The sequence below is a fragment of the Apostichopus japonicus genome, chromosome 6 (assembly GCF_037975245.1).
Source record: "Apostichopus japonicus isolate 1M-3 chromosome 6, ASM3797524v1, whole genome shotgun sequence".
Taxonomy (NCBI): domain Eukaryota; kingdom Metazoa; phylum Echinodermata; class Holothuroidea; order Aspidochirotida; family Stichopodidae; genus Apostichopus; species Apostichopus japonicus.
In genome coordinates, this window is record NC_092566.1 from 8,529,645 (window position 1) to 8,775,923 (window position 246,279).

A 246,279-nucleotide genomic window follows, 5' to 3' on the forward strand; every position below is an offset into this window, starting at 1 on the left:
AAGCTTATAGTGTAGATATATTCCATCCATCCCATCCCAGAGATCCATCCCATCTCAGGGATCCATCCCAGGGATCGATCCCAGCGATCCGAAGGCCCTTCGCTTCTGCACAAAATGGCGGCGAGAGCCTCGGGGGACAATTACGGCACATGTTTCCATATTCGAAGTCTTCAGTTTTTCATCATTAAGTTGCCAATTTATTATTGTGAAAATGAGGATATGTGTACTGTTACGGGAAAAGCATGGGTACAAAATTCATTTCCGGTTGTCTTTTCCAGAAAAGTATCTAAGTTTCGAAACATGTGACATTCCAAGACTGTGAGTTGTTTCCCAGATAGCGTATACTTGGAGATCTTCCGGAAACAATAATCACAAATGCATGTTGTATATCTGTTTGGCCCGTAACAATACGTTGCAACCATCCCCTTTTCCACCGGGTACCTTACCTACACCCACTGAGAACGGACTGTAAGAATCAATTACCCCCACCACCATCCCCACCCCACCCTCCTCCTCGAAAAGTATGTCTACACCGCCTTAAAATTGTTGCCGTTTACTTCATCTGGATTATGTTTACATTGTAATTTTCTTTTAAAAGCGCAAAAATCACATACGAAAAACAAAAGCGAAGCTAACATGGACACTAGATATTCCATGCCCTATCAATACCCCCTATTCACCCCCACACCCCCCCCCCCCCCTTCCAGAGCTACGTGTCTGGAATGGCCAGCTATTCTGTACCGGAGAGGTAACATCGACATGTCGAAAACCCATGTCTATATGAGTTTGTGAGATTACTTCATTCCAAGTTGTTTCAACGTTTCAACATATGTGTCGAGTCAAGATGGGATATTAATTATAGGTAATATATTATGTTGCAATTACATTTGTCATCAACCACAAGTATGCCTCATATAAGGTCATTTACCGACCATATCTTTTCATAATGAAGGGTTTTTAACTTTATAGCTATGACATTTATATAGTATGTTATTTATGTTTGATTTCATGCTCGGTTTCCAAAATATAATTAATAAAAATCTGGCGATTTGTTTTTATCACCATTTTACAGTAAATTACAAGGTATATAGCTCATACTTAACCGACTGGAGACTTGAAAATGAGTGGTTTACGTATCGGCGGTGTATCAGATGTTGCAAAATGAACATTTCTCATAAAGTTAAGAAGGATGCTTACAACAGCAGTTTGTGTCGATTGAGTTGTAACTTTGTCGCCCTTTTGCCCCAAAGCGTACAATGATGTGATATCCCGCAATCTAACTGAGCGGTCTTTCTCGTAACCTGTATTTGGTTTAGATTAAAGGGTGTGAAGACTCGCGCAAAAAGCAACGTCTAATGCCGGTAATCTGACCTAGTTTCGAATGAGGTGTAACAGAAGTGTTAGACACCACCATCGATCCCAGAAAATACACACACAGCTTGCTACCGTCGGTAATTAGACACTAGTGTACAGTCAGTACATATACAGCTGCGGTCAATACTCACAGCACAGTGTACAAACGATACAGCGATATCACGTTTCATTACTGTCTGCATTTTGTAGCGACAAGAGAAAAACTTTACTTGCAAGCATCGGAAAGTTAACTTTTTAAAGATGGCGGCACGCTGTTTGGGGCGAGTCTTCAATGCCTTTAACTAACGAGTTAGTAACCGTTTGGTCCAATCGTGGACCTGCTAGCTCATTGCGATATATTGTCAAGTGTTTCATGCTAAACTCAAAGATATCAAACGAAACTTTGAAAATTAGGACGCCCTCTAATATTTTTCATTTCACAAAGAGCAATAAATTATATAATTGACAGTGCCCTCGGGGTGGGGGTGGGTGGGTTATTTGGGTGGATAGGGGAGGAATATCATAATAGAAAAATGTAAGCTTTCGAAGAATATTTTCTGTTCGTTATGAACATCACAGACAACTTACTGTGAGGGCAGAATCGATGGTTTAGCTAGTCACAATAAGTTCCATCCATCAATCACATCTTGGGTTAGGGACGAGATGTCCAGATGTAGGTTTGAATTAACGATGTAGAATACTTTTCAGTTCCTTATAAGTATCTCATTGTCTGTCAACGAAATATCCCTTGAGGATCGTACAACTGCTTTCAGGTATTTAGTTATAGCGTCCTCTATTATAGCGTCCTCTAATAAACTGGCGTGTCGGTGTGGCACCACAATTAATTGCTCCATTGACTTACACACTAAATTCGTCATTTTTCAAGACCGATAGAGCATAGATAAAAGTTTTCAAGTGACATGTCCAACCCACCATATGATAGCTAATGGCTTGTGTTATTACAGCACATTCAACTTTTGCCACCATGACCGTTTAGATTTTGAGCTAGAAGAGCTCAAATGTTAGCATAGTGCCCCCAACCCATCTGCTAGCTCTCGATGCAGAATCTTCTTGTTTCACCCAAGATTTTCCAAAATGCCTTTAATCATCTTCAATCCTCCAGATTTTTAGATCACCAGTAGTTTATTTCATCCTCTTCAACATCCAAGCATGAAAGATCACAAAGAATATATATGTAAATAAATGTTTGTCCCTAGCTCCGTTAGACAAAAAGTTGCATAAATGTTTATCACATATACAAGTTCAGTATCTCATATTAAAGCCGTACAAAGAAGTTGATCAACTGATCAGCATCTTTGCTTAGAACCAAATATCTTCACCTGCGGGTAGGGCCAAAAAGTGGGGGCTGCGAGAGGGCAGAAGTACCATGAAAGAGACTAAGTATAGCGATTTTCATGCGGGCGTGGCATCGACACAGACGGTACTTTCTAATCTACTGAACATTAATTGGTATGACACCTGCCTCCCCTAAATTCACAAGCATGTGGTCTTTGACGGATTACAGTCACGGTAGAACTGGTTAAAGAAACGACAATACACAAAAAGAGTCATTCCGAATTACTAATTACCAAAATTCCCCGAAAAAAAAATGATTTCTAGTTTACTTCACTTATGAACCGGGAAATCCTGCCACAAGTTAAGGACGCCCGTTTCCCCGTTTATATGATTTGTTTGTTTTTTTGATACGGTGTCAAAGACTGTCAATCTTTATGGTTTACATGTTAATGCTTCCTTGATTTATGAAGTAATGATAGTGTTAAGTCATACTCACTTGGAGGTTGACCAAAACGAGTCTTTATTTGGGCCTAGTTGAGAGGATTATGAAAGCCACTTATGACTATACTTTAGCATTAGTCATATTTCTAATTGAAAAAAAAAGGAAACGTTTTCCTTGCTTATATATTATGCATTAATATGGATGTATTTACAACATCACATTACCCTAGATTTGTAATTTGAGAGAGGTTTTTAAAATGTTGTTAATTTGCATCGAAAATGAACAAAAACCACAAGGCTGTAGCCAACGAATAGTGTTAATTTGAGACAAAAAATGAATTTTGTTCCGGATTTCAAAATAATGCATTTAGACGTTCATCTCCGATTTTTGAACGGGTTAAGGGTGTAATATAAAATTATTCAAACTGAGAGATACAGTCAGAAATTAAGTTTATAATATTAATTATAATATCTTGTTCTAAGGAGAAACCTTCATTATGACAATCCATTAAATTGATCCAAACTGATTAAAACCACAAGGCTATATAGCCTTAGAAAAGTGTTAATTTGAGGCAACAATGAAGTTTCGCCCAATTGTTCCAGCCTACATGAACCTATACAGCAAAACGGCTACTGCTAAGTCTAAAGTGTGCTTAGTATAGTGTATTTATACTGTATATAGGCTAAAATCGGTACACTCTCTTTGCATACTGCAAACACAGTAATCGTTCTATCATTCAGTTTGGTATGAAACTGTCAGCACCATTATCAATGTGGAGGATCCCCAATCCTCGTCCCACCCCTCCATGTCCATTCCTGGGTCCCTACCCATGCCATCGGCTTCATCCCACATCGGAATATTGTAATGTTGTTGTAATATATGGAGGGTCATACATTTCGGAAGCGAATACACTGCAGTGTGCATAGAAAAACGCCCTCACTTCCTCCCAACTCCCAATTTCCCCAAAACAAAATCAGCCCTACACGAGTGTAGTATAATGCCCACACACGCCCTTGAAGTAAATGTTAAAGTTAATGGATCGTTAAGGCATGATGAGTGAGGTACAAAGGGGGTTCACCCCCCCCCCCCCCCCCCCAATCACGGGACCGGAGTCAACTCGGGGAACGGTGAAGTATCGGGTAAAGAATAATGCATTGCCAATCCTCATAACGGTTCGAAAGAGAAACTGAGGCTTCAAAAATCGGGAGAGTGGGGAGGAGGGGTTGTGACATAAGTTTCCCAGGTACTTCGACTTTTCTCTCGACACCCCTGTAGATCAGCAGGACAATAGTTCTCGACGCCAATGGTTTCGCGTTCTTCACTCGGCCAAGGAAAATTTCGTACGTTGTCTTTTTCCACAACAGAACTATGAAAAGTTGGCTGAGAAAATTATCTTTCTTTTTATAGAACATTACATTTATCCTTCTTCAACTTTACGATCTTACATTTTCCTAGAATCCGTCTGATTCATGCCGTGTATACGTAGACATAGCAATATAGAGGGCCCCAGTTAAAAATGACAATGTTGCATCTGGGTATATATAACAACATGAAAAGCTCGGTGTCACTTCCAATTCCAAGTTTGTCTAAGTTATGGTACAGACACGGTACAGGCTGCCACAAATCATTGAACGGAACTGCCGGACAACAATTCCACCTGGCAGACCCATACACTAATACACAGTAAGTCCGTGTAAATCACTGTTTGATACATTGAAGTCCATCCAGGGCAGAACACGTTAACTTTCCGACCTGCCTGTGCGTAAAGTAAGTATACAGGCTAGCACTTCTACGACTAACTGCAGTGTATAGAGCTTTGACAAGTATAAAAGAAGGAGGCATGTTTCGCTGTTTCTTTCTCAGTATTGTTAGTGCGGCGGAAAGGCAGGTGTACGTTGGTTGGTATTGGTAAATTTGTAAATCCCTGCACGGGCCTGTGCTATATTGTATATTTATATAAATAGCTTCATTCACTCTGTGTATCATTGCTAGTGCACTGCCTTGCAAAAGCATCATTGCAACGCAATTTTTCAGAAGAAGTAGAAGCAGAAGAAGAAGAAGAAGAATATTTTCGTATTATTTGGGACGCGGATATTTAATAAATCTTTAGCTATCAAGCAAACTTTGTGAAGTTGATTGAGTTAATTCGAAAAAAATGACTTGAAACCGAGTTTTTCTTTTACTTCAGCAGAAGAAATCTAGAACAAGTGACAACAGAATCCATCTCCCGAGAAGGACAAAACAATTTCAAGCACACAAACTCAAGAAAGGATTATTATTTTAACCGAGGATAATACATTACTCGTGGTTTTAAAACTTTCAATCAGGGACGAAACATCGTTGCAGGCCGGAGGTAAGTTGAAAGAAGGAGCTTGGTTTGAAAAAATGCATCTGATTAGCTTATAAGTTTTAACAGGGAGATGCCTTCACTATACCATAGTAATTAGTATAATTAAGGTCACTAGGTTGAGTCACTAAGCATGTCCATGGGTTAACTTAAATTGAAAGTCCCATCCCAAACGAATCATCCTACATGACTGTGTGTAATTACTATCTGGACTACAGGGGGGGGGGGGGGGGAGGTGTCGTATTTCGTTACAAAAAGAAAAAGGGTCGAATATGAAAGATCATCTCTGGAAAGAATATCAAATTTCTTATACTTGCCACGTGATTTTTGTGATATGTATAGAATCACGATATGAGGGAAAGGGGAAAAAATATTTCTTTGTCACCGTAAAGTTCAGAATAGTAGAATAAAGTCATTAATTTGACACTCACTTCTTTAAACAAAACGTAACTTCGATCGGATTGTTATCTCGTTCAACAATTGGTTTTGGTTAATTCACCGGAAATATAGACGACCCAAGTGCATTAAAAGAAGCCGTTTTAACGGAGCTGGTTGAACGGTTAGAATGCTATACCATGGAGCTATAAACCTGGGAGTTTATAGTTCCATGGTTATACATACATTACACGGCTGACGTATACACGTAGAAGTACGAGTATACGTACGTACGCAACTGAGTATACGAGGCCTAACAATCATAAGTTTCCGTTGGTATGAGTGAGAGTACCAGTCGACCCCGTGGCCTGACCCCACCCCCCCCCCCCGTACACCGACCCCGTGGCCTGACACCCTTCTAACGAATTGAAAAGTATAATTTTAATTCTCCAAATCATATATATATATATATATATACGGACGTAGTACGTACACCCGAGTTATTATATTTGGTGCACTAAACGTTAGCCTATATAAAACATACACTTTTGCTCAAGTGTAAACATCGTGGGATGAAATGTCTTGCGTATATGCTGGGGTTGCATTCTATGTACCAACGGATTCTTATCCACCAAACAAATAATGCCACTTGTTTTTGTTGGTATTTACGGATACTAGTTTCCCTTCCTACCGAGGAGTTCTCGGATTCGTTATACTGCACACGTCTGTTTAACTGGAAATATAATTGTCATGAATTGATCCCATGCACTCTTCATTTGCATATAACGGTGTTATGCCAACTTGTGTATCACGAGCCTTTTTTGCAAGGGAACTTCAGATACACATATGAGTATGACCTCGGTTTAAAAGCCTTTAATCATTGACTTAACTGTCCACAGTGGTATACTGCATTTGATACCCCATGTTCACTCCAAAGTGCTTTATAGCAGGCCTGCAAGTGGCATATATTACTTTATTAATGCAAGACGATAACACACTGAGAACATAATGTGAAAATACTAGCAGCGGTTTACCGCAAGAGGTTACGATACCTCGCTATGGAGTCAGCCCGCCATGTGCCTTTAGTTTACAGATTGAGGGTATGGTCTCCCTATAAAAAACATATCACTTTAGCCATATTACAGACCTCTACAAAATGTATAGAATTAAGGTTATCAGTTGGAAGTCTGACCTCAATATATGACCGTTACTAGCAAATTTTCGAGCACAGCTACTTGACACGGAAGTAATTGTTTCGCGCAAATCCGGTTCTACGGACTTCGGTTCGCTACTTCCATGTATGGATGTAATCGGTAAAATTCGCAAACATCCCAATGTAATTCGGGTTTACGAGTATCGTAGCTCGATAAAGGATACTTTAGAGATTCAAATACGATCATTTCCGGAAAGAAACGAAGATTTTACCAATACAACAGTGCATTTTCTTATCGACGACCAACGCAAAAACATAAAGGTAAGTCAAATCGAGTCGACGTCTATCGTTATGTGACTTTCGCGTCTTAGACAACTTTCAACCGTTAAAATAGCATTTTTGTAATATATAAGCTTGAATCTTACTCATATTTTTCAGAAAAGTTGTAACTCCCCCGAAAAGTGTGATTTTTTGGTCAACGAAAATGGTGCTCCTATGTGGTTTTGGTTGCCCCTAATACATGTATCCTAACGTACATAATACACATATACACGAAAGTACCGTATCCTATAACGTGCAGCCTAGCGCTATATGTCGACTATGATGTAGCAAATGCTAGATTGCAACGTCTCGTATTTTTCGTAATCTTTCTATTCGGCATAGATTCCCTTCATTTTTTTGCGTTAATATGGAAAAATCAGGGAGTTGATAAGTCACGGTACTACTTATGGCTACTAAATAGTTAAAATTTAAATATTCGAGGGCATAGCGGACAGTAATATTACTGTACTAGGCCCCTAGCCTATAGGCCTAGTACTTTTGTATTTACTAAAGTAATATACTACGACAAGTTTTTACTACAGGTAGGCCCTAGCCTAGTTTTAGTAATACTAGAATACCTGCATAGTTTAGTCCAATTTTAATAATGGACTAAGGCTTATAACCTTTAGTTCTTAGCCTACGCCTTCTTGTCCTTGTGGAATAATTCTAAGGGGCCTGTTCTTGAAAAGATTTGGACTGCATAAGATACAATTTAGTATTATTATTATTATACAAAAATTATTAGTAGTACTTGTAGACTGCCTTTGTACTATGTATAAGTTAAGATCATGGCTTATTATGAGTTTTATTAAAGCTGGACTGGGTGAAAATTTCCTCCATCCTGGGATCGGGATCCATTTCAATGTCACTTTGTTACAAGTGTTCAAGACCGGTATTAGATCCATGACTTAAGTCTAGGCCCAATTCCCTATGCTTAATATGTAGAGCAAGATACGTAACACAGAAATAAAACTAGCTTGCTTTATACTGCTTACACTTTATACTTATTGCTATTACAGTTAGACCTACTGCTGGTACTTGAGAACAATTGCACCTCATAGAGCCATGTAGTTTTACATAGCTACTTATAATTCCAGGTGACTTAAAACAATATCAGGGATCATTTTGTGACAACATGTTTTGCTGTTAACGAGAGTTTACGATCTTTTTATTGTTATGTTGTTTTCTATGATAGGTACAGTAGTAGAAGTACTTAGTTAGTCATTCACGTGCAGTCTTCCCTATGTGTGTGTGTGTCACACACAGATTTCTCTAAGGTGGTGCTTTCCCATGTATATATGACCAAAAAAAAGTTATTCCCAAAAAGAAGAAAAGTTTCATTCACTATTAGATTTGTTTTGTTATGTATAATGACTAACATTGCAAAATGCAGTTCCACTGGTATTAAGTATTAGCCCAGAGAGCTTCCAGAGTTTATTACATTCTCATGTTTATTATCCTCATATCTGAAGTCTTCATATAAGAGTTTATTTATAGAAATCTGTTAATAAATGTAGTCTCACATTCTATTTAATACTATATATCTTTTAAGTTCCTAGCTCTGTTATATGTACCCGTAGTAAGAAGGAATGCAGCCTGTGGATCAGTTAAGTGCCTGTTGTTACAACTCTGCTCCAAACTATTGTTTGTTTAATCAGGTTGTATTATTAGTGTGCTACCTTTAAGCAATTTTGTTTTCTATATATATGTAATTTACATTTTTCCTCAGTTTCTGTTATACTCTTATAGAAAGAACAAGTTGTGTGCAGCAGCAGGCTGTAATATACTCAGCAGTCTCATGCCTATTCTCTAGCTAACTCGAACAGGTTATTGGCCCAGACACATACACTGGAAGTTAACTGTGTACAATAGATTGTTGTTTGGAATTTATGTGCTGATTTTGGAACCATATCTTGGGAAATGTCGGTACTTAAATTGGTTAATTTAGTCGTGACAACTGACCAATATGGCTGGAACAACAGAAGATATGACGTGGAAAATTAACAAAATGGATGGAGTGAACTGGCTGACATGGAATTTCCAGATGAGACATTTGTTTCTTGCAAAAGGCCTGTGGGCTATGAGGATGGCTCATGAAAGTTGGGGGTTACTGTATGTGAGAAGTAGAAGAGTGCAAACCTGAAAAAGACACAACTGGCATTTTTCACCATTGTGCTTGCAATAGCATCTAGTCAGCTGGAATTAATTACAACAAGTGACAAACCAAGTGATGCTTAGGATGCCTTGCGTACTCTGTTCGAAATGGATTCTCTATCCAACAAAATTCAACTCAAGAAAAAGTACCTCAGAACTGAAATGGCAGAGGGCAAGTCAGTTGGAAATAATTTGAATTATATGAAAGGAAGTATAAACGTTGGGATGCTATTGGTGCTCCTATTTCTGAAGAAGACCAGGTTGTTAAAGTTATATGTCAAGTTTGGACTTATTTATTTACTTTCTACTCTTACCTTTTACTTTTATATATTTGTCTTTTAATGTTAATCTTATGCTATATGTCACAGGTATATCTCACCATTTCAAAGTTACAAAACTATCCATCCTGCCACCTGAACTGTTTTTGCTATGTCATGCCTTCACTATGCCACCTTGAAATACCCCTTCCAGTCATAATGCACTTGACATTGTGTGTGATTTTTTTTTCAGACAATATTATTGTATGAAGTCTTCACAGTATGAAGTGTGTTTCATTTCAAGAAGTGTTCAAAGTTTGTTAAGCTATTCCTTCCATTTGAACAAAGTATTTCACTTTGAAGTGATCGAAGTAATTTATTTTTCATGCCCATATTTTCACAGGACATTAAAACATGTTCTTTCATGGAGAGTGTCACACCAAATGTTTTTTGTTTTCTTTTTTCTGTTGCTTAAAGTGCCTTATTGTTACAGTTATAAAATCAATAAAAGACCAGGCAACTCTATTTCCACTGTTGACTAATGTTCTACTATGCATGTGCAAAAGAAAAAGAAAACAGCCCTACTCAAAATATTTGGTCAGAGTATCCATAGAACGTGATGTATCCAAACGCGTCCTGTGTACTGAAAGTCCGCTTTTAATTAAAGTCCCCATATGTGGCAAAACCACCTTATCCCTCCAAAATACCCTAACTCTTCCCAAAGCTGGTGAACACCACACCCATCCCAAAGCTGGGAAACTCCAAACCCTTCCCCAAATCCGCTAAGCACCACATTCCCTCCCCAAAACCCCTAAAAACACCACACCCCTCCCCTAAACAACACACCCCTACCCAAGCCACAGTACTTAACTTCAATATTGGCAAGTGGTTGTGTAGTGTGATACATGAACCAAACAAGGATTGGTATTGACTGGAAAACTGTTAACTGATATTTATTGATGAATATAAGCAACAGATGAGTACCCAGCTTTGCAGAATCTCACTGAGTAAGGGCTACTGTGGAATTATGGTAAGTGGGTAAGTATAAATCATTTGGTATTGTTGGAAGTTCCTTAGAAAGCAACTAGAAATAAGGTTTGGCCTAGGCCATGTTACCTTTGTATATTCGACATGTGGTATGACCCCTTCAGTTTTGACAACAGACTCAGAAAAATTTGTGTTACCTTAATAGTTACCACCATTAATTTAGCTAGAAAGGAAACACCATCTCCCTTGCCCCCTCCCCCATTTTGTCTCTCTTACCCCTCCCATACGCAACTCTCAGTAATTTCACATTTTACCTAATCATATATTAGAGTTTGGGACAAACTTTCTTCCAAACCTTAGCACAACTTATATTACTTAATTTCACGCCACAAAACCTAACATTCCTAATAGACCGTACACTAAAGGAATGGGTTCCACTACATTGAAAACGATTTGAGTGAAGTCTTGTCGGTAGTAGCCCATAGCATGAAAACGGCTTGGCGAAAGTCTATCTAATTTCAAAATGGCGGCGACAGCAACAAAATCGCCGAGTCGAGGTAATCGTTTTGTGACTGGCCGTCTTAGACAACCATTTCACCGAAACTTTACAGCATCATGTAGGAGAGTACAAGATCCACAAATGGGAGAACTTTTTTGCTGTAACTCTCTTTCGTTGGTTCGTTTTGACCTATTTTGTGTCAGTTAGGAATACATGTGCGAGGACGAAGTTGGATTGCAATCGTTGTTTCATAGGTTTTCGTTGATTTTTTCTCGGGTATCTTTGTCCTGCCATACATCGGAATTACTTTTAATCCATTCTGTGAGGTTCCGGTAAGTTGTAAACTATCAATGTCTGTAAATTCTGTGAGTGAAACGTAGGACCGACTTTACGTTAAATGCGGGCAAATTCAAATTTAATGATATGCGTGATCGTTGATCATTCTTCGAGGTCACGGGGTCAGACTTCCAACTGTTATGCTCGTTGTTCAAACTAAAACAGTATATTAGCATACACTGCGGTCTTCCCGGTTTACACAGCTCGATATTTCAGATAACTAGCAAACGTTGCTCCTTTATCCTTCTTATATATATATATATATATATATATATATATATAATATATATATATATATATAAAATATATATCTATATATATATATATATATTTATATATATATATATATATTTATATATATAGGCTATATTGGAATAGGCCTCTATGAATTGGCCTATAACGTGTATGGCAAGCCACATGGGACAAACACCGCATAATATATCCTCTTATTAATACGAATACATACGCGTATTAATTCATATACGCGTATATTCGAATTAACACGTGTATATATTCGAATTAATACGCGTATATATTCGAATTAATATGTGTATATATTCGAATTAATCCTCATATGTATTCGAATTAATACTTGTTTACATTCGAATTAATACGCGGATATATTTCAGCCTGATGATTTGATACTATATGTATACACGTATGTATTCGAATTAATACGCGTATATAATCAAATAAATACGCGGATATAATATGCGGTGTTCGTCCCTCATGGCTTGCCATAAACGTGGCTGTAAGTAACCACATCATCACTTAGAGTGAGAGGGTTTCAATTCTAACAAACTTCAATATAAAAAGTCGTAAATAACATGCCGTTTTGGCCGTTTTGGAGCCATGAGTCTATTTTGGTCATAATCATACCCAAGGTTAATGAACTTAATACGGTGCGTGTTAAAATCTGACATTTGTAGGAAACTAATTCTGCAAATCATGATGTCTACAAAATAAACAGTAAAAAAGATGACAAGATTTTCCTCAACTGCTTTGAAGAGCTTTGAATAGTGTATCTGAGGTATATCTGTCCATCCATCCATCTATCTATCTATCCGTTTATATCTGTCTGTATATTGTTTGTCTGTCTTTCCCTCTGTCTGTCTGTCAACATCAGTTCAAACTTCAAAGGCTGTTGCGCGCAACCCATTTTGTCGTGTAAGTTGTTGCCCACGTCAGCGGCTTCATTAATGTTTACACTTACATTGTTCGGATCTCATTTGGGGTCACGACAGGTCGCCACATGGAATCCTTCAAATGTTTCTCTCCCCCCCCCGTCCACCCCCTCCCCACCATATCCTGGCTGTTGAGTGTAGCGAGATAAGCGTAATGTTGCGTAATATTGTCGGTATATATTATAGTTATGACCGTGTGTTTTGTACGTTAACCATGGTAAATGTACAAACCAAAATCGATTGAACAACTAAGCCGAACACGTTAAACGTTTCGACATTATTTTCTCTTTTGCTTTCATTGTTTTTGAAATGGAAATTCGATCAGTTTCATACATTTAAGTAATAACCAAAACTGAGCACTATCCCTGTTTTATTTACGTCACTGAGAGAGACTAGACTCTACGGCACCATACAAATTGCAACAATGTAAATTAAAGTGCTTAATCACTATACACAAACGACATATTAATGTCTAATTGTTTGGCATTTAACTTGTAAATTTGCTAAAATTGTCAAAAAAATCCTAACAAATGATTTCCCCTGAAAGATATCCCTTTAAGAATACACTAATATTATAAAAAAAAATTAAATTAAAAAATAACGATCAAATCAGAAAATTCAATGTTTCAACATTGCAGAATATTTCTCTGGAGTGTCGCAAGAAGTTCCACCCCCCCCCCCAAAAAAGGGGGAATGATAACAACTTAGTGACCATTTTTGGAACATTTCTAGCATACTTGTAGTTTGTTCTGAGTCTTATTATGGCAGATGACGTAAGCTTTGAAATGGCAAGTAGATGTTATCGAATTGTTATCATCTAATGAACCATTGATGATGAATTTGACAAATCTTTTGAAATCGTTTATTAACCTCGCTTTGAATGGAGGCTCTTTAATGGAGTGACTCAATTTTTGGTTTATTTCAATCACATACGGAAAAAAAAGAGTAGAAAAGAAAGTGGATAAACTACTAAACTTTACACCAGATTTCACGATTTTGTTCTTTGCCCAGCTTACTATCTCGTGATATAACTGAAACACTTTGTTAGGTCATTACCATTAAAATTCGACTGACTCATTCTCCATTGGTATAGAGTATACGCCGTAAAGATATTTCTTAAGGCGGTTCGGAAGTCGCCGATTGTTAAGTCGATTTAAATGCTATAACATTCACCCTCTTTTGTAGGGCTCTAAGATCCTACTTCTTCGTGTCATCTCTGTTACTCACTTAAGAATCTTTTTATCCCTTCTCTCCACAATGAAAAGAGTCAAGAGAAGAGAGGGGGATAAAATAGGATTTGTGAAACCCTTAAAAAGTCTCCTTGAAGTATCTACGTCAATAGAATTGAGGAAATACTATAACAGAAGAAGTAAAAAAAAAAGAAAAAAACAGCGGATGTTAAGACCTCTTTTCATTTCTGACAGGGTACATATATGTAACGTATACAAAACTCATTCTTTTCTATTTACCCTCTTTTTCTTTAGTTCCTGTCGTGTTAAACAGTAAAAGGCAAAGAAAGATTATCAGCACTCGGAATAAATTGAGGGTTTTTTTTCTCGAGAAGATTAAACTAACCGGACCTGATTGGCTAAGAACGAAAGGTGTCTCATCCGAAAAAAATGCCGTACAATATGGGGGTTTTGCGCTTTGGATTGGCCGTCCTGCTTTTCACACAGGTAAGTGAAATTTGGCAAGCGGATCATGAAAATGGTTGGAGCCCTTTGGTGATTTAATAGTGTAGGCCTATAGCTAGGTTAAAGATCGCATGTAATATATATCATTGTAATGTTGTAGCCTCAACTAGTCCTGACGGTTAAGAGTTGATTTATTGACTATTCGAACGGTTATTATGCGGATATTTTGTGATCTCATTAAATCTTGTAAACTTAATTTTTTAGGAACTATATAGATTTCACAACCTTCAAGAAAAATTCTCAACATTACCGTATGGGTTTGAGAGTTTCAAAGTTGGTATTGGTAATAATTAAAATCCTTTTATCACATGTCGAGGGGTGGGGGGGAAGAGGGGGTTGTACTGTGACTTGAATGGTACCGTAACCTACACAAGGCGAATAATTTCGGTTTGCTTCAGATTTAGTCCATGTATACGACAATGAACCGTTTTCAATTGAAGTGACAAGCTTCCAGTGTATTCACTCGAGCCAATGGATGGTATACACTAATGGCCATCCACATAAAATGCATCGTCATTATGTATCTGTTCGGTCTTATAGCGTTCCAACTTCCATGCGCAGTGGCTGGTTTACAAATGGACTTAACAAGTCGACTACAGTGGACGAGTTTTAATTTTCGATCGATTTTTGCTTTATTTATATACTGACACGCATAACCAGAAATTTAATTTTGCTTAAATTACAACCGATGAGCATTCATTATCGATACCGTGCTATGGGTCATTCGTAAATGGACTATAGGCGCACGGAATACGCTTTTACCTACGAGTTCAAAGGCCATCGTATATAGCGGCCCCCCTACGGGTAAATAAGAGCCGTTTTTAACCCTGCATGTGTCTGTCTCTACTTGGAAACGATTTCTTAGCCAGACAGGTGTTAACAATATACATCCCTGGTTAATACAAAATGGCCATTAATCACTATATAGACTATCGGTAGGCTACCAATTGTCCGTGAAACTATAATATGGAGAAAGTATGACGTGTAGGTATTCGAATTGGTCATTCTTTGTATACATCACACTGGCCACCATACATGATGTGTGAACTTATAGCAGGAAAAGTAAGTTCGATTGCACTTTATATAATAACTAAGAGAGAATACCCATGGAATGTAGTGAGTTGAATTCATGGTTCATACGTATCGTATTAACGTATACCTTATGGACAGTAACTGCTGAGGTTCGGCGGGGATGGGCGAGGAGGGGAGGGGAGGGGGAGGGGAGGGATGGACGCATGGTACTGTATATTTAAGGTGCGCCGTGTGGGCTTGGGCGATAGGTGTCGGGGGGGGTCATAGTGCGTACGGGTTGCGATGGTTTTAAGAAAGAAACCAGTAACATAGAGATGTTCCTTCTCTTCTCCCCTACCTCTCCTCCTCCCCTACCTCTCCTCCTCCCATACCACTCCCCTTCCTCTACCGTCCCTCAACCCTATGTCGATATTATGTCCTTTCTGTCCCATTTTCCTGCCTCCCGCTCAGTAGACCAAGTAGTAATTGTATTTTCAATCGTATCAAAATATTTTAAGTCAGATATTAATGCTGATATATATGCATTTAAGTACTGTATATGCATCTCAGTACCATGCATAAGCAAGGGCAGTTATCATTTACTTTACTTCCACTAAATGTTTCTTCCTTTTTTTTTTCTTTTTTTTTTTGCAACAACTTTAACCCCTAGTGCATTAGCCGAGGTAATTGGGGTTCCCATGGCGGGTATTTTCACCGGTTTTGTGTGTGTTTTTTTTTGCATGATTATTGACAGATTTACAAAAGAAAGATTTCTTTAACAAAACATATCGTTTACCGTTACAAATGAATTGTATTTATGGTTTTCATCTCTCTGGCCAAAGGTCGAACCGCTGAGATGTTTGCAACTTGTCAATGCTTATAGCTTGAGGTTCTAACGACTTCCCGAGGGAATATACAAGCAACGTCTGTTGTTTTACTATATGACTGTCAAAGTTGAGATCTTTTCCCTTCTGATCTCCGAAGACATTTTTCAAGTCTTCAGAATATTTGCCGTATTTTATTCCCCAGAATGTAAATTAAACACCACTCGATGGTATTTTTTTTTTTGGTCTTTTTGTGTGGATAGTTTGTTCATTTCATAGAAAATTTGGCTCGAAATGTACATGATACATCTTTTACTTCACTTTTATCAATACAACTGGTATAGGAAGAGGAAATATCGTAGTGGTTAAACTGAAAGCTAGCGCAAGGTTCTGTAAGAACTTAAAGGGTTTGAAGACTCGTGCACAAAGATACGTCACATGCCGGTAATCTGACCTAGTTTCGAATGAGGTGTAACAGAAATGTCAGACACCACCATCAATCCCAGAAAATACACACACAGCTTGCTATCGTCGGTAATTATACAATAGTGTACAGTCAATACATACAGCTACGGCCAATACCCACAACACAGTGTACATAGCAGCGTGGACATCTCAGGTCTAGATAAAAGATAACAAGGTATCACGTTTCATTACTGTCTGCATTTTGTAGCGACTAGAATAAACCATCATTTGCAAGCAACGGAAAGTTAACTTTTTCAGAGCACGGCACGCGGTTTGGGGCGAGTCTTCAATGCCTTTAAGCCACAAGCCCCGCGGGTCCGCAAACTTTTAGGCCCTCAACCCTGCACGATCTTCCATGATGACTTAGCCACGACCCATAATAGCCCCTCCTCCCCCCTACTCAGAATCGATGCAGATAATGCACTCGTGGTCACTCGGACCACTATAAACTTTTTTTTTGAAATTCACTAAAATACCTTGACCTTTTTTTATTTACATTTGGGAACACACTGGAGATAAAGAACCGGCATTTTACCTATTTTCTCAGAAACGTTTTACCACCCAAAGACAGAACAAAAATAAACAGAAGATATATTATTTATTTGATTCCATCTTTCGAGAAACGACTGTTGAGTTATATACACGTCATTATTATCTTTTCTTGTGTAACAGGATGGCCCATCGCAGCATTTTATGTTGTTTTGCAAAAATCAGCAGTTTGCAAATATTTTGTGGGTTGGAATATATAACAGTATATTATTCGACTACATCACACCCAAAGATGCCAATTCCGATTGGGTAAATCTATGATAGCAGATTCATGCTTGTCTGTACCAACATTTGCATGGGATTATTAAATATGAAAGTATGATTCATATGATAACTCCAAAATGAAACTTTAAAAAAAAACTGTAGGAGGGTGCAGTTTCGTCTACATATTTCAATATCTCGATATGATCAAAGATAAAAAAGAGTGGAAAATCGTAAAAAAACAAAACTTTTATCTCACTAAAATCAACAGAACGGTTTTCCTGATGCATGTGCCAAGTTGCACAAGTGGATAAACCATTGCTGAATAACGGTCATACATGATGCAGGAGTTTAAGTGAAATGTAATGTCTTTTCCCTTCAAATTCCCAAAATTGGTTCTTTAAAGGATGTCTGGCGGACATAGCTGTTTCCCGTCATATTATGTTGAAAGTTGAAAAAGATGAAAATGCATTTTCCAAAGTAAGATTATATATTTTTTTTTTTTTGATTTCACGCGTTCTCAGACAAGTATGTAAGGTGGGCGGACGAAGTCACTGTACTTCGAATTAGGGATTGACCGTTGGTTACGTTATGAGTGTGATTTACTCAAAACGAAGTACAATTTTTCTCGCAGTGGAAAGTTTGGCATTTGAGACAGTTTTTAAGAGTTCGGTAACTCTTTTCTTATCAAAAGTAAAATCAACAAGAAACGAGGCTGCCATACATACACGTACATCCACCGTATTTACACAGGCATCCGCAGTCATTGTTAGTTCGATTTGGCGGATGTCAATTATGATACGTGAAAAATTACAATTTGTAATGGTAGAGAAATAATTCGATAGGCACGTCTGTGCATCGGTGGTTTGGACACCGTCCTGCCCCTCATCTACCCCTGCCCCTGTCCCACTCCCCTTTATTGACAAAGCCCAGTTCAAGCTGAAATTAATCTGTATGGTCATGAATCAATCTTCTTCGGTACTCATGGTTAGTTCATGAAGTAATCTTTGAATATATACATGCCTGCCTTTATACAAGATGATTATGCATAGATAAACAGTGTATCCGTTGTCAAAACAGACACGTGAGCAAAGGAGGTGTGTGTGGGTGTTTGGGTGGAGTGCCGGGGGAGGGGGATTCATAGTAAAATTCTGGTCGATTTTAGTTGGTCTTCCCACAGTTTTGCCAGCGTAGCCAATAGCCAGGCTCTATATATCAGTTAGGACTAATGTTATGTCAAAGAGGGACGTTCAACCGGTGGTCGGTTTAACTTTGTCAAATGTGTTCGAAAGAAGCCTATATAGCTGACCGTATATGCGCATGCAGGATACAATTCACTCGCGGATGAAACTTTCAGGGCCGATTGCTTATGTATTCCCTTTAAGAGATAATGTGTGGTTCCTCTCACACTCGATATGACAGCTTCTTAAGATTATGGTAATAAGATGCTCTGGGAATATGACAATGACAACGCTACCGGAAGCATGTCCAGTCGTTTCAGTTCTACGAAATATCGTATCATTAATATTATGAATGGACCCTTAATGCCTCCGTTGATCAAGTTTTTGACCCATGCAGAAGCAGGAACCCCGTCACGAGGATTGGCGAGGGCATGGTCTCCTCAATAATTTCCAGAGCAACTATTATCGCACGGGCGCGGTGACTCTAATTTATACACCAATTTATGTTCTGACTTCTGCCAACCCCCCCCCCCCTCCCTCCCCCAAAATCTCAGACTTGGTGTCGGACTGTTGGTGTCTCTTGGCAGTATCATTTTATCATATATATATATATATATATATATATACACTCACAAAACACGAAGGGATAAGTACTATATCTGTTGATTGGATTTTGAGAATAGTATGCCTACTTCGCTTGATTTCTATGCCAACTCCATGCTACACTGATATGTTGGAAGTATGGCCTGCGACTTGTCATGGACTATCCACGTGACCGGTACAACCTCTACTACAACCAGCCACGGTACGGGGACGGACATGTTTCAAAATGAGAGAGCAACATCCATTATAACCGCGTCAAAGTATGGGGTTTTCTTCCGATTCCGGAAATCATGGGTGGCTCGACTGTCAACACTGGCGGTCTTTTCTTTGAGGTTGAACGTCTACAAGCTGTTTTATCTAAGGTTCATACTCTCCTTCTATAGGATAACAACATGTTGTATACTTGTACTGGGTTACTGCAGGCTTTGGCAATCGTACTTATCCCACACTTGTAATGTTATTCACATATTCTCTACTGCAGGAAAGGTCATATCTTTGTTATGACAGGATAGATAAAGTATATAGTAAAGGCCATACTCCCACAAGTTATCGTCTGCCCTCTTATATCCCGCCCGCCCTCCTGTCTGTTGTGCCCTGTATAGAATCAGTATTAGTAGTAGTATTTTGTAGTGACGTTAATGCAATATCTGTCTTGTTTGAATTTTTCGAAGGTGAAGGGTCACCGGCAGGGTTTATTACCCTAATTCAATCGATGTATTATTTTCTTTGCCTAAGAACACCAGAAAGGATGTTTCTCGGGAAACCAAATGCATAGATCGTAACTCTGTGTATTTCGTGCATAGAGAGGGGAGAATAATATAAGTGGTTCATTTCTGCACGTTTTGCCTTAAACTTCACCGCGGAGGACCGATAGGTTAGCTACCTTATAACGGTGTAGGTTTCAGTTACTTACATTTAAAGCTATATAGTTTGCGATATAGGTTGTAACTTCACATCATTCTGACAGAGCCACACACAGAAAAGTTTGAACATATAAAGGATGCACCTTAGGCTAGTCTATAAGAGATCAATGTAACCATTTGGTATATAGGCTCGTGTGAATCGTGATTTATGAACAGTTGAATCCAGAACAGAGACAATATTTGTTTCACACATACTTAATATTAATGCGGTATCTGTTTTCATTTGCAAATCTTCGGAACTTATATTCATTATGCCATCATTACTTTAAGGATTAGATTAAACTTTTATATTAACCCTATACGCCTTTATCATTTTATCCGTCTAATGTTTAAGGTTGTTGGAAATGCTGCCTCTTGCGGCACAACGCCCGAGTCGAATGTGTTGCCCTGCAAAGTATTGAGGTCGTCACTCACCCCTCCCGGGTATGGCAAGCCATATGGGACAAACACTGCATAATATATCCGCGTATTAATTGGAATTTATACGCGTATTAATTGGAATATATACGCGTATATATTATGAGCCAATCATATGGCTTAAATATATCCGCGTATTAATTCGAATATATCCACGTATTAATTCGAATATATACACGTATTAATTCGAAAATATACACGTATTAAAATAAAATACATATGGAGATTAAATCCAATACATGCACGGATTAATTAGAATATACACGAAAAAACAATTACGCTCTTGCTGTGTACATATACCAACGATAAATATTTTGGCGGGCTCGCGAGATCGCTTCAAAAAGCGAAACTTTACACATGTACAATTAATACGCGTATATATTCGAATTAATACGCGGATATATTATGCTGTGTTTGTCCCACATGGCTTTCCATACCCGGGCACCTGCTACTGGTCGGCTCTGTATATGTTAATAATAGAGTGTGAGAAACTTATTGCAAGACCCAGATTTGACTCGACCACATCTCGTATATATCTAACAGGCCTATAAATATATTGTGTACGTTTATAGCAAATATCTCGTAAGCAAATAACCAACTGAACAAACCCAAAATGGCGTTTTATGACGTGCAACCGAACGCAACAGCCTATGTACGTTTAGCGTCGTATATGTTTGAATTTGGCAATGAGAACCGGTCACGTCCATGAAATTTCGTTACTTGAGATGATTCTGTGTTACGGTACTGTGCGTTCACGAATTAGAAACTGTTTGAGGGGGAGGTTCTTTGCCTTCTGCTTGAACAACTTTTAGAAATTTTGCGATGGCTTATTTACGATCCGTATAAACCCTTTCTCTGACCTCTAGAATATGACAATCTTGAACCTGTCAGATTATATCCCATGAGAGAGACGAAGTTAAAGAGGCAAGATTACCGTTGATGTATTAATACGAGCAGTTATCCGTTTGCGTAGTTGCTTATAACCTAGGTGTTGGTTCGCTCTTGGGATAATCTTTGGGAAAGGTGTGAGAAATCGGTTCATTTGGCCTAAGTTGTATAGACGTGTGCGTTTAATGTCATAACAGTGGCGCACGTGCTCATTGGTGGGGCTGATATCGTGGGAATAGGGAACTTGTTTGTCAAGGTGACATTTGGCACCACCCATTTTTTGGGGAAGCCATGGGCTGATATATATACATATAACCTAGACTTTATCATCCGTACTTTGTAAATAATGTAGATGTATTGATGTGTCTGAACGATCCCTCACTGTTGTCTGGTCGTGTACCCCCCCCCCCCACCCCCCACCCCACACTTCCCCACCCTTTTGCAACTTCCCCTCAGCCTTAGACCGAATAATAGTTACAATTTCAAGAAAAGTCACCCCAAGAACCGGGACACGAAAACCAAACTTGTTCCAATCTCAATCCTATAGTCCCCTTACATCGACAATCAGTGCAACAAATGGGATGACGGCGATAGGGAATGGTTACTACATATGATCTTGGTCAAATGTGGAGGAGCGATCTATGTGTGTCTGAAAAGAAGAAAGTGGTCCGAACCCTAACTTCTTTATAATAAAACCATGCTAGTGTTCGTTCGAACCTATATTATTGGCTGAACCTGATGCATTGATTCCATAATCGATGTAGATGCCACACAAATGGAATGGTGTATACGGTACGTGTATATATATTGTATAGGCAACACATTCCTGTACCTGCGTCTCTCCGTAAAGAAAATATGTCATGTGTGTTTTACTAAGACTTGTAATTTATATTGATGGTTATATTGATGATGAACACTCTATAAAGATTTATTAGGTAAATAAAGGTGTCATATGGGGCTCACTATATGTTGTATATAGCGTTGAGTATATATACATATATATATATATATATATACAGGGTTATAGCTAGGAGATTGTGAGTGCTGGTTAAATAAATTTGCGAAGCGTAGCGAGCGAAGCTCTCGCATCTCACGGCCGGGGGTCCAGGGGCCCGCTTAAGGGCCCCTGGTGGGGTCCAGGGCAACGCCCCGGTGGGGGTCGATGGTATTTTGGTAAATAACAGAAAAAGGTGACGTTATTATCATGTTTTACGGCAAGGGAAAGATAAATTTGTTACTTTTGTTGTATTTCACAAGCATTTTACTATTTTTTTGTGCCGGCCTGTGGACTGTTTATTCACTTCCAATGCCGGCCGGCAGGCGTGAGTGGCGGTTACCACCGGCCGCCGCCGGCCGGCGTGGCTATAACCCTGTATATATATATATATATATATATATATATATATATATATATATATATATATGCAATGGAGGTAAACGACAAAGGCAAATGAATATATATAAATGCAAATCGTAATGAGTTGGAAAATCAAGAACAGTGAAAAAACTTTCAGCCTCCACCGGGATTCGAACCACGGGCCTTCCGCTCTGTACGCGGACACCCTAGCCACTAGGCTATGGACGCTGATTGTATGTCCAGAGGTTCGAAACCGGTAAGGAAGGTCGTAATTCCACTGTAAGCGTTTGTCACCTGTATCGAACAATACTAGTTCTGTTTTTTGGTGACATATTTTGCCTTACTCTAGAGATCAAACATGATGCTAACCAACTCGAAATCATTTGTGATTCCTAAAGCCGGATCTCGAAAGAGATACATACATATATATATATATTACTATGTACCAATACATATTTTGGACATTAAGATATATCACATCATATCCCCGGGTAGAGAGCGGGACACGGCAACATGGTTGATGGAGCAATATGGTGATGATATCTCAAATGATCTTGATCGAATATCAATGTGGCAAAAGTATGGAACGCCAATATGGTCATTGAATATCCCTTTATGTGAATTATACACATAACCCGTTGTACATCCTGTTACTGAAACCAAACAGCCTGTTAAAGCTGTTAGGCAAAGCTCCTCCAGGGTAGTGTCGCTTATACAGTTTATACGGTAGTTACATTGTTTTTAGTCCCATTTCTCGTTCTATATGTCCTTAACTTTGTAACATAGTCATTTTTACATTTTTACTGCAAGAATAAAACAGCTGTCCCTGGTTTATTTACGACTGTTTTGAGTTAAACCTGATGTCATGCGATTTTTTTTCAGGAAAGTAAGGTATCCTTAAACCTAAAAGGGAAACGATAATTGCTTTCGATTATATGTCAGTTTTTGCCTTGGGATAATGGGCATCAGGGGATTTGACTTTACTTTCGGTATATCTTTAATTTCCTAATTTTATAAACGTTAAGTCAAATAATTAATCAATCTACCAATCAAACCAATTATCAATTATACCAGCTCGATTTATGAATTTCCATTTCCAATATTTATTTCTGAATCAGGAGGGTCACAATGTCATGGTGTTGCTTGCTTCAAAATTGTAGTTTGGTTAAAATCTGTCGAAAACTTGGTGGCGTCATAATATGCCATAAACAGTGGAACAGTGTACTTACAACATCGCACCGGGACCGATGAATTAAGACATGAATCTCAAAAGTTTCCCGCTGGACCGCTGGACCCGCTGGGTTTTCTTGTAATGAGTACGTACTTGTTCTCGTATTCGAGCATAGTTACGTGTAATCGTACTCGCATTCATGGATTTTAATCGTACTCGCATTCATGGATTGTACGCGTACTCGCATTCATGGATTGTACGCGTACTCGCCTTCAAGGAGTGTACGCGTACTCGCCTTCAAGGAGTGTACGCGTACTCGCCTTCATGGATTGTATACGTACTCGCATTCATGGATTGTACGCCTACTCGCCTTAATGGATTGTATACGTACTCGCCTTCAAGGAGTGTACGCGTACTCGCATTCATGGATTGTACTCGCACTCGCATCCATGGATTGTACGCGTACTCGCCTTCATGGATTGTATACGTACTCGCCTTCATGGATTGTACTCGCACTCGCATTCATGGATTGTACGCGTACTCGCCTTAATGGATTGTATACGTGCTCGCCTTCAAGGAGTGTACGCGTACTCGCATTCATGGATTGTACTCGCACTCGCATTCATGGATTGTACGCGTACTCGCCTTCATGGATTGTATACGCACTCGCCTTCATGGATTGTACTCGCACTCGCATTCATGGATTGTACGCGTACTCGCCTTCATGGATTGTATACGTACTCGCCTTCATGGATTGTACTCGCACTCGCATTCATGGATTGTACGCCTACTCGCCTTAATGGATTGTATACGTACTCGCCTTCAAGGAGTGTACGCGTACTCGCCTTCAAGGAGTGTACGCGTAATCGCCTTAATGGATTGTATACGTACTCGCCTTAATGGATTGTATACGTACTCGCATTCATGGATTGTACTCGTATACTCGCCTTCATGTATTGTACGCGTACTCGCCTTCATGGATTGTACCAGTACTCGCCTTAATGGATTGTATACGTACTCGCATTCATGGATTGTACGCGTACTCGCCTTAATGGATTGTACGCGTACTCGCCTTCATGGATTGTACTCCTACTCGCATTATGGATTGTACGCGTTCTCGCCTTCATGGATTGTACGCATACGCGCCTACTCATACACGTACTCGTACTCTGGCATTTTGAAAATATAGTGTATCAATATCAACGCAAGACAAAGTATTCGTACTCGTGCTAAGGGCCTTGTTCGAATCTAGCGAAGGGGGGGGGGGGGGTGGATGAGGGGGTAGAGCTCTGTGGTCACGGTGAACTACATTTTACCCTGGTATCCCAGTCACACCCCACCCTGGCTCTCGACGCCACGGGCCTTGTACTCGTACTGATAGTCCTACCACAGGGAATTACACTTGTATGCTCGTACTCATGACATGGTACCCGTAATACTGCAAAGATTACTGTTAACTTTCTGAGACAGACACATTCAGTTTGATTGATTGGAATATACCAGACATGTCCTTTTAGAAACAGCCAAATGGTTACTCAAATCGAGGAAGGGTAAAGATAGACCCAAATTTGAACAGATTTTGCTACAAAGAGCGAGGATTACCTGTGGCTATAGATTTATGGGGAAATCTTCATATTCATATAGGACTGACTTTACCACACTACGAGAATGATTTATATGACATGCGATTTGTGCTTAGACAGCCATGACCTTTGACCTTATGACGGAGAAGTCGTTTAAGCAAAATGTCAGACAACAATTGCCAGTTGGGTTGTTTAATTAAAGCAAAACTTATTTCATCTGATATTTTCACGACAGTTTGGCTGTTCTTTTTATTGTTTATGTTAGTACAATGTCACGCGTTGTTCAGTCAATATGACGAGGGACATGCGCCACTGAACTGATGACGTCAGAAATGTTATTGAATGGATATCTGACTTTCCGCAGGTTTCCTGTTACCGTTGGTAACCATCATGGAAGCACTATGCTTAATTCACTTCCACTCAGGACCGGGTTAGCTTAAAGCGGCTCAGTGTTGTCAGTCCGTGCTTGCACAGTATCATTTCCCGCCTAAACACCCAAAAAATCGTAGGCCCTATGTAGAAAACAAAAACAGTAACAACCCACGGCTAAAAAATCGCGTGTTCTAGGGATATAATCGCTGGTAATATAGTTAAAGTGTAGATAATATATACAATTCATAGTAGGATAAAAAACGACTATACAATCGCATGTATTATAGTTAACATTTATAATGTTGGCCTATACTATACATGAATTGATTTCTACACGAATATGTAATCGCATGACTGTTGTAGTAAAGTGTATCTAATTCTCGTAGCAAACAGGACTACACAGTCGCTTGTAACATTGTTAAAAGTGTATATAACGTAGGGCCTTTATGAATTCTACACGAAGACTACACAATCACTTGAAATACAGTAAACGGAAGTAACATCTATCACTGAGAGTATATACGCGTACTGAAGTCTTGACGATGTTAAATAGATAAGATCAATTTTAACAGCCTACGAGTTTGAGCAGGCGGGGGAAAAGGGAAAATTACTTAAAATCACTGAGCCTCGTATACCGATCAGAATATGTTAAAATTGACAAAATAGACATCCTTCATCTCAAGCATATTAACCATGTGGAACAGTTTACACCAACAATTTATATTACCATAATTATACTTTTGGACATACAGTACAATGCCGAACATTGAGAAGGAATAAAAAAAAATATTTATAGGTTTTCACAAAGTGGATTTCTTGTTTATCATATTGGGAAGATTGATTTGTATCCAACCAACAGCTATTTGGGAACAACCAAGTGATCTACCTTATGACATATAGAATTGTTTAAATTGCCCCATATCACGCATTGATCCGGGAAAAAACATCGAATTAGACCGCAGCTTGTGTTGACACAACTTTAGTATTCTAACGAATGAAACGAAATATTGGTCATCTAATTGTCACACTAAAGTTCCCCTTGGGGGGGGGGGGGGTGGAGGGGAGATATTCACATCTGTATAGAGTTCATTACAGCTCGACTAGCCGAGTTTCATGTCAGAATGTGTATACTGAAATCCCAGCAGTTTGAAATTTAATAGTGTTAGCTATATATGAAACATGTGAACTACTTATACTATATTTAACTGGGCCTGAAAGTCGAGATCATTGTCTTAGTAATATATAGGTTATGATTTGCCCTCAAGAATATTGACATTTCGCTTTGCAAATCAATAAATCAGTAGAGAGTACCTGAACTTATATTTATTGTTTGGAACCAGACTATATTTTGGCGCGTATCATCGACTGTATATCACTTCCACTATTACCGTTAATTTCTTCTACACACATTCATGCTTCCCTTCCCTGCTATCTTCTTGGCAAGGCTTCTCCGGCGAGGTGTTTTGATTGTTCAGCATTTAAAGAAACGAAAGAAACAAAAACAAAAGCATTTGACATATTTGCTTTGTTAATTCGCACAGTATAGGTTGTGTATGGAGGGAGTTACATGCTTTGACAGAAAAGGGGGCAGGAAATTCGATTACGTTACACGTGTTAATCAAGGAGCTCCAAGGGCGGCGGAACCGGGGGGGCACAGGGGGCACGTGCCCCCCCCACTTTTCCTCAGGTTAATAATGTGCCCTTTTTCTACATAAAAATTGAGGTGTCTCAAGTTGGCAAGAGGCCAGGGAACCAAAATGAACACTCGGGAAGGGCCGTTTCCGGCAATCTGAGGGGTTTGTAAAACCAAAAAGTTTCTTGTACGCTCCTCGCCAACTGATGGTGGCGCTACGCTCAGATAGTCGTGCATACAACTTCGCAAATCCTGGCTACGTCCCTGAATTTCTGTGGGTCAAACTCAAAGCTATTTCGAATGGAAAAAATTTGTTCAGATATTAGCAAGAAATAAACTCTAATTCGGAAGATTCCTACATTAGCAACTAGCATGATTTCACCTCATTTTGTCTCAAAAGAAAACTTGTTCCTTGTTTCCCAATTTGCACATTGGATATTGCAGTGCTAGTATGCATATTTTTCTTGAGGGGGGGGGGGGGCGTTGATGGAGTGATGTGTATACGCAAATAAGATAATACAATAAGAGTTATAAAGGGTAATTATAAGGCTGCATCATTCCAATCGGATTTCTTCAAAGTGCCCTTTGATGTCGGTGCCCCCCCCCCCAGATTAAAAGTGCTTCCGCCGCCCTTGAGTAGCTCTATATACTCCTTTGATGTGTACAGCAAGCGGAATGACTAGACACACATCTAACCAATCGCAAAGCTTGATTTACGAGTCACACATTTCTATACGGGACCAATCGCCGCTTACTCTGTTTGAAACGTTACTAGATTATTTCTGTACAATATATATATATAAACATACACACATCAGCCATGCCGTTCATGCGTTATGAAAGAAGTGCAGTTGCAATGAAATTTAAAATTCCACATTCTCAGTTATAATAAGAAAATAGACCTAACCAATTGGCGGCCATTGTTTATTATGTTTCCCTAACATATAAATAGTGTTGATGTATATATAGCTGTTATAGATATACGTATCTGCCATTTCACCACGATATGCTCCTTTAATTTCCATTTATTAATGGTCATGAACATGATAACATTACTGTGCCATTGCTGACTTGTCGGTTTGTCATTCGAGGTATACTACAGGAAGTTACATTTGTTTATCTCATATGTCTTTATATACGTATTTCCTGTCATGTCGACATGTAGGAGGTGCAAACAGAATTCACAGTAAAGATTGTCAACAAACTATACCAATAATAATAATAATAATAATAATAACAATAACATGTCACATTGAACGTGCATGTATAAAGAGTGCCATAGTTGTAGTTATATTTGTACCCTATACTTGACAGGCCTATTCAAAAGGAATCTGTCTACGGAAGGTATAGTCAGTGTTACAATATAAGCTATATATATATATATATATATATGTATATATATATATATATAAACCAGGGATGGGTTAGTATCACACGTCCACGATGAGCAAATAGACGTCTGTTTGGTTCACAGTGCTAAGCTGTGCTAAACTGATTTAAGGAGAACCACGACCCCTCCTTTTTAAGTACTTTATCCGACTCTGGCCCCATCCATTTAGATGCACCCCTGTTCCTTAATCTTTTGGGGTACATTTTTTTTTTGTTCCCTACCCCCACCTTCCAGAAATCCAGTTCGCGTATACTAGCTCGAGACGTTCGACGCTTAATTGTAACTTTGTTGCTATAAGCTAGAAGAGCGCCTGGTGAATGATTCTCCCAATATACCGAAAACCCTGGAGTCGGCTGTTATGACATGTGTCAATGCATTTTCCAATTTCCGTTTTAAACTTTCAAAGTTTCTACACCAGTCAATATAATATGTACTTCAACGCTGCATGATTTTGCAGTAAAGGACTGTTGGGGACTCGATGGTTTTGTATATACAGTAGTGGCGTCGCCAAGGGGACGGGGATGGGTGGGCATGTGCCTCTCAGACATGTCTGGTTCCCCCTCCCTCCCCCAAGGATACAACAATGAAAAACATAGGTTAGCTTCTACTGACTATATGTTACTTACACGTTTTTCTCCAAAATTCTGCTGATTTGAAGCTGATATAAGTGTATATCTATATATATATATATATATATATATATATATATATATATATATATATATATATATATATATATATATATATATATATACATATATAAATATATATATATATATATATATATATATATATATATATATATATACATATATATATATATATATATATATATATATATATATATTTATATATATGCAGACGTCTGTATCTTGGAATTCATAACTCTGCAGAGGCATATATGTGGTATGTTAGCTCAGTAGGCTACTACTATCTGGCAGTATCTGCTGTTTTAACCATTAACTATATCTAGGGACCAGTGTATTAGAAGGCTTTATAACTGTTTCCTGTTCTCCTTCTTTCCGTCGCAGATGAATATTTGATCAATAAATCGATTATTGTAATACAGATGGAATTCAAGTTAAAGTTGGTCTTTCCTTTGTCGGCTGTTAACAGGTTGCGTTATCAATCACATACAAAGTTTAAGCCGTGAATGTCCTTCAGTTAGCTCGATGTCATTTCCGATTATATCCACACGTTTGCTCATACGATCTTATTTCGTTCTTTCTGGATTTGGAGCAAACTTTAAAACAACACATTAAGAAACATACAATTTCCGAAGTTAGGCAGCAATAATAACCTGTCCTAGGAATACTGGCGTCCAAATACAGGTCGGTCCCCGGTGAAACGATATGTCACGGCAGTAGCCCCCTTACTCCCTTCCCGCTCGTCGGTCAACCCTAGGATTCTTCCAAGCTTTTAAGTTGAACGTGCACCCCAGGGGTTCGATGCCGGGGACGGGGTGGGGTGGGGGAGACACACACACACACATATATATATATATATATTAATATATATATTACCGTTTCCTACATAAATAGTTCATACAGACCTCGATGTATGGTAAAATTCGGCTTTGACCTTGACCTTGACCTTACCGTGACCGAAACCTGGGGTTTGGGGAACTCAATGACCGGATTGATAGCAAATACTCATGTAGCGATGCTAATTAGAACACCTGTATGGGGCCATTGGTAAGAAATCATAACATAGCAACGCGGCATGACCCGCTGCTTGGCAATAAAATCACGACAGTATGTTAACGTAGATCGGGCAATACGGCACCTATTCGCCAGTCACAGCTTCCCAGCAATATATGTATAGTTCGTCGTGTGCGCGGTTATCACTTAGGCGTGAAACAGTGTGACGTCATACATCAACGCATCTACAATATGTTCGTCATATATGTGTATGTATAGTTGGCCTGCATACCGAGTCTCTTTCAAATATGCCGGAGGAAAAATTGCTACAACAGTTGAAAGAACTACGGGGTGTGTCCGGGGTAGAGGTATTGGAGGATGGGGGAGGGGGTTATCTTTTTATGAACGAGTTATTAATATAATTTTACTGCTTATAGATATGTACATGATAAGTTGGCGTCTGGGCACCGGACCATCCTTTATATTACCTCAATGGACCATCCTTCATATTACCTCATGCACTGGACTATCATTCATACTACCTCACTTGACCATCCTTCAAATTACCTCAATGGACCATCCTTTATATTACCTCACTGGACCATCCTTCAAATTACCTTACTGGACCATCCTTCATATTACCTCACTGGATCATCCTTCAAATTACCTTACTGGACCATCCTTCAAATTACCTTACTGGACCATCCTTCAAATTACCTCACTGGACCATCCTTCATATTACCTCAGGCTGGACCATCATTCATACTACCTCACTGGACCATCCTTCAAATTACCTTACTGGACCATCTTTCATATTACCTCACTGGACCATCCTTTAAATTACCTCACTGGACCATCCTTCAAATTACCTTACTGGACCATCCTTCAAATTACCTTACTGGACCATCCTTCAAATTACCTCACTGGACCATCCTTCAAATTACCTTACTGGACCATCTTTCATATTACCTCACTGGACCATCCTTCATATTACCTCACTGGACCATCCTAGACCAAACTAGTGTACGATTGTTCAAAGCCGGTACACAGTTATCATGGATGAGGGAGGATTGTGGAGGTGGGTGAGGGAGTATAATTTGGTGAACGGGGGAAGGGGGGGGGGGAAGGAAAGGTGGAAATTGCATAGGTGTCCGTTAAGGCTGTGAAAATATACTAGAATTGAGATCTTTTACCGGTTTAGGCTATTGGGGATATGGTTCCAAAAAAGAGCCACTACTAACAACTATAACCTACAAAGTATAATGTACCCTGGATTCACTGGCGAAATTTCCTTCCTATGTGTATAAGAAGCAACTTAGTAGGGATATGTCTATAAAACGCAAACTTTCGAGCTGGTTTACTTATATTGCAGCCATGAAATGTAGGGTTCTTGGAACGCGGCATACTGATGATCCTTCCATTATTCTCTATATCCGATTTGCATATATATATATATATATGTAGCAGTAATAAAATAACTTAGCTTTTACGTATTACATATTACCGGTAATCACTGCAGTCTGCATCACCGGTATCATAACTATGCAGGTTTTCATATTATTTACTTCAATATCAAGAATTGCGTAAGTTGAGTGACAACGGAAGTTTCTTTTGCCAAAAAAAAAGCAATTATTACGGAGCATATCATTGTGTCATGATCTGTCACATATAACAGGCCTATAGAGTCGAGAAGAAGGTACCATATTTCAAATTAGTTATGATTACCTTTCCCAGTCGTTGATAAATACATATAAATACATACCATACTTATATGTATATATATCTATATGTTTATATAGATATATATGTATATATATATGTGTATATATATATATATATATAAATATATATATATATATATATATAATATCACATTCTGACGTTTGTCTATGGACAATCCAACAGGCAGCCATTTCAATTATTTTTCCGGATCTTACTAATGACAATGGAGTCATTGAGCGTTAAAAAATTTCGGAAACAATCCCGGAACCACTCCCGGAAGCGGTCTGGTTTTAAACAAGTCGGCCACTAAAAAGAGATTTGGCAACTGAATGGGTAAATGCCAAAACATCAACTTTGAATTGGTTTGCACTTTGTTTTCGATTAAAATCAGTTTTGACCAAATTGTTTCAGACGACAGGTGCAAGTTGTTCAGTTCATCCCTGCAGTGTAAAACGTTTTTTGAGTTGATGTTGGTATATTTGTCCAATGCTATATAATATTAAAATCACATAATAATGTTTGGTAATTCATTACCTTGATGAGTTAAGTTTCATTTCATAAACTAAAGTCAAAGACGAACATTTTTGAAATTTTCCAGGTTTGCAATTTGCCAATTTACACAAATTTGAATGATATGTATATACGCCTATACTAACTTCACTAAACAAAGTCTGTAGGTGAGAATCTAAATCAAGTTCAACAATTACTAGCTCATTAATACATCTATTGTTTTTGCTCATGCCGAAAAAGGTAGGATTTTGTCAGTGTGTTATGCACTAATCACGACTTAATCATAATGAGAGGCATCGAAAACAAGGTCGGGGTTCCGGGAGACAGTATATGTCACTGGGCTCCCAGTTTGCACGCTTCAGTCTTCTTTCAGTATGCTATAAAACGAGAACACACATAAATCATCATCCCATATTTTCCTGACCAACCCCCCTCCCATATCTTTCGGCGAACCTATTTGACAACGGGCCCGAGCTTTTTTTTTCTCCTGAGTCCTGCCCCTTCTTGTCAGACCTACATGGCGGTGTTTTGTAAAGTGCAATTCGACGGTTAACATAATTATGCTTTTTCATGCATTGAGGATTATTGTGCGAGAGACGAATCCACTATAACCATTGATATGTTATGTTTTGATGGACTCAACAAAAGCTGTAACGATGTTCAAACTGGTAGTCGTGCTGTGTGGCCTAACTCCGCTTATTGACAGTTACGTGTAAGCCCAAACAGATAAAAGAAAAATTGTGTCAAGGATGACTTTGATTTACCTCTAGAAATGATTCTCCTGACAGATAAAAATGTTACGAAGAATTATCCCTGACGTCACAGTGGCAAGTCTGACAATGTAAATAAATAGCCTACAACACATTTTTTGTTTGGATAGATGAATATTATTCGGAGGGGTGGGAGGGGGATAGATGAATATTATTCGGAGGGATGGGAGGAGGATAGATGAATATTATTCGGAGGGGTGGGAGGGTGAATTGGCCCATCTCTATTAATGATGACATTTCAAGGTATTACTGGTGACGTCACTGCGTTCATGTACAGACGCACTTTATGACAGTAAGTCCATGCCAAGTTCTTCTCAACTCTCGGTCACCGTCAAATTTCATACTCCTATCAACACATACATGTACATACATATGTACATTCACATTCACATATACATTCGCATTACATACGTTTTTGCTCAGAAATTTATTTAATACCACTTTTTTATTTATTATATCTCAAGCATTCCATTCTAGCTCAATACCCGAAAACGAGACCAGGTACTTCACTACAATGACGAGCGATCTATTATGTACTGACGGATTAAAACATGATCACATGATCTCAGCCAAAAGGCCGAGAAGTGACCTGAAAACCTTATCATGTGTAGTATCGATTCCATTTTCCAAGGCACTCATGATACTCACTTGACGTAACAGCGTCATAATCATTAACTAAGTTACAGTCTCGATGTAAGGGGACTGGGGTCGAGAGTGGAATCAAGTATATGTGTGGCTTTCGTGCCCAGGCTCTATCTCGGGTGACCTTTCTTTAAAACGTACCTCTCAACAGTGACGTGTACATATGTGTGGGGAGTGCACATTCTCAATTTCGTCCACTGATTTAGGTGTAGGCGTTATAGACAAACATATGATAACACATAATAGTCCACCTATATGATACAGTTCCAGTTGTTAAAAGGAAAGGCCTTGCGAATTGAGTTAGTTTGGCAAAGAACCGTTGATATTTCGTGATATGTATTTGCTTCTCGTGCTTTAGTATAGTTTACATAGAGACTTTCTTAAGAGGTACAAATTGATCGCCAAAATTTGTGGGTTAACAATTACCGAAAGTGACGGAATACTGTACGAGGGGCGTAGGCTGGTATTTCATATAATAAAACTCTCTCTCTTTATAGCTTAAGCAGAACGTATTCTTAAGTACCCGTCATCATCGTAACAATCCTGTCATGCATGCTTTCCACTATACCCAACATCATGCCTGTGTGCTCAGTATATGATGTCACCAATATCATCAGTACCCAGCTGCTCATATCGCCTTTATGGTACCAAGACGGACCTCTAAAAAAAAAACGAAGAAAAAAAAAATAATCCGCAAGGTATAATTTGTACCACACGTGAACATACTTCCCACCAATGTACACCTTTAACCTTTTGATCAATAATTATAATGTCCTCAAGATTTGACGGAATGAACCAAATTATGAGCATGCCACATCCGCTGGAGTAATTCAGTCAGCATTCATGTTTTCGCACATGGGTTGAACAGATACGATCAAAGCCCTGAGCAGGCTGTCTGATCAAAATATGCATATAGTAGACATCCCGTATATGGCGTATCCTCTGCAGCCTTTAAGTAGTTTGTGTGGGTATGTCGGTGTGTGTGTATGTCGGTGTGTGTATGAGAGAGACAGAGAGGGGGAGTTGAGGGAGGGGGGTCGTCGGCAAGCCTTGCACCAACCTAAAGTACTTCTCAAAATAAAGACAAAAGTTAATCTGCTATAGATATTTTCACTAACTGAAAGTTTAATGATTCCGTTTCATTTCGAGGTGGTTTTGTCGCCCAGACACAGTAAGGCTGTATTCGATTATCGTTCGACCAGACACTGCTTTCTGTATTCGCTTAATGGTCGCGTGCACAACAAGTTCATCAAATTTTGTTTCCCTGTCTCCTACCTGACAATCCCATGACCCACCCCATCCGTTACACAACCTCATGCGCCCCACCCTACATCCCACATAATACTAAACATACCGTACGACATGCGAATGAGTATACGAGATTGAATACATGCTAACTTTATACCAATTGATATTAAAACACATTAGGGGTTGTATAGGAATGCCTATAATATCTCAGGGGTGACGTGAGGACAACTATGAATTAAATCGAGCACGGAAAATGTTTGCTAATCAGAAGGGGGAAACAAGTGATTTAATAATATGTGGTTCTCAAGCTTTCGTCTACCTCGTTTAGCCGTGCGTGCTCTGGTAACTTTTCGATAAGCGTTTATTTACAATTCTTTACTCTTTTCATCATTTCCATTATCAGAAATGCATGAGCGTGGGCCGTAATAAAGTCACGTTCTTTTGGGGTATACTCGTTCGCTTCATTTGCTTGACTAATGTGAACCAATTATCAAGTAGGCACCTGCCAACAACGTAAAGTGACACTTAGCATTCACGGAATGTCTATGTTTCAAAACAGTTGGCAACCGTGTATTTCCCGTAACTGGGGCCAGGTTGTGGAACGACTTGCAGTCTTCGGTTGCTAATCAATCCACATTTCTCTATGCAAAAAAGCTCTGAAGACAGTTCTCTTTAAGGCCTTTAAGTAATCCTCTTTTTTTTTTGTCTTGTTGCTGTTTTTGCTGATTTGTATATTTTATTTTTTCATTGTAAAACGCCATAGAATATCGTTTTAGTTATGGCGCTATATAAATGCCTTATATTATTATAATGTCTGCTTTTGCATAGATGTTTTATTAAGTATTTGCAATGTGCAATTGGTATAACGTTTATATTAACGTGTATCGTATTGGTATACACCGTGTTTATAAATGACAAGCTGGCCCGGGGATGCTTAAAACTTGTTCTTCTTTAATCTAGGTCGAAAGTAACAATTCCTCTAGACTGTCCTAAATGATTGGTGTCCCTCCAATTCAAGAATCACTAGCTACAGACCTGACTACTGTGTAGCATAATGTTAGTGTACTTAAGATAGACACACCCATACATGTTTCACTGAAGAGGAATTAAGTTCTCACTGCGCTATGAAGTATTTTAATGCAGTATGAAAAAGTGATTAAGTGACAAATGATACATTAGCCTATACCCTTTTCTTTATTTCAAAGATATTCGACATTTTGACTAAGATCATTTGTAGTTTATGTTCCCTTTCCAAGGGAATCGTTATACACACCTGTCGTTGATCACACAGTCACAGTCATGATGCAAGGAGACGGGCATTGGTGGAGGGGGTGGGGTGGGGATTGAGAGCGGATCAGTCGTTTGGTTGTTTGGTTTTCGTGCCCAGATTCTTTCTTGGTCGACTTTTCTGTAAAAAAAAAAACATTGCATGCATGAGTGCATGGGGAATAGAATTTTCGCAGTGAAAATGGTTTTACTGTGAAATATAACGCATATCCACCTGAGTTTGATAACATATAGCATTCACGAGAGCAGTAAGCAGTATTTCACTGTATACACAACGATGTGGCATCTAACTGAAGCAGTAAAAGGTATACAATTTCTATCCAGTTAATAAATAGAGGCTAATATATATCTTGGCAGTGAATATATAATCATGCATAGGCGTATGAGGCGGGGGGGGGGGGGTGGGCTACAGTCCCCCCCTCCAACCAAATATTGTTTTGTGAAAATTCGGGCAATATACTGAGAAGTTTTCGGGCACCTACTGAAAGAAAAATAAATTGCAATGATGTATCTAAAGGAAATCAATAGTTTAAAAAAAATCTCCTTGGTGATTGAAATAAAGTTCTAAGAATCTAAGCTTGCCCGACTAATTCGCCATTACTAATGTAAAATAGAGATGTGACATAATTGGCCCTCCATGCTGTTTCTCCATCTACATAAGACATTTCGTTGTTTACATTAGCATCCCGCGGATGATGCGATGTTATAACCGATACATGCCTATATGATATGTATACATTAACATGTTGAACGCGCGAAAAATTTTGGTTATATATTTTTCGGGCAAGTCGTTATAGCCCCCCCCCCCACCCCAAATCAAATTGGGCTCCTACGCCTATGTGTATATTGTCCTTTAAGAGCATTGCAGTTCTCTGGATCGAATGAAGTGCAATCCGAAAAATTACTCATAATTGAATTTACACAATTACGTTTCACCGCAGTGGTATTTGTTTGGGCGTATTATACATGCAGGGCAATTTTTTTAATATTATGACGTTATTGGATGACATGTTATAAATCACCTGCCATATTTGCACTCTTGCACTATTTATGTAGTGGCTGAGCTGTATAGCTCTCTAATTGTGTGAACTTTCATTGGGTGCACCACTCACTGCAAGTTGCAGCTTTATTGATTCTTTTTTCAAATGACTTTTGCTTTTTCTTTTCAGGTCTGTGGTATAAGTCTCGAAGACAGAGGACGGCAATTTTCAAAGAAACATGGTAAATCAGTTTGTTCTTGTTTTTTTTCAAACGCATGGCGATGACTTCAATCGTATAAGCCAACTTACAAGCCAGTGTGAGTTATGTTTTATCGATCATTCTTGTTTGATCGTGAAAGATAGAAGATTTCTTGCAATCTGGCCTTATCGGCGTTTCCACTCCACCCGATAATATGCATGTTATAAACATTATACTGTGCTCATCACGTTTGAATTTTCAATCCACCGCTGAATGCAGTGGTATAAAGGGGAAATAAAGTACACTACCCGGGCAAACATATAGGATATGGCTGCAGTTTATCAATAAAACTTCGAATGTGGAGCAACTAAAAACCCAGAAGGATTGACCGTTGTAAATTCATTTTTGACTGACGGAGTTTATAAGGAACAAACTTACTTTCTGAGCCATGCATCCTAGTACAGGGAATTTGCATTCACTTTCCACGCCAGTGTGGTTTTCGGTGTCATTACTGTTGAAATCGTCACAGTTGAACCGACTTGAAGCAAACAAGTAGTGCTAACCGTGTCTTATTGCTTTCTGACAACATCTCCGGTTTGCCCTACTTTTCACTCGATTGTTTGACCTTGGCATAGAAAGGGTTATATATTAATAAATAATAAATTAGGGTTATAGTTAGATCTATACTCAAGATTATGCTAATAAATACCCTTACAATTTTTGTATGAGGTTGAAAGGGATATGGAGGGGGGGGGGGTGCGTGGGTGGTACACCAAGTAGAGCGATTGCGTAAAACAAACAAAAAACTGCACCGACTGAACGTTTTCCCGACTAAAGAAAAGAGGCGGAGTGCCATTACCACCTTAAATTAAAGATTTATCTTGTAAAAGATATAGTATGAGTCGAATTTTTCACTATCCTTTAGAGTTATATGCAATATCCTTAGAGGAAATGTTGCGAAATTACATACGATTTCAGTACTGCGTATACGTATACGCATGCGCGGAATATGCACGACATGCATGCACTACATATACATTCCAATGATTCTTCGTACAATCTAAAAATTGTTTAGCTTTGATAAATAGATTGCTTGTCGTTTGGAATTATATAGCTTGAGGCAGGAAACTATATTCCTTGTAAGGACGAACCCGCCAAAAGCCTACTCATTGATTACATATATACTCTGAATAGAATTGGTATCTCACGAAAGCGAATCGAGGCAGGGAGACTTGCTGGAAAGTTTCAGAATGTCAAAAAATCCTTCATGTAAATTATTTAATACAAACGATCAGGTCGGATTACCCCAGGCTAATGTTGACGTTTTTCATCTTGAGCGATAAATCTTTCTTTCTTTCGCTTCTCTTTTCTGATATTTTTATTGTTGTATTATTGAGAAAAATAATCCTTTTACGCTTGACCTACATTTCACCAAGCGATTTGCCAAAACTTTTGCCCTCTGTTGATATTCTTACTAAGCTTCTCCGATTTCATAATAATATTTATCCTGCCAGGGAGTCGATAGTCGTAGCAGTATCCTAGATGTGTTAGATTCAAAGGTAATACAGTATAAGATTGTATATGTTCGTACTGACTTACTGTCGATTGCACAGTTAGTATAACTCCTTCTACAACAACAAAAATTCAGTGTTAGCCAGCAGTAAATGAAAGAAGAAAAAAAAAACAAACAATAGCAACAAACAATAAATGTTGACGATAGCGATGCCGTCAGTAGTGCAGACACAAGAGATATTTATACTCAATTACGTTAATTGAACAGAAGTGAAGTAAAACTAGGAATAATTGCTTGGTTCCAAAATCTAAGAATAAAACGTTTTTTTTTTAAAGAGGAAGAATGGTTTCTGCCGGCTCTGTAATCAGCATTATCCATGGTCACGGCAATCCCGATGGACAGGAGGGGGGGGGGGGATCTGATTCAATTAGAAGCTCATATTCGAGTACAATTTTCTGTACTCGCTCTCATGGGTTGTACTCGTCGTATGCTAAGCCATAGTGAGAATCATGTAGCATTGTAGCCTACTTGTATAGTCGTACTCATGGCATTGTATACTTACTCGTATACGGGATCTTGTACTCCTACTCCTATACTTGGGATATTGTTCTCATCGCATTGCATGCCGCCTATCCCCATTCCCGTCAACTCGGAGGAGATAATATCTCGAATGAACCTCATTATAAATCATACGTGCACATAGGCTAAATACAGGCTCTGTAGATCAATACCATGTACCGCGGTGTCAAGAGTGCAGATCATTAAATATATCCCGGGCATATATTCTCTGAGACTCGGACCCTATATCGAGGAAGGCTTCCTCGATATAGGGTTAGCAGTTTTCGACCAGATTGGTTCTAGTTTCTACGACGTATAGTAGTAACAAGGGCGTCGAGAGCTGTAGGTCGGACACGGGAACAAATCGGGTTCCACCCCCCCCCCCCTCTCAATCCGTTTGCAGTCTTACTGTTTCCTGCGGCAAATTTTATGTTATAACAATACAATTTTCTATATCGCACACTTTCCCGGAGCCCTCCATATATATATATATATATATTTTTTTTTTTTGGGGGGGCTTCTTAGTTGGCCCAGGGCCCATGACTGATGTTTCCCTCATGACAGGACTCCTCCGATTTCCTTAAAATAAACCAAAGATAACACCAGCCGTGTATAAAGTTCGATATATACTGTTCCAACGTTAAATCCACTCCATAATAGTAGGTTTACCCAGTCCAGTGGCGTAGGAAGGTACTGTACTTTTGAGTGGGGGGCTGAAGACTGATGGCCGGCCTGGGGGAGGGGTCTAAGGGGAGGGGGTGTCCCCTCCCCTTTGGATTTTTTTTTGCATTTCCAGGTGGCCTCAGATGCAATTTGGTGCAATATAGCACACTTCAATTTTTTTTTGCATTTTCACCTGGCCTTAGATGCAATTTGGTGCTCCAAATGAGATTTTTTCTGATTTGGAAATGAAAAAGGGGTTTTCTGACTTGCTGAGCGGGGGGGGGGGCGGAATGATACTTCCGCCCCCCCCCCCCATATTTTTCACTGGGGTCTGGCGCCCCCCCCCCAGCCCCCGGTTCCTACGCCCTTGGGTTTACCACTCGCCACTGAACTCCTTCACGGCATCTTACGTAGGCCTACATGCGTATTGCTCGGTATCGTGTTACATACAATCAAATCCAGGGGCCGACTAGAGAAAATGAAAATATACACAACGCGCATGGCCAAAAAAATGCGTCTGTTTGAGCCTTCCCGATTTTTCATTCGATACAAAAATTCATTTCTCTAATAAAAAGTGTCTGTTTTTCTTCTTCACCAGAGGAATTATTGTCAAGACTATCGGATTATCGATATATCAGACCGTATCGATCAACGTCAGATGGAGAGTTCTTGTCTAACGACCTTACTACGGATTTAGAGGAAGAGCACATAGATTATACTAGAGTGAAAAGGGCACATAATCAACGGAGGAGAAAAAGGAGTATAGATGATGGAGATGAATATTTAGAGGATGAAGATGAATTGCACGGTTCTTTGTTTCATTTTGTTCTGGATGGAATGAACGGTGAACATTTAATGTTAAACGTTGAGAGAAACAGAGAATTATTTTCACCGACAGTTGTGGTCAACAGATTTCTACAAAATGGAACAATGATAATGGAAAGGCCGAATACGAGGTGCTATTACCTAGGTCACGTGAGCCACAAGCCAAATTCATCGGTCGCTATCAGTAACTGCGATGGATTGGTAAGTATACCGTTCGGTTGTCGAAGTACACGTTCGCGCGCTTCATGTAAATCGTAAACGACAATTTTCAGATTTATAAGCTCTAGGTTGTAGGCTTATATCATGCCGAAAAATATTCAGGTTCTTGTACACACACGGCTATACATCTCAGTGTGAACTTTGTAATAGTTTGAATATATTAGGCTATACGGTTTAATTATGCTCTCAGTTGTCGTCAAATTTGCCATTGGAGGGAATGCAGAGCTATAGTTTCCATAGGTTAAACTCATCCGTATTTCGTTAGGCTTCGCCCTAACAAACTTAAGCAGAGCCAATCATCTATAGACATCCGATCAAGTATATGTCCTTTAAAGACTTTGGAATCGTGCAAAATAGCTTTTCCTTTAAAAAAGTACCGCGACCCAGTTGAGCAATTAAACCGCCACGGTTCATTGTGATTTTTAAGAAATTAATTTGACATCTAACTTGAGCCGTAGTTCATTGTTTTGTTACCTTAGTTTTAGTGGAAGCAACGATCTGCGACATATTTTGTGGTGTTTGAAAAAATCCGTAGCACCAAGGCTACGCCCGTATATATATCTGCTTATTGGAAAAATCTGACGTTGTGCAAATGAAATGAAACATAATGGACCATGCAGTCATATAACAGGGTAAACCATCGTGTGCGTTAACTCTGGTTTCACATAACTCAATGAAATAAGAAGCATTATAACGGATTAGAAGAAAGTTTTTAGAACCAACTTTTCCAGTTTCACGGTACCTTAGGAAACAAAAAGGCCCACTCCATAATGGGATGGGGAGCTGAAATTAAAAGTTATCGTCTGCACCGCGCGCATATAGGCTAGATACTGGATGAGGTAACGAAAATCCGATAAATGACGTTTATCCTCATCATTCACGACTGAATTAAGCTTACTGCTCGTCGTCCTAATGTTGGAAATCAGTTTTCTTGTCAGACAATGATATGTACGCTAAAACTGACGACAAGATCAGGTGTACTTTGTGATAGATCAACGTGCATGCCTCTGACCAACAGCACATTATTCACAGAAATGTATAAATTTCAGTGACAGTATCCCAAACGATATTAAGCCTAACGTGAGACTAACAAGTAACAGTACACTAACACTGTATCCTTAGGTCTATACTATTACTATAGCCTTACGTTATACTTAAATCGTGAAGTCCTTACTTAAGTTAGGCCTGACTAGTCGACGCATGTTTATAAAATCGGGTTTTATTAATCTGACAGAGCCATTGATCTACAGCACAGGCAATTAAAAAGTAAAAACCTGTTAAAAATGCACATATCGGTGGAACTTTGTGACTCTTTAGGAATCTAGCTGCTGACTGTATAGCCGGATGGTCTAGGCCTAGGCTAGGCTAGATCATAAACACATTCGACAACCAAGGATATCCAAACCGTTAGTCATTGGCGAAGTGTCTAGGACTTTAAATTTAATGTACTGTTCAGGCACTAGTACTATAGCGCTGTTCTTACAATATAAGCCCATGCCTATTACTTTGGTTATGTTATTCCCTCAATAAATAGCAATTGCTTAGCATTATTTATCGGCCGTGGCTATTCTTACGACTAGTCGTAACAATTATTTATAAACTATTCTTACGACAAAGGCAAATTCAAGCGCAGTAAAGTAAATAAAGCAACTGCGCATGTAGTAGGGGTAACCCTAACCCTAAACATAACCCTAAACCTCAATCCTAACCCTTACTCTAACCCTAACCTGAAATTATTGTTACCCCTCGTCGTAAAAATAGTACTTCTGGTTGTGAAAATAGCAACTGCGCATGTGTAGTCGGAAATTATTCTTACGACTAGTCGTAAGAATAGCCACTTTGTTATTTATCACATTGGCCTAGCCCGTGAACCAGTATTGGCCTAGTGTTATCTTGAGTTGATAACACCTTGCTGTAAGTAAGAGAATGATCTAACCAATGCTTTTCTCTGGCCTTTGCAGAAAACTTAATTGATAACCCCTCAGGAAGCCGAATACAGTAACCAGTACTAGGCCTAGTTGGTTGTGTGCATATTGACTCCTAATTTAGTGCAGAATTGAGTCACTGAATAGTTGTAGAATTAATGTCATGATCTATCTTTGTACAGAGTGGATGGATCAGCACTGGAGATGAAGAATATATTATTGAGCCAGTGGACCCACACCAGCCCTCTTTTATCTCAAATTTTACACATGATGGGACACATATCATATATAGGACCACTGATCACCGCAGGTCTGATGAACCCAGCCTACCAATTCCACTAAATTGTGAGAATTTTCAGCAAATAATGCGCTTCCTGTTATTGCTTGTATTATGCTATTTGCACAGCTGTGTATACATGTTCTCATTCTTGAAATACATATGTAGGCATTTTTTGGAACAGTTAGTATAGATCTTTCTATGTAATTAAATCGATTCAATCTAAATTAAATAGTTTTTATTCCAAGTTTACTGTCTACATTTAATGTCACATTTGAAAATTTCTCCTTTACGAAATTTCTCACACTCTTATGAAGTAAATTTTATACTTTACTTAAAGATGAATTAAGTGAAAGATTTAAGAAACATTTAATCATGGACATCATCTGCAGATGTTAATCAAAAACAAACTTTATATGCAGATGAAGATTTATGCAACACTCAATTCAAATTTCCCAAATACCCATCTCAAATACCAACTAAATCTTTCTGATTAATTAGTATGTACAGTATATACATATAATATGGTGATAGCATCCATGCCCCATGTAGCGGTGGTGTCGTCCCAAACCAGCAGCCAATGATGTGCAAGTTGGAAGAGAGAGGGATGGAAATTGTGCTGAAAACATCACAGTGTAAACTAGCATAACGTGATTATATGAAATAGGTGGAAATTTGTGTTGGCCATACAGAGTGTTGATATAGTAGTAGGAGAAACCATTGTGGAAGATAGCAATGTATATAAAACCTATTTTCAAATTCCTTGTACTGGCAAGTCTCAGCTACGAAATAACATTGTTCGTAATAGCATTTTTTATTTGGTTTCATTTTTAGTAATAGATCGTAATAGCCTCATCAATGATACACTTCCAAGGACGGATGGGGAAGAAGAAGAAGGAGTGGGAGATGAAGAAGGACCACAAAGAGCTAAGAGGGCAGCTCCGAGACGTCATACAATCGATAGTCCTCACTTTGTTGAAACTATGATTGCTGCCGATTGGAGCATGCAACAATATCATGGCAGTGATCTGACCTTATATCTCACTACCATGATGAACATAGTGAGTAAACAGACTGATGTAATTTACAAAATTTACAAAAAGGGTACAAAATTAATTTTGATATGTCGTAGACAGTTAAAAGAACAGGTAGCAGTCCAGTTGTATTTCTGTACCAGTTTCGTCCCTTTAAACGTATGGGATTCATCGATATGAAATTGTCTGGACTGTTTGGTTTGATTACACAGAAAAATGGGTTACTTCCTCAGATACAACACAAAATTCAATAGGGAAACATAACAACTATTATTGCCTCAGATAACATGTTTGAAATGTATTAGTGACCAATTTTTTGAAGGATCAATATTGGTGTGGATTGTCATTTGACTGTGCTCTGTTGTGTCTATGCAGTCGAAACAACATGGCTTCGTTAAGTTTTAAAAATTTACAAACCAAACGATTAAAGTTAACATCCAGGCCTCCACTCAGAAGCTGACATTATCATTCATTTATCGTTTAAAAGAGCATTTCAGAGATATAGTTGATTTAAAAGCTGAATATAAATCTTAAAAATCGGATAAGGGATAAAGACATAACTAACATTCAACTTTGTTTTTTTGTTTTTGTTTATCAAACTGTTAAATTCAAGACCAAAATTTCTGCCTAAAGTCATACACTTGTCATTGAAGAGTTTTTTGCTGAGGCATATTTAAGACCACAATGTTTGCATGAGGTTGAAGAAGGAGCTCTCAACAACCCCCCCCCCCCCATATAAATCTGTGAATGTACACTACCATGTGTTAAAAGAGAGGGAAATGTAGTTGCTTACATGGACTACAGCACCAGATTGGAGATTTATCATATTTAGAACTACCAGTCTCGACCAACTAGCTTGTTAATTCTCTTGTGATTTTAAGTACAAAACACATCCGTTTTTATTGCTACAAAATGCTAAACAAGCAGTAACCAAATACCAACTAGATATAGGTATAGTACTTTGAATTGCTTCAATTTGGGCACTAATTGATTTTGTCTATTATTTATTATGAATTTATGTTTTCTCCTGAGAACTTATTACATGGACTGGGCATAAATATAGAACTGTTTTAAAGGTCATTGATGGTGTATATTTTAAAGTAATTAGTAGACAATTATCTCAATTAAATTAGTTTTGTTTCCATCACAGAATTAGTTTGTGTTAGTTTTATAATGTCTGAAACTTGGAAACCACTCAGCAAGTTTCATTTTCACATAAACGATATTTTCAGCTGTCGTTTTCATTCCCAAAGCGACATCAAATTGTTGAGAGAATTTTTTAATCAACTGTATCGATCAATTAGAAGTATCTTGTAGTGAAACAACTTTAATTATTTAGCTCCATTATGCAATCAATCTCGATGGTCTAAACTAGATATTTCTTCACTACTATTGTGTAGTAAAATAATCACACACAATAGATAATGACAACAACACTAAAAAAAATTCTTCTCAGGTTTTGTGTCTGGTTAAGGAATAGAAATTCTTTTTGCGGGAAATTTGTGAAATTTTCCCCTGACTTTAGGCCTATCCAGGTCAGTGTGAACTTCCTCTAAATTCCAATTGAGTTTTGGAGTATTTTCAGTAATATTTGGAGCATGATCAAAGAGCTTTGATTCGATGACTTTGAGAAAATACAGAATAACCTTTTCATTGTGGCATTATTCACTTGAACTAAATTAAATTTCATGCCATGTTGTCCTTTTCGGGATTGCTTGCTTCATATTAATTCTCAGTTTTACCTTATATTCTATCTTTGTAGGTAAACAAGGCCTACGCTCACGAATCACTGGGTGTGAACATTAAATTTGTCATCGCCAGAATTATTCTGCTTAACAAAGATCAGGTAAAAGTTTGCATTTGTTTTTAGAAAGAACCGTCTTGTGATTTTGAAGAAAAAAAAAATGCTCTGCAATCGATGAATAAGAATTGAAAGAAATTTCTCAGTGAGAAATTTCATGACCAAACTCAAACTAGTGGCTTAAGAAGGAAAGTTTAAATGTGAGGACGAGTTCTGCTAATGTGCACGGTGCACCCATAATATTAGTCATAAATGTGCATTGCTGTAGTTAATGTCAGCTTACATAGATGAGACCGGATGGCTGTAAGATATTGAGCCAACCCGATCCACAGATGTGTCATGAATGCATCGACGACTGGACAAGCAAGTGTCATTCACTTTTAAATGCAAAGTGGCTGTTGTTTGATATTTAAGTTGATAGAACAGTACCCATGGCTCAATTTTAATTTCGGGCAACGAAAAAGCTGCAAAGAATCAGACTATTAGAGACATATTTAGTGGGGTTTTTTTGTGTAGCAGTTTTGAGAGGTTGATGAATTTTGCTTAAAAGAAAATAATAATAATAGAATATGAAAATCATTTGGTACTGTGCTCAGTAAGTGTTATACACATTTGATGAATTTTGCTTCAAAAACAAATAAAGTACGAAAATCATATGGTACTGTGCAGGATAAGTGTTATACACATTTTGCATTGGTGGCAGTAACAACATCTGTCCAGATTTGTGTAGCACTTCGCTGTAAACTACTGGATAAATATTTCCCTGGTTTTAAAATAATGACAGTGCATGGGAACATGGATGTTGAATGCTTTGTACAAAGAATTTTTGTTTTCTGTTAATAACACAGACTTCAATTTAGATATGTTTAATTATAATATTGAATAATTTTCAATGCAAATTTAACGATAATTGATTAAGTTAATTAATTTATTAACGGTCATTTGTCCCATATTTCTTTTTGGAGTTGTCTCGTTTATTTACAGCTAACAGACATTACAAAAGTGTCAAGCTCCACCATTTGTAATTGTGTCATTTTGTAAATGTGTTTCTCATGTTTGGTTGTTGTAAGAGAGATCTTTGTTTTTTGCATAGTCCAAAAATTTGGTTATAGAGGGGAATGCCCCCAGCAGTCTCAGTAATGTCTGTAGGTGGGCTGGCTCTGTATCCACACCAGACGACACTGACCCGATGCATCACGACTTTGCAATATTTGTCACCAAGACTAGTTTTGGACCAGCGGGTGAGTCCTCTCTTCCATGGAAACGACAGTGTTACAACCAGAAAAATTTCAACAGGGTTGGCAAGGGAAAGAAATTTTAACTCTACTGTCTTTCAGTATAAAATTAAATTCTTTCTGCTGCTACACATGTAGTACCATCTTCAACCAAACAAATTGTTCGCTTTACTTGTACATGTGAAAATTTACAGCAGTCTCCATGTTGAGCCAATAACGACCCCAAGAAAATGACTGGTTGTACCACTGTTGATAAAAAAAACATTTCTTTTTTATTCTTTTGAAAAGTGTAACGTTAAGTTTTTCGTCTGTTAAATTACAGTCCTCTGAGATTGTATCTAAGGATCCCAGCCAGACCCTCCGTCAGTTTTGTCAGTGGGCAGGAGCTGAAAACACTGGGGATGACAGCTCTGCAAAACATTTTGACTATGCGGCGTTCATGGAGAGGCATTTAAACGAGGCTGGCTACTATGTTGGTGGTGGTATGTGCACAAAGCAACCCAAGCCTCACCAGCATACCTTCTCCAAAAAAAAAAAGAGAAAAAAAAAAGAGTAGTATTCACCTCAATATACAACCAAACTCTCCCCCCACCCCCTTGCTTATCAGTTTCAAATGCTTCTTGATTAATTTTTGTTTGCATCCCAAAATAAAGTTAAAACTTCAATCACTCACCAAAAGAAAAAGAAACAAGAAAGTAGACATACTATACCCAGAATAATACAACTGGCTCACATTCCTTACTGACATCTTTGCTAGCCGTCGTCGTCGTTTGTCCTTTTTCCCTCAGTTCCCACGTCCTCCCTAGAAACAAGTTATTCTAGAGAGCATGCTACGCATAGTGACTGTGAAGTTAAGAGCTGAACAAGGTGGTTATATTGCTTCTTGAATGACTTTTAATGGAGTCATGATTTGTGTGTTGTAAAGACAAAGTGATTTGATTGCTAAAGACCAAGCCATTCGATTGCTACACAAATAGTTTCATCCTCACACAGAATGTTTTGATTTCATCACGTTTATGTTTATGTTTATATTACACAAGAGTGATTTGATTGCTAAAAGCAAAGCCATTCAATTGCTAAACAAATAGTTTCATGCTCACACATTGAATGCTTTGATCTCATCACTAATTTGTTTGGTTGTTTATATTGCTACACAGAATAGTTGGATACCACAATTGTTCGATTGATCCATGCAGTGGTTTGTAACACTAACTCAATTACAAGATGGTTAGATTGAGCTTTTAAAGTGGTTTGGATACTACACCAAATGGTTTGATCTCTACACAGAATTGCAAGAGATTTAATTCATTAAACAGTTATTGATTGCTAAATTCAAAGTATTTGATCATTTATTAATTAATCCAATCAGTTTGATTTGAACCTGGAATAGTCAGAATTACTATTTGGTCTCTACACATACAGTCGAGCGATTTGAATGATGAGACAAAATGGTTTCAATTGCTACACAACATAGTTTCATCTTAACACAGAATGGCTTGATCACTAAACGAAATGATTTATTTGTTAAATAATATATGATAAATTGTTTATCAAGTTGTTTCATCATTCAAAAGAGAAAAAAAAATGTTTTATCTCTCTGCACTGAACCATTTTGGTCTCCCTTCATACAGCCATTTGATTGTAAACAAATTGCTACACAACAGATCTGTATACATCTCTATACAGAAAAGATTTGATTGTTAAATATAAGTGATTTTTGAACAAAATGGTTCACTATTCCATATAAAAAAACCAATGTGGTCCTTACACAGGATGACTAGACCTCTGCACAGACAAAGGACCACTTTGATTGTGAAATAACAGCATGAATTTATTGCTACACCAAATATTTTGTGGGTTGGATGGAATAATACCAAGGTGCTTCAGTTGCTAACATGTATGTAAGTGGTTTTATCTCCACCCAATGTGCATCATTCCACACATTGTGGTTTGATTGGTGTTAATAGTGTTTTGATTATGGCTAGTGAATCCATTGCTACTTGACAGGAAGACTTTCTCCTTAGAAGTATTTACCTGCAATCACATAATAAATCATCACTTTATGAAATGGCAATATATATTCTAATTTGCTTTAATCACATTTTGACATTTTTTAATGTGACATGATAGTCATGTTTGGGCTTTGATGAGATCCCTAGCTGTAGTGCTTCTTTCAGTAGGGTAATAGGAGTTTCAAAGTTTTCCCCTCAAAGGGATTTTCAAAATATTATGCTTGAAAATTCAATTTACCGACGTAGACTCAGATCGTACACCTATCCAATGCACAATCTAATATTTTACCCTTAGTTTTGCATGTTAATATTTCAAACTTGAAACAATATTTTTGATCATTTTATCAATAAATTATTATTCATTTTTTTGTAAAAAAAAAAGACTTTTGTAATCTACTCTGTCAAAGTATTTGGTTAATGCTGATTTGTCAGAGGTCTTTGGAATCATAAAACTGAATATACACTTAGTTGCAAACCACTGAAAGAAAATGAGTTTTTCAAGAAAGAGAGTCATGTATAGACAGAGGAAGCCGGTTGCATCTGACAATATTCCACCTCCCTTCATATTAGTTGCTAATTTGTACTTTGTGTGTAATGTTCTCCTTTTAAAATTGCAACCGGTCCGCTTTAAACCTGCACTTATACATCAATTAAGATGAAAAGTTAATAAATGCAAAAATGGAATGTTCTTGTGTCTACTGTATGTAGATTCCAGCAATATGGCAGTCAAAATAAGAGATTTATCTCGTTTTGGATTGCCAAATGCTCTGCAAAATTGTAAAATTTCTAGAATTTAATTTTTTTTTTTTACACAAGGTCTATATTATTTTATAGATGAGATTAAGTGATCAACAAACGTTGCGGAGGACTCAATCGTTTCCCTGTATACCGAATGAGTTAAACATAATTTATCAATGATCGAGCCAGACGGTACATAACAGGTTAATAGAGAAACTTGATCTAGATATCTAATCAAAATATTTAAAATTCTGTATAGGGCGGTATAAATTATGTCCGTTTCCTGTGCCTCATATTACGGTCTTAATTTCATAATTTTATAAGGATAATGAATCAGTGTTGCTGGTAGATGTTCCCAGTCTGACCTGTCGACAAGAGGTCACATGTCCATCATTCAAGAGACTACCTTGAATAAAACTCTAAAGTATTACTTACAGTGCTATTCTTACATGCCAGGTGGTTCATATTTATTTACGCTCAGCGTAAAAACATTTCTTCTGGTCGGTTTTCGATTAGATTACGGTCTCAATGACTGCCCAAAATAAGGGAGAGGTCAAAGCCAAAAAATGTGTCTTGCCAGAATGTATCAGTATATTTATGTACAGATGTGTAGAATACTCTTTTGAAACATTTCTGTGGCATGTCCAAAAAATTGGTTGGCATTTGACACTTTGATTGGTGCTGATGTAGATAGTCTTAACCAAATTTGCATACAAAATTTGGGGCTGACAATGTTACAATCATAAAGGGGATTTTATTATGGCTTGTTTGCATTTAATTGAGAGAAAAAAAGAAGGACTTTAAAGTTCTTGCAATTTATGCTGATAAAATCAGTAAAATAATGCAATAGTATTCTACAAAATATCCAACCTTATGATTATTAATGATGCTGCACTCAGAGTCAACTTGAATATCACATTTATTATAGGCAGTTTAATATGAATGATGCATTATTTGTGAATGTGTGGGACATTTAGGGATCCTGAGGGGGGGGGGGGCAGGGTGGAGGGGGGTGTAAGTACATTCTTATTTGTGTTTCGCAGGGAGATGTAAGTAACCAGTGGTACATTTAAACTGGGCTAGTTTCCTAATTTGTTTATGTTGTTTAACATATTCTGTGTATACTGTTGTTGCTCTTTTGGAATGCTGTTGTTTTTTAACAAATTAATTATTAGCTTGTTGCTATAAGAAAACTTAAAATTGCTACAAGCAGAAAGATATAGTCATGTTCATCGACTTTGTCCTAGTTTACCAGAAGTACATGTGTAGCAAGCTTAAACACTTGAAGCATCACATTAAAAAGATTCTCCTTGCTTTAATCGTGTGTTCTGACTTTAAACAGCTCTTTACTGGCAGAAATCTGATCAAACCGTCAGCATCAAAATGCATAAGACAATGTAGTCTGTTGAATGACCTTTGTATAAGCACAGTGCAAAATCAGAAACACTATCAGTACCCATTGTCATCCTACGAAAGAACTTTATCCTCCGTCTTACTCAACCTGTTGAAATTGAACCTCCATGACGAGAAAATAAAGTCCGACGGTACTGACAATGCAGTCTACCTCGACTTCCATGATACCATTGAGGTTACGGCTGCTCCCTGGTGTGAGAACCAGTGGCAGAGTCAACCATGTGAGATCTAAAATTTTACTAAAAGTTGCTAGATCTGTCTGTTCTACTCATTGCTAAGTTTTGCAGTAGTGGGAAGCTATGGAATGCTTCGTGAGGTTAGCAGTGTAGGTGTTTATTTGTTAATGCAATATTGAAACAAATTTGTTTACCATTTTGTTTGGCCTTTCATTTATTGGTTGGGATGGGTGGTGGCTTAAGTTTTAATGCTATCAATTCATGAATTTTTTTTCCTTCAAATTCTGGGGTCAGTATTGGACTTTGAAACCGATTAGCTTTGTATTGCCTAGACTTGCAGATTTACATGTCTATTCCTAGCCATAATTAAATAAACTAATTAACTTCTTTTTCTTCTAGATTTGGCATTATTTCTAAATCAGTATTCTTTTTTTTAATTTTTTATCTACAGTCAATGATGTAATCTTGAGATCAGGACTGTGTTAACATAACAAAGTTTTAAATTTGGGTCTATCATTTAGCATTACGATAATGTTTCCTGAATATCGGGCAGTCAACCATATTAATACTTAACACATGTGAAATAGTCATGGGAAATAATCATGGGAAATAATTGTGTTTAGCAAGTCACAGGTCAAGACAAGACATCGCGCACATAACAGAAAATGCAGTGTGGTGGAGTTGTATACATTTCTGCACTTTATGTCATGCACTTTCTGTTACATAACACTGCAGTACATAAATTGGACAAATGCATTTGATCAGGTGAGGTTCAATTAACTGATGAAGCATCCAAGCAATGAACCTCCATATAAATTCGGATGTACAGAGAGTTTGTTATTTGTGACCTGTTTCAGATCTGTGATAAATTCTCTGTAACATTGTTATTTGGTAGTATATGCGTATACTTTAGGGAATACTTGTTTGTCACATGTAATTTGGTCCTTTTATTGTTGAAAGCATACGCACTGGTGAAACAAGTTCTTAGAGCATGATTAAGATGCAATGCCGGCAAGTTATTTTTATTATTTATCGGTTCGAGTGTCCCACCACCCCACCCCCCTTGCTATCCGGCCAAAATAAGGTGGGTTTTTCATCCAGGAGAAGTCAACAGTATTCCCAATCAGAGTCTTCCAAATTGTAAAAAAAATCCAAAATGAGCTTAAATTGTAAACTGCATAGCCATCCCTCCCCCCCTCCCCCTGAAGTGTAAGTTATAAGGCATTCGACCTCTCACACATTCAAATGTTGTGGCTGACGAGCTTTGTAGAGTAACTGCCCTTCAGGTAGTTATAATATTAATTTTTAAGTCGCACCTGAAGCTTGTGCTTTCAAAAGTGGGTCATTGTTATACATTCCTATTACTGTACCATAACCACAGTAACATAGTTCTGGTCTTTGCATAGAAGGTATGCTTACACAAATGTGTAATGGAGTGGTGTGAAGTTAAAGGAATAATGTCTCAGTCTGGTTTTTATCGGAATGAAGCATAAGAATGTTGAAAACTATATTTGAGGAAAAATTTTCAGCAGTTTCGTAGTGGAATTTATTTATTCAGTAAGAATTTTCAGTTTCCTTTGTATGAAGACAAAACTCTATCCCCAACTACCCTCTCTACCCACGCCCCCTCCTCCCTCCCCCATCAAGTAAGAAACGAACCAAGGTTCTGCCGTCTGAAGAGGTTATGGTATTCCTTTAAGTCGGGTGATACCCACATTGGCTTTAGCTTACCAAATTAGGTTGACATCTGATCTCCAATATAAGCATTTGATCTTGCCCTGACTAGACAGAATTAAAGAGCTTAACTGTTATTCAAAGTATTTTACCTCCATGTTCAAAGCTAGAGGGAAGAGCACCAAAATAGCATGACAGGTATATAATATAGAAGACAGAAGACCTGTGTACGGTGGATAATAACGTTTAAGAGGGCATAATCATTGAACCCTAGATGCTCACAGGATCTTCTACAGCAAGATTAATTGTGGGATTAATTAATGAATTAATACCCTCATTAACATGGAGGTCTTGACTGTGTTGGATTTAATGATGTAACATGTTGCTTGCAATCAGCAGAATATATGAAATCTTATAAGATAGAAAGAATATTGTGTAGCTTTGTGGAGTTCTAATTTGACATTTGCAATATTAGAAACTTACAAACGTTTTTTTAAAAGTTGGTAAATGCTTTGGCAATCAGTTATAAATGATTTGGTTTTGACATGATGGAGATGAGGTTCTTCAAAGCGTTGTAAATTGAGAGAGGGCCGGTGAGGTGGAGCTGGGGGAGGGGGGTGGCAGTCGTGGAGAAGGGTGTAAATATGTATAAACTGGAGAAGTTTCACAGAATTTTTGATGATAAACTTCTACTATAGGCCTACTGCTAGTTGAGAAGACAGTGATAGGTTTGTCAAAATTTTATGTTTTCAGTAGAATCTGAAAGCTGTGTTGAGAAGTTGCCAGTTGGAGTCACACTGGTATGACAGTCACAGCTGTAACCGATTTACGTCCAGGGTGCACTTCCTGAAATGATCACATGTATGGGCCGGAATGTGCAGAAATAACACTTTTAAGTTGTTACGAATGTTGCAAATTTTTAGAACCTTCAAAAATGTTGGTGTTGCTATGCAAAATATTCAAAACATGCTCCAGCAGTTACTCTATAGTTACATCTTGTCACGCCAATTTTCCCACCTCTCCTCTTTTCTCTCCCTCACCCCCCCCCCCATCCTCTGCCCTCAATAAATAATACTAGTTAGTTCCACATACCATTGACTGTATGTATAATAGGCAGCAAATTTGCACGCTAACATTAAAATTTGAATCTCCCTAAGTTATATCATCTACCCTCTTCAAGTGTCATAGCAGATGGGCTTTGAGCCAAGAATGGTAATTTTGAGATAGACAAACGTACAAGCCTCCCTTGTAGATTTGGTGTGTTACATGTAGGTATAACATGCATGGTAACCCTGGTGGAGGTTAGTCTCTTTAATGCATATTTGATGCCCGTTTCCACCCCTACTTATGTCAATGGATCCAGCAGGTAGCTCTCAGATTCCAATATAAAGCAATCCCTTGGGATATAGTATTCTCTTCTGGAAATATAATTTATCTGAAAGACGAAAGGCCCTACAGTACTTGATGTTTTTAAAAGGATTCAATTTTACATAAGACAGATTTTGATTTTGATGGCCTATTATAGCTACTGTTGTGTGGGTGGACTATATATTGCATCTGTCTAGCAAATAACCAAGTACATGATCATATTGCTTCATTGCAACCATGGAGCTGTTTCCCACTCCTTCTTAACACAACTCTAGTCATGTGTATACAAATTTATGCTTGAAAAGGTGAATCGGTTTTAGCCCCGTAATTGGCGTGTAGACGCTTGGCGTCATTGTTGTCCTTCATGTAAGTCACCATGACAACTATAAACATCTATTCAGTTTAAAATTATTTAAAAGAAAAGAGGGTGATTAAGTTAATTCCCTGCCTAATTACCGCCCGGGATTAATCAACTGCCATCAAAATTATTATTAATGGCAACTTTGAGAATGCACTTTGTTTAAAGGTAGTCAGTATAGGCCCCAAATTATAGCACGCTATAACTGCTAGAAGTTTCAAAGAGTACTTTCCTGAAGGTCATTTACAAATTATTCTCAGATACTTTTAATGGACACACAAGATGAATGAATGTCCCAGTGAGGAAAACTTCCTTGAAGATCGGTAATAAAAACAGTTTAAGAATTTTGACCAAAGGTGACCATATTTGAAAATCTAGCATATTAGGGTCCAATACAGCATACATTTAAGTCTTTCTTTTCTGTGTTGTTGTTTGCATCATCATGACAACTGAGATGATGAGCCATGGAGTGTAAAGTGTAACTAATTCTTCTTGCGGTCTAATTCTCATCAGCAATCTAGAGTAATTAACACCAACCGTCTAGAGTAAATTCTGGTTAGAAATTAGCTGTGAGTAATGAGCAATGTAAAATGAGGTGCAATTATCTAAGAATTCAAAACCTGCTAGCCATAGTTTTGATCATACCGTGAATGTATGCACAACAAAATGGCACTACGTGTGGTAACTGAATATGTTTTGTTCATACCAATACAAAATAAGGAGGGGACGGAATTTTTTTTTATCCATTTTTAATGGGAGTGAGGAGGTGGAGAGGGGAAATGAAGTGGCATCAGTTCCTACTAGAAGACACTTTATTCTACTTCCTGTTCTCTCCCCACCCTCAAGACCACCAAGCAAATTACAGAAAGAAAGAAAACACCTCCCCTCTTTCGCAGACCCCCAAACAAAATAGATATATAAATCAAATCAAGAATTACTTTAATAGTCAGAAGTTAGATTCCAGGGGCCAGTGGGGTCAGCAACCCATCCAAAAGTTCAAACTTTTGGAACAAAAAACTATTTGGTCGCCCTCCCCCCCCCCCCCCGCTCCCGTCCCTCAAACAATTGCTAGTGGATGGATAGATACAAATCAATAGCTACCATATACCACTGTTGGCCTGTCTTTATAATATGGAAGTGCAACTGAACCATGTCACTTGAATTGATTTTTATTCTTATTGATGTACTTTGTTGAAATTCAAATTAGAACACTACCCTGCATGAGTAAATTTATACTATTCTTGTACATATCTACAACTCTGGCTATATTTACCGAACCAGTCTAGTCTCTCTTATACTACATCTAAATACTAAAATTTTGTTCATGATAGAAAAGGCATTATGAAGTCTGTTTGTTTCCCTGTATTTTAATTTTTTTTTTATAATTTCCCTGTTTTTTTAATGATTAGTTTTTATTTATTTAATTATTTTTATTACATTGATTATGATTTGAATTATTTGAAAACAAACCAAACTAATAAAAAAAAAAAAAAAAAACACAAGTGGAAGATGACAGAATGTAAAAAGATTATTTCATGGAATTAAAGTTCCAATTTGTTGCCTTTCTGTAACTAATTTTGATGCCTCCATCTGCTTGTTAACTTTTTAGGTCAGATAATCTGCACGTAGACACTGTCCACGTGGAATGTAGCGTTACTTTCTGATCTGATTAGCAGTTGTGTTTAAGTATGATGAGTGATGGTTCACCATACGTTTAAGACTTCTGTTCCTTACCTGAGTGGTCTCTGAAATAAACTTGGACATCGATCGCTGGAGATGATGACAACGATCCTAACATAACTCATCGAGGAAATATGAGAAAAGTTTTCAAGTTAAAATAAGAATTTGTTATGATAAAAATGAATAGCATTTATATCAAGCGTGCAATCTCGTACTGTAGATGACTGAGTGGAAACGGGAGAAGACACACCAGAGAGATAGTTTAGTCTGAGAATTGCACAGCAAGATACGTGTGCAATTTTACTGGGTAGATTGCTACACAAATGACAAATTATTACGGACAAATTGCTACACAGTATTGTATACATAGGTAAATTGCGATGCAGATTGTAGGCCTATATGGTAAATTGCTACACAAACTGGGCAAATTGCTACACAGTATTGTATGGTAAATTGCCACACAAACTGGGCAAATTGCTACACAGTATATGGTAAATTGCTACATAAACTTGGGCAAATTGCTACACAGTATTGTATATGGTAGATTGCCACACAGACTGGGGCAAATTGCTACACAATATTGTATATATGGTAGGTTGCCACACAGACTGGGCAAATTGCTACACAGTATGGTAAATTGCTACACAGTATTGTACATGGTAAATTGCCACACAAACTGGGCAAATTGCTACACAGTATTGAATATGGTAAATTGTCACATACACTTGGGCAAATTGCTACACAGTTTTGCATATGGTAAACTGCTACACAAACTTGGGCAAATTGCTACACAGTATTGTATATGGTAAATTGCTACACAATCTGCGGAAATTTGCTACACAAATGTGGCAAATTGCCTACCAATAGGCAAACATTTACAAAAAATAATAAAAGAAAAAGAAAATTCATTGACAATTTGTCAGAACTTCATTTACATCAAAAGACTTTGTTGAAGACTAGTATGATTTCCATCATTACAATTGTAGCTTCTAAGTAGCTGTTCATGTTTAAATTTTCAGATTTTTAATACCAACTCCCACCTATGATAGAAAACTGTATAAATGTTCCCATCCAGAACCAAGTCAAGTAGGTATAGTGCATAACATTACCAGATAGGATGCCCTAAGGGATATGTTGTGGTATCAGACAATGTTACACTTTAACAACTTGCAAAGAGAAATATTTTCTACACAGTTACAGCAGTTGAATATCCCATCTCAATATCTTGTTCCTAACTCTCAAGATTACTTTAAAGGCATTGAATACTCGCCCCAAACCCCATGCGGCCATCTGAAATATTTAACTTTCTGTTGCTTGCAAGTGACGTTTTGTTCGTGTCGCTACAAAATGCAGACATTTAATGAAACGTGATACCTTAATTGTTATCTTTAGCAGGACCTGAGATGTCCATCGCTGTATCGTTTGTATACTGTGCTGTGGGCATTGACCGCAGCTGTATGTACTGACTGTACACTAGCGTCTAATTACCGACAGTAGCAAGCTGTGTGTGTATTTTCTGGGATCGATCTGTTACACCTCATTTAAAACTAGGTCAAATTACCGGCATTAGAGTTTCTCTTTGCGCGAGTCTTCACACCCTTTAAAACTGAATGTAATCCATTTTCACTGGCTGCCAAACCGCCTGATTCTTCCAGGGAGTGCGTCACAATAGGTGGACTAAGATGTCATAATAGCTCATGTGTGATTCAAACACTTTAAATCTTTCCCATGATAATCTTCTTGTTGATTTATCCTTCAAATGTGATACACTGAGAATGTTTGCTTAGCTGGCTGTCAATGCCACTGTATAGTAAGAATTTCCATTTTTTTTTTTTGTACGAATATTATTTTCCTCTGAATAAGTTAGTTAAAATATTAAAAAGAAAAATAACTTTTCAGCTAAATGGCTGTGATGAAATCATCTTCTCTGCTGTTGCCAGATGCAAAAACAAAATATAACCAAAATTTGACAAATTTATTATCTGCACCACATTCGAATGTGGTAAATGAGCCAAAGATGCAGAATATCTCCAACTATTTTTGTCAAGCAGTCAACTTCAGGCACTTAATATCCCTTAAAGTAATGGCCCTGCTATAGAATTGCTCCATTTGCAGCTATTAATGTGGCCCTTGACAAGACTTCAGGCATCCGAGAGGTCTAGCAACATTGCTCCATGTTATTGGAGCAAAAGCTTTGAATTCCCTGAAAAATTGTAAAAGGCCCAATATTTGCTTCTTTATAAGTAAAAATTACTTTTTCATTTGTTATTTATAGCAAAAGAAACTTCAACTGTAATAAGGAGAATGAAGGTAAAATAAAAGAAATCATCAATGGATAAATGAAAGTAGTTCTAGTTCATTTTTTTCTCTCTGTGATTTTAAAGCAGGTTTTTGAGTTGAAATAAATAAATATTTCAAGGCTAGTTATGTCATGTAATAAATGGAAGCAAAATCCCATAACAAGTTAACTCCAAAAGTTGAAAATGTTTCAAAATTTGCTCAATACATTCCTTTCATGGGACTATTTAAATGTCCAGCTGACGAAATATTGAGGAGTGAATCAAATTTTGTTTTATTAATTTTCCTCAATTACATTTACTTGGCAGGGAATAATTTATCCAGTATCACATTGCAAAATGCTACACAGTACAAACACATTGCTATACAAATGGAAAAGATGTATAGCAGTTTTGTACACAGGAACCATAGTACTTCATAATATGAGACAAAATTCATGACTTCAAAACTGCCACACAAAATAATATTTTTTAATATTGATAGAGAAAAACAGAAGATAGGCCCCCCCCCCAAATCTCTTATCTGCTCCCTCCGTTATTTCCCCCCATGTTTACTGGAAGTCTTCCCCCCGGGACCCTATGGGGTGCCACGGCATACCCCAATGTGTCATCACATCAGGTATGGAATTGGCTGTCAGTTGGTTCTGCAATCAAACAAATATGGATAAATTTGTGATTTTTTCACTTAAAAAAGCTAGGTGATCTTAGATCACTTCTGAATTACTCTGTTTGGTAAATTCGGTAAAATGGTATGCTTTGTTAAGTTGTAGGGTAATCGGTCTGGTATCCAAAGTTTTAATTTATTATTCCCTAGCATAGTTATATTATAAGAAATTAAACCCTCTGATGAAATTTGTTAAATCTGGTCTGTCGTCAATATCCAGTTAAGAACTCGAAGCATGCAGGTTGAACCTGACAAGTGCTGAAATTTATGTCAGGGGTTCTCTTTAGTCCCCCCCCCCCCCACAACTGGATTGGTTTTAAGCTTTAATATCAGATAACTTTATGAGGATCATATCTAGGTGATGAACTGGTAACGACTACTTTGATAAGTAGCTGAGATTGATGGCTCAGTAGCCATAAATCCGGTTTAATTATCGTGTGATTCTCTTGATAGGGTTTGCACCTGTCACGGGTATGTGCGCCATCACCAGAAGTTGCTCCCTGAATCGTGACGAAGGTCTTCTGACATCCTTCGTAATGGCTCATGAAGCCGGCCATGTGTAAGTGTAGATCTTAATTGGTTCATTTTTATCATTTTTTCCCCCCGTTTGTCGAGGGTTACAATGTTCTGCATTACAGTCCATCAGTGAAGATAATTGTGAAGAAAGCAGTGGAATATATAAGGAGCTTTATGTAACCCTAGAAATGGGGGGGGGGGGGTAAGGTTAGAGGTACGGGACGGCAGATTGGAGAATTTAAAGGACAGATACTATAGGAACCATGTTTAAATGGTCATTTGTAGGAGGCATCCTACAGTTCTGCTGTTCCTCTAGTTAAAGTATTGATTCATTGGGATTTATGGTTCGGTGCATTGTGTTTTGGCTCCAGTAACTAATAAAAGTTGGGGGAAATGTAGGTGGGAGAGGTGGGTGTGGTGGGTGTGGATAAAGGTAAGGATTATTTCCACTGCATTTTATTGATGCAGTAGGGGGGCAGGTAGGGTTGATTGCATTATTTGTTTTGCTCCAGTGCCACCAATTGAGGAAGGAGGGGTGGGTGGAGTGATTTGCATTGGAATATCATGATAACAATTAACTGTTCTCTTTTTTTGGGTACTCAATAGGTGATGCAATGATCTTATCTAATCATGAATAATTTCATTGTTATTTAGATTTTGATTGGATTTTTTATTTTTTTTTTATTTTAATGAATAATTTCCCTTTTTTCCTCCTTTCTCTCTCTCTCTGTGATTATTAGCCTCGGTATGGAGCATGATAACGACCAAAATGAATGCTCCCTGGTGGATGGCGCCATCATGGCACCAGTTGTTACAGCCACATACAGTAAATACTTCTGGTCCAGATGTAGTAAAAGGGAACTGCTCAGAAATTTACCGTAAGTTGGCCGGCATTTCAAAGTTCAGTTTGGCAATTAAAAGCAAAATTAATGTTCCTCATTTCACACTAGCTGATGATAAGTATACATTTCGTGCAGTATAAACAAAAGCGATTCACTCACTGACATTTTGTTTTTGTTTTTTTGGAGGCTTTCAGTAAGATCGATACACCATGTATTGAGAAGAAATGTAGCAATAATAATTCTAAATTTAAGAACAGCATGTTGCACTTTCATATTTGGCCATGAAAGTTCATTTAAGAACATGAAGTTACATCTTTGCTGGTTGTTGGGGCAACATATAGAGCTCAATGGACTTCTGCCCCCATTACCCCAATTTTAGGGTCCCAGACACCAGCACAGAAGGGGTGGAAGGAGGGTAGGAGAGGCACAAGGCACTCTCCATAATTTTTTATGTAGGCATGATACCACCACCAGCAACAATTTCAATACCACTGAACATTTTGATGACTCCTGCCTCCTTCCACCCCCTCCCCACCCCCTCCCTTGCCCCTTATTAATCTTAAACCTGTGTCCAGATTCCTGACTTTGTGAGACTTGAGACACTGAGTACCTTTCATGTTTGACAAACATTCCATGGAATATGAGAGTCAATTTTAAGGAAAAAGCAAAGAAACTGATAAAGTCTGAAGTCAATACTGGAGGGAGAGGGAGAGGGAGAGGGTGAGTAATTACCCAACCCCCCTGCCCCCACCTCCTTATATTCTTTAAGCACTAAGCATTAGCAACAAACATTTTGATCAACACAAGGTTTATAAGCATGCATGCTTTCTCACACAGGCATTCCCCATATTTTACCAATGTTTTCTTTTTCTTGTATTTGAATTAATGTTTCAGCTGTACTAAGTATATCAACATTAGCAATGTGTCAAAAGTGCTTGTGGCAACAGAAGAGAGGGAACCTGCCTATGTGGGGATGGGGGTAATGCAAACTAGTGTTGGGGAGGGGACAAGCATAATTGAGCTGGTTTACAATATTAATCAATTCAGACTAGTATAGAAAACAAAATAGTCCGAGTAAAATAAACAAACAAACAAATAATTTTTCAGATTTAGAAGCGTAAACGAACTAGAGTACTAGTGCCAACTAGAGGATGGAGAAATCTGACTTGATTCTTGTGGGGGGAGGGGGAGGGGGAGGGGGGAGGTGGGACTGCAGTCATGGCAAAGGAGTAAATAGCCATGATATTATCTTGACAATACAGACTTTGTTAGTATCTTCCAGTAGGTCTCGGACTGTTTATTGATTATATGCCAGCTGCTCATACTTCGTGGTAATTGATTTTGTTGGAAATGTTATTCAATGATGGATCGGTTTTTCCCCTTAAGAAACGATCCAAAGTATAATCTGTGCGGTTAATGTACTTTACAAAATTACCAGATCAGTAAAGTTCTTCTTTTTCAAGATGTATCTTTAAGGGTTCACTTAGACTTTTAAGTTCAATGAGATATGTATAGAATGCAAACCGTTCACACAAAGCAGTCATTATGAACAACTTGTTTTCGTGGATGTTATCGCTGCTGCTGGCATTCTCACGACCCAACACTGAATGGATTATGAGTCTGTCTATTGTGATTATTTCAACTTTATCCAAATTACACATTTGTTCAGAGTACTTCTACATCGGTTGCCAAAAGCAAAATGTGGTTACGTGAATTTATGGTGATGTTATTTTTGATAAATTGGAAAGTGCATGACATAAGATCTTGATTGAATAGGTTTGCTATCTTTAAGTTAATATATATACACATACATGTATATAAGAAATTTGGAGCATTGTATTGTTATTAGATATATTTACTGTACTTTAGAAAGAAAGTTGTTTTCTCAGTGACTCTACGAGCATATATCTTTGTGTAGAGCAACCATAGAAAAAAATGACCTGTAGGCAAAAGCTTTAAATATTGTAAGTGGTGTTGTTACAGTAAAAGCCATTGGAGGGCTGAATCTGGTAAAAAAAACATGGCTACAGCCCCCATTAATAGGTTTGTTTTCATTTACAAGTTAGCCTCTGAAGAAGATCCTGAGCTAGGATTGAAATGTCAGGCCCTCTAAGAATTATAATATACTGTAAGTTATAAGTTACATCAATCGTTTGGGCTGAGACTAATGCAGCTAATGGTTAGCTTGACCAAGTCTACTGCCACATTAATTAAAATTATTTTGATGAGAAAATTGAATATCTTTATATAATGTTGTAGTACTTTTATAAAGGCAACACGCAGCTGCTGCAAAGTTTGCATATGTAATCATGTTGTACAAAATTTGGTTTGTACATGTTTTTGTGTATCAAGTATTGTACATGTTTTTGAACCTGAAATTTGCATGCAATTATGTGGTACAAATTTTATTTTTACATGTTTTTGCACATGAAGCTTTGTACATGTTTTTGTACATGAAGTTTGCATGTAATCCTGTGGTACAAATTTTATTAGTACATCTTTCTTAACATAATGTTTGCATGTAATACAGTAGTGTTGTACATTGATACAAAGATACCGCCTTCGAAAATCCGCCCTATAGTAAGACTGCCGTTCATTTTTCGCCACAGGCCACTTCTGCACCTTTCAGGGTTGTTAGTCTGGAGCATTAGCCTGTGTGTTTTGTAATCAATTCGCCAAGCCTAGTATAGGGAACGAGAATGGAAAAGTCTCTTCCTCAGCTCAAATTTCCCCAGATCTTCTGCGAGAGCCTATTGAAATGCCCGAGGCAGGTAAACTGTTATGGCAGTGGTAATAAGGGCGCATTTTCAAATGGCCTATGCAGTCTGTAAACTGATATCCGAGCATTTGCATTTCCCTGGGGTCCCTCTAGGATCAATGGAGAAATGATATAATTGTTTTTTTTTTATCATCGCATATACTTTTCTCTCCCACCAGGAATCTTAACTGTCTGTGGGATACTCCCTTCAATGAAACGGACGACATGCCATTCCCAGGGATACGGTACAGCATGAACGACCAGTGTCGGTTTGACTTCGGTCCCGGAACAGTGACTTGCAATGGAGTGAGTACGCCTATATAACGGACCAAAAAGGCCCCGAGTCCGAGTCACTCCAAGATTAATGTCTGTCGTCCAGTTACAGAGTTGTTGACAATTGACAATTCATTATCATGGACGTTAAATATGAATCTAAGAGACTAACTTCGGTCAGCTTGCGGCTTTGATAAGCCAATGATGGCTTCTTTGCGAGTTCCTGCTTGCAGGAGGATCTAAAATACAATAAGAAAAGTTGCTACAGTAGCTAGTTGTTATTGTGTGCATTTGAAAACTTGCTAAAATACCGTCTTCTTTTTCGTCTGTCTTTCACCGATGATTGCTTCATAGAAATCTTGAATAATTTTCTGCCGTGCTAAGTTTTTATCACCCAAAAATTATGACCTGCTCATGATTTCTACGAGTTATAGTTTGCAAATTTGAAACAAAGAGGAAGAGGAAGAAGAGACAAATAAACATTAAATCTGAAGCTTAGGGACTTAACCCCTTAAATAATAATACAAGGTCAGAACCAGAGTTCATGTAAATGCCAAATGGAAGTCATATCGGAAATACATGTGCCTTGGGAAATCTCGTACTCTGTATTGATCTTTCTAGGATATTTGCACTTTTGATCTTTTCATGTAATTGACGTTGTTTCCTTTGCTGAGTCGATTGTCACATGAAATTTTCATATATTCATTTTTTCTTTCATTTTTTTAATTTTTTAACTTGAGCGTCGTTGAAGGAGTAGACAGAAATGTTGGATGGGATTTTTAGTTGTGCTCACATAATAATCTGCTAAATGTCATACTATAGTGTTCACAACTGTCTTGAAACTATTCACATATTGCCAATTATGCTAATTATGATACTGGATGAGCTGTTATTATTATTATTTTTACTATTATTATTGCTGGTGTGCCAGCCGTTGTCACTATAGCGCTCAGACTGTTAATGGTTTGCCCATTGGATGTTTCAATGTAGATAATAGTAATGCTCAACTTTGACATGCTGGCTGCATGTCTACCAATTTTATCCTATTTAGTGGTCAGACTACCTCTCTTGACAGTTTATATGTTTAATATCATATTGCTGGATATGTGAATCGGTGTCTGCTCAAACTATGCATGTCTAATAATAATAATAAGTACTCTTGCACTAATAGGCCTGTGATATTGAACCAATAAGTGCTAATACTCATTCCATTAAAGAGTAGCTATACACCCCCCTAATAGGATGATCTATATGTCGTATATAAACAGGTGTAATAGATTAAGGACGATGTGGCTGTTGGATGCGTGCACGTAGATTCCGTACGTATCACGTTTCTCTCAAATTGGCTGCGGTGGCTTTAACATTGCCATAAGGCGTGAATGATTGACCCAGGCACCTCAGCAGCCATCATAACTTCCTTAAATGCTAGGTATGACTTCCGTAGATATCACCACTTGTGAGGTAAAGACACAAGTGTACTTCGTCTAAATGTATGTGATAAAGAAGTGACAATTTGAAAGGAAAAATAAATATGAAAAAGGGTCTGGTAGGATCAGTGATGGAGGTACATTGGAGGTACATTGGAGGAACATTGGAGGTACATAAAGGTACATTTAACATCCACAGAGAAAGTTAGGTTATATGTAGGATCATTGATTCATCGCTTCTTGTTGTGTTCATAAATATTTCGATATGACCTAATTTCAAGTCATTATATCTAAGTTCCAGTACAGATGTGAATAACCCTTTTCGTAACAACTATTGTAATGATTAGTTTAATCACGTGTTTTGCAAAATCCTTTTCGTTCAGATTTTAAAGCTAATGAAATCTATTGTTTACAAATGCTTGACTGGTACCTATATGAAAGAAGCTAAAACTATCCAGACTTTTAAAATATAAAATATATTTATTTAAAATATAAAAAAGTCTTATTTGCTTCAGGTCTATTACTAGTTCATTGTTGGGATTTGCCTTTCGCTTTGTCATTCCTTCTTTTTTGGGCATTCTTTTTGTCTCTACTATTCTGTATGACTTTTTTGGACTAGCTACCCTAACAAAATAGAAAAAAATAATTCTAAATTACTTCCTCAAAGTGCTTCCGAATATACGTCCTAAAATATGACCTACAATACGTTCTAAAGTGCTTCCTCATATACGTCTTAAAATGCATCCTAAAATGATTTCCTAAATTTCTCACAATACATCTTCATTTACCCCCCCCCCTATTTGCCCCCTCATTTACCCCCCTGCAAAAAAGGTGGGAAGACCAAGTACTATACTATTGTTGTCTTACATCTCTTCAGACTTTGTTTAGATTGCAAGGCATCTAGGCCTTTTACTGGTTTGTGGATTTGAAGGAACCCTCATTATGCTCAGTCATTTCAATGAGAACTTTTTGTGTTGCATATTATTTCTCTTATCTCTTAATAAATACAGAAACATGCTTGAACCACTTTTAAAATTTTCCGCTTCCACAGCAATATAATATAGACCCATGCAGGAACCTATGGTGCCTCCAGCCAGAGAATGAACCCGTCCGGACCTGCAGGTCGAAGAAAGGTCCACCTCTCGATGGGTCATCGTGCGGACCCGGAATGGTAAGCTTTCCTCCTCGATGATCATGAGGAAACCTTTTGAACCTACTTGAAGCAGCTGCTGATTTGTCTTGGCAACACATCATCTCCCGTCGGCCAAATTTTCACATCATACGAACATTAGGATATTAGCAGGAAATTAAAAAAAAATGAAATGAACAGTTTTGATGTGACAAACATGTTTGACACATTTTACAAACAAAAGTCAGTATATTTCCTGCTTCTTAGTATCTTATTAATCATGTGATGATGTGATGTGTCATCGAGACTGGTGGTAGCCAAACTTTTCTGCTTGGTGGTAGCCAAACTTTTCTGCTTGGTGGCAACAACAATAACCATGCATGATCATCTTGGGGACACTCATGTAGTGTTGCATGTTGTAGCTGGGGGAGGGAGGGGGGGTTAGGGGAATCCCTCTCCCTTGTTGCAAACAGGTGTTGTATTTTGCAACTTTATGTACATTCAAGATTTTTTCACTGTTTTCTACAATTTTGTTTTGTTTGTTTTTTTTTGTTCTGAATTTCTTGGTGATCCTCCAAACATTTTGGCAACCCTTAAAAAGAGTTGGACCCCCCCCCCCCAGGATTCCAGGAATCTAGTGTCACTTTCATATTATCATTTCTCAAGTTAATAAAATAATAAATGGAAAAATCAAAAATTGATTTTAAAAATGACAAATTATCCAACATTTTCATCTTGCCCAGCTAAAAAGATATGTTGCTATGGGATTTTAGTATTAGGTTAGTTATCTTTTAATGTACTTATAACAGTCATATGTAAACAAAGTATGACCAATGGGAGGTGTTTTCATGAGTAGTGGTTCCTTTGATATGTCATCACTAGATACCATTCACTAGTTTTAGCACAACATAAAAGAACCCATTTAGTCATTCTGAACCAAATACTTAGTCAGCTGTGAAATACGTAACCCACAAGATTAACCTGTTGATTTATAAAACAACCCGAAAACTTATCGATTGGAAATATTTGCAGGCATATATGCGGCATATCGTTCGTTCTCTTATTCATGAGCTCTACCAATGTTCTGATCTCTCCGTGCTTAAGTTAGTGGCAGTCCATGTGAACCTCTTCTCATGCTCATAGGGCCAGCTTTCATAGAAGCCACAGACTGTAGCAAACACTGTGCCTGAGAATCTACCACACACCATCCCCACCCTCCCCCACCCCTCCCCCCTCGAGGTTGTTCTGGTATCTAACAAGGTTATGTTTTTCCTAGAAAATATACTTTTCCAAAGTTTTAACAATATCAAATGCTGGTAGTATAAATCCTTTTATCCTTTTAATAGCAATAATACGTATATATGGAACTGCTCTTAAATTCAATTCTGACAATTCATTTCCCATAACTGTACATAACTGGCAGTATTATGAACTCAAGTTCCTCTGGTATTACCATTGGCATGGTAGATGACTGAGGTATGCTCATATCTCGAGTGATGCGTCTGTGCAACGTGTCGGAAACCGAGGAAAAAATATTAGGCCGTGGATTTAACGAGGAAAGCATGAAAGAAAGTGATCAATTTCTTGACTCCTGTCCAATGTTCTTTCCAGTGGTGCATCCAGGGACGTTGCAGAGATATCGAAAATAGACAAGATGGCGGTTGGAGCGACTGGGAAGGGTGGTCGTCCTGTACCTATAGCTGCGGTACGGGAGTACAGACGAGGATCAGAAAGTGCGACAACCCTCGGTGAGTTATTTAAAAAACACCAAAGAATGAACTGCCATGCACGGTTTGGCTGGCTCTTCTCTACTCGTAAGACCAACTGCAAGTTTCATTTTTTTTTTCACTGCAATTTTGAAACAGTTTTTTAACAGAATCATAATTGTGCCTTTCAATCATAAGGTCCAGAGTTGGAGTCACTCGAAGATAAATGTATGTCGTCCAGTTACAGAGTTGTTGACAATTGACAATTCATAATCATGAACGTTAAATGTGAATGTAAGAGACTGACTCCGGTCAGCATTGATAAGCCAATGATGGCTTCTTCACGAGTTCCTGCTTGCAGGAGGATCTAAAATACATACATATTGTGTGCAGAGCAGGAACTGGTGCAGACTCATTTTGCTTTTGAGATAAAATTCAACGATAAAAAAGTTACTTCATTCAACCAATAAATACGGAAACCGATAAGTAAATTAAGCATCGGCAATGGTGACGGTGTATCCATTTCTCCCAAAAAAAACAAAAAAACAAAGGGCATGTAGTGCGATGAAACCTACATAATGTTTTGAAATTTCAGTAGAAGTTTCAGGAGAACTGGTTCAATATCCCTTCTTATTGAGTGTTTTATGCTGTTTAATGATCCTGAGCTGTGTAAACATTGATATGTTCTTGTTACCTCATCTTTCCTCTAACGGTTGAGTGCGGTACCACAAGAGTGTGTATTTAACACAAAGCAAAGTGTACCTTTAATCAATGTTCCATTCCATCTCACACATACAAACAAACTAGAAGGGAAAGAAAGAAAGAAGATATTAGAATTTAGATTTTAGGATTGTGGAAAAATCGTTCCTTTCGGGATTGATTTCAGAGATCCGTGCAATGTTGTTTCACTTTCAAGTCTACTCTTGGTTTGTGAGAAGAAGAAAAAACTGTGATACTTTTCAAGTTACAGACTTGCCTGTCTTTGTGGTTATCTGAAGTTTTCTCCGGTGACTCATGTAAAATGTTCAAACATTTCCTATTTGAGATTATCCTTACTTTGAACTTCCCACCATGTTTCCCCTCTCCCCCCCTCCCCCGTCATTTACGTAAAGTTTCCTCCACTCGATTCTTCCTCCGAGGGCAATCAAACATGCCGTGGCTAACCATGTTTTTTAACCGGAAGGTAAAGATACATGGTTTTGCGGCTGTAAAATTTAACTTGATAAAGTTTACGAGATATATGCAAGGGATTTGTTAATAGTATTACCTGTCCAGGATGGAAATCAGTACCAGGGCCATGTAAGACCGTCCAAGTTCCTGTTATGACCACAAATTGATTTTACAGAAATTTTACGATGGGTATAACAGTTTTGTACTCTGGAGACGTTAACTTTACAGGGGTTGGATGCCATGACCTACTGTAAGTCAAGGAGATATTGTCATCGTCGAGCGATTTTGACAGTTCCGATTTATATGAGGGTCCCATTGTCTGGTTTACAAATTATGTACATTTATGATCATGTCCATCGGTCATTAATATGCATTAACTCTAGGTAGATATCCTCTTATATAGAGCATAGCTGATCACATGACTGTATCACTGTTTATTTTGGACGGTCTTCTGCAACAATAACACAGACATTTCTTTGCACTTTTTGCAGAGTCAGTGACTCGGACTCAAAAATCGGGCAATGATCATGGCACATCTTTTTTCCACTGATATCTGCTGCAACCAATGTTGGTGTGATTGTGTAAAGAACCATTCCCTGAGCATGCAGGCATGAATAACCCCTTCCACCCCCTCCCTCCAAACCACATTAAATATTAAATGCAGGTATTACACAAACTGGTATGTATGATACCAGATTTTACTAGACCTAATCAATAGCTAAAATTAAATGAATGCACGTTTTCTTTATTTTTCGAGTGTAGGACCCCATCCCCCTCCACTTCCTACATTGGATTCTGTCTCAGTGACATAATGGCTCCCCCCCCCCCTTTTCCTTCCATTTTAAACCCTGGATCCATTCCCAGTGTTTCTTGGATTTCTCAATTATACCTTTCCAATGAATGTGTCACGTATAATTTATCTTAACTTAAAAAGTTAAATATATATTTCAATGATCTATTCCACTAGACCTGTGAACGGAGGGAGATACTGCGAAGGTGACGGGCTTCAGTATAAGCTGTGTAATACAAAACAATGCAAGCGAAACAGAGACAGACGTTCTAACCAGTGCAGAGATAATCTGGGAAACTGGGTCTACCACGGCGAGACACATACCTGGCTGCCATTCCAAAACAGAAACAGTAAGGCCAGCTCTCTTTTTTGCCAATTGCAGCAACTTTTAATTTGTATTAGTTCGACCAAGTCATGCCAAGACATTTTAAGGAATCTTTGAGGACATCATCCACAAAAAGGGCCGATGCTGTCAGCCTCAACTGATTTCCTTATTGCAATAGCACTGGAGTATGTGGTTCTATTCGGTGGTACCAATTTACAAAAATGCAAATCTAATAGGTAATTAATGTTGCCCAAAATTTTCCTAACCCACTTTCCCCACTTCCCCCCCCCCCCCCAGGAAACAAATAAATCTGAATGCTATTGAACTGGTAATGACTTAAACAGGGTGTTTTTGTTTTGTTTTTGGCAATGAATGGTACCAATTTTTAAAAAAAACTGAATCTATAATGTAACTAGTTTTGGTACAAATGTACTCGCAGTCCCTCCACCCCCTACTTACAAAAACCATGAACCATCTGAAATTCTATTGAGATTGTACTAACTTACACAAATGAATAGTTCAGAAATTTCAATTGTCAGTTAATAACTTTGCTAAAGTCTGTATTATTTTTGCAAGTTTGTTTACATGAAAATCTTACATTGTTTCATACATAAAATCATTATATCAATCACTTTTCAGTATTGTGAAATTTCTCAAACTTTTGTTTCTCAAAAGAAACTCAACAGTGTAAATTGACGTGCATGTCAGAGACCACGAAGGATGTCGTTGTGTCCTCGTACAATGTCATCGACGGAACGCCGTGCAACTACGAGGACAAGGACCATATTTGCATTCAAGGAGAATGTGTGGTATGTGTTCATTCTGTGTCACATGACAACTAAATGTCCTTTTAATCATGCCATAATGTTTAGACTTTCGTTACGACTTGAACAACATGGTTAACTCAAACATTAATGGTGGATTAACTTCATAGTTGTTGAGGATCCGTCTTATTGAGTACAAGAAGCCTATTGTTTTCTGTGAAGTTCAATGGTCATTTGGGGTCAACAGATGTTGTCAACAGATGTCAAAGTCTGAAAACTTTGGGAACACGATAACTTAAAAAGTACATCTTTGTTGAACTTCATACATGGTATGCAGATTCAGCTTGTTAAGTAATACAAGAACCCTATTGAATTGGGTGGAGGTCAAAGGTTATTTGCAGTCCACATTTAAGTGAGTCTGAAAATCTTGTAAACATGATAACACAAGAAGTACATCTTTCTTGAACTTCATACTTAGTATGTAGATCCAGCTTGGTGAGTTCAATTTCTGGTTACGCCAAGTAATTAATCAAGTAATTAAGTACCTAACCAAGCAGAGAGAAAAAAATATGTCTGATTTGTGTCTTTTCATGTGATTAGAAATAATATGTAGAATGACTATTTATGAAATTTGTCAAATTGAAGCAAATCGGTAAACTTTTCTATCTCTCTCTGTCTGTCTCTTTTCAAGTTTCTAATTGCATGCTCGTATAAAACAAGATATGAGATACAAACATTAAAATATGAAAACCTAAAACGTACAGAATCAAACAATTGTAAGAATATGAAAACATAAGACATTTTAAAACAGGATATGAGATACAAACATTAAAATATGAAAACCTAATACATACAGTATAAAACAATTGTAAGAATATGAAAACATAAGACATGCAGTAAAACATACAAAGCTCAGGACAATGGCAAGAGAGTACAGTTGGAACAGAAGAAACAGCCAGACGAGATCTAACGTTGAAAGTCTTCATTATAAAGTTTGATGCATTGTGCAATGAATGAGGAAGAATTCATTCCATGGCACTTTTTGGGTTTGTATCTGGACATACAGGCTCATAACCAGCTTGTCAGTCATAATTGGGAGGGGTAGAGTGAGGGGTTGAGTGAGGGGTAGAGTGTTTGTTTGGAGGAGCAGAAGTTTTGTTTGAGGTGGGCATTTGCATGGAATCACCGTAGGGGGGTCCATTACGGAAACCATAAGTTTGAAGAAAAAAATGGGGGCAAACTCAAAATGTTTGGGGGGGGCATTGCCCCAGATTGCCCCCTGTATCATGGACAAAACTGTGACTACGGTGCCTTCTTTCGTCTGCTGATCCTCAGACAGATGCATAATAATAGCATTTAGATTGCTGTTCAACAAAAAGAGCCTTGTCCATGACACATCACACAATTGCCTTTATTTGATTATGACTGCATGGTACCCTATTCCCCCCCCACCTCCCAACCCCCCTCGTCTACTAGTTTGAGGTTTTGCAGTTTTGTTTCCATGTGGTTGTACTATTCTTGTTTGGGTACTATCCAAAGTACACCATTGACCCTGAAGTGTCGTTACATTGTGATTGAATTCAGTAGTGCGGAAAAAAAATTGAAGAATGTTTTAGGAGGAAATGGGATTAAGATGTGAAAGCTAATTGACATTGTCATATATGTATCGAGTACCTGTTAAAATCATAATTACTGGTGGATACGTTTAATGATCTTTGGGGAATAAAAGGCAGTTAAGTGGAAATTCATGAATTGGTCGGAAAGGGAAAGTTCATGGAATGGCCAGTTCTAAACAATGGTTTGTTTCCGAAGCCAAAAAGGTGTCATGATGGATTTGTGGTAAATCAATGAAACCGGATATGCCCATTTGACAGACCTTAAGGAAATTCCTGGTAGATTGCTCGCTAAACTGATGGTCTCTTTTTTTTGGGGGGGGGGGGGGGGGGTGAGGGGTTATTCCACAGAAAACATGTTGATGTACCTTCTAGAACATGAAGGTTGTCTCTTTCATAAAATTGTTGACACAAAAGTACAATGATCATGTTTAGTTTACCTTTCATAACCAGTTTTTGGTGAACGGTTAGTATCGTTTAAGCAGTGTAAAGGTGTTTTGAACAGTATAACTGCATTGTTAAAATCCTTACAAACAATGTGATCTGAAACCTTCTGAAACCAAGCCTCTTTTCCCAGGGGGTCTGTTAAGAAGGTGAAAGGATGACTTTCATAATATAGTGAAAGTTTAACCAAAAGAATGCCATGCAAGAATTCAGACTCGAGAGAAGTAACTTCTGCATCGGCAAACGTTCACGACCAAACACTATCCATGTCCCTTTCATTTTCGCAGAAAATCGGCTGCGATAAAGATTTGGAGTCGACTACCTTGAGCGATAACTGCGGAGTTTGTCCGAGCAACATGACTCGCTGTCAAAGGGTTCAAGGAGCCAAGAAGAAGATGCCAAAACAGGCCAAACGTGAGTAAACAGTTGCTTCTCGTAAATCAAGAGATGCATTCTGGGTATTTTTACGCTGCCAACACCTCAGACCCCATGAAACGCACCAAAGTTATGAGTGAGATCAAGTAGTGGCTGTGGTTTTCAAGGAAATTTTAATTCCTCACCATTTCAGGTATGAGCCCCTATCCCTTCCCCGGTCCCTTTCAGAAAATAAATATAAAAAAAGCATGTAACAGTGGAGTGGGATTTGACTTATAATTTTCTCATTTTGAGTAGGTAAGTTTACTTGAGTTCACATGGCAAAGATGTGGCACTTAAAATTTATGTTCACCCACATTTGTTTCATGAAGGTAGAGATAGATTCATCAAAATTGAAACCAAGGTAGGTTTGTTATAGGTGTATTTAGTCTCTATCAGATCCGTGTGAGTCATGCCATTGTTTTAAGGGTGAGTCTATAGTCACTGCCTTTATGGTCAAGTCAGCTCACTCCCAGTGACTTTCCTTATCTGAGTCACACTCTACGGGGATGAGGGGGTACTTCACAAACCTGTTTGAGTCACCAACCTTTTGGAAAATTCCACGGCTGGAGTCACGACTCGTTGGAACACTGGTACCCATTCTGCGTGTACCATCCTGGGATCGTGAGATGGCTTTAGGTTTTAATCGTCTTACTTTTCTTGCTCACAGAGTATAAGAAACTGGGCACAATACCAAACACAGAGAGAAGTGAGTGAGTGTATGGGTTAGCAACCTTCACCCCAACCCCTAGCTCTACTACTACTACCACCACCACCACTACTATTACTAACATTACTGCTTGACTTCTATATATCTAGACCGTTGCAGTGCTAAACAGTTTTCTACTGTAGTATCCCTGGTATTCAACTTGTGTTTTTACCCCAATTGTCAATGTCATCGTCTTGGTGACCCTCCTTGCAGCAGTAGATGTTGTTATCCTTGGGAATAATAATAATAGTAATACCAAATTGATATAGCGCTCTCATCAGTCGACACATTGCTCTGAAGCTCTTTACAAAGAGAACAAAATACTGGAAGTAGTCAACAGGGAGGAGGTTTCCTCTTGTTTTGAAAGAAACTGTGATTATGGATGCTTTTAAAGTTGATGGTATATTATTTTTGCAACTTTTGAAGCAATTTTTGTCCAAATGGTTTCCACTCTCTTTTTTTCTTGATAAAATATCTGCAATTTCTTCATTGTTCCAAAAATTCTTGGCGGCCCTCCAGAAACTTCTGGCGACCCTATAAAGGGTCATGCTCACCACTTTGAATACCAGGGCTGTAGATGCAGGCGCATCTTCTATTCATTATACTCTATACTATGGTACCCATGATCCTTTTTCGACTTGTTCCAAGTCATTTTTACATGCAACATATACTCCCTACATCCTCGTAGTCCGTTCTCTCATCGTTCTCTTCATATAGACATTTGCTGCAAGCTCTTTGTTTAGTCATCACATCAAATGGACTTGCTATAAGTCTGTTCGTCTTTTGTCTGGTCATCTGCAGAGCAGAAAGTTAACATTTTGATGGTGCAGAGGGTCTACCACATGATATAACCTTGAACTTATGAAATAAATGAAATGTATTTTCATTTGTTAGTGTGTTTGCAAGTATTGTTAGTAAATATAGTAGTATCTAATCAAAGACTACAATAATGACTAGTCTCTTCAAGGATTCAGAGGTGAGGGCTTTTTCCAAAAAACTACAAGCAAACTTGAGAATAGTTTCCCATATGGACCTGCTAGAAATCTTATTCTTGTCTCATACCTAAAATTGGCAGTTTTTAAAAAAAAAATTATATATAATGTTTGATGAATAAAGATATATCAGATATAGTAAAATTACACAATTTATTCAGCTGCTGAAAAAAATTAAAAAAATAATTTTCTTTGATTTGAATTGTTCCCTATAATTTAACCCTTTGTAAATAACTGTGCTAAATAATTTTTGTGAGTAGTTGTAGAGGATTCTAAACACTTTGGCTATTTTTTACTAGTTTTGACATACTCTGTTGACAGAACTAATGATATACCTGACCTAAATGTAATCTTCAACCTCCTTTAATTTGTTTCCCTCTTATATATTTAACTTTTCCCATATGTAACGTTATTTACATTACTTTATCCCAAATTTCATTTTCGTTAAGTTTAGATATTATGTCAGCCAAGCCAAATTTTAAATTTGTTACATTCTATCCTCTCAAAAACGTTTTGTAATTGCCAGCTGATAACACCATTCTTGACTACAGAACATGAAAGAAAATGATATTTTTGAAACTATAACGTTGAAATTCCCTATGAACAAACTTTAATAATATGCAAAATCTCCATATTTATCCGATTTATAAACTTTTCCAATCAGTCCTTTAATTTTAAATGTCAAATTTGTAAATTATTTATTTATTAATAACAGCAATAAAAATCTGGTTTAACACATACCCTATAAACTTTAACTTTAATTTGCCTTCTCCTGTTCCTCAAGCTCTCGTTGCAAAGGGCTTAGGATGTTTATCCCAAATCCAGTTTGGTTATGGGTGGGTAATAGCCAGAGATTTAGTTCGGATACGCTTGAGACGGCCAGCCAAACCAATTTATAAATTTGTTACATTCTATTCTGTCCAGAACATGGTTGAGCTTACAAGCAAATTGCACTGTTTCGGAGTACTGAACATTAAGAACTACATTTGATGTATAATCTAAAAATCCCCTATGAACAAATTTGTAATAATATTCAAGATCCAGAGAATTGAATGTTACTTTTTTATATAAATATATTAACTTTTGGAAAGCCCTATTTAACAAACTTTATTGATATGAAAAGGCCTTAATATTTGATCTTTTCATCAACTATTTTCTGCTCAGTTGTTAGGATGCTATTGTTTATCAAATTTCAAATTCATTTAGTTGAAGGGCATCTTTAGCCAGAAAGTTATGTTGATACAGGACTCATAAAACAAGGTAAATCAAGGATACGCAACTTGAAATAGGCAACAACAAAAATTATGTTGGGCCTCAAGTCATCCCAATCCATCACGTTCATGAGCTAAATCAAATATTTATTACCATCCAGAGAAGTAGTTTATTCACAGACACCATGAGGCGGTCATTTTTTTTAACATATATACAGTGTTTATAATTGAATATAAGTTTAAAGATATTACGAATGTTTGATATCACTAATCATTTCCACTATCTATGATGTTCCTATTTTGTGAATAGAGCATTTATGTTTACCTGCCCTTCACATATCTTTGCATGATCATGGTAATCAATCTAATCTCGACTCAAATATTGAGGTCTCCTATGGAAAGCAGTGCTTCTGCACTGAGTAGGACTACCCTCATAAAAGATGACAATAATAAAATAAAAAATATAAAAAAATATGCAGTTTTAAACGAGATGTAATGATCGTGATAGAATATTTACATAGCTGAAAATTTGGTGACCCCAGATTGCTGTGGTCCCTCCCCCTATACTGATACCTAACTGACCATCCTCCTCTCCTCACCCTCCTCACCCCCTTCCCCCACCCCCTTTCTTGTGATTGAGCATCATCAATATAGTTTCCTGAACTAAAATATCTGCATTATTATTAACAAGAGTATATTAAATATTTATGAAGCTGCTTCATGAATCTAGCCAATTGGCTCGTGTAGATATTATATTATATTTTTAGATATTATATATTGAATGTGATACAGTTGTGCAATAACCTTTGCAAACTATGCATGTAGTTAAAGGAACAGATTGAACGACTGCATCTGAATTACAAAAAATTCACATTGCACATGTACAGTTGCCAGACTTGACGTGAAAATACTGCTTTGTATATGATATAGTGTGTACAGTGATCATTTCACTCCACACAAAATTATTATAAACTTAATGTTTTAAGAGAACTTGAATACTTTGAAAATTTTTTATCACGGTTTGACACAAAAGTAGTGGTAGAGATAGATCTTATAACTCAAAGGAAAGTCCCCTTTATAATTTTTAATTTTTTTTTTTTTAAATTACTATTGACAATCATGGTTTTATTGTGAGGATACAAACTTTCTTAAAGTTTGATGCAAAGCTTATGAATTAATCTCACAGCAACCAGAAGGCGCTGTGTTTAATCACACAAGAGTTGCTAACCTTCAAACGACCACCCTCATATTTGGTGTTTAAAGTTTTTTTCACTTTGGTTATTTAGCCCAATGGTTAGGGAGCCATCTTACAGTTAATTAGTTCATTTGAAGGCCTTTGTCTGTGAGATGATTTTGGATGGGAACTAAATAGCTGCAGTCCGGGTATTCTAACGTTACCTATATTTTGATCCCCATCTCATTTTGTCTACGTTTTGCATCGAGATGCGTACTTTTCATCCGAGATGACTACCTCCTGTTCTCTACCAAAAACAAAAATTTTTTCTTTCTTTCATGACATCTCAGGTACCAACTGAGCACCACTTCAAAAATTCTCACTGATATTCGCTTTTGGGATGTCACTCATTTGGTTATACAGTTTGAGCATGAAATATACTGGAATAGTAGATGTCTGTTCCAGTTCTAATTTCCTTTAACTTTGTTCACTTTTATCATTCATTTTTTTGTAGTACATTTTCTTTCCAACATTTTGCCTTGTTACTTATTCATAAGAGTGTGCTGGATACTGACTGATACTTTTTATCAAATTTTCCGGCATCTTTTAGATGAGTATATTGAGTCAGAGGTTTATACTTAATGTCAGATTAGCTAACAAATTTGATTAAAGGCATTGAAGACTCACCCCAAACCGTGTGCTGCCATCTGAAAAAGTTAACTTTCTGTTGCTTGCAAGTGTCGTTTTGTTCGTGTCGCTACAAAATGCAGACAGTAATTAAACCTGATACCTTGCTATCTTTAGCTGGACCTGAGATGTCCAACGCTGTATCTAATTACCGACGGTAGCAACCGTGTGTGTGTGTATTTTCTGGGATTGATGGTGGTGTCTAACACTTCTGTTACACCTCATTCGAAACTAGGTCAGATTACCGGCATTAGATATCGACATGAAGTATACATGTAGCAATATGAACTGTTTTCTCATATTCCATCTTTTTAAACAAAATCTTCAGATGGGAGTTTTACGCGATCGCTATGTGGCTTCATATTACTCAATAGGCTACATACGGTTGCCTTCCTTTTTCGTCGCTGTTTTTTCATATTTAATACTTCATTTTTCTATAGAATACATCAAAATTGTCAAGATTCCAGAAGGAGCCACAAACATCAAGATTGAAGAGGTGAAGGAGAGCCCCTATTACATTGGTAAATTTACAGAATCAGTTTGTTAATATTACCTCTAACGATTAGTCCATTAATCCATAATTTGACCCTAATCCCCCTCCCTTCTGATCCCCACTCCAAACTGAAATTCTCATGAAGAAAGGAAGAAAAAAATATGAACAGAATCAGTTTGTTAATATTACCTCTAATGATTAGTCCATAAGTTGACCCTAATCCCCCCTTGCTACCCATCCCCACTCCAAACTGAAATTCTCATGAAGAAAAGGAAGAAAAAAAATATGAACTGCTTTCTCCTTCTTTTGAATGTATACTCATTTGTATATAGAAACAAATCGTCTGTTCAGTCTCTCTAAAAAATCATGAAATTCAGATCTTCGCTTTCAAACTATAAGCAGAATTCACTTTTTTTAGCCTTAATTAGTCTTTAATAGCATTTATGTTTGCTCACACTGAGCTGGATACTGCGTATGGTATGGATAATATATAACTGCTTCATTTCACCAAGTTCACAGCCCTATAGGGCCCAGTCGATCGAGCAATTGACCCTTGGCAGTGAACTCATCTTAAACAATGTTACTTTCTTTCTTATTTGTAGCTTTGAAGGAAACTGCAAACGGCCAGTACATTTTGAACGGCAATAGGAAGCAATCCAAGGCCCACGATTTCATCCACGGAGGTGCCAGGTTCGTCTACCGACCAGATGGCCCAGAGACGCTGGTCACGGCAGGACCGCTGCCTGTAGCCCTGCAGCTGAGAGTGAGTGTGCAAAGATTCCTCTACCGTTAGATAAAAGTTTGCTCATTTGAAGAATAACACACAAAACACGACACAAATTATCGCAAAGAATTCATCGCAATAAATTTCAATTAGGTCACCCTCTTTCCCAAAGCCCACTTTATCTCCGATATCGAGCGTTAGAAATCTATTTTAGAATGACTGACTAACTCACAACGTTACGGGAAATTAAATTAGGCCGTCTTATAAGTCTGCTTCAGTCTGGAAGAGGTCAACCCATGTTCAAATTTACACCTGCACCTAAATTCTGTACCTAAAACATGCAGGGTTTTTCTTGTTTTTTTTATGGACTTCAAACTCAAGTTTACTCTCAGGTTTACATCACTGTTCATTACCCTTGTACATTTTAAGTTCAGTTAATGTAAGAAAATAAAAACTGCTGTCTCCAGAATGTTGACTTTGTAACATAACTTTGTAACTTTATTTTCCTGGGTTATTTGTCATCATTTAGACGTCCCCCGTCCATATTACTGTAGGTTGAGGTAAGTTTGAAACGACTTCTCACAAAGCTGACCAAAAATTATATTTTCAGGTTTGCCGTCAAAGTTCCATATGTCACCATTTAGATGTCCTTTGTTGTCTGATGTTAAGGTTTTGTTTCAGTAACATTGAAACTACTCCTCACAGAGCAATAACTTTACTTTCAGGTTTATGTCTCTGGTCAAATATCCCTGGTTCACGTGAGGTGGAGTTACTACGAAAACAAAGATGTCTCAGTTCAAGTCAGATCATCAAATGGGCCAGTTATCGTCGGATCATCCAATGTGCCAGTTGTCGGATCATCCAACGAGCCAGTTTTGGATCATCCCATCACAGAGGAAATTGCCGAGACACCTGAGTATCCAGAAACACCGGAGGGCTTGGTTTGGGAGGCCACAGGCTGGACCGAGTGCACAGAGACATGTGGAGGAGGTTCGTAGTGCGTTAATGTTCCGAATCAGATTGGTCTGTGTCGATTCATACTGACTCGATGCGGAGATTAATTGATTTCATGATCCAGTTACATCAAGCTCAGCTTCTGAAATGACGCTCCAACAAGGAAGTGGGTTTAAGTAGGGTCATTGGTAACAAGTTATTATTGGGGATGGCTGAATGCATTTATACACCTGTACGTCAGTCACCATGGCCGAACGGCGGGATACTCTAGCGGTTTTCATCCTACGCGGAGGCATGATGTAACCGCAGATATAATGTCAGCAGATGGAATCGTAGAATACAAAGTAATCCATAAATCACAACCAAAACATTAGGCACAAGAGGTGGTTCCTTGGTGCTTTGCAGAGTTGTCCATCACTGCAGGCATCTTTGCCAGAGGAGATAACGATGATGGTTGGATTTGCTTCAGTCTCCCTCTCTCTGACAAGTACATAACCACCATGATGGGTATACGATTGCAAGCCAGTCTAATTAGCTGTGTGTTGTGAAATTTGGTGACCCACATACCCCTCCCCTTGCCCTAACCCCCCCCACACCACTTTGCCCTCTGACATTTTGATGTCTTTGAAGTATTATTTAGCTTCTACAACGTCAGCACTGTCATGACCAGTGTCCATGTTAACTTAGTATGTATCGGCTCTTAATAGTAATCAACCAATTGTTGAAAGAGACTTTCTCAACTTGAAGCTTAACAATCTTGAGGGCGTTGACTTTCTACTGCTTTTTGTCTCAACCATGATACAGGTATATCTTACTATCAGTACCAATGCCGGAGGCAACGCGACAACCAGACCGTTCACGCACGTCGATGCCTTCAGAGCAATTACGACGAGCTAGCCATCAGTAAAGAGTGCAACGAAGAGGAGTGCTTGCCCGAACTACCGCCCCCACGGTAAGTGGAATCGTCAATTTATTAACGACGTAATACGATATAAATTCCTTCTGTTTCCATGTCAATGAATCGAGTTTGACCAAAGTAGTTTGGGTGGTTAGAAGGGTGGATCATGTCGTGGTGCTCTGTGCTAAGAGTATCAGTTTGAAGCATTTCTGATTAATTACATCACACTACGCTGCACTAACGTTATTCTACCGTACTAATTACTCTCTCATTATAACCTTCATTCCATGAAGAAATGAAGACATCCGCCTACGATTTTTACCGCCTAGCAGAAGTAAATTAGAAAGTAATCAGTGAATTAGATACCACAAGTTTTGTCGTGAAAAACACTTCTCTCATATCAGGAGCCTTCACATGCTAAAGGGCAAACAGCAAAGATTCAGGAGTTTTGTAATTTTAATCATTATTTGAATGAAAGTGGTGAAGATCAAACTTTCAAAGAAGGAAGCTTTTACTTTGAGATATCCCTCAATTTTATCAACAGCGACGTAAACTGCTAAACTTCGATAACCGCACCTCTTCAAATGAAGATTCACTTGTTACCAGAATTCTGGTGCTGACTTCCATAGAATCTATTTTTTAATTACCTACGTGCCTAAATTTCTTTTGGCCTTTCTTTCCTTTTCTTGATTCAGGCACGAGTGGAGAACTTCGAACTGGAGCCCTTGTTCCATTACATGCGGGGTAGCCGGGACCAAGTCCAGGACCATCTCGTGCTACCAGTTTCGGTATAACGACGACGGTACGCTGTTTGAGCCAGAGAGTGAAGTAGCGGTAGGGTTCTGCCACGAAGAGGATAAACCCGCAGACATCACCGATTGTCAGGGTAGGCCCTGTCCAGCTGAATGGAAGACTGGAAAATGGGGCGAGGTATGTCTCTCTCCACATGCAGCCTATACAAAGTACACTGCCTCCATGGGTCACTTAAACTGTCTATGAAGGTGTAAAAAAAAAAAAATTGAAATGACACAGCCAAGCAGTCACACTGAATTTTCTTTCAAAGTTGAATAATTTAGTGTTCAAAGTTTATGCGGCAGTTTTACAGACTGGATCAACTTTCTCTCTAACAAAGCGACTGAATAATAGTTTACATCAGTGGCCTTACCAAAAACTGCTGTACATATTTGCAATGTGTAGCAATGAATGGGGTCCAATTTGCAACATATCGAATAGCAGTTTTGTACTGGATATTCGATTCCCTGCCATCTAATATATCACTTCACGATACGATGCCTGAACACAACCTGTAGTCTGGTATAGTAACGATAATTTCAAGCACTATTTGCAGGTCCTAGCTTTCTTAATTACGGTAAAGTTTAATTTATGGTGAAGGCATATGCAGTGTAGGGTCAATTAAGAGTGAGTGTCCAGCTAATCGATTAGGTTCCCCCGTTCAAAATCTCACCAGAAACCAGATTGGGGAGATGCCCCCCCCCTGACTGTATGGGGACAGCAAGGCACGGAAAGGGTCATTTCCGGCGATCTAGGGAGTATCTTCACTCAAAAATTTTCTGTACGCTCTGTGCCAACCTGTGGTGGCGCTCTGCTTTATAGTGTCGAAAGCGCCCCTACAGACCATTCTTGCCCCCTCTGACCAATACCCCTAGCTCTGCCACTGGCTAAGGTACAATCTTTTGTCTGTGAGATGCGGACGTTAAGCGGCTTTCCAGGACCCAGGAAATGGTCATCTGATGTAAACCAGTGATACTCCATGATAGTCTCATGGATAGGTTTTAAATGAGCTTCTGTTGGCTTTGTACAACCAGGCTTGCAAAATTCTTCTAAAAATACCAATTTACTGAACTTATCTGTAGGGAAACTCATCTGAAACCAGCCCATCCAAGAACACCCTTGATTTTACGCAGTCATATTGTGGAAGTTTCTTTCGCCAAAGACTTAACTTTTTATTTCAATTTTTTACTTCTCTGTTTTGCAGTGTTCGGCTACCTGTGGCGAGGGGACTCAGACCAGATCGGTCAAATGTCAAAGACCCAAAGGCCAGGAACCTCAGTTTAAATGTTACTATAGTAAACCTGTTGCAAGAAGAACTTGTGATATACCTGCTTGTCCAGTAGTAGGTAAATATAACACTTTTACTTGATCTCCTTCATTTTGTGTAAAAGTAAGTTGGCCTGACATTTCGATCCTAGCAGGATCTACTTCAGAGGCTAAGTGACAAGTAACAGTAACAGAAGGGACAAAAGGTTAATGAGCAAGGTGAACACAAAGAGATAGATGTAAGGGGATTAGTAGACAAGGGATGGAGAGAAGAAAGCAACAGGGGAAGAGGAGAGGTAGGAGATAAACAGTGGAGGGACAAAGAGAGGATTAAGGGAACGGGGTAGGGAATATTACTGAAGGACAAAGACAGAAAGGTGTGGAGAAAAAAAGGGTGGAAGAGAGCTGTGAGAAGAGGAGTGATGGGGTGGGGGGGAACAAGGGGAGATGGAGGGGGGACTCATTTTCACTCTCAACCGGTGAGTGTTGATTGTGTTTCAGCCAGAAGGCAGTCAACTTTGGCTTTCATTCTTACCGTTGGTGTAGAGATGGAATCATACTGGATTAAACAATATATTCATTATGCTATTCTGACAGCTTTCACCATATCAAAATATGAATTGAGCCAAAAGTTTAATATAGCTTTCATCCGAAGAAAGAAAAAAAGTCACTCACACCCTTTTCAATCCCTAATTTACATTCAAAAGCGAAAATACGTAAATTTTTTCGACTTTTTTCCTTATTACTTGAAAATGACACCGGGACTTTGATATATTCCAGCAAATGAAGTGAATTGTTGCAGAATTAAAGAAATATAACGTCTACTGTAATTGTTGAAAGAAAATGAAAATAGCTGGTATAAACCGCCTTTGATGAAGATTTCATTTACAGTTGGTCTGCCTTATGAAAGATCAAACAACACTTTAGACCACATATATTTCCCTAATTCAGACCAGAGGAGCTCAACATACTTGACTTGATATATGCATCTTCAGTTGGTATTTGCTATCACCTTTGTTAATATGAGTTACAAACAATACCGTTGCCACAGCCTACATATGCATGGAGACACGATGATGTGTGTCAATGCAGGCCCTCGATTGGGATGTTGCCACGGTTGCGTGGCTGCCTCCTAATTCTATGAGTAACCATCAAATATAGAGCAGGCTTGATATCAGCACAGTGTTCATCCATGAACATTACATAGATAGGTCACCTTTCAAATAAGCTTTTGTTGGTTTCCTACACTCTTGACTAAACCATAACATTAAATGTCTTTTTACAGTTGGGGAGCAAAGCTTGAACATTGGAACATTTGTCATCATCATCATCATGCAAAAAACAAAATATGGATGAAGTATATTGCAGGTAATTTTGGACAAAGCATTTTTGACACTAACAGATTGTTCATCCTCTCTTCCACTTCATTGTAGAAGGAGTTGGCTGCGTTCCAAATTCAGGGAGCGTCTGCAAACCCAAGAACTACAAGAAGTTTTGTGGGGTTCCAGGATACGATGATTTCTGCTGCGCCACCTGTGAGGAGCAGCAAGCAATAGTCGAAGCAGCCAAGGCTACGAAAGGTCGTCGGGGAAGGGGGAACGCTGCTAACAGAGAATCACCAATCACACCTTCCTCGATGCCCGTCGTCCAAGAGGTGCCGGCCCAAGGTGTGGAAGAGCATAATTAAAGAAAAAACACTGAAACCGATGAACCGCTTGCCTCAAAGAGAGGAAATGCTGCTTTGCTCCTTCTGGTATCCAGAGGGTTAAACTTCCTGAACTGTTGGCAATAGTATCGGTAAAATGCCTAGTGAAAGAATGTTCAGAAAATAATCCTTTCGATATATGTAGTGGGCTATATTCTCCCCTCAAAGAGACAATGCACCTGCACGGGTTGTTGCGTTTTCCCTCTGCGGAATCCAGAAACAGGTGGACGGAAGGTTTCCGCTTAGGATCGTCACTAAAGTACAGATCATGCTGATGGACAAATACTCAAAACTATATGCATTTTCCCTCTTTTTGAGCTGTGAGTTAGCATGTGAAATGTTGTAAATAAATGTCAAGGTTATCTGTTGAAGGAAAGAAAATTTTGTAATAAACGAAGACATTTTCATGGCCTTTTATACACTTTTTGTTATCACAATTTAAGAGCACAATTTGTGGTATATTTATCAATATATATATATATCTATATATATATATAAGTATTTTTCACTCTATGTGTTTGGAGTATATATGTTGGCTGTTTTATATACAAAAGTTCCAACATTTGTGTATTTAATTCTCAAAAAAAAATGGCTGTTTTCTCGATAAAGTTGTTGTAGCTAGTTTAAGTTTTCTCCTTTCCCTATCCCTGCCCCCTCCCCCCCCCATCCACCAAATAAAACATGTGCACACACACCCTCTATGTCTTTGTATTAATAGTTTCTTTTGTGGTATTATCTGGAGAATTGGAAAAAGAGGGTGTCATGTTGGATATTTTTATGAAAAAGTACCAGAGGTCTTTAAAACAACACCAGGTACCAAAGCCATGTATTTATTTATACTGGGTGTCAACTTGATTGACAATGGATAAGAGAAAGAAGTTATCACTTAGGGAGTGTTAGCTCAGTGGTTAACGCCGGTGCCTTTCAATCATAAGGTCCCGAGTTCGAGTCACTCCAAGATTAATGTTTGTCGTCCAGTTACAGACTTGTTGACAATTCATAATCATGGACGTTAAAATATGAATCTAAGAGACTGACTTTGGTCAGCTTGCGGCTTTGATAAGCCAATGATGGCTTCTTGGCGAGTTCCTGCTTGCCGGAGGATCTAAAAACATACATACATCACTGGCACTCCCAATATCAGTCTATATTTATAGGTTAGGTAGCATTATTCCTGTCATGTTAACATTTTGTATTTAACAATGGAACAAAACTTGATGTATCAGTTTCATTGCTTGGAATTCAAGTTTATCAAATCATTTTTACTGATTTTTTAAAAAAAATTTTTATCTTAACTGAAATTTTGGTTAATATGTTTCTGTGATTTGGTGTAGTTACCTCTGCAGTTTGACTCAAAATTGTTATGATTATGTTTTTTGTTTTGTGATATTTTCTCCATCTATATGTTGATAATGAATATTTGCTGAATTTGTAATTAGTCAAAAATAATACTTCTTCGAATTGCGATGAATTTTTTTTTTTTAAGAAATAAAAAAGCAATGGATAAATTTTAGTATTATCTGAAAATATTGAAGAATTTCACCGTGTGTATCTGCTGCCTCAGATGTTTTACTCTTTTTTTCCCTTTTTTTCCCTCCTTCTTTTAGGGGTTTGATATATATTATAAAATAAATGTAAATAGTTGCTTCACATTTCCTATAAACACATATAGTTGTTAATTGATAAATGTATGGTTGGTACAGAATAATGATGTCAAAATGGAAACATGGAAACATTAATTTACGGTAGGTCTTTGGGTCAACGTTAATTGATATGCAGTAGTAATAATTTTGAGATTCGATTAGAATTGATACAATACATTGATGTTGAAATACATGGAGGTACTAGGAATGTTCAGTTTTTGGTCAGTGTTAATTGATTTGCAGTTTTTAATGTTGTGATTCAGTGAGACCCTTACACAGTAAAATAATGTTGAAATACAAATTGAAGGAGATACTCATGAATATTTATTCTGTCATTGTTAATTGATATGCAGTTTATAATTTTGTGATTCAATTAGAATTGATACAGTACCATGATGTTGAAATTCATGGAGATACTCATGAATATTAATTCTGTCAATGTTTATTGATTTGCAGTTTATAATTTTGTGATTCAGTTACAATTGATACAGTACATTAATGTTGAAATACATGGAGATACTCATATTTATTAATTCTGTCAATGTTAATTGATATGCTGTTTATATTTTGTGATTCAATTAGAATTGATACAGTACATTGATGTTGAAATACATGGAGATACTTATGAATATTAATTCTGTCAATGTTAATTGATTTGCAGTTTATAATTTTGTGATTCAGTGAGAATTGATACAGTACATTGATGTTGAAATACATGGAGATACTCATGAATATTAATTCTGTCAATGTTAATTGATATGCAGTTTATAATTTTGTGATTCAATTAGAATTGATACAGTACATTGATGTTGAAATACATGGAGATACTTATGAATATTAATTCTGTCAATGTTAATTGACTTACAGTTTATAATTTTGTGATTCAATTAGAATTGATACAGTACATTGATGTTGAAATAATGGAGATACTCATGAATATTAATTAGAATTGATACAGTCAGTACGTTATGTTGAAATACATGGAGAAACTTATGAATATTAATTCTGTCAAATGTTAATCGATTTGTAGTTTATAATTTTGTGATTCAATTAGAATTGATACAGTCAGTACGTTGATGTTGAAATACATGGAGATACTCATGAATATTAACTCTGTCAATGTTTATTGATATGCAGTTTATAATTTTGTGATTCAATTAGAATTGATACAGTCAGTACGTTGATGTTGAAATACATGGAAATACTCATGAATATTAATTCTGTCAATGTTTATTGATTTGCAGTTTATAATTTTGTGATTCAGTTAGAATTGATACATTAATGTTGAAATACATGGAGATACTATTAATTCTGTCAATGTTTATTGATATGCTGTTTATAATTTTGTGATTCAGTTAGAATTGATACAGTACATTAATGTTGAAATACATGGAGATACTCATATATATTAATTCTGTCAATGTTAATTGATATGCAGTTTATAATTTTGTGATATAATTAGAATTGATACAGTCAGTACGTTGATGTTGAAATACATGGAGAAACTTATGAATATTAATTCTGTCAATGTTAATTGATTTGCAGTTTATAATTTTGTGATTCAGTTAGAATTGATACAGTACATTGATGTTGAAATACATGGGGAAATTTAATATCATAGACCTAATTAGAGATTGTTTGCATGGGACACTGTCATAATCACCTGGCTATAGCAGTCTTGATGTAAGACACTGGGTTGAGAGTTGATCAAGTAATTTGGTGTTCCCGTCCAGGCCCCACCTTGGAGCTGTTTCTTGGAAAGTATCAGTTGCACTAGTATAGCAAGCTTTACAGGAATTTTCTTTCTGTGCTTGAGGATTTAAAATGTACTCTCTTTCTTTGACCCTATAAAAGGCCCAAAGTAATGCAAACAACAAATTGGTTGGTTTCAGGTAAATCGTGCTAGGTTTCAATGCACACCAGAGTTTATAACGCTCCGGTGGTGGTTTGGCACTGCTTGTGGCCTAGGATCTCGTGACTTTTCTCCCTTGATGTCGCAAAAGAGCCCGGAGGATGCGAAGAGGGTCTGTCAAATATAGAACAAAAGCGTCTAGATGGCGTGCGTGAATCCTTGCCTTTGGAAAGAGGGTCGAAACACTTCCCTTATGAACAACATGTGTGCAGCCTGATATCCTAATATTGAATGTACGTAAGTATTTCAATACAGACTGATATTGAGTTTTAACCTAGCGCCATCATTTATAGAAAGGGACTAGCAAAGTTGAAAATTGGACATATTTTCACTGAAAGAAATATATAGAAGACACGAAAGTTTTATGTACTGTCAGATCATGTGTTGTCAGATTGTTGTACTCCGGATATATCTTCCAGTTATGTGTCAGTATAGGTTACTCAGCTTGGTAAGTGTCGTGCGCAAAGGGGCGCACGGAGGAGGCATGGCCCCAGCTCATATCGTTAGTCTAAGGAAAATGGTTCAGTCGGGGATATTTTGCCTTCAATCTGAGAAGAATTGGACCACTACTACAGGTGCAACAGAATGCACTATTTGGCTTATTAATTTTATTTTTTTCTGGTGGATAGGACTCCTACCCCCTCCTCCGCAGACTGGGGTAGCATTCAATGACCCCACGGCAGACCAAGCCCCCCCCCCCTTATCATAAAATACTTCACTCTAAGCTGGTCCTCCGATAAAGATTCAGGTCTCTACCTTAATCAGTCGGGTGTATTTTTGAGTATCTGACCAATTCGAGAATTTACAAGTCGTAATGTTAAAATATCAAAGACCTAGTTTTGCAACTACTAATTCACGGTTAAAGTATTTCTTGTTTCGATATTCTGCAAAAGAAAGTATTTTGCGGTTTCAGTTGTTGGGACGGGAAGCTTACGAGGAGGATCGCGTAACTTTACATTTACTCTTCAAATACATAATTAAAATTTTGAAATCAAATTAAATTTGAGAAGTTTCTACATTTTGTTAGCACACTATCGTATTACGTCAGTATGTCAGCATATAACCGGCGTCTCATTGTCATGTTTTTGTGCTCCGAATAAATCTATAATGTTTCCAGTTATGTGCCAGTATATTACACGGCTCAGTGGTAACAGTGTCGTGCGAAACTGAGGGGCGGGAAGAGAATGAAACTTGTTCAGCACAAAGGAATTTTTGGCACAGTCATGGAAGAGTACTACGGTTGTCGCCCCCACCCCCTTGCCTTTTTCACCAAGTAACCGGCGTCTCATTTGACGTAATTAGCTTATTTGAAAACTTAACGGTATCAGACTTTACCATAGATCACGTACATGCATTAAGTGCATCACATTAATTAGTTGATTCTGTCGATGTTAATCACGCTAACTTTTTCTGCAGTAATAAATTGATAAATCTCGCTCTCTCACTAGCACACAGGGACATACGGATGTAGTTAAAGTAGTATGCATTGGATACGATGTAGATACGGAGAATACACGACCGCCCCCCATCCCCCATCCAAAGGCGCTTTAATTGGCAGGATTAAAGGACTATTGATATAAGGCGAACGAAATTGGGTAAAAAAGCTTAATATTCAGGAATTTCACCTAACTTTGACAATATTAATGTTATCTGCCTAAGTATCTATTTAACTACGAATATAGAATAATGTAATTACGTAATTTCCTTTCTTTGTCACAAGTTCACACAATGTCCGACTGTTAATTTTTTTTTTCAAGATTGGGGGATGGGGGGCGTTGAGGCATCTCCACACACCCGCTTTGTTTGAGTCTGCTTTTACCAAATACGGCATACTATTTGTAGATGTATATACAACGTTGTGACATGCTAAGCAGGGGCGGATCCAGGATTTTGAGAAAGGGAGGGGGGCCGACATCCCGATGGTAGCACTTTAGTGATCTGCGCCCTGGGGGAGGGGTCTAGGGGGAGGGGTTGTCCCCCTCCCCCTTGGAAATTTTTGGTTAATTGTGAGTGCTTAGATGCAAAATGGTGAAACATTTCGCCAAAAACTAGAAAAACCAGAAACGTTGCAGACACGCTTTTTTTGTGCACATATTTTTTCTCGATAGACACATATTTAACAACGTTCAACAGTGCATGTACAATGGATACACTATTATTGCGTCGATTCGTTTTTTTTTTCTTTTGCGCGAAAATTATGACACCAGATTCAACCCAAGAAAAAACATAAAACAAGATATATTCAATGAGATAATTATGATATACTTATTAATGAAAGGGGGGTGTAGGCGGTTTTACACTATCTAACGCAACGTAGTCGCCAAGAACCTGAAATATTTTTAAGGGAGGGCCCGATAATAAGCGGAAACGGATCACCGACCGAAAAAGATCGGAATTTGTGGACTATTTCTTGCTTCCTATTGTATTAAAACAGAGCACCTATGTGAAAGAAACAAATCACATTCTGAAAATTGTGGAAGCCACCCCGTTACCAAAAGCAGCAGTACTTGCTACACTCGATGTCGTCGCCATGTATACCAATACTCCCCAAGAGGAGGCATTAGATATATGTCAAGAAGTCTATGAAAAGGCGGGAAAAATGCGAATATGGAATAAATAAAATATCTTCCATATCCTTGCGCAAACTGATTGAACTTATTTTTAACAAGAAACTGTTTCGAGTTCAATAACCAATTCTATCTACAAAAGATCGGTTGCGCCATGGCGGTAGCCAAGCCTCTCCGGAAATCTGTGATATCGTCATGCATAGACTGGAAAACCAGATTTTACCGCCAGATAATAAAATCTTAAAATGGCTCCGCTATATAGGGATGAAATTCTATTGCTTTACGACGGTTCACCTCAGGAACTTGAACAACTAGTAAACAGGTTGAATGAAATTCACCGCTTCTTAAAGTTTACGGTAGAAATATTACACACCGAGGTGACATACCTAGACTTGAAAATCTTCAAAGGTCCAAGGTTTGAAACCAATGGGTTATTAGACACCAAAGTCTACACCAAACCCACGGAAACCTTCCAATACCTCGACAGAAACTCTGCACACCCACTTGCCACTTTTAATGGCTTCATTAAACGGGAAGTCTTACGATACGCACGTCTATGTAACAATGAGACTGTTTTTTAACAGAAAAAGAATGCGTTCACAGAGAAACTGTTACTCCGTAACTATAAGAAAGAGGAAATTGCCTCAGCCACGAAAGGCATAAAATTTGAAAACCGTGGGCAATACCTCACTACAAAACCTAAACAAAAGGAACCACCAATGGTGTTCAAGCTTACCTATACACCCCATATCAAAACCACACATTTGAAAAAGTGTACTTTTGAAACATTGACACTTAATCTCGCAAGGACAGGGGCGTAGCGAAGGTTTTTTTGTTGGGGGGATGTGGGAGATTTGATTTGCCGACGGATCTGGAAGTGGTGACTGAAATGGGGGAGGGGTCTAAGGGGAAGTCTTTGGAAAATTTTTAGTTTTTAAACGTTTTTAGATGCAATCTGGTGCATATTTTAAGTCCAATTTGGCACCGAAGAATTTCCATTTCGATATTATTTTTATGGCAGTCGGCAGAAGAAGAATTAATTGGGACCAATTATCGAACTGTGTTTTCTCTTTCACCAATGGTTGAAATAGTGAAACTTCGTGATGAAAATGTTCAGAAAACTTTCCGGTAATGAGAAATAACAACATTCATTGATATACAAGCGAGAAACGTTAAAAATTGTGTACAATTCGTGAGCCGTTTCCACGGAGAACGAATGACATCTGCGATGACGTCATTCTGAACAGAGGATAATAACAACACGTTGTCACACGACAGCACGACTCATGGGCTGCGGCCTATACGGAAGCCTTTAATTCCATTTCTTTCACCGAGTTGCCGGCGATTCTGGCACTCGTCTAGCTGAGCCTGGCTACAGTAGCTATACTGACGGCCGTGACATTATCAGTTATTTGCCGAGAGGTTTATAACTTGCAGGCGTCGGGTGATTGGATTGGTGAATGAGTTTATCAGAAGAACTGGAAAATCGAAATAACCGATAAAGAAGCTCCCGTTCTCCTTTTCTCTATTCAGCTTTCCTTCTTTCTTCACCTTTTCTCCCGTTTCGCCGACAGACCCAAAATTTGCCGACAGCGACCAAATTATTGGGGTGTGTGACACCTCCACACCCCCCGCTCGCTACGCCCCTGCACGCGGAATTATCCAAACTGTTTCCAAAAGAACCGATTCTAGCTTACAAAAGGGCCCAAAATCTCAAAGATTTACTTGTTAACTCAAGGTTTCATACTAACGAAGAATCAGCTGACTCTCAAGGTTCACACGAAGCTCTTTTAGATGCTCTTATAGCTGCACTATGAGTCCATAAAAACTCGTGCACAGAAAATAGATGCATGTTGAGAACGAGACGCCCAGGCCGAATATAAAATATTCGAAGGCTACTACTGATGAAGCTCCTCCTATAAAGTTTGAGAGCAGAAACCGGTCTAGTTGGTCATAAGAACCTACACTAGTCTCTCCTACTATTAACAGTACACTCAATTCACCTAATAGGTGCAATTATGTTTCACCACGAGGAGCGTGCTATAAGTTCATGTTCCTCGGGCCCTCCCTTAAAAATACTTCAGGTTCTTGGCGACTACGTTGCGTTAGATAGTGTGAAACCGCCTACACCCCCTTTCATTCAGATAATTATGATATACTTGCTAACTGTGCATTGATTTCCCTGACAGTAATAGTCAGCACTATAGTACTGAGCCGTATCTAATTAATACGTGATGTCGCGTAGGCCTGATAATTGCCTTAGTTTCAAATTTGGAATAAAAACGATCGCGTTTCAGGGAAGAGCAGCTGGATATATATTAGGCTTTTCTTTCACCAAGTTATGCCTATTAGGAATTTGAAGTACTCCCACATTAAAAAAAAAAACGCAACTGATTTCCAAAAAGGGGGGACCGGGGCCGGGTCGGCCCCCCTGGATCCGCCCCTGCTAAGCACACAACACACTGCCCTTTACACTCCTACGAACTGAGTGACCGTGCTGGTTTATATTTTCATATAACCAACGCCGTTGGTTGTAGCCTATATGAAAAAAAGAAACCAGCTTATTATATTATTGAAACATATCATTCCAACGAAACACTTCATCGGTGATAGGTCAATATCGTAACTTCATCACCAGCCTTGGCTTTACCGTTGTTATTTGAGAACAATTAGCCTATATCACATTTAAAAAAATGATACATGTATCTATAGATGAATACATAGATTAAGATCAATTATAAAAAAACTAATAATGAATCAAAAAGCTTACTAATATTCGCACGGAGGGAAGAGTTTCCACAACTATGTGGTAGGTCTATGATTTGAACATTCCAAACCACGGTGCACGTAAGGACATGGATCCTATGGGAAGTGTATTGCAATGGAGACCTCTTTTGGGGAATCCCCGTATTGAAAAATAATCTAATGATATCATCACGTGCTTCAAAAGTTCAACTTTTCTACGTACCACCTACTAAGCTGTGAAGACGTCGCTGAGCACATAACCAGTACAGTCACTACGCAAAAAACTGCTACGATTCATGAAGCATCATATTACAGGTAATTCAAAACGTTAGGCCTTGGCGGTGCTATAGTGTAATAGTATGCTTTACAGCAAGGTTACAGCACCACATCCTTATTATTTAGAAATGTATACTCATTTTGAACGAGCCTTATTTATCCGATTACAAGTTGGCCTTGCCAATTAGTTACAGTAGTGTAAACTGTAACTTCTGCTTACGCCTAGGCCTATATGCAGTATAACGCATCTAGGTCTTCATTCAGCTACGTACATTTCCAGTGATCTCGCTTTTTGGTCAAAATCTCAGCGAATTGGAAGAAATGCTCACATACGTTACGAAATTGCCATAAGGACGTATTCACATCAGGAAATTTGGAAACTATACCAGCAGAAAGTTCAAAGTAAGAGTAGGCCAAGGCCTAAGTTAAATCTACCACTAGATTGGAAAAGCTGCACTGTTGATTGTCAACAACTGATTATAAAAAGAAAAAAGTCACAAAATGACTCATCTAAACCAGAAACAGGTATGCCAGATAATCAAATATGGCCACCGTTGGTCAAAATTGTTAAACTATTTATTACCAATCTGCATGAAATTTACCTCACTGAGACACTTCTGAGTCATCTTGTGTATTCATTTAGAATGTCTGAGAACAATTAAGAGAGTAATTAAGACCTTCAGGAAAGTCGTTTTGAAAACTTCGACCAATTATAGCGTGCTATAATTTGGGACCTATACAGACTACCTTTAACAGCCCAAGTCCTCATTTTGCTGCCCTAAACTCAGTGTCTTCACAATTATCCCCCACATACATAGTGTTAAGAGTTGCATTTTAGAGACTCTTCAAGTCAAGGTGACTTGACTTACATTATAACTTAAATTAATCAGGGACTTGAAAGTAATTCCAAGTAAAATGTGTAGATTGAATTAGGTAACCCTGATGTGGAAGAAACTAGACATAGGTAATCAGGGACATTATAGGGTGTGGCTCTGTGGTCTTCAATGTGGACTCACAAGAAGAATGCTATTTCTGCCTGTAGCAAACCTAATACTGCTAATTTGGTCTGTTCTTCCCACTCCCCAACCTAATCATCCACAAGAGTTTTGTGAGCTTCTAAAGAAGCATATTGAACTCTTCTCAGACAAAGATTCAGGTATCAAGGGGTAAACGGCTTCCCTAAAACTTAAACCTTTGTATCAAAAGTGTAGGGAAGTTCCGTATTACATTGTTGGCAAAGTGGAACAAGAGTATTAGGTTTAGTGAATGGGCGTGTCCTACCGTAAATATGTACCTAAAGCAAATGGATCTGTCTGTGGGAACTACAAATAGGTAAATAATCTGTTTGAGCAAGATGGATATAATCTTCCAAATGTACAAGACTTTCTTTGCTAATTTGGTGCAGGAAGGTTCTCAACCTGCAAGGAGTGTATTCTGTTATTGATTTGGCATACATGTGCATCCAATCAATTGTTTCTAGACCAATTAGAATCGGCACAGTTGCTAATTTTATATACCCATTAGGATTTATTAGTCCCCAAACATCTTTGCTTTGGTGTGAAAACATCCCCGGAGCTGTTCCAGTCCACTGTGGATAAAATACTGAATAGTATATTCCCAATGTATTTTGCTATGTAGACAATATTCTAGAAGCGAAAAACAGTATCATTTTAATGTTCTGAAGCTTCTTTGTGAGCGACTTGATAGGTTTAATGTGTGCTTAAATGCCGGCAAGTGTCATTGCTACATATCAGGAGTAAAATATTTCGGGCAGAGTTTCAGTGGCAAAGGCATTAAACCCTTGCAAGGCAAAATAGAGGCAATTAGGCATGCGCCAATACCCAGTAATACCTTCGAGCTAAAGTCTTTTTTGGGGAATGATAAATAATAAATAATAATTATAATAAATGAACTTATATAGCGCTAAAATCTACGAAGTATTCAATAGCGCTGTACAACCCTAATAGAATACTATGGTAAGTTAGTCTAAAATTTAGCTTAAAAAATCCATCCATTGTATGCTTTTGCTTGAGCATAAATCCGAATGGAATTGGACCGATGATTGTCAGGAAGCGTTTATGTATGCAAAGCGAGTACTTACAGATTACAAAGTTATAGCTCATTGCGATCCCTCAAAAGCGTATGCAAGTCAATATGGATTAGGTGCGGGTTATCAGTCATAGATTTGTGATGGTTCTGAGCGCCCTATCGCCTATGCTTCTCGTACACTTTAATTTTGGCAGGTTATCAGTATGATACAGTCTATCGCACTTCTGCCCAAGCGCAAATGCAGATCTAGTTAAGTACATTGCCAATTGATACAGCGCAGCTCGAATGAAAAAGTCGATACGGATTTTGAGCTATGCATTTAATACTGGAGTTGGTCAGCTTCTTGTTACTGCAATCAGATCGAGCAGGCCACTAAAGAGATGTGGTCTTGTTCAAAGTATTTTGAATGAACTTTGTCAGGATGGCCAAAGCATTGTACTCACATTCAGGGATGTGCTTACACTGGGCGGCTGGGCCCAGCAGTTCTGAATGCTGCCCAGCAGAAACAGTATTTTAAACATTTCCGCCCGGCACTTTGTTGATGATAATTTAACAAATTTTACCATAACCAAAATCTGGGAGAAAACATGTCACAGAATAGGAAAAATAGCACTACCTAAGCATACTTCATGTGCAAAATTTGTCCAGTGGGGAGGGGGTACCCCACTCATGGGATCCCTCTCTTAGGGTGTGGATCACACTACCGCACAATCTGCCCGGCACTCAAATATTCCTGAGCACATCCCTGCACATTGGACATGGTCATTTAATAGAAGATGGTTGAGTAATGTGGAGTAAAGGGGTTATTATTCCTCAGGCATTTCTAAAACATATATTAAGTGAATTAGATGACTGTCATCCTGGGATGTCCCGTATGAAATCCTTTAGGGAGATCATTTGTCTGGTGGCCAGGGATGGATGGGGCTATAGAAGATCTGGTTCTGTTTGTTCAAGTGAGCAAAACACTCCCAAGAAAACCAAGAGGAGTGTTAGCTCAGTGGTTAATGCCGGTGCCTTTCAATCATACTAGGTCCCAAGTTCGAGTCACTCCCAGATTAATGTATGTCGTCCAGTTACAGAGTTGTTGACAATTCACAATTCATCATGGACGTTAAATATGAATCTAAGAGACTGACTTCGGTCAGCTTGCGGCTTTGATAAGCCAATGAGGCTTCTTCGCGAGTTCCTGCTTGCAGGAGGATCTAAAATACATACATATACAAAACCCTCTTTAATATTCTGTGGCCCTGGCTACTGAACCATGGCAAAGAGTTCACCTAGGTTACTCAGAAAAGAAATGGACAGCAATATTTGTTACTGGTTGACAGTCATTTAAAATGGCTTGAAGTTTTCCCTATGACAAGTACTACAACTTCAGCTACTATTTCTCGTTTATGAACCGTTTTTGCCCAATTTGGACGCCATATGCAAGTGGTAACCCATAACGGTCCACAGTTTATAGCCGAAGAGTTTAAACATATTCTTAGAAATAACTCCATTGAACACACTTTGACTCCTCCCTATCACCCTTCTACTAGCTACGTCCTGGCAGAAAACACATGTCCAGACATTCAAGAGAATGTTGAAGAAATCCGAGAGAAAAGTTTTGAAGCTTACAGCATTTATAGGTTTCTCATATTCTGTTTAAGTATAGGGACATTCCACATACAACGATTGGCAAGACACCAGCAGAGCTCTTCTTAAAGAGAGCTCCCCGAACTCAACTTTCTCTTGTAAAACTGTCCACTAAAAACAGTCAGTTGAACAATGTCAGACTACATCTAAGTTTTATCATGATGGCGTTAAAGGGTGTAAAGACTCGCTCAAAAAGACACGTCTAAAGCCGGTAATCTGACCTAGTTTTGGATGAGGTGTAACAGAAGTGTTAGACACCACCGTCGATCCCAGAAAATACACACACAGCTTGCTACCGTCGGTAATTAGACACTCTAGCGTGTACAGTCAGTACATACAGCTGCGGTCAATACCCACAGCACAGTGTATAAACAATACAGCGATGAAAATCTCAGGTCCAGCTAAAGATAACAAGGTATCACGTTTCATTACTGTCTGCATTTTGTAGCGACACGAACAAAACGTCACTTGCAAGCAACAGAAAGTTAACTTTTTCAGATGGCCACACAAGGTTTTGGGGCGAGTCTTCTATGCCTTTAACCCAAGAATGAGTTCCTATGATCTCTATCAGTCAGTACGAGTGCGACATCCAAGAGGGGGCCAAAGAGAAGTGGAGACCTGGGACAATACTGGGTAATGTGCCAGACAATTTAACCTCATACATTTGAAGGGTCGTTACTCATTTCTCAAAAATGAAAAAAGGGGTAGATGTTCAACCTGGACTGATAGTAATGCTTTTTTTTTTTTTTTTGCTTTTTTTTCAGATTCAACGTTGTGCCTAAAGTCAGGCTTAAGCTTGAAAGCTGCAGGATTAAAAACTTTACCAAATTTCATGGTTTTCGTAAAAAAAAAATTAATCTGAAGTCGTGAGCACCTAAGAAAGCATGTAATTCCTGTACACTGATGTGCACTAGATGTACTCATAATCATTATATTACAATCATATGCACAGTGTCAGTGATCTACACACTACAATATTCATGGCAATGATCAAAATCAAAGGAAATTCCTGTGAAAGAGATATATTATATAGTATCTAGTTTTTGAGCTGATATTTTTATACTCAATATAGTATATCATTAGATGTAATTGCTAGACATAAGATTTCATTACAAACTGAGATTTTTTTGTTTTTGTTTTTTTGTTAACACCTGAATTTTTTTAAAAATATATATGTACTACAACTACTGTAATCTGTATGTGAAGCATTGTGTAGAATACATGATATATAATGCAGTAAACCCTTCACTTCCTGTCGATCATTTGATACACAACAGAATTTACATAACAACAGCCTACCCTTATATACCTTGAAAGTGATTTTAATATTCATTGTTTGAATTGAAACAACTTTTGGATTCAAAACTGATACGTATGTACAGTAGCTATACTTCCTTGTTTTTCAGTTCAGATATAGGGCAGCATGTGATGTATATATAATTAACTTTAATAAGCCAACTATACCATTGCTGTACAGAACTTTAATTGATTTGTGAGTTATATGTTGTTATAGCTTCTTTTACTGTACAGGCTTATCCATGTGCAGATCCAACGTCCTATAGAACATGTTCACTGTGGAGAAAGGAAGCTCTTGTTGCCATGAGTGGGATTAGACAGTATCTGTGTGAATTATTCAATCTTGGCAGTGGCGGAGCATCCATATACAGTCAGATGGGGCGGATGCCCCCCCCCCCCCCGACGGACTCAAATGGACAGCTGGCGCCCTTTTCAGCTTTTTACCACTTTTACCTATTCGCGATTATTGACATTTTTATTGTGCTCTCAAATACCTATTGACATTAGTCACATTTTTTCTGACAAAATGGCAATGACATCTATTTATTCTTCGTTTATAGATTTGCAAATTAGCAAGGCCCCGGAAAGGGTAATTTCCGGCGATCTAGGGAGTATCTTTACTCAAAAAATTTCTGTACGCTCCGCGCCCGCCTGTGGTGGCGCTCCGCTTAGATAGTGTCAAAAGCGCCCCTACAGACCATTCTTGCCCCCCCCTGACCAATGCCCCTAGCTCTGCCACTGAATCTTGGGATCCCTGCATGCAACTCAAGATGGAGAGAAATTTGTTTTATCAACTTTCTTTCTTCCTTCCTTTTTTTTCTGTCTGTTTGTCAACTGCCTACTGCAGTACATTGCAATCTTGTTTGTTGTCATAACTCAACGAGAGTGATGTTGTTTGGTACTTAGGGTCCCCGAGAGCCAGGTCGGGCCCTGGGACAATTATGGGCCCCTTTAGTAACTCTTGATTTTATTTTCCTAAAAGTAAAGATATATATATGATGACAATGAGAAGAGATTTATTCCCACATTTCCAATTGACCCCTCATTAACCCTGGGCCCCAGGACTGTAGCACCCTCTGACCATCCCCATCATCAGGGCCTTGATGGCCTAGGTTCCACCTGTGTATCTTTTATGACAGACTTTGTGACAGTGTTTGTGGATATCCGAAGTATGGATAGGTGTACGTTGGTTCAGGGAGCAATTTTGTGTAAAGATCACTGCACTTTAAAGGCATTGAAGACTCGCCCCAAAAGTTAACTTTCCGTTGCTTGCAAGGGAAGTATTCTTCTTGTCGCTACAAAAACCAGACAGTAATGAAACGTGAAAACTTGTTATCTTTTATCTAGACATGAGATGTCCATCGATGCAATGAACACTGTGTTGTGGGTATTGATCGTAGCTGTATGTATTGTCTAATTACCGACGGTAGCAAGCTGTGTGTGTATTTTCTGGGATCGATGGTGGTGTCTAACACTTCTGTTACACCTCAGTCGAAACTAGGTCAGATTACCGGCATGAGACGTTTCTTTGTGCGCGAGTCTTCACACCCTTTAAATCTAAAGCAGTGACCATTTTGCAAGGCAATACTGGATAAATTATTCCCTATGGATATTCCGATTTGTGAGGAACTGATTTGGACACATGTATACATGTACAGGTAGCTAAATATAAAACATTTTGTTTCTTTGTTTCCATTTTTCTTTTCCTCGGGGAGTGGCTCTGCTAGTTAATTAAGCCTATACTGAGGATTTGTAGATCACTTCCCTTCTCATTGTACAACGACTATTGTTAATTAGTATTTACTCTGTCATTATTTAAATATTTGTACACTGAGGAAAAACATATAAATGAAACGAAAGCTTGCTTACATACATGTGCTGGGTTTGATTTTTTTGATACAGAATAAGTAACAATAGTAAAAGAAGAAAGGACAAAGATAACATTAAAAATATTATCTAAAACAGCTAGGTGAGCAATAAATGAATCTCGTGGACCTCGGGGAAATTTTGCAGTTTATCCATTATCCGGTTTGTAATGTTTCCAGTAAGGTTAGGATACATGAAAATACCTTTTTCCTTGAAATATGTTGCAGTTGATGTCAGGCATGCCTGACAAAACACTGTGTCGTCTTTGAGGGTATTGTTTCACTGAAGTTTTCAATATCTTTGATAAGGTGAGTTTGTGAATCACTTTTTCAATGTGGTTTGATACTTGTAACAACAACAGTAGGTTGGTCGAATTATTCCTAACAATGCAAACGAAACTTCCTGTTTCACAGGAAGACATGGTATAGTGGTGTTGTCTCAATCCGGTTACAGAGTAATAAGTTTACCACTGCACTTTTAATTTATAATCACTAAGCCATTCATTTGACTTGTTTGAAAAATCTAACTCTTTCTTACAATTTTTTTTAGAGATTCATTGAAAAGACCTAAAATTTGCGGATAATATTACTTGGCAGACTGTGGAACATGGATTCAGAGAGTGACAGGTCCGAGCACACGCCACTCGTCGGCCGCAAAAATGTGGATCGCCGTCATCATGCCAGTACCAGTAGTGGTGTGGTTACTGCTGTGGAAGATGTTAGTGTAAGTACAAACATGGCCTGGAACTGTGTGTATATCCACCTTGAAACCCCATCAGTGCCACTGGTTGGATCACTGCTCAGTCAGTAACAAGTTCATCCCTGGTCCAATCTGTTGCCCCTGCCCCAATCCCTGTCCTATATACTTCACATAGTTTAGGGACTCATTTCTCAGTTTTTGAAAAGCAATAATGGCTGATGTTGTGAGAGTAGTCATAACCAATTTTCTTTAAAATTAGGATGCATTCTACCAGGGAATAGCAGCACCCTGCATTAAAAATTTTATGAAATACCTTGCAGTCATTTGGCCCTGGGTAATTTATTAATACTTTACATCCCCTAAAAGCAAATTTGGAACCCTCCAAGATCAAAACAATATATCCAAATCATTTTAAGTATTTCTGTCAATGTGCAAATGTCACATCATACATGTTTGCTTGGGAGTTAATATGGTACAAACTGTGACAATGTCAATTATCCAGTATCTTTTAATTTAATGCAATGTAGGAATTGTTTGCATATTTCATCAGGATGCATGTTTTTAATTTGTTTTTATTATTGTCATCTTTAATGAGGGTAGTCCTGCTCAGTGCAGAAGCACTGCTTTCCAGAGGTATTATAGGCATAGATAATATAGATAATGTAGGCCTACATGTATTCTTCTTTCGTTACGTACTCTAAAATTAGTTTTCCTCTGCAATATCCTTTTATTAAGGTAACTACTGTAAGTCTGTTTATTATTTTCTTTAAGAAGGTAATCTAGGGTTTTTCGTTATGCATGAAATTTATAAAACTATCTTCATCATGCATGTATACGTACATAAATACACACATAGACACGTACATACATACACACATACACACACACGCATACATGTTTGTATTTCATTTAGACCAAGGACCCCATTGTATTTTTCATTGTTCAAATCCACGTACCCTAACCTTAACAATACCCCATACAATAGAATTCTTCCGAGGATGTGGTGATTCTTTAGAAATCACAACCGAGGACCTGAAATTCTTTTGTTCAAGTCCTCAGTCAGAATACAAAACAAACGCATACACGCACACATACATACAATTTGAGTGAACTTGAATATCGAAGTCTAGAACTTTAGTCTGGAAAAGTAAGGGAAAAAAATCCTATCTTGAAAGCTTCTTCTTGAGATTAAAGGCATAAATCAAACTGTAGTGAAAAATTATGGCTACAGTATGTTATGTTTGGGAGATGCCATTGCTCTTTGAATGTACCCCTCACCAAACATTAGTGCTATAGTTACAATTGTAAGGCATTAGCTTAACATAGTTAGCCTATTAAACAGTAGTTCATTATTTAGTGTGTATATATAGGCATCATAGTAAACCGTAAGAACCAGGTTTAGTCTTGAAAATGTCTGGAATTTCAAATTTGTTTAAAAGTGTGGGTACCATGATACACAGCAAAATACTTTTGTGCTGTTGTAGTGCGTGGACAGGTGACTTAAAAACCCAAACGGTAGGTACCAAAGATGCTTTTGAAGTCACTACTGTGTAGAAAATATGTACACAAGATTTTCGAAACTGTGTTAGTTACAAACATACATGGTTCAGTGAAATTGTTTTTGCTTGTGAAAGTTAGGAGCCATGTGAAACTGAACATCAGCTAGACTTTTCAAAATTCCATCAGGCGATATTAATGTCTGTCTGATTGATTAGCTCATTATGTGAATCAGGAAGCAGTTTTATTCAAACTGTTTCATGGTGAACTTGACAGTGTAAAGACTTTATGATATGCTGTATGTGGTAATTATTGAATTTATTATGAGTAATTTAATTGATTATGTTCGTAAAATTGCAAGTCAGCTTAAAGTGAAGTCTATGTTTCTGCAAGTTTTTTATTTGAAATGACTGAAGGAAATGACAAGTTTTCTTCAATTTTAATTGATCTTCCATACTGTATATGTGTGGATGTTGCACCATCACAGGATTTAGTGTGTAAAAATATGTAAATGTATGTCATTGAGTGACAAAATACATATAATCTGCTTAAAATATTTGAAGAACAAAAATGGTATTTCCTTACTTAATAAAAAGGCAGTTTTATAGCTTAAAGGCATTGGAGACTCGCCCCAAACAGCGTGCCGCCATCTTTTAAAAAGTTAACTTTCCGTTGCTTGCAAGTGAAGTTTTTCTCATGTATTCAAAATGCAGACAGTAAATGTAGCGTGATACCTTGTTATCTTTAGCTGGACCTGAGATGCCCATCGCTGTATCGTGTATACACTGTGCTGTGGGTATTGACCGCAGCTGTATACATGTACTGACTGTACACGCCTGTTTAATTACCGATGGTAGCAAACTGTGTGTTTCTTAAAAGTCCTGGGATCGATGGTTGTGTCTAACACTTCTGTTACACCTCATTCGAAACTAGGTCAGATTACCGGCATTAGACGTTTCTTTTTGCGTCGCAAGTCTTCACACCCTTTAGTTAATTACTATAAACAATATGTTTCTGCAATCTTGATTCTATGAATAATGTCTCAAATTTGACTGATTTTGATTCATCTTTAATAATTGTTTGAGATTCCAAACTATAGAAATGAACACAAGGTTTTATAGTTAAAGTCTAAAAACTGCTTCATTGATAAATTTGTCATTATTTTACTGGAATTTCAAAAGCAAATCTTTGATTGACCATTTCTAGAGTAGGTGAAGTGGCTAGAAGAGGGTACCTGCAGTCTCATGTTATAAGCTCCCTGCAATTTTTTGTTGTTGACATTATCAAACATTCAATATTTATGTTTATTCCTGGAGTCAAAAGGCTGTTAAATTCTTTAATCCTTGAAATATGGCATATTTTGGTAGATCTGAGATTGTATAATATTTAAAAATAAGTCGAGAGTTAGAATAAATTGTTAGTCTTAAAATCCTTCTTTTTGCTTTTCAAGCCATACTGTATGTGTTCAAGAGCAGATCTTACTTATTGGTCTGTTTATGATGCTTCTTCATCTCATTACTGAGGGGAGTGAGTAATGGAGGGGAGGGAGGAGGAGGAGGGAGGGAGGAGAGTAATTAGCAATGGGAAATCCCAGGTTAACCCTAGTTAGTATACTGGAGAATGGTCCCTGAAATCTGTCCAGAAATGGTCCAAAACATGCTAAATGTCAAATAAAAGTCACTCATTATACCACAAATATATACACAATTAGTATGGTTTACTTTGTGTTGCTGGTTAAACATATTTGCATGCAAGCTTATGATCTGGACTGATATTGCACAAAGAGAATATACATAAAATTGCCCAATTTTGCACATATATTAAATTACACTGACCTGTACATGTTTATTAATCTCCAGTATTTTCAGTGCAAGTACAACACTGTTTACAGTATTTAAAGCATAACAGTCAATTATTTTACAATATCTAACTAAAATGGTACTTAATTGCAGATGATAGCAGCTTTGTCCCTCCCCTTTCCCACTACATATCCCCACCCCCCCTCCCCACCCCACCTTGCCCATTCAGTTTGAGGTCATCATACTGATTGCAACATACATTATCCTGTAAACAAAGCTTAAATAAATTCATTTGAAGCAGTGTTTGAAAGGAAAAACCAATTTGAAACCATTATAAATTATCCTTAGTTCTGGAAGTCAGGACGGGCTTCGGTGGTGCTTTGCATCTTGTTCACAGAGCTGTGTGAGCGATTAACCTTCTACAGCATCAGTGCAAATCTGGTCTTATTCTGTACGAGTGTCTTGAAGGTGGATAGCGCCACGGCACTCACGATATCCCTGGCTTTCACCGGTACTTCCTTCTTTCTTCCGCTTTTCGGGGGATACATCGCCGATACTATAGCGGGAAGATTCAACACCATATATGGAAGTGCCTTACTCTACTTAGTGGGTATGTTTAACATGGTTTACTGTATACATATATATACACGCATTTACAGTCGTCAATATTTTGACTCTGTATATTACCTGCAGTCTCTATATGCAACCTGCAACATTTATCATTTAAATTAATCGTGTCTAAATTCTGATAAACTGTCCATGACAGTGTCTATTGAATCTGCATAATTTTCTGACTGTATTGTACCCTATGGGTCAGATTGCCATTATCATCGTGAATTCCAATATTATTTATGTGTGTATGTATGTATTTAGTATGTATTTTAGATCCTCCTGAGAAGTACAATTATTATTCCTCCTTTAAATCACTTTCTGCTTTTCATATAGGTACTGCACTTTTACCGGCTATATCTTATGAGTATGAACAAGGCTTCGAGGGACCTGCGAAATTGGCGTACTTTGCAATCGCCTTGTTTCTCGTGGCAATTGGAACCGGAGGAATCAAAGCCAACGTGGGACCATTTGGGGCACAACAGTTGGAAGAGTTTGGAGAAGGGGCCATTCGGTCCTTTTTCAATTGGTAAGTATATTTACATGAAAACGTAATGAGTAGGAAAATCCAGAACAGTGAAGAAACTTTCAGCCCCCACTGGGATTTGACCCCGGGCCTCCCGCTTTGTATGTGGACACCCTAACCAACTTTTTGACATATATATATTTACATATATATATATATATATATATATATATACATACCCAATCATAACCGAGCATAACCTTAATTCTATACATTTTGTAGAGGTCCGTAATATGGCTAAAGTGATATGTTCTTTATAGGGAGACTACCTGCAATCTGTAAACTAAAGGCTATAAAATAATAATAATAATAACAATAATAATAATATATATATGCCGACAATCTTCTCTTTAAAATAGTTTCAATTCCTGCTACTCCTTGTCACTTTCGGTGATCATGCACTGAAGAAGAGCTAGTTTCGCTCGAAAGCTCTGCAAAAACCAAACATTGGCTGTTTTCCTTCCAATCACTTACCTAATTTAATTATTGTATCTCACTCGAGATCCAGCCTTTCTCTAAATGCAGCATAGTTGCTTAACAGTTTTTCCATTATTCCTATATATATATATATATATATCGCTGCAATTTAACAACCTCTAATAATCACAGGAAACATAGTTCCTCGGGTATCTGTCAATTGTCTTGTGTTTTGTTTAATATGCATATTGCATGAAACGGAAGTGCATGTTTAGGGTTAGTTGCATCATACCTAAACGGGAGCACTAAGGGAAAATTGTGGTCAATGGCAAATTAGGGTCCCGCAGGAATCCCTTGCCACACAAGTTTCCTGCAGTCATGCGAGGAGTTAAGTTGGGACAAATTGACAAACTGGATTGTGGTGCAAATTCTTCAATTTGTTTTCAGGTTTTACTGGTTCATTAATGTCGGATCTGGTATCTCTTTCTCTCTGGTGGTTTACATCCAACAAAACTATAATTTCTTCTACGGTTTCCTGATTCCGACTGTCACCATCCTCCTCGCCAACTTACTCTTCCTCCTGAAGAGAAGGGAATACATTAACCACCCTCCAGAAGGTAACTAGAGACAATCTGATTCTTTAAAGTAAATTACAACAATATGTAGGAATCATTGTGGAGAGGAGGGGGAGGGGAGGATGAGGAGCAGGGGTAGGGGTCTGGGAGGAGGAGGGGCGAAGGTCTGGGAAATCAGACCTTGATGGGCAACTAATGAAATCTTTAAATGCAGTTATAAATCACCAGGTCAGGATATTTATAACAAGTACCATCAAGTTCATTACTCAAACTTTCCTTTCGGTTTTGATTAAAACATAAAAAAATTTAACTGATTGGAAATCCAGCTGAAGTTGAGAGTTTTCACATTGAAAGTAGCCCGTTTTAGATGCGGGATGTAATGATAATAGTCGTAGCTTTTCGATGTCAAGAGCACAGCATTGTTATATTGATGGGTCGATAACTGTAAATGCATTTAAAGTGTTCTGTATCATCCCGGTTTATAATGGGTAAAAAGTAATTCATGAAAGTGCCTCAATATGCAAAGTTATTATTTCCTTCTTTTTCATGGTATTATCAATTTGAATCGTTGCTCAGTATCTATCGGTACATATAAATATGTATGAGGGAGTCTGTGTTGAAGTTTAAGAGAGAAAACACCAAGGAAACTACACACAACCATATGTACAGTAGTATATATGTATGATGGCGAAAATCACTTGACAGATATTTCATAGTCTCTATTTAAAGTTGCTATTATATGTCATTCCTCTAGCTTTGGTTCCCCATGTTAACCTATGGAATGATTGTATGTATGTATGTATGTATGTATGTAAGTATGTATGGCTTTCTAGTCACTTCGCCCAACAACCATTTCGCCCAACTGCCATTTCGCCCAACCAGCCTGGTCATTTCGCCCAACCAGCCTGGTCATTTCGCCCAACCAGCATGGTCATTTCGCCCAACCATCATAGTCATTTCGCCCAACCAGCATGGTCATTTCGCCCAACGGTGTTGGTCATTTCGCCCAACCTTATTTTTACTAATATTCAGTCAGAATAATATTACTTTTTCTATTCCACTAGTTCAATTTGATTTATTTTGGGTTAGGTTACTTCGTAATAGGTAAATAAAAAAGTGAGGTCCGCTCGATATCGATTGGAGTCTGAGCAGTTATTTCGGGTATAATGGGAGGATTACACTACTTTAGGCGTTTACGCATACAATGGAAGTTATATTATTATACAAACACAGGGGAATCGGTCTTCATAAAAACCTATCAAACCTAACCCCTAAAACACTGATCCATCCTACTGACTAACAATTCCCGAACGTTTCCTTATTAAATTGAAAAAATATATAAAACCCATCCGTTTTATTGAATTACTATATTTAATCAATGTAACCACTTTATCAATGTAACCACATATGTAATCACATACTTATGTAATCAATTTAACCACGACTTGAAGTTTCTTAATACTTGGTTCGTATCCCGTAACGTTAACAATTCCCTAACGTTTACTTTTGAAATATCATATTTAATCAAGGTTGGGCGAAATGACCAGACTGGTTGGGCGAAATGACCAGGCTGGTTGGGCGAAATGACCAGGCTGGTTGGGCAAAATGACCAGGCTGGTTGGGCGAAATGACCAGGCTGGTTGGGCGAAATGGCAGTTGGGCGAAATGGTTGTTGGGCGAATTGTCCTGCTTCCGTATGTATGTATGTGTGTATGTATGTATGTATTTTAGATCCTCCTGCAAGTAAGAACTCTCTTAGAAGCCATCATTGGCTTATCAAAGCCGCAAGCTGACGGAAGCCAGTCTCTTAGATTCGTATTTAACGTCCATGATTATGAATTGTCAGTTGTCAACAACTCTGTAACTGGACGACGTACATTAATCTTGGAGTGACTCGAACCGGGGACCTTATGATTGGAAGGCACCGGCGTTAATCACTGAGATATTAAACACTCCACAGTGTGAATCATCAGAAGAGGATAAAATACAAATCACTATTTTCGTGGGAGTGTCATCTGTCTTAATTATGTACATGAGCTAACTAAGTAATTTTTAAAACATCTTAAGCAGATACCAAAGATATAGTAGAAGCTATCCTGTGGGAACTCTCTTTTACTTTCCTTCCCATCGGCACTTGAGGTAGCATACTCCATATAATTGCCCCATTGACATACACACTAAATCGTCAAAGTATTGTGGTCTCTTAGTGACCCCTCTTAGAAGTTCTCACCGGCTAAACCCTACCCCTCCCTGGATAGCTGACATGTTGGCCGTTAATATGACACCTTCAAATTTTCCGTATCATGACCCTGCAGTTTTCGTCACTTGTAAACAAACCTCTTTACTCAGTGGTAAACAATTTTCAAACGCTGCTCCTGGGAGGCCTAAAGTGGTCTCAAATTGCCTCAATTGACACAAATTATGCACCACAAATTTCTTCCATTTTGTGTACTCCCAGATCCAAGCCACAAAAGAAGAAAAAGATTTTGTTTGACAGCAATGATCAAAAGAGGTGTTCTCCTGTTGCTTTTCTGCACTTTCTAGAGGGAGGACACTCAGGCATATTGATATAGACTCTTATAGGAGTATGCTACCTTAGGAAACGGGAGTATTAAAGTAACACAAGTGTTTGGGCTTCACAGGTAAAGGAAGAATACACATACTAAAACGCAAGAATTAAGACTAAGAAATCTGTGACATTATCATTGCCGCTCCACCGAATTGGACCTTAGTTTTGAGCAACCAAGATTTTAAAAAGTTGGTCATTGTGAATCGAAAATTTATTCTAAATTGTTCTTCAAACTGGTCGTGATGTAATCTGAAGATCGTTTGCAGTGAAAAAAATAGTGTTTTGGTATGGTGAGAATGTGAAAATACCTACATTAATCAATTAGTGGGAGAAGTGGTAGAAATATGTATAAATAGATGTCGCTCGTTTGCTGTTCTCAACACCCAGGATAACTCGACATTCCTTTGGAATTTTCTGACCTCTCTCTTTTTTCTTCTATAGGAAGTGCTCTGACAAACATTGTTAAAATAACAGCCACCAGTACCTGCGGTCGTTGTTGCTGTTGTCGTTGTTGTCTTGGTCGTCGTGAGAGGAGGAACTCCGATCCAGTCGAGAGTCCGAACATTCAGAGTCAATTTGATTATGCAAAGGAATCAAATGGGGGCAAATATCTGGATTCCGAAGTCGAGAGCACCAAAAGTATTCTGAGACTCTTACCGATCTTTGGTACATTTATTCTGTATTGGACTGTTTACAATCAAGTGAGTGATGAATCATGTTACCGTGGCGATTAATTTAAATCATGTCTTTGGGTGATGTATTCGTCTGATTCTTGTCTTACCTAATTTCTACAAGAATGAATTAACTTTAACATTTTGTAGGTCTGCAGTCTAGCTGAAGAACTGACATCACAGTAATATAGCCTTAAAGGAGAATTCCATAGATTAAGCATATTTTTACAGCTGAATTATCTTGAAAAAAACTAGACTTATTATAGACACATTACTAGCACTCAAATTTCTTCCTTTTTTTATCCCTTTTTTTTTTCTTTGAGTATAACATTATGAAGACTGTCAATTCTGGACTAAAGTAATCTAAATTTTTAGTGTTCTTAAATTTGGCCTGTGTATCTTTGCAGATGTCTTCAACATATTTCCTCCAAGGTGAAAGACTTAGACTCAAATACAACGATTTCACCTTACCTGCGGCCATCTTGAATCTCTTTGATGTGATCGCGATTCTGATCTTGGTTCCGTTTTTTGACCGTATTTTATACCCTGGTCTTCAAAAGTTGGGAGTCAATTTTACCCTCCTCAGAAGAATAGGTGAGTCTTGGAATGTCCAGGACAAACGATGGTATCTGATATACTTGAAAAAATTTGAAATACAAAGTTAATAAAAACCTAAGCCAAAACACAAAGGACTCTTAATTATGCAAATATTGAAGTTTGAAACTAATTGCATATCTGTTTTTTGGGTGTGATTTTGACAAATATGACAGGTTGTGTGATGTGAATTACACTTTCATAGGTTAATCTGAGTGGCCAAGTTTAGCGAACATGTTGATTCCACAGCAGTTTCGGCGGAATGTCATTACATGTGGGACTTTCAATGGTGTATTTTATCAGTATGTGACAAACGTTGTGGAATTTTTATCCTCTTTGGTGTCTTAATTGTTGTTGATATGAAGCTAAAGTACTGTTTCACATTATTGCTGCACGTTTTATGTACGTGAAATGGTAAACAATTAACAACCCGTAAAAGCTGCATAATATGCAATGAATGGGTTGTAAACTTTATTAGCAGTGCCTAAATTAATATTACAGCTGTTTGGTTCAACAGAGAAAACACATTTTGTTTACCAGAAAATGTAATATTACAATATTACAACATTTAATTTGTACTTATATCTATGTATGTATTCTTACACATATATATATTTTGTTTTTTCTTTTCTTTTCTTTTCTTTCTTCAGGGAGTCTTCCAGATTGTAAGCTTTTAAGCTTTATGGAAGACTTCCTCCACTTTGTACTTTTGTGGCAAACAAAATAAAAAAATTAAAAAAATATGTTTTTTGTCAGTTGCAAACTTTTCAAGGGTTTTTAGCTTAATTTGGTGAATTAAAGTAACAGACTTTTATGTATAGGTAGTTTAATTGTCTTTCTGTTAATGGATGAGTTAACTATCACCACCAGACTAATGGAGACTGATTTAACACGGAGTGTAACAATTACAGCTTGAAAGTACATGTTTTGATTATAATTTGAAAAAAAGCAAAGAAACACAATTTTAGCTAGAACTTGCAAGGCAGTCTGCCGACATGAGAATTAACTTATTTTACACATGATTTCCATGGTCATGAGAAAAACATGGAAAAGTTGTGATTGAAATTTGGAAGTCATTCCAGGTGGCCTACAAAAGACATGGAAAATAGTCAAAATTTAAAAGGTTATGGAGAAGTCATGGAAGATAGAATTATCTCTTAAATTATTTCAAACTTTCCGTTAAATACCAAAAATAGGCATTTAGATGTAAAAACGTGCACCCAGGACGCAAGCATCTCTATTTGAAGAATCTTTCTGCATCTTTGTTTCCAATTTCTCCTGTTTAAATATGTAGTCTTGCTCAAACAAAAAATATTGATTGGCCAGAGTATAAGTTAATCTTGATTCTCACATTCTGTGATCTAATGATTCTCAGATTCTATTGTTTTTTTTAATACTCACTTCTCAGTATAAATCACTTTAATTTTGAAATTGCATGTTTATTTTTTTTTTACATTTAATATATGAACGAAACCTGACTAGTGACAGTTAAGCTCAGGGTTTGTATTTCAAAACTGTATGAGTTGTGTTTACAATCAATACAGTCTCAGTACTGACTTAAATTCAAGTCGAGTAATACAGACTCAATTCTTTGCCATCGTTGATAGCAGGTGCTTTGAATGATCTCCAATTGAAATTTTACCAGTTTTATTATTTTAATCCTTTTACGATTGTTAAGCATTTTAATCTTTCTTTTTTCATGTTTTTTTTGCACTTTTGTTTGTGTGTTTGTTTACGTTTTTTTAAGGAACTGGAATGTTTCTGGCCACGTGCTCGGTGATCATCGCAGCAGTCGTCGAAATCGAGCGTAAGAGGATCATGGAGGAGGGCCACTACATCGCCCAAAATCTCTCGACGGAGACCTTCAATGCATCTGATCTATCTGTCTTCGTTCAGATACCTCAGTTTGCATTTATCGGGGCAAGTGAGGTCTTTGCCAGTGTCACAGGTACAAGTGTGCTATTTCCTCTTTCAGCGAAGAAAACCGATTTGTCTACGAAACGGATTGATCGTGTCTGATTTGACATCCATGCACGTAGAATTTCCGTGTGTGTTTAGTTTTACTTTAGGGCTAGAAATTTAAGCCAACAGTATCTCATTTGAAACCTCCATGCATGATCTTGGATGAACACTGGCCTTTTATCAAGCCTTCTCTTCTAGATGAGTGTTCAGAGAATGACCAGGCAGGCTTCTATAATTCCTGATCCTATTTGGCTCTTGCTTCATTAATGGCCCCAACATGATCGATGAGAATGTACTCAATGTAGTACCTCAACCGTCTGACCACCCTCTCAATATACGAAGGGAACTGTAGGTCAAGATACCATAAACATCATCACCACCATTCATCATCACCACCATTCATCATCACCACCATCATCATCACTGCACAGCATTAATAAGGATCATTTGAAAATTCGCCCTTTAGTAAGACTGCCGTTCATTTTTCACCACTGCCCACTTCTTCCCCTTTCAAGGTGATTAGACTGGAACGTTAGTCTGTGTGTCATGTAATCAATTCGCCAAGCCTAGCAAAGGAAACAATGTGGAAAAGTCACTTGCACAGCTCAAATTACCCCCCCCCCCCCGATGCTGGAAAACTGTTATGGCAGTGGTATTAAAGGGCGCGTTTTCAAATGTGAAAAAAAACACACACTGGAGGACTTTCTCAAATTCCGTCATCACTGCCCTGTACAGTCAGATTAAAAAAAATTATAAACAAAAAATCATAGGTATGGCTATGAAGTATTCATTTGACTAAATGACAGTTTTTCTTATGAATTGATATGAAATTAAAAAAGTATGGAAAGAAGAGTCTGAACCAGACATTTAATGTTCTCTGGTATTTTAAAGCTACCGATTGTTTTCGACAAATTGTCAGAATTATTAAAAGCAACGCAAGAACTGAATGTTGCTAGCTATGATACAGTGGGATGGATCTTACATGTTTAGCAGTCACCTGGGTTACAACCTAGCAACACAAGAGTTGCTTCAGTCCATGCCAATGACAAAGTCATTATAAATAGGGAAACCTCCTTTCCCAATTCACAAGAAAACAATTAAGCAAAGAAACTGATGCTTCCCACAATCTCTGCCGTATCACGCAGAACAATTACTTGACACATTTGAGAACCAATTTAAGTTTTTAATTTTTCCATATATTGCAACACGTATTTCTTCATAACCCTATCGTCCTAGCTCACCATGTATGCTCATTAAGATGCACATATTAACTCAGGTACATGTCCACAGCGTGTAAATCTGTAACTCATATCCTAACTCATAGTATATAGTCACATGTGCACATCGACAATGTTGACTTAATCAAGCTCACTGCATCAACATTAAAATGCTATTCTCCTTTCAAATTTGTGCACATTTGGGAAAAAGTGCAAATAATAGTGACTGCAAGAAGGTATACCAGCACTCGTATTTAACTCAAGTACATGTCCACAGCGTGCAAATCTGTAGCTCATATCCTAACTCATATACAGTCACATGTGCACAGTGGCAAGTTGACTTAATCAAGCTCACTGCATCAACAAAAATATGCTATTCTCCCTTCAAAATTTGTGCACATTTGGGAAAAAGTGCAAATAATAGTGACTGCAAGAAGGTACCAGCACTCGACACACTGATCATGGTAGAGATAGTGAATAATATAGTAAAAGTTAAACTAACCCAAATGACAGAAATTTGTCTCTCTTCTGCGCTCAAAATGTCACAAAGGTACCAGTATTTCTACTGAGCACTAACCATTTCCAGGGATGCCAACCAGTACGATTTTATCGTATTGAGTACTATAAAACAAGTGAAATACGATAATATTTTTCATCTTTCCAAAAAAAAAAAAATTATATTTTTTTTAAAGGTAGTGGGAATCGCATAGAAACATGTACCAGTAACCTTGACAAACATCTTGAACAACTAGCCTACATGGGCGGGAAATACGCGGAATTGCCAGCTTTACAATTTTCTCATTAAATGTTAATGAAAAAGCAAACATTTTACTTGCCCGTTCTTACCAGTAAAACATTTTTCTGACATTTCACTGGCCCGTGGTAGTGTCGAGTTTTCGTGAAAATCTGATTTTTCTCTCCAAAATCTGATTTTTGTAAGATATCCAGTCTGTTTTTTTGTGTCAAGAGGTTGGCATCTCTGCATTTCAAGCTGATAGACAGTCTATTTGCTAAGACATGTTGAGCTGATCAGGTTGAAATTTTTACTGGTATCCTAAAGGTGTCTTCAATCGTTAAACAGAATGCTTGTACTGATACTCAACAAATCTGTAATATTGTTGTACTAGGGAGGTGACAGCAGGGGGAGGGGGGGGGACCACAGCTAGGATGGGGGACCACAGGGGGAATGTATCCACCCTAATCCTGTCCCCACCTGTTTTTGTGAAGCCCTCAAAAGTTTTTTCCCCTTTCATGAGTTGAATTTGCCCTTTTTTGGTAAGAACAGTAAATATCCCTTTTTTACCCTTTTGTAGTAAAACAGTGCCCTTTATTTTCTGAACAATTGCAAAAATGGCAAAATCAAAAGTTAGATGTTCTGCTGCTCCTTGAAGCTAGTTCCCGCTCCTCTTCTCATGTAAGCCCGCTTCAGTTGCCTCTGTGTGGGGAGGGTGAGTTAGTATGGATTGAAAAAGGGGGGTGGTGGTGGTTTAAGAGTAATTACCTATGGCATCAACATTTACTAAAGTATTATACTGCAGAGGTGGAGTGGGTTAGAAGTGGATTAACTGAAGGGGAGGGTGGGGGGGGGGAAGTGCCGAGGAGTCGGTGCAATACATATTTAAACTGTTGCTCACCAACATTTACTGAACCGTTGGGCTATAATGAGATTGTGGAAGGTGTAGGAATGGATCATAAGGGGTAGGGGTTGGGGAGAAATGCAGTCCATCTTGAGTTCTGTTTCATGCTGCGTACATTTGAATGCAAATATAAGAAACCCTACTGTAAAAGGGATAAATTGCTCAAACTCTCTCTTCCCAACTAGTTCATATTTCAATCAGTGCTGCCTTGAAAAGCACATTTCTTCCTCTTATAGCATTGGTGAAAGAAAAGTTGTCAGTGAGAGTTTTCCAACTTTGATTCCATGGAGGGTGTAAGACCGTATTCTTGGGTTTAGAAAATCAGTAAATGCATTTTCAGTCGCAGAGGGACTGTATGGATTATTCCATTGAAGTCCCATATTGCATACAATAATAATAATATTAAGTAATATTTATACAGCGCATAATCAGCAAAGCTGCTCAAAACGCTTTACAAATGTAAAAAAAAAACTAAAAACATATAGTAAAAAAAACCTTAATATTAAATATATAGAACCAATAAGGCATACAATATAAAAGCCTAAAGCAACAATATAAAAAACGCCCGTACTAAACGATAAAAAAAAATATATATACATATAAAAAAATAAAAAAAACCTAAATGCATATAGCCCAAACAAATTCAGAAGTATGTAAATAGTAAAATAGTTTTAAAAAAATAAATAAATAAAAATATGTAGTCACATGCACCTTTTTGATCCATCGATTTTCATCTTTCATCTTTTCGAATTCAGGATCTACAAGGAACTATTAATTTAATCTTCTAGTTGTATTTAAAAGTCATCAGTATAGATCCAAAATATGATGATGATGATGATGATGATGATGGTGGTGGTGGTGGTGGTGGTGGTGGTGGTGGTCGACGACGACGACGACGACGACGACGACGACGACGACGAACATGATGATCATGATCATGAACATGATCATGAACATGATCATGAACATGATCATGAACATGATCATGAACATGATCATGAACATGATCATGAACATGATCAGGAACATGATCATGAACATGATCATGAACATGATCATGATCATGATCATTATCATCATCATTATCATGATCATGATCATGATCATTATCATCATCATCATTATCATCATCATTATTATTATTAATTATTATTATTTGATGAGACCATCTCCAGGTAAGGCAGCTTGGATAACTGGTTGATAGAGTACAGGGCTTGTGACCCTGAGGTCACTGGATTTGAATCCAGTCAAAAATTTCTTTCTTCCTTTCTGGCAAATGTGTTGTTCCTTTACTGATTCATTGATTTCCTATTTACATTTTTGTGTCTATGAGTTTATAGTTGGTTTACTGTCATGATATGATTTATTTAAAATTATTGAAAAACTCTTTAGTGGAAGCAACAAGTTGACAAGTGGTGACTGTTTCAAATCTTGTTTGATTTTTTATTGTTTTTCTTGGGGCGGGTGGGGGAACAATTCATTCAAGAACACCCACTTGGAGTACCTAAATAACAATCATGACACTATTTCTCTACATGCAGGATTAGAGTTTGCCTATTCTCAAGCACCTGTAGCCTTGCAGGGGGTTATTATGGGTCTGTTCCTCCTGACTACAGGACTCGGTAGCTACTTCGGCTCTCTGCTGGTGCTGATTGTCAACTCCATCTCTGGAAGTAAGTTTTCTTTAGCCCTGTTTTACACTTGAGAGCGAGCGTGTTGTCGAAAACCCAGGCTCACCGTGTTATTACTGCTTAACTTTGATAATTATACACAGTAGCTACAGTATAGGGATTAGGAGCACCTCTGCACATCACTATACCCGATAGAGCCTGATACTCAGCACGGAGTCTAACGGAATTTGAATTTCAAAACCAATTTATCCTGAATTAATGCTGCACTGTGGGCCCCTCCCCCACCCCCGGGGGTCTGATCTGTAATGTAGACAGCTTTGACTCCCAAGGCTGTCAATATTTCTCATGGCAAAACATTGAAGTTAAATAGTTTAGGCAATTTGAGGGTTGATTAAATCCGTACCAGAGATGGTTAAGTTGTGTCCTTAAGCAAGGCACTTTAATCACATTTGCCTCCATTCACCCAGGTGTATAAAATGGGGAACTGTAAGGTTATTTGTCATTGTAAATATATCTGTGAGTGTCTGATTGTGAATGGACCATATGGGATTTCCTGCAGGGGATACATAGGACAATGTGGCACACTGTTTTTGGTTGGGAGCGACTATTTCAACTGTTCACTCAATGGATGTATTTTGCAGTTCATGCACTGTATTAGGATTACAGGTGAGCAGGTAAACATCTGTATGTCAAACTCAGAGATAAATACCTCATGTGACAACCGGTGTGCCCAACTCAAAGCAAAATATCGCATTTGACGACTGACACCCCGAGCATTGTCCAGTCAAGAGATTTGGTGAAGTATTTTGATCCAATAATTTCTGATCAAATACTCAAGATCCGATATGTCATTTATCCTTAAACTTTATGACAGAGACATCGTCTCTTTTTCTATTAAACCATCTCAAACTTTGCAATCGTCAGTCGTAGAGAGGAAGAACAACTCTATTTGGAAAAGCTAGTAAAGAAAAGAATTACATGAAGGCCACGTTTATCACTCAAATTGTATTGCTTCGATAAAGGGGGAATAAATGAATGGAATAAGACTATGACTTCCTCTCAGTCGGAGTTTCGCCTCGATTTGCATATTCTGGTTGAGTTCAAAACCTTCATGACCTCTTCCATCTGACTGAATAAATTTCATCAACAGTGTACGGTACTCCGTGGTTACCCGACGACCCAAATGAGGGTCACCTGGAGTATTTCTTCTTCCTTCTCGCGTTACTGATGGGGATTAATATCGTCATCTACCTGGTAGTCTCAAACTCCTACGAGTACGTTAAACCGACCACGTACATCGAATTCGATGCAGACGACGCGGCGAATTATTCAGGAGAGCAGGGACATTCTGGGAGGAGAAAGCAGCCACCTAGAGCAGATGGTGGGACGTCAGAGTCAGAAATTTGAGTAGGTAGATTTAAAAGAGTCTTAACATAAGTTTACGCCAATTTTGATACCTTTCCCTATGACACGAGACAAGTGTGCGTAAAACCCTTATCATGAGACACACATTGTAAGAGAGAATTGCTTCTAAAAGACACTGACCAGTTAAAGAAAGGGTGTGAAAAGATCAGACAAATTGCTTTGTGTTTTGGTTTGTTTTGTTTTTTGACATGCTGTATGCATTAAGGATCAGAAATCAGGAGGAATAGAGTTTGTTAGGCTCACACCCAAAACTGTTCTTCTATTTGCCGTTGCCTCTGTGTCATGGTTATCTGTCATGGGCTAGTCGGTCAAGGCAGTCACTACTGGTACAATTGTCAGTGCTAATAGAACTGTGCAACTACTACTACTACCCACTCTTCAATGAGTCCGTTTTTATTTATTGAAGCATCCCTATAAGAGATATATATATACTCATTCATGCCTACAGTGTAAAGGGGCAGCACTCCTATTTTTGGAACTTTTTGACACGGTAGTGTGCTCATTTTATCCCTGACCAATATACAGGTCCTTGTGTATTGATATATATATATATATATATATATATATATATTATATATATATATATATATATATATATATATATATATATATATATATATATATATATATATATATATATATATATATATATATATATAATGCTAGGATAGTTTTGGTACACATAAGACTATGCAATTAAAGTCAGGGACTTTTGCTGGCCGATCACAAGACAAAAGTGCATTCCTTTGTGGCTCTCAACAATTTGAAATAAAAAATATAAAAAAAACACTGTTATCATAGAAACGCTCTGTCTAAATAGTGCTCACAAACCATGGAAAAATTTTTGTACAATTTAAGTAAATGCTACTTTCGGTTAGTAATGTGAATGGCAGACATGTGACTCATGAGTGACAGGCATGTGACTCATCAGTGACAGACATGCGGACGTGTAACAGTTTTTAATTAACGACATACCACTACTGGATAAAAGGGATGTGGCTTATGGGTGGTTACGCCAGTATGGTCTTAACACATAGCATCGGCATGACAACCATGGGACTTATGGGTGGTTACACCTCTAATGGTCTATACAATATGTGACTTTTTGGATGAACGATGTTGGATCTGTAACTGCATGTTGCATTGCGGACGACACACATTGGACTCCGGAGTGACATGTGTCACGAATGAATGGACAACATGTCACTCCTAGATTATTGAATAGTAATGTGTGGATATATCTGTGACAGGTGTGTGACTGTTTGGTGACAAATATGTGACTGATGGTGTAGTAGTCATGACAACAGCAATTCAAATCAAATCAGAGAAGGCAAGTAATGCTTTAATTGATTATGTTCGATTCTTCCATTCAAGAGGTGAGACCAGTACCCTTTCTGTTTTAAACTTCCAGGACATTTCTTCCTCGTTTTTTTTTCCTCTTTTGTCATCTGTAATGGTTACACACTGACAACCATTACATCCGTTAGTTGTGTAACGTTTGAATTGAGCGCGAGAGGCAGGTTATTATACTATACAGACGATGTATATAGCTAGTAGTTAGTTAATAATAAACATTCCATGCTGAAACCAGTACTTTATCATTTTCCATATATTTGTTTTCAAAAAAGCATTTTAGCAATTTGATCATTATGTGTTAAACAAATATGATTTGCACAATATATTAATAAGACAATCTTACGTATCCAACAGATTTATTCATTTAAGATTTTTTTTTTTGGTTAGGAGTTTAACCAAAGGGAGAATTATGGGAGTCACATAAGGCAAAAGTAATGCGCTTAGATTAAACATCTGCAGGTTATTTTTAAAAGGCTCAATACCAGTTTTAAGTATCCTGTCGCGTATAGGTTTTGTAAATTTAATGTAAATTTACTAATGCACAATAGTGACTTGTTAACTAGTGTGTAAGAAATAATTTCTGGTTTGGTTATTAAACTCAGGTGTTAATAAAAAAATTAGTTTGCTGAAAAAAAATATATATTTGAAATTGCAACGAGTAGGAAAAACCAGATCAGTGAAAAATTATATATGCATATATATGTACATACAAACATGTCTTTTTTGCTTTTTCTCCTGAATTTTGTTCCTTTATCATGCTCATTGTGTTGTAATCTGATATAATGTCAAAATAATATGGTTTTTTGTTAGGAGAGATTTGTGCATTGAAAGAGATGCTTCTTCAGTTATACCTCTCAAAATAAATATTTTGAAGGCCTAAAAAAAGTAGTCTTTCTGTTTTGTGAGTAAATGATAGGCCTGTTAGTATATTGGTATACAAAGTGTTACCTCTCAAGGACACATAAATTATCCTACAACATGAATGTAAGGAAATGTAGAAATATCTCACCTTACAGATTTCTATAAATTTACAGAAATTTCACCCAAAATATGTAATTTGTCACAGGAGGAAACGAAAACAGATATTTCACAAAATTCTGACATTCTGAATACAAACAATAACCCTTGACCTTTTGTACAACACCGTCATAGACCGGCCAATCACGTTCTAATATCTATGTCAGCTGACGCATACAACTATATCATTTCTTGCTGCACACCGAGAGAGACACCTACAGGTGAAATACTGACATGATTTCTGGGATACTGATATTCTGTAATGTTTTACTGTAATGTTTGGAACTTCTACAAAGTACTTGAGAAGTCTGTCATAGGGTGTAATAAAGTAATACATCAACTGAAGTGAACAAGCAGCTGTGTAAACCTTTGGAAATCAATTTTTTACCAAACCTGTCATGTTCAATCAAGTATTTCTGAATATAAGATAGCAGTTCATAAATTAAGATGGCCATGCAATGTTTCCTAAACAATTGGACATTAATCAGGGAGTCTTCCACCCCTCCTCATCTCAGGTAAAAAAAGACAAAAGTGAAGAAAATAAGCTGCTCGGCCAAAAAAACAATTCCTTGCCTTAAATCCTTTGAAAATACCTTACCCTTGGAGAGCAGCAACAGTGGCTGGTCTTGTCATTTCAAACTTCTGTCTTCAAAGCCCTGATATGGACTGGGCTTAGTTTGATGTACTGAAATATACTTTCTTCTTGTTTCAAACTCTGGGTTACTTTTCATAGGATTTTACTTTAAATATATATATATATATATATATATATATATATATATATATATACTGTTTGATCTTATTGTGATAGAATTTACATAGGTTTTTATATATGATATTTTATTATTATTTTTATCCTTTTCACCCCTGTTTCATTACGGTAGTGCAATTCAGTAACATTGACATATATCTTCAGTTTACCACAAAGTGTGTAACTATATATAGCACTTTTTTCAGTATGCAATAACAGTAGATAATAGTTCATAAATCTATAGACCTAAGCAAGCACAAATCAAAAAGTTGTAATCTTGGACCTCAAACATTTCACTCTTGCCAAGTATTTTAAGTACATGCCAAAGTATAATTATTTCTTCAAAATCTGCAATTTTCTTTCAATTCCCCCCCCCCCCCCCCTTCGCCCAAGAAACTGTCCATGAACAATGGTGCTCATGGAATGGTATCTTTTGCTTGCATGCAATCTCATAAGTGTTGCTCTCAATGAAGTTTGGATAAATAATTTCAAACCCTTGATCTTTCTAAAACTGCATCAAAATATACTCAAAATTTTACCACAGATTGCAGGTAATTTTCATAATAATGCAGTTATGAAATTTGTACCACAGCAAAGAAGATACCTTTTTTTTTTGCAAGTAAGGTGGCATCTCTCTTATTGTGTCGTTTTGCACTGTAGCAATATGGCATTGGAAAGCCTAAGGTATTGCCCTCTTGCCATTGTTAAGTATTCACACTTAACTTTTAGAAATATTATTAATGTAACATGCAGTTTCCTACTAGGGTTTTTAATGAGATTTTTAATACTGTATTTCCCACTCCACTCACTACTTCCATCCTCCCCCTGCACCACCCCTCCTCCCTCCCCCCCCATAAAAATAAAGTTGGATGCAATGGAGATTTGTTTTTGAATTTTTTGATTTTTTTTATATCCATTAGTAAAATATTTATATAAGACTAGAAAGTACTACCAGATATTTCAGTTTATAACCATGTGTGTATATAATAATGCACTAATTCTGAAATGTTTAAAATTTTATAAAGAATCAATATATTTTGTTCTTCTTTACTTCTGACAAATCATATTTTATAATCACTTGAAAAATGGTTTGTGGATCACATTATCGAAAAAAAAAATTGCACATATATTTGATACTTTTCACATTTATATAGTTCGTATTTTTTAATACACGCAGAATTTTAATAAAGAAAATATATCATTGATATTTTGTTGCCTATTGTATAAGTTTTTTCGTGTGAAATTCGCTTTCTTTTTTCATTCAATAAGAAGAGAAAGTTGCTGTTTGATTCCCATATTCGGATTGGACATAAGTTTGATAAATATTCAACCAGTGGAGATGGAGCATATAATTATCATTAATTATTAGCTGATTAGAATAGTGCTATTCACGATATTCCAAAATTGAATGTTCTAATTAAGTTGACAACTTTCGGATACAAACGGTATGAAAATCAGACTACTTGTAAGAAAAATTGCGATTTGTCAATCGAGGTAGTATGGACGAATGGACGAGCGCAAACGATGTGGGCATCCCTTCCAATGTACTCGCGTAGGAGTGATATCATTATTTCGTCGATTCGAATGTAAAAAAAAGTTCCCCTGACTGGACCATGAACTCCGACATCTCCCCTGCTCACCCAGATCCGCCCCCTTCCTCTTCTCAGTGGCGAATGCCACTGGTCACTACTTCATATAATAATGCGGTAGGTATTCTTTACTCCTAAAATTCTCTTTTTCTCTCTGCTTTACCCAAACATTGACATGCTACCAAGTGCAAGGAAATCTGAGTGCTGCATTTCTGAATTGCGCCATCACATTGATATGACCATCCTTTTCATCTCGTATTATTACTTCCATGTTTCACCTACAGAAATGTGTTTACGCTTTTTAACTATGTTAAGTTTATATCTCCAAGCAGCCATGTACTTCTATTTTTTTTTTAAATTTTCATGTTAATCATTGTTGCAGATATATATGATATCTATTACTAGCGTTATGACGTGACGTCATGTAAGAACTGATAGATTATATATTTTTGGACGCATTCGTATTAAAAATGCGCAGTTACCTGGCAGTTCCCCGCGGCCCCACCCCTCCAAGCCTACACCCACTAAAACACATACACACACACACAAATATGTTGTTTGCATTTCCATCTGCTAAAGTCTTCAGACAGACAAACTGGTCTCTTTTACATGTATCTTTTACATGTATCTTTACATGTATCTTTACATGTATCTTTTACATGTATTAAGTGAGGCTGTAAGTAGCACTCTTCGTATAATAACAAACTGAGCCCAAAGTAATTACGACGTCGTTGTGAAATAACTAACCAAACTACAGAGTCGGAGAGTGAAGCATGGCCAGTTATGGGAAGTATCACTGATTTAATGTTCCCCCACACACAGAAGACAGAAAACATATATATCACATAAATAGCACATAGTCGAGCCACTTTTTTTACGTTTGTCCATATTTTTACATTACTTATTTTCTGTAATGCATAACTTGTCTAAAATATTGAAATTCTTAAAAATGACCTAACGTTGGCGTTAATTTCAGTGTCAACACCGTTAACAGTTTACCTGAAAGATGTGATCAGGAAAGCAAAGAGAAAGAATAAAGAGTTTCAAACCCTATTGACACCATGGGCGGCGATCATGGGGGGTGGGGGGGGGGTGGGGACATGTCCCCCAATATTTTAGGTGGGGGATATAGTATCTAATATCCCCCCAATATTTGGTGGCATAGTCTTTTTGTGTGGCTATAAATAGAAAATAATGCGTGAGATTATTTATCCAAGTCATATTTGGCGGTGGCTAAAACTTCATCAAACACATGCTGCACGAGGTAAATGACTCTTCGTGGTCGTTTCTGTGACCTGTGACCGTATAGCATGTTGTCACTCATGATTATTATCATAATGTCTGTACATCTCTTGTGTATGAGTGTAAGTACGTACAATCATATATATGATCCACATCGATATGGGTTCAATGTGTTTCCATTTGGCCTGTTTCCTACAAGATTTCTAACCGCAGGCGCGTAGCCAGGGGGCGAAGGGGGAGACCGCCCCCCCCCCTCAAGCATATTTTTTGTATTTTTTTATGATATCGAAGTTTTATAGTAGCAATTATAAGAGGTTTTAATATTTGTACACCAATAAATTAACTGTGTCTGAATTTTCGAAAATTCCCTGACCAACATTCTTCATCATACTTCCCTCTACTCGTACAATTTTGACCGGTCTGTTAGGGGTTGAAGGGTTTTTTTCTATATTGGTTGTCCATAGATGATATTTTGTGCAACATCATGGGCATGTTTTCAAGTGAATTTATTATTCAAATTCTGAACAAATAATGGGCTTAAAACCTTGAAAAGTGGGGCTGACGGGTATTGTAGGCCGTTACGTAGTATTACCTACAAAAGCAATGATCCACAGGATATGCGATGAGGTCGAACATGATGTGTGACTGGTGACAATCTTGAAAAAAGTTATGGATGGAGAAAAAAAAAGCTATTGGGAAAAACTTGGTTCTCAGGCAAAAGTGTACATCTGGGTGGTCATTTTCAAGCCCGCGAAGTGCCATTTCCGGTGATCTGGGGGCTACCAAAACCAGAATTTTTTTGTACGCTGCGCGCCAACCGATGGTGGCGCTCCGCTTAGATAGTAATATACAAAATATCACGAAAAGCGCGCAAACAATTTGGGGGATGAAAGTTGCTACGCGCCTGCACCCAAGCAAATGTCCCCCCCCCCAATATTTGAACCACATCGCCGCCCCTCCCCCCTGATTGACACTATATGACATCGCAGGTTTACAAAACGGACAGCTCTCCGACACATCTTTACGATATCTTCCAAACGAACAAGATATTTTCTAGCTGTTTGAAGTAGTTATTCTTCACAAAGATCTCTGTCATAAAAGTCAAATGTGATGGATGGGCTTGTTTCTCATTTCCCAAATATGCTATCATGAAGTCAACTAAGGTCACCTTGGATGCTCAGATTTCAACAAGCACACCATGCAAGGCATATTTGTCTCAATGAGAGATTTAAATGTTCTCATAGAGCCTGTGTCTATACGATTGGTACTGATTTAGAACTAGTTATAATCTTCAGGAAACAAGGTAGGCTACTAATTAAAGCGTTTAGCAATTTTTAGCCTGCAAACTGAATATCTTTACTTAAGACCTAACTTATAAATCGTACAATGGAAACACTCCGAAACACTAGTACAATGAGCTAGTTTTAACAGCTATCTGTCATGTGCCGATCGCCCTCTCCCGAACTCCGAGCCTAATACAAACGGTGCGCACGAAGCACACTGTATTCAAAGCGACGGGTTCAAAATGATCAAGGAATATATACTGTAGTCATTATGGTAGTGCGGTTATAAGAATATACATGTATAGACTATACGAAAATATGCCAATAAGATAAGAAAATTCGAGCTGTTCCAATTTTGTCTCTGTGTTATGTTTTAAATGATCGACGGACGCTGATTGTATATGTCCAGAGGTTCGAAACCGGTAAGGAAGGTCGTAATTCCACTGTAGGCGTTTGTCACCTGTATCGAACAATACTAGTTCTGTTTAGGTGACATATTTTTGCCTTACTTTAGAGACCAAACAGGATGCTAACCAGACTCGAAATCATTTGTGATTCGTAAAGCCGGATCTCGAAAGAGATACTTTGAACAGACTAATGGAGGTAAACGACAAAAGGCAAATGAATATATATATATATATATATATATATATATATATATATATATATATATATATATATATATATATATATATATATATATATAATTGAAATCGTAATGAGTTGGAAAACAATTACGATATATATATATATATATATATATATATATATATATATATATATATATATATATATATATATATATATATATAGATATATGTATATATAGTATATATACCATATTCTATATGTGCTGGGTTTCTGAAAAGAACAGATTCTATGATCTTAGCCACAAGGCTGAGAGCTAGTCGTAATGCATTGTCGACGTGAAATGACTAATAAGCCTTAGTTCAACTGTCCCGTGGATCTATAAACTGACATTTGTGATTTCGAGCTCAACCGAAGCACATTTTTTGAAATGGCCCTTCTGTGCACCGTGAGTCACTTACTGATAGTGATACTGTTTCTTCGCCAATGCGCTTGTTTTACTTGGCTTATACCTCCTATTCTCACTTTATATAACAAAGTAAAAAAAAAAAGCGAAAGAGAGACAGAAGGGAAAGAAAAGGGAACTACAATCCAACATGAACTTTACGTTTATCGATGAACCCTGTAATGTCATAAGAGAGACTTTCTGGACTCTGCATCCTGTTGGAATTGGATCAACCTTAGAGCCTATGCCTATATAGAATGTCTCTGGCAGTCAGCATTTTACTTCCTTGTTTTATCATGAAATTTAAAACTGACGAACTAATCAATTACATACCACGCAATATTTACCAAAGGAGAAATACGTTATCAATTTCGGCAAGGAATTTCCTTATCTTTCATGGAAAACTCGGCAGTATATCGTAAGCCTACATAGTATATTCCTTAATTCTCTTCGACATGTGTTAAATTCCGCAAAGAGACGTATCCTAACCTGATTTGCATTGTTGTCTGTAATACAATCACTACCCAAGGGACCTAGAATGGGGGCGTTCCACCTCCCAACCTACCCTCCCTCTCCCAGGGACGTGCACATGATTTCAAAGGTAGGGGCAAACTTCCAAATTTCTCACGACTGCATGATTTTATTGTTGGAGGCATGAACCTTTATGGAATGCATGTAGGCGGGTTTGATGTTCGTGTTACTCTGACATATATATGAGTGGACACATCGGGTTGTCGGTTAACGACAATACCTTTCCCACCCCGCCATGTACCCCAGTCAATCGGAGTTACGGATCGAGAAGATAACGCGATCTTAGGCATTGTTGGAACTGACATGGAAGAGTGGGGTAGGGAATTGATGGGATGGGTTTTCCATTATTCTCAGTCACATCCTATGAATTACTTTCTCGTGATAAATATCTAAAGAATTCTTAGTCCTAATGGATATAACATGTTGATGACCTGATGGCTTATAACTTTTTCTCTTTATAGCTAGCCGTGAAATTCGTGGTACCGACACCAAGAGGGGCATTTTCATGTCCGTCAATAATTCCAGAAAATTCCAGGCCCACTATGACTAATTTTACCGCTTTCCTCACCCTCCCCTATTCTCCCAACCCTCCGGCAACACCCATCTATCTTGAATCAAACGAGGCTGTGCCAGGGTATCTAATACAACTTATAACTTTGAACTTAGCTTCTTTTCCAATTCATGATGTTTCCGATAGTGATCTGTAAGTTTTTATCACTTCAGTTTCATGTTCGTCATAACGAGCAATAACTTATCTGTTTTGGTATTTGTTGCAAGGTATCCACCATGCTTTCTAACAACATGACATCACTGTCAAGTAACCGCAACGCCTACCTAACTATGCATCTTATTACTATATTATCTGTATTAACTTCTGATTGGCTAACTGTATCAGTGGCTCTGGTATCAGGTGGTCGCGCCCCATTTTAACGTATTACATGCGTTGCTGTTAACACTAGTAAGATGCGGTATTGAATTACAAAGACTACATCACAGAGCCTACTACATTACTAAGCGTATTAGTTAGGATAACGTATTGCCCTGCCCACTTTCTGTTCCACGGAAACTCTTACTGGCACTTTTACGATCCCTATTGACAGAAGTACCTCTCGAGAAAATTTGGTGGATTGAAGACCTGGGATTGGTAAAGATAATTAACATATGAGTTCTTTTAAGTGTCTTGCAGTTCTCTGCATATTTTACCGATTTAACTGTGTAAATAAAAAATACAACGCGTTAGCCCAACTAAAATTGGAAGTCTAAGTTAACTTAGGCTAAACGTATTCCAACGTTAGTCCAACACTGGTGGTAAGGGCTTGTAGCCTAGTACTAGTGTAACTTGTAAGCTGTAGCTTAGCCTAAGTTTAGCCTAGCCTACTACTACTAGCAATACTAGACATACTAGTACTATTGGTACTGTACTGGGCCTAAGTAAGGCATAGGCTAACTTAACCTACCCTTAAAAACCTCTTGGCCTTTGGCTAAGTTCATGTGTAGGCCTATTCCCTTTCCAAGGGACTCCAGTAGTGATGTACGTATGACATAACATTACACGGTTAGTCTTGAATGATGCAAGAGGACTGGAGTTGAGAATGAATCAATTTTAAGTTATTTGTTTCCATGCCCGGGCTCTATCCATTCTTGGGTGACTTTTCTTACAAAGGTGCCGTAACATAGGGCTAAAAGTTAGGCTAAATCTAACACTAAATTAGTTTAAGGCCTAACGGTAGGCCTAAGCTAAGTCTACCAGTTAAATCAAATGGCTGTTTTCTCATGGGTGACATTTTTTTATGGCCATAGATTCAACATAACTGCTAAGTTAATTTATAAAGGCTAATTGGATCTAGCCTAGGCCTTTAGCCTTTCTTGACAAAAGTAGACTATTGTGGAAAGGATCAGCAAAATTTTCCACAGGTTCGTCTCTATACTGGAGTCTGGTAATGTATAGGTTGCTTTTCTGTCAGTCTCAGAAATTGGGAATAAGTAGTGACTAGCCTAGCCATCATACCCTAGAAAGTAGAAACCCAAATGAGTCTCTGATAATAGGAAACATGGACAAAAATTTTGGGAGAGAAATCTCTGCTTGAAGTTGCCATCTAACTGTGTTTAAAAGGTCATTAGCATAGCCACAAATTTCAGCCTGCTAACCATTGCTAGAAGTTTCAAAAGTCATTCTGGAATGATCTGACTTTTCTAAACTTGTTCACAGACATTGGAGAGTGTCCAATTACACTTTGTTCACATATGAGAACACAAGCAACCAAAATTTCTTTCTCTCGTCACTTCCGTATAAACACCAGCCTAAAACGGGTGCACTGTTGTACTGTAACTAGTTAGCTAATGGATTTGTAAATGAACATAGAGACATTCGTGGCTTGCACATTGCTCTATCTTTTGACATAAGTTCACCACAAATTCTCAAATGTGGTCAAGTCTAGGGTTGGCTATATTACCACCCCAAGGACAACAAGATCCTGAAAATGTGAACGAGGCCCTTCGAAGACAAATGTCTCAGTCAAAAAGAATAGCTCTGTGGATTATACAAAAGTTTGAGCATGAGTATCCATTGTTTGACTTTGTACCATCTTTGAGAGCATTGTTAATGACCTTTCAGATAACCAACATTCATAGGTTGAAATGAGTTTTTTTCCCCTCATTTCATATTGAATCCATTTATGTCCATGCAAGAGGTGAGTGTGAAGGGGAAGGAGTAAAATTGCTTTGAGAATCAAGCATCCAAGATATTTTTCAAATTTTTACTATACTTGGTGGCCACGTTAAAAAGTTATAAAGTGACTATTGAAGGACCTTTATGGAAACTTTTCCCCAACTTTTCCCGAAATGGTACCGTTTACACTGCAAACATCCTGATCTTTTGTCCAGAGTTTCTGAATATTATTGACACAGTTAATGAATATTCATAACCATAGCACAGTTACCTAGTTGTATTGTACATTACTGTAGATTCGACAGTCTTCTTCAAACCCAAACCAAGGATGCAGAGGGAAGTCCGTTTTCCCATATATCTTGATTTATTCAAAGATTTCTGTTCGTTTAAGCTCACAGAGACCGTACAGCTTGTGGAGCCTTTACCTTTTCTGTCCTTTGCCAGCAATACTAGCAGTGTATGGTAAAGGAAATGCCACTGTAGTCTTAGTTCAAAACGCTTCACTCTCACTGTGTGTTGTTCATACTGTGTTGATATTTTGTGTGGAACAAATCTCTTCCTGGGCGTCTGGGAGTGTCTGCTCTCCATTACTACACTGTACCGTGTTCAATTATCACCTACTTCCTGTCATACCTCTTTCAACAGTGTACGATATCGTTGGTAGCATTCATTACTGTATGTGAAGCTGTATGGGATTATGGATGAGCTGTCCGAGTGATAGAAAACTTTGATATGAACTGGACTGCCTTTTCACTAGGGTCATCAGATACCTTATTATTTAAACTAGATCAGTTTGTACAGGAAGTTGGATGATTAAATGAATTAACATGAAATTTTGCTGCGCATTTGTAAAGAATTGGGTTCATAGGGTTAAAGTAAACCTGAATGTGATTATGTGACCAAGATTTGTGTGCATTTTTGCAGTTACTATAATAAATAATAACAATAACTAATAAAATAACTGGCCTTATGTATTCGTATATAGAAGTAACTTTACTTGCAAATTGGTTTGATTTGTCAGATCGTATGATTGATAATCTTGAACAAAAATGTTCAAGAATGTAGACATGGCAATTAACATATACTGTGTAGTTTAATGTCTCTCAAACATGTCACTTATTAAAAGAACATTAGATACTGTAGATGTAGTCAATATTTACTTAGATTCTTTGTCGAACGTTACAACATGATCCGGAAAACGATGACATACCTCTGAGCTTAGTGTTGAATACACTCAATATAAATTACATCATCTCACAAATTATTCCTAGACAGATTGGACATTGATCGAGCCTATCGGCAAAGATAAGGGTGCCCACGCTAACCTTTTCTCACAGTGCAATATCAGTAGTAGATTAAGTATTGAGGAACTGATAGGCACTGTTGTGAAACAATAAGTTAATAATTGTAAATTATAACGATATAACTGTTTCATAGTTCAGAGGAAGGGTGTGCGCTACTCTACTAGGTCATATTTGCTATAGACACCACAGCCTGTACTTGAAATAATCAATGGGTTACAGTTTAGGTAGCAAAATAAGTATACTGCAAGATGATTAAGTGGATATTCCATGTCCTTGCAAGCCAACAGAAAAATGATCTGGACAACTATGGAAAAAGAGAAAACAATATATCAAAATAGAAGAAACCTGTCATAGGTATACAACTGTGCAACGTCTAACACCAGTTTACACAACTCTAACATACGAAATGTCTGGAATGATTTCTGGTCTGGATTTGACTTCATCGAAATATCAACCTTAAACCTTACAGCTGATATATGCAAGGGATAAACATTAGCCTAAAATCACTGCTGATATAGCAAGGGATATAGCACAACCTTACTGCTGATATAGCAAGGGATATACAGTAGTATTAAGGCACTGCTGATATAGCAAGGGATATATACAGTAGTACAACCTTACTGCTGATATAGCAAGGGATAGAGAGTAGCATAATTTCACTGCTGATATAGCAAGGGATTTAGCTCAGTTGCATGGGTAAATTATAGAGAGATTATAGTGGCATAAATTCACTGCTGACATAGCAAGGTATATCTAAGGCCGTATATAGCATATAACATCACTGCTGATACAGCAAGGAACGTTCATTGTACACTTAGAAATAATAACATTAACAGAGTAGTTTGTATAATTTTTTATATTTTTTGATGGTACAATTGAACAACACTGTAGTCAGTACAAATAGGCTTCCTGGAATATTATATTATTGTGGCAACAGGATAAATTTTGTGTGCTGTAGGTCATAAAGTTGTGAGAAATATTCTGGGTCTTTTGGTAATTTGGGTGAATAAATACAAAGGGTACAGGTATATACAGTAAAAAATTAAGGTGTAAAATGCAAAGCAAAACACTGTCAGTTGGAGCTAACTGTATCCAAGTTAAATATCATGCATGAGTTGATTGGTTATTTAGGTACAGTACTGTTACAGTTACAGTATATATAATCAGTTCAATAGCAAATTCAGTTTAATAGCGTGTAGGCGATAATTCTGATCCCAAGTTGATAACTGTTAAGGTAAAAAAAATGGTCAGCTTCTACAGATGGAGAGCAACCTGATTTTAATAGGTCAAGATTGAAGTCACCAGCTACTGTATCAAACAAGTTTTGTTTTTGGCCGAAATAACTTCCAGGCGATTGCTAATATTATGATTGAAGGAATGGAAATCACCGTCAGGGAGTCTGTATATACTGTAACACTGAAAATAATGTTGCCAGGATTTGCATTCAGGATGAGGTTTTATCTGGGAATTGTTGCATGGCTTAAGTGAATTTAAGATTTTCCTGTATATTTTACTCATATTCACTCACTGCTTAGGAAGATTCTTACTCAATAGTATCCAGATTCAGCTACTGTAATATGAGCTAATAAAGCCTCACCAATTAGGACTTTGGAAATGAACAAAAAATGTGATTCATGTGAGGTATGAATGGTACAGCGGGGAGACAGATCATTTAAATTTGAGATTGGAAAGGTTTAACATTTGTGGCAAATTTTGAGTTAGTGTACAATATCCAGGCTGCATATATCTATTAAAGTAACTTGATGGAAACTTTAGATTTACCCAACCCATTAACACACAGTTCAGTTTATTGCGCTCTGCTACGTCGTATTGTACAGTAGGCCAACCGGTAATCCATTCGTCTTCATCCAGTGTAGTGTGGTTTGGATCGTCAGAGGTTTAGCCTGAGTCAGTAGGAAATGACAGCACCGTTTGTAGGATGTCAACAACTTACAATGTTGATCATAAACAGGAACTTGGTATCTAATGGAGATGTGGGAGGTGATTGCTTAGAAACTCAGTCTGAATACATTCCCATTGGTGTACAGTACCGTAGGCAAAGGTGCACGTACATGTCAAGAAACATTTTTGGGACAGTTTGTGACAAAAGTTAACAATTGATGCTTCTTATTTAAACTAGAAAATTTACTTTTGCTCCCTTGTTTACCCATGGATCTCCTCGCAACATTAACACTCTCACTGATCGGATTATTGTACATGTAGACTGAACTTGTAACATGTTTAGCACTGTACCCCCCTCAGTGACTAGTCAATGGCTACTCCTCCCTATTCTATCACCCAAAGTGTATAGAAGTATCTTCTACTGTTTACACTACCGTATGTGGACTTGGCTATCGAATTATGTACAGGTACAGTCTAGGTGCAATAGTATTGCCATGTATTCACTCAAGTGAAACAACATTGTAGTCTTAGCAAATGCCATGTGTTAGCATCACTGTGTGTATCTCACATCAAGAAAGGTGCTATTACAATAGATAGTAATTATGGTAATTATACTTTAAACTTAAATTTGTCTGGATGGCATACATGTATACCACTATAGTGCTGAGTAGTCTATACAGTAACTAACTTGTACGGATGCTTGTAAAATTATTGTTCAGACAAAACACATCCATGGACTGAAATTGGCCAATAGAGGACTGCACATGTACATGCTGTACCACAACTGGTGCTACACTATGTATGCTTGCGAGCCTTAACACACAAGGCCATCACACACATGTGAACAGGTACTTCTGATAATGTTCTGTTTTGTCCTCGCTATTCAGTGAAACATTCAGACAAGATTCAGAACACATGTGCAAGTAGATAGAGTATACATATATCTCTTTCAAATCACAAAATTGATGACTTCCTAATAAAGTACCGCTACGTATGTACCGCATGATGCGAACAACTTTTCATACACCTGCTTGTATTTATTGGACTTGTTCTTTAGTATATAATTGTGTGTATGATTAGGCCCCTAGATCTCGATACCCAGGTAATGACAAGCTTTTACGACCCCTGCTGGATAAACAGTGTAGTTCCGTTTTACAATAGGGAGCATGGAAGGATGGATGATTGCATATATTAAGTACTTGAAGTTACAGTAATTGTCAGATATGCCATTTTTGGATGATATCTAATGATGGAAATCGTGGATACCTCTAATACTTGGTGTGCTGATTCATAACATTGAATACAAGACCCCTATTGCTTTTGGTGTATAGCCACGTACAGTAGACTGACCTGTGTTTATCATGCCATAGTGTTATTGTATCAAAATGGTGGTTCGGGACATTTCCTATTGTAACAGCTAGTTCTGGTTATACGAACAACCAGAAGTCTTGTGCACTGAAGTCATCGAAACCTCAATGCATTTTTCATACTGTATGCAATTTACTGATTTACTTTGCTCAGATTCTCTTACCTGTCTCCCACTCCACATCTGCACTCTCCCATGTACCTTACTTCCCATTTGGAACGTCTTATTTGAGGCATTTACTCGAGGCGTCTTTACTCAAGGCATACCGTAGGTACCTCTAGTACCGCTATTGTTGAACATGTACTGTGCTGTATTATGAAATACTCATGTCGAGCAGACAAATTCATGATAAGAACCTGACCACTTTCAACTAATATGGAAATGTGTGGTAATGATACATCACTCTCCAATCAGGAAAATCATGCTTGTTGTACGGGTAAAATATTTTTCATATCGCACTCTGAAGGAAGATTTTTGTGTGGATTCATGAATCATCAATTCTCTTTCACATGTGAGTCCAACAGAATAGCGGTGTTTGGCCTGCAGAAGTTTTTGCAGGGTCTCCTACAGGGTTAATCGCAGAAGGGTGTTCCACAACAGAACTGTACTCCACACATAATCTGACTGAAACAGGCAAAAGGAATGTCACCAATTGATGTTTCTTGGAAAAAATCCAGTTAAAATTAGAATTTGATTATTTTCAGTTTACATTTTAGTGTTCCTTAGTACTGTACCTTTGATGAGGATTCAACAAATTCTAATCATTTCAAAAACTCCCTGTTTTATTTTTTTTGCTTTTAAAATGTCCTACCATATAGATGTACACATAATGCTGCACCAGCTGGGAAATATTTAACACTAATTTTGTTACAAGTTCCAACTGTTGTTACAATCATGGCCATTGAAATAAAGTTGTTCGTGGTTGCATAAATTTATGGCGAAGAAAATGCTCCACTATGCAATAGCATTGAAATCCATTATATATACCTCTTCTACATCTTACCCTCTCTGTACCCCCAAATGCATAGTGCAGAATCTGTACAATATATACTGTACATATATACACAGCCCCAAATACCAACAGTACACAATTTATCTCTGTAATGTAGAATTATGCCCTTTGATTTGGGTGGTGCTATCCTGCCCACACATTACACGAGCCTGTATTTTTCTATTGAATCTTACAGCTTTCAAGGTGAAACATTGATATAGCTATTAAAGATCAAGTTTCAAAAGGAAATTGAAAAAAATACAACTTTCAGATCAGCGCTCCCGAACTTTTCTGGGTTTATCATCAATCCCATTTGTGTTAAAACTAGAAGTATGTGAAACATCTCCCATCATGTACGCTTGATTTGTTTCTTAGAAGATTAAGTCTGGTATGGTTGTTCCCATAAAAATTTTGTTTAACAAGATCTGTTGTCATCCTTATTGCACACAGTAGGTGCCTGTTCAATGAAACACTCTAGCTGTGCAGTTTTGGTATTTGCCCTACTGTGTGAGTCATAGAATATATTTTACTGAATGAACCTTGTCTTACCCAAGTTTGGCAATCAATATTATTATGTATTGTACTGTACTGTACTACAGTATGTGTCAGGTGTAAATGGCTGCCCTACTGTACAATACACTTTGCCACCGATTTCTTTGCAGGGAATAGAATTCATCTTTTATCCATGACATGCAAAGTGTAACCAACTGCGGATCCATACTTAATATGTACAGTGCACTGAGTGCAGTATAAATACATATTAAGTGTAGTGTCTGTACAAACAGACCGTTTTCATTTAGTAATATACTGTACTGTGTATGCTTGTGTTAATGAATTGTGATAGATTGACCGTATATAGTGCTCAATGGTGTGAAATTTGAGTTAAATGTTACAAGATTCATTCTTTGAATGCTGTAATATATACAGCAGCTGTGATGTGCTGTGATGTGTATTGTACAGTTAGTACTGCTGTACTTGTGCAATTCTGTAATGCAGTCGTGCACGTTCAAATTGTAGTTTGTTGGGCCTATTGTATGTTGATGTTGTGTGTACTGAGCCGTGTGCAGTATGTACTTGCTATACACTACTTCTCTGCAGCAAAGTGAGCTATGCGCTGCTTCAAATTTATTATAAATTAAACAAATTAAGCTTTGGCTGGTAAAACAATTGAGACTCAAGACGTGTGCAGTTCAGCGTAACTCATAGTAAATTAATTTAGTATGTTAGTCACTTTTAGAGGTTATTAAGTAATGTGGTTTCACACAAATGCAGTAAAAGTGTGTGGTTTACTGTGAGACATGCCCAATTATTATACCTTTATTGTACATACTGTAGTCTACAAGTTACATCTGGATCATGTGCTACAGTATGTGAAAAGGCATTACAGTGTTCACGAAAAGCTAGTGGTGTGACGACTATCCATGTTCACATCATTACGGCAGTTCTTCAATTTCTTGCTTAGTATTTATATATACCGTTTCTCTCTGCCATGACAGATGTCGACCACTCCCCCCCCCCTCCATGTGTCTTATCCGTAAGTTATTTGGTGATGTTTGTCTGCTATTGTATCAGGTATTAACACAGAACGCTTCGACAAACTTGGTACGTAGGCAAATCTTCCAATTTCATTTGGAAGACATGAGTTACTGCAGCCAACACCAAAAACATCAGAGCGTCATTAAAAATAATTCCCTGATAATGTGTGTGATAACTATAGAGATGTGGCATGTACTGTATCATACTCATCTGAACTGCCTGAACTAGATGGCCTGAACCCTGAAAAATTGAAAACCAGTGAACCTCAACATTGAATAATGTCACCACATCATAAAACAGCTTGCACCATTTCATGCTCTCTGGGAATCACATCTTGGGAGTTACAAGCCGTAGTTAGCTACAGTATGTCAGTTATTAAACCAAGAAATTTTCATCCATGATTAAAAATATTGGACATGGGAAGGTCGCAGCTGCAAACGATGCTTGAAATTAAAACTTTCAGAAGATGACGAATTAAATTTGGTCCATGATTTCCTCCTCCTTCTCCTCCTCCTGCTCCTTCTCCTTAGGTGATGGAGAAAACTTCAACCTTGAACAAGCTCCTGAAATAGATATGGAGTAGTTCAATGCCGAGGCTGGGTTGTGTGATATATTCTTAATTGACTGAACATAAAAGTACAATATATATACTGTAACTAAATCTGAAACCAAAAAGGTGTTCTAAGGTGGAAGAGCATGGATGATATTGAAAGCTTACAGTATTGGTGAAATATGTCAGTAAAGACGTGTGTGTCTGTTTGATAGAGCTACAGTAGTATAATATGTGACCTACCAAAATACTGAAAATAGTTAAAAGGTAGTAGATATTGTTGCTGTCCAACCTACAGGCCAGAATATAGCTCTGTTTGAGCTAGGGCAAACTCACAAATTGTATGTTGAGGTCAAATGGTCTTGAATCTTACTCTAGCCATAGTTTCTTTGCTTCGAAATTTGACAAGAGACGTCTTTTCGGTCAGTCGATTCTGTAATATAACCTGAAGTCGTTTGGAAGGACGATGGGTGTGATATCGTTTGCATGTATTTGTCTGATGTGTGAATTATGGTGACCAGTGTATTATTGTGTGCAGCGCGTGCGTTCGTGCTTAAGACTACGACTGATCAACATCTTGCCAGTTTGAAGTCACGTTGGCTTCAGTTCGGAAATCTGAAATTTTACTGTACGGTAGCGTTTCACCCTGACAGGACCATCGGAAAGTAGGTCAAGGTGACGACGACTTTAGTCGGGTCGTGGTCGGTCGGGCAGTGTGTGCGGCTGGCTCAAGAGTTGGCAGTCGTTTATAGACCGCATAATATCGTACAGTAACAAGGATGACATGATCAGCCAGAGATAAGACAAGGAAAGAAATAAGATCAGTGTAAACAAGTATGAACTTCCTCAACATGATTAGGCATACTTGGTCCATGTATGTCAATATTTGTATAAATTTACTAATGGATTCGATAGATAAAGCTTTATATTACACAGTGTCATGATGATGCCCCCCCTCCCCAAATAGACACCCCTCCAATAGAGATAATATGTAATGCATGGTATTTAGGGTACAGTCTATTATCCATCAGTCGATATGATATCTTTTCTAGATCTAGTCTTGATCGATAGATTCTTTGGATCTGAAGGTCAAATTCTGGGTGTGGCCTATGATGACAATTTACTGCATTATAATACTGTAAAGGTGTATCTATGTAGGCATGTACTGTACACAGTACTTACTCTACTGTGGGTGACCTTTCCTGGACGTTATTTGTAGACGTCATTGAGTTACAGTACTATGATGGTATTGTGAGGAAAACTTAAAATCTATAAAAAGTGGCTTGGAAATTTACAGTTAATCTAGACAATGTGAATACATCCCTCTCTGCTTTAATTACCATGCAGAGCTTTCCCTACTGCAGAACTGGATACTATAGTAACATGGGTGTATGTATCCTCACTATACTGTACCATAGGGAGATGGAAAATTAAAGGCCATGGATATTACTTATAGTACCCCCAAAATATGCTAAACAAATAAAATAATGGTCACTCATGATGCTCAAAACTTTTAACAAGCACTTTACTGCCACCCTTGAAAAGAAGTGTGCATCGCCTCTTCACTGAGACTAAGGAGTGTGCACACACTAATTGCAGTAATGTAGATATCCCATGACTCCTACTCTACCGTCAGATACTAAATGGTTTTAATATTTATCTTTCTTTTCAGAGAATATCTTATCTGGCATTTATTACTCTATTTAGCAAAACGTGCTAAGTTCTGTATTTAAAATCGGCAATTTCCGTCACAAACGTAAAGACGTAGAATATCTTGGAGATGTTTTTTTGTGTACACTTAACCAAATATTTTCAACTTCCTTCTTTATTTCCCTTCTCCTTTCTGTTTGGACAATTTATGTAATAATTATAAACCTTTAAAATGCCTGCTCAAAATATGAAGGGTAAATTTAATTTATATATGATTCCCAGCTGTTTGTTGTCTCTTAAGAGTCGCCCACAGTACAGTTACAGTCTGCCATTGTCAAGATTTGATTTGGATCGATTTTCCTCTCAACTCTTTAATGCCCTATACAGTACAGTAGTGTACTACCATACATGTCATTTGCTTCCAACAGCAAGGTCAAAATATTGTTCCAAATCATCCAAGCAATGCTAAAAATAACAAAACAGAATTCATTGGCACAATTTTCTGTTATTGGTGCAAATTAATTTTTGTTGTGTTTTGTGGCCCTTGTTACAGTGCAGAAGTGTGCATTGTGCAGTATGGTAAGTTATATACAAAAACTGAAAATATGTAACCTACAGTACTGTATTGCACTTTGCAGTTTATCAATCCCATAGGTTCAAAGGTTTCTGGGCAAGATGTATTCCAGGTTGCTTAAGAAAAGAAAAAAATTGCATTGGTATATCTAGTAGAAAGAATAATTCATACATGCTAATTTCTAGAGTTGTTGAAAGTATTTCAGAAGAATAAGACATGAAAATATGCCAAAGATTGTGTGACCTTGTTGAATATTGTTGACATTTATGATAGCGATGTATTGTCGAAAAGTAGTAATTGGTTTTCAAAGTTCAGTTGGTTCAATGGGTAGGTGAATTATAGCTATTAATCTGTTTTTTACTACATGTCAGACAATTTTACAAGGCCTGTTGAGAAGTTAAGTTTTACGAATAATTGTAAAGAAGTAAAAGTCACTGTGAGATATTTGACAAGTCCAGTTGAAGAGTTCAATTTATAAATTGTTAAAAGAGAAAAGTAAATCCCAATGAAACAGAATATGGTTAAAATTTGTTTGTTAATTGCAATTTGTTTTTACAAGGTCACCATATAAAGTAGGACAAGAATGAAATAATGCTGGCTGCATTCACAGCTCTTTGTTTGTAAAGAACTTGTAAAAGCACTTAGTTTGTGCCAGTGCTCATTGTTCTTTAGCAGTAAATTCACTGACAGGCTTCAGTGGTATCTGACCGAAGGTCAAAAAGGTCTGTGCGTCCTCATTTGCACTGTACTGTAGAACCAGGGAAGTTGTGTTGTGGCCTGCTGGTGTACAGTATATACAACAGACATGTGATGTTTGTGTATAAATTAAACAGAAGGGTATACAGGAATTATGGTACAGTATAGGTATGAACCATAAGTGTAATGTCAGTGTAAGTACAGTAGGAAAATAAGTATTGGTCAAGAATTGCAATTTATACAAGGCACACACCACCTTGTATCAATCACCACAGAGTATAATTTGTCAAGTTACTGTTACAGTATTTGCTATTTTTTCCTTTTTTTTGAGGGGGGGGGTGGGTGGGGGGAGGCTCAAGATTCTTCTCTTACTGTACCTGTATCCAATCTATACACTTTCCTGGACTGGAATATGTTTCATGCCGCTTCCCCTATATTTGACCTTAAATCAATTACCATAAGAAGGAAAATGAAAGTTCCTTTCATGAAATGACTGAGCTATTGATTGATTCAATTGCCCTTCCGTGTTTGGAATAAAGTACATGTCATTTTTGGCAAGTGACTAAAATTGTGATATTCTAGGCCTGCTTTATATATGGTATTTGATGGAAGTACTTTGCTTGTTGGTAAAAGAAGGCAACTGTTTCAGTGAAATTAGTGCACACTGACATATACTGTAGACTTGTGGAGTACTGCAGCCTAGACAAACTAACTTGTACTTGTATCAAATAATGAAACTTATGTATAGTGCCATATCAGTAGACAAAAGTCACTGCTCAAGGTGCTTTTCAAAGAAAGCAGATTAATTTACAAAAGAACAAGTGAAAAGATAGGTCTTAAGTAGACTTTTGATTGTAGAAAGTTTAGAGCATGTTCGAATGTGATCTGGTAACTTGTTCCAGAGATAAGAGCCAGAGTATTCAAAGCTTCTGTAACCATAGGTCTTCAACACAACATGTACTAACTAAGCACTAACTAAAATACTGTACATTAGGCCTCACAAAATGTCAGTGGCATGCATGAATCCATGTATTCATGTTCAGTACTTAATGTGTGCAACTCGTTGTTGTTGCCAACTGTAAAAAACTTGACGACAGTATGAAACATTGGCATTGTACGTGCATGACATTTCAAGCATCACAACCTCTGAATGGTTCCTGTATTAGCAGAATTGACGATAGATCTCTTCCCAGTAATACAGATTTGGAGGAAATTCATTTCTTTTATAACTTGTGTTCGGAAAATTTAGGTCGCGACACTTGGCCAGGGCAGCGACATCCGGAGAGGAAAGATCGGGCAGATCTTTTTCGTCTGTGCTGTTTATTTCCAGGACTCGATTGTACGGCTCACTGTGTACATTACAAGTCAAATTTCATTGTAAAGCTCTCACCTTAACTTTGCTGCGCTCCTCTTGTCTCGACTCTACCATTGCACCTTCCCCATCTACCTAGATTCGGAAAGAGGGGGTGATGCTAAAATATTACCAGTTATTAAGCTAGGTAGATGGGAAGGGTGCAATAGTGGGGTGGAGAAAGGTAGGTATTGTCGCTTGTTAATATCCAAACCGGGGAGATTTTGAGTTTTCGTTAGAGACAGCTTTTTTGTTGTTGTTTGATTTTAGTTTTATACCTGTAGTATTATGTGAAAATCGTAACAATGCAGAGCTGTGATAAGACTATACAGTACGACTGTAGGTCCTGTTCTGTAACGAACTATGAAGAAAAGTTTAAACTTTCGGTAGTATCTTGTTGGTGTAGCCTGCAAGAAATAATTTAGTATTCAAAATTCAAATTTAATACCTTCAGAATTAAGTTTCATTTGGTGAAAAATTCAAAGCTTCTTGGTTTTTCAAAGTTTGTCTACAGGTAGTTATTTTGTGTTGGGTGAAAAAGTCACCAAGGCAAATTTTCCAAAGTGAGAGAACACACTTCCGAAGGAACAGAAAACGAGGAGGGAATCTTGAGCTTGTCCTTAATACTATATTGTACGTCTGGGTCTAAACAGTTTCCAATTCTATAGTTGCTTTATAGCAATTTTCTGGCTAGATATATATATTATGAGTGGAGTTTCAGGCAATTTTTAGCCCTGATCCAGATAAATTATGAGGGCACTTACGGCAAGTTTGATAATAAGCTTAGGCTGCAGTTGCTGTCAGTAATGGATGATTTTTAAGGGCATTACATACATTGGCACCCCGGTGGCAAATCTGGGAAAATCATGCAAATTTGATAGTCGTAAACAACAGTTTTAAACACTAAAAAATGATTGAAAACAGAATGATTTTCTTACATCATTTCAGGGCTTTCTTTTTCCCCCTGAAAAAAAATTTTTGCCAAAGAGAAAGTAGAAGCATGTTCTAGGAAAGATGTCATAGAATACCTTCATTTTTGTCACGAAAAAGTCATTCAGATTTGTTTTTCAAGAATTGTATTCAAGAAAGTGTAGGAACCCCCATGAGGTGAGATTGCTTCACTGTAGGCTAGCTCGGATGTTAATTTGAGCACTGCTATGTGCCGTGTCTCTTCAGTGTATGGCCCCAGCCATTCATTGAAGCGAATACCATGAGGAAACAGTTTAAGAATCTGTTACACCTTACTTGCCCGCCCATTCAGTTCAATATCTACATGGTGCTGATAATTAGTAGCAAACAATTTTATTGTCCATGTGGTATGGTATGTCATATTTCCATGACAGCAAACAAGCATTTTTTCCACTTTTGTTCCATTATCTTGCCAATATCAATCAGTAATGTTTGCACAGTATCTTATCTGTCAATCATTTTGTAAATTTAACACCCATATGCATAAATACAGTATGTGCCATAGAAAAGACCAGCAGCCCACAGCACTACTTCCTTAAGCCTAGGTGTACTTTTACAGTATACATGCCAATCATTTTGCCCCTCCCCTTATTCCACCCCTTCATTTACATGCAATGTTCATCATGCCAAATTTGGTTAGCAGTTGTTTAATTGCTATACTCATAGGATTTGTAATATGGAACAGACGATTGGGTTAACAATTAAGCCTTTCCTTCAAAACAAATAGTCATTTTGAAAACTGATCATAACTTCATGCATTTCATAGGCAAAAACGAGTGGGTGTAGAAGAGGGGAAATGTGGGTTAGATGCTTTTGCTTCCTTTTGTGAGTAGTAAAACTAATAGCAGGCAAAGGATGTTGATTTGAAGAGTTGAAAATTCACAGTGGCATGTGTGGGCTGTACTGTTTATCGCTGCTGTGTGTGTAGTAATGCTATGCAGTAATTTCCTAACTGTCAGAATGAAGAAATATAAGAAGAATACAGGACAGATTTATGTCTAATATGTTGCTGGTGGGATGCCATTTCAATTTTAAGTTTGGCTAATAGTTTCCTGATAAACGTGAAAAGTGAATAGACTCTGGCTTTGTACTGTACTTGATGCTCACAAGAGCAGCAGTTTGGGGAGCCAGGTTCAGCAAGCACAAGAGGGGGTGGGAGGGGGCGGGGGGGCGAGTATTTGGTGTAGGTTTGCTAGATGACAATTCTTTGTACAACAGTGTGATTATGTACCCTCAAGTTACTGACAGAAAGCTACAGTAAAAGTTTCAGACAAAATTGCAACGTTTTGCAGGCCGATGGTATTTCGTTCGTGAAAATCTGCCTCAGCTCATACCTACAGTAACTTGTAAGATGACCTGTACTTTCATTAGTGATCAGTACCATAATATTTACTTTACTTACCACCATATTTGATCATTCTTCAAGCTGAAACTGTCTGCTTGTGTTGTTCATGGGTTTATTGCACACAGTATGGACATCAGTATTTGAAGCAACCGCTCCTGTAGGACTTTATACAATATTAAAGCATGGATTTAAGTACAGTACGATACAGTAGTACCAAAGCTTATGTGGAATACAATTGTCCCAATAGTCTCTTTCTTTTCACTGTAACTTTTTAACAGAATATTTCAAAGAAAGGGACTCTCGCATTAATAGTAATGCATCAACAAGGTGGAGTTACATCAGTAATGCTAGCCATTTAGATTGGTTCATTCAATATAATTTTCCAAAATTTTGATACCAGTGTTTTGTTGGCAGATTTATTAACCAGTCCTGTTTTCATTAATGTCTCAAACGTAATGCTCAGGCATGCTTGGAGAGGGCGTTTGTTTCCTAAGATTTCTTGTGTCAGGGCCCAAGGTGTTTTCTCTGAACTTAGATTTTTACAGTTTTGTGGTTTAGCAATGAATGGAAGGGAGAATTACTTAATTGACTGCACTCCTCTCTTAACTCTCTCGACTCTACTACTGCACCATCCTATCTACAGTACCTTGCCTACTTTACTGGTAACATTTTTGCATTGTTCCTCCCCTCCCCTCCTCCCCCCCAGTTAACCCTCCTAGGGGTCAACACCCATCACCTCTTTTGAATGTACCATTTGCAAAATATAGTACTGTATGTCTAGTAGTGGGTTCTGATAAATACCCAACTCAGGGAGTTTTTGGGTGATTATTAATTTTGTATCATTGATGATCCACTAAACCTGATGAGGAAGAGTGTGTTGACCTTGTAATGGGTGTGGTACCTAGTTTCAAATGCATGTCCACATTTACCTTTCACACGAACACACACACACACACACAAAGAAAATTGGACATTAATAATGTGTCATGTCTCTGATGGCTCGGATTTAATCCCTCATGGATATTAGAACTGTATGATTTGGAAATGAAAAGTTAATATTTAGAGCAGATTTACAACAGGGAAGAAATGCAACTGTAACTGTAACGACCTATTTCAGAAATCATTAATCAGAACGCCTCCAGATGTAAATTATGAAACAATTAAGTTTAATGGGCAGTTCCAAAACATTCCATCAGTAGTACAGTATCTGTTACTGTACACACATTTACTGTTTGTTGACTGTTAGAACAGAGCTGTTGTCTCATACGAGGGATTATCGAGGCTACAGATCGTGTGTACTGATGAGTACAAAGTACAGTCATTCTGAATGGTAATACTTAGTGTTAGAGTATATACTGTAAAGACAAATCAGCTAGCTATCAACTTTAAGGGGAAAAAAAGCAAGGTCTAGATTTGAAGGACGAAGCCAGGCTAATGGATGACTGGATGACATAGTACCCCTTAATTAATAGACTTTGAACTCTGTGATACTGTAGGATCTACACGATCAGTATAAAGTGGGAAGGGGAATGAGGAAAAACGTGGATCTTATCTCGACTGTCTGTAAGGCAGTTTTTGGTTGGACAGTTAGTACCAGAAACAGCAAATGTCCGATGCCTGTAAGTGTCACTGCATTTTGTTGAAAGGTTCTGTGAAATATTAAAAGTAAAACTGAAGTATTGTGTAGGCTATGAGAAATATGATTACCAACAGGAAGTCATTTTCTTCCAGCTAGAGTCTCATTTTCACCGTTGTGTCGTCGCCATGTGCAAACTGTTCGGTACTTTTAGTTTCAAGTTTCTCCTCGTATGGATACATTGCACGGGAAGATCAACAGTGCAGCAGCTTCTTGTTTACCAATTAAAGTGATATACAGTATGTGCGTACCGAAAAAGTGAAAAAAAAAACATTTAGATCATTTTTGATGTTATGTTTTTCTTTGTTTTGCTGTACCACCGGTGTTGTTCATGGATGATGAAGTATGTCATTTGATGACTGAAAAATAACAGTGACATTTGTTAAAACTTTAAAATTTTGACAGCATTTTGAGGGAAATAGAAGATTCTCATTATAAGAGCTAGACAACGCCGAGATGTGAGTTAAGTAATGAATATGCAAAACTAAACAGCGACGGTGTCACCGGTGTAACACATGCATGATATTCAAGTAGTGGTCTTAGATTCCAAATTTGAGATAAATTGTTCAGTTGGAAGCCACCTGACATGATGATGTAATCCATAAGCCCCTGCGGACTGCTCCCACATTCGTGCTCTTAAAAATAACTGCCTCATGGCCTGTATTTATTTATTAAGCTCCGTCCGCAGTATTCTGTACTGGTAAGGTATGTGCATACTGCATATATATTGTAAACGCTAATCTTGTTAGATAGTAGTAGGCTGTTGGTTTCTCCTCAACATTAAACTCCTCTACGTTAGGTTTTTTTTCATATCATAGGACTTAAGGAAAGAGATTATTGAATAATTGAATATATTGTACATGTACGATAAAAAATGGTCAGTGTTCGATCAGCTTCATCGAATGACAGTAAGAATTTGAGCTAACTGTAACTGTTAGGCTTACTAACTACTAGAGGAGAAGCCTAGTAGCAAGTATAATATTAGTAGCCTAGTCAGAGACCTAGTTCTAATACAGTTCGCTATTAGGCCATGTCTGAGAGAGATTGTGAAGAGATCTGTGATACCAAGTGTAGTATTATGTGTGACCATATGCTGCTGTAGGTTTTGCACATTTACTACTGTTGTCACCGGTCTGCTAGTCGCATCGACGATCAACTGTTCTGTGAGCAAGGACCGCTTCGTTGGTGCTGAATATGCATTAGAATGGGTTTCTCTCATTGGTTTGTTTAAATCAAGAGGCACGACGTAAACAGAATACATGAATCAAATCTGTCTTCAGTGGCTAAAGTTTTTATACATTTGATCACTAATTACGTAATGAATGAAATGCTTTTGGCAAAATAAGCAGAATGAAACCTCATTTTTCATGGTTCATCAGGATCAGCAGGTTAAACAAAGTTCCATTTCTTGAAAATGAATAGTTTTATGTATTTCCTTTTTCAAAATGCACAGAATCACTTTAAGCTGATCGATATTAAATTTTATGGCAATGCTGATATTGTACTGTACAACGTACAGTAGTAAGATTTTAGAAATTGGAAAATTAAAAAAAAAAATCACAATCAAGATTGAAAGATGACTTCTCTTTTGTTGAACATTGCAGATATTACAGAAAATTTACCTAAATATATATATTAAATGTATCTATATTTATATTTCTTGCTTTTTACTTCGCTGCTTACGCATTTGGTTCAGCTTTTGCCCTGGCCAGCAGTTCTGTGTATCAATAGCTTTAATTAGGAAGGATTTGCTCCTCTCTTACCTGTCTCCCACTCCACATCTACACTTTTCCCAATTGACCTAAAACTACACTTTGGAACAAAATATATTCCTTTGCCATAAATCTTATGAGTAATTCAAGATTTAAATACTAATATTTTTCCTTTTTTTTTATCCTCTTTTATTTTTATTTTTGCAGTTATAATTAATCACACACAACTAAAAACAAAGTCACCATCTCATCATCATCATCATGTCTGGATTAGTAAAAGCCAAGAAGTATGACTGGAAGGACTCGAATATGGCCCTGGTCGGGACGGACACAGACAGAGCGGTCAAGAAGGAATCTGCCGAGACAGAGCTAGCGTGGAAGGGAGCGGGCGAGTCGGTCGGAATCCAGATCTGGAGGATAGTCAAGTTTAAGGTCAAGAGCTGGCCCAGCGAAGATTACGGCAAATTTTACAACGGGGACTCATACATCATTCTTAACACTTACGTAAGTGCTACTCATTACGATATCACTCGGATTGGTCGGCGATACACCTATCGGTGAACGCTCGTCGGAATGGTGTGTAGGTCTGAAACAGTGAAAGGATAGCAAGAAGAGAGGGAGGGGGCATGCATGTTGAAAATAACACCTGAGAGGGTGAAACTTGTTCTCATCAAGAGAGAGATCAAGTGGCAGCTAAATTGCGCCAAAAGAGAGCAAAGGTGTAAAGACATGTATTGCTACGTTCTCATTGAGGCTCAAGGACCAAAGCATCTAGTGGTAGGGCTCCAGCTTTGTTGGGTACAGAGTAAAATTTTCAGCCGCGGTATAGAAACACGTCGTAAAAAATTAAATTTTTTTTTGTGGAGTACTTGACAATCCTGTAAAACATCATACATGTATATATATATGATGTTGTGATTTATTGTTTAAATTTTATATTGTGTATAAACAAGCTAGCCAGAAGGGATCTGAGTAGTAACGGCGTCTCTGTGGCCCACGAACATAGACCCCCGGGGCCCCTCAGAGTTGTGACAGAAAGGCTCCAGATTTTTTTTGTTTTTAAGGAGAAATAGGAATCTGGGAGGCATGTAAAGTACAAAGGTGGACCTTCTCAAACGTTGTTAGATAGCGGCCCCTCTCTTGGTACCCTACATGGCCTGTTGTTAATCTCCCACGTGTACGTGGAGGTATCTATTACCGTCTTCAAATGTTTATGAGCATTCTATCAAATCGGGGAATGAATTGGAAAGGGGTTGTTTATTTAAGGGGGAAAATAGAGAAGAGTGAACAGTGAAGTTTTGGAGAAATTCCTAGTTATCTGGAGACCGAGTTCAGATGTTAGTCTTACCAATTCATGCATGGTTGTATGGGGCATCGGGAGACGGGGAGTGAGACGACAAAGGTCAAAGGTGAGAAAAGGTCAAAGGTCATTCCCTCTCCAGCCACTTACACATCGTCATTCTCTCTGAAATTTTATTGCAGAAAGAAGCAGACAGCGACGAGCTTAACTACGATCTTCACTTCTGGATCGGATCCCAGTCAACGCAGGTAAGCATCATCGGTGCCGATTGTCTAGTCAGAAAGCGGCCGTTTTCAATCCGGTTCGGCATCTGTCGCCGAGTGTACCACAGTGAAACTACAATCTGTCGATCTAAATAATACATTCTCACAGATCTGTTAATTCACACCGATCGAGGGGGTTAAATCAGTTAGAAATCATCTTGATGGAATCAAGCCCGAAAAGTTAATCACATTTTTGACAGTTTGTTTTTGGTTTGATCAGTAGTCACATACAGATTGTTTAAAGTAATCCAATTGTGGACTTATCTTCAGTATTTGCAGTGAAACTTCACAACGCTAGCTGAGTGAAGTGCAATAGTGTGTCCAATCGTATAGATAAATATATAGCAAACTTATCACAAAAAATGGCTGCTCGAACGTAGTGTGCTCTGCGTTGGTTTGCAGTTCTGGTATTTTGATCAGGTGACCTTGGGTCATGGAAATCTGGGAAAGTCATGCAAATTTGATAGACAATTACCAGACCAGACCAGACCATGAATAAAAGTAAAAACTGTCAAAAAACATTGAAAATGGAATCATTTTCCTAAGTCACCTTTTAGGCCTTTTATTTTTCTTTTAGCCTCATGAAAATTTGTCCCCCCCCCCACAAAGAAAAAAGGACAAGAATATTCTGTGAAAGATGTCAAAGGTTACCTTAATTTTGTCAAGATAAATGTTGTTCAGTTTTTATTTTCAAGAAAGTGTAGGAAACCCACAAGGTGAATTTTAAAATGTTAGACTGTGTATGAGTTCAATATGAGAAAGAACTGCCCTCCACATGGTTTGCTGTAGTTTTATGCTTAATGTGTGGAGTGTAGTATACATACATCCTACATTGAGTTGCTGGGTCATGTGGTAATTCTGTCTGCATACAGCCTATCTATGCTATCTGCTATCTGACCTCACAGGAGGTGGAGAAAGTCTCTCTTGATAGATCCGAGATAAATGACTCACTTCCCGCTTAATTGCTGCTCTGTTACAGGACGAGTACGGTACAGCTGCATACAAGACCGTGGAACTCGATACGCTCTTGGACGACAAACCAGTCCAGCATCGAGAAGTGGAAGGCCATGAATCCGAATTGTTCCTTAGCTATTTCAAATCATTCACGTAAGCAACTGGTGTTCTGGGTGGGGGGTGGGTGAGGGGAGGGGGTGGGTGAGGGGAGGAGGGGGGTGAGGGGAGGAGGGGTAGGGAGGGAAAGTCCTTGATGTATTTTTTTTTTCTGTAATTAGTGGTTTGTTTCAGCTTAACACTCAGTCTTTTGTTCTTTGAGACTCTCATGGACATGTTTGAAGCAAAACACTTCCATGATTTAATTTATGACTTTAGGTCCCTTCTCCCCCCACCCTTCCCCCCCACCCTTCCCCTCCCCCTTAAATACATATTGAGGCCTGTGTCAGCCCATGTAGGTAAAATAAAATCCCATGAATCTGCATCAGAGAGAGAATTGCACATCTGTCAAATTTTTATCAGTAATCAATTTAAAGTATGCAGCGATCATAAATTATCATTCTTATCAAAGCTGAAGGCCAACATAAACTTACAAGAGCAAGTGAGATTTTACAGCTTATACTGCTCTACAGTCCACAGAATTTAGAAGTTTGAGCTAGTACTTTCACTTAGGCGATGGATGGATATGTGAGGGTCCCAAACACAGGATCGATCTGTTCATTAATGGGGAATATTCTAAAAAAGAAAACTTGCTGGAAGTGCTCAATGGATTAGATTTAAGGGGGTGCAGGGTAATGAGATGGCTGCTAACTCCCTCAGCTAGAGCTATTAACAAGCGTCCATTCAGACTTGTTACAAGTCCTGGTATCAAATAACAGTGCCTTCTCTGCTAATCCCAGGGTGCCTCCTCTTCTAATCCCAGGATGATTTTTGGGTAGTTACTCACAGAATTTAATTGTCCATCAGCTTGAGCAGTGTCCATTCCAGGACTCTGTCCCTCTTGATCTTCCCTCGATCCGTCTTGTAGTTTTGATACGACCGCGTCTCGCTTTTTTTGCCGAGTAGGAAGGGGTCACCACCACCGCAAAAAGTCTTTGTCACGGCCGTTGATAAACCTCCAGGCAAGTTTCCACACGACGAGACCTAAAAAGTGAAACACTTCATTCCGATTTAAGCAAACTCTCATGTGCGTAGTAGATGTTGTTAAAATGAGACTAGCGGACACTTGTGGATTATAAGAAGTGGGTTTCATTTAGGACAATGCAGTGAGTCATGACCTGGTTGTATGAGTGTCTGGGGTACATTATTAAGAGTGGAGGATGGATTTTAAAAAAAAAGGGTTAGTTTTATAGGAATTCAGCAGAAAACTCAAGATTGCTAGTTGATTTTGTCTTACAGAATGATGAAAGGTGGAGCAGACTCTGGCTTCAGACATGTGGAACCAACCAAATACGAAGCACGTCTGTTCCATTGCAGAGGAGATAGGAAACGTGTGGTGGTTACACAGGTGAGAATAGTGGCTGTTTAGTGGTGGGGAGTGAGTGGCAATTTAGGTATTATTTGAGGGCTGACGGTGGAGGGGTTAAGAATTGAAGGGTCAGAAGAGGGGGTGAGGATAGGGGGGAGGGTTGCAGAGGAGGTATGAAAAGTGTGGTCGTAACACAGGTGAGAATAGTGGCTGTTTAGTGGTGGGAGGTGGTATTTGAGGGCTGACGGTGGAGGGGTTAAGAATTGAAGGGTCAGAAGAGGGGGTGAGGATAGGGGGGGGGGTTGCAGAGGAGATAGGAAATGTGTGGTGGTTACACAGGTGAGTGTTGGTGAGTGAGGTTGTGTGTGTGTGTGTGTTGGTGAGTGAGGTGAGTGAGTGTTGTAGTGGCTGTTTAGTGGTGGGAAGTGAGTGGCAATTTAATATCTTGGGAGGTTGTATTTGAGGGCTTACTGTGGAGGGGTTAAGAAGTGGAGGGTCAGAAGAGGAGGTGAGGATAAGGGGGGGGGGTTGAAAGGATAGGAGGACAACAGTTACATCTGTTTCTTTTTGATAGGTGTTAGAGTAGTTCTTGCTCAAGTTTTAGAGATAACTGTCTGTCATTTGGTCTTCTCAGAAGACAAATTTTCAAATGAAACATTGGATCTGTACAGGATACTACATGGAGAGGAGCCTAGCCTAACCTACTTAGCATACAAGAATTGGGGCTGAAGTTGTTATTGCCATTGACTGGGGGTGGCTAAGCACTGGCTTAGTGCCACTTTTTTGTGGTAAAGGAAAGCAAAGAAGAAAACTGTTGATAGGAGATGTCCAAAATACCGTGAGAGTGAATTTGGAGAAAAAGTCCAATGTGAAGTCAAAGATAGTCAGACTATGTTTTTGGAAGTAGGAGTAGTGGTATATATCGATAATATTTGGTTTATTTTAAGAAACTTTGAAGGAATTTTTGTTGAATAATAAGGAGTGCAGGATGGTTTTCCTTGCGTAATGATATTAACAGGCATGAGCTTTTTCCGCGAATTCGCAGAATATCTGTGATTTCTTTTCTACCTTGGAGACAAAAACTAGTATCCTAACACACTGTAGCATAAGCAAATTGGAGCCTGTATCGCAATTTTTGCAAAGTTCCGTTTTTTTACCCCAGGCTCATCCCTGTATTAACTAAACCTTGTTGATGACATTCGGTATCTAAATGTTTTCTCTCTCTCTGCTAGGTGCCCTTGAACAGAAGCAAACTGAACTCTGGGGACGTTTTTATTTTGGATCTTGGTCTCCAGATCTACCAGTGGAACGGCGCAGAGTGTAACAAAGACGAAAAATTTAAGGTAAAAAATGTAAATTACGAAATGAAACCAAGGACAGATCTCAAATCTGGTTACATCTCCTAAAAATGGGGACTCTCTGATAAAAAGGCATCATGCCATGTCTGTAGAACTAGCTGGTTTGATTTGATTAGATTAGAGGAAGGATCAATAGAAGCCACATGATCTTGAGCCTGCCTGCCATTCATGGTCAATGTTTGCTGACAGTTTTCACTTGAAATTTGCCGAGTTGGGATTAGATCCAGATGTAGCTAATGCCAGTATATCCTTGTATACAAGTTTTACCGCAGTGTCGGGAGTGCCTGTTTCTCCCATGGTTAAATCGCATGTTGAATTGAAGCGGAAAAAAAAAGCTGCGTCGGAATAACAAGCACACCAGAGGTGACACCACATCTTGTGAACGATTCTGTGGGGCATCTTTTACGTGACATTGGTTAAAACTCTGCAATACGGTAGAAAATTTCAAGAGTTTTGAAAGAGTTTTGCCGATGTCCGTAGATCAAGCTATGGTTGCTTTCAGGCATTTTGAGCATTGACTCTGAGTGGTGGGGTCCTTGTGAATGCTTCTGGGTCATGGTTCTAACAAGTTGCATACCGCTGACCTTAAGGATGCGCTGTGCATAACATAGTTGTGGATGATATCGTCGACTATCTATGATGTTAGGGTCTGAATTTGAGGCTACTCCCTGATCCAAACACTTTAAATTCTAAGTGCTGTGTATACAGATTGGAACCACACGCTTGAAAAAACGTCATTTGAAATTTGGAAAAGTCCCAGGAAAGTCCTTGAATCTTTTGATTCAAGTATGTGTTCAAACCTCTGAGTCATGCTTTTAGCTGTCAATCACTGTTTTTTGAGAGCCATTTGTAATTTCCATTTAATTTGATTTCCGGTCATGATAATGCTCCTTTTCCCCTTCTTTTAAATAGGCTGTTCAGTACATTCAGAACTTGAAATCAGAACGACATGGTAAACCCAAGAATGAAACCCTGGAAGAAGGTCTCATCAGCAACAACCATCACTTTTACGAGAGTCTTCCGGTCGACGGAGAGGACGATGATGACGATGATGAAGAAGACGACAGTGGTAATTTTACTCCAACCCTCTTCAGGTATGGCATCATGGAAAAGGAAAACCAATGAATGGGCAAACCCCCCCCCCCCTTGGGTAGATTGATGATTTCCAAGCGAGGGGATTAACAAATATGCAACATAATCGTGGGACGGGAAATCAATGAATGGAAAGGCAAAACACCCTTGGGTAGATTGATGTTTCCCAAACGAGGGATGAACAAATAGGCAACATAATCATGGGAAGGGAAACCAATGGGAAGGCAAAATAGATTGATGATTCCCGAACGAGGGGATGACCAAAAAGGCAACATAATCGTGGGGAGGGAAACCAATGGAAAGGCAAAAACCCCTTGATAAATGATATAACGCTAAATCATACATTAGGCCAGTTCCAAAAAAAAAATGAAATAATCGGTAATCAGTAATCGGCATCGGCCGATTGTCACAGAAATGAATAGGTAATCGGTAAAACCGATTGCAGTATAATCGGTCGAACACTAGGCAAAACCCCCTTGGGTATATTGATGATTTCCAAACGAGGGGATGAACAAATAGGCAACATAATCGTTGGAAGGGAAATCAATGGGAAGGCAAAATCCCCTTGGGTAGATTGATGATTTCCAAACGAGGGGATGAACAAATAGGCAACATATTCGTGGGAAGGGGAAACCAATGGGAAGGCAAAATCCTCTTGGGTGGATTGATGATTCCCAAACGAGGGGATGAACAAATAGGCAACATAATCGTGGGAAGGGAAACCAATGGGAAGGCAAAATCCCCTTGGGTAGATTGATGATTTCCAAACGAGGGGATGAACAAATAGGCAACATATTCGTGGGAAGGGGAAACCAATGGGAAGGCAAAATCCTCTTGGGTGGATTGATGATTCCCAAACGAGGGGATGAACAAATAGGCAACATAATCGTGGGAATGGAAACCAATGAGAGGGCAAAATAGATTGATGATTCCCAAAAAGGGGATGAACAAATAGAAAACATAATCGTGGGGAGGGAAACCAATGGGAAGGCAAAACCCCCTTGGGTAGTTTGATGTTTCTCAAAGAGGGGATGAACAAATAGGTTTTTATTGTTTGCATCGTCCCCCCCCCCCCCCCCCCCTTCCCAATGATACTCATGTTGGACCTTGATGTACTGAGAGTGTAGTATCTGTTAGGAATTTCAAACCTTGGTTGGCTAAAGTATGGTAGGATATTTAAATTGCAGTCCAGCATTCCCAACTAATTTGGCTCCTGGATAGTCTATGTAAGCACTCTGAATGAAGAACATTTTGCCAAACATGGCTAAATCTCCCATTTCTGGCCGTTTTTTGTTTTTCTTTATCCCTCCCCCTCATGTAATGTTTTAGACATATGCCTTATCTACTGAATTGCTTACATTTTGGTTTGATTTTGGTCTTTCGTCAAACAGGTTATCTAACGATTCTGGAGAACTTACCTTCAGCAATGAAGGAGAGGGCGAAATCATGAAATCAGGGCTGGATTCAAGTGTAAGTGACAAACTTTAATTTTGTGGAAATCATCTGTTAGTCTCTGGCATGTCAGTGATCACAAGGTCCTGCAACGAGTCCCTGACCAGTCATCAGTATCGCCCCCAAATATGCTAGATGGTCAGATAATGGTCGCCCATGCTCTGATTTTAATCATGCACTCTAACTGTCGTCACTCAAAAAGCAGTTTTCCAACACAGAGATATTTTAATTGTCTGTATGTCCGTGCGTGGGCTTTCAGACTCGAAGAAGGGAAATCACTTTGGAGAGACTGCTAAAAACAAAACATTTCACCACAAATTTTTTATCATGCTTAAACTTGAGGTCAATACTGATGCACTTTAGGGTAAAAAAGTAAACCGAGTTTCTCATGTGCAAGAAATTTGGGACTAACGGTAGTGCCGTCCTGTGGCTCGTCAGATTCTACGGACCGTAATAACTGAGGTTCTTGTGCACAGGTTTAAGGGATTAGTTATATGTGTCCCTTCCTAATATGCATCATCACATCCAGTGGTGAATAACGCCCTTGAATGCAGAATGAGGAATATCACTAGCTTGCCCCCGCCCCCCAAACCCCACCCCCTCCCCTCCTCTTTTCACAGTATCCCAGAACAGAGATCTTTAACGGTCGATATTCCTTTCGGCCCATTCTCTCATTTGCTTTTGAAACTCCATCTGTTTGATTCTGCTTTGAACATTTTATTGTTATACAGTTTGTTATTTGATTTAGTCTTGTCCTTCTGTTGTAGACGGTTTTTTTTTTTTACCTCTTGTATTGGCTGGCACCTTTGATAATTTTGTTGTGGGCGTCATCACATATGACTGTGATCATTATTTTTATTACAATTATTATGACTATTATGAATATTATTATGATTATCGTGGACTATTGGTATTTAGCATTATCTGCCAACTTCCACCTTTTTTCATTTGTAGTGGGCTGGCTCCCTTTGAATGTTCTACTTTTTCCTTCTTTCAGAATGTAAGATCCTTTTTTTGCCCCCCACATATCTCCTTTAAGTAAGATCTTAGTGCAGGAGGGAGGACAACGAAGGAATAGTAGTTAGTCTCATACATAGATCTTTACAGACGTACTCTTCCAATTTTTTACCTGGATTATGGACTTGATCTTTGTTAAAAAAAAAAATATTAAAAAAAAGGGTGTCCTGCGTGGACTTTACAATGTCCTCTCTCTCTTTCTTTCCGAGCAGGACGTGTTCATCATTGATACCGGGAAGGATTGCTTCGTGTGGATCGGATCTGGTGCCAGCCGCGAAGAGAAGCAGAACAGTATGGCTTACGCTCATGTAAGTGTAATAATGATGATGATAATGATGATGCTATAAATGTAGAGCCTCCTCCGTCATTTCAATGGGGGGGGGTGGGGGCGCAGTCGCGTGGGGTCTTTATGTGCGTGATTTGCACTCCTCTAACAGATCTCCGAATAGATAAAGTTAACACGAACCTTGAAAAAGCGTTCACAAGCTTGCTAACGCACACCAGGTGGACAAAGGAGTGGGGCGAACAAAACGAGATGGAGAGTGCAAACAGAGAGGTAGAGGAATACCAAGATAAACAAAGATATGTTGAAGTCTAATTAGAAGGAACTTTTTTGATTGAGTTTTTCTTTTCGTTCAATGCTTTTGGAAAAAAAAAAAAAAATCCCCCCCCCCCCGAAGTCGATTATCTTGTTAAAACGTTAAGAGAGCGAGCTGTTGAATCAACTTTTGGAGTGGGAATAAGGGATGAATGGGAGGTGGGTGGGGCCTATAGGAGGGGAAAGGCAATGCTTGACTTACTGTTTATTCAAATTTATCTTTGTTTTCAGAAATACCTGAGTGGTACCCAGCATCCACTGGTTCCAGTCACGGTTGTGAAGGAGGGTAAGGAGACGAAAGCACTCAGAGCTATCCTCAACTGAATTCCTTCGAGGGATAGCAGTCCGTGAAGAATAATTTCCGGTCATGTATACGCTTTGACATGACTGATGTTTCCATTTTGCAGATTCCATACTAATTATAAATTGTTTGTACTTTTATTTTTAACTGTTGTTTTTGTCCCTTTTTCTCTTGTTAAAATCTAATAGTATAAAATAGAGTAATTTCCCCAACCTAACACCCCCCCCCCCTGATTTTGTACTCCAGTGATAACCGGTCATAGATTTTAATCACACTAACTACTTTAAGAGTTGTTTATGTCACCTTATGGATATGATATTATTAGCATAATTGATCACCCACAACTAAAGCCAAAATTGGCGGATCCATGTTAGGATTGCAAAAAATTCCTTTTGAAAAATTTGTTGTACAGAAGAAGCAGACGAGAATCACGGGTGACAAATAAATTGATGCATGTAAGTACTTTATTTTCTAAAGCCCCCATGGCAAAATTAAATTCAGGGTAATTTAAGTAGTATTGAAGTCAACAAGGTAGTGTATTCTGTGAAGAACTTGATGAAAAAGAGTTTTAATGTGAGTCCATAAGATATTATCGTGAAGATAGTTTTAAAGGATATTTCAGAGGACAAAAATTGCTCCTTGACAGAAAAAAAAGTAGGTGAAAGTTGCATTTAATTCGTTTTTGGGTACAATCTGTGACAATTCCAGTTGTCATATCTCATTAACGCTATGCAGGAATCACTTACGAATAACATTAGTATGCTTACAAATATGTTATCTTTCATCGGTCTAAATAAAAGTCCTTTCCATCTGGTGTCCTGTTCTCAAGGTGTGAAATCATTCTAAATTTGTTTGGGGGAGGGGGAGGGGTTGGTGGCAGGGGGTGGTTAATATCATTCCATGTGGTTGGCGATTGGCCGGCCCTCCTTCAAAACGATCCGTCATGAAAAGACGATTATTATCATTCCAGTTGCATTCCTCCAGTGGTCGCCATGGCTGCAACATTCCTTCTACTATTTCCTCTCAATTGAAGACAGTTGGAATGAGGATTTCAAATCGGGTATTAATGTCCTGGTGTGTTGGGATATCATATCAGATTATTGTTGTTGTTTTGTTAAAATAACTGATTATTATTATTATGATTATTACTTGTCAAACCCCATGTTTTTGCTCATTACAGAGTTGGCCATATGTCTATGTTAACGTTGAGATCTGCCCAATTTTTTGGATGTAAATTTTTATGATATTTGTGGTGTTTACTGGACATGTTTCAGTCTGTGTTTGCTTATATTCAACCCCTGGTTTACCCTATGTGTCAGTTAGATAGATGTAGAATCAAGGGGTGTAGGCAACAGATGTTTATAGAAATACAGGTGCATATACACTTTTACACACACACAGATGGACACACTAAAGTGATTTAACAATTTAAAAACAGAGTGTATGTGATCATAGCTCAGTAACATTCTGCTTTAGCCCCATCACCCTGATAACATACGAGATGGCCTTGTGATTGAAAGTTTAAGCCCTAACTGGGAGTTTGTATCTTGTTATCGAAACCTGTAAAATTTGGTTATTTATGTCTACTTTAAATGCCAATTTTTAAATTTCTGTTTCTCAATCAATAGAAATGAAAATGTTTGTTAGCTCACTTGCATATGACAAGTTTCAAAACTTTCTCTGGAATTTGTCGTATAAAGTAGTAGTAGTAGTATTAGTAAAAAAAAAAAATGTCAAAATTGTCAAATATATTTTTGAAGGCAACTGCAGGATAGATAGTCTTTCTCAAAGAAGAAAAGTTTATGGAATAGATTTTTAAGTCTTTCAGGTACAAACATCTATAGAAGAGTCACCTTTAATTGAGTCGTTACGACTATTATTTTTCTGAAATACAATAATAAAATTTGAGTTAAATTCCTTTCCCTTATTCTCATTACAAGTGGACCCTCAACCCCCCCCCCCCCCCTCTCAATCTTTTTATTTCCCTTTGTCACATGATTTATTTATTTCTATTAGGTTTTCAATTTTTTATTGATAGTAATTGAAAGCAAATAATGGTCGATTTGTCTGTCGGTATCTTTTTCCGATAACATTTTTAATTTTTTTTTTTCATATTGGTCTTAGTTTTGTTTTGGTCACACACCCATCCTCCTCTTTTGGGAACTTCTCACAAATGAAGAGAACAGGGGGTGATAAATTCACCCTCCCCCCTCCCTGTGAGGGTGCCAACGCCATCGGCACGTGAATGTTTCTCTCACAGTCTCTAGATGTTTTCATCATCTGTGTTTCTTACATCTGTATAAAACTTTGGCAAAATACATGCTTAATTTTTTCTCCAGCGGGTCTATATACTATGCCTTAGATTGACAACAATCACGAAAACAATGCGCAGCATGAATCGGTCGCCTTATTAATCGGTTACACCCGTTAACCGAGTCATGTTTTTGTTGCCTTCAAAACTTTTGTGAAACTGCCCAAACCATTATAATGTTCTACAATGATTCAAAGATATGATCTTTGGTCAAAATGTTTTATCAGAAGGATGTGTCTTTGTATGACTTTAGTAAAAATAGTGTTTTTAAATCTCGTCGTGAGATTGGTTATTAAATGTCGACAATTAATCATGAACGGACAAACACAAAACTTATATATATCAAGCAATTAATAACAAATTTGCCTTTTTAAAAAAAAGTAATAAATTGATAAGATAATAATATGAAAATAATGGTAATTTGTATCTTCTCTTTGGAAGTAGATACTTTTTTTTATGATTCTAATTATGGCTTTATGAATCTCTAATAATCAAATGAAAGTAGTAGATGTATTTCTCTTGTCTTCTTTTTCCCCCCCCTTTTTTTTTGTATCAATTGTATTGTAGCGAGTAGTGTACTAAATCTATATTCATAGCTTTCAGGGCATCTTAAAAGAGAAGAAAAAAATAATTAAAAATAACCACTTAAATCATGACTACTTAAAAGGTAACAACCAGTTCTAAGACATTATGCAAGAGGTTACGAATATCCTCGTAGTAGCTTCTTATTACTGATCGTCGATGATAAATATATAAAAGGGTGATGGGTAACAAAACCCAGATGGACGACTTCATTGTATATATGCGTTTTCATTTCAATGTGTGGTGTAAAAGTAACATAGGAAGATTGTTTTTTTTTTTTAAATCAAACATTTCCGTACATTACTAGGGGCAGTGACGTGATTTAAAGGAAGGAGTGAGTGTGGTCCCCAGGCTGTTGAAGCCGACTCAAGTGTGGGGGTGGGGGTTCCTTCCCCCTCCCTCTCTGCCAAAGTAAAATTTAAGGTGTGAAATGGTGCATTTTCTGAGGTATAATAATTAGGCTTTAGATCTGTAGTTAGGTCCACCCACAAGGTTGGGCTAATACCTACTTTATTTATTATTATTATTATTTTTTGTGGGGGGGTTGGACATGGGAAGGGTTTTACACCCCTGGATCCATGTCCGTTGATTCCATGTTGGATTCCCCCTCTTCCCATTTGTCTCAGTTACCTACACCACACCTTCCTCCTTTCCAAGTCAACCCACCCCTTCCTCGTCTTGTGTTTCAACTTTAGGTTTCCCATTTCTGGTCTCCTCTGCCTGCCTGGTTTTAATTATATTACGTTCAGTCCTGATAAGCTACGTGCGTTCCAGCTGGAGTTCCGATCGAAAATACTATACTCAAAATAACCATTTTGGAATTGAAAGTTGCGGTAAACATTGGAAAAATGTACCACTTAGCTAAATTCCATTGTTCGCGTATCTTGACAAGGAATGTAGTAGCTATGAGGTCATTGCATCAATTGTAGGATATACATTCAAGGGATACTATAAGAGTTGAATGCTACAAGCATGGGCGGCGATCCGTACTTCCGAGTGGGGGGGGATATGACCTTGTTGACTATCTAAGCGTAGCGCCACCATGAGTTGGCGCGAAGCGTACAAGAAAATTTTGGGATTTACAAACCCTCTAGATGGCCGGAAACGGCACTTGCCGAGGTTTCCAAGCGGCATATACCCAACTTTAAAATAGGGATTTCATGTCCGAAATATCTCATAATCAGGATCCAAAATACTTTTTTTTAAATTTCGGGTGTTATTTTGGGAAAATTGCCCCTGTCAATCTTGTTTCAGGCGCTACGTTAGAATGTTCGAGAGCTCTTTATATTATTCGATGAAGAAAATGGCCTCATGCAGGCTATTATAGGCCTATACATAATTACACATAGTTACATTCCTAGGTACCGATTGCTAGGGCATCCAGGTGAAACGTACGTGTATTAACAGGGGCGTCGGAAGCTATTTGGGATTGGTACGGAAGATCAGAGTGTGGCCATCTACCATAATTATCGGGGGGGGGGTGTGGGACGTTTGGAAGGTCAAACTACGCTACGCGCCACCATTGGTTGGCGCGTAGCGTAATGGAGAAAATTTTGAAAAAAATGCCTCCCAGATTGCAGGAAATGGCACTTCCGGAGCTTTTCTTCTGTGCATTCTCCCTTGTCTGTTTTTGTACCCGATTAATCTTCTGAAACACATTTTGAAGTATGTTTTCATTTTGGTTCTTTATTTTTTGCCTTTTTTTCTTCTTAGTGCTACTTTTTTCTCCTTTTTTTTTTGCGCCGTGAATATTGGTCCGGCGAACCGCTCCGACGCCCCTAATTAAGCATTACCCTGGTAACATGAGATTCTCAGCTGTTCGAGGGTACATGTACGTGTGTAGGCCTACTATAGGGCCTATATGAATACTATGAGGGTGCATATATGTACTATATCAATACCGTGGGCGCAATAATACATTTTGTTGTTATAGGGCCAATGAAGCCTACAGTCAACTATTCTTGCTTTATAAAGACGGTTTATTTGAAAAGATCGCACTGCGTTTATGGTATAGGCGAGAAATGAAGCTAAAAAGAGCCGTACATTCACGATGATGCATAAATGAAGGCATGAAAATATTCTTATTCCTGGCATTTGGTGGGGGGGATATGGTGTATTACATCCCCTCCACTCATTTTCATGGGGGGGATATATCCCCCCATCCCCCCCAGGATCGCCGCCCATGGCTACAAGGGAGTACGTCACATGACCTTCCACGGTTGGTACGTTTTCTTGGTGCGTTTCCTAATTGACGTAGTCGGTCCAGATTTATACATATAGGCCGATTCATAGCCGCACTACAGGAGTCCCAGTTTTATTATATTACAGGTAGCATACTCCATATTAATGCCTCCAATGACTTACGGCCTGAATCGTCAAAGTAATGTTTTCTCTAAGTCTTGTAGAAGTTCTCACTAGCTAAATGCTACTCATCACCAGATAGCTGACACGTTCGCCATTCACGACAGGCTTTCAATTTTCCGTATCATGACCACGTAGATTTTTAACTATGAATGCTCAAAGTTTTCGTCCCTTGTAAACAAGCCTCTTTACTCGCCCGGTAAACAATATCCGTGCGCTGCTCTTAATTGGAAGGCATGAGGAAGTGGTCTAAAAATCATTGCCTCAATTTCTCCAAGATTTGCACCACATGTACATTCCATTCATGCTCTTTAACATCCAAGACACACACACTCTTACAACCACAAAAACAGATCCTGACTGATAATTTTTCTTTTGCTCTTCAGAACTTTTTCCGGAAAGGGAACAGATTGATTTAGTTTTTGTATATTGAGTAGCCTATGGTTTTATCCAACAATGAAATGTTATATGCGGTTAAGCCTTCCGTCTCCAGTCTGTAGTTAATCCTTCAGACTCGAGATTGATTGATCAATATTAATTACATTAGTAAAACTCCAAAGCTCTACCTTCCTCGAGCAAGCCCAATTTATTTCATTCTAGTTCATCAAGTTCTATTTCCATTTTATTTCATTCCTATTTGTGACTGTACTTTAAGTACGGTAGCCGAGAGTTTCAGTGGTACGTTACCAAAATGTGTGCGTTTGCCTTTGGGAAGGGTGGGGGTGGGTGGTCTGTCTTATAGCTCCATAGTAATACTGACCCTATCGCCTGATAGACACACACTGAACGAATTATTTTCTGTTTACTTATTTTCTCCTGTGATTGGTTATATCGGTTGAAACTAGGTAATCGTGATTGGTCTTTAATTTAAAAGTGGGCGGGACTATTTAGTGTAACACATAGACCGTCACGTCTGTTCCTCAGATGCAAACAAAACTCTATTTAGGAAAAAAATACCGTACATAGATTTTATGACCACAAATGATATGTTTACAATGTAGTATCAACAAATTTGTCGAGGACAAATTGTTTCGAACGCCATGCTTGCCAAGTGTGATGGGGATTGTGAACATGTTTTGGTTGAGCTATTAGAATATTGATAAAACATTGGATTGATATTAAGACCATGCACCGAGGGACCTATGGGAATATCTTTAAAACTTGAATACGCTATAGAAACCGTTCCGTAGCACTGGTAAATAATTGAGCAATTTGCAAACTTGAACGAAAGAAAGAAAAAAATAGTACGTGAAAGCGAACAAATGATAGTTATAATAGAAAAATAAAAAATCAACATTTTCTTATTGTAAATATCCAACAAGTATCCCGCTCACTACAGCAATAGCAAGTTAAGATTATGGGGGAAGGGTGGGGGAGGGAGGGGGAGCCCATAGTTCTTTAACCTTAGCTACAATGTCAGAAAATAATACCGGTACCTCTGATTGCAAAATGTCTTCGGATTACGTTGCAAATATTGTTGATCCCTTGTTGTCTGCATATTGAAGTCAGTAATAATGCACTTAACCTATAGATGCTATCTATTTTACGTTATTATGCACCTTTTCCCGGTCCGCTCTGTTCCACTTCTTCACATTATGGAACGCGAAAAGGGCAAACTTATTTCGTTGCTTAGTTTAACGTAAGTATAGACAACGACGTAAGTCTAGACAACGGAATTTTATACATCAACGTGAGTTTGAGCAACCATGGTAAAACAGCAGTTTTAGTTTAGACAGCAACAAACTTAGTTTAGACAACGAAATATTGTTGCTTTATTACTTTTCGCGTTCCATATCACATAGGCTAGTTTATCTGACGCCAGAGGAAGCTATACCCGCCAGAACGTTTGAAAAGCAACACGATATGATTATTCATGACCATTTAACCGTAATAACTCTCTTGATTGGTCAGTGATGAAATATGTCCGGTATGTGAACACGATCTTACCTCGGTGCTTCTGTTTACATCCATTCCCGTAGAAGTCTTGTATCGAGCTTCATTAAGCCACAGAGTTCTGTGATTAATCGGGATCTTTGTCTTCAGAAGTCCTTTCGAAGAGGTTATTAGCAAAGGTAAGATTTTTGTTATTAATTCATATTTCACATATTTGAATGTTTCCTTTTGCATGAATTCTTTAGATCGATTTTACGAGGCTAGTTGTAAGAAAATCTAAATGCCAATATATAAGGTTTGGATTCACCTATATAGCCAGACTTGTGTATACTGTATAGCGTAAACACGGTAGGGCGGGTTCATTAGCTATACCATCATTAGCTATACCATATACATTATATCATATCATATTGGCGTAGTTCACACAGCAAGACTCTCTATTGCCTTGGAATGTGTTTTATAGAGCGGGTGTCGTTTATTTCGTCGATTTATGAAGTACAACTTACAGGGTTATATACTTTTGAAGAATGTGTTGCATCAAGGTTAACGTTGTGAAGTTTCGACGAAGATTAGCTGAGGAATATATGGGTGTCACGTGATATATGTAACTGCCAAATGAGTGTGTTGACTCGCATATAGTGAAGACCGAGTGGTTAACTAAAGTTAATCGATGTCTTGTTAAGAAGACCACCAAATGACAGTCCCCATGTAAATGCTAGCATAATTTAGATAGCAAAATACTGCCCACAAGATAACCCAAACTTCAAAGTGATAAGTGGTGAGCGTTGACGCCTCCCCAGAGGGACGGGAATGTTACCCTTCCCTGTTTGTTTCCAAATAAAACCCACCATCAGCGTTAGTGAATTAAGTCAATAGTTAATAATCTCACTGACATTCTTTATAGACAAGACTTTTATATATATATAATTGGTTATTCCAACATAGTTACCGTAATAAGCGTAGAGTGAGACTGCGGGATGTGTTGTCATACTAATATCTATTAGGCCTACTTCTATATAGGGCATATTGAACTATATTGAGTGTACGTTAAAAAAGGCCTAAGCCTCAGTCATCTGAAATTGACATTTGCCGTTTTTGTCTGACAAAATGCATATTGTCACGCGTCTGTGTAACATGAACTAACAATGGCTCGTCCTTTGAGCATAAAGTGACGTCATTATTTAATCAGATGACATTCCTTTCCGATGATTGTATTTTCTGTTATACAATACTTTTCAATGCCAGGTTCAAATGAATTTGTAATGTATATACATCGCGTATTGGGGTGCACGAGGAGGAGTGAGGAGTAAACCAATGGAGAGGGGAGGGGAAGCGGGGGGGGGGGCTTGGAACGCTCTTGTGAGATTTATTAAAACACATTAAAGACAACAGACGTGGGTCTCTTACATCCGAGGGGAAATCATGCAAAAAGTATCATACTTCCAGGATCTATAGTTTCTCTTGATCCGTCGTCCCACGTACGAGGGCCGATAATAAGGCCAATTTCGAACCTGGTGGTGCGAAATTTATTTTTGGGAGGTATGTCTTCTTTGCCACCATCGATAGTTACTGCCTTCATGGCACGACTCCCTACTGCATTCAACACACCCTATGCGATACATTACGTGACTCCCCGTGATTTTTCACTAAGGTCTTCCGATAACGTTGCTGGTATATGGAAGAAGTGACCCTTCCCCCTTCCCGTCCCCGTCTTCGTCTCCACACACACACGCGCGCATGGTGGTTTCGTCTTTCTTAATTGCGCCTTCCCTAAGCAAAATTTAATATGCTCGCAAATTACTGACGTCAAATTTGCATTGTCATTATAGGACCATTAAAAATGACTTTTAGTAAACACGGCTATCAGTCTATTTTTTTTTCTAAATAACATATGTAATATTTGAGAAATGACCCTTTAAGGCGCATTTTATGTTAATGGATTAAAGTAACTAGGCTACTCAATCTCAATCGAAAACGTTTGTGACCTCGAAGGAAATGTATACAAAGGAGTTACTAATTATCAGAGGGAAATAATGTTGAATGTCTGCAAAGTTATACATTGAAATACATTTTTTTATTACAATTTATAAAAATAAAGGAATAACATCATGGCGTATGCCGAGGGGCCGACTTTATCAGCACTTTATCTTGTTTAATGGTAAACATCTTGAAAACCGGAATCTATAGATACCTACCTTCCCAGCACTCAAATATTTGCTTTCTCATTGACTATTACGTATCAACATTAAGTCTTCGCCTAAAATCCTCCTTTAGAGGAACCCTATGCATAACATATGCCTTTTGAGAAGGGGGATGGGGTAGGGTCATATTTTGATGTTCTTGTTTGTCCCCTTGTCTCCTTAATTTACATAGTATTCACTTCAGAATCGTTTGTAAACAGGCAGTATAGACTACAGTGGTTTTCAATATCGTTCCTCTATTCATAAGACTTAAGTACTGTTCTTAACAAACAAAAAATTCTTGAAAATCTGATCATGAGGGTAACCTTATCTAGGGGTGACGGTACCCTCACCAGGATGTGTCACCGAAATTTGTTGTATTGATTACCATATGTAACAATAATAATGATGATAATAATATCAGTTTAACCATTGAAAATACATTGCAAATTATATTTCTTTCAGTAGGTGCCCGAAAAATTCTCAGCATATTGCCCGAATTTTCACAAACATTTTTGGTTGGGGGCTGCAGCCCCCCCCCAGCCCCGCCGCCTCCTATGCCTATGCATGTGGTGGTATACCTCGCCTGGAGTCGGGCTCCGGCGTCGTGGGCCTTGTAGTCTAAAAATCATGTGAGAGACTATTGTAATTGATGCATTTGGATATATATATGTGCACGGTTTACACAAGTGTGGAAAAATTAGGTGATGTCTGGATATGAAGAAAGTTGAAAAGAAAATGATTATATACCTCTTAGGTAAGAACCACGTATCACTTGGTCTGATAGGTTAGTTTGCAACGAGGTACCCACTGCCAACCTCCACCCGCTCCACCAATGTCGTGCCGATGAATGCCATATATATAAATATATATTGGTTAGTGTGTCCGCATATAAAGCGGGAGGCCCGGGTTCGAATCCCGGTGGAGGCTGGAAGTTTTTTCACTGTTCTGGATTTTTCAACTCACTACGATTTCAATTTAAATATATTCATTTGCCTTTGTCGTTTACCTCTATTTCATTAACAAAGTCTGTTCAAAGTATCTCTTTCGACATCCGGCTTTAGGAATCACAAATGATTAGGTATAGTTGGCTCACATCGGATACGTTATTGCGTCTCAATATGACTATAGCCCTGAGACTAAGAATTAGATTACACACATGCGCAGTTTGAAGCATCCGTTTGGTCATTTTCGACAAAAGTGGGAATATGTTTACTATATATCTTTTGTAAAATAAATTTGAACATTACCAAATTGCCCAAACGAGATTCAGTGAATGAAGAAACCCAGACATATCGCATTTATTTTACCTATCATTATATAGGCTATACCGGAATCAAACTTAAGTTGAGTAAGAGTAAACATGAAGCCTAACTTAAAGTGACATCAAAATGTCTCATACATCAGCTTCCACGATGCGACAAATAGACCTGGATAGGATTTCGGTACTTTTATGGTATGGTAAGGAGTCGTATGGTATCGTACTGAGGTCATACCCAGTGCAACGCTGTTACATAGTATACCACACCGCCCGTATACCTGACATTGACTTGGCCTCCCTCAAATACACTGCAGAGATGCTAATAGTCTTAATTCATTACAAAGAACTGAGATGAAGAGGAGGAGAGCGACAAAGAGAGAGAGAGAGAAGTGAGAGGTAGGTGGAGAGAGAGGAGGAGAGATTGTCGTATCATATGACCCTTACTTGACCGTTGGATGTGGAATGTACGTCAAAAATAACTTGACCTTTAGGATAGCATGGTCTTGAGTCTCTTGACAATGAGTGATCGGACAATATGCCGTTTAATTGATACGACTTTTTGTGTAGTATATGAAGACGTTAGTACACAGTGTCACTGATATCGTAATTCGGGGCTTGCTAGAAACTTGATTAACTTATCGAAAACGACATCTTAATGAATTATGGAATGTTATAATCCTTTATTTCATAGTCAAACCATTGCTATTTATAATACTTCATCAAAAAAATGTAAGGTTCTTCGCTATTAGCAGAACATATAACAGTGTCGCATGCCCAGTGCCCCACCAGCAAGGAATACCCCCTACTTTTATTTTATTTTCAGCTATGATTTTTAAGTGGGCAGGGAGGGGTGGACACACCCCAGGTGGGATCAAGGTGTGGCAACGTACTGTATTTGCCCCAGCAACCTGGTGCTTTTAATTTCCCAGATCAAACTGTTGAGTTTTATTTTCACAATAAAATTATACTGTTTTTCTTCTGAAGTGTTAGGACACGTGTTTGGGTTAGCGTATATATAGTAGTCTGACTATGAAATAACCATTTTAGTATAAATTATAGGAATCCATCTGTAGTGGAATTGGTTCATTCCTACCATATGTATGTAGATGACATAGGAAGAAGTTAAGGTTCAGTTCGATTTATATCGTGGGATTGTGAAGTTGTGACAAATTGAAACCAAAACTACAACTTTGTAAAGCCAATGTATGAACGTAATAATGTCTTCAGGATACACAACCAATTGATAGAACTTCTAAATGATTCTGTAAGCAAATCATTAACCGGATTTTTGTGTCTTCATATTGTGACGCATGTTCACTTAGCTAGGGAAAGCTTGGCTTGCCATTTTGAGGAGCTATATAGGTTGCAATAACCGTTTGGTGTAAGTTTTAGTAAACCTTCCATGAAATTATAGGTCAAGAATGGAAGTCAATGATGAAACTATATCTATATGTCACAACAAATTTACCTGACAAAGACAACCCCACCCATTCTCGCGTCTATGCACGTATGCTCCCATTAACATAACAATAGCATACAGCATGCGCTTTTGGCGACCCTTCAACGCATGGAGCCATGCTTGCATTAATTTAAAGTAATCCTCATCTACATTGACCCTATCGGTCCGGACGAGCTCATTATCAATTTACGAATACATTCATCCGGATGCCGACTTCATCGCTTGGCTATCACCACACTAGAAACATCTGGCCATGTGATAAATCATTATGTACCAGTGTATACAAAAACCATCTGGTTTTTTCTTCTATGTTTGACTAGATATAAGATGAAAGAGAATAATTTATTGCATTTTCGGCGGGCAATAAAAATTAACCGGGAAATTTCATTACCGTTTGATCTTTATGGACCTGCAGTGTACAAGCAACTGTACGAGTATAATCTCTGAATCTCGTAAGGATTTTTATATATCCATCTATCGAAGATGATGTCACATTACTTCTTTGAGGATTTCAATGGTATCTCTAAAATTCAGCCAATGAAGAAATGTCTAGGTTTTTTCTTCTTCTACTCAATGGTGTTGACTTTTGGAGCTTCATAAATTGACACCGGTGTACATGGACTGCGTCCTGGAATATTTGGTGGTAGTTTATTATTTAAGCGATGGGTTTGGATTTGGATTCGATCGATGTGTGTATGGGCTGTAACTGTAAAATGAATATAATTTGGGGTAGGGTCCGAATGTATGATTTATGGTTCGTGATAAAGTTGATGAGACGGTAATAAATCGTGAACTGGAAGAAGAATAGATTTGTTTCTCAAAATTCTTTTTGTGCCTGGACAGCCAGAGTCTCATTTTAACACGAGGGGAGGGGGGGGGGGGGCATTGCTCTGTGTATAAGAGGTTAATGGAATCTGGAAGAACACTGTTGTTTTATGTCATTATAATACATAAACATATTGTGACGTTTCACGTTACTGCCTATTGCCACTGGTGGGAAATCGTTGTTTACGTTTATTCAGACTTAACAAGGTGAAGGAATACTTATTTTAGCAAAAATCTATCATATTCAGAATACGGAAATATCGGAAACCGTGTTGCAAAATGACTTTCCCCCATCAACCAACATAAAAGCTTATCAATAAAAGGGCATCGGTATTTGCGAAATATTTTTTTCGAACGATATTTTCGACTTTCTGAACGTCGAAACTGTATATTCCCACTTTCACTGTCACTTAACACGACACAGTAAGGCAAGATGCCTCATTAAAGTAAATTCCTATTGGACAACAGTTAGCTTAAGCTGCCTCGCTGAAGTCGGAACATAAGTGACCATTATTTGAATTTCTAGCATATCTGGGGCCGGTACTGAAAACATTTATTGTATGAGTCACTGTTTTGCTGGATCAAACCGTAGAAAATGGTTTCGTTTATCCTTATATACCGGTATTTCCATGGACTCAAATGATGTACAGAGCGACAAATCACGGTCATGTATACACTGTCAGACATACTGACTATACGTCAGGATAAACATTTCAACTTATACCTTTTTACGAAGAGAAGGGGTCATATTTTATGTGAGTGCTGCCAGCAAACCTATGATTATATTGTTTATTCGAAGTTTGTGATTTCTTGACACACCACATAATGTCTAAAGTTTTGTTGCTAAGCGTTTAAAACTGCGCTTGCGCGTTTGTCGCCAATTTTGTTGCGGTTTTAATTGAAAGCTATATATTAGTTACTTCAAAAACATTCCTGATTCTAGATACAATATATAGTATGAATATTAATAGCGATTTAATTTTTTATGTTATACCCTATATTTTCGATCTTATATATATATAAAAAAAGAAGAAAAATAATACAAAAACAAACGAATAGATACAAATCAAAGTATAAGAGAATAAAACCTACAACAGACACCATATAGATACATTGTATGCGTTATCGAAGAATCATGGTTTATTATATGGAACCTAAAAATAGATGCGAGGTAAATATACTGAAAGCGAAATCCTGAATTATACTATATAGAATGGCATCATCGTCTATGTATTGTAAAGTTGATGAGCGGAGAGACATAACTCTCTGTCACAATTTCACAGTTTATAGCTAATATTTGTGGGTTCCTTGTTCAATGCCGTTAGATCACTAACTTGTTTCAAGTGTTTGTTCACTTCTGATCATGTAAGTTCTAATTGCTTAATTGTGATCATAAAATAAACGAAACGAAGGAGGGTGTATTATACTAAGGGGTGGACGGACCGCAAACTCACAACGCACACAAGCCCACGCATTATAAGAAGCACTTATGGTACACTATTCCCCCCTGACCGTCTATCATTTATGAGTTAATAATTAGGCTACTAAACTTAAAAAATATTTTCACTGATTAATGATTGCAATACTTTCAGTTTAGTCAAAGAGCTTAAGTTGGGTTTCTTATAGCTGTTTACTTTCTATATATATATATATAAACTATACATGTTACTACTGTGTTAAGAATAAGTTATTTTTATATTAACCTACACAGTAAGGGCTCCATATGCTTCCATTAAAAGGAAGTATATAAGCGTAATGACTGCATAATTACCAAACGACAAACCTAAGCTACTACAACAGTTCTATTCGTTGGATTCGGTACAGCATATGTAAGTTGCCTTTCGTAACTGTATATATATATATATATATATATATATATATATATATATATATATATATATATATATATATATATATATATATATATATATATATATATATATATATATATATATATATATATATATATATATATATATATATATATATATATATATATATATATATATATATATATATATATATATATATATATATATATATATATATATATATATATACAAACGAAGTTTTCCACTGTGAGAAGCTGTCGAGTTGCTTTGCGATATTGAGAATATAATTGCATCAATGCCATGACAGGCTGTGCTATGGCAAGCGTCGGACCGTAAGGTATTTCAAAAATTCTTTCCTACATCTGGGTGAATACGTGAAATTTAAATGGTGAGTGTGCAGATAACGAATGTAGAGGGTTCCAGACGGCAACCTCAGTTGAAGATTTCCGTTACGTCTGCAACGTGAAAAGACTCCAAAACGATCGTCATGTGCATTAAAGAAACGACTCGTAACTATATTAGCGCGATGTTCAAGCTCCGCACAAACTATATGTACACGCGAGGATATAACGGTCCCTTTGTAGTAAACGTGCACTGTCCGAAGGACATAATAAGATTTTACCCTTTTAGTCCCATGTAAACTGCTTTGAGATATTTGTTGTTGTTGTTTACAACCCGTTCCTGATATTAATAGGCATAGTTGTTACTGTAACAATATAGGTCTATATGTCCATCTGATATGAACGCGTTGCAGACCTATCTAGGGCGAAGCGTAACTTCTGAAAAAATGGTAATTGGACTTAGGCGATGGACGCAACTGTCGCTGCATGGTATGGCAAGGAATGTTCCAACGCAAATGATTAGAACGTTTGACCTTTCTACATGATAATGTCCTGCTTTCTTCAGCGGCGCTGCTTTGGATTGGAAATAAAATATTCTTATTGAAAATTGATTAATTACGGGAGTTGCTCTTTTACTTTATGATCGACAAGCAAGATAGATGTTAGGAAACTTATACCTTATATACCTTATAATAATAATAACCAGCCAGTTATTTTTATGACGCTTAAGCGACCACGAATGTGGGAGAGAAGTCGACAAGGGCTTATGGATTACAACTTTTACGTCGGATACTGGCTTCCAATTCAACATTTTAGCTCAAAACTTTGGAATCTTTGCAATTTAGAAAGTCATTTCAGATGGCATCACCATAGGTTGCTTTTGGATGAAAAACCATTCACTTACTATATGACCCGGCCGGGGATCGAATCCCCGAACCCTCACATTGCTAAGCCTCATTGCTTCAAATGTTTGTGTTGGCAAAGGTTAAAGGTTAATAGTCCTGACTTTTCAATTCTATATTTGTATTTTCTTCAGAGGTATATAGAGACAAAAAAAAAAAAAAAATAGAGCACAAGCTTTACACTTGACGGATCACAAGTAGATTTTTCGTACATACAGAAAACAAAAATGTTATACGTGAAAAATATAGCTAAACATTATTTACGAAAAGGTATAAGCTAACTGTGACCATTGACGTATTCATGCTGATTTCGTGATTTTGGTTTTACATGAATAATAAACATCTGAGTTTGGTAACGACCTTATTAGACTCCATATACAGATCGTACCTTGTTTCAAAATCCTCCAATGAACGGAAAGGGTTTGAAAAGAACATAAGCGATAAACTTTTGTATAACCGTTTATATAACCGATTCTTCAAGCTTGGTTAAGTAGTACATATAGTATTATTACGTATACCGTCCGGGTCAATGTCAATTACTCTTCATTGAAAAAAAACACAACAAAAACGGGAGAAATTTTTCGTACAATTATAATAATGACTTTTCCCTCTTTGCTTTCAAGATATTTTCACCTTTAACAAATTATATCTGCCATATCATTACGTTGGGAATAATTTGGAGGATCAAAGACTCTAGGAAATAAATTCTTAAAACTTCTAGCAATTTTCTTTTTTCTAACATGATACTATTTGGGGTCAACAGTGGTGACCTTTAACGGTCCGTTAATCGTGTCAAAGTTATTATGTTAATTTTGACTCGTGAGCTGGGGTCATCTTTTGAAAAATAATGATTAAATTTGATGTTGCCTTTCGACAGCATTGATCAAGATGTCGGACGAGAAGACTGGAATGGTGAAGGCGAAGAAGTATGATTGGAAGGATTCTAATCTTGCTCTGTTTGGTTCGGACACTGAGAAATCAGTCAAGAAAGAATCCGCTCAACATGAGCTGGCGTGGAAGAATGCCGGGTCGAAGGTCGGAATTCAAGTATGGCGTATCAAAAAATTCAAGGTTGTTCATTGGCCCAGGGAAGATTACGGTCAATTCTACAACGGGGATTCTTATATCGTCCTCAATACATACGTAAGTTATTGAATTATTCATATGCAACTTATTAAATCCATCACTGCATGCATATAATTTATGAACTTTTATTCCCATTCACGTAATTATTATTACAGTTATGCTTATAATTTTAAGGGTATACGTCCTGTAGGGAAAGTAAATTTCCATGATGAAAAAAAGGACATACTTCCTTAAGTTCATATATATGAAGAAGAAAGAATATTTCCTTTACCGAAGGTGTGGATAATACGTGTCCCAATTCCATCCGTTTGAAGAATGATGTAAGAAACTAAACTTGTCATTATGAACGAGAATATAGCTGTATTGGAAGAGTAAACAAATATGTCCGTATGTATACAAAATCAATTACGCCCTTGGAGGGCCTGATTATGGTCACAAATAAATTATATAGCAGCTGAATTAATAATAAAGTGCGCGTTAAGTAACACGCTTTGGCGCTGATTTTGGTAATTACAAAGTATCAGTTTTGTACTTTATTTTAAAACATCAAGAATAAAAGCAACAAATTAAAAAAGAAACAAATATGATTTTTATCTTATAAGATGTACACCCTATAACTAATACTATAAGATAACAAATTTGATTTTAATTTGATTGGTTTTATTTTATTATTTTTATCTTCAGAAAAAGAAAGACAGTGACAGCGAGGAACTCTTACACGATGTTCACTTTTGGATTGGTGAATTTTCCACTCAGGTTGGTTATGACGTCATAAATCAAATCTTATTTGATGGTGGAATCCATCTTATTTTGAAATCAAATCTTATTTTGTATCTGGCAACTCGTTCAATGCAACATATTCTAACTCCTTCTGCACTATCTGTTACATTACTGCGACACAGAAGATGACTATATGAGCAAAACTTTGGTGAGAAAAGAAAGATGACGAAAATCTGCAAGCGAATATGTTCTTTCCCTCATTTTTTTGTTCTAACCCCCCCCCCACCCCTTCCTTCCCCCTATCCACGGCAGCCGTTCCTACTTATCTTTATGACGTGGCGTATTATTCCAAATTTATTACATCGGTTGTACTACTTATTAATTCCCAAATTCTGCCATTTTCTGTTGGACTGCTGTTCAAAGACAACGTTATAACAGGAAAAGGAGATTTCACTGCTAAAATTTGGTTCATAATTCAATTAAATTGTATGAAATCAAATATCAAAGACCATTTTCGTTGGTGTTTAAAAATCCAAATTTGTTTTCGCTGTAAAGTTATGTTGGATTGGCTTTGTTGTTTTTACTCTGCATGTTTGTTTAATTTTGATCGTAATCCATTATGTACTTAATATGCTAATTTATTTAAATGGTTTACTTTTATCTAACCAATCAGGATGAGTATGGTACAGCTGCGTATAAGACTGTCGAATTGGATCACTACTTGGACGATAAACCGATTCAACATCGTGAGGTCATGAAACACGAATCCGAGCTATTTAAGACTTATTTCCTTCCTTTCTCGTGAGTATACTTGACAAAACACTGAAATGACAGTTTGAAGTCAACAAGTGAAAAATAAATAAATAAATAAACCTTCCAAAATCTTGAATCTTTCAGAATCCTAAACGGTGGTGCGGACAGTGGTTTCCGCCATGTTGGTCCTAAGACGTATCAGCCACGACTTCTTCACTTTTACGGGAAATCTAGGTACAAGATCATCGTGAAAGAGGTAACGTGTACAGCACAGTATCTATCTGTCTGTCTGTCTGTCTATCTGTCTATATAACAAAGATTCAATTGTTCACTTCCTGCTGCAAGAGTGCTTTTAGAATACATAGATGTAGAGCAAATAATATGATATAGTATACCTATAATGTTGTAAATTACATTATAGGTATACTATATCATACATATATCATTCAGTGTCATATATATATATATATATATATATATATATATATATATATATATATATACATATATATATATATGTATGTCCAAAGGTTCGAAACCGGTCTTTCGAGATCCTGCTTTAGGAATCACAAATGATTTCGAGTTGGTTAGCATCATGTTTGATCTCTAGAGTAAGGCAAAATATGTCACCAAAAATAGAACTAGTATTGTTCGATACCGGTGACAAACGACTACAGTAGAATTATGACCTTCCTTACCGGTTTCGAACCTCTGGACATACAATAAGCGTCCATAGCCTAGCGGTTAGGGTGTCCGCGTACAGAGCTTGAGGCACGGGCTCGAATCCCGGTGGAGGCTGGAAGTTTTATCACTGTTCTTGCATTTCCAACTCATTACGATTTTCAATTATATATATATATAAATATATATATATATGCACATTGAATGTCTAAATGTTGGTCTTCTGTTCTGTAGCGCCCTCTGTCACGAAGGTGTCTCACTGATGATGATGTTTTCATCCTGGACAATGGACTCAACATCTACCAATGGAACGGCTCTGAAAGCAGCAAAGACGAACGAATAAGGGTAAACGAAACAGTCTTTTATTTTGATTAAAGATACATTGGCAATCTCGGTGGTCTATAAACACATTTTTTCAGTAGGTCTATACTCTTTTGTATAGTAAATAATCATCACACAATCACGATAATGTTGGCTTTCGTAAAACATTTAATTGGACGTATACTTTCACGTCGACCGAAACTAACAACTAAAGAACCGTACTCCTTTGTTTTGGTTTGAATTTGTTCATTCTCTCGATCTCGGTGAATGGACCCCCCCCCCCCCCCCGTTTTGTTTTGGGAAGAGATAGTGTGATCATGTATATGAACCAATAGTACGTAAAACGATTGAAGAGTATACATGAGGGATCGGTTAGTGGTTCGTGTTTACATTGGAATGCATTATGGCCCGCCGGTTTAAGATTGTGTGTATAATATTTGTTCCCTTTTTTAAGAAAACAAATCGTCATCATTACGTATTCAGTGACCCAAATAAACTTGAGGGATTATTTAAAACGGCTTATCAGTTCGAAACTGAAATATTATTTATGTTGTTCTGCCAAAGCTCTATCTTGGTTAAAGTTTCTTTAATAGAATCTGTAAGAAAAAAAGGGGGTGGGGGGTCTTACTTATATCATACTAATGAATATTTTACTGAAACTCAAAGACCATGTTGAGCTAATATATAATATAGATCTTTGGTGAGAAAAACTCTCCCTAGACAACTTTGAGAAATCTTGCTCCGTTTGGGAGATATACTACTTGAAATGTCGTGTGGGGAAGTGTGATTTTTGTCGTAGTGCCACTGCGAGCTGAAACCTTTACACTTTCTCTTTGTTTTTAAGCGTTATATATCCAAAGTGAAATGTTAACAGCGTAGAAACTGCAATGACTGGCCATCATAAGGCCAAGTTAAGCACTTCTATATGACTTTGCAACAACAATCACCATTACAGAAAAGAAAGCATTATAATAAGATAAGAAATACAATAAGAAATATGAAGCGAATACGGCTTCGATAAATGTCATATTTAGACATTTAGACTTGCTCACGTCATTGAACTTGTGCAAGAAGGAACATCAAACCTGTGATATTTCCCAAATAAAATCAGATTTTTCTTAGCTAGCTATTTGTGGAAGTTGTTCATTAAAATTGATCTTTATCACATAAACCAGTCATGGTGGCTGCTGGGGTTGTGTCTCATTTAGCATCTGTGTGCATATAGATGTGATAAGGTTATAGCTTACTGATCACAAGCTTCAATTTAGACATACCCCCTCTATTAACCCAAAACTTACTAGGCACAGTGACCCCTATTGCATATACAAGAGAGAGAGAGAGGTATCGCTGGGAACTTTCCCGCATGATTAGTTACGTAACTACAACTACTGAATACTACTACTGAAAACTACTACTACTGAATACGTACTACTACTGAATACCCTGCATTTGTGATGACGACATCAAACTTTTGTTTTAGAAACAAGACAAAAAAAAAACCCGACATAAATCAGATTGTTTCCTGTTTAGAGTATATAATATAGAGGTGACACAGTCCGATATGGTGAGAGACCACCCATCACCCCCTGCTGGGGTTAAGTTCATGTGTAGTATCTGTTTCCCTGTCAAAGAAAATCGTGACGACACACACCTGACGATGATCACACTGTCACAGTCTCCATGTAATTGGAAGACTGGGGTTGAGAGTGGATCAGTCGTTTGGTTTTCGAGTCCAGGTTTTTTTTTTTTCTTGGAATGACTTTTACTCAAAAAGTTTACCCTTCCATGCAGTGCAGTGTGTTGTCTGTATATGCTTATTCAATGTTTCTCAAATATCTTTATACGCAGGCTATGCAGTACATTTCTAACATGAAAGCCGAGCGCGGCCGTGCTATCAGTGAAACTCTGGATTCAAAGTTCACGAACCCGAAGCATAAATTCTTCACGCTTCTCCCTGATATACCAGTCGATGAAGAGGATGAAGCCGACGCAAACGACGACTCCACACCGACCTTATTCAGGTGAAATTGTGATATGTTTTCATTAATTATGAAAATTCTTAAAATTTGTTATTTTTTTTTTTAATTGCAGAGAGTATAATTTGCAGTATCATCACTTATTCCCCGTATATACGTTATACTGCCGTGAATGGTCTGTAAACAGAGAAAGCAATAGTTGAATATAATTTTTATCTTTCAAAACTTTAGTTTTGTTTGAGTCAATTTGCCAAAATCGGTTGGCGTTAACTCGATCACCTCTCGTAGGATAGGAAGTTTTGTGGATACTTATTTATAGCGAACAATGTTCACCGTTCATGAGCAGTTTCAGATGTTGCGAAAAGACTGGGTGACCGAGCATCGTAAGCACTTGAAGCAATACGTATCAATCTGCAAAAAAAACCTTGGGTAAAGACTTGACGAACATAATCAAGTCTGTCACAATTTGGTATTATGCGTTCTTGCGTGTGAGATAATTTCCTACTTTTTCTGCGTAATCTCACTCCCCCCCCCCCACCCCACCACTCCACCTCCCTTCTTACACTCCTTCTCCTCTGCTCCTATTCTAAATAAGTAGTGGTTCATGCACCTACTCTAGGGAAAAGGGACGGGGGGCAGGGGGGGGGGGGTCCGATGTCAATTACCGTTAATAGTAACAATATCAGAAATGGCAAGAATCTTTTAACATTTTCATTGATTTTTTTCCACAGACTCTCTAATGATGGCGGTAACCTCTCGTTCACTGGCGTAGCATCAGGCGCATTGCCACTTCCTCGAGCTAAGCTGGACTCTGGGGTGAGACACTTATTATTAGGGGGTGGGGGAATTGGGGACTCTAAAAGGCGACGGGATGGTGTGAGGGGTGGGGAACATGCCAACGTGCGGAGACAGTATTCGATTCCTCATTCTTCTGTTTAAGAGATTGTAGGAAGTCTCGACTAACTGGAGTTATGGGCTACCAAAATTGTCTAGTCCAAGATAAAACATGTAGCCTAACAGCACTTTATACTTTGAATAACATATATTTCACAAAACCACGATACTGATACACCAACTTTAGGCTAAATCGTTTAATTTGTTTTAATCTTAGGATGGGTGCATGTGAGTACTGGGGGGGGATGGATAAACGAAAGCTAGTTTCTTGGGATTCAAAGAGATATATGGCTAGCTTGCAAAAGTATGGATAATTTAGTGAGGTGTTACACTTGCCATGCCGTAGGCAGTAATGCTCACAGTTGGATGACTACTGTAAATGATAGAGATGTGGGAATTAGGGCTCTTGTGACAACACTGAGTATATAGAGAGGAATCAACAGACATTTATGAAAACATTTTGCCGCTAAACAATGCAATGTGAAGTACTAATTCATCTTCGTTGTATCACTTTACAATTTTTTGTATCAGGACGTTTTCGTAGCTGACGCAGTCAGTGAGTGTTTCGTATGGATTGGCAATGGTGCCGATTCCAAGGAACGCCAAAACGCCATGGCATACGCGCACGTGAGTTATTTTGTTGTTGTTTGCATGTGTCAGTTTAATCGTGTTATAATGGTCATGAACAAAGCAGGTATGCCATTGCCTCAATATGTATCTTAATATCTAGCTAAATGATCGCATTCAACATCGTTAACAATGATCGAGTTTTTAAATCACTTCTGAAAACACACCTATTTCGCCGGAAACATTTTCCAATCTAAGGCTACGCGCATTATAGGGTACCGTTCTTGTCATGTTGCTTTTATTATTGTTTAGTCATTTGTAATTCATTTTCTTCATATTTAAGCGTGGATTCCTTCGTTTTCTGTGTCAACTTGTTCGATCTGGACTACTTTATTGCTGTTTAATTACTTTATTTCATCGCTGTATCAAGTTTATTCTTTATTATGTGAAGTGCTTTGAGATCACATTTTGATGATAAGGTGCTATATATAAGAATAACTTATTATTATTAAAGTCCCAGACATTTTTTTTTCGGGATATTATATATTTGTAATATATATTCCTTCTCCTCTCCTCAGTCCTACCTCTCGAAGTCGAAGCATCCTCTCATCCCCATCACTGTTGTTAGTGAAGGAAGGGAGTCTGAATCTTTCCTCAAAGTGGTGGCATAGTTAGTGATGTCACGCACACTCCCGCTGCTAGTCTTCTGCTTTCCTGCACTTATATGTAAATGCTAAGTAGATGGTTCTAGATGATCATAATAAATACTAGTTTTGAATTTCAATAATCACAATCACTGAAATATGTTTGGTATAATCTTACGGTATCATAGGGGCAATTCGTTGATTTACTATATGGAATCGAAACATGTATATGTCTCGTAAGAATGTCAGTGATGTGAAATACATGCATGTTTGGACAACGTAGATGATCCTTTATGTACGTTCGTACGAAACCCGCACTGAGCATGCGTCGAGTAAGACATGAGTACGGAAAATGTGTATATTTCATATGAAACATTGTGAAATACATTCATGACAAGGTAAATAATCGTATGTTTTGTTTCATACGAAACTGACATGGATCATGCATTGATTAATTTATATGAAGTTAAAAAATGTATACATTTTTCACGAATGTTTTTTTTACAAAACAAATGTGTAAGATATGAAAATCGATCGTTTTATGTACGTTTCGTACGAAACTGCAGTGTAGCACGGCGAAAAGGTGTATATTTCGCACACACAAACAAATATCCTTAAAATACATGCATGACAAGGGGGTATATATTATCGTTTTGTACGTTTCGTACGAAATTTGCCAAAGAGCATACGTTGACTAAGATAGGAAGAGTAATTTCATGTCAATCGATTTCACCGTTTACATTTTTTTTTTAGATGGGCTGTATGATACCGTAAGATTACCATGTATTCTTGCTTAAGGACTGTTTTAGCATAGCGGAAAAGACAAAAAAATATTAAAGAGGTCATAAAACTGATGAATAATCATATTTGTAAACTACAAGAGCCAATTTTAATATCACTTATTAAATCAATATTAGCGCAACTTTATATTGTGATCTTGTGTGATCATTACTACACATCACGTGGATAGGCCATCTGGGAATTGGCTTACGGTATCTTAAATTCCCTCAGGCTATTGATATCGCAAAGCAAGGCCAGATATATATATATATATATATATATATATATATATATATATATATATATATATATGTATATATATATATATTTATATATATTACATTATATATATTACATTATATATATATTACATTATATATATATATTACATTATATATATATATGTAATACATTATTATAGTTTGCACCATTCCCGTCATAAGCTGCATGGCAACCCACCACCAAAGGCATAAATAACAATACTGTTTAAAAAGGAATATACTAATATGTTATTACATGAATTGCCATACAAGTTTGGAATTGGTAAAGAGGACCCTAAAATTTGCTTAACCCCATACATGGTTATGTCTCTCTCCCATTCTTTACCTTTCCAAACTGCAACAGCCGGTCTGTTCGGATATAAATATACAGACAAAGAATACATTGTAAACCTACGCACATTTGTATTCACAACTTTTGTACAAAAACGTGTTGACACATGAAATCTACATTTTTGTTGTTGTGAAAATTGAACATTTTTTTACTGTTATATTACGAACTGCTTGTAAACCTTTGCCAATGTTCAATCATAAATATTGAACTCTTTAAAGCGACAGTGTAATTGTAAATTGAAATAATTCACTTTTTACATAAATTCTTAAATGTATAAGAAACGGTAATTTATATTTGTAGATCATATACTAGTTAATAACTGTATTATGTTACAATATGTCAATTCTCTTGACAGGAAGCAAACTAGACGATTTCTGTTTGTGAATAAAGAACAAATGCTTCATCAAGAAAAGAGAGAGAAAAAAAAAGTTATTATCGATTTCACTATATGCAACAGCAATGCTTTTTAAGGATCTTTTGTATGTTACTTTTTTTTTGTAGAATATTTCACCGCACTGTTAATGCTTATGTAGTAGTAAGCACTTTGCACACTTAACTAATCACAGACTGATGAAAAAAAGGAGGTATGGAAGAAAACACAATGGATGTCTTATGTTCTTATATTTGCGTACGTCATTGGGTGTATATACATTTGCGCGCAGCATGATCAATGCGTGAAAACCCATATCATAGTATCCAAATTAATGAAATCTTGTTGCATAAAGGTATGCAGCTTTACATTTGATGATGAGTTTGGTCCGTAGGGAGGAGGTGGAGGGTTGGGGGGGGGGCAGGTGCGGATCTAAGATGTTAAAAAGGAGGGTGTACTGCCATATTGTCGTTGCAGTGGACTACCGTGTAGGCGGGTCTGTGGTCCTGTTTTATTTTTTTTTTTTTAAACGTGAAATGGCTCATTTTGAAGCGTGAAATGGCTCATTTTGAAGCATAGTTAGACTTTAAGGTTTTATATTTAGGTCTACACGCAATGTTGTACTTATAACTACTTTAATAGTGATTAATGTACACCTCCCCCCCCCCCCCCCTTTCGACCCTGTAGAGCCTGGACAGAGAAGTTACAGTTTTAAGACGAAACCATATGTCTGTACGATTTTTGTCTGTTACGAACGGGATCCATGGATGGTAACTGAAAACTCGAGTCGGGACAGTTGTAAATTATTTTAACTAACAGCTAATCTATGATGGCAGCATTTAATAACCTTGGGAGCTGAATCAAAATTATCACATGACAACATTCTGACCTCAGTTGGCATTGTTCGCAATACACTTATAGGGTGTGAAGACTCGCGCAAAAGAAGACGTCTAATGCCGGTAATCTGACCTTGTTTCGAATGAGGTGTAAAAAATGTGTTAGACACCACCATCGACCCCAGAAAATACACACACACACAGCTTGCTACCATATCGGTAATTAGACACTAGTGTACAGTCAGAACATACAGCTGCCGTCAATACCCACAGCACAGTGTACAAACAATACAGCGATGGACATCTCAGGTCCAGCTAAAGATAACAAGGTAACACGTTTCATTATACTGTACTTTCTGTATTTTGTAGCGACACGAACAAAACGTCACTTGCAAGCAAAGGAAAGTTAACTTTTTAAGATGGCCGAACGCGGTTTGGGGCGAGTCTTCAATGCCTTTAAAATAGCCAAATTTTAATTAAGCATTGAATATAGAATGTGACGCCGTACAAACCCTTGCCCTTTCTCCTGGCCCTCCCATCACCTCTCATCTCCTTCACCTGCTCCTTCTAAATATAATGAAACGGCGAAACTGTTGCCTATTGTGTGAAGGAGAAATATTGCATGTTTGTATACTTCACTCAATTGTATTTATTGAGCTGAACCTTATACTATATAATTGTTCTGACTCTAAGGTCAAAGCCCATGTTCGTTAGATAAAAAAAAAGTATAAAAAAACCAGCGACATGTAAATAAATAGTAATAAAAAGAACTTTCAGCATACTAAGGCAAAAGACGGAAAGGATGGGCACGGACGGGTCGGTGTCATACTCCGCATAGTGAAGTAGTATATAGGACTAATTTGACTAGCAAACTCCGGGGACCAAAATTCCTTGGAAAAGCCCGGTCTAACAAGTTTTCCTATAGAAGTTTCGGTCCAGAACTACTTTTGCAAGGCTTTTCGTCCGGGTTTGAATATCTATGATTATTTCGGTTGTTTTTAGAGTGGGGATTGTGGAGGGGGAGCTGGTTGCAACAGGGACCTCATGATTACAAGTTCTGTGCTAGTTGGTGGCGATACCGATTTGCCAAACAGTCAAATAAAAATGTAAGCGCTTTTCTAGTTCAAGTTTTTTTCTTTCTATTTTCCAATCAGTTTGCAATTATTCATTTACTTATATTTAGGCGTACAGTATATATATATATATATATATATATATATATATATATATATATATATATATATATATATATATATATATATATATATATATAAAGAAAACAATTTCTAGATTTCCCTTCCTGTCGCTTTCCGGCTTTCATTGAAAACTGGATGTGATCCCTGGTTACGCAGTAAGCAAGGTACTGTTGTTGTTGACTACACACAGCAAAGAAATGTGTTAGGAAGGCTGGCGAGAGAATATAGGTGTTGAGGCGGAGTCCTTATCAATTTCTATGGTCGGAGCTGAGAGGTAAAACTTGCGACCCATGACTACCTCAATGGGTATTTCAAGTGGTTAAGTGCAACCCGGTGCCCTATCGAATTCCATATGATTTATGCATACGCCGATGCGATGCAACAGAAATCGTGCGATACCCTCCAGTGTTCTAAATCGGTTTTAAATACTGGTTATATTGTGCATATTTAGTAAATATGTTAATACTGTTTCTTGGCAGACCTGAAATAACACTTCGTCTCCATCTGAAGCGTCATGTCACACCATGAAGGATTGCAAGCCATTAGAGACAGATCTGAGCAACGTAGAAAGTTACTCGCAGAACAGGTACTCATGCAAACTGTAGGCTTGTCGCTGACCAACCGTACCCTAGGCCTAATGCTGCTACTGTATTTTAAGCCTAGCCCTAACTGTAGCCTCATCAGGCTACCTTCTAGACCAGGGCTCCCCTAAAAGTTCCTAACTTCCAGTTCCACCAGATTCATTGAAGTAACCAGCATAAGATACTGCCAATACTTTTAGGCTACTGTAGCCTCAATGGTAATTTGTAAGTAAGCCAAGGGGTTTCAATTTCATGAATCGCAAACTAGGCCTGCACATTCCAAATTAGAATTAGACCTATCATGACTCAATGCCATTCTGAAATATTTCAGTCTGTGTTTGGCTGGAAATTAAAAAAACTGTTACTTTAAGTGGGCTGTGGCTGGCAATGGTGAATAGGCCTACCTTAAAATAATCTGGTACTTTCAAAAAGTTATCAGTAGGCTACTTAATGCTTGTCCTTCAATGGTCGTAGAAATTGTAGCAGAACTTGATAGGCTTATTGTAGTGACTTTAGTTCCTCTGGTTAGTTTTGACAGTATAGATAGTGTTTTCAGTCTCTCAGTGAGTCAGAAAGACTCTTCTAGGGCCTACCTATCCTAATATAATGAATATGAGTCCCAAAAGGACGAAACCATTCGTGAAGTGGAATTTTTCTGTCCTTCAATGGTTGTAGGAATTGTAGCAGAACTTGATAGGCTTATTGTAGTGACTTTAGTTCCACTGGTTAGTTTTTGACAGTATAGATTGTGTTTTCAGTCTCTCAGTGAGTCAGAAAGACTCTTCTATGGCCTACCTATCCTAAATAGCCTATATATATATATCAATATACGAGTCCCAAAAGGACAAAACCATTCGTGAAGTGGAATTTTTCTGGTGTGTTATTCTTTATTAATTTTCTATATATATATATACCGTAACTATATAGGCTTAATAGGCCTACTGAGTATAAGTTTAGAGGAAAACTGTGTTGGCTTATTTCCATATGTCGGCCTACATACGGAGGAGGATAGTTGTCAAACTTGTTGATCTTGCTGAGCCATGTATAATAACGAAGTGTTCATGGATTCCTTTCCCGGAAACATTTTGAGACAAAGGCAGGACCATGAACTATTCAGAGAAGAATAACACAAGATATGAAATGATTGCGCACTGTCCGAATAGCAAGAAGCATTTACAAAATTATTACGTCATTTCAAGCCCACGAGTTACTGGTTTTAGCGGAAATATGTTCAATGTAAGTAACTGTTGCATCCCTTAACATGTAGGAAGTAGAAATACCCAGAATTTTTTTTTTGTCCTAGCATTGAAAGGAGGTGAATGGGAAGTATATACAGACACAAAGCTTACACAGTGTTGTTTTAAGTAATACTGGGAAACATTTGAAATTTCATCATCCAAACAGTTGACACATTTGATTTGATTTATTTGATTTTCCACAGATAATAAAATAATAAATATATATTTCTAACTCCATAGAAGAACAAAGTTCTGTAATCAGTCACGTTTGGTCATTTTTAAACCCACAGTTTGGTGTGGCAGATGCTGACAACTTATCAAAAGTTTTAAATAGTAGGACTGATGCTGGAATATATCCCAAGGTGAACAAAGTCTCCTCTAAGAGGTATGTATTTATCATTAGCCTCCCCATCCCCATCCCTACTTTGCACCCCATCCCCATGTATTGCCCCACCCCTATGTTTCACTGCCAACTCTCAGGTATAGTCATGAGTAGTGCTCTTAAGCTGGCAATCATCATGTTTTCTTATTACCTTTCTTAACCTTAGCTACAGGCCAACAGTACCGTCAAATATATAAGTCTTAAATTCTCAAAAATGATTTACATGTTCTTTCGGACAATACCTTCATGTAAGGTGCTGACATACTTTTTCCCTCCCTTGCAATACTGTGTGTTGATATTTAAGGTTAATGGTGTCATACCACCAAAGCTTAAAACATTCATTCAAAGTCCCAGAGAATCACATTGTAACTTTCAAGGTGAAAATGATATTAAAATTGAATTAAAAATGACATTCAAATCTTGAAAAGTTGCCAAAAATGCAGAGCCTGGAAAGGCAGATACTGTATTATCAAAATTAAGAGTTAAAAGTAAATGCTGGAGAGTTTAAGGAAGCATGTTGTTTTAAGCTCCATAAAGGTGTTACTGATCAATGTTTCAATTCAAAGATCATCGACAGGAGGGCTGCCTCGAGCGAAGCAATTAGCAGCCGATGCTCAGTCCACCAGTGAGGGAGATCAAGAGCCAAATAAAGATGAGACAGCTCAACAGGGGCAAGCAGAGCAAGAGGAGGAGATCTTTGTGGAGGAAGTATATAAAGGATCACACACATTTCTAAAGGTAGTCCTGAAGTTAATAATTACATTGCAATATTTAGACAACTAAAAGAAACCTTCACATAAAACATGTTTTGTCCATTCTCTTTAATTGTCTAGGATGCTATTCAAACAGCATTGCCATAAAATCAATTCCTTAACTACTTGGTACAACAACAGACTTGGAGTTTCACTCTATATAACAGCTCATCAAACAAATTTAGGTTTTTCGAGCTCATGTGTTGCCAAACTTTATGAAGCAATAGTAATGTCGATAGTGATCATAGGTAAATGTTTGTGAATCTCCTGTATGTTACCTACTTTTATCTTTGTCTAAACCACATTTTGTCTTTGTTACCTATTTTTGGTCTTTGTTACCTACATTGAGGCAATTCATGTTACGCAGTGATCATGAATGGATATCTATACAAACCCTTTAAACCGAGGTATAAATGACCTGGGTAAGGTAGAGCTGCCTTTAATATATTTAAGACTTGAGTGTTTCAGTTTTACAGTATCTACTGTATTTCACATTATTTTCTGATCATTTGTCGGTATGTACACCCGCACTGTTAATGCCCTTGTTGGCTGAGAAGACAACAAATCATCTTTAAAAATAGAACTTGATTTTGGTTCTGTTATCTATTCTTTTTAATTTTCAGGGAACTCAGAGTGCAAACCCGCATAATGACTATTGCCAACACTTTGTCAACACGGGGCAGAGACCACAGAATTTCATCCGAGATGTGGGTGAGTGTAACAGCAGCGAAGCTGGAAATGACTCTCAGTTGCACCATCGAATGTTTTCAATTTGAAAAAAGTTGTTTAGTTGCTTACCTTTGTTTTTTTATTGAAGTTATTGTATTGTATATGTCATAATTGTGATCAAATGTTACAAAAAGCAATATACTGAAACTTTGGCATATTTCTATGAGCTTTCTCTCTCTCTATCCGTAAAGGTATGGGAGATCGTTTTGAGGAATATCCTAAACTTAAGGAACTTATCAGGCTGAAGGATGAGTTGATAGCACGGACAAACTCACCACCAATGTAAGTAGACGAGATGAAATTAACCTGGTAAAGGTATTCATCAATCCGGCTGAATCGTTCAGTTTTATAATCTTTTATATCTTTTAAAGATGTAGGATATATATATATATATATATATATGTATATGTAATGTGCAAGTTTGCTCTGACCCTTCCTTTCACTGTCTTTAAATAGTCCTCCCCCTTCTCTTCTGGCCAAAGTTTCAGGCTATGACTCCCACTCCAGTGTCCTTGTGGAATTATGTGAGATTTATTTGGAGATTGGAAAATTTTACAAAATGTATTCAGATTCAAAGGCATTTGGTCAACTGTGTGGTTGCTGTAAGATTTCTTACCTGTACCAGAAAACATCATATTATTTATTTCAAGTTTTCTTATCATTTGTGTTATTGGAAATCGGTATTACACAATTAATAGCAAATTGGTCTACTTTACGAGTATTACGTGCCCCTTATTGTAATGATCAGATATCCTTATTGATGTTTTTCCTTCTGGTGTGGTATCCTCGTTTTGGCAGGTACTTAAAATGTGACTTTGATAACTTTGACCTGGCTGAGCTCAGTACAGAGTTTGATGTCATTTACATCGATCCACCGTTAGAAGAGTTCCGACACAGACCAGGCGTGGTAGCAAACCAGAGGTTTTGGTCTTGGGAAGAGGTAATATAAATAGGCGTACCTTCTTTATTGGTCATTTCGATTAAAACCGAGAGGGGTTCGACAGTCATGAGGATGTTTTTTTTTTCCATCTTTCTTTCTAGATTATGAGGCTCGACATTCCCGCCGTGGCTGCTCATCGGTCGTTTCTCTTCATGTGGGTCGGATCCACATCCGACGGTCTGCAACACGGCAGGCAGGTGAGAAGATAAATCACAGACTCGTAATGAGTTACTTTATATTTAAAATTGAGTCAAGTCATCACCAGAAATCGTTCTGATTCAAGTCAAGTCACTTGCTCGAGTCAATGTATGATCTCTCTATATTAAAACTGTCCTCAAGTTTTTAAGTAAATTTCAGGTTTGAAATTCATTGATAAGAGGTAGAAGACGACTTATGGCAATGCCCAGTACATCAAAAAACCCGGTTTATCGATCGATATCCTAGGTTTATTGGTCGAATAATTCGGAATTGTCACTGACCAAATCAGATTTTTGGTGGATAACCCAGGTTTATCTAAATTACTTTGATAAAGCTGGTTATCAATTGAGAATCTTGGATTTGCGGCTGATATTCCAAGTTTTATTCGATAATCCAGGTTTATATGGTGACAATCCTTGATTATCGGTCGATTGGGCTCTTGGCTTGCCATAGACAACCTTAAGTTGTTGATTCAGCCTGTGCTTCTGCCAAAGAAGAAAAGTTTCTTTTCTAGAAGTGTTTCCATCCTAAATCAATTTTTTACCAAATTACCAACTTCCTAGTGTCTCAGGGAATGGGGATTCCGTCGATGCGAAGATATCTGTTGGATAAAGACCAACATCACGAAGCCAGGTAGCATCTCATTAGAACACGGAGCAGTATTACAGCGGACAAAGGTAGGTTCAACTCTGTACGCTGCGTTCACATCGGAGAGGGTTGTGAAGTGGATCTTTGATTTTGGTCGTTGATTTGACGAAACCTAGTAAAGTATTATTTTATATAGGTACAATTGATTTAACTATGACAGCCCAGTTAGGATTTTTTCACGAGTAAGAATTTTATAAAAGTTAGCGGGTGGATGTTTCGATGCTAGCAGGATCTTCTTTGGGGGCTAACCGAAGTGAAATAGACTAACGATGCATTTTATTAATTGCACACATAGACAGACAGCTAAATTTAACAGTTAGCAAGTAATTCTTCTTCTCAATTCTGAAAAACTTTGTCATCCAAACGCTACTTCATTAGTTTATATAACAAAGAAACCTTCCCAAGAGCAAGTCAGAGAGGGTTCAAAAGTTCAGCCATTTTCATTTGTGTTTAGAATGAATCATACCTAGTCAGGCCAATCAATTTCTTTGTGATGGGGTACTGGTATCAATATGGTATAAGAGATATACAAACATCAACTTGAGTGCAAAAAAACCCTGCTCTAAGTGTTGGGAAAGTAAAACTGGAATCACTTTAGATAAAATACGAATTTGAAAGTACCGTCAAAATGACTTTCCATTTTATTAATGAAATAGTTGGATTTCAAAATTTATTACACAAAATTTGACTAAAAAAATGATGATTTTCTGGGCTCATAGTGTCACCAAAAGTTTGATACGGAGTGCCATTTTGTTTTTTCGCTATCTGAAACTGAGAATTCCCATGTGCTTTTGATTCTCTTTATATACGTACACAACCAAGCAGTACTTTGGCAATGAAAGCAAATCTCATTAGACCAACAAAGTTACTGCCAAAATGGAACCAAAATTGATTATATTTATGATTTCGTTACCCTGAATATAAAGGGACAGTATTATTATTTGTCCATCCATTCTTTGGATTCCTTAGGAGCATTGTCTGATGGGCATCAAGGGGACCGTCCGTAGATCCACAGACGGGGATTTCATCCACGCCAACGTCGACCTGGATGTCATCATCACGGAAGAACCACCGCAGGGAAGTCTAGACAAACCGGAAGAAATATTCCACATAATGGAGCATTTCTGCCTCGGTCGAAGGCGACTGCACGTCTTTGGAGAAGACCACACCGTCCGACCAGGTTAGAGGCTTTTTGAAAAAAGTACCAGTAAAAGTTGGTTCTCAATATGCTTTTTTCTTCTTTCTTGGGTTTTTTAAACATAAAAAGCAAATCTAGGTAAGAGGGATGAAGTAAAAAAATGTCTTATAGTCACTGTTAAAGATTCATAAAAAGTGTGCAGCTTCGTCTTGTTCTGACTCAAAAAAAAAGAAGAAAATGTGAGATTGAAATGGGAACTGGGCTTTCCCAAACCTGTGGACCTGATTAGAATTTGCTTGTCTGGTCTGAAGATACAAGGTTTGGTATTAAATGTTCTATGACGAAAACAGTATTTAGGAGGTTTTGCTCTTTTGTCGAAAGCAAAATCTTGTTGATTTTTGTTTCGAGTGTACAGGCAACATTCAGGTTATACCAAGCCGTATCCTTTAACAGCGAAATACAGATCTTTTATGGTAGTTCTGAAAAGTTCTTCGTTGAGTTTACCAGTGTATTCATGTAACACAAGTACTATGTGTCCACTTCCTGTTGATTTATAACTGCAATGTCACAAATTATGCCTTCATTGTGATCGATAGGAAACCATTAATGCTAGTTAATTGTAAAATGCTTTTTTTCGTTTATGACGTGTACATCAAATTTTTTTGTGTATAATACGCAATAAGACATGTTCAGTGAGTAAATGATTGAAATAACATTCTTCGTTTTCTATGTCATGGTGGTGAAATTTTGAAGGGGTTACTCTTAGGGTCTTTCATCACGGTAAATGAAACCATTAAATTGATATATTCTCTTTCCTTTCCCTGTCCTCCCTCCCTCCCCACCCCCCTTCTCTTAAGTTCTTGAAGAGTATGGCCATAGCCTACAGTACACTGTGTAGAAATTTGTGATAGGAAGCAACTGGAGAAAACGTTCTTTTTTTCTTTCTTAAACAGGATGGTTAAGCGTAGGACCTCAGTTGACCAATAGCAACTACTCCAAGGAAACATTTCAGACATTTTTCAACAAATCACAAACTGATTGCCTCACAGGCTGCTCAGATGAAATAGAGAGACTCAGGCCCAAGTCTCCCCCATCAAAGAACAAAGGCGGTGGGCCGGGTGGGCAGAGAGGTAGAGGGGGGAGAGGTGGTCCACAAGGGAGAGGTATGGGTGGACCAAGAGGGGGTATGGGCAGGGGAGGATTCGGGGGAAGAGGCAGAGGTGGTCACATGGGACCACATAGGGGTGGTATGTCACAACACTGATGAGAATACTCTGTTTTATGTAGTTTTAGAGAATGACTCAAAGGCATAGCATTAATGTTGATATATTGAAGACCATTAAAATAACAACCAGGGAAAGTTTATACTTCTAACAGGAAAAGAACAAAACAAATGTTTTTTGAGTTTATAATATGAGTGGCAAAATGGGTACATAACCTAGACCACTGACAAGCTTTATGTGGCTCTTGTTGCATTGTTAGTTTGTATCTTTATGGGAAATAATAATGGGAGACTGGCTTTAAAAGTGAACACACTTGGATTGATTTTTAATATACTGTAGAAGGCTCTGTGATTGGAGAAAGATGGCGGCTGATGAATTAAAATGAAACTGATTTTTGGTTTAAAGGCATAAATTGTTTTAATCTAGTGTAAAATGTGTTGTACAGTAGTGGTTCCAGGATTTCAAAAAGGATGTTGGTGTGGTTGTGTTGTTGTTGAAGTCATATCTCATGTGGGGATGGGGGGGGGGTGGGGTGAAGTTTAGGGCTAACCTCCAGAAAAATTTAAATGATTGGATGATTCATTCTGACTATAAATTAAGGCTATAAATTAAGTCGACGTGCAAGGTTTTTTCTAATATCAAAGCTACTTTTAACTGTTTCCTCGTGTGGTTGAAAAAGGGTGCCAGGGGTGGGGGGTGGAGGGGGTGGTTGTACCCTCTTACACACTCCTTTGGGTCTGCCCTTGATAAAAGTGAAAAGGGGCTGACTTCACAGTGAAGCAAATAGAAGCAACGCAACTTAGCAAAGACTGCTGCGTTCAGTGAATATCGAAATGTAAACTTGTGTACTGAGAAACTGTCACACCTGTAAGGTTACCGTGGAAATGATGCTTTGAAGTGGTGGAAGTTGCTTAGAAGTTTCTTTTAAGTTGGTGAACATCTGTTGTCCATTTTAATCTTTCTAGCAGTGTTTTTTTTTATGCCATAATGTAGACCACTTAAAATACATTTACACAGGGAGAGGCAACGATACAGATGGCTGGCATTTCAGGTATAATTCATTAGGACGTCGACGTTACAACCGATGTCTTTTCCATGTGCAAAACTTTTGCAACAATTGTTATTAAAATGTCAATGTTTTAGCCGTATATTTAGCCATAGGCATGTTTTTAATTGGTTCTGTTGATTTTTTCGTTGTGAAAAAGGGTATCAAAGAAACTATGCAACCTTTAAAAGTTAAAGTTTGATTCCACCTGATTTAATGTGTATGACGAGATGCCTTTGAATAGGCACCAATTCCTGCGTGTTTTAATCAAATTGGAGGGTGATGAAACGTTGAAGAAGTCTCTAGGAGTAAGGTTCAAAACATTAAGGTTTTTCTTCCTTTCTAAATGAGTAGATTCTGTCAACATGTCAAAGGTGCACTCATAAACTAAGGCACTGAAGCCCCTTCCACCCCCCCCCCCCCCCGACAAGATATTTCTGTGAAACTTTGGGCAACATGCTGATATTGTTTCCGACACTGCAGAAAGACTGAAATAATCTTGTTTGATAAGAGTCAGTAGTTCAGTAGACAAAAACGAAGCCTCGGGTATTTAGATCAACGTTCTAGGCATGCCCGACTAATCTGACGTTGATGTTGCTTAGTTTTGACACACTTTGCACTCCATGCTTTCTTTCTCTGTCCAAGACGATGTTATGATATGTATCACTGTTGGCATTCCTTGTTACGAAGTCGAATTTACTTCCAATGTTAGCACCATTATGCAGCTACTTACCCTTAATTTGGTCTAAAAAAATGTCAAAGGTGAGGGGGATCTCACCAGTACGCCCTCCATATTGGTTACATTTTTCGGGCGTTAACATCTTTTAGTCAGTTTAACATTCAAGCTTTTCCTCACGGTCATTGTAATTCTTTTGTAATGAAATCACCAAATTTAGTTCTGAAGTGAGTCAGGTTAAGTTTCTTTTTCAATAATGAGCCATATTTTTTTTTATACACTGTATTGCAATTTCATTGACTTGTCTTTTTGATTAAATTGAAAATTGTCAGCAACAAGATCTTCTACTTTTTGTTACTTTTCACTTTAATCACCATCGTAAGAAAAAAAAAGAGGTGGATTTTGAACTTGGGGTGTGACTTATTCTAACCAAGTAAACGTGTAATATCCACTCAAAACTTGGGTACCCCTCTGATGCAGAGATCTGTGATTTCAACCATTTGACTGCTTGTCATTAGTAAAACTGCTAAACGTTTTGTGCAGTGCACAAAAAAAAGAAAAGGTTATCCCCTTCCCCCCAAACCAGAGTTAATTGCAATTTGTTCAGTTATATATGTTATTGTCATGAAATAGACTAACACTGCCCAGCATCAGGCTGATAGACAGCGTCTGGTATATCTGTAATGACGGTAGCATAGTTGAATATTAGTGCAAGTTTCAAAGAGAAAGGGGTGGGATCTTTTTCTATAGTTGTGCAGGCTCCTTTGATGTTACTACTAACCCCCACCCGTCCCCCCCCCCCCATCTGAGCTATTGCTTAGCACACGACATACCTTATTAACAGATCAGTCTATCACAGGAAACGAAATGAGCAAATCAGTTTTAAAGTTTTGGGAGTTATCTAGTTAAGTCATATTGCAAGTTATGATACTTTCACCTTTTTATGTTTATCTGGCCATGGAAGGTTCAGTCTGAGTATGATAGTATATTATTGCCTAATCAATACATTGATACTTTAAGGGTATTTGATATTTGTACTATTGGATTTGTGGGATAGGAAGTAGCAAGCTGCACTCACAGCAAACAGCTTTAATAAGGATATAGCAGGTCAGTTCTCTAGGGACTAGCAAGCACCTGAGCCTGCCTGGTCTATACATTAATACTTTAAGGGTATCGAATATTTGTACTATTGGATTTGTGGGATGAGAAGTAGCAAGCTGCACTCACAGCAAACAGCTTAAATAAGGATATAGCAGGTCAGTTCTCTAGGGACTAGCAAGCACCTGAGCCTGCCTAGTCTATACATTAATACTTTTAAGGGTATTAAATATTTATACTATTGGTTTGTGGGATGGGAAGTGGCAAGCTGCACTCACAGCAAACAGCTTAAATAAGGAGATAGCAGGTGAGATCTTTAGGGACTAGCAAGTACCTGAGCTATCTATTTGGGGGGGGGGGGGTTGGCTCGGGGGATGAATAAAGGCACATAAACAGAAATAAGGATTTAAACCTCCATTTAGTGTTTTTCAGTAACTCATAATATTTACAGCAGACCCAGGTAGATTACAAGCTTTACACAGTCATTCATTCACACAAATATTTAAACATTGCAAGAATTATAGATTAAAGAGCATTATAGTTACATTAATTTACAAACAAATTGATATACATAGACGGTCTGTATAGAATAGTAATATATCCATGTTCATGTAATTACTGTACTACAGTGCATTTCAATTCATCATACACATGATCCTTTGAAAAAGTCTAAAACCCAGACGACATCCATATCCAGGACAAGAATCTCACAATTTTTAGCCACTCGATAAAAATTGCCAGTGCATATAAAATCTACTAGCTAAAGTCAATTAATCCCCACAGACGTGTATTGGCGACGGCAAAATCCTCTGGCATTAAACCATTAAATAGCCTGAAATTCAAATCCTGATACCCACAATAATAATCCATGCAATTATTCAACGTACACGACCCTTGAAAGTATCTCAAACAACTTGAATATACTCATTTAGAATACTTACACATGTGACAGACCAGGATAAAAAAAACTTTGTAGAAAAAATATACTTTTGTATTTAACTTATAGTTCACCAACCAAATATTAGCCTCAAAAGTTCAGCACAGCTTTAAAAATGGAATTATTTTAAAAAATGGACGGAATAAAACGAGAATCAAGACCAAAACAGTAACTATGGAAGAACTGAACACGATCGATCCTTAAGACTAAGTAATAATTTTAACCCAAAGAACTTAGATTTTGAAAGCACACAATCATGTTGCGCAATTAAATGTACGGAACGGTAAATAAATTCTTTTGTACCAAAATAAACTGTATAGATGACAAAGTAATGAAAACAGCCTCTCAACTCAGCACAGTTTAAATATGAAGTAGGGATGGGTTGTAGAAAGTTAAAGATTAAGAATCAATAAAACTTTTATATCAATTTATAACCTATAAAATACAGAAAATAGACTTTACAGTATCATTTACAAATCCAAATCCATAAATTTATAAAGCGGATTCACGATCAAACAATCTTTGAATGCGCCTCCATACAACAGTAAGAAGATAGAAATATACACACAATACAGTCCTGCTAGGCAATTCACAGTACTTTTGTAATGAATATGTTTCCAACAGAATACCTCAGAAACGTCCATAAAAGATGAGAAACTTTTCGGGTGCAAATAGTAAATGATTCGAAATGTATTTAAATTGTCTTTGCTTAAAGAAGGCACTTCACCATTGTAGATTTGACTGCAGTGTACTTCAAGCAAACAATGTTTAAATTTAAGAAGTAATGACGTAATTTGTCGATATGAAAATATTGTTTTCTAAAAAGTATCTGAAATTAATTTTAACATTCCTTTATTGACAATCAATGTTCTTTATTTTTCATGATATGATTACAGACGACTAAGATCTAATTGACTGTTAAATTTCAAACTCCACATGTCTCTTTTTTATTCTGAACTTTCTTTCTCAAAAAGCAGTACCGTTTAACTTTTCAGTCATAATACATATTTCTTTGTAGGACTACTTTTCTGCATCACTGATTATTTTTTAATATGAAATATAGAATGTCGCTTTCTTATATATATTTGATAAAACTATGATCTTACCAAAGAAAACAGAATTGAAAATATGAAAAATGTTTGATACAATTTATAATTTCCAAAATTTGGTATACAATGTCACTGTAGTAATGTAAAACTTTGAATACAAAATATGAATAAAGTGTAAGAATGCACTGAAGGTAATAGGTTTTCGAAATTCATGCATAATTAGCAAAATATATTTACAAAGGAAAAAATATTAATTGCAAGAAATACCAATAAAGTTTGATTTGAAGAAGATCAGAAGATCATAACATATCATTCTACAAAAGCTAACTTCATTAATATGTCAAATAAAGAGCATTAAAATATTTCGTCTTGCCAAGTATGGACAAAATATTGCCTCTTGTCATTTTCCTTCTTCTAACTTGCCATAATTTTTGTAGTGTCATATTTTATCCAGAAATATGATCCTATTTCACACTCTGCAGAGACAAAAACTAAGTGATTGTATGTTTGCCGTAGATGTTTCTAAACTCTGGAAAGTGCGTATAACCTCTGCTGTGCTATTGAATGATTCTTTCACCTTAATATTAGAGGAGGAGGAGGAATTTACAAGAGACAATCTAAATTTATCCTTGACTGAATGTCTCCGAAAGAAACTTTTTGTAACTTATCTTGTCCTCCATTTTCTCGTCGAACTCGGACATGACGTGATAGACTTCGTCTTCCGTCAGAATTAGATTGCACAAAGCCAAGACTTGTCGGAACTCTTGCAGTGACAGATAGCCGGTGTTATCTGGGTCCAGTTTCTTAAAAGCTCTGCGTAGGTTTCGCCAGTCTCCGACCAGCTGCAAAAATGAAATTTTAACGAGACATTTCAAACGAGACGTCTAAGCTGCGTATTTGACGATCTTTGATAAGATAAAGTTGCTAAATTGCTTAGGCCTTGTTACGACTCTTGCATGATACTGACACTTGAATCATACTGTTGGTTGCAGGATAGAACTATGAAAGTTTAGCCACTCTACGGGTGTTGTGAAATATGCTTGGTAATTACTTTAATCGACAATGTTTGGCAGTTAGTTGAACCATTTACCAAATTAGCTTGGTAAGTACTTTAATCGACAATGTTTGGCAGTTTAGTTGAACCATTTACCAAATAAGCACCTAATAAAACACTATAAGCAGCATTTATTTTGAAAGACATGTTATGCATTTTTTCCCCCTTTGGGAGGGAAGTTGGGGGGGGGATGCTAGGTATAGGGGCATGGAGAGGAGGGCATGAGAGGGAAGGGCTGTTGGAAAATATAGGTCGTCAAATTAAGATTCATAACTGTAACAGCAACCTCCTTACTAGCTGTGTTGGCAAAATAACGCTGGAATCATGTCTTTGTAAGACATCCAATATCATGGAATTTTTGTGGGATTCTTGTTTGATCATCGTTTCTTGTGTAAAGATTAGACGAAAAATGAGTGTGGGGATGGGTGGTTGGGCGTGTTTGTACCACTAGGCACACTGCCATGAGAAAGTCATATCTTAGCAGCTTACCCTCTGTCTTAGTCTTGCTTTGAGACTGTTTGTTGTGTGAAGATTAGAAAATTGATTAAAAAAAGGTGGTACAGAGGAGTGTGGGGGTGGATGGGTGGGAGGGTGGGTATGTGTGTAGCAGCTTACCCTCTGTCTGAGTCTTGCGGTGAGACCGTTCAAACCTTTGTGCGGTTCATCAACTATGGGGGCGATAGGGATCTCTGACTGGGGGTGCGTCAACAAACCCAGCATGTTGTTTCCATATTTGTAGGTCTGTTTTCTCGCTGCAAACGGCTTCAAGAACTCCACGTAGGAGACCCTGAAAATGGAAATAAAATAGCATTGATGAAAGTGTTTGCATGCAGTTAAGTGTTGGGGTAGAATAAAGTATTATATAACTTCATTTGCTGAATGGGAGTTGGACATTTGTTTGCACTTAAACTTTCTCTGGGTACAAATGGTAAAACTGACTTTGACTGGAACCCTTCCCCCATCCCCACCCTCATGCTAAAGAGGGGTTTTGCTAAGGATAATGTAAAACAAATCCTTGTAAGCTACAGTAAAACAATAATGAGATAATAAAATCATTTTACAGAAATTCAAGTATATTCCATTTGACTTGTTACAAATTTTACCTTAGAAAGTAACATAAGACAAGGACACTTTACATAACTTTGCATCTCAAAACTTAAGAGAATTGACTTGTCACTGCATACCTTCCATCATTGTTGGTATCAAATTTCTTACACAGCATCTCTAGCTCGTAGTAGTTTAAGTGAACACAGAGCTCTTGAAGAACTTCCCTGTACTCTTCCTGACTGATGAACCCTGTTCCGAACTTATCCAACTCCAGAAATTCTCGCCTCAAATCATCCCATCTGTAGTCGACCTGAGAGAAATGAAAAGAGATCAGCGAATGGCATTTAGTTGGAATCTAATGAAAACATGGAGCAAGAAATGATCAAAGGATTGACCCTATTATGGGCACTATTACTGACCCTATTACACCCACTTTCTAAACTATATAACACCCACTTTTGCTTACCCTATTACACCCACTTTTGCTTACCTTATTACACCCACTTTTGCTTACCCTTTTACACCCACTTTTGCTTACCCTAACACACCCACTTTTGCTTACCCTATTACACCCACTTTCTTTACCCTATAATACCCACTTTTGCTTACCCTTTTACACTCACTTTTGCTTACCTTATTACACCCACTTTTGCTTACCCTTTACACTCACTTTTGCTTACCTTATTACACCCACTTTTGCTTACCCTGTTACACTAACTTTTGCTTACCTTATTACACTCACTTTTGCTGACCCTTTACACTCACTTTTGCTGACCCCATTACACTCACTTTTGCTTACCTTATTACACCCACTTTCTTTACCCTATAACATCCACTTTTGCTGACCCTACTACACCCACTTTTGCTGACCCTACTACACCCACTTTTCAGTTACCCTATTTCACCCACTTTTGCTTACCTTATTACACCCACTTTCTTTACCCTATTACACCCACTTTCCCTACCCCATTACACCCACTTCTGCTTACCCTATAACACCCACTTTTGACCCACTTTAGCTTATCCTATTACACCCACTTTTGCTGACCCTTTTACACCCACTTTTGCTTACCCTTTTACACCCAGGTTTGCTTACCCTAGATCCGATAAATATAAAAGGGTGGTCTCCCTGTGCAGATGGTACATTACATATTTAAATTTGTTAGCCAAATTGTACAAAAGTTTTAACCTTAAGAAAATGGTTTTTTACGGTTTCCTCACCTTTGATCTCAAATTGTCTTCCAACATATCAGCAGCACAGTTGAGCTTTCTTGATCTTATCAAGAAATCTGAGTCTCCTCGTTTAGGTGGGGAGAGTTTGGCGTTGGGGAAGGCTGCAGACCGGACCGAATATCCAAAGAACCGGATGAATTCTTGAAAGTTTAGGAAACCGTTATGTGTCGTGATAAAGCTGCCCCACACTCTTCTGATCTCGCCACGGGAAATTTCTGGTCTTATGTTTAACCTGAAATTATTTATGGAAAATAAATTATTTATGATATTAAATATTTGTTACAAATTTCACAAGGACAAGTCAAAAACCAGAAAGTGAACCAAAAGGAAAAGATATTTTGATAGTTGTGAAATTAAATGAAATGACAACCTTACTCTGCACTTCATCATATGTCTCACAGTTACAAACTAACAAAGCTATAAAAAAATTTTTTAAATGCAACACTGAGAAAATAGTTCAGATATGCTATAATGGTGTCAAAAAGGTTTGGATACTTGCAGCAAGAGAGTATTGAAATATCTTGAGGTCACTGTCCAGATTCTAATCAAACGTGTTTTTTAAATTTGAAGCAATTTTGTAAGCTCCTTTTTTTTAAATTCTGTAGGATTCTGAAATATCCTGTGGTGCCCCCTTCTGGGATTCAAGTTTCATCTTGTACAAAGTATTGGCTAAATATTTTAAAGTTAAAAGTATTGATAATTGCTCATGTCTTGAACTTTGACAATGACAACAATTTATCATATGTATTGAATTTTGATGTGTGAACCAGCCTCCATCATCGCTTTTCTCCACCACAACTATTCCAGTCTAAATTAGTGATTTATTAACAAAATATTAAAAAGTACAGAAGTACACTAACAGACTTTTACAATTGACCATAGAGTCGCTGAATAGGAATATCCATGTAAGCCATGTAAAAACAAGAATCATCTCTAAGACCAGATCTATCATACAAAATGCTTATATTGAAGCTAAAATACAACACAGATTGAAAAGTTAAGGTTTCCATGTACAGTCAAAAAGCAGTGAAACAAAACTGATCACACTAGGCGGAATTTGCGAACCTTCTAAAGAGCTGAAACATGGTTTCTTGCGACAGCTTGCTCGAGTTGTTTTCGTCGATCTCATGGAAACAGGTTTCAAGTTCTGCAGCTCTGTTCACGACTATCTGCTTCATAATTTGAAGAATCTAAACAATTAAAATAAGAAATGAGATGAGTTGATTTGATTAAGCTGCTCATAAAACAATGAAAGACTTATTAAAATCATTCAAAATAAAAACACAGAGAACTATGACAGAGATCAAAATCAATGATTCAGAGAATGAGAATGAGAATGAAAGAATGTGTGGTGTTATGAAATAATTTACATAAATTAAACCTATTGTCCTATCATAAGCCAGGCTCAGTGTTATTCTAACAGCTGCAACACTTTTCATCCACAAGTTTTGAAGTCAGTTTATAAATGGTGTGTTTGAGAGATTTGTCAGAACCACTTGGTACAAAAAAAATTTTTGTTTTTAAATGATTCAAATACCTCTGCACTTGTTCTGTTCTTCTTAAACTCTTGGAAGTCCATTGGTTCATCTGCGACCAAATCTTCCTCCGGTCTTGAGGGGTTGTACAATGACTTAGCATCAAACAGACTGGGAGCTGGCCTGAATTGAATGAGGGAGGAAATTAAATTTAACACTAAATTACAGTGTGCACTGCATCCTTTTAACACATTCTTGACCTTAATATACATGAATACGATCAGATGGTAAAGCTAGATCTAACTGTTGGAATAAAGTTCCCCTTATCTGAGACATGTAGACATAAGGGAGCAAAAGTAAGAAGCCCAAATATGGAAAATATAGTGTCACTGGTTGTCTTATGTTTCTTCATTTCTTCTTGTTATTTCACTCTTACGGCTCTCTTGGCTGTAATCACACGCTTCTGATTTGAGACCAATTTGGGATCGACTTCTGATTGTCACTAGCGAGAGATGCCATGTTACTCCCACATACAGCCTTTTCCCCATCCAACCATCCCACCCCCCCTCCGAATTTATTTCCTGGCTCCCTTTTCAGTTAATTAGATTGCTGACATCAAAATCCTTTCAAAACTTAATCTTACCTGGCATCAAACTGTGACATGAAGTCTTGGTATTGTACTTTGCCCTCATCGTCTAACGGCACACTATCCATAAACTGTTCAAATTCGATATCCGATAGATTCAGGTTGAATTGACTTTCCATCGCAGCTCTAAACTCCTCCTGGCTAATCACTCTCTCCCCAAATTTATCGATTTTTCTGTAAATTGAGAGCAAAAAAAAAAAGAACCATAGTTGGTGATTGCCTTTGTCATGGTCAAAAGGTTGTTTACCTACTTCATCCTACTTTGTTTACAACGAAAGGACATTCAAGCTTGCCATCCGTAAAGTAGATTGCATTGTAAAGGATATTGAAGCTTGTCATCCGTACAGTAGATTGCATTGTAAAGGACATTCAAGCTTGCCATCAGTACAGTAGATTGCATCACAAAGGACATTCAAGCTTGCCATGAGTACAGGAGATTGCAAAGGACTTTCAAGCTTGCCATCCGTACAGTAGATAGCATTGTAAAGGATATTGAAGCTTATCATTTGCACAGTAGATTGCATTGTAAAGGACATTCAAGCTTGCCATGAGTACAGGAGATTGCAAATGACTTTCAAGCTTGCCATCCATACAGTAGATAGCATTGCAAAGGTCATTTGAGCTTGCCATCAGTACAGTAGATTGCATTACAAAGGATATTCAGGCTTGCCATCAGTACAGTAGATTGCATTACAAAGGACATTCAAGCTTGCCATCAGTACAGTAGATTGCATTACAAAGGATATTCAAGCTGCCATCCGTACAGTAGATAGCATTGTAAAGGATATTGAAGCTTGTCATTCGTACAGTAGATTGCATTGCAAAAGACATTCAAGCTTGCCATCAGTACAGTAGACTGCATTGCAAAGAACATTCAAGTTTGCCATCAATACAGTAGATTGCATTGCAAAGGATATTCAGGCTTGCTATCAGTACAGTAGATTGCATTGCAAATGACATTCAAGCTTGCCATCAGTACAGTAGATTGCATTACAAAGGACATTCCAGCTTGCCATCCGTACAGTAGATTGCATTACAAAGGACATTCAAGCTTGCCATCCGTAGATTGCATTGCAAAGGATATTCAAGCTTGCCATCAGTACAGTAGACTGCATTGCAAAGAACATTCAAGTTTGCCATCAATACAGTAGATTGCATTGCAAAGGATATTCAGGCTTGCTATCAGTACAGTAGACTGCATTGCAAAGAACATTCAAGCTTGCCATCAGTACAGTAGACTGCATTGCAAAGGACATTCAAGCTTGCCAAACATACAGTACATTTCATTGCAAAGGATATTCCAGCTTGCCATCCGTACAGTAGATTTCATAGCAAAGGTAGTTACTACGTAAAAATCGTTAGTTAACTTAAGTCTTATTTCACTTGAGATTACGTAAATATGTTCATATCAAAAAGTCGATGAAATGCTGAGAACTGAATGGTACTAACTTTCAGTTTCATTTGATGAGAAAATCTTGGAGAGGGTCTTAGTCTGATCAATTACAATCTTTTTTATTGAGTAATACTCTGAGATAACTTTCATAAGCAGTGCTATGATTCAGTGAATATAGGCTGTGGTATAAGAAGCAATGAAGCCTAGCATCTGGGACATTTGTGGGTTCGAGTCCTGAATGGTTCAAGTCACGTGGATTTTTTTATCCTGGACAAATACACAGTGTTTTTACATCTGAAATGGTCTTTCAAAGTGTAAACATAATTCAAAATACAAGAGCTAATCCTGTAAATTGGGAAGCAGCCCAACGTGCAGTGTAAATTAAAAGTGTATATATATAGTTATTGCCTCATGGAAATGATTATTCTATGCTCAATGCAATAAAAATTTGATTAACAAAGACATTGGTTGGTTGAACTACAAAAACAAAACTTAATAGCTAGAAGGAGTTTTGATGGTCAAAACTTACTGGAACACTCCCAAGAGAGACAGGTACTCGGACTGGAATAAATTGACGAGGGTGGCTTCAACTCCAGATATGGACCCTTGATCTGCTGTGGGATTACCTTCCTTGTTATTATATCTAGAGGCAAAAAGAATAGAAAAAGAAACCATGAACTGAAGCCCGAGCAAGTTGATTTCATGGTTCATGATCACCACACCCAAAGAAAAAAAAATCAGCACCCTAAAATTTGGCAACTTAAAGCCACCCTATATGATAATATATGGATCTAGTGCAGAAGGAGGAGAAGGGTGGGGGGAGTTGGGTTGGGACCTAACTCCAGCAACTATAACATTAATTCATACATTCAAAGACATAAGAGTTAAAGGCATTGAAGACTCGCCCCAAACCGCACTCTGAAAAAGGTAACTTTCCTTTGCTTGCAAGTGAAGTTTCCATTTTGTCGCTACAAAATTCGGACAGTCATAAAACGTGATACCTTGTTATCTTTATCAAGACCTGAGCTGTCCATCGCTGCTATCCGTACACTGTGTTGTGGGTACTGAACGCAGCTGTATGTATTGACTGTACACTAGTGTCTAATTACCGACGGTAGCAAGCTGTGTGTGTATTTTCTGGGTTCGATGGTGGTGTCTTACACTTCTGTTACACCTCATTCGAAAAATAGGTCAGATTACCGTCATGAGACGTTTCTTTGTGTGCGAGCCTTCACACCCTTTAAGCAGACAAAACGGGTTTCATGACTCGGCCCTATCGATTTAATTAGTTACAAACTTACCGGTGTTTTGGGTCGGCTAAGATCTTGTTTGGCATGCCAGAGGTACTCCTGTCCTGGAATCGTTGCAGGAATTCTCGATAAGAGACCTTTCCGCCTGGTCTCATGGTCATGTTACAACGTGTCAAGAAGCTCTCTAACTGTTTGTTTTCAAGCTTGAGCCCAAATTTATCAAGAACGAAAAGAAATTTGTCTGCTGCCACCTAAAAGAAAGAAAGAAAAACACATTAAATATAAAAGTTGGCCAGATAGATAAACAAATAGAGCAAAAATTAAAGGATACAATTATAATTGCCATTATATATGGTAAAGATGTGTGATGGACAAGATCTATAGACCGCACTAGAACATATATGAAAATCAAGATTTCAAACTTTTCAAGGTTTAAGATGTTCACCATTCCTTTTTCATCATTTCAACAACAAATTTTGGCAAGAGGTTGTTGCATTATTTACCATTCCTTTCCTTTCATTGTCCAGAGTCTCAAATTCCTTCTTCATATTTTTACAACCTTCACGGAATTTATCTTTCAGCCACCTCTCAACATCTAGAGACTTTGTCCTCTCCATTTCTGACTGTTTCAGAGATCTTCGAGCTGGTTTGGGGAAAACAATAAAACATCATTTTACTGTGTTAAAGAGCTGCTTAAAGGGTGTGAAGACTCCCGCAAAAAGAAACGTCTAATGCTGGTAATCTGACCTAGTTTCGAATGAGGTGTAACAGAACTGTTTAGGACCCACCATCGATCGCAGAAAATACACACACAGCTTGCTACCTTCTGTAATTAGACACTAGTGTACAGTCAGTACATACAGCTGCGGTCAATATCCACAGCACTGTGTACAAAAAATACAGTGATGGACATCTCAGGTCCAGCTAAAGATAACAAGGTAACACATATCATTACTGTACTTTCTGCATTTTGTAGCGACAAGAACAAAACGTCACTTGCAAGCAACGGAAAGTTAACTTTTTCAGATGGCCGCACGCGGTTTGGGGGCGAGTCTTTCAATGCCTTTAAAGGAACTAGTAGGCAGAGGAAATGTTGAAACTGATTTTGAAAGGACCCACTATACTCAAGCCCTCGTAAACATTCAAGGATGCAAAACCCTTGTTTAGACATCTCATCATTCGTATCTTGTCATTCGACATAAGTAGTAATACTGTGAAACTATGCTGCTATGTGAACTCAAGGGATGAACTTTATGTCGTACTCAAGATGTTTTAAAATTTTGAAAACTTACGAGACTGTTTCTCTCTTGGACTGCCGTTAGGGCTCCTGATGGCCTCAGCTGACCTCTTGCCTGGTTGTACACTGCCCTCTCTCAGGCTGATTCCCAATTTATTTAGGAAACGTTCGCCATTTACCACTCCATGTCCGTCTTGGTCATATCTGCAATAGAAATAATGACAAAGTTTAGCAAAGATGTACAGTATATATATATATATAAATATAAATATATATATTTTAAAACAACTCAATTTTGAGAACAAAACATTGCACATGTACAACAGCAGAACTAACATTAAAATGCTTCTAGAAAAGCAAACAAGCATGTTATCAAGATTTCGATCTTCTAAAAGAATGAAAATGAAGCAAAATAATTGGTAAACAGTAAGTTTTTTGTGCAATCCAACGATTAGGAAAGAAAGTACAACTCAACAATAGAATCGATATTGCTAAATATAATTAGAGTACAATTGTAATATTTTTGGCACGTTTCACATAAAAAATAAACCCAAATCCCACAAACTGTCAATGTTAATTCCACAGTGTCAATGAATATTACATGTTAATTTTATACAGCCGCATAACACATATTATCGATACTATTCAATATATTTGTGATGCCCATAGTGACTAGATCTTGTCTAATACTTACTTTGACCAGAGCTTATCAAATTCATGTTCATCCATAAAGAAGAGCATCTTGTTGAGAGTGTTCCTGAATTCGGGTTTTAAGATACGTCCTGTTCCTCCTGGGTTTATCTGTGGAATCATTCCGGCCAAGTCCACAAATCTGTAGGAAGAAAAAGTGTATTTTAAGTAAACCCATCTACATTGAATACTATGAATCACTAAAATGTTGTATCGCTATCGTTAAAAATACTCAAAAATATTCATTTAATTTGCAGAATCTGTTTTAATTCATTTTCTTGAACCCATGAATACCTTTCAGAGAGGTAACATACACCCAAGTTCTGTTAAAGTTTGTTAAAGTTCAATTATTTTCTTTCAGGGAGAAAAGCAATTTTATATGTATATGATGTCCAACAGTAGAAACAAGTGGTAGTAAGCTACTGTGGACAACAGAAGTAACTACTATGGTTAAGGACCTGTGATCACCTTTCAGGGAGCTAACATACAACCAAGTACTTTCTCATTTGAAATATCTTCCATATGGTATAAACAACATTCAAAAGTGTACAAAACACTGTAAATTTGATAGCCACTTGACGTAAAGTGTTGTAAGTCGTAAAGCATGTAGGGCTTCTCCAAATGGTTGAATAGCATTTTGTAGTAACTGCATACCAGGCCGACTTGGTTTAGATTGTCACATACATGTACTTAAATTCTTCTGTTAAGTACTTCATTTTTCAATCATAATTGGAATGGAGATAAATTACAAAGCAAATGCAACCAGTTATTTGAAAACTGTGACCATTTTGAAGAACATTAAAACCTAAATAAGTATTGTCCTTATTTACCTTTCCTTTGCCTTTTCCTTCAGTTGAAGGTGAACCTGACTGGCTGTCATGGTAACCTTGTCATTTTCACGATTCACAGGGTCCATCCACTCTGGCATTCCGTCCTTCTCTTGTGATCGGAATGCGGCATAAAACTCTTCCAGACTTATCACCTGTCTCTCGCCAAAGTGGAGTCTGCAATGAAAAAAAATGTAAAAAGTAAACACAAATTATGGAAGAAAACCCTAGAATTATATTTAGTGCTATATATGCATATTCATTGCTGCTCAAAAAGGGGCTCTGTTTTAATGGGTAAGGAAAAATGTACCAATACCAGCCCAGACATTTTCTGTTTTTTGGGAAGAAGTCATGTAAATTCAATGTAAATGAAATGGTTATACCCCTGAGCCTCAGTTTGACTGCTAAGACCTCAGTGGAACACAGATAGTTTTACACAATGTCTTTGGCGATCTGCTAGATTTAGAGGACTTTGAAGAATAAAATTTGTACTGTATGATGTGATTGTGTACTGCTACCAGACTACAAGTATCATGAAAAGTTGAAAAGAATGAAATTTAAAATGTTCCAGATTACTATTTCATGACTCGTTTATCAGGCTGTTCGTCATTATAACTGGTTTGGTGATTGTAAAAATCATTTTTATGTCTTATATATGATTTCTATGAGCAGATTTGGTGAGCAAAATCAAGAACAATCCACACTATTTTTGATTGCTCTACAAAAACTGTACTTTTCAATTGAGCTTTTCTGATTTTGTTGGGGTTTGTTTGGCTTTTCAAAGTTTGTGTCATTGGAAGTTTGTAATGTAGATCTGTCCATTACATAGAGAGATTCTTGAAGCTGAATGAAACCAGATGTCAGATGTGATCCTGCTATTGCAACTACTGTATACAAAAGCAAAAGTATTCCATCCTTTACTAAAGTGCAATGAAGTTAAGTGAAATGTTGACTTAGCTACTCACTCAATCCTAGTTAAAGGGGGTACTGAGACAGTACGTAGCACAAATTTACCTGTTCATTAACAAGTTAAACTGCTTCAAGCTGACAAACTTCCCTAGAAAACTGATGACGATCCTGGCTAGGGCATCCCTGGTTACGTTTCCTCTCCCCTCGGGATCGTTTGCGAGGAACAGTTTACGAAGCTCAAAGTAATTCTTCTTTATTCTTTCCTTTATTAACATTTCCAGCTTCATAAAAAAAAAATTAAATAAAAATTAAAAACAAATTGAAAACCAATTTTTTTTTTTTTTTGGGGGGGGGGAGGTGGTTTAATTTCATTTTTATGATTCAGAATAGGAGCATGATATAAAAGCCATAATGATGCAATGAACATGAAAGAGAAAAGTATGATCCTCTGAAAACATAAGCAAAGGTACTGTTAATGACCATAGTTAAAGTCTGTGTATACGTAGGAGTTTGCCATACAATAACACATTTCAATAACAGTTTCTACAAATTTTATATAAATCATGGGAGGTGGCGATCATCATTTGTATGCAAAACAACATTTGCAAAATGATACGAAAACATGTTTCCCTCCTTTGGTATAATTTTTTTCTTTTTATTACGGTGGAAACCACAACCAAATCTACTTAGTGACTTATAAACAGCTCCTACAGGTGCAAAAACTGCAAATGAATAATCAAATTACTGATAAAGTAAACTTTTTGATATGTTCATACACCTATTATCAGCCTAGTAAAATATTTGACAATTTTGTTTACATAGTTTGATACTGATACTTTTAAGTGCTGTTTCGTGGTTTCATCTTTCAAGGTTCCACAAGTTGACCTATTCGTGCATGACTTTTAGTACATGGTTTCATGATGTACAGTACACTCATGACCCAGTTTAAAGTTCATTTTCCACTTCATTGTGAACTAAGCTTTAAACATAAGTATAAAATAGCATATCATTGAGGGGAAAATATTTACCTCAGTCAATCATGTCTTACGTACATTCTGGTTGTCTGAACAGCAAATTTTATGGCCCATAAACATGTACCAAAATTAAAAATGACCAATATGTACACTGTTGGAGAAATGTGTGTGTTGAGGAATAGAACACCAATGATGGGATGATACCAACTAATAATTTAACCTATTTGCATCAAGGGGGAAGGGGGGGGGTATTTTGTTACAATTGATCGATAATAAAAACTTCCACTGCTGATTTTGTTTGTTTGAACAGAATCTTTTATATTCTCGGATGACTGGACTACCATTTAAACTTTGTTTGATGCCGTAAACACATTACTGTGACCTTACCTCATCTACCTCCAATCTAGACTGGGTACTGGGCCTGGACTGACTACGAGACACCATACTGATGCAACTCTCTGCCCTGCTAACTATGTCTGCTCTGGCACCTGAAAATGAAAAAAAAACTAACCTGACTGACACTTTCTAGCACCTGCATATTATTACCACTTTTAGGTTTACTATAAACTTCAATACTTTGCAAGTTTAAGCTGTACCAACCCCATTTAGGTTAGGCTTTAAACAATACAAGCAATAGACTATATACTTTGATGGCTAAATAGTCACATGCCTGAATTGATTCTTTCACACTAAACTTTCAGCTTCAGACAAATTTCGCACAGGACACCAGAAAGTCAAGTTGCAAACATAGATTCAGCACGTTTGGGGCTCTTTTCACATCACTGAAGAGAATTGTAACATCTAGGGCTAGGATAATTACATTTGCACAAAGTAGGATAACCCAAGATGTAAGAAATTCTTTATTGTCATGACCTTATGTTATTATATGTGGATATCATATGAAGGTATCAATTATTGGACATAAGCTAAACGTGGGCCTATCGTAACGTTCTAACCTAACCGGTGCTTTTCTGATCTTACCAAAAATGGGTAACTTTGCTTTGCTACCATCGGTACTATGGATCACTTCGACTCCTTCGGGGATCGACTGAAAAGGTTGTGGAATTCTTGGCAAAGATTTTGAAACTCCCGAATTGCCATTTCGTCCAGCAGACGAGCGCGATATCCTCGGAGTTATGGTACTAAAAGGTATTTCACCAGGTTTGGTCGGGTTGGAGTTGGGCCTTCCATGACTGCTAGACAAACCACGCACATTTAATTTGTCCGGATTTCCAAGACGGGACAGGGGATGTTGTATTTCTGGCAAATTCGGAACACCCGGTTGTCTAGACACAGATCCAATTTGTGACGCTGGTCGCGACGTTAAAATCTGCGACATATTTCTGTTAAAACAGGTCTTTCGATATATACTTCCAAATTAGTCAAAGAAAATTCAGTTTACACCTCTCGTATTCCCATAACACAATAACTTTCAGCAGTAGGCTGGGTAGTAACTTCGATTATAGTAACGTACGTGTGTGTACAACAACAATGTCATAGCACTCGGCGCGTTGTCAGTGGGAGGTGCGTAACTATGGGAACCGTAAGGTAATGTATTGTCATGTAAATTGATCTGAAAGGGACAGTGTCATCCCAGGACTTAGGGGAAAGCAGTGTGATGTGAGAGTTAGTTGATTTGGGATATAGGCTACGCTCTCCACACAGCAAGCGTCGCAATATATCTCTAATCAAACACGGCTCTATGTGTTGTTATGCCTTTCCTTATAACTACTCATTTTGACTCACGGAAAGCGCAAAACACTGTGTTAAGGTAAGGAATGCGAGCGTACGTAGGCCTAATGAATGCATCATTTTCAAGTTGGTGCAAAATGTTCAGTTGACAAGATTAAATATATGATCAATTTATCATTTAAATGATGACTTTCTGGTGCCAGTGCATAATTTATCATTATCGTTGCAATATATGTTGAGTTTTGAAATATATTCAGAGATTACTTATAACTTGTCTGTAAATTGCATATTAAATTCATGACATTTAATAGCTTCATTTCCTGTGTTGAGTTCTTTTCTTATTAAAGGAATTTAAACATTTTCCTGCAAATTGATATGATAGCTTTTATCAACTCAACTGATTTAATCATTTACGGTTGAAAATGTTACTGTATTTACGAAAAGATCTTTAACATTTTGACGGCACTTAAAATTTCTATATGAGGGAGGACGTAAATTGCACCTACTTATGACAAAAGTTCAAATTTGATAATGAGATCACCGGGGACACGGAGAGCAACCCCCCCCCCCCCTTAACAGTCTGGTCTCCCAAAAACTACAGATATTCAATTTTACAAAAATGGATATTTCTGATTTATTAGCAATACTATGTCAAAATGTCTCCTTTGGGTTCGTATTTATGACCCAATTTGACACGCACACAAACTCACACAATTTTTTTTAACCCAACCTTAAATATTGTACTAAGTCCATCCAATGTTATCGTGTAACCCTATGCTTGGGGTAAAACCTACTGACACTTGATTTGGTCTGCGTCCCCTCCGTACGTGTTCCAATGGGGTCCAAAATGTAGAGCAGTGGCGAAGAAAGCTATACCAAAACGTGAAGGAGCAGAAATCGGAGGGGTTTGGGGTATAATCCAGCTATTCTCAGGCCAAGCTATATACATAAAAAAACACATACAAATGGGATGATGGAAATTTCAATATTTTTATTTTCAAATTTCAACACTTTCGGAAGTTCTACTTAAAGGGAGTGAAGACTCGAGCACAAAGAAATGTTTCATGCAGGTAATCTGACCTAGTTTCGAATGAGGTGTAACATAAGTGTTATAGACACCACCGTCGATCCTATAAAATACGCACACAGCTTGCTAACGTGGGTAATTAGACAATAGTGTACAGTCAAATATACAGGCTGCGGTCAATACCCACAACACAGTGTACATGCGATGGACTGCTCAGGTCCAGCTAAAGATAACAAGGTATCGCGTTTCATTACTGTCTGCATTTTGTAGCGACAAGAAAAACTTTTTTAGAGGGCGGCACGCGGTTTGGGGCGAGTCTTCGATGCCTTTAAATGGTATATGGAAACGTCAACTTTTCACCTTCAAATATCCTTCTGTTCGATTTCATTATCATGTTATATCGTAATTTCGACTTGTCCCTTTAAATGTCGACCTTGTAATTTCGACGTGTTATATTCGCCTTCCGCTTGCACAATTTTTTGTTTTCATAGTTTGACCTTTTTACCAAATTTCAAAGTTTTGTCTCAAATTTGGATTTTTTTTTTATATCTATACAGTTCAATTATTAACTCTTTATTAATAGTATTTTTTTTTTACCGAACATTTTCGATATAAAAAATCGAATTAGTAGGACCATTTTAGACAATAGTACAACATTCAAGTTCGAATTGAGCTGTTTGAACTGTTGTTGTCTCAAAATGGAGAGAGTATGGTAGTAACATTTTCAGTGATTTGCAAATAATGCCTTCGAATGACTTAAAATGACTTTGAAAATAACCGAAACACCTCTCTTCGGTCATAAACTCCAAACTCTATATTTTCACCAATTTTCATTGTCATAATGATCTAAAGTTGAGTGAATGAGAGCATTTTAAGCGCTGCTGCCGCAAACATTCTTGACAAAAAATGCCTCTCGATCATAATACCTTATAATCCATTCTAGCCCGTTCAACAGTTACCGTAATCATACTACAGGAAGAAATTTGTAACTGGTATCCAAAATACATACCGTACCAAATCGTTACAACCTTTATAAAAGATAATTAAGATATTATATTTTAGCGTAATGCATCCATCATTTGGTTCAAAACGTGTATAGGTAACCAATTTATAGTAAAAAACAGAAGAGAACTCGAAACAGACAAATATGTTGAAAGAAACTCCCTGGCTTAATTCTCAAGTCAATAACTTGCTCCGTTACTAAGGTATTTCTATATGTGTACAATTTAGCAAACATGCAGTCTCCAAAAAAAAAAAACATGTTACGTAATGTTCGGTGACGTCATTGATTATAATACATTCACTTGACTTAACTGTTCTTGGGGTGTGACAATGGGGTTTCACAATGAAATAAACTTACATCATAAGGTGTTAAAATAAGTTTTAGACATCAAATGTTACACTCATGACGTAGATTAGACTATAAAAATTAAGGCTGTAATTAGGTCTTTACACGTAAGGTTGTGCCAAATATTGCTTCTTTTATTTATTTATTTTTGTGTTGGGTTGACAAGGGGTTGGGAATGTATTTTCCACCCTACTCAGCAGCTGGAACTATCTTTGGTTTCACGCCACGTAATTTAGCGTATCATTGTTATTTTAGAAGCAAAGAACTAACTAAATCGAAGGTATACGAAGGTATACTGAGTAATGAAACCCTGCCGAATGTTGAATGATAGTACCGTTTAGTATATGAGAAAAATAAATGTCAATTCCTATGCAGGTCAAAGACATGCATCATTGCAGACTGAAAGGTAATTACTACGAGCTTAAGCTTTGATTTGGCGATTTTCAAGCCTGATGCTACACATAAAGACACCGCATCCGAGAAAAATGGCTGAAATTCCATGGTTAGGTCACTGTTGTCTCCTCTGTACTGAACAACAACACAACGCTGTTCACACGAGAATTGTTTTTCCCTCCATAGAATATAAATGAAGCCCTTCCCGTCTGAGCAAATACTGACAGGTATTTTGCACTTATTGCTGACCTCTGGCATTTTAAATTTGTGAATCTCTTCACCTTTCCTATTTATAGCCCACGCTTGTCTCCTTTCTTTATCACAAACTAAGATGTTTGAATTGTGGACAATTAGATCGACTGGCCACGCTATTCTCTCTGGAAGTCGTATGGTGTGCTTATAATTTAAGCTCTCATCAAGCACGTACAGATTTCTGTTGTTATAGATGCCTAGAATGATGCAGTTGCTCACAGAATCCGTAGCGATGCATGCAACTCTCAGTTTTGACCGTGACCACCCTCGGATAAAATCGCCCAGGTGCTTGCTTAAATATGAACCATCACTAATACCATACAGAGCTATTCCATCTTCTTGCCAGGCAACAGCAATTTTTAACTTATTGACAGGAGCACAGTAACAGCCAGGTGAGAAAAGTATTGAATTGAAATGTGTGCCAAGCTCAAAACTTAAAACTTTGCCTGTCATATCTATTAAACTGATATAGATTTGTTTGTCTGATGTACCTCCACTGATAACGATTCCACCATTCCATATACATGCTATATTATTGATATACAAGCCGGCAGCTTTGATACGATCAAAGTGAACCACAGTGGCTTCACTGCTGCATAAGTATTCTTTTTCTTGCTGTCTCCCTACATCAATTGCCAGTTTTGCCACATTGAAATAGTCCCTTTGCATTTCCTGAATCAACGGCTCTGTGGCTTGGCAGATAGCTTCAATACTATGCGCTGCAGCCCAATCATCCTGACTTGAAAGAACGTTTTCGGCTGTTTTTGTAACATTTTCAAATTTTTTAACCGTACTATTTATTTCTGAAGAAAATTTCTCCCACTTTAGAAGCTTCTCTCTCTTCTCAGATTCTATTTTGTTACAAACTTCTTGTAAATCCAGAGCGAGTTGGTTGCGTTTGTCATTTGCATCCTTTTGAGCTTGTTTTGAAAGTGTCATTAAGGCGTTCGATTTTTTAGTTGCCTCTGTGTGATGATTGCTTTTAATTTGTTCGTATTTCTTTCGAATTTGCTCTATATCCCGTGCCATTTCCATGTCTGTATGTCTAATATTTTCTTCTAGTTTCCGTGTGATTTTCTTTTCTTCAACCTCTATCTTTCGTTGAATATCTCGCTGTGTACTTTCCAGACTACTCTTCGTTTCATTGTATTTCTCTGTACTTTCGTCCAAATAATTGGCGGCATTAGAGAAAATTTCGTCTTTAGTCATTTTTATTTGGGAGAGTGTTTCATAAACTCTCTCTTTCCACTCATCAAGGGCCTTTAACTGCCTCTTTAATTTCTCTCTTTCTGATTTGGCAAGTTCTGTGACGTCATAAATATCATGATTCTTGTGTTCTCCGTAGGTACAGATCAAACAAATTGGGCGGTTTGCGCAAGATTTACAACATAACTGTGACTGATTCTGAGGATGAGTCTGGCACCTGGGAGCTTCCTTCAATATGGATAACTTTTCAAGAGTGATATTTTTGGCTTCAACATCTTCCAGTGATAGGATATGTGGCCTATGTTCCTGTAAACTTTTCCTGCTCAAGTGATATGTATGACAGTCCTCGCACAGGAAGCCAGTGCACTTGAAGCAGTATGCTGAAGATTTGGTTTGCTTGGAACAATCACCGCAAGTAAGAATTTGATCCTCTCTCAGAGACTTTTTAACTTTAATATACTCTAGAATTTCGTTCATGTTAAAGTCTGACTTAAAGCCCTCTACGCCATTTTTGGGAACATCGATCTTTTCCTGACATAACGGACATTTGAAATCATGAGGATTTTTTTCGATCATTTTCTCCAAGCATTCTGTACAGTATCTATGGAGACATTGTAGTTGCCTTGGTTTCTTATATTGTTCAAAGCAAACACAACACTGACAAAACTTTTCATCGATATCATCCAACACTTTAGCAGTGGCCATTTTGTGATATAAACTCGCTGTTGAAAAAAAAACATTGACAACTTATATTTGTTGAAAGTATAACCAGAATGCCATCGCCTGACCTCGCCAATTTCCATAGGCTTACACACCCAATACAGTGCACTAACAAACAAATATGAAGTTCATATACCATATGTAGTACTTTGGACTAGTGTAAAATCTGAACAAGAACAAATATAAGGTATAAGTGTAATACAAGGAATAAAGTATTCAAAGTACAATGATAATTCTTTTGTTCAAGACCTCGATCCGAATGCAAAACAGTAAAGAGCACACATAAACATGCACACATATATACCATCACTATCGCAAACATTCCATTTGCCGTCTATAAGGAATCAATCAGTAAACCGAACGGTTTAGCGATACCATGCCATATGTTATATGATAGTATTGAACACTGCACACTGCACACAAGATTTGTAAGTGCATTTGACGTCAAGTGTTCAGCAAGTATTAATGCGGACATACATGTCAACTAGTTTTTCACACTTACCATTCCACTAAACCCAAACTAAAACTTATCTTGAACAACACAATTATACATGAAACAGAAAACGTTAAGTTCCTTGGAATTCAACTTGACCCACTCTTAAGCTGGAAAACTCACATTGATTATATTTGTACTAAAGTACTGTCTAAGACGATTGGCATTCTTTATAAAATTAGGCTTCAGGTTTCTCATCAGGTATTATTATCTTTTTATTATACATTTGTTTATCCTCATCTTTCGTTTTGTAATATTCTCTGGGGCAATGCGCAAACTGTTCACCTGAATAGATTATTTGTGCTCCAAAAGAAGTTGATGCGACTGATTAGCAAATCAGATTATCTAAGTCATTCTACTCCTTTTTTTAAAGAATTTAAGTATTTTAACAGTTTTTGACATATATCAACTCCAGCTTGGAACCTTTGTTTTCAAATATCTTCATGAATTACTTCCACCTCCGTTTAAGTTTTTTTTTTAATTTAAATAATCAACTCCATAGTCATAATACTAGACACTCAACTACCATTCATTTTGATTACCCACGATTAGTTTTAAATACTAAATCTGCAAGATTTACTGGTGCCACATTTTGGAATACCCTCGAACCCAAACTTAAAAAATGACAAACCTTATCAATATTCATAAAGCAACTGAAGCTATATTTGTTAAACAATGGTTTGTAATATATACGTTCAAGTTATCATATTTAATAATGCTACCTGTGCTTCACGTTTGGGAAGTGGGGAGGGGAGGGGTGGGGGGTGGGGTGTAGTTAGCGTATTGTATTTAATTTTTTTCATGGTGAATCTGCACTTTATGAGTGTATAAGCGTAGCTTTTTCAGATTTTCCATGATTTTTTTCTTTCTTTGACATTGGTATTATTCATTATTGTAAATGTAATTGTAAAAAAGAAAAAAAGTGAAATAAACAAAAGAAACGAAACGAAAACTATATACAGTTCATTGGCATCTACATACAAGTGAACCTCCATTCCAAGTAAGAACTTTAAGGAAGATGCACTTTTTGTGTTATCATGTTAGGAAGGTTTCATTATTTGACCTATGTTAACCACAAATGATCTTTGACCAGCACTTATATCGACAAGGTTTTGTACTTTCCAAAGTATCTATCTATCAAGTATGGACTTCAACCAAGATGTACTTTGCGAATAAAGGTGCTAACATAGTTTTGAATGTTAACGTTGTTGCCTCGAATGACCTTTGACATTCACTACTTTCGATAAGGTTCTTGCGCTTACCATGGAGAATCTTTCACTTGCTAATGTATAATTATGTTGACCTTTGACCTCAACTATCAATAATACGCCTTTACTTACAATGGAGGATGTACCTATACCAAGTACTGTCTGAACGTCAAACAATAATGTTGACTTCGGCCAAGGAGATTCTGCAAGGTCCTTGTTGAACCACCTTGCTTCGGCAAAATAAATCAAAGTTAAGATCGGACTGTTGTCGTGTTCTCGAGAACGCACTATTTTATAACCAAGCATTGCTTTCACGTGCATATAAGTTGTGTATTGATACTATACTATAGTTGCCTAAGCCAATATAACAGTACTGTGATTATACTGTCTCTATATAACAACTGTTTAAGTTCATTAGAAGTGCATATTATGTTATAAACTATACCAGGTAGCTTTTATGACTGGAATAACTTAAACTCACCTGAGAACGGGTTTTCGTGTTGGATATGATGTTGTAAAACAGGTTTCCTCACATCCACTTTCCGCACATTTCTGCGAATACAACTGCGTGTGTTACTGTCTACTTGTTCGTTAATTACACGTTCGCAAGTGTACTATACTCATGTGCTAGGCGAAACCGGTATTTTCCAACAGGATAAAAATAGAATTGTACAGTCCACCGCATATATTATCGCATCCCAACACGTACTGAGGATGAGATGTTGTACTTTGTTAATTATATGCGGCGGGTACATTATTTTTAAATAGAGATACTGCAAAAAAAAACAAAAAAAAAACTTACATATTGAGGGCCTATATATGAAGAAATATGATAAAGATTCATATTCATATTATATATGTTAAGTTATTCTTTTCTCATCCCCATACAAGTAGTGTACTTAAGATGAGATATTGTAATCTTAAGCAGTATATGAAACTGTTGCCCACATCACACTACTTATAGTCATAGGTTCTAAGCAACAATTGGCTAAACTTCCTGATTTTTCTTTTCAAGTGGGGGCGGCAACAATTCATACAGTTGATAAGGTTCGTAATTTGGGTATTATTTTTGATGAAAGTCTTTCACTTGACTTACATGTTGCAAATGTGTGTAGAAAAGCAAATTTTAGTATTCATAAGCTTTGGCATATTCGTAGTTACTTGGATGATACCTCATGTAAATCACTTGTTCATGCATTTGTTACGTCACACATAGATTACTGCAATTCATTATACTGTAACTTACCTTCACATCTCATAGATAAACTTCAGAAAATCCAAAATGCTGCTGCCAGACTTGTAACGGGTACTTCCAAATATGATCATATAAAACCCGTCCTACATAACTTGCATTGGCTTCCAGTTAGAGAAAGAATATCTTATAAGATTTTATTACTCACTTTTAAATGTATTTACAATATTGCACCGCAGTACCTTTGTGATTTAATTTCTCTTTACACACCCTCTAGACCGCTGCGTTCCTCGTCCCGTCTGCTTTTAACTGTTCCTAACATAAGAACTGCAAAATTTGGACAGAGATCTTTTAGCTATGCTTCGCCAGTTTTATGGAATTCACTCCCTGAGGTTTTAAGAAAAATTGAAAGTTTTACCCTGTTTAAATCCAAACTTAAGACTCATTTATACTGCAAAGCTTATAATATCTGAATTCATTTTATGTATTATTATTTCGTTAATTGCTTTCTTGTTATATATTTATTTTACTGTTTATCATGTAATTATTATATTCTTTTATCCACTATTTTTCTTAACTTAATTTAACTTAATTTAACTTGATTTGTTTTGTTTTTTAATTCTACTTATTTTTGTTTTATTCTTCATCATGTAAAGCGCATTTGAATATACATTTGTCATAGTATTTGCGCTATATAAGGATCCATAATAATAATAATGATAATAATACTTGATATTTGTACTGGGTGAGTTCATATGACTTAACAGGAGAAGGGATGGGGGGGGGGGGATGGGTGTTCCACAAGGTTGCACAATAACATGGGGTAGACTTACCATATTTGAATAAGTGGTCAAGAAGTAATGTGTATCCGTGTGTGCATGTAAATGTGTGAGTAAACAGGCGTGTCACGAACTCCTCCTAAACCGTAAGGCCGATTGACTTCAAAACTTGCTGTGTGTGTATGCATGGGAATGGGTAGTCTTGGCCAAGTCGTTTGTAATACTCTTTTTCTCGCGTACAAACTGTTTATGCCTCAGAGTGCGTTTCTGCCTACCACGAATGTGCTTGCCCACTGTATTTTACATGCCAGAGGTTATGTCCGATACAAACGTCTTGGACATTTCTCCAAAGAGGGGGCGTGAAACCAAAATCTTTATTCATATTATTATTACAAAATTGCGAGTCATGTGAGATCATGTTTCTTCCACAGCAATTAGCAACCGGCTCGCAGTGATCAAACCAATCTAAGCCCACGCGATTGTTCACTGCGGGAAGCAGGGCTTGAATAAACATTTTGGGGGAAGTGGGCCCAAATAGCAAACCTCATTGGCTTCTTCGCTTTTCCGAAGCAAATCTGTCAAAAATCAAAGGAAAACATAAGATAGCTTGGGAGAAATGTGCTAGACCCTAGTATCAATCTAGTGCTCGGGTGTTCTCTACGGGCAGTACAGCAAATAGATACGGGAAAATAGCTTTGTGAGAAAGAAAGGTACACTAGGCTGTTCATACTAGGTTCTTAACAAGACTAGGGAATGGGATGTGGAGCCTCCGTGACTTATGACGTCACAGACAAAGGTCAAATAACTAAAAACATCATTGTGGTCATTAAATAAAATAACAGTGTGGCCCAATACTTCATACGCAATTAGGTTATCACAGACTGTATTTATATCCACGGTGTGGAAATTGGTATTAAAACGCCAAAGCCCACACGATCATAGGAGGTCAAAGTTTAACATTTTAAACTTGTACGTAAAAGCGTTTTGCAAGCAACTCCTCCACTTGGTACGCAGTATGTGCCTGCGCATGTGCTGTTGCCCTTTGTGATCAATAGCGTCATTGGATCAAAGGTCAAGTAACCAAAAACAGCGTTGAGCCATTACACGTACACTAGAAAGACAGTATGATACAATACTTCAAACGTAAGTGGGTTATCACAAACTATATATAATTAATATTTCTATACGTTAAGATGTCTTAAAAGATATAGCAAAATATGTAACAATTATTATTGTAGGACAATCTCTTATCATCTTTGTTTAAAAATACATAATAGCATTATCGGATTAACTATATCTTATACCAGACGAAAATGGACATTAAACACTACAAAGAGGCTACTTGCTCGAATTTGTTTGGGATTATAAGGCAGAAACTGTTCAATGCAATGAAAGTGAAATGTTTATAGGAGTTGAAAATACATAACTGGCTGTGAACTTCGACTACAGCTACTTCTTCGCAGTTTCCTTCGATCGAGCACCTTCATCATATATTTTCGTATAATTTGATCTTATTGCTCGTATTTGTGAGAATATAACAGGAAAAATTCACACTCCAACATCTTCGTCTCCTGACTCATTATCATGTATCAATTAATCAATATGATTCAGGATTCTGCAGTTTAACGGAAAATACATTGCGAATATATGAACCTTTGATCATAATATTTCACTAGTTGCCTTATCCCGATAATGAAGTGTACGGTGCTGTTGGGCAATACTCAAACAACTCAGTTATCCTGAGTTTCATGCACATACAATAAGCGCAGTGAGGGAACTATACCTTGACTGTTCTCACATAAAAATAAAAAAGTTCAAGATCGGGTTTCTAGTTAATTTTTAACACGCATCCCGAACACCCCGGGGCGTTACAATATCAGGGACGACATAAATTGCATCTGCTTATGACAAAAGCTCAAATTTGAAAATGAGATCACCGTGGGACACGGAGAGCAACCCCCCCCCCCCCCCCCCCTTTACAGTCTCGCCTCCCAAAAACTACAGATATTCAATTTTACAAAAATGGATATGTCTGATTTATTAGCAATACTATGTCAAAATGTCTCTTTTTGGTTCGTATTATTGACCCAATTTGACACGCACACAAACTCACAACTTTTTTTTTTTTACCCAACCTTAAATATTGTCCTAAGTCCATCCAATGATATTGTGTTACCCTATGTTTTGGATAAAACCTACTGACACTGTTGATTTGGTCCGCGTTTTTCCCTACGTGTTCCAATGGGGTCCAAAATGCAGAGGAGTGGCGAAGAAAGCTATACCAAAACGTCAAGGAGCAGAAATTGGAGGGGTCTGGGGGTATTCTCCAGCTATTCTCAGGCCAAGCTATACATAACAGACAAATACATAAAAAAAACAAAAAAAAAAACATACAAATGGGATGATGGAAAATTCAATATTTTTATTTTCAACTTTCAATACTTTCGGAAGTTTCACTTAAAGGGAGTGAAAGACTCGCGCACAAAGAAACGTCTCATGCCGGTAATCTGACCTAGTTTCGAATGAGGTGTAACAGCAGTGTTAGACTCCACAATCGATCCCAGGAAATACACACACAACTTGCTACCGGCGGTAATTAGACACTAGTGTACCTTCAATACATACAGGCTGCGGTCAATACCCAAAACACAGTGTAATAGCAGCGATGGACAGCTCAGGTCCAGCTAAAGATAACAAGGTATCGCGTTTCATTACTGTCTGCATTTTGTAGCGACAAGAAAAACTTTTTTTCAGAGGGCGGCACGCGGTTTGGGACGAGTCTTCAATGCCTTTAATTGGTATATGGAAACGTCAGCTTTTCACCTTCAAAAGTCCTTCTGATTCGATTTCATTATCATCTTATATCGATATTTCGACTAGTCCCTTTAAATGTCGACCTTGTAATTTCGACGTGTTATATTCGTCTTCCCCTTGTTTAATTTTTTGTTTTCATAGTTTCAACTCTTTACCAAATTTCAAAGATTTGTCTCAAAGTTGGATTATTTTATATCTATAAAGTTCAATAAAGTTCAACTCTTTATTAATAGTCTGTATTTTTTACCGACCTTTTTCCATATAAAAAATTCGAATTAGTAGGACCATTTTGGACAATAGCACAACATTCAAGTTCGAATTGAGCTGTTCGAACTGTTGTTGTATCAAAATGGAGTGAGCAGTAATATTTTCAGTGAATTGCAAATAATGCCTTCGAATGACTTAAAATGACCTGGAAAATAATCGAAACACTTCGGTCATAAACTCCAAACTCTATACTTTCACCAATTTTCATTGTCATAATGATCTAAAGTTGAGTGAATGAGATCATTTTAAGCGCTGCTGCTGCTGCAAACATTCTTGACAAAAAATGCCTCTTGATCATAATACCTCATAATCCATTCTAGATCGTTTAATAGTTAATAATTTACTACAAGACAAAATTTGTAACTTGTATCAAAATACATACCGTACCAAATCGTTACAGCCTTTATAAAAGATAATTAAGATATTATATTTTGGCGTAATGTATCCATCATTTGGTTCAAAACGTGTATAGGAAACCAATTTATAGTAAAAAAAGAAAGAAGAGAACTCGAAACAGACAAATATGTTGAAAGAAACTCCTTGGCTTAATTCTCAAGTCAATAACTTGCTCCGTTACTAAGATATTGCTATATATATGTGTACAATTTAGCAAACATGCAGTCTCAAAAAAATGTGTAACGTAATGTTCGGTGACGTCATTGATTATATTACATTCACTTGACTTAACTGTTCTTGGGGTGTGGCAATGGGGTTGCACAGTGAAATAAACTTACATCATAAGGGGTTAACATCAGTTTTAGACATCAAATGTTACACTCATGAGGTAGACTGTAAAACTCAAGGCTGTAATTAGGTCTTTACACGTAAGGCAAATATTGCTGCTTTGTTTTTCTCTTCTAAATTGTGTGTGTGGGGATTGAAAATGGTTGGGGAATGTATTTTCCACCCAACGTACTCTGAGCAGCAGCTGGAAATATTTGGTTCCATGCACGCTACGTAAGTTAGTGTATCATTGTTATGTTAGAAGCAAAGTAATGACTAAATCGAAGGTATATACGAAGGTATAGGAGTAATGAAACCCTGTCGCATGTTGAATGATATAGTACCGTTTAGTATGATTGAGAAAAATAAATGTTAATTGCGCCTTGCGCAGTCACTTTTCACCCATTCAGGTCAAAGATATGCATCATTGCAGACTGAAAGGTAATTACTAAGAGCTTAGGCTTGAAGTGTGGTGTTACACATACAGACACCGCATCCGAGAAAAATGGCATAAATTCTTTGGTTATGTCACTGTTGTCTCCTCTGTACTGAACAACAACACAACACTGTTCACACGGGAATTGTTCCTCCCTCCATAGAATATAAATGAAGCCCTTCCCGTCTGAGCAAATACTGACAGGTATGTTGCACTTTTTGCTGACCTCTGGTTTTTGGAATTCGTGAATTTGTGCACCTTTCTTGTTTATAGCCCATGCTTGTCTCCCTCCTATATCACAAACGAAGATGTTTGAATTGTGGACAATTAGATCGGCTGGCCACCAGCTTATTGCCCATGGAAGTCGTATGGTGTATTTATAATTTAATCTCTCGTCAAGCACGTACATATCTCTATTGTTATAGATGCATAGAAAGATGGAGTTAGTTACAGAATCCGTAGCGATGCATGTAACTCGCTGTTTTGACCGTGACCACCCTCGGATGAAATCGCCCAGGTGCTTGCTTAAATATGAACCATCAATAATATCATACAGAGCTATTCCATTTTCTTGGCAGGCAACAGTAATTTTAAACTCATTGACAGGAGCACAGTAGCAGCCAGGTGAGGAAAGTACTGAATTGAAATGTATACCTAGCTTAGAACTTAAATTTTTGCCTGTCATGTCTATAAAACTGATATAGTTTTGTTTGTCTGATGTACCTCCACTGATAACGATTTTACCATTCCATGTACATGCTATACTATTGATATACAAGCCGGCAGTTTTGATACCATCAATGTGAACCACAGTGGCTTCAGTGCTGCATAAGTGTCCTTTTTCTCGCTGTTTCCCTACATAAATTGCTATTTTTGCGACACTGGAATAGTCCCTTTTCATTTCCTGAATCAACGGCTCTGTGGCTTGGCAGATAACTTCAATATTATGCGCTGCAGTCCAATCATCCTGACTCGAAAGAACGTTTTCGGCTGTGTTTGTGACATTTTCAAATTTTCTAACCGTACTATTTATTTTTGAAGAAAACTTCTCCCAGTTTAAAAGCTTCTCTCTCTTCTCAGATTCTATTTCGGTACGAACTTTTTGCAACTCCAGAGCGAGTTGTTTGCGTTTCGCATTTGCATCTTCTTGAGCTTGTTTTGAACGTGTCTTTAAGGCGTTCGATTTTTTAGTTGCATCTGTGTGATGATTGCTTTTAATTTGTTCGTATTTCTTTCGAATTTGCTTTATATCCCGTGCCATTTCCATGTCTGTATGTCTAACATTTTCTTCTAGTTTCCGTGTGACTGTCTGTTCTTCAACCTTAATCTTTCGTTGAATATTTAGCTGTGAACTTTCCAGACTACTCTTCGTTTCATTGTATTTCTTTGTACTTTCGTCCAAATAATTGTCGGCATTAGTGAAAATTTCGTCTTTTGTCTTTTTTATTTGGGAGAATGTTTCATAAACTCTGTCTTTCCACTCATCAAGGGCCTTTAACTGCCTCTTTAATTTCTCTCTTTCTGATTTGGCAAGTTCTGTGACGTCATACATATCATGATTCCTGTGTTCTCCGTAGGTACAGGTCAAACAAATTGGGCGGTTTGCGCAAGATTTACAACATAACTGTGACTGATTGTGAGGATGAGTCTGGCACCTGGGAGCTTCCTTCAAAATGGATAACTTTTCAAGGGTGATATTTTTGGCTTCAACATCTTCCAGTGATAGGATATGCGGCCTATGTTCCTGTAAACTTTTCCTGCTCAAGTGATATGTATGACAATCCTCGCACAGGAAGTTAGTACATTTGAAGCAGCATGCTGAAGATTTTGTTTGCTTAAAACAATCACCGCAAGTAAGAATTTGATCCTCTTTCAGAGACTATTTTACTTTAATATAATCTAGGATTTCATTCATGTAAAAGTCTGTCTTAAAGCCCTCTACACCATTTATTGGAACCCCGGTCTTTTCCTGACATATCGGGCATTTGAAATCATTAGGATCTTTGGCGATCAGTTTCTCCAAACATTCTGTACAGTATCTATGGAGACATCAGGTGCGTATCCAGGGGGGCGTTGGGGGCGCGCGCCCCCCGGGTAAGGAAAAGAGGAGAGAAAAAAAGAGAAGAAAAAAGGGAAAAGGAGGGGGAAAAAGAAAAGGAGGAGAGAAAGGAAGGGAAAAGAAAAAGAAAAGAGAGAAAAAGGAGAAAAGGAGGGAGTAGAAGATAACTTCGCCAAGACCTCGGGAAGAGAAAGAGGAACAGTCATAGTTAAAGCGCTGATCCCAATTATGTACACAGGGTAGCCAGTGACAGATCAAGGATTACGGAGAGAGTGTGCGCATCACCCTACCCCTTACACCGACAGCTCCATTTTTGACGTTTCCATTTTTCCTCTCTCACTAATGTATCTATATAAATACTATATATCGTCTATCATAACGCGTGTGTGTGTATGGACTATGGACGCCTTAACAATTGTACAATTGTGCTATATGGAACCAACTGTGGCTGGTCTTGAACTCGACCGAGTCGTCGGGGAACATGACGCATTTCGGGAAGGGGGCGACCGCCCCCCCCCCCCCGAGCAAATTTTCTTTACGACATCGCTAGTAATTTCAAAATAGACAATGCTTAGATGCAACTTACAAGGCCTGGGAAGTGTCATTTTCAGCGATCTTGGAGGCATTTTCGGCCAAAATTTTTCTTGTACGCTTCGCGCCAACTCATGGTGGCGCTTCGCTTAGATAGTTTGCCTACAGGCTTCGCCCCTCTCTTGGCATTACTCGCTACACGCCTGTTCGAATTTGTAAAGCAAAGAGCAGATATAACATCATATCAGTGAGCACTGAAATGCATGTTCCACGATGAACAGCCTCAAAAACTGTCTATGTGTGTAGTCAAAGGCGTAGGAGCCAAATTGGATTCGGGGCTGTAACGACTTGCCCGAAAAAAAAGCTAAAATTGTTCGCGCGCGTAGCGCGCGTTCAACATATCGATGCCAATATCATATAAGCAAGCATCGGTCATTACATTGCATGGCATCGTGTGCCTTAAGATCCGTAAAAGTTGCACAGTATACCGCCGGATGCTAATGTAAACAACCAAATGTATATGTAGATGGAGAAAAAGCATACAGATCCATTTATGTCAAAACTCTCTTTTACAGTAGTAATGTCGGCCGAGCTTAGAACTTTATTTTAATTACCAAGGAGATCATTTTTAAGCTATTCATTGCTATTTATTTTTTTCAGTAGGTGCCCGAAAAAATGGGAAAAATTTGGTTGCGGGAAGGGGGGGGGGCTGCAGCCCCGCCTCCTACGGGACCTACGCCTATGTGTGTAGTGTTCGGTTTCGATATACCTGATATCGGAAATATCTGCTATTTGTCATTTCCTTCAACCAAGTTTTATAATAGCCATTATTAGAGGTTGCAATATTTCTACACCAATAAATTAACTGTGTCGGAATTTTCGAAACTTTCCTCACCAACATTCTTCATCATACTTCCCTCTACTCGTGCAATTTTGACCTGTCTATTAGGGGTTCAAGGAGGTTTTTCTATATTGGTTGTCCATAGATAGAATTTTGTGCAACATTATGGGTATGTTTTGAAGTGATTTTTATTCACGAGAAATGGGAATTTTCAAATTCTCAACAAATAATGGGCTTAAAACCTTGAAAAGTGGGGCTTTCGGATATTGTGGGCCGTGACGTAGAATCACCTTCAAAAGCAATGATCCATGGGACATGCAATGAGGTCGAACATGATGTGTTACTGATGACAATCTTCAAAAAGGTTATGGATGGAAAAAAAAAATTTTGGGAAATACTTGGTTCTCAGGCAAAAGTGTACATCTGGTTGGTCATTTTCAAGCCCGAGAAGTGCCATTTCCGGTGATCTGGGGGGTATCAAAACCAGAAATTTTCTTGTACGCTCCGCGCCAACCGATGGTGGCGCTCCGCTTAGATAGTAATTCGCACCCCCGGGTTAGAAAATCCTGGATACGCGCCTGGTACATATATACTATATATGGTCTATCATAACGCGTATGTGTGTATATGAAACCTGCTATGAAACCAACTGTGGCTGGTCTCGAGTTCGACCGTGTCGTCGGGGAACATGACGCATTTCGGGAAGGGGGTGACTGCCCCCCCCCCCCATTGAGCATATATTTTTATGATATCGTTAGTAATTTCAAAATAAAAAATGCTTAGATGCAACTTATAAGGCCGGGGAAGTGTCATTTCCAGCGACCTTGGAGGTACTTTCGGCCAAAATTTGCTTGTACGCTTCGCGCCAACAAATGGTCCTGGGTAGTGCCATTTCCAGCGATCTGGGAGGCATTTTTTCGGCCAAAAATTTTCTTGTACGCTTCGCGCCAACACATGGTGGCGCTACGCTTAGATAGTTTGATAACAGGCTTCGCCCCTCACTTGGCAAACTCCTCGCTACGCGCCTGCTCGAATTTGTAAAGCAAACAGCAGATATCACCTTATATCAATGAGCATGAAAATGGTGTTCCAAGATGAACAGCCTCAAAAATGTCTGTGTGAAGTCATGGGCGTAAGAGCCCAATTTGATTTGGGGCTGTAACGACTTGCCCGAAAAAATAACCAAAAATTTTCAAGCGCTCCGCGCGCGTTGAACATGTTACTGTCAATATCATATAAGCCAGCATAGGTTATTACATCGTATGCCATCCTGTACCTTACGATCCGTGATAGTTGCGCAGTATACCGCGGGATGCTAATGTAAACAACGAAATGTCTAATGTAGATGGGGAAAACCTTGAAAAGTGGGGATGACAGGTATTGTGGGCCGCGACGTAGAATCACCTACACAAGCAATGATCCACAGGACATGCGATCAGGTCGAATATGATTTGTGACTGCTGACAATCTTAAAAAAGGTTATGGATAAAAAAAACACTATTGGGAAATACTTGGTTCTCAGGCAAAAGTGTACATCTGGTTGGTCATTTTTAAGCCTGAGAAGTGCCATTTCCGGTGATCTAGGGGGTATCAAAACCAGAAAATTTTCTTGTACGCTGCGCGCCAACCGATGGTGGCGCTCCGCTTAGTTAGTAATTGGCGCCCCCGGGTCAGAAAATCCTGGATACGCGCCTGGACATTGTAGTTGCCTTGGTTTCTTATATTGTTCAAAGCAAACACAACACTGACAAAACTTCTCATCGATATCATCCAACACTTTAGCAGCGGCCATTTTGTAATATAACCTTGCTGTTGAAAAAAAAACATGAAAACTGATTATTTGTTAAAAGTATAGCCAGAATGCCATTGTCTTACCTTTTGCCAATTTCCATAGGCTTACATACCCAATTGGATGTACTAACAAACAAAATATTAAGTTCATATACCATATGTACTTAAGTTGGACTAGTGTCAAATCTGGACAAGTACAAATATAAGACACATAGCCTAAGTGTAATACAAGGAATAAAGTAGTCAAGTACAATGAGAACTCCTTTGTTCAAGTCCTCGGTCCGAATGCTTAACAGTAAAGAGCACACATAAACATGCACAAACGTATACCATCACTATTGCAAACATTCCATTTGTCGTCGATAAGGAATCAGTCAGTAGGCCGAACTGTTTAGCGATTCCATGCCATGTGTTATATGATAGTATTGAACGCTGACACTGCACACAAGATTTGTCAGTGCCTTTGACTTCAAGTGTTCAGCAAGTACTATGAATGCGGACATACATATCAACTATATACATTTCATGGACATCAACATACAATCGAACCTACATTCCAAGTATGAACTTCAAGGAAGATGCACTTTTTGTGTTATCATGTTAGGAAGGTTTTCATAATTTGACCTATGTTGCCACAAATGATCTTTGACCTCCACTTATATCGACAAGGACTTATGCCACAGTATGTATCTACCAAGTATATGTGAACTTCAACCAAGATTTACTTTGTGATTAATGGTGCTAACATAGTTTTGAAAAGCTAACGTTGTTGCCTCGAATGACCTTTAACATTTACTTCTTTCGATAAGGTTCTTGCGCTTACCATGGAGAATCTATCTACTTGCTAATGTATAATTATGCTGACCTTTGACCTCAACAATCAATAATACGCCTTTATTTACAATGGAGGATCTACCTATACCAAGTAGCCTACTGTCTGAACGTCAAACAATAATGTTGACTTCGGACAAGGAGATTCTTGAACCTCCATGCTTCGGCAAAATATCAAAGTTGAGATCGGGCTGTTGTCGTGTTCTCGAGAAAGCACTATTTTATAACGAAGCATTGCTTTCACGTGCATATGTTGTATATTGATACTATATAGTAGTTGCCTAAGCCAATATAGCAGTACTGTGATTATACTGTCTCTATATACCAGCTGTACAGGTACAGCAGAAGTGCACATTATCTTATTAAACTTTACCAGGTACAGACCTGTCAACCTGTTTGACTCCAAAATAGGGAGAATAACATTTTTTCAGGGCAAAAAAATAGGGAGCACAAGGGGAAAATAGGGATAATTTCAACAGAAATGACATGAATACTCCTAAATAAGTTCATTCTACCTATGCAATGCAGTGAGAGAATCATCCAATCAGTGTTTCTTGTTGTAGTTTACAGCAGCTCGCTTCGCTTTCTACAGGGTTTCTTTAGTAGGCTTCCATTTGAAACAGGGAACAGTGGACTCTGGGTACTGTGACTTCATGTCTAGTATGCTAGATGAAGTCCAATCAAGCTTGAGACTTGACCGACTGTGTCTTGTTCTTGCGAACTACACTGAATAGCCTTTCCTGTTCAGCTTTACTGTGGGGGCATAGGACTAATTATTGGCTATTTTCAGAAATGTCGCAAGTGATGAAACATTAATAAAAAAACGGAAGAATAGAATATGAAACCGGGAGGCCGGGAGAATCGGGTAAAAACCGGGAGAGTTGACGGGTCTGCAGGTAGCTGTCATGACTGCAATAACTCCTGAGAACGGGTTTTTGTGTTGCGTTTAATGATGTAAATCGGGTTTCCTCACATCTTCTTTCCGCAGATTTCGCAATACAACTTTGTGTGCTATACTATCCTGTGTTTCTGTTCGCTAATTACACGTACGCAAGTGTACTATACTTATGTGCTAGGCGAAACCGGTATTTTCCAACAGGATAAAAATAGAATTTTACAGTCCACGCATAATATCGCATCCCAACACGTACTGTATTGAGGATGAGATGTTTTACTTTGTCAATTATATGCGAGGGATATATTATTTTTAAATAGAGATGTGCAAAAAACCAAAAAAAAAACCAGCAACCAGTGGCGTAGCCAGACTTTTCCATCTGGGGGGCAAAGGGGGGCGAAGGGTCTGATTGGTGGGGCAGACTAAGCTAGTACAAAAGACATACCAAACAGTTTGCATGACAAACTGTGGCAAATCGGGTATTGTGTCAGCAATGAAGGGTACAGATGGTCACTCTAGTTAGCTGATGTTTTATGTTATTTCCACATAGGTATTATAAACGATAAAACAGATCACTGAAAAAGTCATCGATAATTCTCTTTAAAAATCTGAATAGACTATGCTCTTTCTGTCAGTATTCAAAGATGATCGGCATGATATCTGACTTGCCTGGGAGTGTAACCACCCCCCCCCCCAATCAACAAAAGATGTTATCATTCCCCCTTCGGGCCCTTCTTTTGCACTTTCTAGGGCTCACTCAAACAGTCTAGCGAAGGTTAATTCGCCTATTCTGATGACTGTCTGCGAACTTATCGACGAATTTCACGCCCTATTAGTTAAGGTGACCATATTTTCGTGACTGAAATCGGGGACATTTATTGCGTGACTGATATGGGGGAGGGGTTTAAGGGGAGGGGCTGGCCCTCCCCTTTGGAAAATTTTCAAGTGCCTAAGGTGCTTAGATGTAAAATGGTGATACTTTGAAGCACTTTTTAAATCAATTTTATTTTCAAAAAATGTAGCTTTTTCGTAAATGAAATCCACTTACTTTACGTGGTTCTTTGAGAGCTTGTGATTTGCTCATGCTCACACTATAAGTGTCGTTGTGTCGCCGTAGTTGCCTATTTATACGGTCGAAAGAGTGCTAGGCTAGATCGATCTAGCATATTTTTAACAGTGTTTCCACTTTACACTGGCCCACCTGAAATACTGGTTATAAGTTCCGTTCTGCGACTGCACACTTGACTAAATTTTGTTTTTACAATTATTTTACTAATAATGTGGGATATTTTCGAAATTCCTGAACATTTTGACGAATCGGGGACATTTTCGGGGACACTTGTTCATCGGGGACAGCACACTGTAATCGGGGATTGTCCCCGAAAATCGGGGACGTCTGGTCACCTCGGGCCTATGAGCTCACTACGGAAATACAAATGTATATAGACTACTAGGCTGTTCTGTGTATACCTAACCCAAGAAACACATCGCGATTGGTCGCGTAGGCGTAGCAAAACATGTTGTAAGTTTCAGTCAAAATGCAAATTGTTTCTAAATACTGTGATATTCATTCTGCCATACACGTCACTCACGTGTGAATCATTTCGGAACACAATCCAGGGATCAGGGATAACCATGTGAACATAAACTGAACGTAGCCTCCGCTTATGAGTGCCGCGGAGTCCGTTTAATTAAATTGCCAACCCGTTTCCACATATGACAATACAGAGACAGTGGCGTTTTTTGCGCTGCTGCTTGGGTCAAATTCTTTTTCAAGGCAATGTTCCCATGGAAGTGATTTTTATTTTGGCCATCCAATTTCGCAGATAGAGAATTAGGTAAAAGGTAAAGAATAAAAATTGCATAAAAACCATGTTAATATGCACATAGGCCCAGCACCATATTTAGTGTGCATTCAAGTTTTTTTTTCACAGTCAATAATTCCATTTGGGGGGCAAGTGGGGGGCGAGCATTTCAACTGGGGGGCTCCCGCCCCTGCCCCCCCCCCCCCGCTGGCTACGCCACTGCCAGCAACTAACAAATTGAGGGCCTATTTTATGTAGAATTATGATAATTATTCATATGTATTATATATAGGTTAAGTTATTATTTTCTCACCCCTACGTGTACCGTAGCTGTACTTGGGATGAGATATTGTAATCTGAAATTAAGCAGTACCGGTATATGAAATTGTTGCCCACATCACACTACTTGAAATTTAAACTGGGTGAGTTCATCTGACTTAAGGGGAGAAGGGGGGGGGGGTTCCATAGGGTGCACAATAACATGGAGTAGACTTACCATATTTGAAGTAGTGGTCAAGAAGTAATTGTGTATTCGTGTGTGCGAGTAAATGTGTGAGTAAAAAGGGGTATCACGAACTCCTAAATCGTAAGGCCGATTGACTTCAAAGCCTGGTGTGCGTGTGCGTTTGTTTTTCTATCTGACCGAGGACTTGAACAAAAGCATTCCAGGTCCTCGGTTGTGATTTCTAAAGAATCACCACGTCCTCGGAAGAACTCTATTGTATGGGTTATTGTTAAGGTTAGGGTACGAAGATTTGAACAATGGAAAATACAATGGGGTCCTCGGTTGGAATGAAATACAAACATGCGTGTGTGTGTATGTGTGTGTATGCATGGGAATGGGTAGTCTTGGCCAAGTCGTTTGTAATACTCTTTTTCTCGCGTACAAACTGTTTATGCCTCAGAGTGCGTTTCTGCCTACCACGAATGTTCTTGCCCACTGTATTTTACATGCCAGAGGTTCTGTCCGATACAAACGTCTTGGACATTTCTCCGAAGAGGGGGCGTGAAACCAAAATCTTTATTCATATTATTATTACAAAATTGCGTGTCATGTCAGATCATGTTTCTTCCACAGCAATTAGCGACCGTCTCGCAGTGAACAAAACAATCTAAGGCCAAGTGATTGTTCACTACGGGAGGCAGGACTTGAATAAACATTTTGGGGGAAGTGGGCCCAATTGGCAAACCTCATTGGCTTCTTCGCTTTTCCGAAGCAAATCTGCCAAAAATCAAAGAAAAACATGAGGTAGCTTGGGATAAATGTGCAAGACCCATAGTATCAAGCTAAAGCGTTGCCGTCGGTGTTCTCTGGGCAGTAGAGCAAAAAAGATTCCGGAAAATAGCTTTATTGAAAAGAAAGGTACACTAGGCTGTTCATACTAAGACTAGGGAATGGGACGTAGAGCATCCGTGACTTATGACGTCATAGACAAAGGAAGAGACCGGTCAAATAAAAAATAAAATAAAAAAAACAGCATTGTGGTCTTAAAATGAAGAACAGTATGGCTCAATACTTGATACACAAGTGTTATCACAGACTGTATATCCACGGTGTGGAAATTAGTTTAAAAAGCCAAAGCTCACGCAATCAAAGGAAGTCAAAGTTCAACATTTTTAATCTTGTACGTAAAAGCGTTTTGCAAGCAACTCCTTCCTCGTAAGGCCGATGGACTTCAAACTTGGTACGCATGTGCCTGGGCATGGGTGGTTGCGCCCAAGGGCGTAGGAACCGGGGGGGCTAGCGGGGGCGCCAGCCCCCCAGTGAAAAATATGGGGGGGGCGGAAGTATCATTCCGCCCCCCCCCCCGCTCCGCAAGTCAGAAAACCCCTTTTTCATTTCCAAATGAGAAAAAAATCTCATTTGGAGCACCAAATTGCATTTAAGGCCAGGTGAAAATGCAAAATTCTTTACAAAATGGAGTGGGAGTTGAAGTGTGCTATATTGCACCAAATTGCATCTGAGGCCACCTGGAAATACAAAAAAATTCCAAAGGGGAGGGGGACACCCCCTCCCCTTAGACCCCTCCCCCAGGCCGGCCATCAGTCTTCAGCCCCCCCAACTCAAAAGTATCTTCCTACGCCACTGGTTGCGCCTGTGTGACCAACAGCGTCATAGGATCAAAGGTCAAGTAACCAAAAACAGCGCTGTAACCATTACACGTACACTAAAAAGACTTCAAACGTTAGTAAGTTATCACAAACTATATATAATTAACATTTCTATACGTTAAGATGTCTTAAAAGATATAGCAAAATATGTAAAAATGAAAAAAATAAATAAACAACTGATTCTGAGTTTCATGCACATACAATAAGCGCAGTGAGGGAACTATACTATGAATGTACACACACAATAAAAAAAAAAAATATCAAGAAAGGTTTCTAGTTAATATTTAACACGTATCCCGAACACCCCAGGGTGTAACAATATCAGGGACGACGTTAATTGCATCTGCTTATGACAAAAGTTCAAATTTGATAATGAGATCACCGTGGGACATGGAGAACAAACGCAACCCTCCCCTCAACAGTCTGGTCTCCCAAAAACTAAAGATTTTCAGTTTTAAAATGATGGATATTTCTGATTTATTAGCAATACTATGTCAAAATGTCTCCTTTGGTTCGCATGATTGACCCAATTTGACGCGCACACAAACTCACACAAATTGTTGTTTGAACCCCACCTCATATATTGTTCTAAGTCCATCCAATTTTATTGTGTTTTTCTATGTTTGGGATTAAACCTGCTGACACTGTTGATGTGGTCCGCGTCCCTCCCGTACGTGTTCCAATGGGGTCCAAAATACAGAGCAGTGACGAAGAAAGCTATATCAAGAAGTGAAAGAGGGGTTTGGGGTATTCTACAGCTATTCTCAGGCCAAGCTAAAAATAACAGATACATACAAATGAGATGATGGAAATTTCAATATATTTATTTTCAAATTTCAATACTTTCGGATGTTCCACTAAAGGGAGTGAAGACTCGCGCACAAAGAAATGTCCGATGCCGGTAATTTGACCTAGTTTCGAATGAGGTGTAACAGCAGTGCTAGACACCACCATCGATCCCAGAAAATACACACACAGCTTGCTACCGTCGGTAATTAGACACTAGTGTACAGTCAATACATACAGGCTGAGGTAAATACTCACAACACAGTGTACATAGCAGCGATGGACAGCTCAGGTCCAGCTAAAGATAACAAGGTATCGCGTTTCATTACTGTCTGCATTTTGTAGCGACAAGAAGAAAAAACTTCAACGCAAAGTTAACTTTTCAGAGGGCGGCACACGATTTGTGGCGAGTCTTCCATGCCTTTAACTGGTATATGGAAACGTCAAATTTTCACCTTCAAAAGTCCCTCTGATTCGATTTCATTATCATGTTTATCGAAATTTCGACTTGTCCCTTTAAATGTCGACCTTGCAATTTCGACGTATTATATTCGTCTACCGCTTGCTTAACTTTTTGTTTTCATAGTTTGACCTTTTTACCAAATTTTAAAGTTTTGTCTCAAATTTGGAGTTTTTATATCTATACAGTTCAATTATTACCTCTTTATTAATAGTCTGCAATTTTTGACCGAACTTTTTCGATATAAATATTTGAATAAGTAGGACCATTTTAGACAATAGTAGAACATTCAAGTTCGAATTAAGCTGTTTGAACTGTTGTTGCCTCAAAATGGAGAGAGTAGTAACATTTTCAGTGAATTGCAAATAATGCCTTCGAATGACATCAAATGACCTTAAGAATGGCCGAAATACCTCACTTCGGTCATAAACTCCAAACTCTATATTTTCACCAATTTTCATAGTCAAAATGATCTAAAGTTGAGTGAATGAGAGCATTTTAAGCGCTGCTGCCGCAAACATTCTTGACAAAAAATGCCTCTTGATCACAATACCTCATAATCCATTCTAGCTCGTTTAATAGTTAATCACTTACTACAGGACTAAATTTGTAACCGGTATCCAAAATACAGACCGGATCCAAATCGTTATAGCCTTTATGAAAGATAACTAAGATATTATATTTTGGCGTAACGCTACTGTACGTAATTTAGCGTATCATTATTATGTTAGAAGCAAAGTACTAACTAAATCGAAGGTATACGATGGTTTAGGAGTAATGAAACCCTGCAGAATGTTGAATGATAGTACCGTTTAGTACTGAGAAAAAATAAATGTCAATTCCCATTCAGGTCAAAGATATGCATCCTTGCAGACCGAAAGGTAATTACCAAGAGCTTAGGCTTTGATTTTTCGATTTTCGAGCCTGATGCTACACATAAAGACACCGCATCCGAGAAAAATGGCATAAATTCTTTGGTTATGGCACTGTTGTCTCCTCTGTACTGAACAACGACACAACGCTGTTCACAGGAGAATTGTTTCTCCCTCCATAGAATATAAATGAAGCCCTTCCCGTCTGAGCAAACACTGACAGGTATGTTGCACTTATTACTGACCTCTGGTTTTTGAAATTCGTGAATTGTATCACCTTTCATATTTATAGCCCACGCTTGTCTCCCTTCTTTATCACAAACGAAGATGTTTGAATTGTGGACAATTAGATCGGCTGGCCACGCTATTATCTCTGGAAGTCGTATGGTGTGCTTATAAGTTAAGCTCTCATCAAGCACGTACAGATTTCTGTTCTTATAGATGCCTAGAATGATGGAGTTGCTGACAGAATCTGAAGCGATGCATGCAACTCGCTGTTTTGATCGTGACCATCCTCGGATGAAATCACCCAGGTGCTTGTTCAAATATGAACCATCACTTATACCAAACAGAGCTATTCCATCTTCTTGGCAGGCAACAGCAATTTTTAACTTATGGACAAGAGCACAGTAACAGCCAGGTGAGAAAAGTATTGAATTGAAATGTGTGCCAAGCTTAGAACTTACAATTTTGCCTGTCATGTCCATTAAACTGATATAGTTTTGTTTGTCTGATGTACCTCCACTGATAACGATTCTATCATTCCGTGTACATGCTATACTATTGATATACAAGCCGGCAGCTTTGATACCATCAACGTGAACCACAGTGGCTTCAGTGCTGCATAAGTGTCCTTTTTCTCGCTGTTTCTCATAAATTGCTAGTTTTGCCACATTGGAATAGTCCTTTTTCATATCCTGAATCAACGGCTCTGTGGCTTGGCAGATAGCTTCAATATTATGCGCTGCATTCCAATCATCCTGACTCGAAAGAACGTTTTCGGCTGTTTTAGTGACATTTTCAAATTTTCTAATCGCACAATTTGTTTCCGAAAATTGTTTCTCCAATTTAAGAAGCTTCTCTCTCTTCTCAGATTCTATTTCGGTACAAACTTTTTGCAACTCCTGATCGAGTTGGTTGAGTTTTGCATTTACAACCTCTTGTTCTTGTTTTGAACGTTTCTTCAATGCGTTTGACTTTATAGTTGCCTCTGTGCGATGATTGCTTTTAATTTGTTCGTATTTCTTTCGAATTTGCTTTATGTCCCGTGCCATTTCCTGGTCTGTATGTGTAACATTTTCTTCTAGTTTCCGTGTGATTATTCTTCTTTCAAACTCTATCTTTCGTTGAATATCTCGCTGTGTACTTTCCAGACGACTCTTCCTTTCATTGTATTTCTTTGTACTATCGTCCAAATGTTTGGCGGCATTAGTGACAATTTCGTCTTCAGTCAGTTTTATTTGGGAGAATGTTTCATAAACTCTGTCTTTCCACTCATCAAGGGCCTTTAACTGCCTCTTTAATTTCTCTCTTTCTGATTTGGCAAGTTCTGTGACGTCATAAATATCATGATTCTTGTGTTCTCCGTAGGTACAGGTCAAACAAATTGGGCGGTTTGCGCAAGATTTACAACATAACTGTGACTGATTCTGAGGATGAGTCTGGCACCTGGGAGCTTCCTTCAAAATGGATAACTTTTCAAGGGTGATATTTTTGGCTTCAACATCTTCCAGTGATAGGATATGCGGCCTATGTTCCTGTAAACTTTTCCTGCTCAAGTGATATTCATGACAATCCTCGCACAAGAAATCAGTACACTTGAAGCAGTATGCTGAAGATTTGGTTTGCTTAGAACAATCACCGCAAATAAGAATTTGATCTTCAATCAGAGACTTTTTAACTTTAATATAATCTAGAATTTCGTTCATGTAAAAGTCTGACTTAAAGCCCTCTACGCCATTTTTTGGAACATCGATCTTTTCCTGACATAACGGACATTTGAAATCAGTAGGATTTTTGTCGATCATTTTCTCCAAGCATTCTGTACAGTATCTATGGAGACATTGTAGTTGCCTTGGTTTCTTATATTGTTCAAAGCAAACACAACACTGACAAAACTTCTCATCGATATCATCCAACACTTTCGCAGTGGCCATTTTGTGATATAAACTCGCTGTCGAAAGAAAAATATACATTGACAACTTATATTTGTTGAAAGTATAACCAGAATGCCATTGCCTGACCTCGTCAATTTCCATAGGCTTACACACCCAATAGAGTGCACTAACATGAAGTTCATATACCAAATGTAGTACTTTGGACTAGTGTAAAATCTGAACAAGTACAAATATAAGATACATAAGTGTAATACAAGAATTCTTTTGTTCAAGTCCTCGGTCCGAATGCAAAACAGTAAAGAGCACACATAAACATGTACATATATATCACCACTATCGCAAACATTCCAACTGCCGTCTATAAGGAATCAACCAGTTAATCGAACGGTTTAGCGATACCATGCCATATGTTATATGATAGTATTGAAAACTGCACACAGCTGTACACAAGGTTTGTAAGTGCATTTGACTTCAAGTGTTCAGCAAGTATTAATTCGGACTTACATATCAACTATGTACAGTTCATTGACATCTGCATACAAGTGAACCTCCATTCCAAGTATGAACTTCAAGGAAGATGTACTTTTTGTATTATCACGTTAGGAAGGTTTTTATAATACCTATGTTGACCACAAATGATCTTTGACCTCCACTTATAAGGTTATGTACTTATATCACAGTATTTATTGATCAAATATGGACTTCAACCAAGATGAACATTTTGATTAAAAGTGCTCACATAGTTTTAAAATGTAAACGTTTTTGCCTCTAATGCCCTTTGACATTAATTACTTTCGATAATGTTTTTGCGCTTACCATGGAGAATCTATCTACTTGCCGCTATGTATAATTATGTTGACCTTTGACCTTAACTATCAATAATACGTCTTTACTTACAATGGAGGATCTACCTATACCAAGTTACTGTCTGAATTTCAAACAATAATGTTGACTCCGGCCAAAGAGAATCTGCAAGGTCCTTGTTGAACCACCTTGCTTCGGCAAAAAAATCAAAGTTGAGATCGGACTGTTGTCGTGTTCTCGAGAAAGCATTATTTTATAACCAAACATTGCTTTCACGTGCATATTTTGTCTATTGATACTATACTATAGTTACCTAAGCTAATATAACAGTACTGTGAGTATACTGTCTCTATGATAACAACTGTATGGGTACAGCAGAAGTGCACATTATCTTAATATAAAACTTAACCAGGTAGCTTTCATGACTGGAATAACTTAACTCACCTGAGAACGGATTTTCGTGTTTGAGTGGATGGTGTTAAACGGGTTTCCTCACATCCACTTTCCGCACGTGTCCGCAAATACAACTTCGTGTGCTTCTTACCTTGTGTTTCTGTTCGCTAATTACACGTAGGCCTACGCAAGTGTACTATACTTATGTGCTAGGCAAAACCGGTATTTTCAACAGGATAAAAATAGATGGACTTCAAACTTGGTATATACACGTGCCTGGATATGGGTTGTTGCGCCTGTGTGGCCAATAATGTCATAGGATCAATTGTCAAGTAACCAAAAACAGCATTGCAACCATTACACGTACACTAAAATAGCAATATGGCAAAATACTTCTTCAAAAACAAGTAGGTTATCCCAGACTATAAGTCTACAGTGTATTAATTCAAGCTACATGCAGTTTCTTCCAAACAAAAGCACAAAGACTATTATATTGTTTTGTCTCTGTGTGTGGTGTTTTCTGTATTTAAGTTTCCATCATTCTACTTTTCCTCCTGTTGACCCGAATCTTCCGGTAACGCACTGCATATATGTAAGGGTGACGTTTTACAATGTAATTGTTTATGACCTATAATCAACTGAAACAACCGACTGCACAATAATCTCAGTGGTGTTTGAATATCATACCTCTAAATGGCGTAGGGAGGTACGTAGAATGTTTCAGGTGTATTATCATAAAGGTGTAAAAACATTCCTGAAGTATGAACTTGCATGGGGACAATAACACAACTTTCTAGCACATTAATGTGCTGCAGGGGCAGTGACATACGCACTGTAGTAATCTTGTACTAACGGCTACTTCTTATCATGAACCTTCATCATTTTGTTTACGTAATATATTCCCGTGAATTTTGGTCTTATTGCTCGAATTTGTGAGAATATGGCAGGTGAATTTCACACTGCAACATCTTCATCTCCCGACTCATTATCATGCATCAAGTAACCAATATTATATAGGATTCTGCAGTTAAATAGGAAAATACATTGCAAATATATGAACCTTTGATCAAAATATTTCACTAGTTGCCTTATCCCGATAATGAAGTGAACGGTGCTGTTGGGCAATATTTATGAACAAGTGGTCCTGAGTTTCATGCACATAAGCGCAGTGAGGGAACTAAACCTTGACTGTTCACACATAAAATAAAAAAAGTTCAAAATCGGTTTTCTAGTTTATTTTTAACACGCATCCCGAACACCACGGGGCGTAACAATATTAGGGAGGACGTTAATTGCAACTGCTTATGACAGAAGTTAAAAATTTGATAATGAGATCACCGGAGAGCAACTCCCACCCCGTCCTTCCACATTAAGAGTCTGGTCTCCCAAAAACTAAAGATTTTCAATTGACGATAATGGATATTTCTGATTTATTAGCAATACCATGTCAAAATGTCTCTTTTGGTTCGTATTATTGACCAAATTTTACGCGAACACAAACTCACACCAATTATTTTTTGAACCCGACTTCAAATATTGTTCTCAGTCTATCCAATGTTATTGTGTTACCCTATGTTTGGGATAAAACCTACTGACACTATTGATTTGGTCTGCGTCCCTCCCGTACGTGTTCCAATAGGGTCCAAAATACAAAACGTCAAGGAGCTATTCCATCTTCATGGCAGGCAACAGCAATTTTTAACTTATTGACATGAGCACAGTAACAGCCAGGTGAGGAAAATATTGAATTGAAATGTGTGCCAAGCTTAGAACTTACAACTTTGCCTTTCATATCTATTAAACTGATATAGTTTTGTTTGTCTGGTGTACCTCCACTGATAACGATTCCACCATTCCATGTACATGCTATACTATTGATATACAAGCCGGCAGCTTTGATATAATCAATGTGAACCACAGTGGCTTCAGTGCTGCATAAGTGTTCTTGTTTTAGCTGTCTCCCTACATAAATTGCCACTTTTGCCACATTAGAATAATCCTTTTTCATATCCTGAATCAACGGCTCTGTGGCTTTGCAGATAGCTTCAATATTATACGCTGCTGTCCAATCATCCTGACTCGAAAGAACGTTTTCATGTGTGTTTGTGACATTTTCAAATTTTCTAACCGTACTGTTTACTTCTGAAGAAAACTTCTCCCAGTTTAGAAGCTTCTTTTATTTCGGTACAAACTTTTTGCAACTCCAGAGCGATTCGGTTGCGTTTCGCATTTGCATCCTCTTCACTCGCGGATCCAAGGGGGGGGGGGGGCAAGGGGGGCCATGGCCCCCCAAAGGTGAGCCAAAAAGTGTTTTCGAACATCCGCTAAATCATATGATTGGAAATTAAAAAAATCGAGAGGAATAGCAGTGGTAGACTAGTCTAAACCTTTTCGTTTTCTGGTTTAAAATTAAATGCAGAGCTCCCAACTGACCCGCAATTCGCGGGAATTAGACCCGCATTCTAACACCCAAACCCGCTGACCCTCACAAGCGTCCGAAAAAACCGCATTGTAATTGTCAAGTATACATAAAAAAAATTGCATCAAATTTTGACTTAGCAACCACCATTTCTTTAGCATTTAGCATAATAGAGTATAAAACCTCCTTTACAGCATCATTTGAACCTCAAATTAGCCTATATTTCTTTTCATTGGGGCGAGCAGCGAACATTTTCATGCCACGGGAAAGAATGAATTATCACCTACTATTCAATTTATTGATGTTACACACAAAAAAATGCATATTTCTCAGAAAATTTTGGGTGACAAAAGCCTTTCTAAGTGCCACCATTTTACATGTAGGCATCACCAGGATTCCAAAAAAAATCAAAAGGGGAGGGGGTCACCCCCTCCCCTTATACCCCTCCCCAGGACGGCGATTTGTGGCATGGACCAGTACTTGCCTTTTCAAGAGTTGGGAGCTATGTAAATGTATGAGCATGAGGATTTACAGTTTAACACCATTTTGCAGTTACAGGCTGGTTGTAAGAAATTTATAACCTATGAGAAATAATTTTTTTTGAGAAAGATTTTTGAGAACTTTTTTTCATAAATATTTTAGAAAATTACACCTGGGAAACATTTTTTTTAGAAGTAAATTAACATCACCATTGTACACTTTTGTCGCACCAAATTGCATCTGAGGGCATTCAGCAATAGGAAATTTTCCAAAGGGGAGGGTGGCATCCCCTCCCCTTAGACCCCTCCCCCATATCACTCTAATGCCACTTTGGCCCCTCCCAAGCAAAGGCCCTGGATCCGCCAGTGATCCTCTTGAGCTTGTTTTGAGCGTGTCTTTTTTTGAACGTGTCAAAGATATAGCAAAATATGTAAAAATTTATTGTAGGACAATCTCTTATCATCTTTGTTTAAAAATACATAATAGCATTATCGGAAAAACTATATCTTATACCAGACGAAACTGGACATTAAACACTACAAAGTCTACTTAATCGAATTTGTGTGAGTCTATAAGGCAGAAACTGTTCAATGCAATGAAATGAAATGTTTATAGGAGTTGAAAATAGATAACTTACTGTAAACTTCGACAACAGCTACTTCTTCGAAGTTTTGCCTCGATCGTGCACTTTCATCATATATTTTCGTATAATTTGGTCTTATTGCTCGTATTTATAAGAATATGACAGGAACACACTGCAACATCTTCGTCTCCTGGCTCATTATCATTGTATCAATTAATCAATATTTTTCAGAATTCTGCAGTTTAATGGGAAACACACTTTGCGAATATATGAACCTTTGATCATAATATTTCACTAGTTGCCTTATCCCGGTAATGAAGTAAACGGTGCTGTTGAGCAATATTTATGAACAACTGATC

General features: G+C 37.8%; 9 protein-coding genes and 1 long non-coding RNA gene across 21 annotated transcripts; 6 read left to right on the forward strand and 4 right to left on the reverse strand.

Moving 5' to 3' along the window:
- Positions 1–4,628: 4,628 nt before the first annotated feature.
- Positions 4,629–89,326, forward strand: LOC139968875 (A disintegrin and metalloproteinase with thrombospondin motifs 3-like). Of its 6 annotated transcripts, none has more exons than XM_071973474.1 (25): positions 4,629–4,774; positions 5,280–5,444; positions 14,189–14,380; positions 37,955–38,006; positions 41,297–41,724; positions 43,850–44,012; positions 44,779–45,005; positions 46,741–46,824; positions 48,337–48,496; positions 60,848–60,953; positions 61,651–61,788; positions 64,690–64,816; positions 67,262–67,381; positions 68,951–69,087; positions 71,183–71,355; positions 72,006–72,139; positions 74,439–74,565; positions 75,236–75,274; positions 79,779–79,859; positions 80,434–80,594; positions 81,281–81,545; positions 82,314–82,461; positions 83,103–83,337; positions 84,404–84,545; positions 85,899–89,326. In XM_071973474.1, exons 3-25 carry the CDS (start codon positions 14,324–14,326, stop codon positions 86,150–86,152), a joined length of 3,558 nt encoding a protein of 1,185 aa, XP_071829575.1. In that variant the 5' UTR covers positions 4,629–4,774; positions 5,280–5,444; positions 14,189–14,323; the 3' UTR covers positions 86,153–89,326. The 6 variants fall into 6 exon arrangements, with proteins under 6 accessions (XP_071829575.1, XP_071829577.1, XP_071829574.1 ...); XM_071973476.1 differs by having other exon boundaries at positions 4,651–4,774; positions 5,283–5,444; XM_071973473.1 differs by having other exon boundaries at positions 4,653–4,858.
- LOC139968861 (uncharacterized) lies at positions 6,985–10,223 on the forward strand. The gene is made up of 2 exons (XR_011793560.1): positions 6,985–7,287; positions 9,017–10,223. It is a non-coding gene; the product is annotated as an uncharacterized lncRNA (long non-coding RNA).
- A 5,833-nt stretch (positions 89,327–95,159) lies between the features above and the next one.
- On the forward strand, positions 95,160–124,316 carry LOC139968862 (solute carrier family 15 member 4-like). Of its 3 annotated transcripts, none has more exons than XM_071973439.1 (10): positions 95,160–95,352; positions 102,709–102,882; positions 106,503–106,764; positions 107,100–107,292; positions 108,154–108,323; positions 111,292–111,551; positions 111,929–112,115; positions 113,863–114,063; positions 118,473–118,604; positions 119,713–124,316. In XM_071973439.1, the coding sequence occupies exons 2-10, from the start codon at positions 102,766–102,768 to the stop codon at positions 119,967–119,969; spliced, it is 1,779 nt and encodes a 592-aa protein (XP_071829540.1). In that variant the 5' UTR covers positions 95,160–95,352; positions 102,709–102,765; the 3' UTR covers positions 119,970–124,316. The 3 variants fall into 3 exon arrangements, with proteins under 3 accessions (XP_071829540.1, XP_071829542.1, XP_071829543.1); XM_071973441.1 differs by lacking the exon at positions 95,160–95,352 and adding an exon at positions 95,375–95,715; XM_071973442.1 differs by lacking the exon at positions 95,160–95,352 and adding an exon at positions 99,514–99,630.
- Positions 124,317–129,732: 5,416 nt separating this feature from the next.
- Positions 129,733–161,939, forward strand: LOC139968863 (gelsolin-like protein 2). Of its 2 annotated transcripts, none has more exons than XM_071973443.1 (10): positions 129,733–129,933; positions 149,247–149,543; positions 150,522–150,587; positions 151,582–151,709; positions 152,952–153,060; positions 154,254–154,364; positions 155,292–155,473; positions 156,863–156,941; positions 158,153–158,248; positions 158,770–161,939. In XM_071973443.1, exons 2-10 carry the CDS (start codon positions 149,301–149,303, stop codon positions 158,860–158,862), a joined length of 1,107 nt encoding a protein of 368 aa, XP_071829544.1. In that variant the 5' UTR covers positions 129,733–129,933; positions 149,247–149,300; the 3' UTR covers positions 158,863–161,939. The 2 variants fall into 2 exon arrangements, with proteins under 2 accessions (XP_071829544.1, XP_071829545.1); XM_071973444.1 differs by lacking the exon at positions 129,733–129,933 and adding an exon at positions 147,286–147,310.
- Positions 161,940–166,005: 4,066 nt separating this feature from the next.
- On the forward strand, positions 166,006–184,422 carry LOC139968864 (gelsolin-like protein 2). 2 transcript variants are annotated; one of them, XM_071973445.1, is made up of 10 exons: positions 166,006–166,165; positions 175,664–175,929; positions 176,557–176,628; positions 177,266–177,393; positions 177,490–177,601; positions 178,261–178,371; positions 180,196–180,368; positions 181,055–181,139; positions 181,749–181,844; positions 182,363–184,422. In XM_071973445.1, exons 2-10 carry the CDS (start codon positions 175,675–175,677, stop codon positions 182,453–182,455), a joined length of 1,125 nt encoding a protein of 374 aa, XP_071829546.1. In that variant the 5' UTR covers positions 166,006–166,165; positions 175,664–175,674; the 3' UTR covers positions 182,456–184,422. The 2 variants fall into 2 exon arrangements, with proteins under 2 accessions (XP_071829546.1, XP_071829547.1); XM_071973446.1 differs by lacking the exon at positions 166,006–166,165 and adding an exon at positions 173,408–173,540.
- A 2,046-nt stretch (positions 184,423–186,468) lies between these two features.
- LOC139968891 (N(6)-adenosine-methyltransferase non-catalytic subunit METTL14-like) lies at positions 186,469–196,112 on the forward strand. The gene is made up of 10 exons (XM_071973503.1): positions 186,469–186,808; positions 188,332–188,426; positions 188,990–189,161; positions 189,799–189,886; positions 190,096–190,186; positions 190,703–190,844; positions 190,946–191,041; positions 191,606–191,719; positions 192,660–192,870; positions 193,782–196,112. The coding sequence occupies exons 1-10, from the start codon at positions 186,737–186,739 to the stop codon at positions 194,090–194,092; spliced, it is 1,392 nt and encodes a 463-aa protein (XP_071829604.1). The 5' UTR covers positions 186,469–186,736; the 3' UTR covers positions 194,093–196,112.
- A 1,157-nt stretch (positions 196,113–197,269) lies between these two features.
- LOC139968877 (EF-hand calcium-binding domain-containing protein 6-like) lies at positions 197,270–213,082 on the reverse strand. Its single transcript, XM_071973479.1, has 16 exons — positions 212,573–213,082; positions 211,979–212,079; positions 210,723–210,898; positions 209,712–209,885; positions 208,886–209,023; positions 208,247–208,395; positions 207,458–207,597; positions 207,006–207,205; positions 206,234–206,347; positions 204,309–204,485; positions 203,728–203,848; positions 203,256–203,380; positions 202,179–202,422; positions 201,095–201,267; positions 200,526–200,697; positions 197,270–199,698 (listed from the first exon to the last, which is right to left on the reverse strand). The coding sequence occupies exons 1-16, from the start codon at positions 212,928–212,930 to the stop codon at positions 199,480–199,482; spliced, it is 2,781 nt and encodes a 926-aa protein (XP_071829580.1). The 5' UTR covers positions 212,931–213,082; the 3' UTR covers positions 197,270–199,479.
- Positions 213,083–213,339: 257 nt separating this feature from the next.
- On the reverse strand, positions 213,340–223,694 carry LOC139968884 (uncharacterized). Of its 3 annotated transcripts, none has more exons than XM_071973492.1 (3): positions 221,956–223,694; positions 220,412–220,638; positions 213,340–218,231 (listed from the first exon to the last, which is right to left on the reverse strand). In XM_071973492.1, exon 3 carries the CDS (start codon positions 218,212–218,214, stop codon positions 216,019–216,021), a length of 2,196 nt encoding a protein of 731 aa, XP_071829593.1. In that variant the 5' UTR covers positions 218,215–218,231; positions 220,412–220,638; positions 221,956–223,694; the 3' UTR covers positions 213,340–216,018. The 3 variants fall into 3 exon arrangements, with proteins under 3 accessions (XP_071829593.1, XP_071829592.1, XP_071829591.1); XM_071973491.1 differs by having other exon boundaries at positions 220,412–220,703; XM_071973490.1 differs by lacking the exon at positions 221,956–223,694 and having other exon boundaries at positions 220,412–221,707.
- A 380-nt stretch (positions 223,695–224,074) lies between these two features.
- Positions 224,075–227,829, reverse strand: LOC139968890 (uncharacterized). The gene has a single exon (XM_071973502.1). It carries the CDS (start codon positions 227,691–227,693, stop codon positions 226,104–226,106), a length of 1,590 nt encoding a protein of 529 aa, XP_071829603.1. The 5' UTR covers positions 227,694–227,829; the 3' UTR covers positions 224,075–226,103.
- A 9,440-nt stretch (positions 227,830–237,269) lies between these two features.
- LOC139968880 (uncharacterized) lies at positions 237,270–242,621 on the reverse strand. The gene is made up of 2 exons (XM_071973485.1): positions 242,490–242,621; positions 237,270–241,297 (listed from the first exon to the last, which is right to left on the reverse strand). Exon 2 carries the CDS (start codon positions 241,278–241,280, stop codon positions 239,088–239,090), a length of 2,193 nt encoding a protein of 730 aa, XP_071829586.1. The 5' UTR covers positions 241,281–241,297; positions 242,490–242,621; the 3' UTR covers positions 237,270–239,087.
- Between the last annotated feature and the right edge of the window lie 3,658 nt (positions 242,622–246,279).

What these genes read in the sequence shown, in the direction of transcription:
- LOC139968862 (XM_071973439.1), top strand. Translation starts at nt 102,766, where the DNA reads ATGGATTCAGAGAGTGACAGGTCCGAGCACACGCCACTCGTCGGCCGC. An exon ending in TGCCTTACTCTACTTAGTGG is followed by an intron (nt 106,765 to 107,099) that starts GTATGTTTAACA and finishes CTTTTCATATAG; the next exon opens with GTACTGCACTTTTACCGGCT. An exon ending in TACCCTCCTCAGAAGAATAG is followed by an intron (nt 112,116 to 113,862) that starts GTGAGTCTTGGA and finishes CGTTTTTTTAAG; the next exon opens with GAACTGGAATGTTTCTGGCC.
- LOC139968890 (XM_071973502.1), bottom strand. Translation starts at nt 227,693, where the DNA reads ATGTATGACGTCACAGAACTTGCCAAATCAGAAAGAGAGAAATTAAAG.
- LOC139968877 (XM_071973479.1), bottom strand. Translation starts at nt 212,930, where the DNA reads ATGTCGCAGATTTTAACGTCGCGACCAGCGTCACAAATTGGATCTGTG. An exon ending in ACAATGAAAGGAAAGGAATG is followed by an intron (nt 207,206 to 207,457) that starts GTAAATAATGCA and finishes TCTTTCTTTTAG; the next exon opens with GTGGCAGCAGACAAATTTCT. An exon ending in ATGTTTCAGCTCTTTAGAAG is followed by an intron (nt 202,423 to 203,255) that starts GTTCGCAAATTC and finishes AAATAATTTCAG; the next exon opens with GTTAAACATAAGACCAGAAA.
- LOC139968880 (XM_071973485.1), bottom strand. Translation starts at nt 241,280, where the DNA reads ATGGCCACTGCGAAAGTGTTGGATGATATCGATGAGAAGTTTTGTCAG.
- LOC139968864 (XM_071973445.1), top strand. Translation starts at nt 175,675, where the DNA reads ATGTCGGACGAGAAGACTGGAATGGTGAAGGCGAAGAAGTATGATTGG. An exon ending in ACAAGATCATCGTGAAAGAG is followed by an intron (nt 177,602 to 178,260) that starts GTAACGTGTACA and finishes TCTGTTCTGTAG; the next exon opens with CGCCCTCTGTCACGAAGGTG. An exon ending in GCAAAGACGAACGAATAAGG is followed by an intron (nt 178,372 to 180,195) that starts GTAAACGAAACA and finishes CTTTATACGCAG; the next exon opens with GCTATGCAGTACATTTCTAA.
- LOC139968875 (XM_071973474.1), top strand. Translation starts at nt 14,324, where the DNA reads ATGCCGTACAATATGGGGGTTTTGCGCTTTGGATTGGCCGTCCTGCTT. An exon ending in GCAATTTTCAAAGAAACATG is followed by an intron (nt 38,007 to 41,296) that starts GTAAATCAGTTT and finishes CTTCTTCACCAG; the next exon opens with AGGAATTATTGTCAAGACTA. An exon ending in GAACTGCTCAGAAATTTACC is followed by an intron (nt 61,789 to 64,689) that starts GTAAGTTGGCCG and finishes CTCTCCCACCAG; the next exon opens with GAATCTTAACTGTCTGTGGG.
- LOC139968891 (XM_071973503.1), top strand. Translation starts at nt 186,737, where the DNA reads ATGTCACACCATGAAGGATTGCAAGCCATTAGAGACAGATCTGAGCAA. An exon ending in AACAAAGTCTCCTCTAAGAG is followed by an intron (nt 188,427 to 188,989) that starts GTATGTATTTAT and finishes TTCAATTCAAAG; the next exon opens with ATCATCGACAGGAGGGCTGC. An exon ending in GGTTTTGGTCTTGGGAAGAG is followed by an intron (nt 190,845 to 190,945) that starts GTAATATAAATA and finishes CTTTCTTTCTAG; the next exon opens with ATTATGAGGCTCGACATTCC.
- LOC139968863 (XM_071973443.1), top strand. Translation starts at nt 149,301, where the DNA reads ATGTCTGGATTAGTAAAAGCCAAGAAGTATGACTGGAAGGACTCGAAT. An exon ending in AACGTGTGGTGGTTACACAG is followed by an intron (nt 153,061 to 154,253) that starts GTGAGAATAGTG and finishes TCTCTCTGCTAG; the next exon opens with GTGCCCTTGAACAGAAGCAA. An exon ending in ACAAAGACGAAAAATTTAAG is followed by an intron (nt 154,365 to 155,291) that starts GTAAAAAATGTA and finishes TCTTTTAAATAG; the next exon opens with GCTGTTCAGTACATTCAGAA.
- LOC139968884 (XM_071973492.1), bottom strand. Translation starts at nt 218,214, where the DNA reads ATGGCCACTGCTAAAGTGTTGGATGATATCGATGAAAAGTTTTGTCAG.